Raw genomic sequence first — 275,910 nt, forward strand, 5'->3', positions numbered from 1 at the left:
CGTGCATCCACCTGGGTTCTTTCTCTGAGTGTGTGTGTCTCATACACACGCTTCAGTATACAGTAACCTGAGGTGTTGCAAGAGCAATGGTGCTAAATTGCAATTCATCACTTCTGTCTCCTTTGTTTCTTCTCGCCTCAAGCAATACTGACCTTTCACTGTGATTCATATCACTACAAACACACACACTCACACACACACCAATTTAACACGAGTTGTATGTAAACACTCTGATCTAGTGCTTTTTGCTTTTAATAATTTTGTGAAACTGAGATGTATCAGTCCACTGAGTAAATGTCTGTCAGTGATATAGTTAAATAATATGATGGCTTTTAAAGAATAGAAGTAGGATGAAAAATACACTGAATCATTGGCATCGTGTTCCCGCTCCATTCCTTCTAATGGCGTCCATCTATCAAAATCTTTATTTTATTATTTCTAATGCAGATTTGCATTGTTATGCTGATATTACTTACTGTTGTTTCTGTTCTGCTGACTGGGACATGCTGGAGCCAGCAGTCAGTGTAAGTTCTCATTAGCATTCAACGGTTTGTTAATGTAATTGTGCCGCTCCCGCCGCAGTGTATTACAGCCCTTTTCTAACTTTGTGAGAAGTTCAGTCAGAGTGCAGGAAAGTTGTACACGCTGAATGTAATCGCCAACGACTTACGCCACTTTTTTTGTGTCCCAAAGCGCCCCGAGTGATGGCAAATACAAAATGTGAAATTATATTCCCAAAAATCGACTTTTCCTCCTGATTTTCAGCCTGTTCTTGTTTCTGTTTAGGCTCTTACGATTTCTGTTACCGCCTGGCTGAGACCCAACAAGCAGCTTGTTTCTATCAAAGTACATAAATTAGTAAAGCGGAATGACGCCATCAGCCAGCAAGCTCTACATGAACTAGTTCAGTCAAGCAACCTAGATACACAAGTGGGGAGGAAAAAGATCGGGGGGAAAATAAAGAATAAAGAGACACAGCGAAAAGTGTAACAAAAGGGGGATAGTGAGAGAGAGAAGAAGATGGACAAACAGTGAAGGCGACACAAGGGGAGAGAAATGGAAGAATGAGAGAATAAAAGGGGAGACGCTGAGAGTTTTCGTAAGTTGGTGAATTGTGCGAGACAATTAAGGCAATGAGGGAGACAAATCTACTAATGCAGATACCGTGTAGCCTCATCTGAGCAGAGAATGCGGCTTGTTCTTGTGCCGTGTTCCGCCTCTCCATCCAATTTCCTGTCTCCCATCACTGTCAAAACAAGACAAATAAAATCTTTTAGGCGGATGGATCACCCCGGTCCTCTTGAAAAACAGGGAAATGGAAAACAGAGACAAGGAGCTGAGCAGCTGAACGCGTCACCTGGTCAAATAGTTATTTTGAGGAATATAAATGTAATTTGCTACAACACAATGACGGTTACTGGTTGATATGTGACCTGAGGCCACTCAAACTTTAAAAAGAAACTTTTAAAAAAACTAGTCAGTGTAGTATAATCTTGATGAATTGCATACTAACTGCTGGAATGAGAAATACTGGAGATAATGATTGAACCATGGGGACTGTTGAGCCTTGGCGGAGGTCTAATCTTTATGATTCTAGTTTTAGAAGCAATCAATAACGAGAGGGGAATAGGTGCACTGATCCAATCATAATGGGCAAGTAACATTAGATCCCGCTCCCTACAGCTGTAGTTAAAGAAACAACTAAAATGGACTCAGACCTATATACAGTCTATGAATCAGACGAGACTACAGCTTAAAATCGGCTTTAATGATGTAGAAGACTTATGCATTAGTGAATATGCTACAATTCACATTTAATTTTATTCTTAAAACTTAAGAGCATATTTGAAGCAGGGTATAACTAACCTTTACCCAAGTACAAAAAGGAATGTGGCACTTTCACTTGAGTAAATGTAAATGTTTGAATACTTCCTCCACCACTTTGTCTTTTCCAGCTAAATTTGCATCTCACTGTGTTAAAGAAAATTGTGATTTAATTGCCACAGGCGCTGGAAATGCAGTATGCTGTACTGTATATGGCTGAGCGCTGCACTGTAAGGGGGCTTTATGTCAACTCAGTGAGCCATGACATTAAGTTCTGCTGCAGGCAGAGCGTCACACATAGTGCACATAAACTGATTAGCCAACAAAAGTAAATTTACTGCAGACAATCAACGCAGCATTGGGATAATGCTTAGAGTGGGTGAGGTTGTGCCAGAGCTTTCTCACTGATGTGTGATTGAGTTGCAGCAAAGTGGGGGATGCAAGAAATGAAAGGTGAAGGGTTTAAGAAGCAGGAACATTACTGAACTGCCTTTTCTATAGAAAGCAACTATTCATTAAGTATCATTAGACGTGCATGTGCAAGTATACACCTAAGAGTTCACATATGGAGCACATATGTTCCAGATCAGCCTGTATATACGTCTACAGCATCTTTTCCTAACGCACCTACACACAAGTACCACATCCACCACATTGAAACAACCAAAGACTTACAATATTAGAGGGTTGAAAGAGGGCTGGACAAGACTGTGTGTGTGGCTTGTGACCAGATAAAGAACAGGGTGGTAGCATGTGTGTGTCCTATAAATGCAGGGAATAGATTAAAGAGAGTTTTCATCCTGCCTTTCACCTTTTAGCCGAGCCATATTCATAGGGGAAGTCAGACTATTTGACTATTTTTCCTTTTTCTTTTATTTTGTTACTGAGATTTAACTTGTTAGAGATTGTGTAAAAATATCGACAACGCAACTATGTTTCTGTGTCTGTGCAGTGTTTCTACCGGGGGATGGATCACGGTAGTGCACTCAACCAACATGTCATAAGAAGACACAGATTACATGTTTTGCGGAGCTGGACATTCATGTAATTTTATCCAGCGCAGGACCGAGCTAGGAATCCATTTTTAGTCCCGAACTGAAGTTTAAGAAGAGCAGGGTTACAGGAGCAGCGGGTTTACACAGGGGCGGAGTGAATGTAATTAGAAAGCTGCCATATGTCGGCCTTGTGATCAGTTATACAGCGAGGGAGCGGTCCGATTATAATGAGCATGTACCGAGAGCGCTGATGAAAGGGCTGGGGTTGAATATGTGGGCTGGAGGAGTGTATTCGCTCTGACCTACTGTAGGTTAGGTTTGTTCTGTCCATGTAACTCTCTTCCACTAGAGCAATTCTGGTTTTTTTTCAAAATTCTCATACATTTACACTCGTCTTCCGTGCTCTTCTATCACCTCTTTCTCTATGCACTATCACACACGCTTCTGTCATGGCTTTACTTCTCATCATATGTTGCTTTATCTCTATTTTTCTGCATCTCTCCCTCTCTCTGTCTCCCCATGTCTGGTGCACACTGTCTGCATTTCAGATGTGATTCCCATCTTTTTTGGGAATTGGGAAACCGAAAAATCCTCTCTTTTTTTTTTACACCACTGCTCCTGTGCTCCTCTCTCTCCGCTCTCCAGCCTCAAATAATTCAAAACCTGCTCTGCATATTCTTCATCTCCAACACCGAACGAACTAGCTGACTGAACCTGGGTCTGCACAGAGGGGAGAATATTTGAAAGGACAGTGAGTGAAGCTGTGGCAGTGGCTGCAGACAAGCTGTGCCCTGGCACTGAATTGGAAGGAACATTTCGGGAGCCACTTGAATACACTGTCGCATTTGCTCTCAAGCAGCGACACACACACACACACACCACACACACACACCCACACACACAGAAGCACGCTCTAGCACACTGAGTGGTGGTTTGGAGACAGTGTGGGCGTTCACCCGCCTCTGTTTCCCAAAATAACCGCCAGATGAGGGGCACAGAGGCAGGGCGATGTCGGTAGAAGGAGATATAAATGGATGCTAATTGTATGGCTCCTTCAGATTACACTCAAAACCTGCAGACGTATACACAAATATGTGCGAGTCCGTGTTTAGTGTGCGCGTGTACATGACTCTGCTAGTACATGAAAGTGTGTAAGATCAGCTTTTGTCACTCACACACTCTCAGCCTCTTACACACTGTAGTTCTATGGCTTAAGTTGGTGCACACATGGCCTGGCTTTGCCCCACACACACACAGAGATTAAAATGGATAATAATTGCATGGTTCTCAAACTGCATCCAAATCCAACCAAAAGGAGAACTCCAGTGTATTATCTCTATAATCCCTCCATAAATACAGTTCAAAAGAAGCGACGTTTAACAATGATCTTCAAGAGCTGCCTCATGTGTACGTCAGTGTATGAAAGGCTGACTGTGCAAACTTTGCATTGCATGTTTGTCTAAGTTTAGAAACTCACATTTGTTCCATTTGGATGCACTGAATTAGAATAAGCCCTCTGACACTGAATACGTCACAGCATTGTTTCCATGACTGACTTTGCAACGTTAACTTCGTTTATTTCTAGTGTCTAATATAATAGCGGGAGAGAGAAGAATGACATTGGGGAGGAGAAGAACAGGCTCTGGATTAAGAATGTTAGATAATTACATGGGTGAGTCTCCTGTGTTGACGTGAGGAAAGTGCAAGAGAGCAAAGCAGAGCACATACATGGTAATTGCACACCCATACAGTGCTGCTCTACTGTAAAGATTCTGTATAGACAAAAGGAATGTATCCCATAATCAGCTTTTCAGGGAATGAGAAAGACTTTTCCTGATGATGTCAGAATGCGATTTTCATGTATACTTAAGCCTGAAACTTTGACACATGTTTTACATGCCGCAATAATGCGACTAGAGTAATCAACTGTAATTGTAATACATATTAGAAATGAGATATTTTCTCCTTTTGTTTCCAAGAAAGCACACAACCTGTGACAGGAGATGAGGCAGTGACAAAGATAAACACAGCTCAAAAAAAGACAAAGTGACTCAGTTTGTAGTCCTACCTCCCCACCTGCTGCTCATGTGAGGTATGACAGCTAACAACAGCCTGGAGGATTTTCTGTCCTTGTCTTCCATGGGTCCCAGCACTAGAGAAAGAAGAGAAGATAAAAGAAAATATTAACCTTAAGACCTTGATAAAACTTCAGTAGGTTTCAAGTAATTTAAACAGGCAATGAGTAGGCAAGCATGTAATGTGTGTCTCTAGGTATTATATATATGTCAATTTTTTTGTCAGATGCTTTTGAAGGGTCAAGAATCCGAAATCCCAACTTTTAAGGTAACAGATAAGAAATCCTTTGAAGTATTTAGAAAAACAACAGACATTTATTACAAAAACGTTAAACTTCTGCTACATTAAAGGAGGAAATGATTGTACTTTTTACTCCGTAGATTTACTTATCACATACAAAACATGTCACTTTATTATATACGATGAACTGGATAAAGTTTGAGACGTTAAAATTCTGCTTACATGTGCGTGATTCAGTAATATTACATTATGATCCAATACTTTTATAAATGTTTAACTCTTACAATACTCTATTACACATGAAAGTCCTACTTTTATTGATTTATTTAATTAAAGTACTAATTAAGCAGAAAAAAATGTGAACACACACCAGTATGATAAGAACTATCTAAAAATGTGGAATATGGCCAAAATGGCCACTAAATGCCAAATAGCAAGATTCCTGTTGCGTTTTTCAAATCGCACGTCCAGACTTTTTTGTTTGTCTGGTCATGATATACCTGTGTATCAATTTTAGTGAAGATCGGTCAGTGTGAACATGTTCCGGGGGTCTCGGGGGGCACCGTTGAGCCATTTTGCCACGCCCCTCAAAAAAACTTCCTCCAGAATGCGTAAATTGTCATCCATTCCCAAAAATCTGCAAATTTTGGTAAGAATTTGAGCATGTTAAAGCCCTAAAAAAAAAAAATTAATTTGCCTGAATAATAATAATAATCCTTACAATTTTAATAGGGCCTCACTGTCTGTCCGTGCGTGTCATTGCTCGGGCCCTAATAAAAACATCTTAAAATGGTTCATTAGGTTTATGACCCATTTGATTACATGGAGATGGCAATCGAGAGACTTGCAAAAGCACATCTGCTTTCACCCAGATGTGCAGATGTGCAAAATGCTTCCACCTCTGTGAAATCGCGTTGCGCCTCTATTCCGCCCTCTACGGTAACCCGCGGGGGCACAAACAAAGCCCCGGCCCAGTCCTAGCTCGCAACAGTGACGTCAGCGCGCCCGGCGATTGGGTGAGACAGCGCGGAGCTGAAGTGAGCAGCTCGGTGAGGAACGAGAAGCGAGAAGCGAGAGACGCCAGCGGGAATAACAACAGCAGCAGAGGCCGCAGGAGGCTCCGCTCACACCGCCTCACACCCCCGGACCGTCGGCCCACTACGACCCGGGTAAGGAACCGGCTCGAACGGCCCTCGCTTCGGTCTTAGCCGCTGTTTGCCAGCCGCCGAGCAGCTGCTGCCGCCCCGCAGGAAGTTTCTTTTGTCCTCCTCAGTCAACAACAACACAAGCAGCGAGTTGACCGGAGAGGAGGAGGAAGAAGAGGAAGAGGAAGGTGTGCTGTTCTGGAGTGTTAGCAGTGTTAACAGCAAGTTAGTTCGGCTCGAAGCGGGCGTGTGCTGTGTAAACACGTCGATTATCTGTGGTGGTTATGACACTTTGAACACCTTTGGACCGGCTAATATCTGGGTTAGCAGAGATAGCCCGCTGGGTGTGTGAGCCCTACAATAGATGATGCCATTTGATCACACTGGTAATTAGCATAAACACTGTTTGACAGTATACTGGTTGGACAGCTGTCCAGTGACACCAGTTTCATTCTTTATTCTCTCTAATGCAGCTTCTTATAATGGAGGTGCACAGGGACAGGTGTTGTTTTGGTCACATGTATGGACACCATGCTTTAAGTCTGTTTTCTAGTTCTCCCAGACAGATCAACAACACTATTAACTCAACAATTTTGTATGTGTACAACACATGCATTTACTTGTCTGTCATACACTGTACTTAAAGGTTTGTGCTATTTTCATGTTTCCATTTTTCCCTCTCCAGATGCCTCAATGGCTGCACACTTCACCATTTCAGACAACGAGTCGGAGACGTCGGAGGAGGTAGAGGAAGTAGAATTGAGCCAATCATGGCCTGAGCCGCGGCAGCAGGTTCTCCAGCGCCACGCCCTCACCTTACCTGAACTCAACATTGCAGGTAGGAAACCCCGGAGGACTACGAGTGTCTCTGTACCTTCTGCCTTAATATGATCCTAACCCGTTTGCTTTCTCTCTCCCGATGTAGCGCCCGGTCGACTCAGGCTGAACTCAGAGTCCCACGCCTACACGGTCTCACGAGACGAGGAGTTCCAGGCCAGGGCGGAGGAGGAGGCTGGCACGCCCACCGACAGCGCTCCATTCCGGGGACGGTCCAAGTCGGCTCCCCCGGCACTGTGGGCGGCAAAGAAGTACGGCCGGAAGCTCCGGAGGATGAGCGACGAGTTTGACAGCCTGCTGGACAAAGGGGTGAGAATTGAGGGGTCAGAGGTCGAATGAGGGGTTTAAAGGGTTTATAAAAGCACAGTTCACAGACTGTAGGTCTACAGCATTGGCACAGGTGGCAAAATAGACAAGAATCCAGTGTTTCCAGGTAGAAAGAAGCAAGTATAGTTGGACTGATATGGATTAAATGGGGCTGATACTGTTTTTAGGGAGCAAGATATTTCCAATACCTATAATTTGGCCGATGATAAAGAATTGGGCTATGACTCCAAAGATGGTGTATTCAATCAAGTATTTTTACATTTTAATATTTGTAAACATAACCTCAGTGCATGTTTATCTCTTTTTTAACTCAACACTGTTTCTCTACTTCGTGCAGGCGATGAGGAAGGTGAATAGCGCCGGGACGGCCGGCCAGTTGCACCACTCTAGAAGCTGGTGGAGCTACCTCTTCAGTCACCAGGAGACGGAGGGAGAGAACAACCACCTTGAGAACCAAACTCACCGCACTGAGTAGGCACCGAGAGTGGATATAAGAGCAACAGAGGGAATCGATGGGAACGAAAGCAAGCAACGGGGAAGCCAAGTGAACAATTGTGATTGAGAACAGTGAGCTCTGCTCGGAGTAGAAATGGAAGAAAGGTTGGTTTGATCAAAAGGAGGAGACTCCAAACACAAAGGCATGGCTTAACGGGAGAAGCAGTACGTAGTACTGAGGTTCTAAAGCCTCCAGTCATGTACATTTTACAACTAAATTGATATAAATTGTGTGTTTTTTGTTGGTTGTGATGTGAACAACACTGTTGGGCAGCTCACTGTGAACTGGTCAAATGTGAGACGAGCATGAGGACTGACTTGTGGCTTTCCAAACCTACCGTGCAAACGGATGGAAGGACGGGCCGAGAGAGGAGAGGCGACCTCTTTAAATCGCAACAAAAGAATATAACGATGGGACTAGAACGGTGAACTATCAGTTAGTAAAAGACACTCAACCTTTTCAGTTGTCTCTCACATCAACACTATGCAATATACTGTAGATGGAGAGATAAATGTGCTGAAAGCAAAACGTGACTTTTTGAGACCACCTTGAATGCTGTTAGAACTTCCTTCCTTCCTCATTTACTTGAGGAAATGCCAGAAGTTTGTGTGATGCTTGTTTTACTCCAAATGTTGGCGCTTGAATCGCACAAGAAATCCCTGTATTGTGCCAAAATAATCTTCAGGCAACAGAAGTGAGGAGAGAGGGTAAAAAAGGAAGGATTTTCTGTAAGTATTCAACTCAGGGGGCCTTTCTCCAACTTCCTGTTCTGCTACCAGAACCGTTTCTATCACTGTACTCGACTATCACCACCTGCTTTATATCTCAAATTTATCAAACGAACAATCTTGTACAAGGACAATCTTTGACAATGCAGAAAACAAATATCTTTTCTACAATTTCAGGGTTAGATTATATCGGAAGGAAATGACATTAAACAGACGTATAAAAAAGAGAAAGCACAAACCAATATTAATCTATCTTTTTAAAGCCTTGGATGAGCAAATGAAATAAAACAGACTGTCAATTTTATGTGTAAATATTGTTAATATTATCAAATGGCATTGGGGTTATACGTGGCATTGGTTTTTACCTAGAATCGAATTTCAAAAGTCTGGCCAACCCAGCAATAGGCAATGTACAATCCATGGCTGTTGTGATAAATGTTATGTGCTTATTTAAAAGTTGTGGGTGGGGATGGAGTGACTGCTGTACAAGGTTTTAAACACACTAGCCGTTGGGCCCATTTTCTCAGCACCCAGTGAAAAATAGAAGATAGATTCAGCGTCCAGCCCCTTTGACTACTCGCAATCCTGTCACGTATATATAAGCATTACATGTGTAGGGGGGAGGGGGGGGAATAAAATGGAATCAAGCTGTTAAGAGTGCTGATCTAATTACCAATTTATATATTTACTGGCTTTTGAAGATTCCTTGGCACATAAACCCCAAAATACTACTTTTTATTTATTTTCTAATTGCTCATATTAATTATTATACAACTAAGATCTGCCCCTCTATACAGCTCGGTAATTGATTCGGCTATTTGTGATTTGTCTATCAATGTGTGATTATTGGAAATGTTAATGGGTTTGTTCTCCTTGTGTCTTACGCTCGACTCGTAGGGTCGAGTTGTGGCGTGCCAAGCTGTGCAGGGCAAGGGCTGCGTTTGTTATCGTCTTGAAAAATCAACTTTGCTACAGCTTTTTTGATACTTTAAAAAAAAAAAAACTTGGCTAAAGACAATTCTTTGTATCGAGTTAGAGATCCTGACAATCTGAATGACATCTACCCTTTTTTCTAAGATTTGTCCAAGTCTCCTGTGTGTTTTTGTAATGATGAGTTGACTGAAATATCTGGTTTGAAGCTCTTAACACAATTAATAGTTAGAATATCCTGTTTGAGTCATACTGCTCAAAAACGAGTGACTCCACTGTGTAATGATATTAAATATAAACAGCGGAGTCAGGAATGAGTGTTAAAGTGAGAATAGTACTTCTAACCTGTCACTTCCTGTACATCTACCTATACAAATACTACAGTTTGCAGCTGTGTGGTGTTGTGAGCTTGGGACCAGATGTGACCGCTTCACTCTTTAAAATAAAGATCAGCTGAAATTTGAAAGAGTATAAATATTCTTATGAACTGCCTTGAACATGCTGTAACCCACAACCTGACACCACACAGCCGGCCTTGTCTCTACGCCTTATCAAACGCCTTAAATCTTCACAGCTCGCTGTCAGTCATTGAACTCAAGAAAGAAGCACATTGACGTGGAGGTGCGTTTGCTAGCACAACTGCGAGGGGAAACATTTTTAGCCTTAAAGGGCGTTTCAGTGGAAGTCACGTGACCAGTAAGGGCTTTGACTTTGAAAACATTTATGACAGTGAACACACCTGAGGAAAAACCTACCGTGGCACCTGGAGTTCTGCAACCATCCTTAGTATTACTTGAATCTAGAGATGTGTTTTAGAGAAAATTGAATTTGTAATATTCCTTTATTTCTTATTTTAGTTTGATTCATTTTTAATGACTTTTGTAAATGTATTTTCTCTACAGCTGTCTAACTTCTGGTATATGCTGTCCTAAATAAATCATTTTAAGAGTGGTTTTCAAGTGGATTTCGTTTCCTTTCATATACAAACATAGAAACAGAAATTGCTTCTGATGTGGAGGAGGAAAGGTTGGGTAGCGGTCGACTGTCAACAGCTGCCATTGTTGGTTACATCTGTGTCATATTCAAAGAGGTTGTGTAGTTTCTTGAAAAACAATGAGATTGGTTCAAGATTTATGAATTAAGAAGCTACAAGATGCTGCATTTTTCCTAAAGTTGATTTTCTCTTTATTGTCGTAATATTATGACATTTATTTCATATGGCCATAATACTGCATTGTAAGAAGCAACGGAACTAAAGCATATAAAACTACATTATTTTATAGTTATTATTAAGCAACAAACCAATAGGTATTTTCCAAGAGGGCTCTCAGTTTTGGGGACACAACACACAAGGTAACTTAGTAAATACATGTATGTCAGCCTGAATCCTCAGTACAACCCAATGTATAACCCAGAAAAATGTGTCTGATTTCATTCCTCAAGATCCATGAGTTTTTCCACCATGTTAAAGAAAGAGAAAAAAGTCCTAGATCGGCCCCCTGAATCCAGATCTGCACCAACATTTAATTCTTTCTTTACTGGCCCAAACCACATCCATCCCCAAAGTTTTGTGATAATCCATCTCGTTGTTTTTGTGTTGTCTTGCTTACAAACCAACTAAAAAGGCCCAATGGAGGCAGACTAGTGGTCTATCAAGCCACTTCTGAAGGATCCCAGCAGTACTTGTGTCCACAGTCTAAAGCCGACAGTCGGTCCATGTCTGTGTCGCTCAGCGTGAAGTCAAAAAGTTCAGCGTTCTCTATTATCCTCTCTGGATTGGAGGACTTGGGGAGGACTGGGACATGCTGCTGCACAGCCCAGCGCAGCAGGACCTGGACGTGAATGAAAGTGAAAAAAAAATGATTTATTTTGAACCCAGAATAGGTGAGTTTGAATTAAAACAGTCTGTGTATGTGTTTACCTGGGCAGGTGTGCGTGCACAGCTCTTTGCCACCTCTGTGACACTGGGATGCGTGACAAGCTCCCCTTTCCCTAAAGAGGAGTAGGCTTGGAAACACACTGCGTACTTGTCACACACACTCCTCAGCTCTGTCTGGCACAGCCGTGGGTGAAACTCTACCTGAAGAAAAAAACATATATATGCATAAATATATATATACACTCTCTGCACCGGCTGTTTTTATAGTGCACAAAATTATTTTAGTATGATACCTGTAGCACTGCAGGGGGGATTCTGCAGGTTTGCATCAGCTCACTCATGTGGGCTGGTGTGTAGTTGGACACTCCGATGGCCTTCAGCTGGCCCTTGTCATGCAGCTCCTCCAGCGCGGCCCAACTCTGAGCTCGGTTACCTGGAATCAAATATTGATCTACATTATCTCAGCTACACATTTTGTGGTAGTTACAGGTTTGTAGCCCGATTTGTAACCATACAGCAGCATTAAAAAAAGCCTCCCCCCTATGAAACCACACTTAAATCTGCCAGATCTAGATTTTTTACTTGGATTCTCACAAATTACACACACTCATGAATATCAGTTCCCCTAAATGTGCCCGGTTGTTTTCATCAGGAGCCATGAATTATTCAATGTGAAATCAGTGAAAAGGTCAAAAAATGTAAAAAAGTAAAATCCTGCAACCACCCAAAATATTTCATGGTTTCTTTTTTAGCCCATGTCCCATTCTTCAACCAAGTTGTTGTAATTCATTCTGTAGCTTTTGCAGAATCCTACTGACAATAACTGTAATACAATACAACTTACTGTTCCTGCAAGCAATTTGGTTTTATAAATAAATAAAAGAGCTGTTCAGTTGCGTTGATCTAAAAATGCAGTCTCTTTAAAAATACTAAAGGTCACAATAAAAACATAAATTAATTAAATATTCACATGGCAGATGGTATTTAAGAGTAAGTGTTTTTATTCATTCATGTGTTAAGCTCTACTGTAGATGGAGCACAGAACTGTCCTGTATTTTCTACAGGCTACATGGCTTGTGTCCCTCATAAGCACCTCTTCCACGGGTCTAAAAAAAACACTAACATTTGACTTTCATCTGTAATGGGGGTGGATCAGACTGAAATGCAAAGTACATAAAGTAGAATGTGACTTTATGTGAAATCTTTACCTGGGTTGCGTTGATCGGTCACCAGCTGACCCTGAGTACCAGGCCAGTGGATCAGGTATAGGTCGATGTAGCCCAGGTCCAGCTGCGACAGGCTGTGCAGAGCTCCTTCCATGGCTTTGTCACCCTGATCCTTTGGGCCCAGCTTGCTGCATCGGGAAGGAGAGAAAGTAAAATTGAGAATTTTGCTCTTTGCAAACACCAAGAGCGCAAGAGCCTCCATATTGTAAGAAAGAAAATCATCATGCGATGTGGGTATGACACCTAAACCAAAAGGCAAACATTGGTAATTTTACTCAGCAAATGCAATCAGATAAAGACAACACTTAAATTATATTACAATAATGTGAAAGGGGATATTAAGTGTCAAATCTCAAAACAAATATCCCATCTATATGTTCAAGATGACCTGTGTGTTCAACAAAAGATTCCATCTTCTGTACTGTGGTACCTCAAAGGTCACTTATGTGGCAGATATGACCTCATATACATCACCTGGTTATGAATACGTCCTGTCTAGTCAAGCCATATTTAGGCAGGAGCTCCCTCAGGGCTCGACCCAAGTCAGCTTCATTCTTGTAAACAGCTGCACTGTCAAAGGCACGGTATCCTGCAGCCAAGGCGGCATTCACAGCCCGGTGGACGTCCTCAGGACCCCTCAGCTTGTAGGTCCCCAAACCCAGGAGGGGCATTTGAACCCCCGTGTTTAGAAGGACTGAAGACGTGGAGGAGGGTGATGACGACATCTGGTCTGTTTGGACGCTGTGGTTTACTCAGCACTGTTGAAGAGGGATTGATACAGAGCAGAGGGAGGAATGAATGGGAGGTTTGGAAGGAAGATACTAATCGTGCTACAATGTTGCAGTGGTGAGGTTAAAATGTAGTAACGGCAATATTTAGACACTGGGACATCAAATTTTCGGGCACTCCATTAAGTAAAATCACCCATCACACCAGAGTCCCTCTAAATAACCGTGTTATAGTACTGTGAGGTGATAGATGGGATATTAAAATACAGCATATTCACCTTCCACCTCCATTTATTTTCAAAAAATACAATCTAAAATCGACTTACTGTAACTGGTGGTTAAATGTTCCCATCAACCCACAGAGTTTGTCACTGTGCTAGTACATGTCTAGTTGTAAATACAGAGTTATTAAAACAACACCCCCCCCCCCCCCCCCCCGGTTTTTCTTGAACTCATGACTGAAGCCACAATGCTTTTGGAAATACACACATCACAATATACCGACAATGACGCAGTGAGTACAGTAGTGTGACGCCGGTGTGCAGATTCAAATCCCATATAACCAGTCGAACTGGAACATGGCAGTCAAGGATGAAAGTAAGGACGCTCTGGTTAAATATAACAACATAAATTTTACTCGAGCTGAATTATTATAAATGTGAGACAACATGTCGATAAAATGAATGTAAGAGTTTTGAAAATATATAATTTAACCTTACCGAACTAAAACCGTAGTTTAAATGTGAATATTTACAAGTTGTGGTGTCTTCCTTCCTGCTCGGACACGTGGTCAGCTGGTGGTCATGTGACTCTCTGGGCGGTTTTCTCCGTCTCCATAGCGACTCCTGCTGCGGCGCCGCGGATTGGATGAGAAGCTGGCCAATCAGAGACGCCCACAGGGAGAGGAGGGCGGCAGCTCAGCTCGCTCGGCGAATCACGGAGCGAGCGGGGCGTTTGATTGACAGGCGGTTAACTGTTGACGTGCTGCTGGAGGCTGACGTTCACTCGCGTCTGAGGAGCAGTGGACGACGTGGGAAGTACAAGTCGTCATTTTCTGTAGACATTACGGTAATTTAGAGAGGGCGCGGGAGAGAGCTTCATTATAAACTGTTAATTGTGATAATTGAAGTCAAGGTTCAGGTTAAAGTGAATGTGTTTTCTTGCTAGCTCCTAGTTAGCATGTAGTGTGTAGCATGTATGCTAACAGTTCAAATCTTGTTCAGGAAGTCACTCATTTGTTTTGTTTACGAACCTCCAGCTGAGCCATGACGCTGGAGACCTTCTCCTTCCCTATTCCTGAAACTCGGTTCTTCAGAGCTGATGGGATCATCTTCAAGTTTAAGATCAGAACAGGCAGCAGCTTCAGGCAAGACAGAAACACACACACAAGTTTATAAAGCTGTCATTACTCTTCCTCCAACAGAGAGCAAGAGGGTTCATGTGAGAGACTCCGCATCAGAAGAAGTCAAAGAAGTGAGGAGTTAATTTTGTGGCTTTATGGATCTCATCTCCTCCAATAAGTTGATTTTCCTTTTTCACATTTTATGTTATTCAATAAAGTAGAGTAAAACAACTAGATAGATAGATAGATAGATAGATAGATAGATAGATAGATAGATAGATAGATAGATAGATAGATAGATAAGTAGATAGATAGATAGATAGATAGATAGATAGATAGATAGATAGATAGATAGATAGATAGATAGATAGATAGATAGATAGATAGATAGATAGACAGACAGATCTCCAGATAGATAGATAGATAGATAGATATATACAAAAGACAGACAGACAGACAGATAGACAGATATACAGATAGATAGATAGATAGATAGATAGATAGATAGATAGATAGATAGATAGATAGATAGATAGATAGATAGATAGATAGATAGATAGATAGATAGATAGATAGACAGATATACAGATAGATAGATAGATAGATAGATAGATAGATAGATAGATAGATAGATAGATAGATAGATAGATAGATAGATAGATAGATAGATAGATAGATAGATAGATAGAGGAGTATAAGGGTGGAGGAGTTCAAACATGGAGGGATTTATCGGTGAGGAGGTCCTTGCTGGGTACCACAGACAGGCAGTGTGGTCCTGATGGGAGGCGTGGATGAGGGTCTCTGTCCCTCTCTTCCTATCCTCCTCAACATCCAACCTTAAAGAGGTGCAAAAACATTCTTCAGTCTCAAAAGCAGTTGTTGTCATTTCGCTAAATCATTGATCCTTTTTCTCCCTTTTATCTCCATCCTTCGCCCACATCAGAGACGACTACATGCTGTGACTTTGTCTTGATATTTTGTTTCATCTGTACAGAAAAGAGGATCTAAAGCCCCACAGCTTCTGTCTTCCTTTAGGCAGGGAAACTAGAGTCCTGAGTGATCATCCAAAGCCTTCAACCTGTTTTTTTCCTTGTGTCTGAAGATTATTCTTTTATCCAGCATCTAATGTTTCCGACACTTAAGGCTCAGCAGCAAACCAGCGTTCTTTGCTTTTAGTTGGATATTGTGCTTCAACAGTCTTTATTGCCTTTTCTTCCATGCACTGCTGCAGGGTAATACATTCACAGATGGATACATTCATTTATACTGTGATCAGTTATGACATTATTTTTTTTTAAAAGTCACCAGAACTAGAAATGCTTCCACAATGTACTGTGATGTGTTTATTTCAGTGGAGAGGAGGTGATGGAAGGAAATGGCTTCCATCAGGAACTGGAGGTAATAATGATTGCTCTTTGTCCCTCTGTCAACATTTATATTTGTTATGTTGACTTTAACTGTTATATTTTGGTCAAATTCACAATGAACTGATGCATTGTGACTGTATCTTCTCTGTTTTCAGGACATCATCAGAACGGTCATCGGCAACCTGGGCAATCTCCAGCCTTTCTCCAGTACCCACTTCAATGTCTTCCCTTGTATCCCTCAATGTAACTTCACAAGTGTGTTCGTCCATCAGTGTATTTATTCATCTGACATCTATTCGGGGGGAATAAAGTCATGCAGATTTACAAGTTTGCACGTGCAGTTTTGGTTGCATGTCTGTGTTTTATGTGGAAAAATGTGAAAAGTAGGTCACAGCAGTAAGGTCACAGCCAATGTTCAGAGTTGAGATCCCTTTCGTTCATGCAGCTACTTGTGTTGTGTTCAAATCCCTCTGTTTTCTTGACTGTGGCTCCCAGATAAGAAGCGCTGGGAGGGATTATCTAAGGTGATTTGCAAACACGATGAGAGGAACCTGAGCGCCTACCCTTTCATACTCATCGTCTACCTGGAGAAAAACACACAGAATGGTGAGGAAACACGCACGGCACTTTGTGCTGCACTTATTGTCCTTGTCGACAAACAGCTGCTGGTAAGATCACAGTATCTAATGCTGAATACACTCTTAGTTACATGCTGCCTTCATCCAAGATATCTGGTAATTCAGCAGAATACATGGGATAGAAATTCCTATCACAGGATCTCAGACATACGTCCTTGAAGCCAATCCTTCATCTCTTTGTGTTTAAGTGCAGAGGATGAATAGAGTAGTCTTCATACAGGTGCATAATGATGTCTCACATGAGCTATATATATTTTACATCTTGTTTCAGGAACACATGCAGAGAAGAGGCTGAGTCCAGTGAGTTAACGTTATATTATTGACAACATAATACAGTGTAATATAATTCAAACAGACACTGGGAATAAAGAAATGACCAAAGAGTGTGTGTTTTCTAGGAGAAAGAGAGAGAGCATCACTTCTCTGTTTCTAAGCCCCCGTCCAAGCGCACTAAGACAGACTCACCACTAGAGGAGGCCATACTACAGGACTTAGTCAATGAGTTGGAGGCTGAGAGCCGGATTTCCATGGTGGGGTAAGTCCTTTTATCTACTGTTCTGAAGAGACTACACGTTCTGACCCATTGAGATAAGATAAACTTTATTTATCCTATACCGGGTAAATTCACCTGTTACAGCAGCAGATAAAGGCGGTGGAGAAAGAGAAAGTATAAAAATAAAAACTTAAAATAAAACAATAGAAAAACAGAGTATACAGTTAATCTACACCTTTCACCTTTCTACCCTACAAGTGGAACATTTCAGCAAAAGTATTATTGCAGTTTCAGGGCTGTACAGCGTGGGAATATTTGAATCCTCTCACATTGACTTTGTGTTTGCAAGTTTATTTGATAATTTACTAGTTCATACCCTGAGATATAATATTACACGTGCCTTGATTCGATTTTATCCATATCATCCACACTTATTATGTATTCAACACAAAAGAGAGGTTGCTAGTTTAAGTCCATAGACATACTCTGCATCAAATGCAATGTAAGAGTGACATCTTTGTCACCATGGCTGTAATGTTAAGGAAATGTATCAGGTATTATCGGCATTATTATGGGCAATGCAGTGTGAGCTTACTGTATATTGACACACACTCACACTACTGTACACTAATTGTGTAGAGATGAGAGTGTTCCACACACACACACATGCGCGCGCTCCAGTGATTCCTGCAGTTATGAATCAAGACATGAGGCAAACGGGCGCCACCTCAATCAATCTGACAGTCAGCTCAGTAAGGTGAAACTTATTATTTAAAATGCTCTCACACAATCGCAGGCTTGCACACACACACACACACACACACACACACACACACACACACACACACACACACACATTCACACAAAAGCAAGGTCCTGTCCTCCACTTAGTTTGTGTTTCACTTATGTAAACAGAATTGTCTCCTTTATTTAACACTTGACGAACGCACAGTCAAATGCACAAACTGTGTAAATATCCGGGGAAGAAAGAAAAAACCCGTCCTCGAGCATCATTACGAGTTCACAGGAAATCAAGTGTCATTGAGCATTTCTCATTGAATTACATTCACCACATTGACCATCACGTTAACATGTCCTCACAAAGGTGGCGCACATCAGCACGCAGCGGTGCGAGTTCAAAAGTACAGCGCACGTATTGTACAAACACATTTACTGTCCATGTTCAACTCACACACTGTGTGTGTCGGTGGGGGGGGGGGGGTTATGTGATTGCCCTGGAGGGACAGAAGGTTTGTTTTTGTGTTAAACCTGCTGGAAACAAGGGAACAGAAAAGTACCAGTAACAAAGAGCAAGTGTGGACGTAGAACGGACAAAAATGAGCTTTCTGTTCTGCTGACATGTCTCTTTGTATAACACTGACTGTGCAGTTCATAACAAAATGTACGGGTCATACATTGTTATAAATGTATTTCTGATCAGTTTACTGGTGGAATTACAAAGTGTGTTTAAGACCTCATCAGAGCCTCAGACATGTGGTGGAGATAGTGGACGGCTGGGCTGCACCCTCCTGCTGATTCATCTCTCTGCAGCCTCAGCCCAGTCATGGGAGATGTGGTTTGGTCAGATTCAATAAAACACTGCAGTTGATACAGTGCTCTGTTGAAAGGAAGATTTGCCACCCTGACTTTTTTGATGCCCCTGCTCATGTAGCCACTTTCTGACTTAATCTAGAAGCTGACTGGACTTCTTAAATGTCACTTTGGACAGTGTCTGCTAATGCATGTTAAGTAATGTACTTAATAATCTTCATATAACTCTAACTCCAACTAAGTGTAAGAACTAGAGAGTAAAAGAAAGACTTTTATACTCATATCTAAAGGCCTTTAGAGGTCATGCACGGTGAAGCATGACAGCATAAAATGATGACTCAACATTTTAATTTAAATACATTTATCACATGACAAACCCTAAACATACATACCTTTTTATATTATAGTTCTGATATATATAGAGGAGTATTGACCTTGTCCGTTTCATGTTATGTTTACAAGAATAGACACAGCACACTATTTTTCAGGAAAGTTGCACAAATATATTTAAATGTTGAGTTCCATATGGTAATTATTAGTTAACCACACTTTCAAAAATGTTTACAAAAGAAATTGTTCCATCACAGTAAGGTAACGGTGTGATGTTCGACTTCCAGCAGGCTGCACGTGGACAATCCACAGGAAGAGGGAGAGGTCAAAGAGGATCCGGGACATGTTGTCAAGGTGATGCTTTTTTATTTAGTCATTCATTCACTTTCATTCATCTCTTACTCCCATTTGGTGAACTGATTTGTCACTCTCTGAAATGTCAAATGAAGAAGTCAGTCATCTCAGCGCACTGGTGTGTCGACGTAATCGAATCCAACAACTCATCTTTCACTTTGAATCTCTCTATCACCTGTACTAGCGCACACACACACACACACACAAACACACACACACACACACACACACACACACACACACTTGTGGCTCTTCTGCCTTTATTGCAGCCCCAGGCAAACATTAGCGCAGACAGGTAGGATAACAAGTGTGATTAAGGTAATAATAGCATTACATCAGACAAAGAGTCAGACAGAGAGTGTAGGCTACATGTGTGTCTGTGTGTGTGTGTGTGTGTGTGTGTGTGTGTGTGTGTGTGTGTGTGTTGGTGATGTAAGGCAACAAACGTCTCCGATCTGCCCAGCCCCGCTCTCTTCTTGTCCACGTCCCTTCATCTCATCTGATCCTCTCTTTTCTTTTTTTTTTACACTCGTCCACTCTGACATTTCTTTCCACCTCTTCCATCTGCAGCTTTTCTTTTCTTTTTTTCCCCTCACATTTGTTTCAAGTGGAAAAAATGATTTAAACTAATTATGTCAGCCCATTGAGTTATTTATTTTCTTAACACTGAGAAGGAAGTGCCAATACAAGTCTACAGAGCTTTAACACGGATTACGTTGGAATATTGTGGTGATGTCAAGGTGATTGGTCACTCGTGCACTAACTCAAGAGAAAACTTGTGAACATATTTGAAAATCAACTACAATTTACAGTAATAACAACAGCTTTACTCCACATATAATTAACAGTGATGTCTTTTTACACAAGAGTTTGAATTCATACAAAGATGAGTAGCCTTTTTTAAACGTCATGAGCTGTGGTTAGCTAAGTAGTCACAAGCTTTTCTTGTTTTTCTAGCTCTTTGCCTTTAGGTGTTAGGTTGGTTCTACCAGAGTTGGTAGCTATTAAAGCTTAGCCATCATTTTAATTTCTTTTTAATCCTCATTTAATCCTTGTTTGACAAACTCCAGCTGAAATCAGACCTCAAGATGAAGAGTGAGAGTCCAGGTGAAGTGCAGCCGGGGACAATACAGGACAAAGAAGTGGAGGAGGAAGATAGGGCAGCTTCAGAGACCCCTGGGTTGCTGACTCGACTGGCCAGGTTAGTGTGACGGCACAGTGGCCATGTTTATTGAGTAGCCCAGTTGAAAACAGCCAAACAACCAGCAAACAGTGTCTCACTTGTATGCAACAAACAAACAGCAGAAAGGTTAGAAGCAGAAGCAGGAGCAGAAGACTCACGTCAAATCTTATCTGTAGATTTGATTGACTTTTACACCCACAGGAGAACATGCTGATTAGTATTAAGAGAGAAAAAGATGATGTCAGAGTTTAGGATGGATTGGGGAAATCCAGCTCATATGTGCACAGAAATTACAATATCCCCATGAAGTCCCTGAATCTGTTCAGACAAGCTGGGACACCAGACGTCCGCAGGGGAAGGACTGTCAAAAGTACCTCAACGTCAAATCTTACAAATGTAGTCTTATGGTTTACCCAGTAGTCGTTATGGTAATAATGATATACAGTAGCAGTTTATTGAATGAGACCAAGAAGCAGAGAGCTGCATTCATCATGTATGCAACTTATACAGACTTTTAAAATGTCTTGTTCTCTATCTCTTGGCAGCCGAATCTTCCCTTTCTCCTTGTTCTTCAGAGCCGAATGAGAGACAGGAAGGTCAAAGTTGTTCTTGTAATGGAGCCTCATCAGGGTTTGGTTTAGTGGCACAAACCAAATAGTTTGGTTAAACTTGTTTTGATTTCTTCATGAACTATAATCTATTGATTTGTTGGTTTGTCTTCAACCTCAACTGATCAACAAACTTTTTACATTTGTACTTGTCATTATAGTTTTTGAAATTTCCCCTGAGATTTCTGTTCTTGTTCTCTTATTGTACTTGTGACATTTTACATTTTAAAGATTTGTTATGAAATTTTGACATATTTAACTATTGTTAGAGAGATGAAGAGTCTATTTTTTAAAATATTTGTATTGTAGATTTCCCTTTATATTATCAAATAAATATTATATTGTTGACTCTAGAACACTGCCTCTCTGTCCATTTCTGCTCTTGTATGATCCCTCAACGCTAGTTTCTAGCGATGGTAATTAATATTAAGAGTGAGGCAAAATTTAAATGTTGACAGTGTTGCTCAGTGTGCAGACTGTGAGGTGAGTTCAGGAAAACACATTATGATGCTTTTATTCTGATTGCCGTAGAACCTTCCGTAACATTTCCACTCCTTCATTTGTGCGTGTGTGCACGTGTGTGTGTCCTCGTAAGTGCACACCTTGAGCCTCAGTGAGTATCACCTTGTGGAAACTCCACTTTCCTCCTGTCAATCTAAATTAGCTAAGTGTTCTGTGTGTTTGTCTGTGTGTGTGTGTGTGTGTGTGTGTGTGTGTGTGTGTGTGTGTGTGTGTGTGTGTGTGTGTGTGCATAGTTTAAAAGTATTTATACCTGAATTCTGATGCAAATATACCCCAAAAAAATATGTTACAAAATAAAATAATGCTAATGAACTTTGAGAAAAAAATGTAGTGTATGTGTGTCTGTGTGTGCAGTGTGCATCCCTGTGTGTGTGTGTGTGTGTGCGGTGTGCATCCCTGTGTGTGTGGCTGCATACACGTGTCCAAGTGTTTATATATGGAGGAAAATGGGTCGACTCAAACATTATCTTAGAAACAGGAAAAACGTTGCCTAATCCTCTCCTTACATTGTCATAGAGCCCAAAATAACACACATCACATCATTTATCTAACATTTACTCACACACTTTGACCACACACACAATATCCTGTCAAGACATAATGATGCACACACAAAGTATTTAAAATAACACACAAAACATACACTCACCATGCACTCATCACACCATCATACGCTGAGACACACACTTCGTATACTTTCCCTCACACAGCGACACACACGTGCGCGGATGCATGTGCACAGGCACTGAGATTAAAATAACAGGGAAGAAGTGGAAGCGGACACATTAATGATATTATAGTTATTCAAGACGCCACAGTTTCCACGGCAGCCGAGAGCGACGGGGCCACTGAGTGATACAAACATCAGTCACCCCGCTGAGTCACACTGGAGTAATGTGTGTGTGTGTGTGTGTGTGTGTGTGTGTGTGTGTGTGTGTGTGTGTGTGTGTGTGTGTGTCTGTGTGTTTGTGTGTACTTCAACTGCAAGAGAGACTCCAGTTTAACAAAGTTCATTCATGTCTCTCTCTCATGATGAGGTGCCGTGGCCCACTCAGACGCATAGTCTCTCTACCCCCTCTCTCTTTTGGTTGGCATGGAATCAGAAGAAACACACACACTGTGGCCGTCCATGCAACTTACAGTCAACACACTAATTGTTTTGTGTGTGTAGGTGGGGGGGTTTAAGTGATGATGTCACACATTCCGTTTTCCATTGACATAACTGGATTGGGAATGTTTGGGGTAGAGGGGCCATAAGATGATAATTGTGTTTTCGTTAGAAGGGATGTGGATGTGTGTGCGTTTGTGTGTGTGTGTGTGTGTGTGTGTGTGTGTGTGTGTGTGTGTGTGTGTGTGTGTGTGTGTGTGTGTGTGTGTGTGTGTGTGAGAGAGAGAGAGTGTGTGTGTTTGTTTGGGTTAACGTGCAGCGCTGGAAGCTCATCCAGCATCGACTGAATCCTGCGTTACTGCAGCCTGTTGTTAAAATGCATTGAAATAGCAATGTGTTGCTCAAACATCACCTGCTGTCATGCAAATGTATGTTTACAAAAAATGCACGCATGAGACATACAACATGTGAGAGACAAACAAAGTATGAATGACATAATTCTTATCCAACCAGGGCACTGTATTGTAAGTGGGTTTAGAGGACGCGGTTGCCATTATACTTTATTTTCAACAAAACACAAGTAAAGGCCAAATCCACAAGTTAGACATCCTGGTCTGCAGCACTCAGCCTCAAAGCAAAGAAAGAAAAAAACATGAACTGTTTATAAAGATGGATGACATGACTGCTCCCCAAAAATCAAGTAAATTGTCTTGATTCCAACCTGGTGGCTGTCTCCAGTATAGGTCATAAATCCCGCCTCCTCCTCCATGTCAGTGATTTGGACATGGACCATCATAGAAAGTCAAAAGTAAAAGTTTATTAAAATCATGGGAGACGTCATGATTGACAGCTGGGATTGACTCACAATTGGTCGAGCGCATGTGTTGGTGGGATATCTCTACCAGTATTAGCATTCCCCCATCGGGACAGTACAGGACTCTGCATACAAACGATGGCAGCGTTCATATCCGGTTCATATTTTGCATAATTTCTGGATCATGGGAGCGACGGGAGAAGCTTCTTCCATCTTTTTATACGGTTTATTCACCCAAATATATGGTTAAATTTTTTAATGAAGGCCAAGTAGAAAATGGCTTGGCACTGTAGCGTCACGCAAATGTTTAAACGTTCGGGGGTCTGAACATCAGCAATCAGGAGTGAGTCAAACCAAACAATGTGTTTTGTTTATGATAATGAAGGAACATGTCACCCGGCGCAACAGTGTGGCTCACTGATGTGTTTTAAATGGCTGCCGGGCAACAATGGAGCGCTGTGGCACAGAGGAATAATCTATAATCAAGCTACGAGTCCCAGGATGCCAGTCAGTAGAGCACATTCCTCTGCCAAGGCCCAACAATTTCACACACTCATGAATATCAGTCCTTGTTATATTCCTCATAGTTTTTTTTTATCAAGATCCATTAATTAATAATTGACAAATTTACAAAAATGTCAAAAAATATCACGATGTTAAAGAAAGCAATGAAAAAAATTATCAAATCTGGTCCGGAATTGAATGCAGCCTTTCTTGACCGTCCATCCTTGAATCCTGCTGACAAATAGCAATGAATCCACAACCCCCTTGGCAGAGGTAAACTGTACAATAGTGTTATTTCTGTAAAAATTGTTGACAATGAGTTTGTATGACTGTATTTAAGCTTAAAATGTGTGCCAGAGTTATAAGAATATTCAATAAAGTAAATATATTAAATATAAATTCATTCAGGTAATACATATGGAATAAATGTGGAAAGGTTTCACTATTTAAAATAATGATTATATGGATTCTATGGCATAAATAAAAGTTTTAGAAACAAAAGAAAGATTCTGATTGCTGGAAAACTCTTGAATTGGAACTTTTTCGGTCTTTCTCCGACCTAAGGAGTTGTAAAGACTAAAGATGAGTAATTCTGGATAGAGGATAAATGTGGAGCTAATGATGGAGAAAACCTGAAGCAATAATAACAACTGCATCTGAAATCTAATCCAAAATATCTCGAGAAGGAGCTAAATGTGTTCTCTGACGCACCTCCAGCTGCCGCTCGCTCGACTGCGATCGTATTGTTTGGTGAGTTCTTCTAGAATCAGTTCAACTGGCAGATTCTGTTGAGGACAAAGAGTCAAGTCATTTATTTTTACGGCCCAGTATCAGTGGGCTGCAGTGTCTCAGTGGGTTTTGCTGGCAAACAACTGCAGTGATTCCCAACCTCACCTCGGGGAAGACATGGAAAAACTCATTGGGAAACCAAAGTGTAACCTCAGGGGAGGAAGTTTAAATAGAGGAACCCCTACATGCACACACACACACACACATCTAACCCCCTCCTCCTCTGATGGCTGGGAAGCTGTTCCATCAACTAAGTTTGTTCCTTCCCTGTGAAACCCAGTTTAATTTGGAGACGCACCAAGAGAGGACAAAGGACACCTATTGTGGGTTTTTGGCACCACGTTTAAAGATCTATAACATTTGAGGAGTGACAGAGACACGCGTCAATGGTCTGATCTGATAGTCTGTGACCTCTGATGTGTCACCGAAGCAATAGTTAAATTACAAGAATGTCTTTACCCGCTGGAGTTTGGAGAGGACGGTTGCTAAGCTGACATCCTCTGTTCAAGACAAAAGTAGAAGGGAAGCAGAGTCAGGCGTTCCCAAAATATACACACACACACGCTGAGAGAAAGAGTTTGACCGAAACCCACAATATCTTCTGACCCGACCCTGCCCTTCCTCCTGTAGCCACAAATGGAAAACCCAGGCAGTGTGTGTGTGTGTGTGTGTCCCATTCAGTATATTCATTCCCTTACAGTGTGTATCAGGCTTAGAATATTATTTTGTGTGTGATTAAGTGTGTGTACATGCCTTTACGTGCACCTCCCTGCGTGTGTATGTGTGTGAGGTGAAGCTGTGTGTGTGTATGTGTGTGTTCTCACTGTTGTGGCGGTGCGTTGATGGAAAACCTATCTAGTTTTCCTCTGTGTCACAGCAGCAGTGCCTCTGAAGGTTTAAAACAGAGTCCGAGGATGGGGTGGGTGGAGGGACGCGGAGATGTTAACACACTCCAGGAGGAAGAAGGAGAAGAAGTTCAAAGCCATTAGAATATTACTTGAGAGTGAGTTGTTGCACAGGTAGAACGAGCGGTGGAGAAAGACTAAAGAGGGAGCTGTAGAAAAAAAAAAAAAAAAAGGGGGTCAGACACTCTCAGCTCTGTTATTGTGGGTGTGCCCAGAGCTATAAGTGTCTTACCTGTGTTACTTATAGCCCTGCATGAGGCTCAGAGGAGACACACACTCACACACACACACCTGTCTGTCCACACACCTGCACTGCACTGCAGACGCCGCGCTCTCCACTCCACATCTCCAGGTAAGACCCTGCTTATTTTTTTATTTGAAATGAAAGGAATAGATCTTTTAAACTTGATTTTTGGGGGGGCGGGGGATTTTAGAGGCTTTTTTCTGAGAATGCAAAAACATAGAAGTCTGAATAAGTTGAGATTTAGTACATTTGGGAGGAAATGCTTTTTTTAAACAAATTCATCTGTTTGAGGATTTCACATTTTTTGCACTCAAATGTTTTGCATGCATTTGCTTTCTTCTAACATTCCTAATAACTCAGTTAACCTTTTATAAAAGTTAGTATAATTTTTTTTGATTCATATAAATGTTATCTTAATTATCTTAATACATTATATCAAATGTATTGCTCTCTTTCAGTGAGGCTTTACACATATAGTTAATGCAAATCAGTAAATTCCATCACTGAATTAAGATGCAGAAGATCCAAACTACATTTATTGTATCTGATGTACATTTTTAACATGAATTGTTTGTATAATGACTTGGTTTGATGGTTTGATTCAATCTGAATCTTTCATACAACTTAAAGTAAATTCTAATATAGAATAGATGATAATCTGGATGAGTGATGGTGAAATATTTTCAACTCTTTCTTGCCAAATGTTTAAATTTATATTTAAAAGTTCCTTTTGGACAGGATGCATGAGTTTCTTAGCTCTGGATGAGGTTTATTGGAACATGTTTAGCCGTTTTAATGTCTTTAAGATGCACGGTTCCAAATCTTGGAGCAGCAGCTCATGACACCATGCATGAACTTTGTGTCTTCATGTTTTAAGTCCCTTTTGCACACACCTTTTAAAGGCAGCATTGATAACATGATTTTCTGAAGGTGTTTCTGTGTTCGAACAACCCAAACTTTTCCAGTGTGTTCTTGGTGGTCTCAAGTGCCCGCCTTCCCACTGTCATTTCCCAAAGTGGCGTGTCGTCTATTACAACCCACTTTCCTTGAAAACTAAACCTCCGGGCGTGGAAACGGCACATGAGAGGAAAAAGCCGGGCATACCCCCCTCCCCCGGTGCCCCCACTGGCTGACATGGGGTTAATGGGCCTCACACACACACACACAGCCACTCACACACAATCCTGACCCGTTAATTTGCTCTTATACCAGCAGAGTAAATGGCGATTCCCAGCGCTCCCTGGGCTGGAAAGAGCTGCCATTTTAGAGGGCAAGGGTCAGGATCGGTAAATTCTCAGGAAAATATGACTTTATTGTTTACACACGTGCTGGAGTGTGAGAGTGTGGGGCACGGGCACGTGCATCCATGCACACTCAGGATCATGCATGTATGTGTGCGTGTTCATGCTCATGTGCGTTCATGTGCAAAACACACACACACACACACACACACACACACACACACACACACACACACACACACACAGGATCCTTCACCTGATTGAGACTTTAATACACGCACAGTGATAGGCCGATGAATCTCCCGTCATGTTCTCAGCTACGTGCACACTCGTACGAGTCGGAGAGGGCTGTGTACACATGTGTCAGCAGGTAGCTGTTAAATGAGGCAGATTGAAAAGGTAAAGACAGTTGGCTATTGTTTTTACCCACACCGGCTGTAACTCAGCTGAGTGACAACCAGCCAGACACGCACGATGGGAAATCACCTTGGCCCGATGGAGACGGTTGCTCTGGGCAACGCTTTGTTTTTAGGACAAAAAGTTCAACAGCAGGAGATCAAGAGTCTTTGAGGCACCAAATGAAAATCGAATGAGTTAAAATGATTATTTTGTATAAAGACTATAAACTTGTGACTTCTCTGCAGTCTTATCATTGCTCTGTTTGGACCCTCTAGGCTTCCGTTCAGATGTCGCCCTGCGTGACCTCACACCTCTGCCTGCTGGTCTTACCAGTGATGTCACTGCTGCTGCTCTTCACTCCCATTGGTTGGAGCTACGATGGCCTCACCCCTGGCTGTCACCTTCACCGTGAGTTACACACACCAGCACACATGGGTCCACACTTTTAAGACCCCAAATCTATTCATGGGGAGCAACAGGGTTTATGGGTAATGTGGTCTTGAGAACATTATCAACAACAGTTCTTGTTGAAACCATTGACTGTATATAAACATGGTCTTTCTAGAAATCATAGAAAATGTGTCCAGGAAAGATTTATTTGACGTGTACTTTGACTGACGTATGGTCTATGTCCTAACCAGTCACCAGGGTACAGGGCTGGACTGGGAGAACAAAACGGCCCGGGCATTTTTTGGCTCAGACCGGCCCACATAATTAGCCGAGCACATCTGCCATTAAGACATTTAGAAGACATAAGTTACGTCAATTTAAAGTAGCTCATATTAAAAGTACTTAAGTATCAAAAGTATCTGGTGTTGAAATGTACTTAAGTATCAAAAGTACAAGAACTAAAATTAAAAATGCAAATTGCTTTTTATAGTAGGTCTATACAGACACAAAACAACCCAAAATGTTTCTCCTCAAGATTTATCTCAACTGACTGAAAAATTACAACAACAATATGCATATAATGTATAATTTTACCAATTTTGAACCCTAGATGCTGAGGTTCAAATAGTAATGGACCAGTGCATCTGAACTTCTATTTAACTATAAACAAGTGCCTCTTGTGTCTGCCCAAGAACATTAATAAACCACAGTATAACCACTATACTATAGGCACACAAAATAAGACACTATCTCTTATCCTATTCTAGAGGAAGTAAAAGTCGTAACAAGATTTCTGAAGGTGAACCTGCGGAGGGATAGACCAACCTCTCGCGCTGCCCCCCCCCGACGGCAAACACGCCACCGGGACCTGCACATCTCAGGAGGGAGGGGGCAGCGAGTGAGAGAGAGAGAGAGAGAGGTGCGCCGTCGGTAGAGGCGTGCGACGCCAACCTCCGCTGCTCAAGTAACGAGCCAGTTTGGAGAATGTATTGAAAATTGAAAATGCGCGCTCACATGTCTGCCTCCACTCGCTCATCATTGTCGAGTCCTCCTCGCTCGTCTCCCGGCGCACCTGCTGCTGCTGGGCTGGTGAACCCGGCACCACATAGGTCCGTCAGTTTGGCACATTTAGCAGCCTCCACCTCCAGAGACTTCTGCTTTTTTTCCCCGATGCGTTTTTTACTCTTATTATCCATTTTAAGTTTCTGTTTCAGCAGCAGCCCGTCCCGCGACTCCCACCGCCAATGCAATGAGGTCCCGCCCCACCCTGGTTTGTGTTGTGATTGACAGCACTGTCAGGGCTCTCTGAGCCTGTCAGCCCATGATTGATTGACAATGACAAACAATAGACCAATAATATGTGTCGATGCTGGCAACACACTGCTAGCCCTCTGTAGCCAATTGGCCGGCCCAATTGGAGGGAATTTAGAGAGGAAGAAGAGAAAAAAAACAAAACAACAACATAGCGGACCAGACCGGCCCACATTGGGTCAACGGCCCACCGGGATTATGCCCGGTATGCCCGATGGCCAGTCCACCCCTGCCAGGGTACAATCAATGCCATGATGTCTACCATCTTTTATATACAGTTATATACAACCTTCAATATCTTATCGTAGTGCTGGGCCGTATCACTAACACAAAACACAAACATAAGCTCATTCGCCCTCTCGCTTCCTCTGCAGCCTTCAACGTGACCATCCGCAGTGACCGCCGCAGCACGTGTAAAGGCACCCATCTGGTCTACGCCTGTGTGGGCTACTGCGAGTCCAGCGCCTTCCCGTCCCGATACTCCGTCCTCGTGGCCTCCAACTTCACCCACAACATCACCTCCGCCTCACGATGCTGCACCATCAGCAAGGACGCCAAGGTGAGGATCGGAGGGAGGTGACTGGATGTGCACCACAACATAAAGTTTCTAACTTTCTTATTCATGGCCTATTGCTTGTCTTCCCTCAGGTCAAAGTTCGCCTGGACTGCCCTCGTGGTCGCCACCACGATGAAATAGAGATCCTGACAGCGAAGGCGTGTCGCTGCGACATGTGCCGCAAGTCCCGCTACTGACATGTCATGAGAGCATGAGGTGTGGCACTGGGATGAGAACCACAATCCCACTCTGAACGATTGAAATATAAGAGTTCAGCACCAGTAACTGTCCTTCATCTGTCTGTGTTGGCTTCTTTTAAATGTTGAAGAAAATTCACTTTAACTTATTTCACTGAAAAACAAATTGGTTCCACCAGGTTACTGTCAAAACCAGGGTGTCCTTCACTTGTCTTTGTAAAGGAAATCAAACGATGGAGAGGCGCCTGCAGAAATACAGAGACCATATGAGTCTGAAAGTTTTACATCAAGTGAAATTTCCTCTGGATCACTTACCCAGTACTTTTATATTGAAATGCAAAATTCCCACTTTTGAATGTCCAAAAAGACGTGCTATATGTGTGGTGTGTGTACTTGTAACCAAATCTTTGTGAGGACCCATAGACCTTAAGGAGTGTGGACATCTTGGGAAAGTGAGGACATTGTGACTCGTCCTCACTTTCTCAAAGGGCTGTTTAAAGGGTTAAGACTCTTTTCAGGGTTTGGACTAGTGCTGCAGATATGTTTTGTCTTGTTTTACAAAATATTTCTGCCGAGACAAGAACCCAAGAACGACCACAACCGCTCAACTTGGAAGGCCTTTGTAAAAATCTAAACTGTATTGTCTTAAAATGCCATTTGCAAAATATTAGTGGTGACGGTCGAGGCTGGGGCTGGTATCCTCATTAAGATAGAAGTTTGTGTCTATGTGTGTGTGTGTGTGTGATTGTATTGTGTTTTCTTTGTTGTGTAAAATGTGATGTGAGGGCGTCTTCTGTAGAAAACTTGATCGACACACACGCGTGTTACAGTATAAACAGTCTATCACAAAAACTGAAACTTGGCAAACCGTTACATATACGCTGCCAGAAATTAAAAGTATTGACACTCATTCACGCTCAAGCACGATGCAGACTCAATTCAAACAAATTCAAACTCTTCCATACTGAACTATATATCATATTATATATAGTTTATATTGAAATATAGTGTGGTCCAAACACAGTGGTCTTAAACTTTCAGGACCAGGCTGTATAACTTGAATAAAAACAAGTGAGGCAGTTATGTCAATGTTAATTCACGACATCGGCAAAGTTTGGACTCAAGGTCATTTAAATACATAGTTTCATCATTTGCAATAACCACTAAACCCAGACACGAGACTAAAGAATGTACAACATGTATTTATATTTATGAATTTGAATTGAAAGACATTTCTGTAAATAATAATATCTATTGATGAAACCAAAGAATGTTTGAAAAACCAATGAAATAAGAAGAGAAAGAATGCACTGTATAGTTTGTGATGAATACGTATTTTCAATAAATTTCTATTCTGCAACTGTTCGTGGCTGATGTGGACTTTTGCTTTATCTTTTACACAAACACTTGTTTCCTTTACTCTAAGGGACATTGCAGTTACTTATTGTATTAACAGGTATAGTAAAAAGAAGACTTACGGTTCAGCTGGCAGGCGACAAAAAGATCTAAACTCAAATAACTCCCCAAAAATATATAAGACCAGACTTGAAAATAACAGTGAGCAGAAGTGAAACATTTGGAAATTCAACACGTGAACAAACCAACTGACCAAGATGGAGGAATAATTGAGCTCAGGTGTGACACATCGCAGCAGGTGCAGACAAACAGAGGAGCAGGAAACAAGCTGTGTCTGAAATCACTCGCTCATCACTAATATAGTCCACTTTATGGTTAATTCACCATTTTGTAGGGTAGATGTTAAGTGATATTTAGCCTATATAGTGGATACATTGTTTCCCACAATGCATCAGGAGAGAAGCCAATGTCCATGATTTACTCACATACACACTCAGGCGCACACTCAGGCGCACACACACACACACACACACACACACACACACACACACACACACACACACACACACACACTCTCACACACACACACACACACACACAGTGATACTGCTGTTTTTTTCGAGCATCCTTACCTGGCTAACCTTATACCATTATACAATCAATATTATGCAGTTAATCAATTGCTACTATTGAGCAAAGATGGAGCCTAACACCGTGTGTATCATTTCAACACATAGCAGATGACACACCTTTTGGAATCCTGGGCCAGTGATAAACTGTGGGTTCCCAGTGACCTCACCACTGCCATCTTTCTGTGAATGGTGTTTGTGCCACGTCATCTGCAAGTCAATAAATCATATTCCTGTTTATAATAACACGAGCCTTGAGAGTATAACTTAAACCTGATATTAACGTGTTGAGTTGAGCCTCAGAGTTAAATTAAATTTCCCAAGCGATTTGCTCTTTTCGTCTAATTTACTTGAAAGTATGAACGCACTAAATACAGGACACCAGAGGGTCTGGGGTCTCAAGTAGTTGCCCACAGTGGCTGGTTGGTAATGTGGCCTGTTTACACATACTGTAGAATAGTTGAAACACAAAATGTATGTGACTATAATGAAAGGAAATGTGGTGTTTTTACACATATGCACAATAAAAAAGTATCTTTACCTTTGTGTTTTTCAATATACAATTAGTTACATCATGACAAAGGATCACAGATCTTGTATTTTAATATGTTTATTCTCATCATTTGATTCCTCCTCTCTTACATACAGCCTCATGTTGAGTATTGATACACACAAGACCTTTAGTCCTCAAGTTTCCTTCTTTCAAAAACTCTCCCTTGCATTAAATGTGAACTTCCTGCTGTCATCGGCCCTCACAAAGTCTAGAAAGTCATATCAGTGAAACAGTCGTTGACGTTGTGAGCTGAACGTGCCTCAGAAGGTCTCACACTCTGTCTCCTGTGTGGAGCAGATGGCACAGTGGCAGTGCAGGGCCATGGGATAGTGGTAGAGAGGGGAGACGTTGGGGGGGCAGCCCGGCAGCCGCGCCGTCATGTGGCGACTACGGCTGTACGTGCACACGCGGTGGTGTCGCTGGATGTAGGGGGGATCCGGCACGGGTTTCTGGAGGATTCACACACACACAGAAGGATCACAGGTTAAAGGTTATAACTTTTGACTTGAGGCGCCTCTCACATTTACAAACAAAAAGTAGTGTCAGTGAACACAGCAAAGTTACAGGGTGTCTTGAAACACACAACTAAAGCCGGCATGATGATGAATGATGCTGTTGTTTTCTGTCCTATAGTTCAAGTCACCCTTAAATATTCGAATATCTTTATATCACTTCTCAAAACAAAGCAACAAAGTGCTTCTCAAAAAAATAGCATAACAAAATATAAAAGCAGTCATAAGAGTTTAAATAAATAAATAAAATCAAACGTGACCACACATTACAATCATAAAAAATAGAATTAGGTAAAATCAGGTAGGATAAAAGTGTGTTTTGTTCAGACAGGGTGTTCCAGAGCCTCTGAGCTTAAATTGTAAGAGCTCTGTCCCCCTTAGGCTTCAGACGAGAATCTGGAAAAGACAAAAGGTCCCTGCTCGAGGATTTCCAGTTAAAAGAGTTGCTTTACACTGAGCATTTAGACAGTTACGTGTCTTATAAGTCATTAAAAGAACCTGAAAATCAATTCTAAAGTCAAAACCAGTCACCATCCAATGGATGTTGTTAGTTACAGAAACGATGCAACATCTAACTTTGTCAGACTCGTCATTAGTTTCTCTTGCTTTATCGAACATTTATCCACTTTTTTGTGTGAAGTTACTGTCTTCATCCTTTTTCGTGTCTAACTCCTCCCAAGATTATAAGATGTGCTTGAAATCCGGGGGAGAAACGAGCAAGTGGGCCTTGATTTTTCTTGCTATGGGGGACTGTGAGGTGCCTTTCAAAGCTCGAGATGATTACACCCTGAGAATTACTATTTTAAATGAGCGAACGCACTCCCCTGAGACAGATCATTAAACGTTGTGGAAAGCCCCCAGAAGTAGAAAGTGACCGTTGAGAAGGTTGTTTCTTTGTTTTGTAAGTGAAACGCGCTGATGACACTAACACTGACGTTCCCACCGTGAGTCATCTCCACTTGCTGCTGATTCAGAGCTTTTCTCCTCCGAAGACACGGAGTCTGACGGCGTTCCTGACCCACTAAACTTGGTTTTTCAATTACTCTTGAGGTGAAATTCGAATCTCTGCACACGAGAACACGTCCAGTGAGAGAAGGCCCACCCTCCCCCGACTTGGAGGGATGTGAGTATCTTTTATGACAGTAGCATATGGGTCGGAGCTGGGAGTGGGTCATCCGCCTCCTTATGGTTTGGGTCGAGTCCTGGGTCATTAATCATTCATCTGATTTCTCATCCTTCCAGTATAATGGAAGCTTTCAGAAATAGCAACGGAAAAAAGTGGCACAGATGCTCTGCCTCTATACTGTGTGAGTTCATGTCTGTGTGTGTGTGTGTGTGTTTGTGTGTGTGTTTCCATGTTGTGTCTGTTTTGTTACCTCCCAGGTGTGGCAGCGCCCCCAGCAGGCCTCCGTGGTGATGCGGAGTCCCTTGCAGCCGGGCTTCTGGGCCACGAAGGAGAACTCTCGCACGGCGCAGCCTCGGAAGCCGTGGAGCGCTGTCGTCACGGCAACGCACATCACGGTTGCCTCTGCAACCAGGAGAATGAGGAGGGAGAGGGGCAGAGGGTGGAGATGCATGCTGGGTATGGAGGATGGGGGAGAGAAATAGAGAGAGAGGGTTAAGTAACTTTGATGGAGGAAAATGATCAGTTATATATATATTATAGTCTTGTATTCATCAACTGCATGTGTAAATATCTTAACATTGTTAGTAACGAAATCAATATTAAGTAAAGAGAATTAAAGCCATTAGGCCTGAAATAACACTGTTGCTGTGAATCAATGACATAAACGAACACACTTATTCAGGCTGATCTCTAAAAATAGATAAATGTTTACATATTGATAATCTATCTGTAGAAGAGGATTATTATACAGTGTGTAATTTAGCACAACACACACCTCCCTCTAGTGACTGTTTTGGCCACTGCAGCCAACAGCCCCACCGATTAGTACACTGTCAAATGTATTAATTGGCAAATTGAACAGTCAAAAGTTATACCTCCAAAAGAAAGAAAGAAAGATTGAACGAAAACCCCGGTTAAATCTGACACAGGAGTTACTTCAGGTCGCTTTGTTGAGAAGCAGCAGTTTTTCTCATTGTGTTTGAGCCGGAGACGTCGGCTTCATTATTCTGCACAGACCACTCAAACTGCACGCTGAACGTCTCACTCACGTTAAAATGCTTCCTGATGACAGAATGATGTGGAATCCTTACATCAGCCCTGGCACGACTCTCACCACAGCGCTCACTGGGACCATAGGCTACGAAACTGCACTCATTCTAAGTAAAATAGTCTATTCACAATAATATTTACAACCAAGTCACTTCAAAGTCTGTTCAAATGAATGTTAAGTTGCTCATTTAAGTTATTAGTTGTTGTATCTGAATGGATGTTGAATAAAAAAAGACACCTCTCACCTTTTTCGACTGAAGATCTCGCAGAGGTTTGAGCTGCTGGACTCCTGTGTGTGTGTCTCTCTGCTCAAGGAGCCAGTGAATGGAACCAATCTGTCCTTGTTATTGTTTTTAGAAGCCCATTGGGGCGGACGGACACTCTGACATCATAGCAATTACAATGAAATACCATTAGAGACCCCAAGCCAGAAATAATGGATACTCCCTGGAAAATACTGATGCTTGTCTATGTTTTCTTAACCCCGGCCTGTATCTCTCTGCATGAACGTGTGTGTGTGTGTGTGTGTGTGTGTGTGTGTGTGTGTGTGTGTGTGTGTGTGTGTGTGTGTGTGTGTGGGTGTGTGTAGTTCTTTATCCAACTAGTTGACTCCCAATGATGTCAGGAAGGTCTGCACTTGACATGACACTTCATCTGACAAAGGACTTGTAAATGAATAAACAGAAAAAAGGCCATTTTACTGGGCAAATTAAAACCTATAAAATAATTTAATTATACCAAATTTACAAATTGACTATGACCTAAAAAAGCATAATCATGCAAGTAATGTATGGTTGGCTAAAACACTTGAATAAGCATTAGTAGGATAAGAACTCCCTAAAATAACAGAAACCATTGTTTATTCGATGTGTAATTTGAATATTTTTGGGGGGTTCATGACCCATCCTCTAACATGGAGGAGGCTGGTTTAATGACCACTGCATTTGAAGTGGCCTTCAAAACGGGACGGCCTTGTTGATCAACCTTCAAATGCATCCTCCAAGGGATGCAGTCGCTGAACTGAGGCACAACAAATAATGTTACTACATTAAGTAATACAGATATTGATAAGTTATTAATAAACCTCTAACCCTAACCCCTGATCAAGAGAGGTCGGGGTTATACTCGGCCGCAGAGACAAACAAGTGTGACACAATAAAACAGCACAGACTCTGAGTGTTTTCTCAAAGTGAAGTTTCATTTGTAGCACATAGTTTTTTTTCCCCTCCATTCTACATCCCCTGTAATGTTACTACAGTAGTAAGCCTCTCTACATTCAAACCCCCCACCCACCCACCATTGTGTTGGTCCCCAAAATATACATCTTCTTCTTCTCCTGCATCTTCCCTAAGCTTTTTCTTCATCACAACAAACACAGACCATTGGGCAGACAGTGCAAATCTAGAAATTGAGTGAAATTGCTACGTAATGCGGTTGTAGGTTTTTCGGTAACATCACATTTCCATTGTTACTGTTGCTCTGACTTATTGCCATTCTATTGTGTTTAACTTTATGTCTTGTCTTTCCTCTGTCGCTCTCCACTGCGTTCTAATCTTTACCGGCTGCCGAATCCAGTCGCACCTCCTCTCTGATTTAGAGTTTTTAAACAGGAAGAAAATGTCGTCTGACGGCGATTGGACGACCAGAGCTCTCTACGCACATATTCTTCTCTCTTGCTTCTTGTTCTGGAGTGGCTCTAAAATGGACGACGGAATTCCCGAACTGAGGATTAGGCCTACTATTGATATCGATGTCACTGAGATTTCTAAAACAGTGGGAGCTGGGGTTCAGTTTTTCCCCCCACGAGTCAGCAGACTGACTGACAATAACAATCAAGAGGGTATGTGAATAAGCTTTAGCCAAAAGAAAATAAAACAAGCTCAGTTTTATGACAGTGAGGTCACGTTTTGTCTCTTTTCGGTTGTGTTTTTTTTAGTTTTTTTTTAGTTTTTTTATGTTGTTGCCTGAATCAAAACAATTATTGAAATCCAACTAAATGGAAAGGTTTGGTTTACGGTGTCTACAGATGTGGGTTTGGAGGTGTTCACTGGTATGAGGCTGTGGTTACACCTAATCCATCAGCATACATCATTGTGGTACTTGGAGAAAACAGGCCTACATAGTTCCCAAACTGGGGGTTAAGTTGATCAGAACAACAAAAAAACTTGTTATTTTATTTTCCTAACTTTATTCAAATTGTTTGTGTATTTTTGAAGTTCAGTCCCCAACTAGAGCAGGCACTGCTGCCTTTTAAAAAAAATGATGAGACTAAATCCTAGGAATCTGTATCATATGTGTAAAACAAATCCTAACACTGACTCCAATTTCTGGCTGTTCTCCAGAGCTTTCAATCAAATTGTTTTCATTAGCAGATGGAGTTTGCCCTGTTTGGAAATAGCACCCTCTTGTGGATGAGGATGCAGTGGCAGATTAGGTGTTACCACAGCCGGATATCACCAGAACGAGTCAACCAAACTTAAAACGTGCATGATAAGAACTTCTGAATCGATGACTAACAACTAAATAAAACTTTGCATGCCAAACTGAGGGCTGTCACTTCAATGGATTTCAAAACCTCGTTGACTCAGGCGTGATGTGAGGTGAGCGTTTTGGAAAAAACTGCTGGTCTGAAAGAGTTTTTGAACGTTTGGTTTATGAAGCAGCCGACGGGCGCCTCTGCGTCTCAGGCGATTTAAAAAACAATCGATTAGTTTAACGATACATTCGGATTCAAACCCTGTCTTTCAGGAAGGAGACAAGGATAGAAATCGTTCCCTATCGCTCTATCTACACACATCTCCGGCTCGCCGACTCACTCACTGGCTACACACCAACACTCTCACACACACACACACACACACATGCGCACACACACATACACAACCTGACCTTCATCTTCAAATAAGGTTACATTTCCTGATCAAATAGAAAATAAATAGCATCAGTATCAGTTTTACACAAAATGAACAAGATCATACAAAAAACAAAGAAATAAACAACATAATTACAAAGCGAAAATCATTTTTTTCATCAAATAAATGTACACAGAAAGTACCTTTAAGACAATGTGAATATCAAGGACGCAACAGGAGTAAAAACGAGTGCGGGGGGTAAACGTGCGAGTGTGACACCCACTTCTTGTTTAACCCCCGAGAAACACAGATTACCCTGAAAGAATGAAAATATTGCTAAAATAATTTTTTTCTGTTTTTTTTTCACCCTCTCTCCTCATCCCATCGCTCTTTCATCATAGTCAGACAAGAATAAACAGATTTTTGTTGGTTCACACCGAAAAAGTTATCATCGTCATCATCATGGTCGCCATCTAGCAGCGTCAGGTCTGCTGAGCCGAAAGGAACAGACGTTCTGGGTTCAGAGATCCAACTGGATTGTGGTGGTTTTCTTTTGGTTTGAGACGCGCGTCGTGCACGTCGTTCATCCTCTGGTGGCCGCGTGTTACGCGAGACGTGCTGATCTGCTTGGATTCTATTTGGTTGTACGCTGGAGTGATCTAAACTTCAACTTAACCAAGACATTCGGAAAAAAGTTCCCTTGTGTACGGAAAAACCCAAATTAAAGGAGCACTCTAACGTTTTTGACCAGTAGAGGCGCTGTGGAATGATGTTTTTGTGAGTGGGTCCTCATCCTGTTGTTTGCGTCGATGCAACTAAAATCTTGATCGACAGTAGGGGGCGCTGTTAAACTACGGTTACGCTAGACGGATTGGTAAACGCGCACGCCAACTGTCACGTCGACATGATGTCTGCCCTTTGAGGCGCTGTGATTCAGTTTTGTCGCTACAGAGAAAAGTTTAACCATAGCACCATATAAAAGGCAAAGAAGAAGAAGAGGAAACACAAATAGAACACTTATGGCACAAGCTTTCTTTCCTTCGAGAGCACCACTTCAGGCTTGTGCACGCTTCTTTGCCTTGACAAACCAGTTGCCGAGGTTTTCCCACAGTTTCCTGCAGAATGCCATTAATGTTGTTAATGAAGGAGCATAGAGACGTCTACAGAGATAAACTCTTTCGCAGTCTCTTGTCTCCAGTTTAGAACTAGACACGCTGCGTGTGCCGGGTCAAAAAAGCCTGGATATGTGCTAGCAGCCAAAACGACGCCTTGCACCGACTGAGATGACGTTATTTCTGGCTCGCGTTGATCGAAAGCAAGAATTAAAAGGAAATAATCTAAAACAATTGGCTTCGCAAGGCCTCACAATGTGATTTGGTGAATTCAAAGATTCCCTTCGTTGGCAAGAAAATCGCTTTGAAAGAAATGTATTGTATTGTTCTTCAAACTTGGAATTTTGGGGGGATTTTTCTACGCAGGTCATCCACCACCACCGACATCGAACATTTCAAAATAAAAGAAAAGCAGCCACCACAAATCCAGTCGCCTCTTTAAGGTCTGTTATAGGGGAAGGCCACTGAATTTCAGTGCTCACATTATGGCCTCGTACATTTAACATGTGACGTGAGATCAGACTTCGAGCCGGCCTTCCCCCTTCGTGGTATCTGCTACACTAGTGTTTCTCCCTTAATACACTACAGAAATATCCAGAGACATATGTATATATATAAAAACATTATCATCATCATCAGTAGTACTTAGAGTAGAGTAGAGTAGTAGTAGTAGAGTAACAAGTAAGAAGAAGGAACATTATTGTACTTTATATCATTATCATCATCTTCATCGGTTGGACCTTTTCGTGGGACCCGACAGAACGGGAGCGGAGTTAGCGCCAGAACCAGCAGTTGAGTCAACATGTACTGTGTGTGTGTGTGTGTGTGTGTGTGTGTGTGTGTGTGTGTGTGTGTGTGTGTGTGTGTGTGTGTGTGTGTGTATGATATTTTGGTGCATGAATCAATTTGTGTGTGAGATTTGTTTGACCTGGATACACTCTGTAGCTCTTTCATATTTACAGCAAGTATCAGTCTGGTATGTGAGTGTGTCTGGTCTGTGCGGCAACAGTTTTGGGACCATTGTGTGAAATTGCTTCTTTTGTGTATTAATGTATTGTGCTATCCACGCATGAAATAAGCATCTGTGAGCAAAAGATAAATACGAGGCCACAGTACAGACTCGGTTGGTTAAATGTTGGGACAAGTTAGACGAGTGTTGAAGTCGTTTTGCACCAAAAGAGAAATTTCATCTCTTGTTTCGAGGCAGGTTTTGAAGCAGGCCAGAGTTTACCGCTTGAGGCACCGACCTGCAGTTGAATAAACCAGCCGTTACTTTTCAATGACGGTCTGCACTTTTGGACGGTATTCATCTTCTGATCTGCAACATAATGTGTGTACAGCAAAAAGTGAACCAGTTTCACACAACTCTGTCCGGAAAAGGGTACGTCTTCCTTTTTTTTTTACCTTGGATCAATGAGTTTGTGCACTCGATGATGCAAGATAGAAAAAGAGAGGATTTGCATGGTACCTTTCTCTGTCCCCCATCACTAAACACCATCAACTTCACATCTTCTCCCTGTCCCCCCTGACCCCTGTGTTACGCAATCCCCGGTGAGCGGCACCTAGGTGGCGCTGTCCCCGGCTCCAGTGGAGGCCCCGCTGGGTTTGGGCTCGGGCTGGTCGGAGTGGGCCGTCTGCGGGGACGACGGGGTGGGCGGGTCCCCTCTCTCGCCTCGCTCCTGGAGGTTCCGCTGGTTCCGGGCGGCCTCGGTGAGCATCTGCATGCGGCGCTCCTGTTGCTCCTCCAGGTCTCGCCAGAGCTCGGTGCGTTCCCTCTCTCGCTTCAGCTCTCTGGAGGAGAGAAGAAGAGAGGGATGAAGAGAGAAGAGGTAGGAAGAGAACGGAAGGGAACCTGATGAACAAGCTAATGATGCGGCCAATGACTGGGAGGCAACATGTTTAGAGTTCTTTTGCTTTCTTTAAAACTGGCACCGAAGGATGATGAAGATTAAGATACATTTATTTGTCCCAAACACATACACAGACATGCACAGGCACACTCATGCAAGGAGGGAAATTGAACCTCTGCTTTTAACCCATCTGGTGCAGGACACACAGAGCAGTGAGCAGCCATGTATGGCATCCGGGGAGCAGATGTTGGGCGAGTAAGGTGCCTTGCTCAGGGGCACTAGACAGGGTAGGGAGAATCCTCTTGGATTTTTGGACAGATCAATCCAGGTTCGTCTTTTTGTTGTTTCTCCGTGGAGTCGAACCAGAGACGAACCAGAGACCTTTTCTGCCCATAGTCCAAGTTTCTGCCACAAGTCCACCGCCTCTCCAATGACAATTTGTTGCATTTTAAATGATGAAATTCTTCCTGGTGAACATCAGCAGGGCACAGTGACGTGTGTTTTGCAAGGTTTGGTTCCATTGCATGTGTAGAGCAGTGGTGTAACTCTCACAGATGCCTTTTTTCTGGATTAGGACGATTTTAACTAACCGAAACACTTCCTCTACCCCTGAACATCACACAGCCAGTGCAGCGTGACAACATTACATCAGCCTCTTTCCGGAGATGCTTCTGCCTCGAGCTCGGAAATGTTTTTATTGTCAGCAACAGTCATTGCTTACTCACCACTTCAGTGCTATTGCCTCAAAAACACTGTCACCACAGGTCTTTACGGGTGCGTGGGATATGTAATAGATTTCAATTGACAGATCCCCCTGCCAGGACGTGGGTGTATGATGGACAACGTACTGAGCAGATAAAAGATCTTCTCATTTCACTCTTAGAAAGAAATCGCATATGATTTTTATTAAATGTTGAACTACTCCTTCATTATTCCCCAGTAGTATCAAATGTCTCGAGTTTGAACAAGTGGAATCATGATGTGGTGCGTGTTCAAAAGATGACCTAAGTGATACATGGTTACAATATGAAATATAATGTGAGGGATAATGAAACAAACACCGTCGAACATATGACTGAAGAGCCTCCAGCCTCTGCCTCTTGTTGTCAAACACACACAAGCACACACTCGTGCACACAAAGCGAGTGAGTCATGCTCACTTCTGTTTCTCCACTTTGTAGGAGGCAGTGAGGTCATCGAACAGCTTGCTGTTCATCTCCATGAAGGTCTTCAGCACGTTGTAGATCAGAGACACGATGGTCCTGGAGGGACAGACACAACATCATCAATCTGATTGGTCGGCTGTCCCATGGGATTGTGGGTTAGGTGAGATACCGACCCATTGGTTATAGTATGTGTAGTCTAGACCCCTGGATTGTTCTTGTGTAGTGTAGTGTTAGTTAATAGGAGGCTTAAGAGGAATCTGATGCAGCTGTGAAGGTAAATAGTAAATAATCTTCATATGAGTACTGGTGAAAAGTAACTAAGTACACTTGATTAAGTTTGAATTTGAAGTACCTGTATTTTGCTTAAGTATTTCTATTTTATAATTAAAAAGTAAAAATATCTCCGACTCCACATCCTTTTAATGTTATAGATTACTCCAGTAGATTAAACATGTTCACCCAAAAAACATGATCTGCAAATAAAATATAATGCATTGATGTTGATCTGACAACTCAGCCGTATATGGAATATTAGATTGGAACATTACAAGGCTGCTAACATGTCAATGTAAAATAACATAATACACTAATGTGATATTTATTACCTCCACCAAGCAGCTCATGTTTTAACTTTCAGCAGGATAACATAAGAACTACTGAACAGATTTCTATGAAATATTGTGGAGGAGTGGGGCCAAAATGAGAACAACTGATACTCTCGTGCATTTTGCTGGTACACTTTATGTAATGTTTTTTTCCATTGCAGTATTGTTTATTTAATTTAAATACAGGATCAAAATACTTGTTTATATAGGCAACAAGAATAAATATCTGCAGATCTCTGTTTTCAATCACAAAAGTCCTCAGCTGCTTTCAGAGGTGTGTTAAGGTGCCTGTTACTTTTACCCTGAACAGAGCTTATAATAAAACCCATTTCTCCTTCTGATTGGACAGATGATCAACAGGGAGGGCTTCATTATCTTGTTACTTTCCATCCCAGTAGTGATACAGCTCAAGGTTACACCCAGACCGACCAGAAGCAAAAAGACAAAAGCTGTGAATGGAGTCATGAGTTTTGTTAATGTGTGCGTTCGTGTCCTCGTGTGTCACTGACTGGTTCCAGTGCTCCTTGGAGACTCTGTAGAGGGTGGCGAACACCAGCGGCAGGATGACTTGACAGTTCTCCTCTATCAGACTGAGGATGTATTCGTTGTTCCAGAAGTAGAGGGCTCTCTCCGCTACCTACACACACACACACACACACTTTTTTCAACATTTCTATCTAATATGATAGTAATTTAAGTAAATCTAATGTAATATCACATGATATAATATAATATACTATCACTGGACTGCACTGACGTCCTTTCCTGTGAAACTTTAACTTCCCATGGCAAATAACGGACTAACTGTACTTTGCTAAATCAAGTCTCTAGTGTTTACTCATTGCACAAATTCTCCCCTGGTGCGTATATTAAGCTTTTATATTTATTCCTATCCTAATATATTCTTTATATGTATACTTGCACAAATACACCACAGCAAATTTCTTGTGTGTGTGCAAACCTGCTTGGCAATAAAAACAATTCTGGATATAATATTATGTATGATAGAATATAATATAACATGATAAAATAATATAATATAACATAACTTAACATGATATAACATAACACAACATGGAAGGATTATTTTACTGTTATCAAGGTTATTAATCCTAAAAAGTTAATGATTAACACAAGTTTAAAAGTTGATTTGTGTCACTTTCTTTGTGATATTTTCCCTGTATCATGACACATATTTTTAGAGAACACTGACAGATATATTCATGCATGGTTTGAATGCAGACAGGGGTGTGTGTAGTGTTAACCTGGAAGTGAGGGCTGGAGATACAAGCTGCGATCTGCTTAAAGAGCGGCTCCTGGACCCTGATGAACTGAGACGGCTCGATCACATCCAGGATCTCCTCGATCTCCCCCAGGAACATCACCTAAACACACACCACGCACCAACACACAATTAATACAGTGCAATAAACAAGATAAAACTGTTAAGATGTCCCAAGCGATTTATTTCATCAGCTGCCTCACCTCTTTCTGCGTGCAGGTTTTGGGCCAGTACTTGAGCAGCCCTCTGATGATCTGCAGAGATTAAAAAAAAGTGTTTAAATAAAGGCCGCAGCCTTAGGCCAAGCAGGGCAGCTGGCTGGCATCTGTTTGCAGCATCTCCATTATTCATACTCTGGCTAGTGTATTAAGAGACATGTTGTGAACTTTGTACTGACTCTCACTCTTACTGTACTGATGTTGATGTACTAGGAAGTAGGTTATACTCTAATTCACCCTCTACCGTGCAGAGGGATCTATACATATGTGAACTATTTAAAGGGTTATAATGAGCTGTGGTTGATTCAGGGGATATTTCCTGTATGTGCAAATATACTTGGCAATTAAAAGAATTCTGATTCTGATTCTGATTCATCCCTCAGAGGTAGGTAGTTTCTAACTGTGTCGGTTTCCTGCTGGTCAGACAGTATACAGTGAATTACCAAGTACTCTAATGGAAACAGTGAAGTTGTTGGCCCAAAACAAAGAGATTATCCCTATGAGTGACATCTTTGACCCACTGTTTGTATAAAAAAGATCCTTTAGTGCAGCGGTTTGTGGAACTTCTATGACATCATCTGACTTTTGTCCAAAAGACATAACAAAAATAAAGTAACAAACCAGACACAAACAAACCAGATTTATCATATGAATTTGATTAGCAAGTGTGTTGTTGTGCAGCCTTACATATTCAGTGACTGTAGCATCTTTCTCCATAAACTGCACCACACAGTAGGCCAGCTGTAAGGACAGAGGAGGTGAGGTTAGAACATGCATACCAGTGCAAACACACACACACACACACACACACACACTCACACACACACACACACACACACACATTCCCTAAAGCTGTCAAATAGACAAAGGGGATCTTAGCAGTTATCCCTCAGGATTACACACTGCTAAAGATCGGAGAGACAAGTTTTCCAACAAGATATGTGTGTGTGTGTGTGTGTGCCACAAGCATGTGTGTGTGTGTGTGTGTGTGCGTGTGTGTGCGTGTGTGTGTGTGTGTGTGCGGGTGTGTGCGTGTGTGTGTGTGTGTTTGTCTCCCTCTACATCACCTCTTGTCTCCCCTATGATCTGCAATCATTTCCCACTTTTCTGCGAAAGTGTGTGTGTGTGTGTGCATGTGTGTGTGCATGTGTGTGTTTTGCGGTTGCCCCCTTCGCCCAGGGCCGGTTGCCGTGGCGAGCAAGGCACCGTGGCGACGGAGACTGTGTGTGCGCGTGTTTACTTCGGAAGGAGTGATGTCACACACACAAAGTCCCTCAAGGGCAATGTGAGATAGAGTTTAGACCTTTTGTCTCTGCCTCTGTCTTTTCTCTTCGGTCCTATTTATACCTTTTGCCTTTTTACAGTTCATTTTAAGACTCTTTGATAAACATGATTATTTCTTATTAAAATAGAAGGCTGGATTTTCCAGTGTTATATATACAGGACAAGCAGTACACCGTCAGACTGTTGATGGTTGTTGGGACAATGAGCTTTGTTTGTTTCGCCTCCTTTTTTCCTTGACCTGCAGCTCCATCGTCTGTCTCTGTCTCTCACATCCTCCACACATTTAATCTCTTTTTGACCTTCCTAATCCTCTTTCCTTCATACCGCGCACCTTTCTTCGCCCACTACACCCAAGCTGCTCCCACCCTAACTTTCCTGTCCTTCCCTCACACCGCAACATGATAATGGCGAAAGCAGGGGTGTCAGGCTTGAATAAAAGTAAAGCAGGAAAAAGGTGAGGATTAAAATCAAGGAGCTCCGCGGTGAAACTATTTAAGGCATTAGCGAGGCATTAGAGGAATGGCTCGGGGTAAATATGATGTTGGATTCCATTTTCGGGACGGGCTTTGCGGGCGCGCAGGGCCGATAGGCTGAGGATTATGGACACCAACGTTTTTTTTAAAGGCTGAGATTTTACCAATATTGATTTGTCAAGGTGACACGTTAAATTAAACTCTATTTCCGGAGATGAAGTCATTGTAGCTTTTTACAGTTCTTTCTAATACTTTATCCGATACTGTACAAACATGGTTATTCATGAACTTCACTGTATTATCCCCTCACAACTCTAAACACTTGGAATAACCCACCATGATGTTTATTCCCCAGCTACCAAGTTAGGCCAACTAGTAAATACCGCAGGTCAAAGTTCAACAAAGATTTGCCTCAGCACAGGAAGCAAATGTTTTATTCACTCCCTCACTCTCACGGAGTGGAAGTGAACAGAAGAGGTTCCCGACTGAAACATTCAGGTTTGTGTGACCGGGCCTTCAAGATCCCACAAATGTACAGGTTCGACCAATCGTGAGTCAGTCTCAGGTTGTCAATCATGATGTTTTCACCTCCTTTTTGTAGCATCTTGTAACCAATTAAACACATCTATTTGACATGTCGCTCCTTTGACTTTTTTGCTTGGTTCATGTGGCTTTTGTTTCCCTTTTTGGGACTGTTGTCCATCTTTATACACCGTCTATGGTTTTTACCTAGAAAATGAAATCTACAAACATTAAGGTTATGTTTGTCAGTTTCTTAGGAAACAAGCAAAAGTTCTATTGCTTTTTCATTTGGCACCATGATTTGTAACCATGTTGTGGTTCCACAGCTCTAACAGCTGTTTTTATAATAACGTAATATGAACATAAACTGGAAAACCCTTCACAGGCCACAGGAAGGATGATTTGAGTGTGTTTCACAGCTCTGAGAAACCTTTAAGATTAGAAGGTACGTGTGTGACGTTAAATTTTTGATATTTAGATCCAGAAGTGGGTCACTCCTGTGCAGCCGCACCTACTGAGCGCAGCACTGCCGTCCACGAGCGCCGTTTCCCCCGTGACCCCTGTCAAACTGAGCGTGTGTGTGTGTGAGTGAATAATGTATGTGTGTGAACCACTGGGAGAGAGAAGCGGAGGAGAAATGTAGGGCACAGTGATGCTGAGACCCAGAATATTCAAACACGCTGCCACCCACAAACCCACACGTGCACACACCCCACAGAACCAGTTTGTGAAGAGCAAACCTTCTGCATAATCAAATACTGTGTGAGATAAATAAAATTCAATTACGCACACACACACTAACACAATAGAGTGGCCACCATCTGCGTCCCTGCACCATCCCGATCACACAAAAGGCACACACCATCTACTTCAAAGGCAAATGCATCTTTTGCAACATTATCTGACTCAACTCTGCCTCCTAGTGGTGAATGTGACAAACTGTGAAGAAACCATTATCCACCACTGCTGAGGTGTGATTCATATTATATCATACAATTTAATATTCCTTACATATAAATGTTATATTCAAGGCAAACGTTTGACGATGCAAACAGTTTCATAAAACACAAGAGACAAATCTTGTAGAATAGCAGATTTTGTTGATGCTGATTAGAACCAAAACCCCCGGGATAGAAGCTACAGCGCAGGAGCCAGTGAAACCAGTCACACACTACAGCAGGTGGAGGGTTGGAGTCTCTTAAAACTACAGCAACAAATGGTAGATACCTACATTTTTGAAAGCGTCTATCTAAAGAAAGGATGATGTTAGGGTCTTATCAGAGGGTTTTCTCACTGACCTGTGCATGGAAGATAGAAAGGGACTTTGCCGTGTGCAGTGGGATGAGGACCCGGACCAGGAACTGCTTATGTTCGGCCTTCAGAGGCAGGGCGAAGCCATTTATGATGCTGTGGAGGAGGAGAGACAAGAGGTTACGGTTACAGTCTGGGGGGCATGAACTCTTTTGTTTTCTTTCTGGCTTTTACAGTTAACATGAATAAAAACCAAAACCTGTACACAATGATGCCGTTAGCATTATCACTGGTTCAAGAAAACGTGACCACATCACACAGATTTTAGACTCGCTGCATTGAATCCCTGTTTTTTGTTTGCATTGATTTTAAGATTTTATATATGACCTGCGTATACTGAGGGTGTTCTAACTCTCCATGAGCTGACTGTTTTTCCTTTGACATACATCATTTGTCCCGGAAGCTATTGCCAAGACAGGAAAAGCAACGAGTAGAGTGGATATGAAGCAACTACAAGGCCACCGAAATTACTTAATTGCCTTGAATTTAATAGCAATTGAGTTGTTGATGGATTCTTGCTCAAGCGACCGATCGACTCATCAATTGACGGCTGCAGCAGGCGATCCAGTTCAGCTGTTAGACAACTGAAAACGAGAATAAACCATGATGTCATCCCCTCTTGTGGCAGATTCTATTCTCCTTGTGTTGCAACTCTTTTATCTACATCACATTTTACTCCTCAGACTTCACATGTGCATCCGTCTGTGTGCCGGAGTCTATTCTCGTGCTCTCGAGTCCATTTCCGAGCGACTGGACGAATGCGTGGTGCGTTCACTACTCCACTGACTGGTTTTCAGCCTACAGGAGGAAAGGCAGAGCGGCGGAGGAGTCGGAACTAAACTTGGAAATTATGCCTTGTATTTAGCAGCGAGCTGTTTGTCAGTTTTGTGTTTGTGTGTCTGTCTCAGTGGGTTTGACACACAACACAGTGTCTGCCTGTGTTCGTTTTCTAACAGCATCTTAATCTGTCTACTAGAACATCCTTTCAGTCATATTTCTCTCCTGCTGTTCCTCTAATCTGTCGCTGCCTCCATCTCACCCCTTTTTCTGAATGCCTCTGTCTTCTTCCTGCCCTCTCTCTCTCTTTCTCTCGCTTTTTTTGTTCAATGCATCCTCCCTCGCCCATCCCTCTCTCCTTCTCGCTGTGTGTGGGAGGAGCTATAAATACCACTGTTACCACCAACATGAATACAAACCTCTCTCTCTCCGTTCCTGCTCTCCCTCCTTCCTCCGTCCTCCACTTCTGACTCACTGACTTTTTCACTCACTCACCCTCATCCCTCCATCCCTCCCTCTATTCTCATCCTCTCCGCTACCTTCCTCCCTCTTTTTGCCGTTAACCCGTGATTGGTCGGACCTCAAAAGTCGTCGTGCACTTTGTCTATCAGAACAACCTGAAAGGGCGGTGACTTTTTTTTGTTCATCATTAAATGTCTGTCACTGACTATTAGGGCTTCATTAATTCATTTCAGTATAAGAGGAGTGTTCCTCGGCCCAAGTGCTGTTGTCTTAGCTTCTATCATTCTATCCATCTTCTATCCTTATTATAAGTACATAAGCACATTTCATTTACTGACACTGTGACATAAAAAGTGCAACAATCATGTCATGGCTCCAGTGACATAATAGGTTACCACTATAGATAATGCATGTACATATTTCACAGCATTCATAACGACTGTAATCATTCGGAAAACAAAGGATATTGACGTAGAAAAGTGCTGAATTTGCATCTTTTCAGTTTCTGCATGAGCACAGGGACACAGTGCATTTACTGTACATAGTGATTTACTGTGATGATAAACGCTACCAGGGTTAAAGTCATAGTGTTGTATTGTCTTGAATACGCTGTCACAAGTATTCATATTTATAGATGTTTGTAAGAGCTGCAACTTGATATAGTGGAAAGCCTTGAAGAGATTATTATACAAAGTTATCATTGTACAATATGATATTATCGAGATTGTAGCTAACCAAGAACAACACACATCTACATAAATCACGTGATTGGATAACACCATCATTGTGGACACTTTTCTTTTGGCTGAGTTTTGTTTTGGATGTCTTGGATCAACGCATTGCAGATTCCTACATTACAGTAGCTTATCTTTCCGTTAATGTCACTTCACAAGGTCACGTGTCGTCCACGTAGGAAGATGTGATCTTTTGATAATTGCTCTTCAGCATCAAAGTGAAGTCTTACTTCAAAGTTGCCTCTGTGGAGATTTGATTCTAAAAATGTTTCCTCAGAGAAAAACAAAGAGTGGAGAGCAACTCGACTGACAGAAGCGGAAACAAACGTCTGAGTCATCTCTCGTTTATGTCCTTGTTTCTCTCTCTCTATTCCCCTCAATTCTGGGTTTTACACAGTTTGTCTTCACTAATGACGAATAAAAAATGTTTATGCTTTGTCACCATTTGAATGCTTTTGGTGGAAAGGTAGTGGCATGGGCCCTCTAACATACAATGCAGCACTTGCCGCTGGGTTCAGAAGAAAGAACTGTCTTTGTTGTGATGACATTAAAAAGAATGGGTTTCAGAGCACAGCTGTGACACTTAAGAAGGTTTCTGACGATGGTGTCATTGCAGACTCTTGTAAATAGCCAATCACACAATAAAAAATTGTCGTTGCTGTGGATAAATATAACCTGCCGTTCTCTGGGGACCTTTCTCAGCTCGGCCTATCCTCTCGCAGCGGCCCTGTGTAAGCGTATAGCTAACATTATATTCTACACAGCATACTTCCCTCCAGCAGCAATTTATACTTCAGAGTGTGTGTGTGTGTGTGTGTGTGTAAATACCAACCTGCCGAGGATTTCCAGCAGCTCTGCGACTCCGTTGAAGTGCTCAGTTTCATATATGAACCTGAAACATCACACACATGCAAAGACGTGGAATTATTGATAATTAAATCTGGTAAAAATAACTAAATATAGAAAGAGTAAAACATATTCTGTTATTTTTGCATAAAGTGACCCATGCTAAAGTAGGTCCTGATTTTCCTGTCTACCTAAAGAATTTATCAATTTCCTGTGTAACCCCCGTTAACAGGGGAAAAAGACGTTCAGTAAGACTTGAGGAAATATGCTTGTTCTGCAGGTGTCAGACAAACAAGGACACTAAAAGCAGCTAAGTGAAACATAAAACTGATCTTTTCCCCTCTGCAGCTCCCCCATGTTTGAATTTAACCGCAAACACAACAAAAGACAACAGTTCAGCCACACACGGTGAAGGAAGGAGCTTGTAAGACACAGCGTTTGTGTTGGTCTGAGCTTGTGATCATTTGATAAGATGCGAGATGATTCAGCACGCAGCACAGATGCAGGATGAAGATACACGTGCATGCCATTATGTGAATGCAGGGCAGAATACAGCTTTATGTAAGATTGTATCTATACATTTTAGATGCAAAGAAAGTCAAGTTTTTTGTTTTAAAGTGGCCTTTTCAAACTAAATCTCGGTCCTCAAAAGCATTTGGAACTCCACATTCTTGTCTTCTAAAGCCCCATATAGATCAGACTGATGTCCCACTGAACACATGTTAAAATACATGTTAAAATCCACTACATCACAACACGAAATCACAAACAAAATAGGTCGTTTAGCTTTTAGAATTTTGTTTATTGCAATAATTTTGACACTACTCTGTATTGTAAAGGAGGGCGCGCGCATTTGGTTTGTCATTATCAGCTGTATCAACAGTTTTTTCTTTGTCTTTGAGTTACCTGGTTGGTTCTGTTTCCTGTTTTAGCCAAGAGATGCAGCCATGGCTCCTTAATTACAGCTGCTTGTAAACGGACCAGACCAAGTGCTGAATCAGCATGGGGGGGATGGGGTTTCTCTGGAAGGTTTTCTTTCTGTCTCCTTCAACCATTTGAAGTGGTTTGATCAGCCAACATGTACGTGAGCAGTACTTTTGAGAAGGCCCAGCTTCTAATTGGCTTATTGTGGGTGAAATGGATCGCATCTTTTGAGAAGTAATCCTGTGCACGTTCGTTCTTTGCTCGATCCATGACAAGACATTTAGGAAAAGTCAAGTCTCGGGCTCTTAGTCCAATTATCTCCTCATCAAGTCATTAGTCACAACAGACAATGAAAGCACTTCATAACTACTGGTGTGACTTTTGTGCTCTTAAGTCTTTAGACGCATTAGGATGAAAAAGACATTAGAGAAATTACAGAGGCAGCACTTCTCCCTGCTACTGTAAGATTTTTTTATTTTTTTTATATTGAATTGAATGCTCTAAGTGGCACCTTGAAGTCCTGCACATTGGAATAATAGACATTAGCCTGTACCTGAGGAAGATGTTGTTGATTTGTTTGCGGATGTAGGCTCGGAGACCCAGTAGTTTTCCATAGACACGGTGCAGGATGGTCTTAAGGTACTCCCGCTCCCTGGGGTCCTCGCTGTCGAACAGCTCCAGGAGCTACACACACACGCACACACACATATTAGATAACTAATGATCCAACTACACTATGGTTGCACTTTCACTAAAACATTCTCTAAACTGCTCACTTTAACAGGAAGCTCCAAAGCCCAAAGTAATTGGAATAGTGACATATTTGCTGGAGTATTTCTCTTATTTGTCATTACATGGCCATTAGAGATAAAAACATTTCAGCCACACAGCAAAATGAATATTACATGAGCTGTTTTTTCCTTATTGTTTTCTAACATGAGCAGAACATTAAAGAAAAAGTTGAACAACAAGCACTGTGGCATCTTTAAATCATTTATTTACAAATCTGGATACAAAAAAGTAGGTATATCTCAAATGAGAACTTCACTTTATGTAAAAACCATCGTAGAGCTTAGAAATTCATTTTTCAAGAAGGGAGATGAGAGAGAGAATTACCTGCAAGACAAACTTCTGGTCGACATAGCGTTTGGCCATGGAGGGCTGGAAGTCCGGGCTCTCCAGGAAACGCAGAAAGAACTCGTACACCAGCTAACGGTGGGAAGAGAACAGAAAAGTAGATGTCACTCAGTGTGTATGTGTTTAACCAATCAGTACTTACAATATGTCTATTTGCTTTATCACATAATTCCTCCTAAAACTACGATAATTATAATTTTTCACATGATTAAGCTAATGAGATGAAACCCTTGAATTTGTGAGCTTCAGAGGGTGCTGCTGAGGTTGCTCCTAATGCTATGAACAGATATAAGTGTGTTATCAATCGTCATTTAACTCAAGAAATGTGTATTTTTCCAAATTGTGGACTATTTGTCAAAGCGTTGCATGATTAATTCATGAGTGTGATAAACATCTTGGAGAAATCTGAGTATAAAACCCCAGAAATGTTGAAAGGACAGGATCACCGGCAGCAGAGTATAGATTTTGTGCTTGTGTTTTGACTCGTCTCTTCCTGAGGTGACTGTACACATCAGCTACATGTTATCTGAGAAGCATCACAAGTCTGTTGTCTGCTTCTTTGAGAAGAGAATGCCAGAGTCAACACTTGCAACTGTCCTTTATCCCTTTAGCTCTGCAAAGTAAAATATATGAAATGATGTAAGAACTTATCACAGCAAGTATTTGGGTGTAACGCACCTGCAGATGAGGCCAGGAAGCTTCCAGTGTCGGCTCATCTTCCTCAGGGTCAAACTCTGGATTCTCGCTGGGTGGGAGAGTCCGGAAGATATTTACAGAGATCTGGAAAAACCAGAGCACAGGAGAAGGGAGGAGAGGGGGAGGAGTGGAGAGGAGAGGAGAGGGGGGGAAAGGTAGAGTGGTGGAGAAAAAAGTTTAGCAAGAATCTAATTTATTCCCACTACTACTCCTTCCTACTTGCACACTAAGGCCTGCAACACACTTGCCTTTTAAACCCACTTAGACAACTGGCTGAACGTTTACTTCCAGATTTTCATCTCATTAAAGAAGTAATACAGTTGTGCTAGGTTGGTGGAAGTATTGTACATCTATAACATCACAACTCACTGTACTGTGTCATTGCGGTATTTCTCTGATGTGTCATCCTATGCACCAACTTTATTTTTATTTTATTTATTTTTTTGGGTGGGGGGAATTATTTACTTTATTGATTTAATTAGTTTTATTTCATCTATGTGTGTATTTTTTTTATTTTGTTATGTAATTTCCTGTAATGTTTAATGTAGAGTGCTCTGTATGCTCTGCATGTTCTCTTTCATTGTGAAAATATTTGGAAAAATAAAATATTTAAAAAAAAAAACAATAAAAACATCACAACTCAAAGAAAACAACTTTTGCATGCATTTTTAAAGACAATAATATGGTCTGGGCGGCCTTTTGTCGGCCATATTTGACGCTGCTCATGGACCAGTATTATCTCCTTCTTCTATTGTTGGTCACCTAATAATTTAAGCTTTTGAAAGCCTGCGACCACACATGTAAACCTCAACCCCCCTCCATCCACCCCCACCCTGCATCCTATCAGCGTTTTCACATCCTCTGCGTATCATCCTCTTACTCGCTTACCCCCCTCTCCTCATCTCCTCCTTTCTCTCCTCCTCTTTTTACATCCTCTGGGATCTCTGCTGCTCAGTTGGCGTCCACACTCTCTACCCCACCACCACTCTATCTTTCCTCTGCTTCCCTCTATTCCTCTTCATCTGTGCAGCCTACTGCTTCTTAGCACCCTTTGCAATTGCGCAATCCCTTCCTTCCTCTCTCTTTTCCTCTCTCACAACCTTTGTTTAAAGCCTCTGGTGACTCCTCAGCTGGATACCAACTTCCCTCCTCCCCTCCTCCATCCCTGCATACCTCCTCCTCTCCTCCTCTGCTATGGCCCGAGCCTCCAGCTGTTTGATTTGATGAGAATTGATTCATGTGTGGAAATATATATCTGGCTTTCTATATTTCTTCTCCCTCCATCCATTTCGCTATTGATCTATTTACCCATCCACCGTGACCATTGCTTGTCACTGTCTGTCCTTCGATACTTAAGATTTGACTTATTTCTCTTCCATCCATCCATCCATCCATCCATCCATCCATCCATCCATCCATCCATCCATCCATCCCTGACCTCCCTCCTCCTCCCAGCTCCTACCATCTTTATGGCCTCTGGGTAGAGAGGCTCTATGAGGACGCCTCTGCTGGTGGCCACGCTCTCCACCAGCTCATTGAGCGCCGCACGTTTGATCTCCTTCCCCTTCAGGTCAGCCACGCAGTCCAGGAAGTCAAACAGCACACAGCACTGCTGCAGCTTCTTGCAGAACAGGTCGTGTAGCTCTGCCACCGGGGCGTCTGGAGGGCAAAGAATGAAAGAGAAGGGGGAAAGAGTTAGACAAGGAGGTTAAAGGCAAATCTGGGGTTCACAGAGATGTGTTCTACAGGCTGGATCTTCTCTCAGAGGTAATGAGGGGAAGAGACCATTACTCCAAAAACATATGTACACAACCACACACACACACACTCTCAAAGGGGCGAGCATCCATACACACATTTTCACACACACCTCCATCCAGAGGGTTGAGTTGTGCCTCAGCCCTATTACCTGTCAGATCCACTCCCCAGACCTGTTTGTCACAATGAAACAAGCTGCTAGCTCTGAAAACTCCTTTTTCTCTACACCTTTCTACAGGTGTAGAGAAAGTGGTTGATATTCTGGCGGATTACTGAGCGCCTACAATGAGTTTTAAATCGATTCCACGGGCCTGAGGGAGTGTGGAACTCAGCAGCTCAGCCTGCAAAGCACCATGCAAAGAAAAGAAACATGTTTTAAAATGTAAACACCATAATAGACGCTCACAGGCTTTGACAGCAGCCGAATGGGAATGTTTGGTTCTTTTTTTCTGGGAAGCCAGATGACTCAACAGCTAAAAATATCCAGATTTTAGTTGCGTGTGTAAGTGAGATGTATGGGAGGTTGGTAACATAAAGATTTCTATTGTATATTTATATAAATTATAGAAAAGCGGCTTTTTTTCACATCAGACTGGTCAACATGTTACTGTGGTCTACACTGAGAGGTCTGCATTCTGACCTAATAATCATCACAATATAATTTTCATCAATAGCAATATAACAAAAGTTCAATATATATCGATGTAATAATTATGCACTATGCACAGAGAGACCACATGATTTATATACCTCAGGTTTGTAAAATGTTTTGATGATGAGTTTAAAACTTCAACTATCACTTAAAGCAAAGATTTTATTTTATTTTATGTTATTTTACTTCTTTTTTATTTCATTTATGCTCTATTTTACCAGGAACTTCCCATTGAGATACAATATCTGGTTTGCAAGATAGTCCTGGTCAAGATGGGCAGCAATGAAGTTAAAACTAAAGTTTAAGATATACGAATACACACACACACACACACACACAAACACACACATGATCAAACACAGCAAACAGATTAAAAAACACAGAACATACATAGACACTAAAACAAATCAATGGGAACAATAAATTATGGAAAATAAAGAAGCACGTGTCTTTGAAAACTGATGATGATGTTACATTTATCATGATTATTATCGATATGGTTTATATGATCATCATCTTGGTGACAATTTCTAACACGTCAGCTGTCATTTTTACAACCCAACTACCCAAAAGTTAGTCCTTTTAATGTACAAGGCAGAAGTTAATTATTAGCTATTAATAATTATTAGGTAGAGCTCGTAAACTTGTATTTATTAACTAAATAATGAAATTGAATTATATCTTTACATGTCCTTGATAAACAGATAGTAAGTGGAGGAAATAGAAAATCTTTGTTAGAGTGTATGTGCACCTTGTAACAAGTAATCTCCCTCTGTCAGAGCAAGACGAGACAAAAGGCACCGAGAGGATACGACGGCTGGGAAACAGTCTAGACTAACTGTGCAGTTGGAAGGAGGATGATCCACAGCTCTGTCAAAGACACACACACACCACACACACACACACACACACACACAAACACACACACACACACACACACACACACACACACACACACTCACATACACACACACACAAACAGAGCAGGATGAGGATTAGATTTAACCCTTCTTAACCCCCAGGTGGGAGTCAGATGAGGGGTGAGGAGGAGGTCTGACTGGAGCTCTTCCAGCCCCAGACCCCCTCACCACTCGTGGGCACACCAGGACCATCTGCTCCCTTTGGCACTGACCTGCACTACAAATGGAGGAAGACGGCCCTTTGATTCACGTGTCACACACAATGTTTTATTCCATTAATCATGACTCACTCAAAATGTAAATGCAAAACTACAATCGTAATTTTCTATGTTCCTGACCTGCATAAACTCTCTCTGTGACTGTTATCTGTCCAGTTCGGTTTTGAATCTCACCCATTTCTCAGTCACTGGACGATTGTGTGATGGAAAAGTTCTCACTATTTTCTGACTTGAAAAACAAGTGTGAAAAGATTAAGAGGGCGAGCGATTCAGACTTTTTCTGGCAGAATAAATATGAGTCTAACTCTGCGGCGAGGTGTCCACAAAACCCCTCTGGAGCTATGTCTTCTGGCTGGTGGAGATAACTCAAGTCAGTCCTGAACCCTTATCTTCACCTCTTCCGTCTATCCTTTTTCACATTCCTTCAATCCCCACCTCCTTTTCCCTTCCTCCCTTCGCCCCTTCCTAATCTATCCATATCCTTTCTATCTCTTCGTCCTCTCCTGTTTTCTCAAAGCCCCACCATCACTTTTTTTCCCTCCCCCCCCCCCTGTGAAGGTGAAATCTAATCCATTTTTAATGGACAGTAATTGTATGAAGATGTGCTACGCGGCGGACTGAGAGAAAAAATGAGAACGGAGTGAGGTGAAAAAGACGAAGGGAAAGATAAACTGTGCATGTGGAGAAACGGAGTGAGGGTGGAGGTGAGAAGATAAAGAGAGAGACGGGAGATGAAGGGAAGCACAGGACTTGGCGGGTGATGTGAGAGCGAGTGTGGGAGAGTGAAGGAAGAGAAGACGAAAGAATCAAACTCAGCGGAGAAGCGGAGGCAACACTGGTTTCCTCTGCTGTTATAAGGTCGACGTGGTTCAGTCCACACTCATTCATTCACAGCTTTTAATATCATGTCAGTGCAGTGACGAGAATATTAACTGAGGCCTTAATCACAGCAAGTGAGTCATTTATAACATCAGAGCTATTTTCAGCTGTCGGACGTTCCAAATTGGTGTTTTCATTAACTGCCGGGGCAAGATGTAGACGATAGAAATTTAAACGCAACATTAAAACGCACATGGTCAATTTGACACCCTATGTTGAGTTCACCTTTATTAAAGCAGAAACATTTAAACTGTCATCTTCGACGTGGCAAAGTAACATTACCACAATTGTAAAAGCATGTTGAAGCAGGTAGGTACAACAACTGGAAACCCAATGTAGCTTGTGAGAAGCAATAACGCTCTTCATTTGATTTATTATAACGAATAAACAATCAGTGCTAATACAAAGCAGCAGCAGCCTTGTGTTACTATTCACGTCGACGTGCTTCACAGTGAGAGAATAAAATAATCAAATGATAATAAAGAAGCAGACATAAAGGCGTACTACAATCACAGACATCGGAATATTATACAATAAAGCATACATCAAGTGCACCACACATCCATGAGGCAATCCCATATACAGCATCGCAATCAAAACTCACACACTCAAAAGACACAATCACACTGTATTGTTGTCTGTCTTGTGTTACACTGAGCAGTGCAATGTGATGTCCAAGGTTCACATTTGGATTTATGAAAGAGGGCTGACAAAAAAAAAGGCTGAAAATAGTCAGAGGGGAGACGGGTCACAAAAGCAGTTTAGAAAATCTACTCACTCAAGCATCTTTATTTTTATAGACACAGCGGAGGAGAGCAGCGTGATATAATTTGCTAATAAGTAAGAAAATATTTAATTGCCAGGTTCTAAATGGAGTTGGGTGAGGAATGATCTTCCCAAGAGGGAACTGTATTAGAGGAGAATTTTGAAATCACTAACAACTGAGCGCTTGAGACGGTTGGTTTCTACCGATTATATAAACCCTTTAAAGTGTGTCCTAAATGCATATTTAGATTTTTTTTTGAAGGATCAGTAGTTTCCTAAAACAGCGAGGCCGTTTTTATTTGTCACAAACATTACTCAGAGTAAAGAGAGCATTTGCTGGAGACTGTTTACAGCAGCAGGATGGTGTGTGTGTTTATGACTATGTTTGTCGTAATGAAGGGACGTGGATTCAGAACGACAACAATGGGGCTTTATATGGCACCGAGAAATACACAATACGAGGGGTTGGATTCACACCAATAAATATAGACTCATCCTTTAAATAGACAGGAGAGAGACCAATGAACAAAAGACGAGCTGAACCATAGAGAGGGAAAATGTGACGTAGAAAAGATGGAGGAGAGGACGAGGAGAGGAAGGGAGGGGAGAGAAGGAGGAGAAGAGGGGACAAGGAGAGGACGAGGAGAGGAGAGGACGAGGAGAGGAGAGGACTAGGAGAGGAGAGGACAAGGAGAGGAGACAAAAAGAGAGGAAAGGAGAGGAGGTAAAGGATTTGGTAAAAGGAGCAGTATCATATACGAGTGAGCAATGCCAAGGACCCTGCATCAAAACACAGACGCACACATACAAAACGCACACACACAGCTGCACAATTCTAAATATAGTCCTGCTGGAGAGAGATGGAGAGCGGAGGAGGAAGAAATCCGGGGAGGAAACAGGAGGGAGGCGAGGGGAGTGGTATAGGGTTAAAAGATGACATCATGCCCTTCCTCCTCCTCCTCCTGCTTCTCTCACATCGCTCCATCACAAGGAACCTCCCTTCTTTCTCCTCCCTCCATCGTTCCCTTCCTCTCCATCCATCCATCTCTCCCAGGGCTTCTTTTTTTTATTTATTTAAATGAGCTCTCGTCTTTAAATAACAGTTATTCTGTTTGGGGCTGAGTGTGTGCCGGAGTGACAGAGAGAAAGAGAGAGAGAGAGAGAGAGAGAGAGAGAGAGAGAGAGAGGGAGAGAGAGAGAGAGAGGGAGAGAGAGAGAGAGAGAGAGAGAGAGAGAGAGAGAGAGAGAGAGAGAGAGAGAGGAGGACAGCTTCTGTTTTAGCTCCCATCCAAAGCCGCCTCTGCACCTCTGTCATTAAGCACACACTGACGCTCAATGCACAGATACAGTGACGCAGAGAGGGTGAGGGAAGGGAAAGGGGGAGAAAGAGAGGGAGAGAGGGATGAATGCAGATAAAGAAGACACACTTATACAAAAGCAGAAGGAGCTACAAGGAGTGAGGCACTGTGCAGAGTGGAAGTCAGGGCGGTATAAATATCACCTTGAGGGGTTTGAGTGGCGAGCTGCAGGTCCATCTCTAAATAATCGAATCCCCCCCCCCCCCCCCCGATAACACACAATCTATCCTCGACATAACAAACTGTCTACGTGCAACGCATGAGCCATCGCCCTGCTCATAAACAGCATGATTAGAAAGAGGACAGAGGAGGGATGCTATCACGTGTGACTGACTGCGTCCTCCTCCCGCCGCCCGTCTTCATAATTTCACAGAAGTGTAAACAGCAATTTACCCGCCGCGAGAGGACAAGACAAATCGTCCCGTGCTTTGAATTAGAGCCGGGGAATTCTTAGAAGTAGCCGCTTGCCGATGGTACCGAGAACAGGTAATGAGAGCGGCTGGGTGAGCGCATGTGACACGTACATGTTGATCGAGCTCAGAGACGAGAAGGAAACGAGCTGAGTTTCTTGGACAGGTTGGTGTTCTCTGCTCAGGATGTTCTGTTTTGTTTCCTCTTAGTGAGTTTTTCTGTCTGCCGGCAAAAGAGGAGGAGACGTGACCAAGTCAAGAAGAGGTTTGTATGACATGGGGTTCCCACATCGCGCCAAGAAATTTGTCTGAAGGCGGAATTTCCACTTTGATTTGAAAAATAACAGAAAATCAGCTGGATTCCAAATTCTATGGGATGTTTGCAGGGTCAAAATTAACTTCCTGTGAACTACAGACATAGGACATCACTGAAATCGCTTCTCACTGTATAGTTCACAACATAGTGCATCGTCAAAAGTAGCGTACGACAGATGGTCAATAACCGAGCACCATCTACCATCATGCATTGTGCTCGCAGGGTTGACAGGAAGAAAAATGGCCGACATGAGCCAGGGCGCCTTATCTCAACCTTCTCCCGCTGGCGATTCTACTCCTTCTCATTTAAAAGAGCCTTTATATTCGTCCCTATATATTTCCGATGGTGTCATTCGTTTTTTTTATGACTGGCATGGGACAGATCTGTGAGTTGTGGCGGTAAAGGGTGTAATAAGAGAAGAGCTGCACATCACAGCACAAACAAATGTTTATTTGTTCATTTTAACATGGACATTCAACATGTTTATTACCTAAAAGCATCAATACAATCTTTACAGGATCCTTGCAGGGTCAAAACCCACTCAGTCATGTTTAGGTGACTGATCTAAATCAAATTAAATGTGCTCTTGGGTCTTGGTGGAGGTACATGCTCTCTGAGTGCCATCCTAGTTTTTAGGGATAAGACATATTTTAACTGTATCTTATATTTTATTCAGTACCAAAGAAAAAACCTACTTATATTGACAGACTCCAGAATTTGTCGTCCTCTAAAACGACAGAGCTTCACAGGCCCGAGAGTTTTATTCCAAATTAAGACGTCTACCATCCAAAATAATAATAATGATTGGAGTCGAACTCAGTGAATAACAGTGACAGTGACAGCTACTCAGACAAGACCTGAAAACGTGATTGTACTTTTCAAAACACGAGCGAAAGGTCCACTTCTCTCAGTGGCAAAGAGAAAGCCTGAGACAAATCCTCATCCTTAAATAATCCAATGTCAAGAATGAACAGAGAAAGGTGTGACATTTTTATGTATTTTCTATAATTAGCAATAAATACATTTCCATTAGTATCAATAAAAGCTCTTTACGTTGTTTGAGCTCCTGCACATGACACATGTCCTGCGGTCTCCTTGACCGCAGGACGGCTTTCAGGAATGTGAGATATTAGTTATTCTCCTCTGGAAGCAATATTTGCCGTGCGAGACGTAAACTCAGAGTTGAGACGGTTGGCAAACAAATTTGGGAGGCAGTTACCCCAGCTGGAGACATCCTCAACATTTGATCAGCAGCTCACTTGTTGAATAATAACATTCGTTGCTCTGCAGTTTATACGTCATGTATGGTGTTTCCCTGCTGCTGCTGCGGTGTCATAAATAAGCCAATGTAATAAAAAATATATGCATATATTGTAAAGTAAAGATGATTCTTTTGAAAGCTGGTTGTTATTCATTGCAGCAATATTCACTTTCGTAGTCTCCGCGCCCGATCTCTCATCCCATCTCAAACAAATCTTCCCTCCCAATTTCCCTGAAGACCGATTCACCGCACGTCACCTCTGCGACGGCCGCTGTTTGATTTTCTTTGTGTGCTCAGCTTTACAGGAGCAAGAGAGCATGTTTCAGAGTGAGCATCCACAAAGAGGGGCCTCGTGGTGATTCGGTCGGAGGGTTTGTTTTCCTCAAATTCTGCGTTTTCCTTTAAGAATCCTCTCTCTCTCTCCCCGTGACACAGCAGCAGGTCGTGGTTATTGCACGGCCGGTTGTTTCCTGACACCCTCTCCCGCTGCAATATCCTCTGCCTTTTCTTTTTTTTTTCTACATTTTTTATCTGGCCGTCTCTCCTCCCCCTCCCACCGCTCCTCCCTGACCTGTCAACTTAATGTTCACTCATTTCCTCTTTCCTCATGCACTCCATTTCTTTCATCACCCGCCTCACCACCACCCCCCAGCCCCACTCTCCCTCTTAATTGATCCGAGACAGTCACCGAGCGAAAAAAAACTACTCTGTGTCTTCTGTAACCTAATACCAGGCCCATCCAGCCAGCCTCTCCCTTACACGCACACACACACACACACACACACACACACACACACACACACACACACACACACACACAAACACAAACACACACACTAACACAGTCATTCAATCTCCCACATACAATCTGTGTGTGAAGGTGACTGTTTTACAGTAAACAGCACATTTCAAACTGAGCCTGCCATACACTCATTATTACAATGTGGACAAACACAAATGCTGGACAAATAGAATTGAGAGCACCCACACAGACCAACACGTTCAGACTCAGGCTCATGTGAGGTTATGTTACATTTTGCATCGAACAATATGTCCTTTGTGACAAACTACAGCACGGAGGCCTCAGGAAATGAGAACAATAATATTTGAGCAGGAAAATTCACCAGGTCTCTGTCACAAGCGGTAACTTGTGCTAGTTCTTTCCATATGAATCATTGTTCACTGTTGCAACATATAGTTCTGACACTGGTCTTTATGAGGAAGTGTAATATACGAGGTTTGATAGTGTTACAGCTGTATAATGGACATTGCTGAATCATTTTGTTGACCATAAAATCATTATAGAGCCTGTTATGTTACATTTCTATCCCCCAATGGTCATTGTGGTCATATTTTCCAGCAAAATTGCATGAATTAACTTTGACCATCATGTTTCTGTATCAGAAAACTTTTAACACTGTTAGCATTTGTCATTGAGACTTACAGAACAAGAACTCTTCAATTTTAAAATAAAAAACTGAGCAGTGGCTTTTCCATCCTGCTGTTCTCTTGTCCTGTTTTAATGCTCTGGAGCTACTTCAGAAATATTCCTTGAGTTCTGCTCCAACAGTTCTACTACGGTCACTTTTTTATTGTTTGTGTGCTGCATGTTGTGTGAAGCCTGAAAACATTGTGTTACTCCTACCTGGTTTATCTGCAATTAAGATTTTATAGTCAAAAATTTTTTTTTTAAATTAAACGGATTTTGCTTTATTACGGTTCACCGGTGTGGTATCTATATAAGTTAGAATGATTTGCTCCGCTGATGATACTTTTTCATACATTTCATGTTCACAACTTTGTTATTCAGATCAATATGAAGCATTGCAGCAAGAAAACAAACACGGTGCTTTTACTTCGGAGACAAATTGCTGACGAGAAAGTGATTCAATTAGTGTTTGAGCAATTGGACGATATCGAAATCATAAAAAATTTGATACTGCACTTCCACCGACCCTTAACAATACACATACAAAGATAAGATAAATGGTTCTTGAGAATTGTGCTCCACATTCAGACAGACAGACATTTGTGGAATTAGTACGTAGATTTTTATACAAGAAGGTAGCATTGCAAAATTCATTCTTGCATTTTGCATAATACGTGGTTCTACAAGCTTGCTGCCTCCATTTTAGTTGTACACTCAAGCATTGGCATTGTCAAGGTGGATTCATTTTGCTCCTGACATTTATAAGCTATTTCAGCTCCTCTTTGCACCTTTTACAAGGCCGATACACAACATCTTTCAGATTATGCTCCATTCTAATTTAAGAGGTGGTCGTTAAGATTTCATAAGGTGGATGTTTTTCCTCTAATCCCTTCTTTGTTACTTGAAATGGCCCATTTCTTGAATGCATTATGAAACACAGGCGGCGGTGTATTTTTGGTCTTCTGCTGACAGCACTGGCAGCATTTTAAATCCATTTCCCATCATCCCATAGAAACTGAAGGATTGCTAGAGCTCACTTTGATGTGGTACACACAATCCAGCGCGCTGATCGCATAATCAGGCAAAATGTTTACGTACAAGGGTCTAAAAGAGCCCTGTGGCAAAAAAGGTTGCCTCCGTGCTGGTCTGCAACATAGATCATTGTTTCCTTTTTTTAAAAGGGATAATGTGCACATAACCCGATGCATAACCATTTGACCTAAACTGTGTAACAACATTTAATTCTTCCTGAAAATTCCTCATAACCTGCTCCCCTATGCGACATTGTCCTTAGTGCTCATCTTATACTTGCAGGGTGTTTTAAGGCTTTCACAGATGTTTAAATGCTTACTCAGGAGATTTTAAAGTGTCTACGCTCAAACAACATCCTGACAGAGTTCTCTGAAGCCACTCAGCAGCCCTTTGAAAAGATGCTAATGCTGCTGGCAGCCATGATGGAAATGTCAAGGACAGGGAGCTACAGTGTGAAGGATTTAGGTGGAGCTACCATCCGAAATGACATAAAATAATCATATTATGTTTTCATCAGTGTATAATCCCATAAACTGAGAATAGTTGTGTTACCAGAGAATGAGGCCTGTATATCTACAATGGGAGTGAGCCCACCATCTTTCTATAGGAGCCCACAATGGACAAAGCACAAACACTCTCGAGAGGGACTTATTATTTAATGAAGGCTGCAATAGCTTCTCCTACATGCTTGGAAGGGGGAAGGTGAGGCATGGGGGTGTTCAGCTAGCTGCAACACACAGCTTTACCACTAGTTGCCAAAAAATCCTACACACTCTCTCGGAAATGGGGCCCAACAGGATTAATAACTATGTGTGACTGCAGAGGGCGCTGTGGTAAAAATGGTGATTTGAAACGGAGTTACCGGTTTGCAAACATCCTAATTATGTTATGACACAGCATTCCAATTTATGATATTTTTGTCTTGGGGTGTTGTGAGGATTCCGCACATCTTACTGGACGTGAGCGAGTTGACTCCAAACAGCAATCAAGCCGGATGCTGCTCTCACACGGGTGGGGCAGATAATAATACACAACTTGGTATTAATTTTTGATGAGAAGAAATCCAACAGCTGGGGTAAACATTTGGGCATTTAACATTTTTCGGGCTTCGTCCGCTGCAGATCAGCAGCGAGCCTGACAAAATGTGTCTTTAACTAGGAGGACAGAACCATGGAGCCTCTCATGACACACAGTTTACAGGAATAGCTGTAGTATGATTGTCTTGTGACTTCTAAATACAGCATTTTTTTTGTTGTTGCTATCGCACTGTTGTGCCAATACCCTTCACTACTGTCAAAATGGCAACGTGAGCCGATCGGAGCTGTTGAGCGGCGCACGGCGGGAGAGAATGTGCTGCTGGGCTGAGCAAAGTCTGTTTTGTGTATTTTCTCATTGGGCACATTCTGCGGTGGCTGCTGGGAGCAACGCTACAGAAACGTGTCCCATGATCACCCTGTATGTAAACCCCCTCTCCACAAACACACACTTAGGCCTTAATAAATAGAATTGCTCTAACCCTCAAAGGTCAAATATATACCGACCTATATCCCTTACCATGGAAATTTGCGATGTGAATCACAGTGATGGTGTTTTACTCACAAGGAACTGAAGTGATTACAGGCCAGACAACTCTATTTGTAGTCGGGAGTAATTCTGGTGACATTTCTATCCACAGTGTTGATATACTTTACCTACACACGGTAATGACACCTCTACTAATGTGTCTCCCACTGTTGTCATGACATTAACATGCCACGCTGACATTAAGTCCTCGGGCAGAGATGCTTCTATCCAGGTCGATGATGTGTTTCCTCCTGCAGGTGGAACATGTTCTCCCAGACACGGTTACTCCGAGTGGAACATATTTGCACCTGGATGAGTCATACTTAGAGCAAGACGAATCAGAATGCAAACCTGGTGGTCGGACGGACGTAATGTTATTGGGATTTCTGTGCGCGCTAAATGCATATAGAGCATCTATTAACGTGTGATTTGTATGTATTTTGCATTTTAAAACAAAGTGCATGCAGCAGGGAAAGATGGGGGGAAAAGCCTTCAAATAACAAAAGGGAATTGGGAGCAAGTTTATCTCAAGGTCAAAAGCAAGGAACCTAGCGCTGCCTTGCTTGGCTGCAGGATCTGTTGGTAGGTAGCTGGATCAATAATCTCTCAAATCTTCCTGTAACAATTCCTTTTTGCAAGACTAACTGGGCATAGGTCATGGTCACAAGTTTGCTCATCTGCTGACTTGATGTCGGGCTTGAATGTGACATTAGCCCGGTTAGTCTGCCATCAACAGTGGGATACCCGTGACCAGGTAGCCCGACTGGTGTGTGCCGGGGCCCCAGGGGAGAGCATCCTGGCTGGGGAGGAGCGTGAAGCTATACCTGCCTCCTCTCTGGTTTAGCCAAAGAGACACAGTGCAACCGAAGACACGGAGGAGGAGGAGGAGGAGGAGGAGGAAGAGGAAGAGGAGGAGGAGGAGGAGGAGGAGGAGGAGGAGGAGGAGGAGGAGGAGGAGGAGGAGGAGGAGGAGGAGGAGGAGGAGGAGGAGGAGGAGGAGGAGAAATCCAAGCTCAAACATAACAAGAATTTACCAAAACACATTTTTCGCATGTTTTCTGAAATATAACCTGTGACTTCTGCCTTTCAAGCCCTTTTCTTCCTTCCCTTCTTGCCATCGGTTTCTGATTCTAATAGAAACAGAGGAGATAACAGCCAAATTGACGATACTGGGAGAGTTTGCACAACCAATACCTTCCAGCAACCATCTTTACTGGACACCATCCTCAAGTGTTTTATTATTCAATGTGAGGTGTAAAGAGAACTGGAAAGCGTTCCCCCGTGTCTGAAAACATTCTTCATACCCATCTGGTTGTTCCTGTTACTGTGTGACGGCAGATATTAAATATTTTAATTTTCCTGGGTCCCAGAGAGACACTCCGTTTATCAAGCCCCGGTGCCTCCATGCGACTTAATCATCGTCTTATTTGGGGCTTCCTCTGGAAAAAAGTTCAGCAGTACTTACATTAGAACAAAGGAATATTTAGATAATGAGAAAAGAGTAACCAGTTGAAAAGGAGTGACTTTAGTGATTACATAAACCAGTGACCACCCTCAACATTTTGATGATTTCTGGTTCAATGAACAACACCACTATTTACTTGAAGGCAACATAGTTTGGACATACAGGGAAGCTTTTACTAGAAAGGTGTTTTGTTTTTATGAATTTGACCTTGACGTGAAACCCTCACACTTTTGGGCCACAGTTCTTAATGAAATTTGATTTTATGTATAAAAAGCCGGTTTAATTCAAATGTTAAACAAGTCCATACCATTTCATGGTAAGAGGCCATTTTTCAAACCAATGTGATAAGAACTTCCTTTAGGACCTTATATTGATGGCAATTTTCTATCCTTGCAATCTCAGTATCATATATGAGCAATACATTGTACATCTTTCTATATTTTATAGTTCCTTATTGTATTTTTTAATACATTTTCTGAGTGTGTATTTCACAATTCCCTTTTTGCTGGAGTAACACAGTAAATGTCATCATAGTGGGACTAATAAAGGACTTATCTATCTTATCTATCTTATTGTTTTTGATTTTCTGATATCAAAAAAGACATCTTGTGGAAATACAAAGTTTATTGAACATTATTTTGTAATTTATTGGCACTCAAGGACTGCATACTTTCAGATTATGCCAGTTTTTTGTCCTAACTGAGAAAAGATCACGTTTGAGGCAAATAAACTATAATTAAGGTATCTTGAGGATGAGACGACTAAAACACACACACACAAAAAACTTGTAGCTCTGAGCTCCTCCACCATCCCGACTTACAGATTCTTAATGACGACGACTCTACTTGCTTCACTTCGAGACTATTTTCGCAGAGCCTGTCAGCATTTATCATTCTACAAAAAATGTCTCCTTCTTTCTTGTGCTGTTGGTTGATGTTTCAAACACTTCTGATGTCAGATCTGCAAAGATACAAGCTATGACTGTGTCGGTGGCTGATTGAGGACACTGCTGATGGGAAAACCAGTGTCTCGAAGATTAGGTAACAGCTAGAGAAACTAGACTGCAACTTTTACCGCATGTATAATACATGGGAAATGCACTAAACTTCTGCAAAGGAACAGACCAATAAACTGACCCGTTTCCCTCACTGAGCTGCATGAGGGGAGAATCCACCCTCCGTTACTCTGGCATTGTTCATTTCATAATTCCCTCAGCCTCTATTGGTGTTTAAATACATTTAACAACATCAAACATTTTCCATAGTTGCTTTATCAGGTCCAGAGACAACTTACAGAACAAAAACAAAACAAGAGAAAAGTTTGAGATGGTTTCACATGCTACTGACGACAGATCCGCAAAAACATATGTTGTGATTGCATTGTGGTCAGCTGAGGCTGGGAATCAGAACATCTCCCTCTTCATGTCAGATTACGCCCTGGTTTGATGATTTTTGATTGTTATCAGCTTTTTTTTTTGTCCCATCTCTTGCTATGTCCTTCTGAGTCTGTTGTATATTTCAGCCTGGAGCTGTGAGCCAGACTGGAGCTTAAAACCAAAGAGATGTGCCATTGTTAACAGGAGGAGAAGTTCAAATTAACAATGGCAATGTGATTCCCCGGAGGGCAAAACACCCACAAGTCTGTCTACACTTGGCCTATATACACTGGCTGCTACAGACTTTCCCACATCACCAGGCTTTTCTCTTGCACCGCTGCTGCAGGATCTTACTACCACTTCCTCGTGGGGATCCAGAAAGAGTGCCGCAGCGGTGCAGCAGCCATGTGATAACTGGCGCTTCTGTCTGTGAGGGCTACAGCAAGTATGCACAGCGAGGTCTGAACCAAAAGGTGCCATGAAGACATAATGAAAGCCTTCCATCATGGTGCAGCACTGACTCGTCTCTCACGACCCTCTGAGAGGAAGTCAGAGCAAGGGAAACGAAGTGTAAAAACACATAAGAGGCGCACGGACCTCGTGTCTAAAAGCAGAAAGGTCCTCTAAGCAGAGGGGGCTGATGGGAAGTGATGCAGCTCGTGGCCTGATAGAGAGGGGTTAGAGCCATAAATGAGGACTTTGAATGTGCTCTTGTATGGCACACATGGGTTAGACAGGCAGGAAGAGAAGACATGTGAGTTGAGGAACAGGTGGAGATGAAGAAAATACCAAAGAGGGGGAAGGAGCATTGAGGAATGGTCCTTGTCGACATATAGATTTGGACATATGTAAAATGTTGAACGCAAAGAATGGAGAAAATGTCTTTTCAAGGCTAACGCAACAAAACGGAAACAACTGGGGCCAAAAGTGGGAGTGACACGAAAAAATCCTATTCCTCTGTGATTGTTCCATGGCAGACTCCACCCAGGCTGTCTGCAGGTTGGTAGGTGAACTACAGTTGACGCTATATTTGAACACAACATCTTTGCGTGCCTTCACTCTGAGAGAACACTGAACACGCTCCCACAGATCAAAGGGCCTCTGTAGAAGCTCTGGGATTACAGCTACAGCAACAACACACCCGCAAATGCTGCAGCTCGTCTCGGAGACGTCATTTCTTCCCTCAAAAAGCGTACAAATGTGTTTCTCGTTTTTTATTTTACTGTAGAAACAAGGCTCCACAACACTGTGGTGTGGAAGGACCTCCTGCTAATGTGATGAAGGTTTGATGGTTTAAATAAGTGTGTAAACTGAGGCTCAGTGACTCTGAATACACATGGCTTTCAACCTGAACCTTTGGATTATCTCACTCCTACAGCCCCAGTGTGAAGTATAACGTCCTCCAAATAACACTCAACATTTCATAATTAAATAACGACACGAAAAAGAAAGACTGCTCAAGCTGTGTGTTGAGCTGATAAAGTTTGGTAAAATAATAATCAGATAACAGGAAGCATTTGTTAATTTTTTTGCTCTATCAGTTCCATTACCTCCACCAAGGAGGTTGTGTTTTCATCTGCATTTGTTATTTAGCAGGATTACACAATTGGGGGCGGTGTGCATTCAACATGAATGTCTTTCTTCTTTTCCTGCAGTATTCATAGAGATAATTTCTTCAATACCTAAATATTAGTTTAATCAATCGAGTAGTTGAGTGACCTAAAATGTACGTGATTTTTATGTTTGAATAACAATTTCGGGATTTGCTTCTTCTCTTGTTTTAGTGAAAATCTTAACCAGAAAATCTAAACTAGACATCTGACAGCATCACTATGGATTGTTGGAGACCACGGTGGATATGTTTCTATGTTTTCTGAGCATTAATAGACAAAATTCATCCCGATCAATCCCATAATTGGCAGATTATTAAACTATGAAGAGGTGTGTTAGTCCTACAGCAGAACATTCCAATGACAGGCCTTTAAAAAGTCCTGAATCAGACTGCATGGCTCCTGTCAGGCCGATCAATCCAAGACATTGCTCTCATCTCTGTCAGGACAGAGGGGACAACATGTACCAGTGGACACATGATAACACACAACACACTCCACTAATAGACCTTCTCCACTCCTCTGATTATTAAATATGTATATCATGAAAAGTTAGTGACTGTTCTTAATGTGGAAATGTTTAAATAATAAACACTGAAGTGGGAGAATGGAAGTTTTATGGTGACCTCATTGGACTTCACTCCTCATGGCCTCACTCTAATACTCAAAGTGTTCCTATACGTGTTGTTCCTGACGTAGGACCACTGGAGGGGCCGCTTGAGTGCCTCACCTTTGAGCAGGGGCAGCGGGGTGAGCTCCACCTGGGAGCTCTGGTAGCGGAACTGGGACGAGCTGTGGGACCTCCTCTGCCGGGCCCTGCGCATGGACCGGCGCGGGAAGCCGTCCACCTTCTCCGCGGAGGGCACCGAGAAGCTGGTGGTCGGCGAGGACGGGCTGGACGGGGGCAGCTTGGTCGTCTCCATCGTGGCTGTGGACGGCGGCGGTGCGCCTTTACGCGTTGGAGAGGATGTCCACAGCAGGGTGAGGTGAGGGGAGGACGGAGGAGTGACTCTCGGAATCACTGATGGATTATCAATTGATCAGAATGTTACAGACGCTCCGGGAGGGAAAGGGGAGGAGGAGGGGAGGAAGGGGTGAGGAGAGGAAGGGGGGGAGAGGTGCAGAGGCGGATGGGAGAGGTGGATTTCTTTTTCTGGATGCCCTCGGTGTCGGTATCAGAGCCGGACTGGAAATGTCAGCAGCAGCAGCAGCAGCAGCATCTCTGGCTCTTCCTCTTCTTGTCTTTACGCACGGATGGAAAATCGCTTGTGTGTCATCCCCGTGGAGGAGCAGCCCGCACAGCCTCCAGATGATGCTCAGACATGCAGGCGCGTCTCTTCACACACACACACACACACACTCACACACACTCACAGACACACACACCTCTGTGCTGCTGTATTGGCGTCACACACACACACACACACGAGTCATGGGCCTGAATCAGGATGTGTTTCTGATCCTGATGTGAAAACAGGAAAAAAAAAAGAAGAATCAATAATCACCGATTGACCTCCTGCTGTTTATCCACATGAAAAAAAAAAACAAAGCAGCAGACTCCAGGTCAGTTTACAGCCTCTTGGTGGAGGTTGATATGAAATCATCAGTCGGGGCCCACCTCGGCTGCCGCATCACTGTCGTCCTCCTCGCTCTTAACGCATCCTCTGTCGACCCTCACGTGGGCCGCACCTTCACATGAGCCAATATTATTATTACAAGGGGTTATTAATATCTTGGGAGATGTGAATGTCGCGGTTCCTCCTCCTGCTCCTGCCCGTCCTCCAGCCGTATCAGGGCGGGGAAACAAACGCTGCCTCACCGAGCCGACATGTGCAGGTCCTCCCGTCTGCGTCCCGTTACCTCCACACAAGAAACGGGGGAGGATGCAGCCGCTCCCCCTCTCTCTCTCTCTCTCTCTCTCTCTCTCTCTCTCTCTCTCTGGAAAAGAGGCGAAGGCCCGTGTTATACAATAGCAGTGTGTCAGACTGACGCGCTCCGCTCCTGTCCCCCCTGCTCGGTTCCCGTTATCCGGTCCGTCCTACGGCGCCGCGCATTGCTGCGTCAAGAGGCGCACAGTGAGGTGAGGAGATCACAGGAAACGGGGCGTCTTTGCTTTCAAAATAAAGTTGGGGGAATTAGAGTGAAGCTAAATGTGGCGGTTCTGGCGGATTTGTCTAAACCAAGGGCCATAAAGGGGCCACAGTTTAACACCCATGCACAATTCCTGATCCAGTAAGGGTTCACATTTAAGTAAATCCTTGTTAAATAAGTCTAATCAAATTGTCATATGTATTTTAAGTATTGTTAGTAAGTGACAACCTTACTTCAAAAAAGATGACTGACAGGACAGGAGCCCTCAGGGGACCAATCAGTTTTCAGCTTAGGCTGACCTCTATGTCATGGGAAATATTGCAACTGTGGCCCCCGATTTAGAAAAATTCTACATCTGCCACTGATTTGATTTCTGGAAATCGTCTCTGAAACGGCCCTCCTTTTGGAGTCCTGACCCCTAGATGAGGAACCATTCCGTTATAGCCTTTCTTGGAGCTGGTGGACATAAGACAAAAATCAAGAAGGAATCTTGTCATGTTTTCCATATCATAGATTTTCCACATTTTGCCTTAGTCTACTACTTGACGCCTCAGTTAGGGAAACCAGTAAGGATTTTATTTTGAAAGACGTGACCGGATGTTCTCTGATCTCACTCGGTGTGACTTGTGACGGTCCCTGAGCCTGAGGTGCTGCAAGGAGAGAGAGAGAGAGAGGCTCCTCACTGCGGATGACGCTATAGGATGGATTATTTATTTATTTACACATCAATGCATTTGTCTGGATTCGGCCTGGATGTGATGCTTTCAAAAACGTGCGTCATTATGGCGTGTCGCCCGCCTCCATCACGCACGACCCGCAGCATCACCTCATGGCCAAACCCGGCGTGCGTGGCTGTTGTTTCACGCTGTTATGAAATGATACCCCCCCCCCCCTCTTTACCTCCCCTATCCTCCCTCCTCCATTTTCCTCGCTCCCTATCCGGGTCGGTGGCTCTAGTTGGCTCTTAGGATCAAGTGCCATCTATTGTTCTTCACTCCTCTAAGCCACTTGCGCTCTCTCTCTCTCTCTCTCTCTCTCTCACACACACACACACACACACACCTTGGCTGCAGTGGATGTGTCAGAACCATAAACACACCCCATCCTTATTATAATCATATATATCCAACAAGGGCGTGCGTGATGCCCCGCGCCTGCACTCCGTGGCCCCCTCCTCTCTCCCTCCTCCCCCTCCTTCCCTGTGATGTGTCTCAGGTGAGGTTGCATTGTGGGAAAAACCACCAGCACCGTGAGTAAAGCAGTGACTGGTAAGACGCAGAGCAGAGGTGCGCATATGCTCCACATGTGCACGTCACCAGAGGTTGTTCTTATACTGGCCAGACAAACATCCGGTCACCCTGTGGTTAACACTTCATCATCCGTTCTATAATACCTGTGTGTTTTTCAAGCCAGTCTGCAGCCATGGTCTGTTATATAAAGACTAATAAGCCATTGTGGTATCCCATAGCAGTCTTACGTTTAGGAGAGCCTCATCCATTGTAGGTTCCAAATCCAGACCAAAACCAAAATCCCAAACTAGTGAATAAATTACAAGAAACTTCGACTTAACTATTTTACCAAATCTGAGATCATAATTTAAGTGTATTCTTTGACATATACTTCTTTTTTATTTTGCATTATTTTACACCTTTAACTTTTATATTTTTTGTCATATAAATGTATCCTTTTGTATTTCCTTTTATTCTGCTCCTTTAAATCTATTTTGCTTTAAAAAGTACATTTGCATTCAGTTTTTAAATGCATTTTAGATTTGGTCTCTGTATTGTCCCTGCAGCACCTTGAATCTACCTCTCTGTAAGAAATGTGCTTTACCTAATAATAAGAACAATACATTTGATTTGTACTGCATTTAATGCTCAAAGTCACTTTACAGGATTACAGAGAACCGAAAGCAGCGCCAAAGGGAATAACTATAAATATAAAATACACATCGTCGTCACACATTTCAATATAAAGTAAGCTATATGTCATAATCAAATCACCAGAACCATATTAGAACACAAACTGTAGGTGGCAGCAGAGATTTGAGCTGCCTGGTGCTGATTTGACATACAGTATATAATGATTACTATGTTCACCATCTAAGGTGAGCTCCTAAGATGCATACGAGCAGATATGATCACATTCTACACCCAAACATTTTCAAATGATGACAAAACACACCTAACACTCTTTATTCGGTTTGAGGGTTTGTTTCTGATTTTGGGTGCACAGAATTGAGTTAACAGTTGGTCACGTGGTCTCTTGGGCTGTTGCTAACGCTTACCTTTTTGTTTTTCTTACTGGGATCCCCTGATAATAAAGGACTGACACCTGGCAAAGAGTGCCCTCCTGAGGAGAGCCCACAGGAAGTGGAAGAGGCCATCAGAGACTGAAGAGGGGGGGACTTTGATTTAAGATTTCTCAAAACCTTTCTTTGTTGATAGGTTTCTTTTGATATAATGTATTATTGTTTGCACATCTTAAGTTTGTTAGTTAATTAATGTTAATATTAAGTACAGCCCCCCCCTAGTCCATGTCTTTATAAGCTCCCTGTCATTTGTGAGGAGGTCAGTTTTGATAATGTTTACCTTTTGTGCTTTATTCATGTCACATGTGTGAAGTTTTTAGTAAAACCACACAACCAGTAACAACCCATCTAAAGCAGCTAAACTATTGAATGTATTTAACTCAAAACCTTTAGGGTAATGTGTTATTTCATTTTTCAATATAAACACAGTGATCATCAAACTGTATGAAAACAATATTGGAATATCCTAATATATTATAGACTAAACAGAATTTTAAATTGAACCACAATTTAGATTTTAATGCAATCAATATATTAATTAATACATAAATACAAAAGAAATACAAAAAAAGGTCATAACACACATACATACTCAACATCTTCCTATAAAGCTAGTGAAGCTGCTACATGGAATACAATTTCCAATAGAACTATAGATATATTGTGTACGAAGCAGATTTATCCCATAAACCATCATATATAAAACCAAAATCATGATAATACAATCGTTAAAAAAAAAACACATTAAAAAATATTTCAATCTATTGGCTGGTAGCTGGAGATAACAGATTTAGGCAGCTGCAAGAAGACAAAAGAAGAGGAACAATTATTTCTTCTTCTCATTTTTCTCATGCAGATGATCAGTTCTACAACTGTAGTGATCATAGGTTTATACTCTCAGGGGTGAGGACGTCGGCGAGCCACCACCTCTGTGACCCCCTCATTTACCCTCACCGCCATCGTCACGCTTAATGAAGCCGCCCCCACATTAGTTTGTAAAAAGCAGACTGATGATCTTTTACATTCATTCGACTGCACATAAGGGTCTCCTCACCAAAATTGAAATCATGGCTGCATTTCAAACCACCATTTTACTACTAGAGGGCCCCCTAGTGGACACAAATTAGCTGTGGAACCCTGCTGCACACCCTCTATGGTGATATATTTAAATGCAAAGTAGATAAAAATTATAAGTAATAATATTGACTGTACATAAAGATGGACAACGTGATGGCTCCCCAATATTGACGCCAAAGCATCCTGATCGCCCCCTGGTGGCTGGCTGTAATATAGGTCATAAATCCAGGATCAAAGTACATGCTAAATAATTATTTCTCACAGAGGTTTTCTGTCATTTTCTGTAGATATTATTACACAGATTTTATGTTCTAGAGTAAATTGTTCTCTGGCTTCAAATGGGCAAGATGGCCGCGAATAAAATGGCTTCATATCTGGATAGTAGGAGGAAGTGGTGACGTGTTGTCCACCTTTATATACAGTCTATGTACAATACAGAAACCAAAAGCATTTATTAAAATAAAAGTCACGCACATAATTTTGTCTTGGATTGAAATATTGCATATACCATAAATAAATTACTAGTAGCAGCTGAATATGTTAGAATGTATTTTCAATGAGGTAAAACAAAGAAAAGAGTAAAATAATATACTTTCCTATGGGTAAATCAGGATGAACGTCACATGCAGCCAGTTCGCAGGCTGTGTGGTTAACATTGGCACCATCATATATATTTTAAATATTGCAGCTGCAGGCACATTTCCTCCTTTCCATGAAGTGGTGAGGAAGTGTTTACTCCACCTCTTTTTAAAATAACAAGTTAAAGTTCAGAGTGTTGAGTCAGTATTTTTTTGAAAGGCATGACGCCCACTTTTGATTTATACAAAATTCAAAACTAAGAAAAAGTTTCCACTGCTGGATTTGAGCCTGAAAACAACGGACTCACAAGCTTCTCGTTCACTGAACAAAGAGTTGCCTGTTGTCAAGGAAAGATGGAGAATTTAGCAGCCGCAGGAAACTTGTTTAACAAATATATGAGTCTCCTTTACGCACTGGACTGCGTTCTATGGGAGACGACTTTTTATTGTTTTTATTTGATTATAAAATTTGAGCATTAGACAGCTTATGGAAACCGTTGTATGTTGTCGTCTATGGCTCTGATCAATCTGAGAAAAGCAAGTGATAGTGCTTTTATCAGGGTTAATCTCAGTTTGAGCTTCAGTGATATCTGAAAGCTTGTGTTATAAATGAGGGCATAGGGTTTAAAAAATTAACAGTTAATATTCTCAGACAATGAAAGTCTAATTAAACATTCTACAGGATGCATTATGGGAAATGCCAGACATTGCATTGTTGGAACTTAACCTGAACTTCTGAACTAAATATCCAAATATTTTGACCTGTGCTTTTTAAATATGGCCTTTTTTGGGTCTGTCAGTTGTATAAATATGTGAAAGTCTCCCTTTAAGCAGAGGAAATAGATGATTAAGAGCAACAACTCAGACGGGTTCATTTTCTGATGCCAGTTACCATTAATAACAACCAACTGAATGTCAGATGTGAAAATCTGTCTATAAAACCTGGCATTATACAGTAGTTGCTTTAAACAGTCAGTTCTATTGGAAGAGAGCTGAAACCTAAATCCTCAGATTTCAATTAAATAGCTGAAAACATGTTAATTCAAAAATTAGAAATAGGGATGCTGGTCCTCCATTGCCTTGTGACATGTAGCGTTATTGATTACTAGCTCCACTTAGGATCCAATCATCGATCTCCAGCAGCTCAGAGAGAGAAAGGTCACTTGAGGGATTGCCCGGCAGCAGCTGCGAGGACGAAGGCTGACCGACAAGTGCGTCGGAGCTGCTGCTGCTGCTGTTCAGAGGACTCGGGATTGTGAGGAGGGAGAGCAGAGACTCTTGATTGGATGTTTGTTGTCTGTAACCAAAGGAGGCAGCGGCAAGAGGCAGCTCCAAGTTTGCCTGAGGTGACTGAACAGCAGGATCCTGAAGAGTTGGTGGTAGCAGCGGACTTGAGCTGTTTGGATTTCCACAATGCCGACCCAGAGGAAGCTGGGGCCCATTCATGGGACCAGCTTTGAATACTGGACCTCCACATTCTACCTCCAAATGTTGATAAGGGGGCACCACAGAGGTTTGCTTTATTAAAAAAGCATCCAATGTGCCAGAATTAAGAGGAGGAAAACACGCATTTGCAGGCACTGAGGAGGTTCTGTGGATGATGTCTCGCCCAGATTGAGGCTGAGCAGCTGCGGCGAGGATGCTGGGGGTAATAGAGGTTGAAAGTAGGCTGGTGCAAAGAGGCGTAACCCCTGTCGGACTTGTGGTGTTTGGAGGCTCTTTTCGGAACAAAGAGTGACGATCTGGGACAGAATAACGAGAAGTTATAGGGCCAGAGTAGGAGGGGATGACGTGTTTGGCAGACAAGCCAGAAGACAAGGAGAATGTTTGAGGAGAAGCTAAGGATGAGAGATGGGCTTGAAGACCCAGGCTGGAGGAGACCAAAGGGGGAGTAGCCAGAGGGGAGCTCGTAGCCTGGGGACCGAACCTCGGAGGAGGGCCTGAGGTGCTCTGGCAGACACCTGAGTCGGACGCAGAGACGTGTTTTCTCGAGGTGGACGCAGAGGCTCGGAGGCAGCAGTAAGGCTCATGACGTGCCAGAGCTTTTGTGTAGCGTTGGAGGTTTTTTTGCAATCCGGCGATCTCATTTTGAAGGGAGGAGTTTGATTGCTCGAGACGCTGAAGCTCCTTAAAATGAGAGAAGAACATGAGGAGGAGAAAAAGAGGACAAACAGTTAAAGTCAAGTTCAGTCAGGTATATTTTTAGCATTCCTCAGGTTGGACCTCCTCGGGCCATAAAAATGGAATCATGACATACATGAAAAGACAAATAACAAACGCAATCACATCCCTCCCACGTAATATTACAGCAGGCTGTAATAAAACACTAAAGCCTTGAAACATTAATGACACGCTTCTTCAAGCGTCTTCTGGAGGGCTGCAATATAACGTACAACAGCCATAAAGCAGATGATGCCTGGCCTAAGTCTGAACCTCAAAGGAGAACTGAAATGTTGCGCCTAAGTGACAGCACTGCCAGTTCAGCATGAGGGGAGAGGGAGTGGGTGCTGAAGTGAGCAGGAAGGGTGATTCCCTGGTGAACTGGCAGTGCTGTCACTTCAGAGCAACATTTCAGTTCTCCTTTGAGGTTCAGACTTAGGCCAGGCATCATCTGCTTTATGAACCCTGTTTTCATACCATATAACGAATTGAAACCAAACTTACTGGAAAGATTCAAACTTGAACATATTTAATAAGAACTACCTAAAATGACAGAAACCACCTTTGAGAATTGTTGATCTGACATGTTGTTTTTACTTTTTAGTTTGGTTGGGGGAGGTGAGGTTTAAAATGTTATATACTTAAAAATAAAAGCACTGACACGTTACCCCTTATGTCCCCTTGAAGGTCAAGGAGCAAAGTAGCAGTATATATACATATATGTATATGTGTGTGTATGCTGGCTGTTTAAACCATGCACTCCTGACACTCTCTACTGTTTATAAATCAAACTTGCAGCAACCATGATTCGCAAACCTAACATCAGGTCACACAGCAGAACTGATAAGAGAAGAGCAAATAGAAAGTGAAAGATTGTAGAAACAACTGTACTAAACAACTTCGAATGTAAAAGAGATATTCAATGTCTTGTCCACATTTGATTTTTCAGTTGTTGAGATGAGGATAAGACTCCAGACATATATTAGGTTTACGAGAAGGTGACCATGACAATATCTTCAATATCTATGACAATAAAATAATTATGAATTTTTAGTTTTGAATGTGTTTCGAATGAACTTTGAATTTTTTTTTAAATGAAACCCAGTTTTTAAAAAGTTATTAAACTGATTCAAATAAAATCCATTTGTGAAAAACAGTTGTGTGCCTGGGGGCAAAAAGCAAGTAAGGTGAAGTAACATAAATCATTCCACTTTAAGGTATGCGTGTGTGTGTGTGTGTGTGTGTGTGTGTGTGTGTGTGTGTGTGTGTGTGTGTGTGTGTGTGTGTGTGTGTGTGTGTGTGTGTGTGTGTGTGTGTGTGTGTGTGTGTGCGCGTGTGTATAGGGTAGAAAAGGGAGGGCCAGAGTGAAAGTCTTTCTCTTAAGGCCAGCTATTTACAAGAAACGGCTGTGAGCATGCTGACTGATTACACAAGACAGACACACACTCTGGTGACACAAAGCCTGTGTGATTGTGACTGAGAGGACAATAGAGTCACCAGGTGATGGTGTAAGGACGGAACGAAAAGAGAAAGAGTCTCGAACCTCGTGAAGTTCGTCAGCTCTCTCTGTTTGCTTTCGGCGGGTCTTCCTGGCCGCGTTTCTGTTCTTCTCTCGTCTTTTCCCCCCGGTTTTTCCCACCTGTTGTCCGTCTCCTTCTCTGTCCTGTAAAGAGTCATGCACACACAGGAGACCACAACCATTACAGTAATGACACTTACTGTGTGTTTCAGTGCATACTTCTCTTAAGGCTTTTCAAGAGCACGTCTATTCTGTAAAGTTTCATGGTTCATAAGGTCACGAGACAAACTAATCACATGTGAGGTTGTCGCTCAGTTCAAGCAGGTCAATAAAGAAAAAGCAGATCTGGACATGGATGGAGAGGAACTTGATCCAATAGAGCTTTTCTCTTAAAATGTAATATTCTAAAGGAGACTGCATCTAAACATGTCTTCCATTACTTGTGTATTTTTATTTTTGGAGTGGGCGTTGTTTCTGGATCTAAAGCAGAAGCACAGATCATTTTCTTGGTATCAAAACTTCTGTTAACAGTAAACTTACAGTAAATGCTTTAAATCTGTTTAGGAACAAGAGATTTGTCATCAAACTGAAAGTGCATATTATGCAAAACAACTGTGACCAATGCTACTGTATAAGGAACACATAAATTAGATGCATGAATTAGCACTTTTTTTTTACCCATATGAGACGACGGGTGCAAAGCAGCAAGTCTTAACAAAAAAACCCGACTGCACAAGACTTACTTTCCTAACACTCTCAACATTATAAGGTGAGGTTAGTATTTCTAAATCTGAAATAATAATAGTAGTACAAGGACCTATTTTTTTGTCCCGTCTCTCATTTTAGTCCACTTTTATGTGATGGTTTGTAAATTGTCGTTGGGGAAAATACACAACTACTATTTCTGTTGCACAATGGTGGGTTATATTGATTTGAGAGGGAGAAACTATGCCTTTAATTATATAATGTTTTAAATGCAATATTTTATTGTTACCTTATTACTTAAATGACCTTGCATACAGTTTTTTGGCAATGACTCATACTCTATTTAACCCTGACCCCTCATAAAGAAGAGATGCGTGGAGCAGAGATGACAAGTATATCACAAAGAGGATCAAATGGTTACTTTAGATAAATTATCAACTTTTTTGACATGAATATCCACAAACGGTTAGGAACAGTGGCTTTGACGGGATGTCACATGATTGGAGTCTATTGGTTAATTGACTGATTGATCGATGAAGAGAAGACAGAGGACTCACCGATCCAGCCGTGTTGCTGTTGCTCTCCTCAGCTGACAGGGAGCAAGGGCTGCTGGGTCCGTCCCTGGTGTCCATGAGTGACGGGGACATCTCTCATCCCCCCCCACGTCCCACGTCCCACGTCCCACACGCAGCTGCTCTTACACCGGTATAGCTTCAATCTCGATCTACATCCAGCCCGGTTCACCCGCGCGTCATAAGGGCAATTACGCACAGCCTGCGCGTCTTGCTGCCGCTTGGACCGACTTTTTGAATGAGTGAGGATGAAAGTTGAAGGGCAGGATAATAAAGTTGTAATGTCGGCGGCCGGTCTAGTTCCTGGCGGATGCTTGGTGACTCTGTGAATGTGTTCAGCTTGAAGAGCAGCTGCAGTCCCCTGTGCGCTCAGAGGCTTTTTGTGCGCAGGAGGTTTGGCATCTGACGCAACACTACGCTGCGTCTCCTTTCAGTTTCTCTTTATGTGAAATTGGCCATTGCAAGTTAAGGGTGGCGAAGGTTTGAGTTGCATTCAAGTGCGGCTTGTTACTTTCACTTTTGAAGCTTGGGACGCTACACTGAAGCAGCAATTTAGAGTTTCGAAACGTGATTTATAAGCACACACGTTCAATTGCTACTAATAGCCCCCTGTTCTAATTATGAATGTGTGGTTGACTACAGTACAAATCATAACAGTCGATTATTTTCGACTGCACTTGGAGGCATCAAGATAAATACGTGGGAAAAGGTGATGTGTGACAGGAAGACCTCGAACCTAATGACCATATTAGGCGCACAGCTGTGCCCGCCTCCACGTGCAGGGAATTCCTGAAACGCTTTTGCCGGGAAATCACTGCCCCCGTGTCCAGTCACCAGCTGCAATGGGTTTGCAAGAGAAATGATGTACGCTGCATTCATTATTTGACAGAGTGCATGACTCCATATGTGATCAGCAGATAACCTGCTGTGTTGCTGCGGAACTAGTTTTCTGGCAGGAGTGAGAGTCAAATATTTAAAGAAATAATTTTCCAAATTTCTTTGATGATTGTTTTCATTGATTATCATTAGGTAAATGATTTTCTGCTGACATTCCCCCCTGCACCGGGAATTAGTTGCTTCTTTCTACAGATACAGAGCTATACAGAGTTCTCCAAAAAAATTAAACTCTCCTTGTCTGAGGCAGTTAATATACTTAATCTGGGGGCTGAGCAATATGACCAAAAAAATAATATCATGATAAAAAAAAAAAAAACAGTCAGACAAAGAAACTCGGCTACTTATGTTTTTTATTTGAATTCAATAAAATGTAAACATTATTAAAATATAATATATAAAATTCATTTTTTAGGGTAAGCGTTCTATTAAAGTCCCCTTACTTCTTTATCTTAGTAATTTAACTTGCAATTGAGTATTTTTTTCTTTACAGTCTTGATACTTTTACTTATTATTGAGTATTTCTACTTCACTGTCTTAGTACTTTTACTTGTAAAAGAATATCACTTTACTGTCTCTGTACTTTTAGTTCAGTGAATGATCCGAATTCTATTTCCACCACTGGTTAAGTTTATTTAGTTGCTTATACTTTAGTACTTGTTTAACAAGTACTTGTAACAGATTATTTCAACTGTGCAATAATAGTACTGTCGTTTCCTCTTCGTCCTCAAGTCCAACAGGGGTCGCTGCTGACTCGGAGCTCGGAGTCTCTGTTTTCCTGTCGCTGGCTCTCTTTGTTCGCTCCGAGACACAAAGTGCTCATAAAGGAGGAACATGTCCGCCATCTCCTTTCTCTGTGTTGGATTGCATTTTTTTCTTGTTAAACTGAAATAGATTAAATTAAAAGTTGATTGAGGATTTCACCTTCACTTCTGACATAATGCAGTTCAATCTGATGGTTTGTTGTGTGGGGAGAATTAAAAGGATGCAAAGCTGAATTCATCATGAAAGATGTGAAGTAACACCTGGAGTCAAACCACTGAAATCAGAAGCAGTAACACTATGTAGGAATGATGTGAAACACAGGAATAACTCGTGTAATTTTCATGATTATTTAAACAGCATCATGAATTCCTGTGTCTCACAGTTAGAACAGACAGGGCTGAAGTGGATGAATTTCATAAAATGCCATTAAAATGAAAGATGACGGTATTCATATGGGCGCCATTGTCCGCCTAATGACACTTGAGGGACAGCCTGAACATAAAATGTTTATAAAACCATAAAGCTTGCAATCTGCAGTTCAATCTGGGCTCTAATACACACACACACACACACACACACACACACACACACAAACACACATACACTCACTCACTCATCAGGCCTGTATTGATGGTCATTGAAGTATTTCACATCAACGTATTTCAATACAATATCATTGTATTTCTTATGGGTTAGAGAAAAAGACAAACAAGGAAAACAAATATCAAAATGGAAATTAGTAGTAGATGAATACAGTTTAACTGTATTGTAGATTTGAGACCTGAAAGAGTCTTTATTTTTCTCAAATAGTAAAATGTAAAAATTGGATGCTGTAAAAAAAAGAGCACTGGCTGTTCAATGCTTTGAGGTGTAGAGTCACAAATGTGTGATCATTCTGGAAAATATTAATTGCCTCGTGGTCACTTGTATTAAGCTGCATCAGGGATTCATAAAGTGGTGTGCATGCAGCCCTAGGGGTGCACAAGCTGTTGTGCTGTTAGATTACAATACGGAATTCAAATCTTTCTTAATTTGATCATGTAATGTGGAAAAGTTTAGACAAAAACTGTAGATAAATAGTGTTTGAAAAGACAGAAAAGAGTTAAATTACTAAATAATGAAAGTGATACGCTTTCGGTTTTTCAGATAAATCAAAAAAATTAACCAAATATTAAATATATATTATTTATTCATAATTTCACTCAAAAGGTTATGATAATAGATTAATATTGACAGACTAATAACAATGTCTGTCAATTATGTAACATAAGAGTTATTTCTGTGTGTGACTGATCTCCTTGAGTTGCTGGATGGTCTTTGAACACATCTTCAAAGGACTCATCAAAGGATGGGGTATAGTCTGAATAGCTTATGACATCCTTTGATGGTCTCTGATCACATCTTCAAAGGACTAATCAAAGGATGGGGTATAGTCTTGATCGCTTATATGTCATAAGCGATCATCAGATATCCCCTCTTCATAGTGTTCAACAACATCACAGGAGTGTTTAAGGTAGTGTCTGCTCCATCTGAAACAGTCTCTGCCTGGTACATGCTGCTTCATTTCTTCGACGGCCTCATTGTAATTTTCAGTGGATGAGGCCTGATCGGTGTCAGAATTGTCAAGTGCATCTCCTACTAAAAAGGAAAAGCATTTAAATCCTTTGAGGTGAGGTTCACTTGGTCATTTGTATTAAGCTACATCAGGGATTCCCAAAGTGGTGTGCATGAAGCCCATAGGGGTGCACAAGCTTTTGTAAAGCGTATCCTATGTAATTTTTGTGATGTACACATCATTTCTAGCTGTTAGATTACAATATGGTATTCAAAATCTTTCTTTATTTAAACATGTAATGTGGAAAGTCTCTTTCTTACTGCCGCTGGCTCCCTTTGTTAGCTCCGAGACACAAAGTGCTCATAAAGGAGGAACATGTCCGCCGTGCAGTTGCTGCGGGTGTCGGTACATGAGCGGATCAGCGCTGCCGCTGAGGACTTTCTGCTGCAGGTGGAGAACGGAGGAGGAAAGGCTCAAGTCCCGGCGCTGAGAACGATGCTCACCGAGCGGCTAACGGCGGCTGCTGAGGAGATCCTCGCAGTGCTTGAGGAAACCGTGGCCAAGTACGAAGACCGAGTGGAGCAGTCCGAGCTAGAGATCTGCCGCCAGAGGAGGCTGCTCGATGCCGTGATGAAGACCGTAGTCCGGCTGCACATAGCAGGTCAGTCCCTAGAGGAACCGCTAACAGGCTAATGTTAGTTAGCATTAGTTCGAGCAGCGGAGTTAATACACCACTTCCTGTCTCTGTCTGCTGCACCCGGCTGCTCCACCTCTCACCTGAATAATGAGGAGGATTTGATGCTGTTGTGAACGAGTCTGTGCAGAAAACCTGCTGCTCATGTCTGAAACAGAAAGTCTGGACACATTTCTCAGAATTTTACCCACAGGTCTTGTCTGAAAGCAGCTTAACCAACTAACTAATTTCCCCTCACCCTGTTCTCCTCTGTAAGTGACCTAATTGGTTTATTTGGCCTCGAAATGAAAAACTTTTTTACCAGTAACCCTTTGTTTTAAGCTGCTTCCTTTACGAGCTGCGGCGTAACACCAATTGTAAACGACCTCAACATCTCTGAAATGATAAACGTGTGTATTTGTGTTTCAGTGTGTCCTGCAGACATCCTGCAACTGATGGTGAATAAAGAAGAGGTTCCCCCTGAGCAGCAGCAGTGGAGCCCCCTTGTGGACCAGGAAGACTCAGAGTCCCCCCACATTGAAGTTGAACAGGAGGAACCGTGGACCAATCAGGATGGACAGCAGCTTCAAGGACAGGAGGAGGCTGATATCAAGTTCACATTGACTCCTGTCGCTTTGAAGAGTGAAGAAGATGAAGAGAAACCTAAATCGTCAAAGCTTCATCCGAGTGAGACGAAGGAGAACAGAGTGGACTGTGGAGGGCCAGAATCAGCCTGGAACTCAGGTCCTGATGGACGTTTACAACCAGGTCCCGAGGACAAGACTGAAGACTCTTCAGAGACTGAAGACAGTGAGGATGATTGGATGGAGACCAGGGAAACTCAGACTGGTTTAAATACAACAAATATCAAACAGCCTCTAAGTGATATGGGATGTAAGACAGACAAAAAACCGTTTAGTTGCTCTGAGTGTGGTAAAGGATTTAACACAAGGGGCCATCTAAATATACATATGAGGATTCATACAGGGGAGAAACCGTTTAGTTGCTCTGATTGTGGTAAAAGATTTAGCCAAAGGAGCAGTCTAAATACACATATGAGGAGTCATACAGGAGAGAAAAACATTAGTTGCTCTGATTGTGGGGAAATATTTAACACCAGGGACAATGTAAATATACATATGAGGATTCATACAGGAGAGAACCCAATAAATTGCTCTGAGTGTGGTAAAAGATTTACCCAAAGGGGCCATCTAAATACACATATGAGGACTCATACAGGAGAGAAACCGTTTAGTTGCGCTGAGTGTGGTAAAAGATTTAACACAGGGGGCCATCTAAATACACATATGAGGACTCATACAGGAGAGAAACCGTTTAGTTGCCCTGAGTGTGGTAAAGGATTTAGCCATAAGTGCAATCTAAGTGTACATATGAGGAGTCATACAGGAGAGAAACCCTTTAGTTGCTCTGAGTGTAATAAAAGAATGAGCAGTAAGTCCGATTTAACAAGACATATGAGGAGTCATACAGGAGAGAAACCGTTTAGTTGCTCTGAGTGTGGTAAGAGATTTAGCCGAAGGAGCAATCTAAATTCACATATGATGAGTCATACAAGAGGGAAACCGTTTAGTTGATCTGAGTGTGGTAAAAGATTTAAGATTCAGTCCTATTGTGCTAGACATGTGAGGATTCATAAAGGAGAGAAATTATTCAGTTGCAACCTTTGCAACAAAAGCTTTATAAGGATTTATCAGCAGATATTCATATTCATATTCATAGTTCACTGTTGTAAATAGTGTATTAACACTTTTTATGTCCCTAGAAAATGTAACTTAATAACACAAAAGATTTTTGTTTATATATCTTGTTTCTACTGATTTGATTTATGCCTAATAGAATAAATACCTATACCTTATTTATCCTTTTTTCATGTCCTTAATGTCATTTTAAGGTTAAAGTGTGTTCCATCCACAGTATGTGTGTTCTTAACTAGTTCATATGATTGAATATGTTTGTTTTAAAACAATGGTTTCTTGGTTCGTGAGATTCATTGACAGTGTGTGTTCCAGTCATATTCTATTATAAGTAAAAGTACTATGACAGTGAAGTAGAAATACTCAATAATAAGTAAAAGTACCAAGACTGTAAAGTAAAAATACTCCATTGCAAGTTAAATTACTAAGATAGAGAAGTAGGGGGACTTGTATAGGACCCTTACCCTAAAGAAGGAATTTTATATATTATAATATAATAATGTTTACATATTATTGAATTAAAATAAACACAAGTAGCCGAGTTTCTGGCTGGTTCTGGTAACCGTTTATGTCACCTTTCCTGCATCATTGGTTAATAAAGTTTTGTTTGAAAAAGTCCACTGTTGCTAGGATACGGGAAACACCGTTGCTTAGTTGCAGCGGAGCCATTCCTGGAGAGACAGGAAGCTCAAATCATGGCAGCGGCAGCTCGTCGATTTGTAAAGGCAGTTGCAGCGATTTGAGGCAGCTGTCAGTTGCCACAGCTGTTTGGGGGCATTTGCCTCTGCTCCCATCGGATTTGAGGGTAACCACCTCTATTTGAGACTTATTCCCTGAGATTTAAACTTAGTTTAGGAATGTCATCTTGTTATTGTTCTGAGCGCCTCCATAGGTATATTTTTTTAGCCTATTGTGCATTTCTTTATCTCATTCAATATCTGGTCTTTTTCTGCAGATATGCAAATCAGATCGCCTTTTGAATGTATTGTTTGTTTCCATCAATCTGCTAAATGAGTGGAAGATGTTTTTCTTCACTTGTCTGAAGTTAAGCTGCTTTAGGTCTAGCAGGACAGAATATTTCAAGGTGTGTTAGTATTTGTATTATAAAAGACTATAGCCTAAGTCAATTTTACTTTCAGATCCACATAACAGTCTCGGGGCAATTCACGCAAAACTGCCAAAGTGATGTAACCAGTTTCTGGTGCCAACAGGAAGGGTGTGACTTTCTGTGTAATGACCTTTATCCAGGCATTGTTTTGAGATGTTGATAGAGAGTTGAGCTGTTACAATCTGGTACACACAAATGTGGCAGGACTTGACAGTGAATTCAATGGAATATGATGCTTAATGACTAAAACTGGAACCTTGCTTTAATTTCAATGAGTTACATAAAAAGACTCAAATATGCTTTGACTTTACTCCTCTGTCTGAAATGATGGGTTAGGGTTAGTAGCTCTCTAGCTCTTTTTAAGGTTCCATTATTAACATTAACCATCACTGACACAATATGTCATTACAATAGACAATGCTTTAATTTAATGCTTTTATTTAGTTATTATGATCTGCATTTGCAAAAAATACTCAAACATTGAGGAATAAAAGGTGATTTTTTTCGCAGTTTGAATGTCCATCTATTGTCAAAAGCCTTTTTTTAATATATTTGAAGTTGTACTCTGTAACATTGGTGGAGATGTACTTGAATTTACTAGTAAGTAGGGGGGGGGGGGGGGTAGCAGTTAGCTGTCAGCCTGTATCAGTATTGCAATATTGCTGTCCATGGTGTCAGTTAACTGAATTCCTAAAAAGACTGAAGACATGAGAATGAAACTTGGTTAAAAAGTAAAAGGTCAGTAGATGTTTGTAATGTACAGCTTCCTTTGTCATTTGTCTTGTATATGCTCTGATGCTTTTACACCACAGAAGTTCATAACTCATAAAAATATTTTAAAGTTTACAGAGTAATAATAAGTCTATTTTACATGTTTTTATGGATGTTAGTGTATAGAATGCCTATCAGATCCCGTCTCATAAGGAAAAAACATTTGGGCCAAAGTCAACTTCTGATAGTAAATAAATCTTTAAATGTTTTATATGCAATTGGAAAGTAAATGTTTGTGTGTCTCTCTTTGCTGTCTTGTAACACAAAAACAATGAATACATGTATTCAGCCTAGAGAGAACATACATGTAAATGGAGATTGTGCTTGATCCTACCGTTACTAAAAAACTTTCTTTGTAGTATTTCCATCTACAGTACTTTGGTACAGTTGTAGTCAATACATCTCGACATGAGCAGTGGCATCTCTGTGCACCATAGACACCGAGATCAGGCTTATGGATCTGATAGATGTGGAGCCTTTCTTGATTAATTTTGAGTCCAACCCCCTAGAGAGCTAAAAAACAATCCAATACTGTCATATGCGGTAGTTTAAAGCGCTTGCGCGTTAACCGTGGTTATACGGGAGTTGCGGACGCATGTAAGTGACGTATGTAAGTGACGCTTGTTGTGAGACACGGTCATTCAATAAAGCGAGCTTAGCAACTTAGAAGCCTCTATAGCATTGCTTTACAAATACATTTTCATAGAACGGTATCTCATTGAATAAATCACACGCAGCTTTAGTTGCTCTCAGACAGCTGCCTCCAAACAGCGTGGCATCAAAGGCAGCTGCCTTTACACTCAGTGGCAGTTTGGGTTGACAGCGGAAGTGCATCTACGAGCTACTGCTGCCACGATTGTAGCTTGCCTCACTTACTTTAGTGCCGACCATCTTTCACGTCAAAGCTAAGTTATCATAATACAAACAGCAGACGAGTCTAAGATGGGTTTACTGACGATTCTGAAGAAGCTGAAGCAGAAGGAGCGGGAGATGCGGCTCCTGATATTGTATCCTGTCTCTAACGGGTTGTCTAGCTAAGCAGCTAACATCTTAGCATCCATACGACAACGTTAGCGCAGCTTCATTTGCGTCAAAAACGTCAGCATCGCCGGCGGTGGTTCACATCCGCCTGATGTTCGGTATGATAGTCAGTGGCTCCGCTGTGTGTGGAGTTCGTTGCGTACGTTTTGTGCTGTATCATCCTACATGCTACACGCTAGCTGTGAGCTAAGAGTGAGTCCTCTACGTCACGTGTGTGTGTTATTGTTGTTATTGTCCTCTTTAACGTGGCTGGTTCAGAGGTCTGGACAACGCGGGGAAAACGACCATCCTGAAGAAGTTCAACGGCGAGGACGTGAGCACCATCTCCCCCACGCTGGGCTTCAACATCAAGACACTGGAGCACCGAGGGTAACACACACACACACACTCAGCAGGATCATAGCAGGGCGTCATTCTACAGTCATTCTTCAGGCACCTTCCATACATCACACATTGCACAAACTACCGTTACTATGTCACTTCAGAATATTGATCGTTCTGTGACACTGCCACAAAGCACTGGATCACTTCCTGACAAGTTGAAACGTCTGCTGGGGAAAAGGCCTATAGCTTAAATAATTTGTTGCACAAAGATGTGCACTTCTTAAAACATGTGTCTCTCGAAAGTCCCTCATACACAGGGTGGACAAGGCAAGCATTTGCCTGGAGCCCCTAGCCATGAGGGGGCCCCTGAGAACCTCCGAATAGATGGATCCACAGTTGGCAACAATTTCATGAGAACCCCCTTAATTTTGATGATTAGCTGTGTAAAGGAGACTACAACAAAACCATATTCAAGTTCACAAAGTCAAGAGAATGTGGCCCAGACCGCCTCCGAATTTGATCTGATCTCAGGACTATCACACATCATTGCTGGACCATAACACAGGGGGAACGGATATGTACTAGTGTGGTTAAGAATCAGTTGCTCTGCACAAAATTCCTTGTTAATTTTATCAGGATATCTTTTTCTAGTCTTACTATAAAGTCCTCATGTTCTCTTCTGCATGTGTTTTCTAGGTTCAAACTGAATTTCTGGGATGTGGGAGGTCAGAAGTCGCTGCGTTCCTACTGGAGGAACTACTTTGAGAGCACAGACGGGCTGCTGTGGGTGGTGGACAGCGCCGACAGACTCCGACTGCAGGACTGCGGACAGGAGCTCAGTAAACTGCTAAAGGAAGAGGTGAAGTAAATAATACTGGTGTTACAAGAGGGTATCGGCCGAAGTTGAAAAATCTAACAAAGCACCTAAGACTGTTCCCATAAAAGCCCTGTACAAGGAATAACAATGTCTTAAAGTTTACTAAATCTACAAAATTGTAAAAAAACATTTTTTAATGGATAATGTGTCCATCAATTTCTCCCCGTTATCTGGGTCCAGGTATGAACTAATGAAAAGCCCTTCACTCTCATATACAGATATGAATATAAATGAGTATATATTTATTATTATTATTATAATTATTATATTGTTTCCTGCAAGTCTTAACCGCTGTGATAAAGACACTGTTGAAGGAACCTTATGGGGTTCAGGGATTATTTTTTGAATAATCTACACAAAGGAATCAGTGTAATATATGTGAAGCTTGCAGCATTTTAGTATTGAGTTTATGAAATCATGAAAGTGGTGGAGACTGGTTAGCTGTGTGCATACCAACAAGGTAACACATCTCCTTCAATATGACACCGAATGCTCAGACATCTTTACTCTATTAGCAGATAGTTAACGGTTTCTCATTAGTCTATTTTCTGAAAGCTTCTGAACCAGTGCACACTCAGACACCAGTGCGAAATCCCAGTCTTGTTATTTTCAAGTTGAGGAGCATCAAGCTGCTCCTTTGCATTTTATTATGTCTGATAGTGTTCTCGTCCTTTTTTCTTTTCCTCCCTGCAGAGGTTAGCTGGTGCAACACTGCTGATATTTGCCAACAAACAGGATTTACCTGGAGCTCTGACTAAAGAGGCGATTCAAGAGGTGACATTTACACTTACATTGAATGGATCCCTAGCTGTGTTCTACTTGTGTAACTCTCTACAGTTTTATTAGTGCTGTTTTTTTGTCATATTACTTAATTTGTCTAGAATTAGCGGGTTCATAAACTATGTGGTCACTTTGTTCCTGCAGGCTCTGGCTCTGGACGAGATTAAAAGCCATCACTGGTGCATCGTTAGTTGCAGCGCGGTGACGGGAGAGAACCTGTTAACGGGAGTGGACTGGCTGTTAGACGATATCGCTGCGAGAATCTTCACTGCTGACTAATGTGTGTTTATAAACCAGGGACACAATTAAACCACAGTGGCCTCCTGCGTTTGGTGATGACTGACATGACTCCAGAATGCCAGTAGGGTTAAGAAAAGCAGGAGTGTAAAAAAAAGGAGACTCTCAAATCGAACAAATGATCTAGATATAGACACCTGGAGGAAATGTATTATATAATTTAAGTAATGTAATGACCCTTTTATACTAAGTTGGTGCCTCACATGTTATCTACACAATAAAGATAACTTATGCACTGTACAGCTCATTCTGTTTTGAGTCTCTTTCAAGGGGTCGTCCACTTCACTGCCACAACCTCAGTGTCGATTTCATTGTTTAACTCATGTTTGTGTAGCTGATTGTAACCACAACCAACATCCCCGGTGAACAGATCTACATTTCACTTTGACCATTTGATTTTATAGTTCATAAAATGAATCACATTCTGTCCAAATAAGCTCAACATTTAACAGTGGCTTCAATACACCTGGACAAACTGAATATCTGATATGGAAGCTCTTCATGAATCCATATTACAGATGCTGGGTTTTTGTTGTAACATTTAAGTCCCATGTCAATTTTCACTTCATAATTTTAAGGTAAAGTCAAGTAGCCACAGACAGGGTTCATACATTTTGACGAATGGATTTCCAAGTCTAAATATTGCAAAACTATACATGAAAAAGTGACAGTGGTATTTAAGCATACAATGACAATTCCAAAGCAGACCTTAAATGAGAACAGTTTGAGGTCTTTGTCTGTTATAACCCATGGCGTGAACTTCTCCATTTGTAGCCAAGCATGGTGATAGTTTCCCTGGCATTGTGCATTATCACGCCTGCCTCCCCACCGACTTCTTAATTAGTAAGAGCGTATTCCTGCTTATATTTTGAGCACATTTCTTTAAAAAGCATATGAATTATTTTAAACAGAAACATTTAACAATTCCATGACGTAGGAACCCTGCACAGAGGTATACCAGCACTGAAGCCTTTTTTAGTTTAATATAGGCTGATCCTTGCTTATTTAAAGAACAATGCAGATATACTAAGTAATTCTACCACCAAAACTAACATTTTATTACAAGATTTAAATTGACAGTAATGAATGTTCAACACCTCAGACAACTTGGATTTGAATTATAGTTCCTTTATCTAAGGCCGGGCTGATGGAGGTCCAACATAGAACTGCCTTTTTCTGACACAAAACATGCGTCAACATTTCACATCAGGAGACTATTGAATTTCTCCCAAATAAAAAAAACTAAAGTTAGTTGAGTTATTTTATTGGGAAGTGCTGGATTTTTACAAGACACCTGAATACAATTCTGAGCTGTAGAGGATTTTTTATAACTCCAGAGATTTTGTTCCAAGTGTGGTAAAAGATTTTACCAAAGGGGCAAATCTAAATACACAATGAGGATTCATACAGGAGAGAAACCCTTTAGTTCTACGGATTTGATTTTGAAGGCAGAACACCTGGCAGATCCTTCCAGGCCCAGGTTCGATCCAGACTCTGCAAAATAAGAAAAAGCTTAGAAATTGATAGATAAAAAAACCAACAACTTAAAGTTTGATACTGTTTAAAGCTTTGATCAGAGAAACCAATCAGTCATGAATTTTCAGACTGGGGCGGTAACAGAAACTCATCACTTCTACTCATCATAAGTGACAGCACAGATAAGACACTTACATCTGGGACGGGCTTGGTCATCACTCAGATCTGTTCAATGTTGGCTTCATCCTAACATGAAATAAAGATTCAGAATTATCTGCTTACATCCAAACTTCACACAAGATTGCTCCGTCACTAGATTAAGCCGTTGAGGCTCACAGCAAATAAACAGATTTTAATATTCCAACCTAAAAATGTGATTGTTTAATAGCCATCTTAGTATTTGACTGACACACAAAAGTGAACCTGCCTTTTCACACTTTTCAGAGGACAGACTCACCTCGCTCAATGAGGGAACTTTCTTCATCAGAACCTGTAACAGACAGACAACACGTTTAAGGTCGAGGTACAGAATTGTGATGTTTTATGCTGCAAAACATTGACCTTCATAAGTGTCAGATATTCCATTTCTCAACAGCAGTTCAGACGAATGAGATTCCAAATGTATCTCATCATTTTCAGTCGGTCTGGGCCCATGTCCAATATGTAGAGATTCTATAGTGATGACTTAACATCTTACCGACAATGGGAACACACCAATCGAGATGCTGAAGCGTCACCGAATCATCTGTTGATGCAAGACAACGTTCAATAACAAGGATCTAAAGTAAAAACTACTGCTTTGTTTTAAAGTTACAGACTGCATGTAGACTGTTTATAGCCATTATTTAAATCATGTTGCAGAATTCAAAGTAACAAAGTCATGAAAGAAAAGTTTTTAAAAAGATGCAGTTTCTCAGTTGTTCGTGTCGTTTCACATTGGTTCAAAGTGAGCTAAGTTCATCATCATTGGAACTGCATCATCTTCATAGTAAGGGGCAGGTGACAGAAAAATACACACCGAAAGACTCCATTGTGAATCCTCTGCATGTTTCCAATCCAAGGTTTCCGCTAGAAGAGGCTGTTGATCCAGAAAACACCGGTCAGTACACTGCATGCTTTGGAATTCAACATGGTTCTCCATAAACTCAGGGTAATCAGATTAAAAGATGGCATCACTTTAGTCAGGCATATGCTTGTCTTTAGGTTTAATCATCATGTTTAAAAACACAACTCTGATCACTTGTAATTAAATAGAAAATAGATTCTCACCACAATGGGCTTTCCAACTGCTTCGAAGACCTAGCCAGCCAACCTGCAAAGAAAATCAGGGTTAGACAGATGGAACTACATCTGCAATTTAATTTGAATATTTAGCAAAACCTTACAAGAAACGTGCACCTGTCAGAAAACAATGTGGTCTCTTAAATTTAAACTTAATCTGCCTCCTGAGGGGGACAACGACATAATTCGAGCCCGTTGCTCACTCGTTAGCTCCTTCTTCACCTTAGCCATGTTCAAAGAGCAGCATATGCTTCAAGACTACTTCTAGAGGCTTTGAATTTATACCAATTGGTGGTGTGGCCTCTGTGACAAAACCCTGGTGTTACCAATCACTTAATGAGCAGGATAGGCTCTTGCATCACCAGCAATTTAACCACGATCACACCTGAAAATGATTACACAAGTAATTTGGCATCTGTGAAGGAACATGATTGTGTTACATTGACAGTGAAATAGGCCTAGCTGTTTTTTGTAAGGAAAATGACCTAAATCTCCTTATGATGGCTCTATTCTATTGTTTATAGAGCATAATTGATGACTTTGTAGATATTTAATTCGTTCAATGGGTATTTTAATGGCCAATACAACTAAAACAACTGAAACCTCTTAAATATGCCAAGTGTTCTAATAATTTTGGCCACCACTGTTTATATATATATAAATGTATATATTATTATCATTATTATTATTATACTAATTATAATTTTTATTATTATTATATTGTTTCCTGCAAGTCTCAACCGCTGTGATCAAGACACTGTTGAAGGAACCTTATGGGGTTCAGGGATTATTTTTTGAATAATCTACACAAAGGTACCAGTGTAATATGTGAAGCTTGCAGTATCTTAGTATTGAGTTTATGAAAACATGAAAGTGGTGGAGACTGGTTAGCTGTGTGCATACCAACAAGGTAACACATCTCCTTCAATATGACACCGAATGCTCAGACATCTTTACTCTATTAGCAAATAGTTAACGGTTTCTCATTAGTCTATTTTCTGTAAGTTTCTGAACCAGTGCACACTCAGACACCAGTGTGAAATCCCAGTCTTGTGATTTTCAAGTTGAGGAGCATCAAGCTGCTCCTTTGCATTTTATTATGTCTGATATTGTCTCGTCCTTTTTTCTTTTCCTCCCTGCAGAGGTTAGCTGGTGCAATACAGCTGATATTTACCAACAAACAGGATTTACCTGGAGCTCTGACTAAAGAGGCGATTCAAGAGGTGACATTTACACTCACATTGAAAGGATCCCTTACTGTGTTCCACTTGTGTAACTCTCTACAGTCTTATTAGTGCTGTTCCTTTGTCATATTACTCTTAATTTGTCTAGAATTGGCGCATCAGAATCTATGTTGTCACTTTGTTCCTGCAGGCTCTGGCTCTGGACGAGATTAAAAGCCATCACTGGTGCATCGTTAGCTGCAGCGCAGTGACGGGAGAGAACCTGTTAACGGGAGTGGATTGGCTGTTAGACGATATCGCTGCGAGAATCTTTACTGCTGACTGTGTGTTTATAAACCAGGGACACAATTAAACCACAGTGGCCTCCTGCGTTTGGTGATGACTGACATGACCCCAGAATGCCAGTAGGGTTAAGAAAAGCAGAAGTGTAAAAAAAAGTAGACTCTCAAATCCAACAAATGATCTAGATATACAGACACCTGGAGGAAATGTATTATATAATTTAAGCAATGTAATGACCCTTTTATACTAAGTTGGTGCCTCACATGTTATCTACACAAGATAACTCATGCACTGTACAGCTCATTCTGTTTTGAGTCTCTTTCAAGGGGTCGTCCTCTTTACTGATGCACTTCACTGCCACAACCTCAGTGTCGATTTCATGGTTTAACTCATGTTTGTGTAGCTGATTGTAACCACAACCAACATCCCCTGAGAACAGATCTACATTTCACTTTGACCATTTGATTTTATAGTTCATAAATTGAATCACATTCTGTCCAAATGAGCTCAACATTAAACAGTGGCTCAATACACCTTGACAGACTGAATATCTGATATGGAAGCTCTTCATGAATCCATATTACAGATGCTGGGTTTTTGTTGTAACATTTAAGTACCATGTCAATTTTCACTTCATAATTTTAAGGTAAAGTCAAGTAGCCACAGACGGGGTTCATTCACATTTTGACGAATGGATTTCCAAGTCTAAATATTGCAAAACTATACATGAAAAAGTGACCGTGTTATTTAAGCAAAAAATGACAATTCCAAAGCAGACCTTAAATGAGACAACAGTTTGAGGTCTTTGTTATAACCCATGGCATGCACTTCTCCATTTGTAGCCAAGCATCGTGAAATCTACACTTCCCTGGCATTGTGCATTATCGCGCCTGCCTCCCCACTGACTTCTTAATTAGTAAGAGTGTATGCCTGCTTATATTTTGAGCATTTCTTTTTAAAGCATATGAATTATTTAAAACAGAAACATTTTACTCGCTTATTTAAAAAACAAGGTATAGTCTAAACCTAAAAACTTATATTTTAATACAAGATTTAAATTGACTAATGAAGTTCAACACCTCAGATTTGAATTTTAGTTCCCTTATCTAAGGCCAGGCTGATGAAGGTGCAACATAGAACTGCCTTTTTCTGACACAAAACATGCATCAACATTTCACATCAGACGACTATTGAATTTCTCCCAAATAAAAAACAAAAGTTAGTTGAGTTATTTTATTGGGAAGTGCTGGATTTTTAAGAAGACACCCGAATACAATTCTGAGCTGTAGAGGATTTTTTATAACTCCAGAGATTTTGCTCTTGATGTGGTACAAGATTTTACCAAAGGTGCAAATCTAAATACACAATGAGGATTCATACAGGAGAGAAACCCTTTAGTTCTACTGATTTGGTTTTGAAGGCAGAACACCTGGCAGATCCTCCCAGGCCCAGGTTCGATCCAGACTCTGCAAAATAAGTAAACGCTTAGAAATTGATAGATAAAAAAACCAACAACTTAATGTTTGATACTGTTTAAGGCTTTGATCAGAGAAAACCAATCAGTCATGAATTATCAGACTGGGGCGGTAACAGAAACTCATCACTTCTACTCATCATAAGTGACAGCACAGATAAGACACTTACATCTGGGACGGGCTTGGTCATCACTCAGATCTGTTCCATGTTGGCTTCATCCTAAAATATGAAATAAAGATTCAGATTCCAATTATCTGCTTAGATCCCAACTTCACACAAGATTGCTCCGTCACTAGATTAAGGCAGTTTCCAGTCAATGTTTGATACTGTTTAAAGCTTTGATCAGAGAAACCAATCAGTCATGAATTTTCAGACTGGGGCGGTAACAAATACTCATCATTTCCAAATCATCTCACTTTCCAAAGAGCAATTCTTACCATATATGCCACAGAAATCAGGACAGCAATCCAAAGATGAGGCCATGGAAGCCAAGTGACCTGAAACGGCAAAACCAAACAATCAATACAGGCCGACGCAATCACAGTACACCATTTAAAATAGTCAAGAATAAATCAATTTGGTAAGCAGAAAAGTTAGAAATTGTTCACACCATAACTTATACATTAGCATTGATTTACTTTTCACAGTCACTGAAGAAATAAAGCTCATTTCTCAGCAAGTGATTGAGGCATTATGAAATCCAAAATCAGCTTGAATTGTCAGAGCTATTTTATTGGTTAGTACTAATATTACTCACACATTTAACTTAATATTATTGTCTAAAAGGTTATTTTAACTAAATGCTTTGTTCTGAAATAGATGGCATGCCTACAGGCATCACACATCTATGAGTAGACTTATTGTAACGCAAGCTCAGTTGCAAGCTATTCCTACATCAGGTCCATGTTTGAGATTTGTTTCAACACAATTCCATTTAAAGGAAATTCAACAAACTTGAACCACCTGGCAAAAGATACTTTTTAAAACAGAGGCAAGAACCGTGTTTACAGCCATTGGTCACTTTTACTTCCAATATGCCTCGCAACATAATATAGGGTTGTTTATGCTTTTTCACAAATCTGTTATGCACTACAGCCATAGTGATTAGGCAGTCAATGCGAAAACGATACCCAACCCTAGAGATGTACAGGCTCATTTACCTGCAGCATAGTCAGACACCTGTGGCCCCCACTGGAAAGTGAGACAGCATCTCCAAGCCTGCAACGAGACACAGGGGTTCATCAATCCACTTTTACACGTTTAAATGTAAAGATATTTTATTTTTCAACTTTGGATCAGAGAAAACCAATCAGTCATGAATTTTCAGACTGGGGCGGTAACAGAAACTCATCACTTCTACTCATCATAAGTGACAGCACAGATAAGACACTTACATCTGGGACGGGCTTGGTCATCACTCAGATCTGTTCCATGTTGGCTTCATCCTAAAATATGAAATAAAGATTCAGATTCCAATTATCTGCTTACATCCCAACTTCACACAAGATTGCTTCATCACTAGATTAAGGCAGTTTCCAGTCAGACTGTTGGAACCCCAACGGGTCTTCCCCTTATTACCAAGGCAACACCAGTGGGTCCACCTTTTCAGGTTCTGGCATCGAAAAGGCGTAAGACGTGTGCGGGTGTCATCACATAGGAAACCGCGTGCAACACTTGAATGAGAGTATCTGATTTCACAATTTATTGTTTTTCAGAGGTTGCAGCCGTTAAGGCTCACAGCAAATAAAACTGATATTAATAATCCAAGCTAAAAATGTGAATGTTTAATAGCCATCTTAGTATTTGACTGACACACAAAAGTGAACCTGCCTTTTCACACTTTTCAGAGGACAGACTCACCTCGCTCAATGAGGGAACTTTCTTCATCAGAACCTGTAACAGACAGACAACATGTTTAAGGTCGAGGAACAGAATTGTGATGTTTTATGCTGCAAAACATTGACCTTCATAAGTGTCAGATTTAGATTTCTCAACAGCAATTCAGACGAACGAGATTCCAAATTATCTCATCATTTTCAGTCGGTCTGGGACCAAGTCCAATATGTATAGATTCTATAGTGATGACTTAACATCTTACCGTCAATGGGAACACACCAATCGAGATGCTGAAGCGTCACCGAATCATCTGTTGATGCAAGACAACGTTCAATTACAAGGATCTAAAGGAAAATCACTACTATGTTTTAAAGTTACAGACTGCATGTAGACTGTTTATAGCCATTAGTCAAATCATGTTGCAGAATTCAAAGCAACAAAGTCATGAACGAAGTTTAAAAGAGATGCAGTTTCTCAGTTGTTCGTGTCGTTTCACATTGGTTCAAAGTGAGCTAAGTTCATCATCATTGGAACTGCATCATCTTCATAGTAAGGGGCAGGGGACAGAAAAATACACACCGAAAGACTCCATTGTGAATCCTCTGCACGTTTCCAATCGAAGGTTTTTCAGCTAGAGAAAGTTGCTTACGTAGAGGCTGTTGATCGAGAAAACACCGGTCAGTACACTGCATGCTTTGGAATTCAACATGGTTCTCCATAAACTCATGGTTATCAGATTAAAGATGGCATCACTTTAGTCAGGCATATGCTTGTCTTTAGGTTTAATCATCATGTTTAAAAACACAACTCTTATCACTTGTAATTAAACAGAAAATAGATTCTCACCACAATGGGCTTTTCAGCTGCTTCGATGACCTAGCCAGCCAACCTGCAAAGAAAATCAGGGTTAAACGGATGCATTTGCAAATTAATTGTAATATTTAGCAAAAAGTTATAAAATGCACATAGCAAACATCTCCTGTCTCTAACAGTGTGTGGAGTTTCACTACAGGTCTCATTGAGATCCATTCTGACCAAACAAAACAGCCACATGGTGGAGCCCATGTGCTGCTCAGAATCTGGTAAAGGAGTTTCTTCAAGGCTGATTCAGTAAGAGAGAGTTCTGGTATCATCACAGCAGCACACAGGGCTCCTGAATAAGTCCTATACAAGAGGTTCAGATCAAAGCAAGTGAATTTACCCTAGATGGGTCCCGCATGGAGTCTTGCCACAGTCTCCTGCCACCTGATGATGGGAGAAAATAAATGAGCATTTCATGGGATAAAGGCACAAACGTGCAAAGTTTAATACAGCAGCTTCATGCTCCTCAGTATTTAAGATGAGTGTCCTCAAACAGATTCAGTGAGAGAGTTCAAATAAGTCATCACTGTAGCATGAGGCTCAACCGATACGCCACGACATTCATTTAGCATTATTAGCATCAAGGCACGAACAATCCAGTTTAGACTAAAAGATGGTAATCACCTGTGCAGCAAACACTTCCTGGTTCGTTCTCCATCTGGAAGGACAAAATGGAGACAGGAAGAGGAGACGTTAACGTGGGCACATCTGGGCGGCTAACACGTGACCGCCGGCGTGCAAAGTGTTCAGGCCCAGGAGAGTTGGCAACGTGTTTCTTTTTTAAAAAGAACGGAGGCGTCTCACATCAGAAATGTATAAGTTCATTCACAGTCATTCAGTTCAGGTCTGTGAGTATCATCATTGAGAGACACTGCCAACTAGCAGGCCACACGTGCAGCGGCCATTACACAACAACCGCTTTAAATAGTTGTACAACAAAATGCAACATAATGCATGAAGCAAACATGTTGCAGTTCGTGTGAATAAAGTTATTCAAACGATAGTAAGATGTTTAAGGGATGGATGGTAAAGGATTGAGATGCTGCACTTATCTAAAGTCCAGCTAGCACGTTAAGTTGCTATCTAACACACCACAAATTAGCCTTTAAATGGGTAATTAGCAGTAGCCACGATCTCTATATTGATTACAGAACACATTATCAAAAGTACAAGTTCTATGTTACAAGTTAAATCGTACAATTGAATGAGGCGGAGGAGCAGAGAAGAGTGAGAAGTCTTACCTCGACCAGAGGAGAGAAGCAAGTGAAAGATGGAACCGGTCCGTCTTCCTTTTATATCCGGCCTGACGGACTCCTCCCATCCGGTGAACCGGAGAGAAACTCAGGCTGATTATTCCCCCAGCTTCAAGTAACTCTGGGTAAATTCAACAAAACAAAAAGAGACCTCTTTGATGTGTGTCGAACTCACCGTTTTTCAGAACAAAAAGAAAAATCTTATTAAAGATACAGTTTATCCAGCACAGGATACAAAAAAATCTGCGTCATTTCCGTTTAGAAAAAGTAATCTTATTCACTTCCACAAGATGGCAGCCTTAGTGAAATACTGATATATTTACAGCAGCACTAAAAGGTTTTATTTCCTGCTACATTTATACACCATAAAATCATTTTGTGGATATTAATATCTTGGATGATATTTGCATGAAAAACATGAACAACTTTTACTTTATTCTGCTGCTAGACAAGTGAATGCTCAGCATTTACGAAAAAGAAAAAAGCCAAAAATGTTTTAAAAATACAGTAGCACATCCAGACGTATTCTGTTATTGTATATTATTATTATTAGCGTATTTATCTTAATAATTATCTGTCTTTAATGCTTCTTCTTTATCACCTCTTCAGCAACCCATATTTATTTATTTTACAAAGACGTGAATTTTGACAGTGGATTTCTGGGCATTCATTTTATGAGTTCCTGCTGCGAGTTCAGTGAATTCAAGTCACATCTTTTTGTGACTTTTGATGCTGTTCATAGTTCCATGGCAACTGTTGCCATGGTGTTACATTATGATGGCGTGAAGCTGTGTGCGTGTGAAGCCTCATTCATTATGATTCATCCATAGAATCATAGCTGTGACATCAAACGCAGGCCGCTCAGTTTATTGTGTGAGGTTTACTATTAAAATGAAAATACAACCAGTAGAATAAATTCAGTCTTTATTTGATTAGGATACAAAATAAAATATATTATATAAAAATTAATGCATTTTTTAAGAACAGTCATTAAAATATGATAAATTATCTCCTGTGACCTTTTCTGTTTATTTTTCAGGGATGACTAAGTACACTTGAGGCAATATTAAAATAACAAATACACAGTAGTTAGCAGGAAATTAAAGCAGGATAATTGTAAACATGTATTTTTTACATTAAGGGTCAGTCATTAAATCTTCTTAAATACTGTTTGACATGTAGGTTGGGGTGGTTTTCAAATCAGAGCACTTTTTTAAAAGAGAAAAACACGAAGCACAGCTTCAAACAAACAGTCGAAAGGCAGTGGATGCTGTTGCTGTGTTCAGTACAGGATAATGCCCCGGCTATTAAAGTTATCTTTCTCTTTCTCTCTCAAACACACCCATGCAAACACTCCCCTGTCTTGTTCCATCAGGTTAAATAACCCTCACCAGAACACACACTGGGATTAACTTTATCTCACGAGGAAGTTAAACACTGTCCACCTGACATTGCTTGTGAATTTCTAACACACACATATATATAAACGGAGGAAAACCTGTGTTAAAACGGGTTAAAGTTGAGGAAAAGCTTCAATTTCCCCACAAATATTATGGAACATATTAGGGTTTTAATGATTGCTGGCTACATTTGTATGTTTGTTCTCCTCTCTGACGATTGATAAGCTGCCTGAAATCAATAAATGATGCTGATTAGAAATGTGAACATCATCAAAAATTAAAGTCCACTGATCAGTCATCGTTTCTCAGAACTTTTCCTTTCCCTTTGCTTACACATCAACATTTCTCAAGTTTCATAGTGCTAAAACAAAGGAAGCAGAGATTATTTGTACTCTAAGTTCTTAGCAGTGGACTGGAGCAAAGACGCTAAGACATTCGGAGCAAAATCAGAAATCAGCAACGTAGAACAAGGGAACCAGACACAGCTGAACTCAGTCACATAAAGACATTAAAATTCAAACCAGTCCATAGACTTCAATGTAAAATCAACCATCTGGCTCCTTCAGCTCCTACAGTAAAACCGTACATACGCAGTTTGTGTGCAAAGTAATTACCCCCATCCGATAAAAAGGCAGTTAACTTTATGTTGAGTAATTAAGACTCAGTAACTACCATAAATAATTAAATATTCCTGAGGCCTAATGCAGGACTCAAACATATGTTGTGGCTATAAAAGTCCCGTCCGATGGCACAGCCATAAAAACCAAGGTTTCCATCACATATTCAGTGTAATCATGATTTGAACCAGGTAGCTATTAGAAATTGTTAATCGTCCATGTCAGACTCCAGAACTACTGGAATTCAGCCAACACGGAGTTGTGCTGCTGCCTTTTCTTTGATGACGGGGAAGGTGGCGAGGATGAGGTCACAGGTGTGAGTGTGACGCTGTACAGGTTGGTGATGAAAGCCTCCCAGCCGCGACGGAACGCCCGGTCCAAGGCCTGATGGGAAGAGGAGGGTGAAGGTTAAGAGTCAGAAATACAGCAATAAGGTTGACCTGGAAAGGATCGCTGTGTGAGAATGAAAAGTGTGGGCAAAAAATCTCTTGAGCATGTGGCGTTGTACGACTATGTGAAAGAAACAAACAAGTTTGCGATGCTCAGTTGTGTTGATTTCAGCAGCGACACAAAGTAAAACTGAGGCTGAGGAAGGCAACAGTTCTGCAGGTATTTGGTGTAAACCTTTGCTGAATCTTACTGATGGGGCTAAAAGTTAGGGGGTATCCATAGACTGTATTTAAGGATGGACGACATGAAAGCTCCCTAAAGTGAAGCCAAAGCGTCTATATCGCCCCCTTGTGGCTGGCATAGGTACAGGTCATTAATCCAGCTTCCTCAATGTTAGTGGATTGGACATGGACGAAACGAATAAGCCAAATCACGTGTCAAATTTTAATTTTTTAGGTTGGGTATATCTAATCACACTGATGAGTGTCAAGGAGCTTTCTTCCCTGGAAGTTTGGTTTTAATTAGCTATTTGAAGCTATAATAACTGGGTTAAACGTCATGATTGACAATGGGACTGATAGGTCCAATGTGTATCGGCGGGACCTTGATACCTCGACTCCGTCCCCGAACCTTTAATACGCAGATTCTGGCTCCAAATGCCATAATGGGCACGAAAGATCGCAACGTTCATATTCAGGATATTTTGCCTGTTAATCCTCTGGTGTCCCAACATCTTGGGATTCACTGCTGTAAGCCTGTTGATTGTTATGTTTGTCCCCCTCAATGATACTCAACCAACACTTAATGGAGAGGATGCTTGATTGTCATTATATCCTTATCACACTCGCCCTCATACACAGAAACTTCTGTTCCGAGGAGAAACTCGCTGGAGGTCAGGCTGTGAGGCCCCAGGGTGGAGCTGATTGGTTAAGAGCAGTGGAATGTTTTGGTGGTGTGGGTTTAGTAGGCGGGCCGCCGCCGCCGTACTTCGTCCCACTGATCAAAAGACGTGACACGGGAGGCACAGGAATGTCACCTCCGAGCTTGTGCTTCCACGGGAGCGGAAAATCCTAAGGAGCGTGAATCAGGTGAAGGTACAGAGTGCACACGTACACCACTTTGTACTGCTCTACACGTATAAAGTAATGAAACCTCTGCTCCTTTTTCCTTATGCTTCCCATGTCATTAATCGTGACGTAAAGGAAAACTCCCGTTGGGGGAAGTTACTTAATATGTTGGTAAATGGTAAATGGATTTGTATTTATATAGCACTTTTCTAGTCTGATGAAGACCACTCAAAGCGCTTTACAGTACAGTTTCACATTCACCCATTCACACACACATTCATACAGTGCATCTACTTGCAGCACTTTGTTATTCTATGGGGGGCTATTGAGGGTTCAGCATCTTGCCCAAGGACACTTCGGCATGCAGATGGTTCAGACTGGGGATCGAACCGCCGACCTTCAGGTTGGAGGACGACCACTCTACCCCTCAGCCACAGCCGCCCACAATTGGTGACATGCACTAGTGGCTGCTGTACTTTGACCCCAGTGGCAGTCTGTTATTAAGGTGATATGATGGTTTCCCTGGTGATTAATAGCCCAGTATGCAGAGGTGGAGGAGAGAACTTTACCCTCTGTTCCACAACCTTTGAGGACTTATGTAACATTCAGGGGATTAAAGTTTAACCAGAAGGGGGGAGGCTTAACATGGAATTTATGTAAATATAGATAAAGCAGAAGGTAATGGGAGGGAAAACAAATAGAACCAAAACATGAGTCGCTTTTTCTCTGTTCTCTCTCACCTTGCGATAATTCTTGATCGTGGTCCTCTTCACCACCTTCATCCCCTCCTCCTGCTCTATCTTCATCCTCCTTTCTTCATCTCCCTCCTCCTCTCTCCCCCTCTTCTTGTCTCTGATGAGGACCTGGTCGTCCTCGTCATCCCGCGCCGGGAAGTGGACGATTGTGGGCTCCTTCCCGCTTCCTGCCTTCTCGTTTTCTTCCTCTGTCTTCTTCAGCTTCTCCATCTCGACCTCGATCATCACCCTGGTGCCCTCCAGGACGTGGGGGTCCGTCGGGCTCTCCGTGGCCAGGCCGGGCCTCTCGTCTTGGGCCACGTCCTCGTCAGTTCTCCCTTCCTTCTGCTTCCTCCGGGAGCTTCTCCTCCACCTGCTGCTGAGGCGGCTGGGTTTCCTGTGCAGGAGGGTCTCACCATCGTCCTCAATCAGGCCTTCATTGAAGTCAAAAGCCTCGGCCTCTTCCCTCTCTTCTGCTCCAGAGTTGGATTTCCCATCCCTGCTGCTGTCTTCCACGCCATTCCCACTCTCCTCTGCTTCACTTCCCCTCACCTCCTCCCCTTCTACAGTGGTCTCAGGCTCATCAAGGCGACCGTAGAAGCCGCCTGATTTGTCCAGAAACTTCGGGGCGCGGATGGAGCTCCTGGTCGAGCTTTTCCTGGAGTTCTTGCCGATTGTCATTTTTTCTCTTTCGTTCTTGTTTGTCTTACGCCTCTTGTGTCCTCTGACGAATCTTTCCCCTCTTTTCTTTGGGTTACCTTTGAAAAAGAACAGAGATTAGTTTAATACCATTACATAACCTGGCTTTAAACCTCGCTCTTTGGGTCTCCGTCTTTCACACTCACAATCTTAATCATTTACTAGCAGCGATGAGAGAATTTCATGTGAAACAAAGTACAGGGAAGGGGATAGCTGCATGAAATGAGAAATGTCATGAGTATAGGTCGGCATTTTTTATGTGGATCTGATTTAGTTGATGCTCTGCTGTGATCATGGCTGATTTGCACCTGTAGTTCTACTATTGTTATGTGTGCGTGTGCATGTATGTTTTTGTTTGTGTGTGTGTGTGTGTGTGTGTGTGTGTGTGTGTGTGTGTGTGTGTGTGTGTATGTGTGTGTGTGTGTGTGTGTGTGTGTGTGTGTGTGTGTGTGTGTGTGTGTGTGTGTGTGTGTGTGTGTGTGTTAGCCCAAAGGTCAGGGTCAACGTTGCGTTGCGTTGTGATGATAACTAGATTTTAAAGATGAGAACAAAGTCTACAAGTGAAGATAAACACACACACATGTGCACAGACACAAACTCAGACTTTGAATCTGATTTAACCAGTCGTACCCTGAACTGCAGCCAAAATCAACAATGACCATGTCGACTTGTCTGGTTTCTGTGAGATGGAGACAGACAGAATCCACTCAGTTCGACAAGAATGAGGACGGGTCAAAACGCAAAAGTCGGTGGGGTCAATAACAAAAGAAAGATGGAATGAAGGAGAGAGCAGCATGAAACCAGATCAATAATCAGTAAAAAAAGACAGAGAAACAGAAATAATCAAACAACCTGTTAATCATTCTAAGAATAACTAAGGCAGCTGTTAAGTGAATACTACTTAATTTCCTCCAATAACATTAAATCTAGACACAATACATAGTCTACACTAGCAGTGAGCAAAATGAAGATTTCTCAGATAAAGAGAAGCATGTCTTACCTGATATCTTGCTGTTGTCTTCCCCACTGTGAGTGTGTGTGAGAGAGAGTGTGTGTGTGTGTGTGAGCACTGGTGAGCACTTTAGCTCCCGTGTGGGTGACTGAGAGCTGGGAGCTCAGGATACTCCCCTAACTCAACGTCACGAGTCCACCCTGCCCGAACCTGCACTCCTGACGTCACCAGAGCGAACAAACACACACACAGACACACACAGACACACACACACGCAGAGTGAAAACTCTCACTAATGAGAACCTTTTGTCTTTCTTTCTCTTTTTGTCTTCTGACTCTTTCTGCTTCACCACACACACACACACGTGTCCTCTTTGCATCCTTAAGCACACAATTACTTAAAGTTATGAAATCTATAACACCAATTAGAGATGAAAGGATAAATGTACTCCTGCCTACACATCCTTATACACACACATTCACACAAACACAAGCAGGGGTTCTCAACAAGTGCTACAAAGGTTTAACTTCATACCTAACCCTACCACTGAGCAAACATCCTACTCTGATATCAGCAGCCATCAGTCATTAACCATGAACGTCCTCAACCTGCAGCGTACAGACGTGACTTTGCCTCCAACACACACATAGATGTTTTACAGTCAGTGTTCCTAATGCGTCTCCTTAATGAGGTTTAACAACAAGTGTTTTTATCCCAATTTGGAAATGTCATCAGACTTTCTTGAAATAGCACTTTTTATACAATCAAGATGTAACACATGTAATACACACCCTAACGTGTAGTTGATAACATTAATAATTGCATAATAGTTAGTATGTATAGGATATATCTCAGGTTCAAAATGGCTATTAGTAAAATAGGATCAACTGCATTAGTGTGTCAAAAACACAACGCTTTACTGTTAAACAGGTATATGCTAAAGAAAAGAATGTGTGTGGATGTGTAGATAAAATGACTGAGTGCGGTTACTGAATGTTATCACAATGTTTGGACGTTAAACACTGTGTTTGGGTGGGTAGGGGTGCAGTGTGTGTGTGTGTGTGTGTGTGTGTGCGTGCGTGCGTGCGTGCGTGCGTGCGTGCGTGCGTGCGTGCGTGCGTGCGTGCGTGTATAATCATTTCTGTAATCTCTTCAGGCCCTTATCCAGCATAAACACTGACCTTGTCAGGACCAGTAGACTTCATTGGGACCAAAGACTTCTTCTAATGAGGGAACAGTGTAAGACTAGGTGTACGATTTAAGTTGTGTTAAGGTTATGGTTAGGAGTAATGTATGATTTAGTTATTGTTACTGTTAGGGATAAGATTCTGCTTAGGCTGTCCACAAAGAATGTAAGTCAAGGAAAAGTCCTGATAGGAATAGTCACACTAATCTGAGTGTGTGTGTGTGTGTGTGTGCAATTATGACCATGCTAGTTATACTTAAGTCAGCTTGTGCACACACACCTTGTACATGCACACACCTACATACTGTGCAACTGGGAAGACACACCCACATTTGGACACAAACATACACATGACTGGAGGGTGATATGTTTTTTTATGGAAGGAAGTATGACAGTGTAGGTGATGATAAAAATGTTAAAGTTACAGACAGGACTTGAACCAGTATCTATTTAAGTCTAGTCTACAGATGTGGTGTGTGTGTGTGTGTTTGTGTATAAATGCACTTGAACGTCTCGGAGTGAATCATCATGGATTCAGCTCTTAGTCACCCCCAGGTATACGTTCATCTTGCGAGGCCTGTGTGAGTGTGTGTTTTGTGATGAGGCAGACCCGCCTGCCTAACACTCCCTATAAGGTCAACGAGCGGGCCACATCCCTGCAGAGAGGGCGTGTCAGCTGCCAATCACACAGGCCTGTGAAGAAGCTCAGCTGTGTTGAGGTTGGAGAATCCCCCACCTGTGTGGGACAAGCTGCTGACGGCGGCGGATGCTGGGAGCAGGTTGCCATGGTCACCGTCGAGCAGGGACATGTCCTGCTCTCCGGTTGTTTGTGTCCATGTGGTGAAACTGCGGAGGATCAAACAGAGAGAAAGAAGTCGGGCAAGTCGAGCGTGACACCGTTACGTCCCAGCTGTGCCTCGGGCTGCTGAAGTGTACGAGCTGACACACTCAGACAGAGAACAGGTGTGCTGCTGGCTGGGTTTCAGATCAGGGAAACTCAGGAGAAGGTTGAGACAGATGCAAACATCTTAAGCGTGTCAGCATTAATTAAACAGGACGGCCTCAGAATCCAAAATGTGACAAAAGAACATTGGTCATGAATACAGGAAAGGAACAAAAACATCTGACCGTTGTTACAAATCTGACGTTTCATCTGCAGCAGCACAGAAAGACTAGATCTGTTTTAGGTTGTCTGAAAGTCTACCGTCTGCTTTATATTATTATTTCAAAGTAAAACTACAATTGTATATATAAGATATACAACATTTTAACGCATGAGCCCAACAGGACCTGAAATTCAATCAAGCTTCCTGAATTTTTTCCACCTGCTTACAGTTAAGAGAGAAAAAGGCCAGAACCATTCAAGATTGAAAAGAGGCAAAGACAAATATACGTTTCAAGCAACTAGGTTTATTTTGCAGAGTACGTACAGACATGATCATATACGCAGAAGAGAATATTACAGTAATAAATACATTATACACCAGTGCAGAACTGACTTACAGGCACTAATTATACAGAAGCAGACACTAGCTGTTTTTAGAGTATATTACAACAGTAGGGGAGGAGAAATGATGTTTGATATCTGAGGATGTCGTGAAAGATAATCAAGCCCACAGAGTAGTTGGATATATACATAAAAGCTTTTTCTTCTCAAAATACTGCAAGTGTAAAATAATATTCCTATTTAAGGGAAATTCAAGTGCAAATGTAACATGGACGCCATGTTTTGAATTGTGTTATTGCATAAAGGACTTAAATGTGCATCAGTGGTGCTGTTCTTGATGGATTCCACAAACTATGTTTCTAAACAGCATCACGAGAAGCAGTCACATATAAATACTTGTGAGAAGAAGCTGTTGTGTTACGTATGTGGGTGTGGGGCCATTGCCTCTCTGTGTTTGTTATGTTTGTGTTGGATTAGTGTCGCAAAGTTTGAGGTATGAGGGCATAATAAACACAAGGCAACAACTAGTCACTAGGATTTGTTTCCTGTTTTGTTTTTGTGTGACTGTTTGTGTCCCGTATCTTGTTTACCTAGAAAAAAATTAAAGAAGCACCTTTGCCCCACAATAATATGTATAAATAATATGATCATGCATCTGATGGTGATGTCATTTTTTTTGTCATGTGACTAAAAACACAGCTCTTAAGGCTGAATGCAGACTTACGGCTACTTATTACACAACAATAGAGGCCATGCATGAAGAAATGTTCCACTTCCACCACGTCTCAGTGAGAGAATCAGTCAAGATGTTTGAACTGATAAAAGCTGAGGACAGATGCAATCAACAGAGTGAACGTAGACACGGATGGAACCAGACATGATGTTACTCAGCTGTAAAAAATATCCAACTGCTGCCAGGAATGAGTGAAACTGACAAATCTTTTCAATAAGACAGCCCGTTCCTTGAAATGTACCAGGGGTGCAAGTGCATGGCTTTGCAAAGATGTAAAAACTGGCGCCCCCATCAGGCAAATGTTTGAACTCATTCTCTATACTGCTAAAGAAACATTTCTCACTAACTAAAACAAAAGAAAACCCTGATATATATATATATAAATATACACACTAACATACAGTTACAATAACACACACTCATTCAATATATACACACACACACACAAATTTGACTACGCGACAGAACAAACAGACACAGAAACAGTCATAACCAGATTAATTTAAATATCGCCTCTTACAGATATTTTCAGTTTTACAGTATTTACAAGGCAGGGCTGCATATGCAGCATCGAACAGCAGAATGAAATAACAATGTGTGGGTGCGTGTGTGTGTGTCTGTACGCGTTTCTGTGTGTGTGTGTTCCTCAGACCTCCACAGCAGGGTCTGAACCCAGTCCCTGAGCCTGCAGAGCATCCTCTCTCTTCATCTTCGGTTTCTCTGTCCGCGTGTGCCACACCAGCACCTACAAAGATCACACACACACACAAATAACAAACACACACAATGAGTGATTCAAATACTACATTTTGTAAATCCTGCAAATTGAAAGTCATTGCACATTTCCCCGACACAGATCTTTGCTAGGTTACATCCAAACTGCTATGTTTTAGTCTGAAAACTAACATGTGACACACGTGAAAACGCATATAACATGACCAGTTGCAATATGCCGAATTTAACTAAGAGATGAAGATCAGATATCAAACGTAGTGGTGTGGTTATAGCCAAAGTTTCAGAATTCCCTGATACCTTCGAGCAGTTGTCCGCTTTGGGCTCCAGTTCATCCATGGTAACTAATCCCTGAAGAAAGCTGCTTTCAAGGAAGCCCATTGGTGCCTCTCCATCGAAACAAGCCTCAGGATTGGCCAGGATCAGTTTGAGGGACACAGCGAACCCGGCCATGTCCATGGGGAAGGGGCGACTAGGACGCCAGCCGGTGTGGAAGCGAATCACCTGAGTAGAATTAACACAAATGGATTGTTGATAATAATTCAGTTGATAAGACATTAAAAGGCATCATTAAAGAAGACTTTAAGAAGTTAAAGTAACAGTCACAGCCGCATTTAGTTTGGGATTTGTTTCAGTATCAACATTATAATTTTCAGGAGCTTTCGGTTGCTATTACAATGCAGAATGCAAGGATAATCTTTATATTTTCAGAATTTCTGATGATTTTATATTGAAAATCCTAAATTAATTTAGGTCTCAAACTAAGCACCTTTTTATGTAATTAGGCAAACAGAAATCATGCATTTCTTAAATGAAGCAAAAATACTGTCTTTTTCAATCCTAGAGCAGTTACTTCTGTTCCACAATCAACAAACTAGAGCAATGGAAGCACTCACTTTTCCTCCTTCAATCACTGGCCTCTCATATTTCATCCCTCCGACCAGCCCCACAGGCCACACAGATACTCGCTGGGTACTCCTCATCTGAGACAAGACAAGGGGAGATTTTTAAGGTTCGACAGATGCATGGTGTCACAGCTATAAACTTTGTAGACATCACAAACACATTTGCAACATCCACCTCTTCAAATATCTGCAGGCTGTATGTGTTGTCGTCATCCGCGAAGTAAACCACTCCCTGCTGGTTATCGCCACCTGGCTGAGCCCTTCTGTCCTCTCTGAGCCACCGTAGACCCTCATTCCTCTGCTCGACTCCACGGGGCTTCAGCCAGCTGGGATCACCCTGAGGAGCAGATTCAAAAACAAAAAAGACAATAAGGAATGTGACAGATTGAGGGGATTCTAGTCTCTACAAATCACCGGACTGTACTCACCTCCTGGAGTTTGCGGTCCTTGGCAGTGGGCATGTGCAAGTGTGTGAAGGACAGGCCGCTCTTCACCAGGAGGTCTGACACCAGCGGCGTCTTATGAGGAGAGTCTTCCACCACAATCCAGTGGATTTGAGGAACGTGGAGGAACGTCTGGGACAAACGAGTAAGCTCAGCTTTCTGCACCAGCCTGGACGGACAGAAGATTAGAAGAAGGGTATGTTTGTGGGTGAAGGGGGATGTATAGTAGCAAGAGGGGGGGAGGAGATGGGGGGAACGGAAGGCTACCTTGCATATGTTGGGGTGATGACAAAGATGGTTTGCAGAGAGGGCTTGACTTCCTGTTTGTTGGGCTGTTTGGTCGCCTCCGACTTCCTCATCTGCTCCTGAAGACGGTGCAGCTCCCCCCGCAGCCGAGATATGGTACGGTCTTTGGGCAGGTCATGCTCCGTGCAGTCGCAGCGTTGACCTGCAAAAGATCAGGAGGGTGAAAACGGACGACTGCAGAGGGAATTTAGAATATTCTTGATTTTTACTTGTAGAATGGGAGTATTTTGCTGTGGATATTGTGAATCCAAGAGTAAAAGGTAACTGTGGCGGCTTATTTCTGATGTGAACTTATGAACATATTCATGAGGAACAAGCAAGACAGGACTGTGGCCGTGTTCAGATCTGTTATTAACATTCATCCCGAGAGATCCGATCAAAAGTGGAGTTTTTAACCAGTTAGAGTTTGTAGATGTGTCTGTTGTGTGTGTGTGTGTGCAAGTTGGCCTGTGCAAAAGGGAGGAAAAGGTAGCTGAGTCGGGAAGGGCAGATGGAATGGAAGAATCCACAGATCTACAATGGATTAAGATTTTACCCATTTGAAAATAGTGTTGAAATACGAGTGAGTTATCACGTCACAGGACCTCAGCTGAGTGACGTGATCTCGGATCTTATTGGGTGTGTTAGGACGTGTCCTTAACGCTGACCACTCAGAATAACATGACTTATACCAGGTCTGAGTGGGGTCTATGTGCTGACCACTCACCCAGCTGCATCAGTGCATAGACGAGGCCCAGGAGGGAGACCATGAAGTAGAGCACGAACACCGTCTTCAGCTTCAGCTTCATCCTTGTTGCCATGGCGACCAGCTGAAAGGTGGACATGTAAAACGACACGAATCAGATCGTGTTGCTCTCTAAGGATTCTTTGATTCTATTTCTTTAACAGGCTTCGTTTTAAGCCTTTGGATTTGCAATGATGTGGAATTGTGTTTATCATCCAGCACTCAACACTTAGCTAACTAGCTAAGAAGGCTAATCTCCCTGCTCAACATTACATTTCCTGTCACGCCGAGTGTAAAACGTTCAGGCTAAACATTTTAAGGTTTTCGTACGAGGTGAGCTGACATAACGCTGGGGATAAACCAGTGCGAGCTAAGCTATGTTAGCCTAACAATCAAGTTTTTACAGGAAATAACTCGATTGTTATTTTCATGAGCTCACCAGCGGCGGGAATTCGTGAGGAGGAGAACGAGCGGCTGGAATCCTGAGCTGAGAAGTTCATGTCATGTTGAACAGATGGAAGCAAAAGCACCTCAGTGCATCACTGCGTCCATTCATTCCGTTTAGCTAGGACACAGAAATGTACCAACATATTCCGGTTTCGGTGCAACGCTGTAAAGTGTCCCCTCGAATCATAGGCAGTCCCTTGTAGTTCCACATAAATCCTGCACAACCGTCAGCAAATGATTCCCCTGTTAATCAATTAAATGTCATGTTGGAATTTATATTCCAGTTTATTTATAAAGTTCTAATATTTATAAATAAATATAAAATCCCATATTTCAGATTTTGTATTTATAATTTTACTTACCATTTCGGTGCTTCACAGTTATCCACAGAGTCCCCACAGAACAGGAAGCCACTAATAGATTATACTCATTCACGTTAACTGCACAAAAGGTCAGGTAATGATCCCCCTGCTAGCAAAATAAAACAAGTTAAAATTGTAATTTATCTCTTAATCATTTTAGTGAGTAAAATTATTGTCTTGAAAAGTGTACAATGCCTTATTTTGCATTACAGTACTTTGAAGTATCCTGAAATGATCTATTTTCTACAGTGACAATCCTGAAATGATCTATTCCACAGTGAAAATGTTGGACTTTACTTTGAAAAATCTCCAAATTCATTCAGTAAAAATGTTTGATATTCAGTATGTAGGTAGTCAGAGAGCTCCTGAACACAGGCATATCAGTCTCTCTCTGAAATTGTTGAGCAAAGTGTTTATAAATTCCATGTTTCTGTATATTCTGTTATTCCATGCTTCTGTATATACACACACTCATGTTTCAAATGTAAACTCATTCATGACAAGTAAAGAAAATCAAAAGGGCATCTCTTGAAAAGTCAAACAACTTTCCTTTATTTGTAACATACAAATAAAACACTGACAAGGCAGAATGACTTACTTTTCCCTTTCATTATCGTTTATGGACAAGACTATTTAAACACTCACTCTCAATCATGGAAGGTTTTTTGTATTTTTAAACATGTTTAAAAAAGTGTTTTACTTGTAAAAGGCCAAGAAATGAAAATGAATATGGATTCACAACAGCTTATATATATGTATATATATACACAGAGAAAAGACCAGTAGATAGATCTCTAATTTTGTGAGGGTATGTATGTAACCATTTCCAAAATAAAACTTCTCGGTGACTTTGAAATAATCTCGCAAAGTTTAGGCTCATTCATCAAGTTAGCATATTTTCACAAATGAATTTCTGGTTCAACGAGCCAATTTTTTTCTTCTTTTTTTTTTTAACACAGCCCACTTATCTGGATGAATGAAGCCACTGAGCACGGATCCAGGTTCAGTTCAAACTTTGTGTCATATTTCCTTTAAGCCATTTCACATCTCCAAGGTGAAGAAACTTTTTCTTTTACTGAATCACAAGTCACGCAAGAACTAAAATCGACTCCTGAAAAGTAGTGTTCTTTTCTTAGTAAAGTTTGATACAGTTTGACAAATCGGAAATTCATTTAAATATGGTATGATACAAATAAATTGACTCTAGGTCCGAGCTGCGGCCAATTCAATCCAGCAAACACCAAACTGACAACATGGCTGCTTAAGTAAAACAGATGAGGTTTGATTACGTTTGATTAACCTGAGAGAGACTGTCAGTCGGTTATAAACTACCACTATGTACAACATCATTTTTTTTTTTACTGTAACCTATGCGGTACAAAAAAATGAATTACTGTACTTATCAGAAGGCAGTCTAAAACAAAAACAAGCAATATATTGTTTGATTGTTTTTTCTTGCTCATGATCAGAGTTCAAACAAGCAGGAAACAACAACAGGTTGTCTACAGGTGCAGAATATTTTTTATATGAATATTTGATGGTCTCGATTAGGTTTGGAAACAGGCAAAAAACGTTCACCTCAGGTTCCAGACTTGATCATTCACAAGGGTTTTTGTCTTAATAACATTTTTGTTGACGCGTTACGTAGTATTTTAGTTTTGTTTTCAACATACTAACCAGGCAATAATCTGTATGAAATGTCGAGTGGTCAATGATTGGACCAGTTCTAAAAACTTTTACACCGTACCTAGTTAAGGCTCTCTCAGCCACATCAGACAGAGGAATATTTGCATCCACAGTAGTGTAAAGAAGCATCTTTTCACTCTTCCAGCCCACACACAAAGTCCTCACAAACCAACTAGTCCTGGAATAAATGGATTTCTTAAATCGGGGCCTTTAACCAAGCTGACAGGCGCTTGAATCTGTCCAAAAATACCCTGAAGGTTCTGTAAACAGATATGGAATCGACAAGGTGGAAGTGGTTACAGCAGCCTTTCTAGGTCGACTAGTGAATCTAAAATCCTCAGTGGAACTCCTACACGCATCTTGGCAGCGGTACAGTAAAACTCCACTCAACGCTAAGATGCTCAAACCCAAGCATTACCTTTCAATTTCACACAATCGGCCCTTTCACATACGTCTAACATGCACAGATTTGTATGAAACATTAAAGAAATGCTAACAGAACCACATGAGGACTTTAGGCAGCATCACTGTGGTGTAATCCATGTTAACTATCAGTTTTGTTTAACTTTTGTAAATCTTGTCATGCAAGCTAATGACAGTGGGCTGGGAAAACACGTCACAACTGAGGTAAAGAGAAGAACAACGACCATAAGAACGGATTGAGAGCTCTGCGATTACTTCTCTCCCCCGTCCACTCATCTGTCCATCTGTGCTCCTCCCTCGAAAGAAAACAGCATTCATACCCATCCATTTAATGAAGTGGTGACGTCTAGCGATTCTCATCCATGTTAAAGCAATATGAATCGCTCATGCTAACAAAATATATAGAAGGGATGGAAGATGGATTTAGTAGTATTTTTCTTTTCTTTTTTTTCAAATACAGCTAAAAGTAGCATCAACTTGTTTATCATTAGTACCTCTTGGAAACAAAGCGAACTAAGAGGCAAACAGGAGAAATGCAACTGTACAAAAGGTGACTCAAGATGAGAGCAACCTTAACACGTCTGCCGTCATCCATTAGCACCTTTAGGACATGGGAGGGAGAACAGAGAGGCACAATGAAGAAGAGGAAGTAGAGGATGGTATTGTTTGTAAAAAGAACTGATGTATGGGAAAATGTGGCAACAGGAAGTGAATCGCCAAGGACGAGATGGCGGTGAAAAAGTAAACGTTTCAACTCATGTCCTCTGATTATGAAATATGAGAGTTTAAACCAGTATTTCCCTTGTGGGTTGGATGCAAATTTACCGCAACAAATTATGGAAAATTAAATTTTTTTTTACTCAAGTCATTTGGAGAAAGAAGTCGGGACAAAAAAGGGAATCTTGAACATCTTGTCTCATAAGTTATAAAAAAATAAAAGCTGGAGACGTCTATACATTTAGTTTTCACCCAAAGAGAGAAGCTGGCTCATGGAATTTGGGTAGTGTAACCATGTAATAGTAGCATTGTGGGCAAATGTGCTTTAGCTAAAATAAAATGTAACAAACCACATTAGCATATAATTCAGGTTAGAATATAAAGGAGGCTTCTGAGACTATTTAAGGGGTAAATTAGGGGATATTAAATAATCCTGTGGGAAACAAGTTCCGAGCCTTTGTATGAGATCCTAAGGAGACTTTAAAAAGTCAGATTTAAACCTGCCGAGTATTCATTGAAACATGATCAACTTAGTTAAATGTACCACTTTAGACAAAGCAGCACTGCAGAAGGATTTGATACAGTATAGTACATTTGAGCTGCTTTCAGACATGCACTGAAGCCTGCAGTTCCTCCGTAGGTTGTCCAGAGGAGGTGAAAAAATGTGACCGCAAATGACCGAGTGAGACGCTCTGCACTATCTGCAGACTTTATCTATCTGCCCCCTAGTATACTGTTAGTTAAAATCCAGGAGAAGAGGATGTAAGAAGTTGATGACGCTTGTGACACGCAACAGACGCAAAAATTAAATAGACAAAGACATATATATCACGGTGAAAACTCGGTGTCCTACACGTTGAAAAAACTTGACAAATATGTCTAGGGAGTTTGTGGTGATAATAGTGTGTGAAAATCATGTGATCTCCGCAGCAGAGTGAATAACGTTGCTTCCTGCCCGTCTGCTGCACCCTGCTCTTACTCGCGCCTGAATAATGTGGAGGATTTGTTGCTGTTGTGAACGTGTCTGTGCAGAGAACAACTCGCTGTGTTGTACATGTGTGAAAGGCGGACTCTGGGTGAACTTTATAGCCAATTCTATGGATTTTATCCGCAGGTCATGTCTGAAAACAGCTTGGGAGATGAGAGGAAGATGGCATGAGGTGGAGTGTGGCTGGTAAAATAATGTCAGCAATAGACCTTTTCTTGACTGCGAACTACTGATAATCATAAAGTGGGAGAAGGGAATGAGAAAAGATGACTTGGACATTGAACCAAGAAGTAGGAAACGACAAACAGGAGCTATGTGTGAAAGCTCACACTGCATTCTGCCTTTGTAGCGGGAAACAAAGAGACACACGAATCTCAATGCGACATCAACATCTGTAGCCAGGTATTCCTCCATCTGTTCATTTTTAAACGGTTGTAGAGATGACCGTTCAAACTCAATGTTTGCAGAATAGCAGGCAGCTCAAGCTTTCACACACAGCCATGAAAGTTGCTGGCTTTTTAAACCAATCAGAAAAAGTGTAACTGGAGTCGAATCAGTGGCAGCAGCCACCGCAGTGGCCCCCCCCGTGGGTGTGTCCCGCCGATGCCTCGCCGTGTTTGGTCCGCCGGCTCAGAATCTCGTAAGAGCAGTCGTCGCCGCAGCAACCGGACATGCTCGGCGAAGTTTCGTCCATCTCAAACCTAAAAAAGGTGAGATGAGAGGGTTTGGTTAAGAAGGACGACGAAGGAGGCGGAAGAGGTTTACGTGAAAGGGGAAGAGTGATGTTTCAACATAAGAGCATCATGTATACATGAACACAGCCATCAACACTTACTACAAACAAACTCAGCTCCCTTAATATGCAAAAGCCCACCGCTGTAATCAATTTTATGGAAGTCAGTTTAGCAGTTTTGGTCTAATCCGGCTAACTACCAAACAAATGCAGACTAAAACACAACCTCCTTTACAGAAGTAAATATACATTTTTGTTCAATCTTGTGGAGCAGGTATACTTACTGTAAAGCATCCCTGAAGAATTGGTAAGCCCCGTGGTTGTGTTTGAAAACTGTCAACATCACTTTCTTCATCTGTGTACTGGACAGAGACGACGCAAGAGCAGAAAAGAAACAGAAAACAAATACATTTACCTTTTGTTTTCTCAAATCATACATTTTCTCACTGCCATTAAGGTAGCTGTGGTTTTTACCTGTTAGCGATGAGCTGTAGTATCTGGATGAGAAACTTGCCGAGTCCTTTCCTCCGTACTCTGCTCTCTAACTGCACCTCATAGCTGGAGAATCGAGACACAAGGTTTAAGTGCTGATAGACTTGTCCTGAAATCTAGAAACTTTTGGAATGGGAGCTTACCAATATAAAACCTCCTCCCCGCACTCCACATCGAATCGGAAGTGAGAGAAGGCCACAGGGGCGGAGTCGCCGTCACGGGCCAGCAGGTACCACGCCCTCTCATCGTTCATCTCATCCCTCTTTTCCCTCTCCTTCCACCCCCACTCGCTCTGCTCGTACCTACGTCGCAGCAGAAAGTAAAAGTGTTGACCCAAACGTGACCTGCGTGCGCTTATTTTACCCTCGCATTTCTCTGCACCATCACATCAGAAAGGAGCCTTTTTCAAAATGGAAGACATTGAAGTTGAAACGTACTGTGTGCTATTTGTTAAATCGACCCCTCTGGCACAGCGAGGAGAAAACTGTAGTAATTTCGCTGCAGCATCTCAAATCTGTCTGCATTGTTTCTACTCTCCTTTCCTCGGGCTCCTCATTGTGTATGTTCAAATTCCTGCTCATATTAAAAAACAGATCCACATCTCACTCTGTCCCTGTTTGATGTCACTTCACAATTCTGCTGCACACTTTGAATTTCTGGCTTGTCCGCACTTCTTCCCAGCTCTAATCTGCAATGCATATCTATGAGAGTCTCTCCATTCATCTCTGGAAACGATTTTGTTCCTGAACTACAACAAGGCAGAAAAAAAGGCTTCTTACAGTGTCTGCATGTTGGCTCTTGTGAGTTCGAAGGCCCACTCCACAGACAGGGGATTGAGGGTGGACACCCGCTTACACTCTATCTGCAGGTTCAGCCTGGACAGGAGGACAAGAGGGTCATCAGCATTGTGAATGTGTCAAATGTGTGCAGCGTGGGAGGGAGACAGAAACACCACCAGCAGACCAACTGTCCCCTCCATGTGGCAAACGAAACAAGTATGTTTTTCATCAAATTCTAAATGAGTCCTTTGTAGGCATACAAAGCAAACGCGTACCCGTTTCTGTCGTATTTCTTGAAAGCTGGGAAGGCGGCCAGTGGATCATCCAGCTGTGAGAAAAAGCAGAATTAGCTTTAGAGGCTTTCATAACATACTTCAAACAGTCTTTCCCCATTTAAGATGTAGTTTTAATAATTGAGCTCAAATGAATGATACGGAGTAACTGAAACGCCTTTTTCAGTTTTCTGAAATTTTATTCACAAACCGTCCATCCATCATGAACACCACCTATTATTTACAGGAGCCAATCCCAGCTGACATTGGATGAGAGGCGGGGTACATCTTCGACAGGTCGAAAGCACATTGCAGGGCTAACACAAAATGCTTTCAGACCTGCACAAAACACGGTATAATTTCAGGACAGATGCCAAACATAAAAAATACAAATATCTTAACATGAAAAAGAAGAGCTGGCTGTTGCTGTGGAGATTTGTGTTGCATTGAAAGCATCTTACTGGGGCATCTCCTGCTGCTTTGGTCATGTGTGAATATGTATGAAAACAAACCAGCATTTGAACCAGCAATGTTCTTGCTGTGCAGCAATTAATCATTCGTTACTTTAATCATTATTCACATTCTCAAAAACACTTGACAAAAGTGACATTGAAAGAGATTGGAACTGTGTGGATCATCAATTCTCCAACTCTGGTTCATACAGGCAGATAAATAACAGAGCTAGTCATGTTACAGTGCCTATGGTTAGTCATAACAAAGTTAGGTTTTCCTAGGCCCAGACCGTATAAATTATCTCAAATTAAGAATACCCCTTTTCTTATATCATGAGACACTGAGGCCCAGACACTAACAGCCACATATTTTCCAGTGGTATTCTGCAGGTTACTCTAAAGTTGCTCATGCTCGATGTAACTGCCCACCTACTGAAATTAAATGTTTTGGTTTTCAATTACCTTTTAATTTAATAACCTTTTTAACTATAGAAAAATGCTGAATGATATTTATTTTTTAGTTTGGATATTTTTCTAATATTAATTGGCTCTTGCAATAATTACACTTGTGCAAACTCACATACAAAGTACAATTGAAACTTCTTAAAAAAATAAACTGCCTCACTGTTACACCTTACATTAAACTTATCTTAAATCTTAGATTCTGGCAGCTTTGTATTGCAATTTGATGGAAGACCATATTTTAAAACAATATGCAAGACAGTATTATTGTCCAGATATCACTTTTTGAGTGCCCTGGGGATTCAGGTTAACAATCTGTAATTTGTTTGGTCCTGGATCCTGATACCTTCAAGAAAATCCCTGTCAGCAGGTAGCACTTTGTGGAGTAGCAGGAACAGATATCTACCAAATATTGGTTCAGGCTTGGCATCACGTTTAAAAAGAAAAGATAGTGACATTCCTTCTTTTGACTTTTAGTCACAAATCCTTTCAACTACTTTAAACAGAAGCTCAAATTTAGTGTTCCTCTGAGCCCCAGGTCCTGATGAGTGATCCATCCACACCTCTGTTCCATTTAAAGTCGAAACTACCAGAATCTGGATTTCCCCAGCTTTTTTAAGCAATGAAAGCACTATTTGTTAATTTCCAACAACAGCCCAAGTCTAAGTGTGTTACTGTTGGCAACAGCATAAACAAAAATGAATTTTACTTGGGGAGAATTTATTGCATTCCTTCTCTGCTGGCACATTAGCAGGGGGAGAGGAGCGAGCACAGCACACAACAGTAAGTGGCCCATTTTGGGACAAAGTGACACAGAAAAGTCGCAGTGAGCCCTGGCCGGCCTGTTCTGCTAAGAGCCTGTTGAGGAAGTGGCTGCGGCTCAGCTCGAGGAGAGTGTGAGAGCTTTGTTCTCCTCCAGGCTTCAGCACAGCTTACTAATGCTCCAGCCCACCTCCGAGCTGCAGGAGCTGTCTGTCTGCTGTGTGTTCTGATAGATGGGCAGGATTTAATATTGGCCATTAATTATGCATTGAGAAACATATGGCACTGTGTTCTGCTTTTCATGTCAAGAGCTTATCAATTATTGGAGTAATTAGGGCAGGGGGGGGCACAGTGGAGGTTATACATTCTGAAAGGGCATGTGTTAGAAGGCCATGTGGGGGCTGCTTTTATGGGAAGCATTAACAAATACAAGGAGTACTTTTATGTCCTAGATGATGCAACGTCATTATCAACTGGCAGGACAGAAAAAAACCAGAATATTTTTGCAGTTAGAAAGCAGTTTACACCCTAACCTTTTATTCTCACACCAAAAAAATGCCATCGTGCTTGATAACAGCTTCCACTCTGCAACCAAATTTACCTTATTGGCAGCTTCCACCTTCGCACAGACGGCGTCCATAGCCGCCCTCTCCTCCTGACGCCGGGCCTTCTTCTCCTTTGCTCTGTTGGACTTCCTCTGAAAGCAGGAAATAAGGAAAGGTATGTCAAGATGGAAATGCACGTGCAGTACTTCTCTTTAAAGCATCATCAGGCCACCTCTCACAGACAGTAAATCCCTGAATAATCTCTAAAGCTTATACATCATAACTTTACCCTGATGCAGCTGCTCAAAAGTGCTTAAGAAACAAATGTATGAACCAAAGAAACCATATAAGTTCCATCTGTACTCTGCAGCTTTGTCTTTTATTATCGGTAGAGCGGTAAATGGAATCTGTTAAAATGCCTTTTCTGTGTGTAGACCTCATTGTAGAACCTGCATAAACACGACAAACACAGACCTAATGACCCAAGAACACAACAGACCTCAAAACCGCAGAACTAGTACAACCAGATGTATCAAAGCAAGACAAGCTAATGAAGGTCAGCCATGCAGAACAGCACGCATCACTAAACAATGAAAAAGGAAATCTTATTATTACTATTAAAAACATGATCATACAGTCTATAAAAAAAGCTAGATAACAAGAGGTAAAAACAAGAACATTCATATTCACATCGGTAGCTTTTATGACCAACACTTGCTGTATTGCTCAATGCTGTGTGAAATAGTCTTGTGTTTATACTGTATCGCTGATGGTGCATATTGCCGTCAGTGTGGGATATAGTATTGGAAAATGTCTGTGATACTGATACTCTAATTTAGCCGGATCCTGGCTTCATGTCCAGTGCTGGTGTCAGCAATGGTGCAGCTATAATTCACACACATTACTCTGGCTGCATCAATTCTTTGCAACAGCCAGAACACACACAAACAGCTGATTCAAATGTGATTCTATAGTAAACCAACATAAATGAGTATTAGCCGTCTTTAATTATTGACGTCTGTGGTTTATAAAGAAGTTGAACAGTGAATCACAACAGAGGTGACTTGGCAGTAACACTTCCAACTTCGCCTAACACCTCATGTTTCCACCTCTGCCTGTTCTACTTGTTTCGTAAGCAAGATTGAACAAAAACTCCTTGACAGATAACCACGAAACTTGGAAGGAATAGGACACATTAACTTTAGGTGTGGATCCAGAATTTTCTCTTTTTCTTATAGTGTTTTTTGGACACTTTCACCATTTCCCAAGACTCACGAAAATAACTCTTGCATCTTGTTGGAAAAAATAGGCACGTTGAGGGACTGATGTATATGTGTGTGTGCATTTTGGTGCAGCTTGATTGTATTTAAGGGGACTATTGGGGCTTGGCCGAGGTATGAGCTCTACTGTGTGCAATTCTAGTTTAAAAGCTTTTCCGCTGGTTAAATGAACCTCCCTGATGACACATAATACATCGAACAAATGTTGCACGTCAGGATGTTTACAGGAGTAGGACCAACTAACTTAATGAATTTGAAGCTACCCCCTCCAACATTAACATGCATTCACTTGGATGAAATGATACTAAAATAGCAAAGGAGATATTTAGCTATGGAAATGCCACTTATTCAATTAGAGTGACTTCTATTCCAGCCGTAGACAACCTGCTAATTTGATCACAAGACAAGATCTGGGGTCATTAAAAAAAATCAAAAATAAAACTTCTTACATGATCAACTAAGTATTTTATCAAGAAAACACACTGAACATTAACTGTTTCCACTTTCTCAAATGTGACAAATTGAGGAAGTTCTGTTTTACATTAAACATAAACCATGTGTGTGTTGTAGACTGTTGTTCATACAAAAAAAGGGCCTTTTGAAGAAGTTACCACATGATCAGATAAGCTTTCTAGATAACGGAACAGTAATTACAACTAAATTCCATTCCTGTGCCTCGAAGAGTCCATCTATTCACAACATGTTAACCAAGTTCCCAGGGACATGTTTACCCTCCTAAATGGCTGCATCATGGTCAAACAATGGCATAAGAAAGAGGGGGTGGGGGGGCAGGCAAGTTAGAAAATTAGCTGAATTGCTTCATTAGATCCAGACCTGCACAGAGGAGGCAACAGTTGTGGGGAAGGAATGCAGTGAATGGCCAACTGTGGCTCAGAGCATTAAGTCAGTACCAAGCACAGGGAGGCTGCAGCCTGTGCAAACACGTGGATCGGTTTAAGAGGAGAGAAAGTGGCGGATGAAGTCGTGTCTGCTCACAGGGACGAGCTACACTTGTGGGAACTAACCCCCCCAGTTGAGGCCCGGGTTAGCCCCGGGTAGAATATTAACCCCCCACAACTAGCCCGGGTGTGTGATAACCAGGCGGGCCAGCACGGTGTGTAAAAAACATATGTACACACTCGTAGAGTTGAGTGGTTAGCATCGCTAGCTAGCACGCCACTCGTCGTGAATGTGGCATTCCGGAGTGGCTAACGCAGCTAGCATGCTAACAATGTCACAACACACACACACACTGGTGGGAAGTGAACTGTGCCCAGCGGAAAGGTCAATGCGGAAACACGGCTGAGGAGCTCCCGTGTAAAGTGTGTGTGTGTTAGCCGGGGCTAGCCGCTGCTGCCCCGGCTGTGTGGAGGTAGCTCCCCGGCTAGCCGACACCTTGAGCTACAGCTACATCCATCCACCACGGTGTCTCTTCCTCTCCTTTCCCTTCCTCCCCCTTTCTTTCTTTCTTCCTCTCCCTCGCCGTCGCACCACCACACATCCACCAGCCTCCCACTCACTAGAGAAAAAAAAACACACACATCCTTGGAATTGGGAGCACAAACAGAAGCAACTCACCCCCATTTTTGGCGCTGTGTCTGCTCGGCTCCCCCGGGAGAAACACGCCTCTATTGTCCCCGCGCTATGCCGCTGCTGAGTTCCTAGGATCGTGGCCACAGAGATGAGGGGGGCCACGGTCACATCAACACGACACCGGGAGGCGGGCGATGCTAGCAGGCTAACGCACCGAGCGGCGGCTGGAGGAGGCAGCGGCGGCCGAGGACGGATCAACCGGGAGGAATCGAACGGGGATCGGGCTGGTTTATGTGTCTTTCCGCGCGGTTGGCGCCAAACAGCGAGCGGCTGAACACCCGGCTGGTTCTTGTGCCCTTTTCTCTGCTCCGCCGCGCCGCCTTCACGTGCCGCCCCTCAGCTCGGACTTCTCACAACCCACCGACACCCCCCCCTCCCACGGGCGCATTCAAGGCCGTGACAACAGTGGCGCTGCTCTCAAACTATGTGGAAAGTCACGTACAGATTCATCCATATGCTATGATTGCAGCAGGACTGCTTGACATATAGTATCGAAGTTATCCTTCAAAATGTTTACCCTCATCAATGTTGCTGAAACCTTTATCCTGATGATGTTTTCCTACACTTGACATCTATTGCACTTCTGTCCGTCCTGGGAGAGGGATCCCTCACATGTGGTTCTGTCTGAGGTTTCTACCTATTTTTACCCTGTTAAAAGGGTTTTAGTAGTTTTTCCTCACTCTTGCTGAGGGTTAAGAGCAGAGGATGTCACAACATGTTGAAGCCCTATGAGACAAATTGTGATTTGTGAATATGGGCTATACAAATCCAATTTGATTGATTGATTTGAGGATTTGTATCGCTTCTTGTCACGTGAAATTGCTAGAGCTCCATTTAGAATTATCGTTGTTTTAAATACAGTCACTAACAGCAACAATACATTGTTTTTTTTAAAGTAGGCCAATTCCATTGCTGCCCTTTATTTCTTCCATGTGGAAAGTCACGTACAGCGAGATTCATCCATAGACTATGATTACAGCAGGACTGCTTGACATATAGTATTAAAAGTTATCCTTCAAAATGTTTACCCTCATCAATGTTGCTGAAACCTTTATCCTGATGATGTTTTCCTACACTTGACATCTATTGCACTTCTGTCCGTCCTGGGAGAGGGATCCCTCACATGTGGTTCTGTCTGAGGTTTCTACCTATTTTTACCCTGTTAAAAGGGTTTTAGTAGTTTTTCCTCACTCTTGCTGAGGGTTAAGAGCAGAGGATGTCACAACATGTTGAAGCCCTATGAGACAAATTGTGATTTGTGAATATGAGCTATACAAATCCAATTTGATTGATTGATTTGAGGATTTGTATCGCTTCTTGTCACGTGAAATTGCTAGAGCTCCATTTAGAATTATCGTTGTTTTAAATACAGTCACTAACAGCAACAATACATTGTTTTTTTTAAAGTAGGCCAATTCCATTGTTGCCCGTTATTTCTTCCAAACCGACAACTAAGCTTCAGACGGAATAAATTCATTAAAATTAGTCATTCGTCTAATATTTAACCCCTTTCAACCTTGATTCCAGCTCTTACAAACAAACTCTAATTAACTGGTGAATCTCCACCATTACAGCTATCAATGCATCTTCTTTCCCTTTGGAAAAGCAACCTCAAACATGTAAAGCAATGCAATGTAAGTCACACTTTAGGCCCCTGCAGGAATATCATGGCTTTTACTCTTGATTTCAGCTGAGCTGAGATACACAGTCAAACATTTCAACTCATCCTCAAGTTGGTGTGTGACTCTGTGTCCTACTGTCGGCATTTTTTCTACCTCTGCCTGGGAACTTGTAAATATGAAACTCTTTTCTGTGCATTCCCCCTCAAATGTGTGTGGGTTTCAGCCACATGCATGTTCACACATACACTCCTGATCAAAATCTTAAGACCAGTTAAAAAATTGCATGAATTTGCATTTTGCACTGTTGAATCTTAGGAAGGTTCTAAGTAGAGTTTCAAAATGCAAAAAGAAGAAATGAGAACAAGAGCCCAAAAGTTGTGAGCAGGCAATTTATTGAAAACAACAATTTAACTGAAGTAGGCTGTTCATCAGCTGATCAAAAGTTTAAGACCACAGCTAAAAAAAAAAAAAAACCCTCCTAAAACAGAAATTAAAGTGTCAAAAACTGACTCAGTAATGAGTAGCTCCACCATTATTGTTGATCACTTCAAAAATTCGTTTTGGCATGCTTGATGCAAGTGTTTCCAAAAGGCTAGTTCGAATGTTGCGCCAAGTGGTGAAGATGGCTTCACGAAGGGCATCCACTGTCTGGAACTGAAGTCCATTTTTGTAAACTTCCCTTGCCATCCATCCCCAAATGTTCTCAATTGGATTAAGATCAGGGGAACACGCAGGATGGTCCAAAAGAGTGATGTTATTCTCCTGGAAAAAAGTCTTGGTCAGACGGGCATTGTGAATTGGAGCATTGTCCTGCTGAAAAACCCAGTCGTTACCACACAGACGAGGGCCCTCAGTCATGAGGGATGCCCGCTGCAACATCTCCAAACAGCCAGCTGCTGTTTGACACCCCTGCACAACCTGGAGCTCCATTGTTCCATTGAAGGAAAAAGCACCCCAGATCATGATGGCGCCCCCTCCACTGTGCCGCGTAGAAAACATCTCAGGTGGCATCTCCTTGTCATGCCAGTAACGTTGGAAGCCATCAGGACCATCAAGGTTACATTTTTTCTCGTCAGAGAATAAAACTTTCTTCCACCTTTGAATTTCCCATGTTTGGTGCTCCCTTGCAAAGTCTAAACGGGCAATTTTGTGGCGTTGAAGGAGACGTGGCCTTTGAAGACGTTTCTTGTTTTTGAAGCCCTTCCTTCGCAGATGCCGTCTGATGGTTGTTGGGCTGCAGTCAGCACCAGTAATGACCTTAATTTGGGACGAGGATCGTCCGTGTCTTGACGGACAGCCATTCGGATCCTCCGGCTCAGCGCCAGTGAGATTTTTTTGGGTCTACCACTTGATTTTTTTTGTTCCATAACCCTGAGGATCTTTTAAGAAATGCAAAATGACTGTTTTACTGCGTCCAACCTCAGCAGCGATGGCACGTTGTGAGAGGCCTTGTTTATGCAGTTCAACAATCCTACCACGTTCAAAGACGGTGAGCTTTTTTGCCTTTGCCATCAAGAGATCTTCACAGTGTGATTACTTGACAGGAATTGACATGGAATCCAATTTTTTGCACAGATTTTGGCTTTTAAAGGCTGTGGTCTTAAACTTTTGATCAGCTGATGAACAGCCTATTTGAGTTAAATTGTTGTTTTCAATAAATTGCCTGCTCACAACTTTTGGGCTCTTGTTCCCATTTCTTCTTTTTGCATTTTGAAACTCTACTTAGAACCTTCCTAAGATCCAACAGTGCAAAATGCAAATTCATGCAATTTTTTTAACTGGTCTTAAGATTTTGATCAGGAGTGTATGTGGAAACACCATGTTAGAGCCCTATGAGACAAATTGAGATATGTGAATATGGGCTATACAAATACAATTTGATTGATTGATTTGAGGATTTGTATCGCTTCTTGTCACGTGAAATTGCTGCAGCTCCATTTAGAATTATCATTGTTTTAAATACCGTCACTAACAGCAACAATACATTGGTTTTTTTTAAAGTAGGACAATTCCATTGTTGCCCTTTATTTCTTCCAAACCGACAACTAAGCTTCAGATGGAATAAATTCATTAAAATTAGTCATTCGTCTAATATTTAACCCCTTTCAACCTTGATTCCAGCTCTTACAAACAAACTCTAATTAACTGGTGAATCTCCACCATTACAGATATCAATGCATCTTCTCTCCCTTTGGAAAAGCAGCCTCAAACATGTAAAGCAATGCAATGTAAGTCACACTTTAGGCCCCTGCAGGCATATCATGGCTTTTACTCTTGATTTCAGCTGAGCTGAGATACACAGTCAAACATTTCAACTCATCCTCAAGTTGGTTTGTGACTCTGTGTCCTACTGTCGGCATTTTTTCTACCTCTGCCTGGGAACTTGTAAATATGAAACTCTTTTCTGTGCATTCCCCTTCAAATGTGTGTGGGTTTCAGCCACATGCATGTTCACACATATACCTATAAATCTCTTGCAATGCAGATCTAAGATCAATAGAGATAGACCTTGATGTAACCTTAACTCAAACTTAACCTAACCTTATATTCACCTTCAAATTAAATGATTTGCGTTACGGGGGGAAAACCTCCCACAAAAAAAAAGACAAATTCTTTGCTGAATTATGAACTCCATGTGAAAACAGTGGGTTTACACTGTGTTCAGATTTTCAAAGTCAAAGAAACTGTAGATCTGAATGAGAGCCAATGAGACCAACCCAGGTTTCTGCTCCAGGGGGATTAATTCAGAAGAATTACAGTGGATGATCTTTCTAGAAGGTACATATTCCTGAAATGTTTGCTGGATTATTGTATGTGGTGCCTTCATCTAAGTCATTTTAGGGTTGTGGTTGGTTCAGTCACCTATTTTACATTTTGAATATTTTGGGTAGTTTAGCTTTTAACAGTGCCTCACCTTTTACAAGACTGCAAATGTAATGGAGTCAAAAGTACAATATTTCCCTCTGAAATGTGGTGGAGTAAATGTAAAGGCGGAGATAACAAAATATGCTCAAGTAAATTGTGCCTACCATAGACAGCATTTACTTGAGTAAATGTACTTAATGTGTTCGATAACAGTGAATGAATTCGACTATTTCATTAACATTTTGCAGCCCTGTGAACATGCACAGTATTTCTCACCAAAACAGAACAATTGGTGTGAAACAAAAATGTGAACGTCAGCACAGTGTTGGGACTTTTTACTGTAAATTCACCATATTCCGCGTGTTGTCTCTGGTTAGAGTCTGTCATGTAACAGCTAATAATGGAAAACAGAAAAGGTATTTTTTGGCAGCGGCGGGATTCGAACCCGCGCCTCCGAGGAGACTGGAGCCTTAATCCAGCGCCTTAGACCGCTCGGCCACGCTACCCACTGAAAGGCCGTCTACCCGGTGATCATCTGGTACTCAATATTCCAACGGCAATTGAATGCGTCACTGCTGTACCACGGATGTAGTATCCTTGTCTGCACCAGTCTATGGTCTGCACGGAGGACAGATCACAGAACATAATCTGATAGATGGTAACATATAAGAAAGAGTTGGGAGTAACATGTTATATAAAGTCAAACCCATGTGACCCTTCATTATGATCTTTAAAAATTGAATGCACTTATTTCAATAAACCTTTTTTCTCAGACGTTTTACTCTTTGTAGGTCACCCTCTCTCTACTCTAAACTGTGTTAAAACTGAGGGGATGGGATGTAAGACAAAATATGAATAGCTCATCTTACAAGAAAGGTAGAATAATAGTATTAAGAAGAAGAAGAAGAAGAAGAAGAAGAAGAAGTTCATTGTGTTTTGATTTGTGTTTTTATCTTACATATGTAATTGACTGCAGCACAAATGTCCTTATCAGTGTTGGTTTAATTTAGTGACGGCTCTCCTGTAACTATATTGTTACTGATAAGTCTGTAATGATTTGAATAGTCCACAGCCAGTATGAACATTTATCACACAACAAAACAATAAACATTTTATTACTCAATAAGCTGATTATTTAGGATTAAAGCTGTGTGATATCAGTACCTCTGTGATGCACTGTTTTATATAAGTAACGCTGGCGTCGATTGATAACCTACCCCAATTCTTTTTGGGAGTTAAATCGAACTAAACAATTAGTGGGAGTGAAGGGAAACATTGAACTAATATATAATGTACCCGGATTTCCATTACTGTAGTGATTCGGGGCAATAAAGATGCTCATTAACCTCAGCGCCATAAACCGCTAGTGCTGGAAAACAAAGCATCATGATTTTTTAAAAATTGGTTCATAATAACTGAATAACTGACTCTGCTCTTGGACGTATAGTACATCACAAAAGTATACATCTTTGTTCTCAGCAGAAAAATGTGACGGCGTCCAAATGGTTACTCTTACTCATCGTCCAGGGAGCAGCTCCACGATGTGTCTCCGTCTCCACATGACATCATCCTGACTCCAATGCACGAATTACAATTTAAGCAGAGCTGCGTGGATAGATTACTGAAATGACTCAAGGACACAGAGGTCATGTCCTTGGTATGTTTGGGAAAACAGGAACCTATAATTCATTGTCTTATAATTTTATAAAGATGGGCTTTTAAAATGATGAAAGTCTTTATGCCACAAAAATTGTGAAATGCATGAATGAATAGAAATATAAATTCTCAATCTAAATCCATTCTAACCTAATTCAGATCAATCTCAGCACATACATCACAATGCTGAATGTTATTCATCGAAAAGTTAATTAAACTTTGAGAATATTGAGACTAATAGACAATTTGCAGCTCTCTCTTATATTAGAAAGGAGAAAAAAAAAACAATGGGTGGAATTTAGCTCATAGAAGTGCATGACTTGAAGCAGTTAGTAACAGTGACCACTAGATGGCAATATTGAGTGGGAAATTACCCATTTTCTATTGCTGCCCTATATTTCTTCCAAATAAATACAATTAAGCTTCAGACAGAATAAATCATGAGATAATAGATTAGTCAATGAAAGACTTTAATACAATAGTCATTTATCATGAAGTGAATGTTTTTATTTAACCATCCTTGACTCCAGCTCTTTCAAACAAACTCTTATTAACTGGTGAATCTTAACCCCCCACCACCATTACAGATAGCAATGCACCTTCTTTCCCTTTGGAAAAACAACCGAAAAAATGTAAAGGCATACTGTGTGAAAGTCACACTTAAGGCCCCTGCAGGAATTTGATGGAACACATGGTGAGAGGAGAACTAAAGGAGAACATGAGCACGACAAGGTCATTGTAGACTGAACGCACAACCGAGGACCTACACCATTTCTTAATTATTTAAATAATTTCAAATAAAATCTTGAATACAGATACATAGGTGTGACACAATCAATATAGAAACCACACTGAGGATTATCTTCACAACATGTAAAAATTATCAAAGATTTTAATAGCACAGGGATATTTTTTAGTAACAAAGTACACAATTACAATTACAGAAATAGCTGCAGATTAATTATCAATCCATCGTCCAATTGTCTCGTTGACTCGGCTCAGCTGTTACTTTCACTGCTTTGGAGCTGTGTGGGCAAAAGGACTCTTTAAGAGCTCAAAAACATTATTCTAGTTTGATAATTAATACTTTTATACAAATTTTATAAAAATTGCTTGCAACCATGAATTGATTACATTGCTTCATCAATTCTTCTGACGGTGGTTTCATAGAACCTCACTCTAAAACATGTTAAAATGTTTTCATTTGCTGTGTGCAGCCCCACTCCAATCCTAAATACGTATATTTGGATTTCTGTTATTGGAGTTTTATTCAAAAGAGTCTGACAAGGACGCATCTCTGGGCTCTCACATCATATTTTTATAGACATAGGTTGAATGACAGACTCTTCTTCGTCTGTTGTCTTTCGGTGAAAAAAACAACACAAGTTTCTTCATATAACCACATTCACTCCATAAAAACACACAAAACACTAAATGTTACTTTTCCTGCATATTCACAAGGCTCCAACAAAACAGTTAAATATTACTTATGAAGTCACTGGCCATGACTGCGAGATCTTGGTTTATTAGGATATGAGATGGCCCCCTTCACAGGCCTACCCACTTTTCCATAATGCAAATAAAGGCCTTGTCTGGGTAGGGGGGGCCTCTTCCTCTCTCACTCTTCATCTCTCTCACACAACACACAAACACACACACACTCATGCAGCAGCTCTCCCCATCACACAGATGGCCCAGTCTCTAAACCCCGCCTACAGTCTTTTGTCTTCAGGGAATCTGTCTCTGGCTGTGGGCAGAAAAACGATTTATCCAATGTGTCGGTAGGGGGCGCTGCGAGGGACAGGGAGTTGAGACGGAGGCCCAAATTCTCATTGTATCAGTTTCTCTCTCTCTCTCTTTCCGTTTCTGCAGCTGAGACCCACAGCCAACCATCTCTACTCATCCTCCAGTTGAAGTGTGACTCCTGTCTGCATTCTCTCTTCCTCTGTCTGGAAACGTATATGTAAATATGAAACTATTTTCTGTACATTCCCCCTCAAGTGAGTGTGTGTGTGTGTGTGTGTGTGTGTGTGTGTGTGTGTGTGTGTGTGTGTGTGTGTGTGTGTGTGTGTGTGTGTATAATGAAGCGGAAGGTTCCCCCTCCCACACACACACAGCCACATGCATGCTCACACATATACCTATATATCTCTTGCTTCAGCTCAGCAATGCAGTCCAAAAAGAAGATAGATAGATAGATAGATAGATAGATGGATAGTGACAAACAGCAGTGAGGAAGAGTAAGGAGACGATGGGGATGAGGAGGAAAGAACAAGGATGAGGACAAGAGAAGGGAGAGATGAAGAAGGAGGAAGAGAGTCTTGGAGTAAAGAGGCAGAGAGGGGGGAGAGGGAATCAACAGATGCAGTGAGGAAAGAACCAGAGGAGAATGGTGGATGAGGGATGAGGCATCGCTCCACACAGAGAGCCCTGCAGCACAGAAATGCACAACACAGAGCGGATGTCATCACCACACGCTCTGGTTGTTCTGCTGTGATGAGAAGTCGCCCAGTGTTTATCTACATTCGGCATCTCTGCAATAATTGGAGGTGAATTATGGCTGACAACTTTCATATGTAATTGGTGAAGTATGAACCAAATCTGCATGAATTCCACTAAAAACCAGGACATAATCGAATTATTCTGGATTAAAGTGGCTTCATTGTGTGGTTTAATTTCTTTTCATTGATTTTTAGGTTCCAATAAAGACGTGCTGGGTTATATCGTTGAATATCAGATCAAATAAATCAAATATACTAATATTGAGGTTGTTTTGTGCAGTGCTAACAGCTGGACCTAAGATGACAATATTGTATACAATGAATTTTAAATGTGGATACTGACTAATTATGATGATGTTGACTCTAATTAGATTTTAGTGACCTTTCAACATAAACTCCATTAATAATAAACTAACGATTGGATTTCCATAACATTTGGACTAAATAGCCCATTCATGATCCCCAGAAGATAGACCATGATGTTTTTGTTGACTTTACATCACAGCACAGTGAGGAAACTTTAGGATCTGGCTCGCAGATTGAGCTAAATTGTGATCTTTGCACACCCTGTGAACCTTAGTTCTTCCATCAGAGCAAATTTGCAAAACAGGTCATATCTCATCCCATAAGCTAAATGGCAGATTGCTATGGGATTTGTTGGATACAGTCATGCTGCCAAATGGACAAATATTTGAACACTGTAGCGTCTTGGGAGAACAAGCCAGATTTTTGAAGTGTAAACCATTGAACAGTACATGCACTGAATACAAATGATCTCTGTTTTTAAATTAGGTAAACACAAATCAACACACATCACCAGTTCATTCCAATAGCAAATGGTACAATATGAGTACCAATGCTAAAAAAAACAATTGCCAAAATAATATTCTGGGGAGTGTTTCCTGCTATGAGCAGCTGTTCCATTTGCTTTGTGCAATGGATTGTGGGAAATTTGTGTGTATAAATAGGAGGTACAAAAATCTGGTTTCTTTTAGTACTCATGAATATTTTTGGGAGTGGTTTTGTTACTTTTCAAGCTTGAACACACCACAGATTCAAAAAATGCATAGAAATAATGAGTAGCATGGAACCACTCCATTGTGCAGTTTTGGGAAACGGAGCCACAATTGATATCTCCAGAACTCAGAATACCACAATGGATTGTGGGTAAAGACAAATATTATGTTTTCAGGTACATTTTCCTTTAAAGATTAAAGGCCTTGAGACCTTAGATGCATACATTTTGCAAAAGGGCTCAGGTTTATTATGCAGGAATTCCTCCTCTGTGGTGCATGATGCTACAGGCATCTTCCAATGAGTGAGCACTGACAGATACACAAATCAAATGAAATTTTACAGATAATATGTTCAATTTAGGTCCTAAATGACAACATTGAATCATATGTTGTGCTATACAGTGCAACGTCTTTGAAATCAGAATGAAAATATCATAAACTAATGAATTTGCAAAGGCAAAGTATTGAAATACAAGACATTTCAACATGCACCATTACAACTATGAATGCATCAGGAGGAGTTCATTCTATCACATCTCATTCTGGAGCATGCATCTCCTGAGATATCAGAGAAAGTCAAAGACTTCAGAGGAGGGAGGGATGGAGGGATGGGAGTCAGGGTGAGGTGTAAGGGGAAGCAATGATGGAAGTTGTATGGAGATGTGGAGGAAATGGGGGGAAGTGAGGGAGGTAGACAGCCGAGGAGTGAGAGGAGCAGACAGACAGCCGAGAATAAAGGAATGAGACAGGTAGGGAGAGAGAAGGGGGGAGGATGAGAGGGGATGAGGAAAGAAGTGAAAACAAGAGTGAGCTGAGGGGAGAGTGGGAGGGACGCTGAGTTCTGAAAGATCGAAGAGACGCCGAGTGCAAAGAGGAGGGATGGGAGGAGAGAGAGGGATGGAGTGACGAATGGAGAGGAGGAGGAGGAGGAGGAGGAAGAGAAGGGAGGACTGAGGGAGGAAGAGAGGGGAGGAGGGAGGAGGGGAGGTGATGAGGGGAGGAGGGAGGAGGGGAGCAGTTGTTCATTAGTGAGGAAGTGTGAGGGACTGGAGGACTGAGCAGGAGGAGAGCCAGTGGAATGGTGAGTTTCATGGACACTGACTAATGAGAGGAGAGGGGAGGAGAGGGGAGGGTAGGAGGCGAGGGAGGGAGGAGGTGGCAGGGATGAAAATGAGACTGGGGAGGAGGGGGGGAGGAAGAGGAGGAGGTAGGAGGGAGGAAGAGTGGAGGTGAACGGAGCGAAACTGCTTTACTGTGTCACCGTAGGGGGAGAGAATGGGGGGAGGGGAAGAATTTGCACGTACGCACATGCACACACACACTGTTGAAATCGAAGGCACTGTGTGAGAGAGAGAGAGAGAGACAGGAAGGAGGAAGAGGAGTGAGGAAGGAGATGAAGGAGGAAGAGGAGGAATGAGGAAGGAGATGAAGGAGGAATGAGGAAGGAGATGAAGGAGGAAGGAGGAGAAAGGGAGAACACGAGAGAGGAGTTATCACTGGGAAAGAGGAAGTGAGGAGGGGGGTGTAGAGGAGCAGGGGACAGGGGGGTGAGGGATATCAAGGAGTGGAGAGGAAAGAAGAGGAGGCACAGCAAATGGATAGAGAGAAAGAGGAGAAGAGAGAGGAGGGAAAAGAATGAAACAAATCAGAGACAGAGAAGAGAGAGGGAAGAAATGGGGGAGGAGGAGAATTGAGGGAGATATTTAGGAGGTGGAAAGGAGGAAGAGGAGGGAGAAAGTATACTGGTGGAGGGAGGGATGGATGGGCAGGAGGTGAATGGAGGAGGTGCAAAAAGAAGTGTTGAGAAAAAAGGTGGATGACAAATAGGAAGGATCACAGAGGAGATGGAGATGAGGTGGGGAAAAGGGGAGAAGTGGGATGACAAAGAGGAGGTGGAGGGAGAGAGGAGGTGGCAATGAGAAAGTACTGAGAGAGAGAGTGAGAGAGAGCAAGAGAGAGAGAGAGAGAGAGAGAGAGAGAGAGAGAGAGAGCATGTAATGGGCTGTTACATCTCAGCAGCAGGCACTTGTGAACCATGTGTGTGTGTGTGTGTTCCTGTACTTATGTATGTGTGAGGACATGTTTAAGCACAGACCCGAGGACATTTTTGAAAGTGAAGACATTTCCACTGGTCCTCACTTTTTCAAAGGGTTGTTTGAGGGTTAAGGCTTGGTTGTAGGGTTTGGGTTTGAATTAGGTTCAGGGATTTAGTTTGGATGGTTAATGTGTCCTCACTGAGATACAAACATTTGTGTGTGTGTGTGTGTGTGTGTGTGTGAGAGAGGCGTGGTATTGTGCTTATTGCCAGCATCAGGTGAGAAATCCTGCTTCGACTGAAACACTCCCCATTCTGCACACACACACACACACACACACACACACACACACACACACACACACACACACACACACACACACACACACACACACACACACACACACACACACACACACACACACACACACACACACACACACACACACACACACACACACAATTCCACCTGTGCCCGTACACATATACATTGCTGCCACACATAAGCACACACGCAGAGGGAGAGAGAGGGAGAGAGAGCAAGAGAGAGAGAGAGAGGGAGAAAGGGAGAGAGAGAAAGAGAGAGAAAGACAGAGAGAGAGAAAGGGAGAGGGAGAGAGAGAGAGAGAGAGGGAGAGAGAGCGAGAGAGAAAGACAGAGAGAGAGAGATAGGGAGAGAGAGAGGGAGAAAGGGAGAGAGAGAAAGACAGAGGGAGGGAGAGAGAGAGAGAAAGAGAGAGCGAGAGAGGGAGAGAGAGAGAGAGAGAGCGAGAGAGAGAGGGAGAGAGAGAGGGAGAAAGACAGAGAGAGAGAGAGAGAGAGAGAGAGAGAGAGAGAGAGAGAGAGAGAGAGAGAGATAGAGAGAGAGAGCGAGAGAGAGAGAGAGCAGAACTCCATGATTTTGGAATTGTTCGACATGTTAAATAAAACACAAATAACAAAGTACGTTGAGGCTGTTTGTCTGAGTCATCGTCAGGTCAGGGGGGGGGGGGTCACACGCCTGCTCTTGGGGACACGTGCACTATCATAGGCGCGCACGCACACACTCGGTAGATCGCCCCCCCTCCTCCACTGTGCATACATCAGTGCAAGTCTGGACAGCCTGTCTCAGCACAGAGATGCACAGCTGACGAATCCCTCCGCCGACACACTGGCAAGTAGTCCCTAATTTATGGGATTTTGAGAGATGGCAGATTAAGAGACTAGAACTGATAAATAACTGTTTATATTGCAGAGAAATATAGATATTTACTCTAGATTAACTCTGATTAATAATCAAAAGGCAAACCAGCCGGAAATACATGTAAAGTCAGATTTGTTTTAAACTAGGCTTTAATTAAGATGAGCTGGTTTAACGCACTCTGACGCGTTGAATCAGATGCTCCGCGATGTGACTGGAGAACAGGAGCGGACTACACACACTAGTTTTGCGGGACTATTTCTCGTCAATCCAAACGGCTGGTTGGTTGGGAGAGGCGAACGCATCCGGGCGGACGTCCACCTCACTTTTCTCCGGGTGTTGTCCGCCTCCCCCGGCACTCACACACACATACTCACTCACACACACACTCACTCGCGGCTGCTTCCATGCCTCCGCGCTCGCTCACTTCATTGTACTGACCGTGTGCATCAATTAAGCGGAATTAAGCCGCTTCGGGCTCCGCGGGTCGGCCGCAGCACTTCCAGGGGCCACTGCTCGCCGCGGAGAAGTTTCGAGTGCGGGGGGAAAGCGGAGGGACACGGAACGCAGGTACGATGCCACTGTTCTCTCCCCACTTCCAACTATTAACGTTACTCGCGTAGCCCCCGCAAGCTAGCCGGCTAACGCTAGCATCCCCAACTCGGTTTGACTTCAGCTCTGCACTTTGGTGAGAGGGAGGAGGAGGAGGAGGAGCGGGGGAAGAAGGAGAAGACATTTCGCCTGTTTTTATTTCTTCTTTTATTATTGTTGAACCGCCAGATATGACTTCGTGGAGCAGATAGCGACTAAATCTCCCGGAACAAGTAGTGTTATAATAACCCGGAGAGCGAGTTTTTCCTCCACACCAGCAGCAGACAGTAGCGTCAGTAGTAGTAACAGCAGCGTGAGCGTGGGGGAAAACAAAAGGACTTCAAAGTGTGACACAGATAACTGCTCAGCAAAGCTTCCAGAATATCGATTTAGTCAGAAAACGTGGGCTCAGATAAATCCCCGGCTCTGGATCCATCGACTTAAAGGTTTAATATTGAACGATCGGGAATTCATTTACAGCCATTGTTATAGAAAAGGATGCTTGGAGAATAGTGATATTACAATTTTCCATGTGCCAAGTAAAAACGCGACCACAAGTCACTCTGAACTTCATCCTGAGACCCACGAGTATATTATTACTCACTTTAAGGCTATTTTATCGATTATATTTGAAGGTATGAGCTAAAAAAGGATGCATCAAATAGGAAAGGTGCATTAGATTACCAATTAACACACGTAAAATGTATAAAAAATCATGAATATATCACATGAACTAATTAGACTTTTTTATGCAGTATTGGTTATTTGTGTGTATCATACCATAGATGTGTATATATTGTGACAAGTGACAAAAAGTGATCCATATGCTATACATGCCATATGCTATTGTGAAAAATCGATAACAAAACACAAGTGGTTGGTTGAGCAACACTTGTACTTAGAAATATCTATATATATAATATAAATAGCTCCTGCCTCGCCAGATTAACTCGTGTATTTTATAGTATTAGTCGTTATAGCTCATAAAAGTTGATTGTTGTGGCTGAGATCGAGGCTCCCGTCCGCCGCAGTGTTCGAGGCTCCCCCACGAAAACTCTTCCTGAGAAAGTTACTTAAGCTTCTCACTCGTTTGTAGCGGATCCACCAGACCTCGACCCGCATCGATGTTGTGTAGATCTAAACGAGGGGAGTTGCGTTCACGAAGTTGTGGTTATTTCACCCCCAAGTGAAGTTGGAGGAGGGCAGCTGTCGTGGTTGCGGGGGCCACCGGGAGCAGCGATCAGACAAAGACCCCCAGAGAGGCTCAGACACTTGTATTGTCTACTCGGGAGTTTGGTAGATGTGGTTTAATCTCTCTGCGCTGGAAACGAGTTAGCCCCCCGTTCCCCCCCATCCAGCAGCGATCGCGTTTTTGAATATGTCGGATTGAAACCGTCGGTCCTTGCTTTGTTTCAATCCGGGAGCATTTCAAGTTAGCTCAGCGGAGATGAAGTTGCTGATGTGCCGACGGGGGACGAGAGCAGTTTTTTGAGGAAACTGGATTTGGTGATTACAACAACCCGATCTGCCTCACATCCGGTCGATATCTTGTGTTTGTGGTCACCTGTGTACGCGGAAGGAGTTCGAGTGTGTTACTACTTCCCACCGTGCGGAGCTGTGTCCTTAACTGACCGTCTGGTCTTTTGTGTAACTGTGGCACTGACTGGTCCGGAGATACAGAGAGAGAGGTAGAAACGAGGCTGGACCACAATAACACACAAGTGACTGGGGGGGATAGCAGATCTCCTTCCATGCATGTTGTTCCCGTTTCGTTAGTCAGATGCTGCCACTTGTCACTAGTTTGGAGCATTTGTGTGGATGAGTGTTTTCAAGCCTTTCCCTGGCCCCATGTTCCTGAAGTGGAGATAATTGCCATGTGTGTGTATATGATGGTTTGTGTTGCAGGCTGTGCTTTGACTGTGGCGTGAGTTTTGTAATACATACATATGTTCATGTTGGGGTACTGGAAAAGATCCCAGTCTAAAAATAAGACATCGCATTGACACATGTTAGTAGTGTTACTTAATATGCATGGACCTGTTCAGTATGGGTCATGCCAGGACAAGGCAGCAACACTCTGTCTTTTTTATGACCATTTTAATTGTAGATTGATCTGATATTGATTCCCTCCAGTATCAGTTTGTCTAAATGTCAGGCAATAGCACAAATGCCCTTAGTGCCTTCCCGATTATGATACCTGGACCCTATCAGCTTATAGGGAACACCGATCCAGTACCGGTTTATTTAAAAAAAATAACTTGTACAATGTATTTGAACAGCTGTATGCTTCTGACCCCGTATGGAACTGATGATTGCTATTCTTGTTTTTTGTAGTACTTCTTTTAGTATCTACTTTGATAGTCATCACTCAAGATTTACACAACAATTATTTCCTGTAGATCGCATCAGGTTCTTGCATTGTAGGACTTTCCAGCTTGTACTATTACCATATTGCTGGGATTTTAGCTAGCTCTGGCTAACCATGGCCATGTCTTAGCATCTTTATCACCACACTGACCAACTCAACTGGTGCAGGTGCAATGTCAATGTGGATTTTGCTTTGAGAGATACCAGGTTATAAGGTGACGCTGAGAGCTAGCAAGTGATAATGATAGTCTGACTTGAGCTTAGTGTGTGAATTAGTTCATTAGTGTACCGGATCTGTTTGGAAAATAAACTTAGAATAAACAAGGGAATAATGGGAAAACTTCCAAGGTATCAGCATAAGATGTTGTTCTACTTAAAAAAATAAGTGAATAAGGTTTTTTTTTTAATACAATTTTAAATGAAAACATATCGTAGCCAACTCCTAAAAAAACGTAACTAATAGATTGATATACGTTTGGTAGAGGTGCAATTCTATATTTAGGGTTTGTGTGTTTTTTTTTTGTACAGATATGCCCTCAGTGATGGAGCGCTCGGGGTCCGGGGTCCTGTCCAGGAGCAGAGCCAAGACTGTAACCAACGGCAACAGCCTACCACACTCTGAGGAAGAGAGCAGCGATGAAGAGCATGCTCATGGTAGGCACACACGTTAAAATGAAATCTTTTTTTACTGACATCTGAGTTGCTTAAGTTAAGAATTGATTCAACATGTAGCTAGTTCATATCTGTGCATGTGACTCTAACCTGAAGCCTGCACCCATGGTTCTTATATGCAGACACGAGGGCAGCTGTTCGGTTGCATGCGTTGCATTGCTGCAGTGCTGCATCAGGCCCTGCACACTGCTTTCTCTCCTCTGTGGTACCCTCCTGCTCTCCTCCACCCCCTTCCCACACTCCTCCATCCTTGTCATCCTCTGCCCACATGCGTCTTTCCTTCCTCCGTTCACTCCTTCACCCACTGACTCTCTGTTGATCTTTCATTGTGTAACCATTCTCTCACCGTGCACACGGACAAGGGACACATTTTTAGACCAAGCACAGCAGTACAAGTAGAATAGTTGGGGATGGCTGCTCCAAAGACACTTGACTATCAAGATTATTGCAACCACTACACTCATCCTCCTCCTCCTCCTCCTCTCTTCTTCAGTCTTAACATCATATCCTCCTCTTCCTAATCAATGTGTCTCATTTCTTTCTCAATATTTCTTTCTCAGGCAGCGTCTCCTATTCGGCCTCCTCCTTCCTTCCATCAATTCTTCCTTCTTATTTTCTGTCCCCCATCCTGCCTCTCCCCACCCATTTCTTACCATCTACTCCAGTTTCTACCATCTCCTTCTCCTCCCTTCCTGTCCACTGTCCCTGTGGAAACAGTAATCTGTCTCTTCCTCCTCTCGCTCTGCTTCCCTGCTCTTCTCCTCATTCCTTGGCTTCCAGCCTCTCTCTCCCCATCTCTTCTACAGCATTTTTTGCTCGCTTCACTGCAGCACTGATTACTTAATGTCTGCCATCACATTGTCACTCTCTCCGTTTTATTTCCCCTTGAACTGTTTGGGTTTCTCTCATGTAGATTCCATATGGATGAAAATGTTATCATGATGAAAATTCCACAGGTCGAGATAAAAATGGAGTGCAAATGAAGTTGCATGATTACAGTGACCTAAATGATCATGGTTATCTGTATTATTGAGGTCAAATGTGCTGAAATTACTTGGTTTAGTTTAAACTTAAAAAGTAGTGATCACAAACTGAAATGACTTCAGAGTTTTGTATTTGAATAATATATTTATGCCAATAACATTTTAATTATTTATCAACGTGTTACATCCAGTGCAGACATTGATCCCAATTGTCAGGGTCAGGTCAAAATATCAGCGTTTGATAAATGCATTTAATTTGGTGACAGTGGATGCTGAGAGTGCTAGCAGCTCTCCTGGTGTTAGAGCCCGGCTCCGTCCGCCGTGTTTTTAAAACACAAAACAAACGAACAGCTTGCTGGGCCTGCATCTTGGAGACTTTTTAACTTTGATCGATGCTGTATCAACCAAATCCTCACGTTAATTACGGTGATTAAAGACTTAATGGTGCAACTAACGATCAGGAATTTTAACACAGTATACTGTGAAACCAGCAACCGTTTGAATTTTATCATGATAAATGACAGCAACTAACTACATGCTAAAACTGAAACGTGATTGTAATTTAAACTGTTGATTTAAAAGAAGTCTCTATTTGGGGAGGTTATCAGTCACATGTTTGCCTGGATTGATCTGGATATGTTTGCAAGGGGTCAACTGCCTAACAAGAGGAGCATTGTTTGCACTGTTTTTTTAAATGAATTGCATATCCTCAGGGTTTCCCCACAAGGTTTATAGTACCTTACTTGAAGTAAAGAATGCCTCTGTTAAAACAATACAGCATTTTTATGAAACAAGTAATCAAGCAGCACTACTTTAAACAGCAAAGGCCACATATTTTTACGGTCATCTAAGTACGTACATTAAAAAACAACATAAGCTGCATCAGGATCTGCCTGATTCCTCTCAATAAAAAATCACTTTAGTTGGCAGCAATTCTCAACTCTGCTTACCCTCATCCCAAAAAATATTAATTTAAGTGTAATGCACAAGATTTTTTTTGCAAAGCCAGAGGTCTGTTTGAGAAAACGTTTGTCTGTGGTTTTCAGAGGGTCATAAAAGGCTTTTTGGCAATATTAGTTGTAGTTCACCATTTTCACTCAGACATTAAAGGTTTCTCTCAGACATTAAAGGATTCCATCTTTTTGAATCTTTTTTTGAGAAACCTTGTACTCATCCTTTTTAAAAGAAGTGTAATTCAACTGTACACTTCCAAGCTGATGCAGTATTTTGTCATTGAGGAAATGTTACCTTGGTGTAACTCCAGTTCTGAGTTCGTATGCAGTCCTTTAACGAACTTTGATTATCCCGAGGCCAAGCCTTGATAGAGCAAACCCGTTAGAAGGCTTAGCACATAATACAATAGAAGATGCTTATCATCCTCCTGTGTTTGCTGTGTCTTGTGTCACCGTGTCGGTGACTCCTTCTGTCTCCTCTGTTATCGTCTTTTAATCCTGTCGATCCAGCTCTACTACTTCTAGGGAAATGTCTGCCTTGTTACTGGAATCCTTGTCCCCAATCCTCTTCTCCATCTTTCTCTGTCCCTCTCTAAAATACTGTCTCTCTCCACAGACAGTATGATCAGAGTGGGAGGAGACTACCAGGCTCAGATCCCAGAGTTCAAACCAGGTGAGCTGGCACAGAGCAGAGGTTGGGAGAAAGGGAGGTGAAACATGGAGATATAAAAAGGCAGAGGAATAGAGAGAGGCAGGAAATTGAGGTTGTTAAAGGGGCATAGAGGTTAGCAGAGGACATGCAATGGAGGAGAGAGGAGAATGCAGATGAGGAGACAGATCAATGTCAAATGACCAGAGTTGATGTGGGAATTCAGGAAAATGGAGAGATGGAGAGAGAACTTTTGCAAAATGTCTAAAGTAATATGCTTCTTTTCCAAAAAAACGTCAGTTTTTCAGATGAAACTGAAATCTTAAAAGCTATAAAATGTGTCTTTGCTGAGTAAAAAAAAAAAGGGTTTGTTCTGCAGTAAAAACTGAAATGGACCCCAGATAGTCTTTAGCTACTGTACAATGAATGTTTTTTCTGTCATTTTCATTAAGTAGTACCCCCCTCCATTTAGTTCAAATGAAGATGGAGCCGGAGAAGTAGTCTTAACCTAAAAGAAGAAAGATGATGAAAGTTAAAGTAAATATAATGTCTGATGGGAGAGAGAAAGAGAGTTCTATGGATAAAAAGGTGTAGGAGAAGTGTAACCTACATGTGTGGATGCAATGTCTGAAATGTGTTTTGTTTTCATCACTAGACTGTCCAACCCGCTACGATGAGAAGGACCAGAGGAGCATGTTGGTGTGGTGTCCCAACACTCTGCTCTCCGATGCCATGTGTAAGCTACACACACACAGACATACAGACACACACACACACACACCAAACGTACCTTACATTCACTACAACTTGACCTTCAGTTCGGTAGCTAGTCCTGACTAGAGAATAGTAATTCAAACTTTTATTCCATCTGTCTCTCAATGCGCTTCAGCTTGGTCTCTTCACCTCCATCTTTCTTCTCTTCCTCATTTGTATTCATTCCCTCAATCCTTTTTGTTTGCTTTATATTCATTATTTTCTCCTTTGCTCCTTTCTTTATCTTCCCATTTTTTAACCATCCCTAGCTGGTTTGCCTTTCTACCTCTCCACAGCATACTTTTGTGCTTTTTGCCTTTCTCCTCTTTTTTCCTGCTCTATCTGTTCATTCATCTTTCTCACCTCCTTTTTAAACCAAATTTCTCTTTATTCTAGTGGATGAGTACATCCTGATGGCTAAAGAAAAACATGGATACAACATGGAGCAGGTAAGATTCCATTTTTCCTATTTTCCCTAAAAACATTTGTGTTTCCTCTACATTTTACAACTTAAATTATATTCCTGTTGCCTCTGTATCTTGTCCCTCTACTTAAACTAACCGTTTTGGCTTTCGCTCTATCCTCACGTTCCACCAGGCCCTGGGCATGTTGCTGTGGCACAAACACGACGTGGAGCGCTCACTGGCCGACCTCGCCAACTTCACCCCCTTCCCGGACGAGTGGACACTGGAGGATAAGGTGCTGTTCGAACAGGCCTTCAGCTTCCACGGCAAGAGCTTCCACCGCATCCAGCAGATGGTGAGAGACTGGGAGAATAACACACAAACACACCCCGGCAGTATATCTAGTACTGTAATTTTCAAATTAATTTAGTATGTAATACTCAATTAATCAACGGGCTGTGTTTGTGTAGCTGCCAGACAAGCTGATCTCCAGCTTGGTAAAGTACTACTACAGCTGGAAGAAGACCAGGACCAGGACGTCAGTGATGGACCGACAGGCCAGGAGGCTGGTCAGCAAGAGAGAGAAAGAAGACAGGTATGAGAATCAATGAAAGTTTAATGATCCCTCTGGAGGAAACTGAGTGTGTTGGGTGAGGAGAGATAGAAGAAGGAAAGGATGAATAGGGAAGAATTAATATATATTAGAGGAAGGAAACAAAGTTCTCTCAGACACAAGTTACCCGAGAGCTTACATTTCCAAAACTGATTTGTTAAATGACACTTGATAAGCATGTTAACCTGAGGAAACGAGAGAATAATATATATATATATAGATGAGATCCTCGGATATTATTTTCAGTTTGGGTTTCATTTCTGTTTACTTTTTGTGTTTCAGTAATGATGAGTTGGAGGAAGGAGAACCCGGCAGTGACAGTGATTTTGAGATTAACAACAAGAAAGAGGTAAAGGAAAAACACATTTCTTTTTCACAAGTCACGACTTGCCTGAGGAGATCAGCACAGAATCAATGCTCTCCATATCCTTCAATTCCATCTTCATTTATTATACATCAATGTAATTCTACCCTTTTTTTGTTGCTGGTTTTTATTTGGTGATTTCTCTGTCCACAAAGGCAGTGAAACAGACCCCCAGCGCTAGCTCTGAGAAGCCCACCCCCAGTCGCTCTGGGCCGATAAAGAAGGAGAATATCGGGGCCCAGTATCGCCACCACCCGCTCCGAGCCCGCCGCAGACCTCCGAAAGGCATGTACCTGGAGCAGGCAGACATCATGTCCCTTTCAGCCTCTCAAGATGCCGGGGTGCTGTCTGTACGACAGCTGGACACGACGCTGGTGTCACTGAAGAGACAAGTATGTATAGCTGCTTTCCGACATGCACTGAACTCCAGATAATCCCCTGAAATCATCTGGAGGGGCTGTATGTGGTAACGCAAATGTCCAGGTGAATTGCTACGGACGTTCTCAATAGTTTTTCCTGCCAGCCCCTTCTAAAATGTCATGATATTGTACGAATTAGCTCTTGTGAGAATACTGCAGGAGATCTTTTGCAGGATTCACCACAAGTGAACAGTTGCTAACGTTTCCAACACGTTATAGATAAAAAAAATTACAAGAATACAAATTCCTCAGAATGAAGGAGGCGTCATGAATGTAGAAGAAACAGACAAAGTTATGAACCATGAAAGACATTGATATTTGAGAGCTTTTGGTGATAAAGGTTGACGCCCGTGTTGATGTGCTGTAAACAAACTTAATTAATCAAATAGCTGTACATCTAGAGATACTTTCAATGGAAATCAAAAGGATTTGACTGTCTTGAGCTCTGTAGCAGTCATCTAACACATCCTACAGACGTGTAGGGGGCAACAGTCACTTTCTGTGCAACAAACAAAATGAATTTGATGTCAGTGAAGGGTTACAATAATTAAACAAAAATAAGCTCAACAACCAGATCGGGCTGAAAGAGCTGGTGGAAACATGACCAAAAAAAGTTTATTCTATCACTCTTGACATTTTTAAATCACAGCTACTTGCTTTGATTGAGCAGCGACAGTTGTGAGTTACTGCATGTTAAAAGTTAAAGAAGTTTCTTTGTATTAACTCGGAGCTACTGATTTTTCTTTCATGGCATCTGTTTTCCCAATTATCTTACAATGTAATCTCTCATTTTTTCCCTCCTCTCTTTCAGGTTCAGTCCATTAAACAGAACAACAGTAGCGTGAAACAGAGTCTTAATGCAGGTGTTGATGTGTTCCGAGCGGCTGAGGTAAATCTCTTTCTCCACTCCTGCCTCTTCATTTTCTTCCCTTTACATCCCTCATCCATCTCGGCTTTGATTTTTGTTTCCTGACTTTAATGACTTTACTCAGCTCATCCCTCTCCTCCTCATTTTTATTCATTCTGCCCTTCCCCAATTCCCTCCAGATATAATTTCACCCCTTGCGGGACTGAGATTAGTCTTAATCTGCTCTTTGCTCTCGCGCTGTCATTTTCACCTCATTCTCCTCATCGTTCTTACCACCTACTGTACCCCTGTCATGCGCTAATCTCTCTCCTCTCTCCCTTTCTCAGCCTACCCCGAAGATGAACTCTCGTTGGACCACAGAGGAGCAGCTCCTGGCTGTGCAGGGTGAGTAAAGGCTGCAGCCTCATCTTCCTCGCCCTCCTGTAGAGTCACCTCAAAGAGCCTAGAACGATGTGTTGGTACTGTATGACCAAACAGTATATCTCCTTATGACTCTGGTTTATTTAAATGCTTCACTCAAATGATCCTTGTGAAGCACATGTGAACATACGTACTTCACACTGTCCACTTGTGATCGGATCTCTCAGGATGGATGTCTATACCAGGTCTCACAAGGGCCTATGTAGTTTTATTAACATGTTTTTGGCCAGAACTTAAGAATTAATAAGTTAATTATGACAAATCTTTCAGAGAACAAGGTAAAATGATGAGGTGACGACATTTCATCGCATCAGGCTGCCATTCTGTTTAATGTATGTCTCCTTAATGCTACAGTCATGATGAAGTGATGCAGCTGGAATACACATGAGCTGCTGGGATCCAGGTTCCCTGTGTCATGAAAGTGAATCAAAGCTTTGGGGAAAAGTGAAGCTTCTTCTGTCCACAGGACTTTGTCGATTAGACACACAGTTGATCTACAGAGGGGCGTTCAGTGAGGGATACTCAGAGGTAGTTAGAGGAGGAACCGTGGCTAATGAGTGCGGGTGCTGTTTGTTGCTATGGACACAGTTCAGCTTGTCACGGCACCCAATGACAAAATGATGGGAATGAATAAGATAAATTCTGAATGACCGATGTAGGATCAGCTGCATTTACTGGAAATTATTACCTGATGTTACTCAGAAAGTGCAAACACATTAAATTAAATTATATTGTTTTACCTGACACATCCCTGATCAGAACAAGGATCTTTATTCAGAAAACTGAAGGACAAAAAAACGACATAAGTATTAATAAATATATCAATAAATCATAACATTTTTCTATTCCTGTATTTCTACATTTATTTCTGTATTCCAATATTTATTGATTTATTTATGCTGATGTAATTTGTTGACCTTTACAGAAGACAATATGGCAGGTCAATTTAAATTATAAGATACACAGATGCGAAAAACTGCTGATATTCCTCAAGAGAACACGTCAGTAACAGAGGCTGAAATCTACCTTGCTCCTGGGGTCAGCAGTTTGCAGGAGTGCTGCGTCTTTTCGAAATGAAAACTTGCAGTTTGGGCAGCGTTTAAATAATTCATAAACGCGAGTAAACATTAAGTCACTCCGAAAACATGATGGTCGAATTTCCCCATTATTACCAACAGACAATTAAGATCGGACCAGTGTGAGAAGCACTGGGTCAACATAGGAGTTACAGGAGATCCCTGCCTGTAGTGCTAATTCACAAGTCAGGCACAACTCAAGGTTAATACAGAGTTTGGAGGCGAAATCTCCCCACTTTCGCTTTGCAGCTGCTGTCAATGCACCTTAGAGCATTGGATCTGCAGCTGTGCAGCAGGAGAGAGAGTGAAAGATCTGAATGTGTGTAACGACGTGCGGGCGAATCGGGTCAGGCCTGTAAAAGAGCAGGTGCACTCAGTCAGCCGACCTCAGCTGAAGGTCGACAGAAAACACACGCATCAACAAGCCAGCTCCCTCCACATCCACTCGTCCCTGTGTTTCCTCTCACACACACACACACACACTGCAGCCGTTTCTGCAGCATTTTAAATCCAATGAAGTGCCTGTAAGTGACGCATAGAGACAACATGAACCTGATGGGTTTTCTCTCTCTCTCCGTCTCCAGCCATCCGTCGCTATGGTAAAGACTTTGCAGCCATTGCAGAGGTGATAGGAACCAAGACGCCAGCCCAGGTGAGCCTCCTCTTCCACTTCTCATCTCTTGTTCTGACCTCAGTCTAACTTTGCACTCTCAGCCAGCTGCCTATCAGCTTCTCATCTCTTCTGCAATTACCCCCTCATCCCTGCGTCTAGATAAGCATGTGTCTTTTATGGGATGAGTATAATCTCCATTATCCCTCCTCTAATTTGTCCATTGTCGGACTCTGTGTCCTTGAACATGGCAGAACTTTCTGTCGTACGCCATTTCTTCTCAAACACATCTTTCTCATTGGTCTCAGGTGAGTTCGTTCTTTGTGAGCTACCGGCGCAGGTTCAACCTGGACGAGGTGCTGAGGGAGTGGGCAGCCGAGCAGGTGGCCACCACCCGGGACCAGAAGGACCCGAGGAGGAGCGGTGAGGAGATCACGCCAGCGACAGAGGGAGGAGCAGAGGAGGACGAGGTGAGGCCTGTCAGAAATCACATAGACATGATGTTCTCTTTCCTTGTTTTAGCAAAACTGATCTCCAACTGTCCCCCTTATCTCACTTCATCTTGTCTTTGCTAATTGTCCTCCACCTCCGTCTCCTCCCTCCCCTCAGGTCAAAATGGAGGACTTCCCCTCAGATGCTGCCGACAGCTCCTCTCCCCCATCCTCCACCCAGACTCCGTCGTCCTTCTCCCAGCCTCCACCGCTGCTGCGTCCCGCGCCTCCCTCGGCTCCCCCCAGCCTCCTCCGGCAGCCGCCTCCTCTCCAGACTCGCCCCCTGCAGAACCGAGCGCCCCACAACCACCCGCCACCTCCACTCATCCGTCCCGCGGTGACCTCCTCCTCCTCAGGGAGCTCCAGCCTCAGGGCTTCTCCACCCAGCTCCTCCTCCTCCTCCTCCAGCACTGCAGCAGGGCCGCTGCCTCCGTCACTGGTCGGGCTCAAAGTGGAGCAGTCCAACTCGCACTGATGACACACACACACACACACGCAGAGACACACACACACACGACAGTAGCAGTAGAAGCACACACACGCACACACACACTAGCATGCAGACAAACCCATTTGTCTCTTTCCTCAAAGAAAATTCCTTCTACTTGTTACTGCAACGTTCCCAGCCGTTGTCTCTGGGAACACGACACGTCACATGTTCAATCAAACATTCTCGGGTCCCTAAGGTGACGTCTCAGTTCTTAGGAAGAGAGTGAGGGGCCCAGCAACAGAGTCCACTGCATTGCTGATCTTAGGCCCCTTCACTGTACTGACACACACCTACCTCCAGACCATTGTTCTCTAGTGTCACACACACACACACACACACACAGACACACAGACACACACACACACAGACACTTCCTTGAACAAAATCAAGACAAAGACACTGGATCATCAAGCTGTTGAAGCCATGACCACAAAGCAAATCCACCAGCCCATCTCCATGGCAACTGTTGAACATCTGGATTGCGGAGGAGTGTGGTTGAACATGCACACACGTGTGTATATATTATATATACACTGTAGGTTCCACTAGGCAGGTATCAAGTCCTCCAAACAGCCATCAGGAAAAACAAATCATAAATAAAAGAAAAAAAGAGGAAGAGTTTCTCACATCTGAGCCAAACCTTCTCCTCCTGGGAGGTCGTGTAAATTAGGAACTCATTTTGATGGTGTGGATAGTTATGCCTTTTCTTCCTTGCGTGCTTTAAAACTCGGACCCTCACAGGATGAGGAGGTACGTCTTCAAAGAACCCGAGCGTCGTCCTGAGAGCTGCGAGTTTAGTCGCGGAAATCCTGAATCGGGCAAACCGAGACCTCTCCTCTCATAGCCATGTATTACTAGTATTAACTGGAGTGATGTTTTCCTGTTTCTTTGACTAGACTTGAGCTCTAGATAGGCAGTCAGTGACTGTAGGTAGTTTAGCTAGTGCATACTTTATTATTATGATGATAATTATTGACTGAGTACGAAGGAGAAGAAGAGTCTGGACTGTGTCGGTCATTTCAACCAGACGTGTTGCCACAGATCTTTTCCCACCAGTCCAGTGTTGGAGTCACTGGTCCCACTGGTCCCTGTGACGAGCAGCCGAATCAAACATGAGTTGCTGTGTAACCTGCTCTCACTGACTCTTCATTCCTGGGATGTTATTCAAGAAGAATGAAATGTTCTGCCAAAGTCCTGTTATTGCTTTAAAAGCACATTGTCCCTCAAGTCTCCAGACACGTGTCGTCTCGCTTCCGACACCTGAGACATGAGAGGTTGACGATATTGTAAATCAGTTTCCTGCGGAGAGTTGCCTCTATGTCTTCAGGGTCAGGTTGACGTTGGTTGACAGCGAGACTGGTTGTAACTAGAGGTCAACATCTGTCTATCTGTATATAAGGGCACGGTCACACACATGCAAATATATCAGTGGTAAACCTTCTCCCATTTACTTATCTGTGGGAGCGAGGGGGTGAACATAACAACTTTGACCTGGTGTTTGTTTTGCATTAACATGTGACAGGGCCCTGAAGCTGTGATTAACACATTTGTTTGTTTTGTAAAAAAATAACCCTGACAAATTGACCTATACACTTCCACAGATTCATTAAATTAAATGCGACATGTTTCATATTGTGTTTTGTAGGAATCGTGTTTGCTTCCCTCCAGCCTTACTGCTGCCTGCTGGGTGGAGCCTCAGCTGATGTACAGACATGAGGAGTGTTAGGTTTTCTCTCTGCGAGTTGGCCATTAACTTCCATGTATTCCTGTAGGTTCATGTTTAATCCAAAATATCACTGGGTGCTTGCGAAGACTCAGTGGAGTGTTTTGTTGTGAAGGTAAATTCCAAAAGTTTTTTTTCAAAGATGCACTGACGACTCGGTCAAGTCTTCTGGGTGCAGTTGTTTAAGGCAACTTTCTCTCTGGTACTTTTATTAAAGTCCTGATCTGTCTGGGCCCAGAGGGAGGGAGCCCCGGGGGGTCAAAGGGCACTTGGAAGGAGTTTATTGCTGTATCATGAAAATCGGTTTGGACGAGAAACTGTCCCGGAAAAGCTGCGTTTGGGCTTTTTTTTCGATATCTGGCATCTGTAGAAAACAAGATAACGGCATTGTTCCTTTAGTTCTTTCTCCTGCTGAATCTCCCCTCATATTCCAGTTGCCTGTTTTGTCACCGCCTTCTCAAGCAGATCTGTGTTCAGTGCTGCTGCTGCTTCCAGTCTCACATCGCCTGCGTTTGTCAGCAGAGGCCTCCAGGGGGCAGCGAAGCAGCTCACCACCACACTTTGGCTTTAAAGCGTCTCGTTCTTCTTCCCCTTGTTCCTTTGTTTGCAAAACTGCTTGTGTGTACTGTACGTGAGAAGCTGTTTACGTTGTGGAAACTGAACTACTTGTGTTTGACCGAATTTTTTTTTTTTTTTTTAGAATAAAGAAATGACCAAACAATACTTTGCTTTTCCTCTTCATTGGTTAAAATGACTGACAAAGTAATCTTAGCCTCATTCACACCTACAGGTGCTCAGCCTGCTCCTGCAGCGGGAGAGCGACACATCATCTGTTCCCTAAAACCATCTGTCAGCTCCCAACAGGTCGGGCCACCTGCAGCTTCCACTTTCCCACATGGGCTGAACTGTCGTCTTTATCTTTAATAGAAAAAACTGAAAAATCTGCACCAAGCAAAACAGACAGCTGCTTTAAAACACCTCAGCTTCACACCAATGTTCTTTATCAGTGTTAAATTTAAGTTACCAAGTGATACACACTTAGATACGTTTTGTGGTATTCTATCTTCAGTTTTAATAACTAACCACCATTCTCATTACATTATTTAAATATATCACATCTAGAAGAAACCTAAAGGCAGCAAATCTTCATATTGAATCCTTAATCAACGAATGACGGCTGCACATGTACAATACAAAGAACAATTGCAGAACACTTGTATATTTTTTTCTATTGCACATTAAAAAAGCAGCTATACATAGTACTTCTATTCTTATTCAAACTATAACTTACCTTTCCCCTTGTGTTGCTGTGAATTTCCTCGAAGGAGGATCAATCATATATTTGAAGAAACATATTTCTGCTTTAAAAGTCAGAAGATTAATCTTTTAACATAATGGAGGACGACAAGTGTGGGACAGTGAGATGTGTCCGCTGTTCTCTAGCATAATGAACACTGACTGTCTGAAATGTGGAAAAAAATGTTGCCTGTATAGATACCATTAGTAAAGAATAATAATTACACACTTTCACTGACACTTCAACATCTGCACGGAAAATTGTCAAATTGTTTATTTCTTGCTCACAACGCCCCCTTGTGTCAAAAAGAGGCACAAGTTGATACAGAGGCCAGATATTTCAACTTTAATCTTTTTACTGAATCGAAAACAAACATCTTTGTTTGAGAGCTGGTTGAACAGGACCTCGACGCTGTGGTCGACATGGATAAAGTCCAGATCCATTTAGCAGCTGTTCTGGAGCTTTCAGTCAGAACACATGATGCTCATCTGATCAGAAACATATAAATGGGCTGCGTTTGATTAAGGTCACGTTCACAACCACATTTCTATAGGCTGTGCTTTTCTTTCCACTGCCAGCACAAGGAGACATTTTCAGGTTTAGTATTTTGCACAAGGTCACTTCGAGATGCTGGGATCGAACCACCGGCAATCTGGTTAGTGGATGACCCGTTCTACCTCCTGTACAGAAGGCAAGATTACGCAAACAACACAGAATGGATTTCTATGAAACTTGGAAGGATGCAGTAAGCGTCAGGAAAGACACCAGAAATAAAAGACATTGGAAGAAAGGTTGTTTTTTTTCCTGGATTTTTGATATAACTCAGAGAATAATAAACACATCTTAGTTTAAAAAGTCTGACATTTCAGGGACAGATCTCTGAGTGTGTCCAATTTGGACACAGTTGAGAGGGACGATCACGGAACTTCACATAACGAATTTCAGACCCAAAACTATTATTATATCATTGTTTTTATTACTATCATTGTAATTTTTCATCATTTTGTCTTTGCACAAAAAAAACAAACAAACAAATAATACATTTTTCAGGAGTTGATCACCCCTCCCAGCCCCCGAAAACCCACCACTACAGTTACAGTTTGCTCAAAAACACATTTAAAATCAATGTAAATTACAGCAATGTAAAACGAAACAAAAAAAGGTAAAATAAAATCAACCCTGAAAGAGATAATATAACAGCAACAGCCAGAATAATAATTAGAATCCAATACCCAGCACCTTAATACAATGATCAACTTTTTAAAAAGAAAAATTTGACGTATTAAAAACTGAAAGATAAACAAAAAATAAACGACAGTGTGTCATTGTGATAGAAAGAAAGAAAGAAAAGTGTTAAGTTAGGTGCGACCAGCTGACGGGACTCCGCCTCTGTCCCTCTTCTCGAACCCCCGCTCACGTGTGTGTGTTTTGTTCTGCTCCGACAAACTCTTGTGGAAGAAGTGACTTCTATTGGTTTGTGTGGGTTGTTTTTGAGCGAATGTGTGTGCTTCAATGTGAGAAACATCGACAACGCTTAAACAAAAAGGACAACTTTCAAATTAAATATAAAAATGGCCGAAATGAAGAAAAAATAAATGAGCGAGCAGTAGTCGTCACCACCTTCATCATCGTCGTTAAATACATCGATAACTCCTGCGCTTTGTGTTTATTCCCATACATTACGAGCTGTGTGTGTGTGTTAAAGGTGCATTACACCGAAAAGGCAGCAATGATATGATCTGACACAGCCCACCCTCCCCCCAAAGAAATCTTAATCTGTACAAACCCCCAAAAATTTAAACGACACAAAAATATATTATCAAATTAAAAGTTGAAGAAAAAAAATAATTCACCATTTGATGTAGTTTCTTTTAGTTTTTTTTTCTTTTTTCTTCTTCTTTCTTTCCAGTGATAATTAAACTCACACACACACGCGTTCTGCTTTGTTACACACTCCGATGATGCCTTTTTGTTTGTGTGTTTGCTCTTTGGGAATAGGTGTAGCTGAGGGGAGGGTGATGTCCGGGGTGGGGAGGAAAAACAAAAAGAAAAGGGGGGAGGGACAAGAAATGTGTTGGCTCAGGGTTGACATTCTGGATATGAAGGCGTGATGCCAACCAAGGTGATACCAACAAAAAAAAAAGAAGAAGAATAACACACAGATTCATCATCATTCCAACGTTTATGTGCTGACGTATGCAACGAAAACAAAACCCCAACTTTTAATTCTTCAAAGAAAGGCAACGTTAAATCCATCAATGACCCCCCCCTCCCGAAACAAAGTGTCCTTCCCTCCCCAGGTGCCGATACGCCCCCTTTTCCAGTGCACAACTCTTTTTAAAAGCCATAAAAATAAGAAGAAACTAATTTAAAAATAAAAAAAAAGGTACGGGGCGTAAAAAGTCGCAGCCCCGTGATATAGATGGTGACAAATAAGTCGAACTGGCCTCCTCGGACTCGATGGTGGCGGAGAAATCAACAAAGCAAATCAGGAAATGAGGAAGAGACAGGAAGTGATGAGGTGAAAAGATGGATGTGTTTGTGCCGAGTTCAGTTTTAGTTTGAGGGAGAGAGAGTGAAGGTGAAGAGCTGTGAGTGAGTGTGTGTGTGAAGGGAGGAGGTGGAGGGTGGAGAGCCTTCCACAGCAGTTTGTCCATCCAATATCCATCTGTAGGTGTGTGTGTGTGTGTGTGTGTGTGTGTGTGTGTGTGTGTGTGTGTGTGTGTGTGTGTGTGTGTGTGTGTGTGTGTGTGTGTGTGTGTGTGTGTGTGTGTGTGTGTGCTAGTGGGCTTCAGTCCTGGCTCAGTTGGAGTCTGTTCGGTTTTGGACGACATCACCACAAATTCAATCAGAAACTCCTTTTTGAGTTTTCCAGCATAACAAGGCTCCGAACTTTCCGTTGATCACTGCGAGATCCAGAGAGAGAGTAGAGAGGTTTCCCTCAGCGTTCCTCCGCTCGTCTCCGTCTGTCCTCCAACCCGTCCCCGTCCCCCCCCCGGCAACCCAGCAGGACCGTGCAGAGAAACGGAATAAATAGCAGGAAGAAGTGACAGGAGCCGTCTAAGTGTGACTCCTTGAAAAAAACAGAGCAGATCGAACATGCAGAAGAAGAGTGGAACGTCTAAGTAGAACGTGACCAAAACTTAACAAAACAAAAACAAAAAGAAAACAGCAGGGAGAGAGAAGACCTCGGTCTGTAAGTACTTCACAACTCGGAGGTCATCAGCTCAGAGTTCCTGGTCGCAGGGCCGTGAGAACGTGAGGAACAAAACTTCTAGAAACAAAAATCTGTTTTCTAGTCTCAGAGAACCCATAGCCCTACGTCAGACCTGTCTCCATGACAATCGTGTTGTTTTTAAAGTGATCCCACCCTTTAGCTTACGCCCTGATTTCCGCAGCGCCGCCCCCCCCCACGCACCTACAGCACCACCTTCATCCTCGCCATTCCTGCGCCCTCCCACCTCCACCCGCTAATCTCCCCTCGCTGCTCCGCCGCGCTCACAGTTTGAGCTCGTTGGCGATCTTCGAGGCAATGTTCTTGAAGGCGATGGACGTGCCCGAGATCCGCTTGAAGCGCACGCCGTTGAGGGAGAGCCGCGGCAGCTTGCACACCTCCATCTCCCACTGGACGAAGTCGTCGCGGGCCGGGTTGCCCGAGACGCACAGCAGCATGTAGCGCTCGCGCAGCTCGTACTCGCAGCTGTTGGAGTCCAGCACCTTGCGGATCTCGCGCATCATCTCCATGGGCTCCATGGAGGACGTGGTCTTCATGGACCAGGTGAAGCGCAGCGCCCGGGGCTTGGCCGGGTCCTTCTGGAGGCCGATGGCCGGAGGGGTGCCGGTGCCACCTGCAGAGGAGGAGGAAGAGGAGGAGGAGGAGGAGGAGAGGGGGGTACAAGATGAGCAATCAAGAGGAAGGAACGGACGGAGGGAAGGAGAGATAATTGCAGAGTAATTCACAAGTGGTGATTAAGGCCAGGAATAGAAGACAAGTTAAAGGAGAACATATGTGACAAGAGACAAGAAACAGGAGGGAAACAGGATGCGAGAGAGACGAGGGGAGAGAGGAGAGGAGGGATGGAAGAAGATCACAAAAACAGGAAGAATATAGAATAAAACATGGAAAAGTTCTCCGGTCGTTACAGAAACACTGAAAGAAGCCATAACAGATGAAATGATTTAAACAACACTCAAGTCGAAGACAACGAAACTCTACGCACCAGTGTTCCCAGATCCTGGCGAGGAGTTGTTCTCGTCGTTGTTGGTGGAGGTGGAGAGGACGCCACCGGACGTCTTTTCCGACTTGTCCACCGTGCTGCTCAGCATGGACCTGGATGAAGGGATGGCCGGGTGGAGACAGCGGAAGGATGGATCAAAAGGGGCGATGGGAGAGGAGGAAGAGAGAAAAGAGGGAAGAAGACATGAGCAAAGAGAGGAGTAAAAGTGTGAGAATTATTGTTTTTAAAGTCAAGACAAAAAGAGGGGGGGGGCGGAGAGGAAGGATTGAAAGATGATGAGGTGTAAATGAATGAAGACAAAAAGCAAAACAATTAAAGTACCCCTGTGTGTGTTTGTGTCTCTCAGACCACAAAGATGTGTGTGCGTTAACATCTTGAGTGTGTGTGTGTGAGATATTTTATGTGTACTTGCACACAAACACACATTTGGGTACTTGGACTCTGATTTCCCCTCACACACACACACACACACACACACACACACACACACACACAGACACAGACACACACAATCTCACCACCATGCAGGTCAACCTCCACACCAATTTTCCAGGGATGCTCCCATTCACTGCTAGTCTCCCCTGATTGGTTAAGCAGTTACCACCATCACCAACTGATTATAGGAGGACACCCCAGCTTGCCGCCCCCGCCCCCCCCCCCCCCCACTCTCCCAGCCATTCACAACAAGCTCAACAGATCAATCTACTGATTGGCTCCACGCTACTGATTGGCAGGCAGTGGTAGGGGGGGGGAGGGGTTTTGTTTTTTTCGAGCCGTTCTGTTTCTCACCTGCTCCCCTCATCCCGACCCTCTCCCTCATACGGGCTCCTCGAGAAAAATCAACACAAGTTTAGTCGTTTTGTTTTGTTTGAAGGCCCGCAGGCCGACATCTGGTTGACAGAGTAAAGATCGGCCGGCTGCACACGGCGCCCGCTGCTCGCCATGCCCGACTCCGTGTTCCAAACCCCCCCCCACTGGGAAAAACAACAACCCTGATGCCAAGTGTCCAATTCGATGCCAGCTATGTCACCTGAGGATGTCACAGCCCACAATGCATTGCTGTGGCCCTGATGCCATGTATATGTATATATCCGACATGAATGGCCGTCTACCTCATCTATGCAACCGCTACAGCTGCCAGTTATGGGTGTAAAGGTTTATAGCAAATAATCTCTAAGAACTAGTTTCTGTGGAGAACGTGGACAACCAGCTCCAGGACGGGTCAGAAGAAGGCGATGGATGGAATGGACTCAATGGAGAAAAAAAACAACCTTAACTGAAATGGAACCAGTTTGGTGCAGTTACAAATATGAGTTTTGACCCAAAAGGAAGAGATGATTCTTTTAGAGGAGAATTGAAGTGCTACAACAGAATGGAATGGCTTGGAGTAGAAAGGGATGAATTCTAACAAAAAATGGGATGTTGACAACAAAATGTGAAATGGAACATTTTGAACTGGGATGGAATGGTTTGGAACAGAATGGTCGGCATGGTGAGGGCGGGTCCTGTGGCTAAAGCACTGTGTTAATAGCTATATTAGGAACAGTGGACACACATACACACTGGCTGTTTATAACACACACAGACACACACTCCCTGAAGACCTAACCAACATTATTTGAACAATACTTGAACTCTAGCCTGTCAAACACACACGTAACACAGACACAGATATTCTCTCTCGTCCCAGCAGACATGACACACACAGACCAGGTGCAGGGAGACAAGCAAACAACAACAGAGACACACAAAGACAACAGCAGGACACATGCAGACAGTGAATGGAAAGTGACAAACACACACACAGGACAAATTTAAACAGGTCATGGTCCTAAATTCATTATGTTCAGGAAGAAAAGTATCATTCCTGTTTTGCCCCATTAAAAACAAAACAAAACCAAAAACATTATGAAAATACCTCCTGCAACAGAAACATGGTTTAAACACAGCATATGGGAAATGACATGTGGAGAAGTGGAAACAAATGATGAAAACGTTTAGATAAACAAAACAAAAAAATGAAGGCAAATAATTTTGCATGCCCAGTGGTGAATAGGCTAAATGTGAAGGGATGCAAAATGGCACTGAATTCCAAGGGAAAAAGACTATTTGATCCACTGTGTTTAATAAAAATGTGTAACTAGAATCTCTTCTTATAATAACAGCACTATAACATATTTGTCCCATATTTATAAATCAACTATCACTTAATTATTCCTACTTGCATACAAATACTGAAGGTAACAGAAGACAGAATTCAAATAATTACATCTTCCAACCACCCGGTGGAGCAATGGTCCAGATTAATAAGGAAATTGCTCCACCTTCTGGTAAAAAGAAGCTAGTACACTGTGTGTGTTTGTGACACAATGATAAGAAATGTGTGTTCAGCTTGTACATGATATGTGTAATATGTGTCAACCTGTGTTTAACATTTGCATCCAGTGCAAATACCTACATGGAAGTGACTGTGTGTGTGTTTATGCAAATGTAGGGTGTGTCATTGCAAATATATATGTGTGTGTGTTCACAGCGTTAAGATCTTTTCCAGCAAGAATAGGTCAAAGCCATCCAGTTCTGTTGCTGCTGCTGCTGTTGTTAGAGAGCCATTGCCACAGTGAGAGACAGAGCAACAAAAGAAAGAAACGGAAGAAAGAAAGAAACGAGTGCAGCCTCCAGAAAAAAAAGAAAAAAAAAAAAGAGTGTAGCCTGAGAAACACTGCAGCCCCGTCCCTCCTGGGTCCTCTCCTCCTCTCTATCCATCCATAAATACCAACAACAGTCAGGGACGTTTTATTAATTTGACACTACACGCTGCCTTGCCGGGGGGGATATTTCACTATGTAAAAAAAATATGAAAGTAACAACTTCTGTCTTTTCGGCCGAGGGAATTGTATTTGTTGTGACCAGACTGATGAGGAGAGCAGAAAGGTGAGATGGGTGATGGTTTGGTAGATGTTAGCAGGAATATCTGTCCTATCCATGAGCTTCTTTAAGAAATTAAAAAAATATTTTTGGGAGTTTGGTGAGTGGGATAACAATTGTTATTTGATTATTACCTGAACAATTTTTAAAGGTTTGGACACAGCTCTCTATTGGGCTGAACAGAGGGATATTACCTGCATGTGAATCTAGGAAAAGCAAAGGGTTAAGAGCAGGAGGGGACAAGTTTGATCTATTGCACAATTACAACTTGACCTGAATCTGTGGCGCTACGGGGGGGGGGATGGATACACACACACACACTCTCTACCTGCTAAAAAAAATGAGGGTGATTGAGAGATGAGGAAGAGGATGGAGGGACGATGGAGGGACGAGAACAAAGAGGTATTATTTTGCTGCGTGATGATGGAGTGAGTGAGTTTAATGCATGAGTGGGTGAGTGGGGGAGTTAGTAAATAATAATAATAATAATAATAATAAAATAAAAATAGGCCAAAACACGGCACTCAAACCCAGAGGGCTCAAAAAAAATAGGGCCAACCACAGAAAAAAATAGGAGAAAAGATGAGGCTCAAGGCAAAAAAATAAGGAAGTTTTCAACAAAAAAGCTGCACAAAACACCAAAAGGGGAGGAAATATATAAATATATATGTAAAATATATATGAGGAGAAAATACGTATATATCAAGGGGTTATATTTAACGTTTGGGATGTTGCCTACCTTCTCGGAAACCTGAACGAGAGATTTCTACAAAAACAAAGAGGGATAAAGAAAGAAAGAGAAAAAAAAAACAATGTATGTATAAAAACGTATTTATATTTTTGTGACGTTCCTGCAAAAAGACAAGCTGACCGCTGAAACTTTGAAATTAAAGCCCAACATCAACCAGGCTCCGTTGGGATTGAAACAGCAAGCAACATTAAAAATAACCAACAAAAAAAAGAAAGAGAGTCAGTGTTGTTGGAGTCAACCTTCAGGCTTCATGTGTTTCGATTATTAGTGTGAATGTGTGAATATTATTAAAAGCACAGCAGAACATCTTAGGGGGATTTAATTGGCTCTGTTGGAAAATTCCATTATGAGCCCACTCCCACCCGTCTGAACACAGTCACCCCCCCACAACCAACATGAAATCAAGCGCTCCTCCACATACAGAGCGCTCCTGGGTGATCCTGAAAAGAAGTGTTTGTGAGGGGGAAAGTTTAAAGGTGATTAAAAAAGACAAAAAGACAGAGACCCAGCACTTCTACACAGACAAAGACACATTTCAAATGAGAAAGCACAGATTTAAGCAACATCTTAATCCTTAACGCACTTTAAGGAACATAATCTACTTCTACACAAACACACACACACACTCTCGCAAACACACAACATGTAGTTGCAGTGCAGAGAACCATCACTTTCCAGACCGAGGGAAAAAGTGCAGCAGGGAGGTTATATGATATGTTAATAAAACACACAGCTTCAGCGGATACATGTGTGTGTGTGTGTTTGGTCAAACTGGACAGATGCAACACAATCTCTCTGTCTCCACCACCCCTTAGACCAGCATGCCAAGTTGAGTGTGTATGTGTGTGTGTGTGTATCCGTTAGTGTGTTTGTGTGCGCATGCATGTGTCAAGGTGTCCCCACTAGCGGTATTTATAGTTGAGGGAAAAGTGATATCTCCGGTGTAACCATGGATACTGCCGCCACAGAGCTACAGTATCTCTGAGTGGGAGGCCTGGAGAGTGGCTGTGCTTGTACCTCCGCCTCTTCCACACACACACACGCGCGCGCACAAACTCAACACCAACACCCACGCATGCATGCAGGCATTGATCATGCTCTACTCCTGTCTGTTTTTCTTTTTTAAATCGAGCTTCATCATCAATACGAAAATAAAAAACAACGTCCTTGTTCTCGCTCGAGTAACAAAACGAGTTCCTCCAGCGCTGGTTGGTGACGCAGGAGTGAAGACGTGACTCTCAACCTGAACTACTCTCTCAGCTTTTCATCCTTTCATTGATCACTGGGAATAAGTTCCTTCCTGCCACCTTTAAACCCTCACTTCCTGTCACTTCCACCCCTCCTTCATTTCGACTGATACTCCTCAATGCTCCTCTCCTCCATATCTTTCTCATTCCGAGTCAAGTTTAGTTATTGATTAAATGAATGATACATTTTCTCTGGCCTTGTTAAATGACATAATATCCCACTTCGAATCTGCTGAAACCTAATCTCATCTGTTATAAATTATACTTTAGTAGGAGTGCAATGTGATTTAAAGGATAAGTCAAGTGATGATTTATAGTTGTATCTATCTTCTAATTCCAGAAATCTCTATCTGTATGTGGAACGTATATCTTGTTAACCGTTCATCTCATCGGCCTCACACTTGACACATGTATTGTTAAGGGCTCAAGGAAGTGCTGTGTCGAATTTGTTGCGTTCAATATTAATAGACTTTAAATAAACAGGCAACCAGCCCTCTGTAGCATCGGTGACTGGGGCTCATCAACTTAAGTGACGTTTTTTTAAACATAACACATACATTTTTATTTATGTTGTAAATATCATTCCTCTGTGTCTCAGATCTCCAATGTTGTCCATAAAATATTAAAAACACATCAATGAGCCATATATTTGCTGTGGGTGACATTTTTACACGGTCACTGTGGTTTATCTTGTCGTATATAACACATACGTACATTACATTCTGCTGCTGTAAATTCTCACTAAAGCACCAATTCATCTGCATCTAAAAACAGTCCCCCAGAATGCACTGCTTCCTCCTGTTTGAGTAATGTCTGTTGAATAGAGCACAGTCATGGCTAATGTGAACACCTGGGCAGGTCCTACTGTGAAGAACTCCTATCTATATATATAAACCTTGCAATATTATCTGATATCGTTAGTCACTGTAAAGACTTGGTTGTTAGGAGAGCAGTAACTGCTGCAAACTGCACCAGAGGAGTAGGATGAGAACTGGGCCAGACATGAAACCAAAAACAAAAATTACTCCTCAGATTGCCGCAGATCCAGACAAAATTATAGAGGTGACCCAGCTGTTTCCTTGCTCTCCCTTTCTACTCCCTGCAGTTACAGATCAACACGACTTAAGTGTTAGGGATGTGACTGGATCAGCCCCCCTGTACAGAAATACTGCGATGACACGGATATACGGAACTACATTCCTGAGAGGAAGTGAAACGACTTGTAATGTTAACCTAGTCATTTTCTGCTCCGAAGTGAAACCTCAATACTCAAACTGTACTTAAGGTACAAAGCAGCAGGATAATAAATAGAACAGCCGCAAACAACTGTTTTCAATTTACAAAAAAATCTTCTTCTGCCATCATTTCCCCTTTACTTACTTCCTTTCTCTGTGCATATTGTGTAACCACAACGTTTAATCTGAACTATTCACCCATTCTCCCATGCTTGTGCCTCTGTTTCTGCCACTCACCTGCGTACAAACTTGGATGTGAACTTGCTGAAAATCCCAGTGGCACCATGTTGCCGCCTTGCCTGGCTGTTGCCGTGTGACAGCGACGGGGATGCGGGCCCGCCTGGGTAGGCGGAGCCCTGCTGGTCCCGGGCACCCCGCTGCTGGCCAGCGTGGAACGTGCTGCGGATGCCCACTCCCCTGGAGAAGTTGGTGCGGTCCGACACAGCAGCGCTGCTGATGTTGTGGGCAGACGGGGAGGCACCGGGCGCCCGCTGGGCTGGAGCACTATGTAGGAGAATGGGTAAAAAGAGAGAGGAGGGAGGAATATAGCAGGAGGGAGAGGGGGGGGGGGGTGATGAAGCAAAGTTGATAGAGAGGAGCGTGTGGAAGAGCCGTGAGGTTGATGCGGAGAGGAGGGAGCGTGTGAAAAAAGATTGGAGGGATGACGGTGTGATGGAAAGAGAGAGGCATAGAAGAGGAATTGCAAATTAATAAGAAGAAAGCAAGAAAGAAAGACAGTATGAAAGAGGAGGAGTTGGGAGGATAGAATGAAAAGGGAAGGAACATAGTGAGGTGTAGGAGATGATGCAAGAGGAGAGAAGTAGAAAGAAAGGCATAAAAGAGGGGAAGGGGTGAAGGAGAAGAACACTGTCAGACAGAGAGAAGAAAACTACTTCTTCAGTGCTACTTACCTCTGTGTAAGGTGTGTCTACTGTGTCTGTTCAACACCTGCTCACCATCATGTTTATCAGAAAATCCCTCAAATGTGCTAAATCAATAATTAGGGTCACATCAGGTCAGTGACACACAGTTAAAGGGATAGTTCTCAGAAAAATGAGGCGTAAACAATGAAGTCAATTTTGACCTCTTCTTCAGACATAATCAGACATAATAAAACATAAAAAAACATAAAATGCCTCCATGCTGCTCGTGTGGTGTCGTCCAAGTGTCCGCAGGCCCCAACATTCAAATATGAACTGTCATATACACCACTTTAACCTAAATGACACTGAGTTAACACTGCTTACCCCTGAAACATTCCAAAGGGTTTTGTGGACTCAAACACTTCACCTGCTCCTCCATCGGCATAGTGGTGAGTAGATAGTGAATGAATTTAAATTTTTCTGTGAACTGTCCATTTATTCCTCTTTACCTTTTGCTGAAGGGATCGCTATCTTTCTCTTACACATACACATATTTTATTCAGCTCAAATTTTGCTTTTGCTTTTAAAACAACCAGACGGCAATCGCAACAACACAGGTTTCCCAGCGATTCACTGTAGAGGGCTGCAGAGGACCACAGGACATGCATGGCAACACATGCATGTCCTGAGGTGGATGCTAATGTGTCTTAGAGGAACAGCTCATTTTCATGCTCGGCACACTTGATTTGCCTTTGATAGATTGCATCTCTACTTTATACAAATGTGCCTTTACCAGGTGCCTGTGCACAGAATCACCTTAGGCTGTATATGAAGACGGACAACTTGACAGGTCCCAAAAAGTGAACCCCAATAATTTTGATCACCACCTGGTGGCTGGCTACGGTATAGGTCTCGGTGTCTGAATCCTTTCATATGAAATACAGCCACACTTCCATGTAGCAACGGATTTCGGTACCCAATCCTCACACTTGCTCAAGCATGTGTGTTTGTGGAGCCTTGATACCATGGTTCCATCCCTGATCCATCGATAATGTGCAGCCTGTGACTCCAAATGATAGATGCACATAATTGCAGCAGTCTAATCCTGGATATTCTGGTAGGAAGTGGAAACATGCCATCCATCTTTATATACAATGTATGCAAGTCACTTGCTTCATGACAACCCAACACTGGCGCTTTAGAATGTAAATTCGTGAGAAGTGAATTTGAGAAGGGTATCTGGGGACAACTGGATAAAACAGGAATGAGTGGGACTTGAGGACACAGACTGTGTTCTGAGAAAAAGTGCCCAAATCCTCACTCGAGGGTACAGTCTAAGTGTTGTTCAGAACAGCCCAAGCTCACTGCTGAGCCAGCGCATGCGACAGAACGAGACTTCAACATACAGCCAGAGGGCCACCTTGACATTTGCTCTGCTGGAATTTTAACCTGACATTTGTGGGGTTGTTGTATTAACTGTCACAAAAGGTTGTGGGGGTCTCTGTGTGAGCAAGTGGCAGATCAGATCAGCCTCAGACAGTATTTCACGTAGAGGGAGGAGCTGAGGAGCATATCCAAAGAACCCCTGTATTGTGACAGATGGCTGGCAGGAGAAGAAAAAAAATAGGACTGAAAATATCAAAGTAGCCTCTCAAACAGATACCGTCAAGCAGGTGAACAAGCTAACAAAGCAACACACCGACACACACAGTTTCCAAACAGATGATAATCTGTTAGTTAATTTCACTCCGAGTTGTCACAGCTTATTAATGAAGACAGGGTTTCCCCCCACAAATTCATAGCTCTACTTAACACAGGAGGGACATTTGATTCTACCAGCCACGGAAAAACAGCAAAACTGTTCATATCGTGCCCCCGACGGCCTGGTGGCTAATATGCTAAGATCACCAAAGATGTTTTCTTTAATAATAAAACATGAGAAATAAATTATTCATGCTGATATCTGTGCTCAGAATCTAAGGGTTGTGCTTTAAATTCAAGAAAATGCTCAAGATGAAAGCATATAGCACTTTTATCCATCTCAAAGTTTCTAGGAAATGCCACTTTGTTCAATTTATTACTGATTTGTTCCTTTGACTGGGAAGTTACATAAGCAGCACACCCCATTAAAGAGTCAATCAATAATCAAGATTATATATAGCAAAGGAAACCACTCTGGCTGGAGACCTAATGTCTGCTGGTCCACTAACGTCTCTTCCATGAATTTGTGGTCTGTCTACACGGACAAAAAACCAGCTCATCTAGTTCTCAAGCTCTTATTGTGCAGTCTTGATTGTGCAGGTCGGCTGGGTGAGTGTGAGGTTTGAGCAGGACTGACTGGCCGAAGAACGAGCGACGTCAAACAAGTTGAGCTTGCACAGTTTCCTGAGCTTTGCTGTTGACTCGTCTGTTGCTAAGTTACTCAGTACGGCATGTCTTTGTTCGAGAAATTGACTGAACTGTAACTCACTGCGACTCAGATAAGATAGTGTTGTGTACTGTCTTTGCTGCTGAACTAATGCTAACTCTGCTTCCTGGTTTGGAACTACTTTGATAAAATTCACTATTTCGGGGAGACAAATATTGGCGAAGCATCTCCACTGTGTGCCAGGATCTGTTGCTGTGTGATTGAAATGAAATCAAAGAGTTGGTTTTTTAAATAAAATAAAATATTAAAAAAAGTTGGTGCCCTCCCTTTAATGAAGCAGCGGGGGATGGAGACTTAAGAGACAACAAAATCACTTTATCCCTCCTTCAGCTCTTCTTCTTCCTCATTGTCCACTATGGGAAGGATGATGACCTGTGCTGAGTTAAGTGGTTCGTGCTGAGCGGAGCTGCGGGAGCTGTGAGTGTGCATGTGTGTGTGTGAGAAAGAGAGTGAGTAAGAGACTTGCCTGGGCCGTGGTGCATGCGTGTCAGAGGGGCATGGATGATTGGAGGAGGACAAGGACTTGCCGTGGCGGGGACGCGAGGAGGAGGAGGATAGGACGGCAGCGGCTGAGGCAGTGGAGGCGCGGGAGCCCGGAGTGTTTAGGCTGGGGAGGGAGGAGGAGGGGGGAGGGAATGGGAGTACCCCGCCCGACACAAACACACGTATATGCACACACACCAACACACGTGAGTGACACACGAAACACACACCATACATACATAAAGTCAAACATACATACCAACATACACACATGGGCGGGGTTTGTTTGTGGGTGGGCGGAGAGGTGAGGTGGAGCATGGTTAGAAGCAGCACTTAATGAACACACACTAAGGGTGGGGTGGGGGAACAGAGAGCACGGGAGAGAGAATGGAGGAAGTAGACACTCAAGACAAACAGAAAACACGTAGAACAAGAGGACACGAGCGATGAGGAAAAGTTGTTGTCTTTTTGTACGTTGCTCCATCATGGTTTCACAAAAAGAAACCATCTACGCATGTAATATCGGCCTGACACAAAAGGCAGAGCACAAAAGACCAACTTGGCAAGAGACTGAAAACAAACAGACATCATGTGGATAAAGTCAGATCAAAATGCCACATTTTGTGCAGCAAAAATAAAGGCACCCCTTTAAATATATAAATAAATTGATGGGTTTACATACGTCTGGTACAGGCATACATCTAAAAAAATACAAGAGTTTATCTTGTTTGGGTGCCAAGTAAAATAAGCCCCAACCAAAACCCTCTTGTGTGTAAAACTCCACAGAGAATTTTTTTTTAAAAATTTGATCCCTGTATTGAAAGTCTGATTTAAAGCATTGTTTGCACGGAGCCTCTAAAGGTTAACATTTTTTACTTTTGCGTTCCCTCGCAATAGCTTATTGCATATCAATCCACAGTAATGTCATCTGCAACCCATAATAAATGTTTCTAGTTTAAATCTACATAACTGTCACTAAGTCCATGTGGACAAGCAGATGTTGGACAGGACATGAAGCTGTTTCACTGTCCTTAGATGAGAGAATAACTCTGACCTCCAAGCTTGTGGTTTTGTAGGCTAACCTGTCTTGCGACTTCTGCCTGTCAAGTGCCTGACGTCTCCTTTTCAAAACTTCCTGTCATTTCCATGACGCATGCGATTCTAAAACTAAATCAGGGCAAAACAACACAGGCTATTTCCTGAACCCATTATTAATCAAAGTGTTGCTACGGGCTACAAAGCTCTGCACGTTGCTGGCTGCTCGGACTTGACTTTTTTTTTTTCCCACACAGAGAAACAAACAGTAAGAGACGGAGGAGAGTGGTACGACAGAGAGGGGGAGAGAGAGATAGCTTGAAGAGAGAGCAGAGGAATGAGAGAGAGAGAGAGGGACATTTATAGAGGTCAACCAAACAGCTGCTAATTACAAAGAAAACAAACACATAGCGGAGAGGAAAACACACACTCTTTCTGACAGGGATTAGTCCGGCTGGTGATAGAAAATAACCGCATTCACTGGACAACCCAGTGTGTGGCAACTATTTGAGCATGTGTGACATGTATGTTTAAGCCTGTGTGTGTCAATGAGTTTGTATGTGTAGAGCCTCAGTATGTGTGTGTAGATATTTTTGTGCATGTGTAAGCTTATTAAGAGCCAAGTACAAGGAGTCCCACTAAGAGTTAATATTCCATCACAAGTCTTCCTAATCTCCTTAGAAAGAGAGCAGAGAGAGAGAGGAGAGATTAATATAAAGACATAAAAGAAAAAGGACGGTGGGGAAAAAAGGAAAAGAAAGGAGATGCCAAGGAAACGCAAGTGACTTGAGATCCAGAGGGACAAGAGCGCAGACGCAGATAAACAGATGAAGAAAATTAGAAAAGGAGAGAAAGAAAAAGCACAGGGTTTGGAATGGGGAGGGGGTTTAACAAAAATAGTAGCCAAAACTTCAAAGCATTAATGATGATCAAATAAAGGAACTTAAAAATAATCATAGCGGATGACAAACACTACGCTAGAAGAGTCCACTATGGCTAACAGACCCACAGTATAAAAAAAAGAAAAGAAGCAATGCTGTCTCAAATGACCACTTCGGTGCCATGAAGTGTTCAAGAAACTTGTCAAATGAATATGGATTCATTTCAATCATTTTTTTGTGATAGACACTATTGTGGGAACGAGGGGTCATTTGAGAATTAAGCAGTTATGACAATGACCACTGGATCATTGTATGAATTATGGTTTGGCTTCATGTTAAATGCTTAAAATGAAATAAAAACACACAAAAAGCATATGGCTGGTTAATGCATGAGTGATATGCGGGTAGTTTATGTATACGAGCTCCTGAGCGAGAAATTTGACGATTCGGATTTAGTTTAAACAAAATAAGCATGTGAAAGTGTTTTTTTGTGGCCTTAATGTGAAGATGGAAAGTTCACAATCAACCAGTGTGGCCTAAAGACAATTTATTTCAAAGTGAAGTTGTTTATTGTGGTTGAGGAAGAAAGGAGAGTTCGAAGAAAAAGTTTAACAAGGATAAAATGAGAAAGGATAAAAAAAAGAACTGTGTAGGACCAATTCTGTGAGGAAATAAAGAAGAATGGAACTCAACTGGTTTTATTTTCTTAAAAACCGAAATTCTACTCTTTTTGGAAAAAAATAAAACTTTTTTAAAAGAAGAAAATAGAAAGTTAGTTTGAAGAATAAGTTAGGGCCACTGTGTGTCATCCTTTGCAAGTGAGAATGTGTGTGTGTGTGTGTGTGTGTGTGTGTGTGTGTGTGTGTGTGTGCGCGTGCGTGTTCAGCGAACCCTGCTCTGCTCTGACTGGCAGGCCTCCATCAGACCATCTCGGGTAATCTGTAATCTACTGGAGGTTTGGCCTAAATACCCAAGAGAGCCTGATTTCCTCATCCAGGAGGTTTCACCCCGCCCTGGGCCGCGGGGCTCCCTGAGCCAGCTGGCAGCGCTCTGGAGAGCACCAGCAAAGGTCTGGGATTCAGTCGCTGAGACAGCTGTGGCACTGCTTCATTCACAGACCATAATGAGTGTGTTTGTATTAAGTGTGTGCTGGTGATGAAGCAGTGTGCCTCTAAGCAACAAGTTGGGTTGCAAGTGACTAGCGACGAAGAGTGTATGTGAGAATGACAGCACGTGGGTGTGCTTGTCCTCGTCTGTTTCAAAACGTGTCTCTTTTGTGATTGGGCGCCATTCTGTGTACCTGTCCTTGCCGTTCTGGATACCCTGGCTCAGCGTGGCTCGCTCTGTCAGAGGAGAGTTCCGACTGCGACTGGTACCGGTGGACAGGATGCTATTCTGTGGGAACAGAGGGAGAAAAGGAGAAAAGGGTTAAAGATATAGGAATAATTTCAACCCGGGATCAGTGCAGTGGCGGGAGGATGACTTTAAAGGTGACCAGTTATTCCTGGAACAGCCTCGAACCAGCAGTGATTTTAATTACCTAAACCTTATTAAATCCTCACCAAATGATGCCTTAAGAGTATTGACTTCAATGAATTCATTTTTCCGCAGCTGCTCAAAATTACCTGCACAATCAAACAATTACAAAACCCATTTACGAATACCTCAGTAATATACCACACTTGCCCGGTGTTTTTTTGCTCATGTTACCGTTGGGTGGAGAAGAATTCCATATTATATTAAAATACGATAACTGTTGTCCCACCCTTATAGGTGCGACAAAACTAACAAGGGAGTGGGGCAAATGTCAAACAGGTAGATGTCCATATAGTCCGGGGAAAAGATGTGATCAGGATCCTCAAGGAAAGACGTCTGTGTAAGTCAACAAAGGATGGGAAGCCCCGAAACAGACATTCTAAACCCTTAAATATAAGTGATTTTTTAACACAAAAATCTCAGTGTTGAAAATGTCATGTATGCGTGTGATTGGTCTCACGGTGGAGGGCGTGGCGCTCTTCTTGCGGTCAGTGGAGACGAGCGGGCTGGCCGGCACCTTGGTAGTGGAGCTGCCCGACGAACCCTTCCTCCCAGAATCCTCAGTTGCAGTCCGGTTGTCTGCTTGACCCCCCCTCTTAGAGTAGGTGGAGCCTATGAAAAAGAAAGGGAAAGAGGGAGTGCATCAGAAAGGCCGTCACTTGAAGCTTTCTGCCAATCATCTGTCAAAATACTGACACCACGATTATTAATCAGTCTCACCTTCTTTCGTGGCTTCCTTTCATTAAATCTGCTCTGACAGACCTCTTAAAAAACACCTTGTCCCCTCTCTACTCCTCCTTTCTTAGTTCATTCTTTGTTCCCATATATAATCAACCCTCCCTGCTCCAACTCCTTTCTGTTCCCTCTCCTTCTTCCCCTCTTTTTATAACATGTCTATTGTCTATAGTTAACTGTGAAGAGTTATTTTCAAAAACTGAAGTTGCTCCACCGGCTCCCCCCAATCTCAAGAGACACACACAGATCTCACCCTGTTCAGTGGTTCTGCGGTTCTGAGGCTTCTGGTTGGATGACACACTGCGTTGTACCTTAGACAAGAAGGAGACGAGTCACTGTGTCATTCTTTTTGTCACAGATTGTTTACACACACACATATTGGGATGTTTACAGCCACTTTTCTCTAAGTCATAGAGCTGTTCAACCATTAATGCAAAAACTTAAAGCATGCATGGAGGCAGTGGTTGCTGATGCTCACTGATACTTTGTGTCGGTCTACAATCACAAAACCTAAAAAGAGGATAGCGACAAAGTAGATTCACAGATTGCTTATGTTGTGATCACGCGTCACTGCCTGGAGTCAGGAGACCTCGTTACGTGTTAGCAGATAACTTTATGTGTTCTCATTGTACCTTCTGAGGTGGGGAGGGGTCGTTAATGTTTCTTACATCACTTCCTGGTCGAGGCTTGATGCCACTTTCATCCAGCTGAGGAAGAGAAAACAAGACAAATGGGTGTCAGGAGCAGGTGAATGCAGAGATGCTCTGGTGTGGATACAACAAATACCAAGGTCTAAAAATAGTGCCTCAGACCTGATGTGATGTTTGCATGCTTCTCCCTTTAGAGCTAGATGAGACGTATGAATTTTCAAGACATTTGACTGATGAAATACATTGTGACTCACGACTGAAATGTTTGTGGAAAAGGCAAAATGCATCATGGGAAATATAGTTTGTTTGTTGAAGTTTTGAAAGTAGTTTGACAAGTAGAGGAGATCACGGCAAGTTTGCTGGCTTTGTTGGTCACTTAAACAACCAGCCAACGTCAATTTAGAAGTTAAGGGAAACTGTTGACTAAGAATGAAATGTTTTTATTTCATGTCGGTATCTGCTTCAGAGGCTGACATATCAACGTTTTTATAATCGTTTGCAATTCTGTCAGCACAAGGGTTTTAGGCGGTCGTTTCAACAGGTCTTAGAATGTGTTTTTATTCAGTGTCCCAGGTCTCAATGATACATAGATTGAGTGTAAGAGAATCAGTATACCTCAGAGTTCCTATAATCCAGTAGCAGGTATGTAGCCATTACATCATTATACTTCTGGTTCAACAGCGAGTCCTGGATCTCCTCTTGAGAGAATCCCATTTGCAGCATGATCTCTATACGCACACAGAAAAAGCAGATCATAATTACTCCACTGTTCTCCGAAGGACACATGTCACGCTGTGTGTGAGTGAAAAAATGAACATATGTATAAAGGAATGCATTTACCTTTTTTCTGTGTGTCTCTGTGCCTACCTGTCCTCCTGGGGTCCTTATAATCTGGCTGGGGCTCAATAAAGGGTTTGAGTTCTTCCTCCTCGTGACCAACATTCATCCATCGGTCCCTCATTATTTGCTGCTGGGAGCAAGCCAAACAGACAGATAGAGGGAGACAAAAGACGTCAAGGAGGATGAAGGGGAAAAAGCAGAGGAGGGAGGAAAGGTTAGGGGAAGAGTGGATGGCAAACAAGGAGGGTACACCATTACCATTGTATTCAGTAGGGATTTTCTCACGGGCTCAGGTATTTATTGTCAATAAAGAAATAAATGTTCCTTTGTAACATTCAGATGTGCATTAAATTCCACAAGGTTTTCCCTGGATTTCTTTGGGCTTAGGTTTGGCTCACAATGGACATAAATCCAGGCTGTATGGCAGATATTTCTATGTTTTTTTTCCCCTTTAGTAAAGATGTTGGAAGACACCAGGAAGTTGTTTTGACTATTTCCTCTTTGGCAGCAGAACATGTTACACCAGCCTTAAGAAACTCCTGCAGGTTAAACTGGACTAACCAAACACATGAGGATGAGTAACTCTGACAGTCTCACAATAGACAGACTTAAAAACACTCACTAACCCAGCAACATTAAGGCTACAAACAACCCATAATGCAACACTCCGTCGTAGTACTGTCTCCATTCAAAAAAGCATATCTGCTTTGATGAATAAACACTTAATTGTAACAGCCTCTCTTAAACAATTGATTTTCCAGTACAGGGTTCTGCATCCTGAGTTGAGCTTCACTGAGCTTTGAATAAAGAGATGAACTCCTACAGATGACCCGTCTTGTTTTCAGGGACACCCTTGGACACAAAAAAAATGGATGATGATCACGTACATAATTCAAACAGATTGTGCCAGGTAAAAATTGTGGCCAAAGGCAACAGGACATATCAGGACATAATGTTTCACAGATTGCTTAATGGAGATTTACACAGATGTAAATTCAATCACCCTCAGTCGGTGAGCTGCTTGATCTAAAACACTCAAACTCTAAAGCAGGTGAAAATGAAACACACAAGACTGATTTCTGGCACTAAAGCTCAAGTTTACTTTACAGTGCTGCTTCTACATTTAAATGGTCAAGCAAAAACTAAAGAGTGATACAAATCTTCCGTCTAAAGCAGTTTCCGTTCATCCACTTTAAGTGCAACCAAATTCAGCAAGTCATAAATTCTTAACTCACAAGTATTTACTATGGTTTTAAAAAGAACTTTACACTTCAGTAACAAAGTCACATATAGCTGGTAAGGCAAGTCCAGGTATAGAGTATAGTATTTTTTTCAGTGTCCATGCTTTATCAATACAAATATAAGGAAAGTCTTGTTCAACGTGAGAATTATATAAAAGGGTAATAACATGGCAGAAATCACTTTAATCCAAATGCTTCCACCAATGCAATTCAACAGGGTGTTGTGATTTTTGAATGCGTGTGTCAATACATGCATGTACCTCGAGGCTGCCTCGTTTCGACGGGTTGAGGATGAGGAACTTCTTAAGTAAGTTTTCGCAGTCAGTCGACATGTAGAAGGGAATCCTGTATTTGCCCCGCAGGACACGCTCTCTCAATTCCTGGAGATAGAAAAGGGCACAACTTTAGGTTTTGGAGGAGGAAAGACTGAGGAGTTGATTGGTTATCCTGATTGTGTTGTGCGTTTCTGCAACTATTGTGCATTTTTTCAGATGTGTTTTAAATCAACATCTCATCCGTATGCAGCTCCTTACATCTCTCTCAATATAGTTCCCTATGTTTTGGCTTGAATTAGCTAAATTGCAACATTAGCTGCGGTTACGCCCACTAAAGATTCATAGTTTTGTTAAACAAGCACCTCATTCACTTAACCAAAAGCTGGACAGCATTGAAATAAGATACATATCAAACGTAATGTTTGACGTTAGGGGAGAATTATATGTATTTTCTGGCAAATGCTTAGTTTTTTAGTTTTGAATAAGTTGATTTTAGATATTTTTCATCTTCCATACAATCACAAGGCACAAATGGTTACATTGCCTAAAGTGTTGGTAATTTGCTTCAGTGGATATTATCGGTCTCTTAAATTAGCACATTCAGACACTGGAGGATAATTGCTTGTTTAAACACAATAATGCACAAAACAGGCTTTCGAAGAGCTTGGACTGCTAGGCACTGAATATTCAGAAAAACAAATACTGAAATTAAAAAATCAAATTAGTTAAATGAAGTACTTAAACACTGACGTAATCACTTCACACTTTTTGTGAGTGCCTCACACATAAAAGAAAAATAAATTTTATTATAGCATCAACCACAAGGGATTAAAAACAGAAGACAGTGAAGTTGTTTGTTAAATAATTAGTAAACCTAGAAATGTAGGTGTCAAACTAAAGTGTGCACAGCAAGAGGTAGTGCAAAGGCATATTTAATGAACATCGATGTGTTTTGCAGGAATGTTAATATCAATAGCATCACATTCAATGTCATATCGCCCACCCAAAATGTGTCTGCACTTCAAGAATGAGTCATGTGGGTACCGACTGCATGCACAGTGTGATAGGTGGTGAGAATAAGTACAGTTCTCAGGGAGTATTGAATCTTGTTTTCGGTCTAAAAAAACCACCAAAATCCATTTAAAAAGTACAAGTTCACTCATTCTTGAGTTCAGTTTCTGCTTTCGGTAGAGGAACAGAAACCAGCATGACAAATACTGCAACCACCCACAGACTACAGACATCCACTTATGTAACATTAACACACACACAAACACTCGTTCTCCTTTCCCTGACCTTGAGGTTCTGGCCATCAAAGGGCAGCGATCCGCTGACCAGTGTGTAGAGGATGACCCCCAGGCTCCAGACGTCCACCTCTGGCCCGTCATATTTCTTGCCCTGGAAGAGCTCCGGGGCAGCGTAGGGCGGGGAGCCGCAGAATGTGTCCAACTTGTTCCCCAGAGTAAACTCATTACTGAAGCCAAAGTCCGCTATCTTGATGTTCATGTCTGCGTCCAGCAGCAGGTTCTCCGCCTGCAGACAGACAGATGAGAGTGTGAGAGAAAGAAAAATGAGACGAAAATAAAGACATAATTATGATGTAGAGTGCAGGAGGATGTGGTGGTAGAAAAAGATACAGGAGAAAATGAATGATAATCAATGTGCTGGGATTTATTTTTTCCTAAATAGTACATGCGCCAAGAAACAAAACAAATACTTGAGATTTGCTTTGTGTATTGCATTACTGTGATATTTTTACACTTGGTCAGAGGAACATTAACTTTGTAGCAGAAGAGTTTGACAAATAGGCATGCAGAGCAGTAATTACACAATGCAACTCATTACAGACACTATATCTGAAATACACCTCTCTGGGGGAAAACCTGGGTCTTTGGTGAGAGAAGGAGTTTTAAGAGTGATGGCTTGGGGCCTGCAAGTAGCACACAATGGGCAAAGTGAGCTAGCACAGTTTATTTCTGTGTGTGTGTGTATTCCTCAGCCTAAAGTGAGCCAGTGAGCAACGAGGCGGGGGTTGCCTAGCAACAGGTGCACTCTCCTTTTCACTTGCTCTGAATACTCTGCAGCTTCTGTGTGTGTTTAATACATCACTGACATCATCTGTAAGCTCTGACCTATTAAATAAACATAAACTGTCTTGTCATTTATTTGTTGGCATATTTTTCTATAGCTCATTAACATTTTTAAAGTTGGGGGGCATTTTAGGCCTTTATTTGACAGGACAGAGTTAGACGTGAGAGGGGGGGCAGAAGAGTCTGGGGGTGACACGCAGCAAATGGCCGCAAGCTGGAATTGAACCCATGCTGCTGCAGAGACATGAACCCTCACTATGTGGCGGCAGCTCTACCAGGTGAGTTATTCGCCGCCCCAGCTCATTAATGTTTTTAATCGGTCAAACAATACAATTTAACTGTGATGTGTTTTTCAGAAGAAACAAGAGCCACTACTCTTGCACGCACAGTGTTTTAAAACTTAGGTAGAGCATTATTTATCAGGACTGTTTTCTTTTAAATCTCTGGAACCGGAGAGAATAATTTTGCACTTGCTATAAAATGCGGTCTCATCAAAATTTGCTCTCGCAGTGTCAGGCCCAGTAGAGCTAAGCCTGTCCTGGATTTCACATCGTACCCCCCAGATCAAGAGTGATTAGGATAATGTGCAGGGTGGTACGCATTATAATAATGAGAACTGTCCGTCCTCCAGAAACCTCTTTTTTCCCATGCTGCCCCATTTTTTGGGGGGGGGTAAATGACAACCGTTATTAACCATCATCACCTGTTTAAAGTGAAGAAAACGTTTCTTGATCCAAAAGAAAAGTCTATTAAAAAGTCAAAAATAACCACGAGTGGGACTTTGGGATGAAAGGTTCCCGCTTGATCATTGAAACAGTAATCATGATAATGCATTGTCCTCTTATTCTGCCTGCTGACACAATAAGAGGATTTATAATGCATAATGCTAAGAACCAAAATGACCCGGAAATAATAATAGATAAGTGAGTGTGTGTTGCTTTTCTTTATTGGCGACCATACTGTGAATCAAAGACTGGGAGTAAAATAGAGACACAAGGAGAAAACAGGAGACGACCAAAGACGTACAGCTGTCAGCTCTGTGTGTGTGCATGTGAGGAGATGAATGGGTACGAGTTTAAGTCATTGAATTTGAAAGAGAATGACATCTTTGTGATTAGAGGCTCAGAGAGAGAGGCTGCTTGCGCTTCAAAGCTCAATGTAATTCATGAATGTGTGTTTGTGCGCGTGTGTTTTCTCTCACCTTGAGGTCTCTGTGTACTATACACTTCTGATGGCAATACTGCACTGCTGACACAATCTGCAGAGTGAGAAGTGAGTGAGAGAGAGAGAGAGAAAGAAAGAGGGAGTGACAAGGGGAGAGAAAAGATGACAAAACGGCAAGGTTGACTCAGTGAGAGATCCTTTTTAGGATTTCATCAGGACACAATCAAATGGATTTAGTAGGAATGAAAAATTGAAGTAGTCCCTACTAGTGTTAATGGTAAAAAAAAAAAAAAAGCATAATTGAAGGCAAAAAAAAAAGGTTAAAATACTTCCTTTTGTGCTTAATTTAAACAATTAAGAATGATCACAGTTTCTCAAAAATAAGGTATATGTAGTAAGTAGTGTGTAAGGCTGTCCCCTAAAAAGCATCCCACCTGCCACTATTCCACAAATACAGAAAGACTCCACACTGTCGATGCACTTTAAATCTCAAACCAACCTTATCCTAAATTAAACATATCAGCAAAATTTTATTTATCTATGATATTGCACACACAAGTAGAGAAAAATCCCCCCCCCCCAGCACACACCTGTCTGAATTTGGCACGGGCTTCTTTCTCCTTCATCCTGCCGTGGGCCACCAAGTAATCAAAGACTTCTCCTGGGAGACGAGAGAATGAGGAGGAGAAAAGTTTTAGTGTTGGAAACGGACACTAGGCACCTTGATAGTATTGGTTCAATGGGACGCTGATGTGAGAAGTACTCTGCTTTAGAAATAAGGAGCAGAAATAGTCATTATTTGAAGTTATTTCTAAGTTACGGACTGAAATGTTAGACAGATAAACTGATTTTCAATTTCATCTGAGAACATAAGCGTAAAAAAAAGGGCACACAAGAGCAGGCTAAATAAAAAAGAGGATTTGCGATTTCTGATAACAACCCTTTGGACAAATAACTTCTGAAAGACTCTAGAGGCTGTACATTACAGAGAGGTAGCATTTTTTGTTTGATGGGAACCATATGATAAAATCCAGAGAGCCGAGCCTCAGGGGGAAAGATTTCACAGTGGCACGCACTTACCTCCACTAGCATACTCCATTACCAGGTACAGTGTCTTCTCTGTCTCGATGACCTCAAAGAGCTTGACTGGAGGTGATGAAAGAAAGAAGGAATGAGAATTGAATGGAAAGGGTATGAGTGAATTGGAGGGAGGGGGGAGAAGAAAGAGGAATGAAAATAGCAAAAGGATAACAAATGCATTACAGTTAAAGTCTGGTTCTTAGTGAGTGATGACAGAGTGAACCGCTCACGTGTCTGTGTGACTCACCTATGTTGGGGTGATTCAACATCTTCATGATCCTCACCTCCCGGAAGAGCTGTTAGAAAGCAAGCCACACAAAGTGTTGTGTCAAATACACTTTCAGACGTCAGGTGGTGGGGATGTGAGTTACATTTATACTCGACATGTTCCTGTGCAAATAGTGTCAAATATATTTAGTGTCAGTGTATGTGCATAAATGGATAAATGGAGGGAAAAGGAAGAAAGACTCTGAGATTGAAAAATAGCTGTGTTAGTTTAAGATTGCCGTGTCATTGCAAAGACTCCATTCAATATTTGTAGTGTAAAATGACACTGAAAACACAAACATTCATCTCCTGTTTATGAACATGCGAGTCAAATTACTCGAAGGAAGGCAAAAACAAAACAAGGCTTGTGGTTACGCAACAGCAGCGATTCAGGCAATACCGGTTTAAAACCAGGGTCTGCCAAAACATATTTAAGGATCCCAGACTTCAACGGACAAATGAAAAGTTTGATTTGCATTGAGCTACTTGTAAACTCTTAACAGAAGCAGAAGCACTTATAAAAAAGTACTAATTCAACTGAAGTCCACCTTAATGCCGTCCAGTCTGTTCCTATGGTAAAGACACGAGGAGACGCTTTTTACTCATTAGGAATGTATTTACTCCAAATCAGCAGATAAAGTCACACTGTGCTTTCTGGATGTTTTGGAGGGAAATAACCTGGAAGTCACACTGTAGACAGACACAGTTGTAAACTTGCTAGGCTGGAGCTGTTAGTGTTGCAAAACAATCAAAAAACAAACACTGCAATATTTACCTATGTAAATCAGAGCCCTAAAGCTGAATATATGCTTATCCTAAAGTCAGCTATCTGTGTGTAAAGCTTCTTAAATGCACGAATGTTACTAAATCTGGCTTTAAAAAAAACTGGTGACTGGTGTTCTTACTGCCCTAAAATAACCCACAACAAATACATTACAAACATGAAATAAGTCCTTTTGACTGGTAAAGATTGGCTGAACAAGTTCTGTTTGCTAACATGAACCTCCCTCAGGGTTTTGATGAATAAAAATACAACATCTTCCACATACGATAAAGGCCTGTTAGTTTGACAACGTTGCCTTTTTGTGTGTTTGCAATGTCTTTGAGGTGACTCTGTAGAAAATGAAGGTAATAACCGCCACCAAATGTTAAGTTTTCGTCTGAGTTTGATTTTTGGTCTGTCTGATGGAAAACTGAATTACGCAAAATTTGGTGGAAACTATATGTCAGAAGAGAGCCCATTAAAGCATTGTGAGATAGATTTTTTTTAATTTTCGTTTATTTCTCAGTGAATATAGGCAGCTCAGTGTAGCTACTGAGCCTACATTTATCACAATATTTGTGTTTGGGTCATGATCCATCTGCTAACCTTGCAGATAGTCCGCGCTTTACACCCCAGCCAACAGGCTCGCTCAATGTGTCACCCCCCACCGCTTTAGATCAACACTAATCTCATTCAGCTTTTCCAGAATCCAATTGATGGAAAACTTCAATCCTTGCAAAAACTATAATTGGCTAGTGCACATGGATTTGCATTTGAGTGCTTACTTACAATCGATGCAAGAGAGTCTGACTGTTGTATTTAAGTATTTGGAGAGTTACACAACTTTTTTTATGCTGTTGAATATAAAATAAAAGATGCTTGATGACAGTTTCAGCTTTAATTTTAGCAGAATAACGTTAGTGGGAGATATAACTTGTTTAACACATTGTACACAAAATGTAGGGGTTCAAAGGTAATTCAACAGTGACACGTGAGGTCAAACAACATCTTCATATTTAATATTTGTGTAAAAACCTTTGCGCGCATTGCCAGCCTGAAATCTTTCAACCACAGACATCAACAGACTCTTTGGATCTTTCCTGGTGATTCTCTCCCAGGCCATCGCTGCAGCCACCTCCAGTTCCTGCATGTTGTGTCTCTGCCTTTAGCCTGGTCTTCCGCAAGTGGAATGCAGCTTGCTTGTAATGTGATAAAAGAGCCACATCGCCCACACAGTTCTTTCTACGACGTATACCTCTTCAAATTGAAGCCGAGACTTGCTTTCACGTGTCATCCTTTATTTAAATTTCAAATTTGATGTTCAGAAGCTCAGAGTCTAAAGCACAAAAATGTATCACTCTCTAAATACTTTAAACTTTTGCTACATCTAAACATCACATGCTTTCCAGTGATTTTGCACACAAGTGTGTATTCTATATCTTGTGTCTCTGGCTGCAAGACACTTGGTTTGTGTGTGTGTGTTTAGTGTGCAAGCGACATGGTTAGAGTTGTGCGTGTAAGTGGACAGACTCCACCCTGCCACGATCAAAGGAAGTAATTGCAGCTTGTTTCCTGTAATTAAAACTCTCTCTGAAAACTAGACCACTTCAGAAACAGAGAGGGAGGAATAGAGAGAGAGAAAGAGAAGGACACATGGGGCAGGAAGAGTGAAAATGACTTCTGCAAAAAAGGGATAAGCGGGACTGAGTTCTGGATTTCATTCCGTTGCCCGTGTGTGTAAGTGCGTGTGTGCGAGAGTTAGAGTGACCCACCTTCTGCAAACTGGAGGAGTTGAGCTGTGTCTTATCAATGATCTTTACAGCCACCTAGAAGCAAAACAAGAACATATTCATCTATTATTAGACTATTATTCATTCAATAATAGGTTAGTGGGTTTGACACATCCCCCTCACAGCCCCAGACACACACACTCCCTGAAAACCGGACCAGCATTGTTTCAAGTTTGCGCATCTATCCTTGTTAGAACTTCCATTCCAAACTTCATTGTGGACGTCCAAACCCGTATCCTCAACCATAACCAATTCCAACCCTGACCTTCACCTGACTTTAATTCACACCTCATCCCCTAACCCAGGAGCTCAGAAATGAGTTTTTGACCAGGCTTTGGTCCACATTAAGACAAATTCCAATAAGAATGGTGTTTATACTGGAAAGGTCCCAAGAAACAAAAAATTGTAAACACGTGAAAACAGTACGATGCAATCTTGCAAAATTGAGTGATAAACGGAGCAGAAGCAGGGTTTTACCCGTGTAATATCAAGGTCTATAGTTCATTATCCAATGTGGAAACCAACATCATAAACATAAAGAGATAGAAACATTCTAATGCAAAGAGCAAGCTGGGAGCCATATGACGTGAGAAAAGAAGTCTTAAGGTCAGGCAAGGAAACAAAGAATCTCTCAAAAAGGACACCGGAAGAGGGAGGTCTACTTCTCTCTCTCCCATTTCTGTTTTTCACTGTCAACTAACTCCTCTCTTCCACTCCTCTTTCTGGTTGTACTTGTCTGTGTGACTCTTTCATGCCCTCTGACTCTCCCTTGTTTTCTTTGAGAGCGTGTGTGTGTGCCAGCGAGTCACATGGAGTGTTATCAGGGTGTCAGGCACAGGGCTGTCACACATTGACAGAGCCCGCCCACCCCTCGCTCTCGCCACACAGGCCGAGAGTTGGCTTGACAGGGCCTCAGACAGAGCCCGGCATGGGCTCACAGCGGACGCTGCTTCCCTCTTAAAGGGACAGAGTGCTACGTTACATCACATCTGGAATTCACAGTAAGCCAGAGACATTTAGGCTTCTCTATTCAGGCGGACAATGGTGATCTAATCTCCTGCAGCAGATGTACTGTCTCCAAAGCCATTCGAGCCTCAGATCAGACCAGACCTACTGTGTATCACAGCGTGAACCCTTCCCTGCTCTCAGTAAGCAGGAAGGAAGATTAACATTTAGACATCCGCTGAACATGTATATTGTTTTTCTACTCAGGGCTAGTTAAAAATATAAAGCTCCTTTTCTTTCCAAAGTGTTTTTTGGTAACCAGTCACTTTCTGAAAAAAACAGACTTGCTAACAATATCTCAGTGACAGTTTGTCACTATGTCATCAGAACAATCAAGGCTGTTTGTTTTAGAGATAATTCCTTTTCCAGACAAAGGCTTAAGTTTAAATATTTCTCCTTGCGTAAAAACTGCTTTCTTAGCCTAGTAACAAGCCTGTAGAAAAGCCTTTGTCCAGAATGTGACCTAAGTGGCTAAAAATAAAAGTCTAAAACATTCAGAAGGTCGGAGTGACGCTGGAATTGGAACCAAGAGTGAGATAAAAGCTTTCCAATCGTGAATGCCTACCTCTTTTCCGGTGAGGACGTGTCGCGCCAGCTTGACCTTGGCAAAGTTGCCTTTGCCGATGGTTTTCAGTAACCGATAGTTACCGATGTGCGGCTGGTCATCTGATGTGGTTGTGGCGACGGAGTTCCGACATCGCGGCATGCTGGTGCGGCCAGATGTCGGCTTGGTCTCCTGGACAAAGAAAAAAGGCAGAAAACACTGTTTGTAAGCAGAGGATGACATGAAGGCAGAAAGTATTAGAATGTGACTGTGACAATGTGGGGATTTCATTTTATATTCCTCACTAAACCATTTCAAAGGAGTTTTCAAGTAGTTTCTGGTGGACAGTTAGAAGTTTTGCTTATATAATAACGCATAAAAAGAAATGCAGCATTGAAATTAATTACTGATACTGATTTGCACATTGAATACAGGGGCAACAGCACAAAACTTGAAGGGTTTTGGAACCCCACCCAAACATAAAATGCAAATATACTCAAAATAAATGAACTAATATTTCTGAGAATACCTGTACATTCAGAAAATACAATACAGGTCATTATGGCCCAAACAACTTCAGTTTTTCTCTCATTCTGTGAGTGCATGTGTGGGGGTATTTTAAGAATGGCTAAAAAGTTCCTAGTGAATTTCAAATGACCTTTTTCCAAAAATGCACGTCCCAAGTTACCCCTGCTTACTGCACTGTATTTATGGGACTATGCTGGAGCCCCACTGAACGTACATCACTGGCTTGGTCCTTCGCATGATTCCGGCCAAGGCCAGTAATGTATAAAAGTTATTTTTAACAATCACTCTGCTTCAGTTCATCTTACAGCAGACAGTAGGTCTTTGGAGCTATATACACACCCACAAAAAGAAAACAAAACCTTGCTGCGCTGGCAAGTTTTGCACGGCTGGCAACTGCGATTGGGTTTCAGCTCCAGGAAAGGGTCACAGCAATTGTGAGTGTGAGTGTGTGTGTGAGTGTGAGTGTGAGTGTGAGCGTGTGTGTGTGTGTGTGTGTGTGTGTGTGTGTGTGTGTGTGTGTGTGTGTGTGTGTGTGATTTGAGCAGACAGGTGACAGGGATCAGGGTCAGAGGAGAGGACGACTGGCTCCAGGGTGACGAGACGCAAACACACACATACACACACTGACTAACTGCAGCACAAACAGCACTGCAAAGATACAAGAATGCGCACTCTTCCACACAAAGGTGTGGGTGCACAGTCACACATGCCAACACACACATACACAGTGAGGAGGTTCACACAAATCATCTCTTTCTCCGGTTATGTCGCTCCAACAGAGTAGTTATTTCATCTGCTGAATTATCTCTCTCAGGCTTGACCAAGTTAGAAGGTTGCTGTCTCACAAATTACCTGCCAAAAATATATTTTTTTTAATCAAAATCTTCCTCCCTCCGTAACCACATCTTGGTTCATGAGAAACAAGGATTTCCATGATTACTTCATTGTGTTTCTTGGTCCAGATGGTATGATCTAATGTCTGCATTTAAACCCCCCCACCCCCAACAACTTTATGCTGACAGTGCAGACCTGCATATAAAGTATAATGAGGCAGATTAAGCCTGAATACGAGGGGTGGGGGGGGTCTGGGATTAAAAGCAAATGACAGTTACATTAACCCCAGAGGAGAGGGGACGGGCCTTATGTGGCCTTGTGCGAGGGGGAAGCAAATGATTTTTATTTTTGGATCATGTGGGAGAGAGAGACAGACAATATGTCATACGTGCATACTATTTGACACAATGAGACCCTGTCTGACTGGACAAAGCCGATTTCTGGAACCGTTGGGTGGTCCTCACTGAGATCTATGGTGATCTGTCCTCCTCTGTCACTCACTGAGCGTTAGCTTTGAGCTCATTGGAGTCATGTTGTCCGAAATAGAGCCTGGAGATTTTGCCCTTAACAAAACATTTGTGTCTACCAAGGTCTTCTGGAAAGTGATACGACATCGTATTCTGCTTTCTTGTAGTTTATAACAGGTGTCTGTGAGACAATGTTCAAGTAACATGTACACATTCCTCGACCCATACACCTGAATTCTCTCTAGATTCCTCCTGAGAAAGGCAATATCTTGTGCCATGAATACACATAGATGGACTGGTGCTAACAATCCTAACTTAACTAAATAAACTACAACAAAACCTTCTTTAAAAAACACAAGCGGGGGAAATGCCTCTTAATATATACGCATAACAAAGACCCAAAGAGTTTTACAGATATCTGGAGAAGAAACTGCATCTGCACACTCAACAACACAGTGGTTCCCATCAAGGACCAAGCTGCGCTATTTGCAAAAAACATACAAGATTCAACAAGTGAAAACTTCCTGGGAAGTTTCTTATTACGAGAGCTTCAATAATGGGTTCTATATTAACAGGAGTGGCAATATTTATGTGTTAAGGTGGCACACATGGATGTAGCAATATGCCATAATTAACCAGCTCTAGCTTTTATGGGAGAATCCAGAGTTCAATACTGTAGATATGGGATGACTTGGGTTTTACAGAAAGTTTGAATGTCATGTTTTTTCCGTGGAATCTGAGGAAGTACCTCCCAGTCTAATAAAAAACCCAGCTGTACAAGAACTGATATGAAGGTCAGTGGAGCGGACAAACTTTTCAGTCTTTGCTTGAGTACTTGCTTTAATGGGTCAACCACCCAGGAGTCATTAGACTACTTAATTAGTAGTCTGCTTGGACATTATTTTGGGGAACCCTGCACAAAGCCCAGCGAGTTTAAATTCGTGTGCGAGACCTCGGAGATCTTTCACAGTCCTCAGCGCTTTGGTCTACCTTCTCTCCTCTCCTCTTTCATGTCAGACTATTTTTGTCTTCTGATTCTTCCTTCATTTTTGGGCAGCTGCAGGCTTAGCAAGCCACCCCCAGCCCCCAACAAAACACACTCACACACACACTCACCTCTCCCCTCAGTTATAATTATAGAAGTGTTGGAGGACAATAAGTGACATCATTGTTTTGTTCTCACATTACGCTCTGATGCTACTTGTAAATCATGAATGCCAAATGAAACATGCCAGCGCACAGAGTTTAGCAGAGGACTTACTAACTTGGTGCTCCAATAGGAACCTAACTGAGTTAAACAGGTTCTCACTGAAACTGGATTTGTTAATGACATTCACAACTTATCTGATGACAAATACACATGAATGCAACCAATCACATCAGTGCTGAGCATCTGGTTCAGGTGACTCATTTAAGATGACAGCAAGACAGAGAAAAAAAAGGTTTTCGTAGTGTGCACTGAATAGGAGTCTAAATTAACAGTTCTCACATGTCTAGTTAATATAATTTCACAAGACTCAGATTAGTATCTGGGTGTGCGCCAAATTGCACACATGTAAATATCAGTCCGCCAACATGCCAGATTTTTTCATCAAGATAAAACGCCCTGTCACGCAATGTTCCTGGATCCGCACCAAGATTAAATGGGATTTCCCTGACCCATATCCTTCCAACAAGTTTCATGGTCATCCGTCTAGTAGTTTCTGCCTAATCCTGCTAACAAACAAGCCAACGCAGATGCAAACACAACCTCCTTGGCAGAGGTAATTATATGACCGCCATTCCCTCCTTTACTTTTCTATCTCGGAAAACCGATTTCAGAACCATGGCATGTAATCATCTGTTTAATTACATTTTGAGTTTGACTGCTGTATATATTACATTTTTGCCACCATGCTCATTCCGACAGTTTCGACAACAACCATAACTATAAGCGCAACAGAGCAAAAACCCAATTCTCTCTCAACCGGGCTGCCATCAGTTACCGTGCATCAAGCCTGTTGAATCAAGCTTTTTTGCCAGTTGCCTACCGTGTGGAGAGACCATTAGCATAGTGTTTATATCCGGCCCAACCATTCAGACCCCCTCCCAAAACACACACACAAAGTGAAAACTTACTGACATGATGTCTGCAGCTGAGAGCCATTTACTGCCACACTGCAAACACAAGCATGTGAACATGACCCCCCCTACCACACACACACACACACACACAAACACAAACACACACACACACACACACAATAATGTTAATCCAGAGCAGTACTGGTTGTGTTTTGACTCGGCCCTCATTATCACTGACCTTTACTAATCTGAGTTCTGGGAGGAAGCCACTCGGATACAACCAGATGGAATTTAACACAGCACAGTTCACAAAGTAACCCGAACGGAGGGTCGCACATGAAGTGAGTGCTACACAATACTATCAAGAGACAGCTGAACCCAAACGCAAGATAGGCAAACACAGGCAAAAACGTCATCAGCAGCCGGGAGGAAAAAACGGGGGTAATAAAAGGAGAGGTGAAGTGAAAGCACTCCGTTAAACCAGGCTCGGCTTAAACAAATAATCTTTACGACATAAAATATACTCTCTTCAGTCTTTCCCGTTTACAGCAGCGTCAAATCACATAATTCAGTTACCAGCAGCAACTCTGATGGCTTTCAAGCGGTTTTCTTAACATATTAATTAATCTCACATTGCCTTAGTCTGCAGTCTTGATCAAAAGTCACATTTGTCTATGATTGTTTAATTGACTGGGCCTCTTTAGAGGAGCTGAGAGGATCGTTTTCTGAAGGAGACAAAGAAGGAAGAGATCAACCCAAAAAAATGAATATGTGTTGTGTAAAATATGTCTAACCATTTTTGTATGTGGTACAAGTGCTGAAATAAGTGTAATTACAAACACCTGTTATTACTCCAGTTCAACAATATAATAATATGGTCACTTTTCTGCCAACCTTTACAACCAACAGAAAGCAGACTATTATTTGAAGTTGTTTGTGCAGATCGCTTTTTGAAAATACCACATCACAACCTGCTGTTAACAATAAAATGTAATCAAGCCGTTCCCTCTCATTTGAAATAATTAACTACTGGAAAACCTTCCTGTCCAAAGTCGACCTCCGTTTGTAAGTGCAGACTCAGAGAAAGGGCTTGACTGAACACTGAGGTGAGGAGAGCAGATTGCAACGCACTGCACTAAAGTTGTGCATTTCAGATTGAAACTAAAAGTAGTGACTGAAGACAGAAAGTAGTGACCTTGGGGGTGTCAACTAAATAAAAATGAAGCTGTAAATCAAGTATTCAAGTTCGAAAACCTGCACACTGCCAGAGAGCATTTAGTCAGATTTACATTATGTGCAGTAGGGTTGTGGCAGCAATATGCGTTGCCAATGTTACATTGTGTACACAGATTACATAACAATAAATCTAGTTGGTTCATTTTTAGTTTATCAGCAGAACCTATGTTCTTCAAAAAGTAATCAATTTGTCTTGCTGCTTGGATGCTACAAGTGTGGAAGTGATGAGAATTGACGAACAAGGCAATTGCAGAGGATGTGGTGTCAAAGCCTCCAGGATATTAAAATAATCATTCATGGTCTTAATCATTGTAAATTAGAGTAGTTCAAGAATAATTAGCAACGGCACTGGTTCAGACAAAGATGATCATTTATTACAATATTCATGGAAATTTAGAAATGGATATATGGTTGGATGTTTATGGTCAATGTGTGACATTGAGGAAGTCAGTAAATCATGAGAGAAGTGTACTTAGTAACACTGCCCGTTAACATTCGCCTGATGATGTAATAGGAACGGCTATTTATTTTGAAAGAGCAACTGCCAAATGGGAAACTCCCAACACTCAGCTGGCCGACCAAAGGTGTAACTTCAGTCAGGCAAATGGCACTCAGCTGACCTAAGGTGGAACTTTAACACTAGTTCACATCAACTTTTATTCCTCAACAGGAATCTGGGTAATTATGACACAGCTCAAACAGAATCATTATGCCCCAAAAACTCAATTTGATCTGTCCTCCGATCACTTCCTCTACTTATAATATGACATAACCTGGCGTTCTATAAATGAACCACATGTAGAAATTAGCTGTAAAGAAGAGTGTTGTTAAGATCATGATTCTCTTTCAGACTTGTCTAAGTTTAACTCATTTGTTAATTAATCCTGTCCAAATTGGCTTAACGCGAGTTAAAAGGAGGTAATGATGATTAAAAATAAACACACAGTCAGCTTTGTTATCTGCCTAATCAAACTGCTCTTCACCAATATCCTCGACAACAGCTAAATCAATGTTGTATCAAAATGGGAAAAACTGAGATAGTGTTACAGAAAAACGCATAAATTCAGCCCTATTTACATAAGATTTAAAGATTCAGTCCATAATCTCAATCCAAACTCCTCCTTTAATTTCTCCTTATCTATCAAAGCTCCATGTGGAACAACAAGCTCAGCACAAATGGGGTCTTTATTGGATAAATAACACAACCACATGCAAAAGCTGTTGCATTATACTGGAATTTGTGGGTGGGAGGACACACACCTCCCAACTCTAGGTCGTGATGGCGGTGTTGCCATGGAGATTTGTCGCTTGCTGAATCCAGCCCTCTATCTCAATATTGGTTCGTATTTCTTTAATCTTTCCTTCATTTTCTCTTGCCGTTTCCTTCCTCCCATCACTTTTGTTCCAACCCTGCTATTCATATGTTTATGTTTCTATTTATAATCCGCTTTAATGCCGAGACGAAATTCCAGAAAAGAATACATGTGACAAAGACAGTTTGTCGTCCTTAAACGGGAGCATACAGTCCTGATTTTACCACACAGAGACATATCTGAAGACATTTGCAGTGGTGCCTTTTAAGTCGTCTGCGTTTCAAATGTCCGACTTTGCTTTCTTTATCGTAACTCTAACATTACAATCGTACAACAGCTGCTAACTGGAACTGGTGGCAAATTACAACAAAAAACCTAAAGGGAACAACCTGAGGAGAGTTAATTAAAAAAAAAACTCTAATGAGAGGAAATTGAAAAGGACACAAGGTAAAAAGCTGCCAAATGTCAGGAAGAAATAGTACTGCACCTGTTTGACAGTTTATCCGATTGAACCCATCATGGAAAGCTAGTTTAACAGGACAATGGTGTACTGCACTTTGCGGGAGTATTTGGCAAAGGATGGGAATAAAATGAACACAAATACAGACTCTGTTCAGTCTCCAGTTTTACAAAAAGCAAGACAGACCAAAAAAGGAAATTATAATGAAATAAAAATTGAAATTCGGCCTATAGGTGGTTACTTTATCTGTCAAACCATTTCTTGCACTGCTTGGCATTACGTCGCCTTTTAATGCATATAGCTTTAATTCGCCCATTCCCACAACAAGAGTCAAATTTTATATGATCTTAAAAGCCTCATCTGATGATTTGATCTGATCTGATGGATCTCAAATTCATGCTTTTAATAATTGATAAAACATGCAGTCTAATAAAAGAGGTCAGTGTAGGTGTTTTTCCAAATGTATGTTTGTTAATTTAACATTCCTATAATGGGGCTAAAATGACCAGTCAAAACCTTATTTAACCCTATTACATTACAGTGTGCCCTTCACCGTTTACTGTACACAAAGCTACACAACTATCTAATACAGTATTGATGTTTGCTGCCAGATGCACTGGCTTCAGTGTCGATACAATGCACAACAAAAAGTCAGGTAACATTTGTGACCTGCGGAATGTTTCAAATCAAAACTTGGTCAACTTCCTGCTTACATGCTCCTTTCTCACCTCTTCTAAAACTCTGTAGGAAAATATCTAGTATGCTGCAGACCTAGCATATGCATACTTGCTAAGCAGAGAGTCCACCTCACACACAAGTACATTTGTGAGAGGCCCCTTACTTTAGCGAGATGGTGTCACAGTGGGTCACAGTTTGCTGTGAATGTCGTGTCGTGTGTGTTCCCTTGAACTGGATTACCCAGACTCCCAAGGTATGTGTACATGTGTGTGTGTGTGTGTGTGTGTCTGCATGCGAGTGTGTCAAATTAATTCCTGTTTGCTCTGTTCCTGTCACAGTTTGGACACATTGCACAGCGCCTCTTTGCATTTGTTCTGCTGCTATGCTCAGTGAGTGCGAGCAGGGATGGGTTCCATTTTGGATCTGGTTTCACGTTTGGTAAAATGCCAGGATTTGTCCTTATCAAATCTTTCATTCACATTCTCCATGTAGCTAGTCTGTTTTGACTCTCTGACACTACAGGCATCAGCGGAAAAAAGGATGACGACATGTAAATGTGTGATATTGAGGTAAACAAACAGGCAAAATCACTTACATGTTCCAGAGTCAATGAAATAACTCAAATGTATTCTTTGTGAGGAGTACTCATGATAAACAACAAGTCCTTTGTTTAAATATCAATCAAGTTGTGGCATTTTTGATCATTTGAGAAGATGACTGCTCGGCCTTTGTCTACCACCAATGTTATCACATTCTGTGACCTGAACAGTGGTGCAACAATGATTCCCCATTCAAGTAATACTAACTACCTCTGTGGATGCAAAATACCAGTGATTTACTCAACTGATATTACTGAATACTGAAGTACAATGAATAAGGTTTTCACTGTTGTTTTTACTGGAGGCGGCACAGTGGTGCAGCAGCGATCGCGGTCAAGTTGCAGCAAAAAGGCTCTGGGTTCAACCAGCTGAGCCCTATATTTATGTTTGAATGCTCTCTCTTGTGCCTGCGTAGATTTCATCCCATAATCCAAAGACATATATACTATGTTAATTACATGTCAGCCATATAGTCTGACTCTCAACCAATGTCATAAGGTGATATTTTGTATTGCAAATACCAGATATTTAGTGATTTGGGGCTACGGTTTGTGTTATTTACTCACTTAACTGATCACAACATGAGACATAACAAAGTTGCGTTCCACCTCAGCTAAACAATTTCCTGTGGGAACCCGGGAATAGTGGAGTTTAGAGTAAATTAATGGCACTGTGCATTTGTCGGACCATTTAACCACAACATCTAAAAAACTAGGTCAAAAAACACAAATCTAGAAATATATAAATTGGAAAATATGATTTTTAAAGTCTGTTAGAGGATTAGATCAAAGAAACTGTTATATCCTTTGGGTGTAAACTCTAAAGGGGGTGAGTTCTTATCCTGTTCATGCTGGCTCATTTATTCCCAGTTTACACAACATGACTTGAACCTTAAATAACCCAATTCTGCCACTGTGATTGAATTTCTGAATCAGTGTGACTCAGCAGAGATCAGAGCGTTTCCACCAATAGATGCAGCTAATCCTGCAGGATACGAGAGCAGTAAAGTGAGCGAGAACAAGGCCTCAGAATCAGGTCGGGTGTCTACATGCATTTTAGGCTTGATTTGTTTTAGAGATTGTGAAGTAGGTGAATCAAGTTGTATTGTTAGAATCACGAGAACAAAGCAGCTCTGACATAGATGGTCTTGGCCTTGGAAAAATTGTTTTGAATGATAGGCAGCAGGTTACTACAACTTGGGCTCTTTAAAAAATTATTTTGGTTTGAAGTGGATCTTTTCTTGCATATTTGATCAGTTCTCAAATGTATTTATTGACCTTTTCCCTATATATTAAAGCATCCTCATTGGATCACACGAAGAAATCAAAGTATTGAAAGTGGACTGAAATCAGAGAACTAAACAGAAAGGCCAAATTACATTGAAGCAGTGAGACAAATCCACCCTCCTTCACCTGAATGACGTCAACTCCTTCAAATCGCAGGTCTACAGTTAGCTGCCACACCTACCACTCAGCTCAACTGGAAAGGCCTGTTCTGCCCTGCACCCTCAGACAATCCAACACACACTCACACACACACACAAAGCACTGAACTTCAACCCATTGTTGGTTAAACAACGAGGTAGCACCTGCTTGGCCTATATTTATGTGTCCACTGAAACACCAGGTATAAATGGCAGGCTAAATCAAAATGTATTTCCAATCCATTCAACAGCTAACTGCAAGTCTGAGTGTGTGAGGGAAAACAGAAGGGACTTGTAGTGAGTGTGTGTGTGTGTGTGTGTGGCAGGTTCTCTGTTGCTAGGGCCCTGGCTAGCTTTGTCTTTCTGTTCATCTGCCTAGTGACTGGTCTGGTAAGGAGAGAGGCATAATTTATGGTTTCCTGGGCGTAACAGCAACGTGTACGTGTGCACACGCACGTGCGTAGCTATAGATTGCTTACACGATGAGTCATACAAGGGGGAGCATGAATGAAGGACAGGCAAAAGGTGAACATCGGCACAATAATTATTTTCTAAAACGTCTTCGCCAGCATACCTGTGACAGTGCACTCGCACATCCAGGGCTTCGCTCTCATCTGTATTACATTTCCAGCTCACACTTTCGCTTGGAGATTCTCTGCCAGACGTTCACACTCCCAAGGTGTCAGGTGAAAATATCCAAACCGTGTTCAGCTACACTCACTTTTTCCAAAACTGTGTTGGCTTTGTTTATAGTTGCTGTGTCGTCAGATGGCTTTTTATCCATAACCATCTGCGTTTCAATCCTGAAGCCGGTTAAAAAAGTCAAAGAACAAGGGATTAGGCTATGCTGAGCGCTTTCCAAAAATGGGAGAAATTGAGGCAAACACAAAAATAAAGTGCAAAAATGAAATCAGAAGCCATATTATGGATTAACTATTTGTAATTGAGGGCCCTACAATAAGGAGTAATAGATGTGTAATTCCACAGGAATCCCTCTCAACTCATCTCCACCTTTCCTGCTTGATAAAGCAGCACACAAACAGGACAGTGCTCAGTAGGTGGCAGTCGGTGTATACTTAGAATCTGACTTCCTTTCTGGGTTTAGATTAACATTTTGGAGAACTTTTCCTTGCCCTAACTGAAGGACTCTGGCGAATTGTACTGTTGAAAATAAACTCAGTTGGATAAGATTAACTTTAATGCCTTGATATACAACAACTTGTGATTTGTGCTTTATTTCCTGGATCCTTGATTTTATTTCCTTTAGGGATGTAGGGCCCTGCATAAATAAACCTTCGGTAAACGCAGTGTAAACATAAAATAAATTCCTAAATGTAGTTAACTTATTTTGCTCTGCATGACCTCTGCAGTGAGGGAATGTCTCAATTGCCGAAATGAATAGTTTAAATCCCTCACACCTTAGAATCCCGCTTGCTCAGTTAGTGAGAAACAACGGAAACAATGAAATAAGAGGATGAAGTAAGAATTGAAGAGGCAGGCCAGTTTTTCAAATGCCACTAGTTTGACTTCTTAGAGAACGTGGTTATAAACTAATATGAGCAGGGACATTGTAAAACAGGAAATTAGACAATCAAATGATTGTGTTTGGGGGAAGTACACAGAGAGTGCAAACTGCAGAAGATATTAAGTATTCCAAAACTGCATTCGAACAAATCTGCTGCAATAATTTAAAATAAAATTATATCTGACATATTTAGCACTAGATTAAGACTAGTGTTTTATACTAGTGTCTGACCAATAGTGTGCCATATACAAATAGGCAGCATTTCAGATCCTAGTCACTCAATGCATCTGCCATTTTCCAGCGTCAGAAGGACATCACAGGTCACTTCTCTACGTTTCTCAGCGCTCTTATGATACATACCCGGCAACTGATTAGGATAACAGAATGGTAGGCTGTCTTGGCCAGTACAATCCATATATACTCATTCACATACAACTTAGTTTGCTATTCATGTGTAAAAGAGTATTGTCAAGTAAATCATCAGAAGTTAGGATTAGGCTAATTTGACATCAAATATTATATAACAGTTTCTCCCTCCCAAATGGCACACTGGCTAATCAGATCAAAATAAACACCCTCTCTGACAGGAACAGAGGCCTTCCCACAACACTCCGTCCATCCTCATGTCCGGTGCCATTTTGTCCTGTATCTTGAGACCCGACACCAAAGGCTTTCTATACATGGCCTGTAAAACAGACTGCATTTGTGCGGACGTATCCATCCATGACCTTTTGCCTAGAAACCCACTTAAGGACTCGCCATGAACCCAAACTTTTTTATTTCACCCCTAAATCCTCTCTGGATGCTGTGGGACGAGGAAAGCCCCACACAGGCCAACAACAGCACTACAGCAAAAAAATTTAAAAAACACACATGAAGCTGTGTTGGTAGAGCGCGTTCCTAAAGGGTGCATATAGAGGGCCAACCAGGAAGTTCAGTCTGAAGGTTATTAATGATTACTACCCTGCACTTTGGTTTATACTCTAATGAGCCTGCATGTACAACTGTGACAGAAAGTCTCACTTCCATTTTCATGTGGCTAATCTCATAATGCTGCACAATACAAGGTGGTACACCACCAGATATGTATGGATGTAACTATCATTGTGTTGCTGCTGTGGCCAAAGTAAAGCCAGGTCCACCTTAGTTTGATACACTACTGTTTTTCTTTGCAGAGGCCCGCAATGGTTTTATTGAATTGGCTAGTGCTCATGTGTTTGTATTAGTGAGTATAATACCAATATGTTTCACACGAACTGTGGAATAAACCCTTAATACACCAGTTGAAATATGTGTGTGTGTGTGTGACAGTTACAGAAACACACAATATTGTTTGTCTGTTTCAGATAAGGGTGTAACCATGTCAGAATATGTATGCGTCACTGTGTGTAGATTTATTTGCTTGCATCTACCTACTTACGTACCAGTCTGGCCAGATTTGCCTTTTCTGTACACTCTAATGGAAGCAGTGATCCACTTTGTGGGACAAACAGATTCACATGCAGTGAGATCACAGTTTCAACACACAACTTCCGTCAGCATTTGCAGAAGAAACAACAGTAGACAAAATCTTTGAACCTTTGAGTCTCACACATCAAGACGTTTTCCTATTGGCAGGTGAAAGCAGATCTGAAGTCTGTATGGTTTTACAGCTGCCCTTTACACATCTCAAACTCAATGTTTCAGATATAAAAATGTTTGACAGGTGTGCAGCTCCTATGACAGGTAAAAGAAAAAAGAAAAGAAAAGAAAAACCTCCTTCCACTACCCTCTCTTTTTAGCATTTGTCAATCACCATTTCAAAACCAAAGTTACTAATAGTTAATTCATAAAGGTTATAGGCAAATGCTAAAATTATTCAATTGCTGTGATGCTTCACTCATCAAAGCCAACAACCGACTGCTAAAATAATCTGTCATTACAGCTACATGAATAAACCTTTAGAAACACAAGCAATACAAATATAGAAATGGGTGAAGCTTCACACATGCACTGAGAACATGTACTGGCTAACTGTCGAGATGTAGATACACAAGTTTTCTATTTGATTTGCATAGCCGGTTTCCTTTTTCATTTCAAGAGACAGATTAAAACAAGTTGTTTGTAATCAGCTTTCCAAGTAATGCAAATAATGCTTTGTGTAGTTAAGATGTTCATGTGTGGCTTCTTCGCAAATCATCTCTAGATGAAACTGACGACAAGGTTGAGACAGATTCTGTATTCTTAAAAGAAGAGGCTTTTTTTCAGCTTTCAATTAATGATTTACAATGCAAAGCCAAGGGGTTTCTTTTAAGCTTAAAACATGCTACCAAAGCATTTCTGTACCCAACTGACTGAAAACGTGAAACACAAACTCTTATTTAAGTTCTGTAGTTCTAGGGCAAAGGAGGTCATGTGTTGCTTGCCGTTCATACCCCAACTGAACCCATATAAAAGACACATTCCAACCTAACATCTGGATGCCAATTGTAATAAAACCTATACTTTTAAGTCAACATCTGCTCCTGTAGTGCTCTGGATCACTAGATAAGTTTGCATTAGCATCTTGAACTTCGGACACCCGTTTTCTATGATCACATATCCACCAATACTACTTCTTAGCAAAAATAACTTCTCTTGTTTTATGGGTCCTAAGGGTCCTGTGCCAAGACTGTCCAGCACAAACACAATATATCAACTTTCTCTTTCAGGAGAGCCCCACCACAAGTTCATGCCTGCACTATATAACATGCAATTAAATACTAAAATATATTACATGAATTGTAAGTTCTCCAGCTTGTCTTTTTACAATGGATTATCAATGTTTTTAAGGTTAAAGGTACATTATGCCCACCTCACCCACTTTTACAGTAAGTTAATGATGCATCAGGCTAATATATGTAGGTACCAGGCTTCTCCACTGTCTCCTATCATCTGGAACTGGCTGACAGGGTTGACCCTAATGCAACAGGTCTCATCGATGATAAGTCAAGCGGGAGGACATGCCCCAACACACAGACTAAACAAGAGCCTAAATTTGATCTCATACTCTGCAAGGAGTGGGAAACCCAGTGTGAGTGCGTAGGCAAGCTGGTGAATCACTGCTGTGTGGCAAAGACAACGGAGACAGAGAAAAGGCAAAGAGACGCCAAACAAGGCCTCCATCGAAAGCAGATGAGAATGTCCCATTCGGGGGTGTTAATGGGACAACATCAACTTTAACATTGTTTGGGAGAGTGATCTTGAACTGAGATCTTACCTGCCCGGTTGAATTTTCAATCACTTGCACCAGTGGGGCCCTTGTTGACATTTTTGAAACTTGGGGGTTGCCAAAAAAGGGGGAAAGGACCAGTGACACAAGAACGATTCCTCAGTGTCTATTGTGCATTTAAAATGTGGGTAGCTGGTGGTGGAGGTAAATTCCCAAAAGATGTCCAGTGCTAGCCAGCTAGCAGCACGACAAATCACCCGTGAATCAACAAGTTGGAGCCCACATCAGCGGCTAGCCGAGTTAGCCAACTAGCTAGAAACTAGCTAGCAGCAACCGCACGTCCCATGTTTGTCAACAAGCACAAAACGGGGAAAAGGGAGAGCAAATGTCTTCGTTTCAGCTTCGGCCCCGGTGTGAAAACATTCAGTTTCCACTTAGCATTTGACAGCGTCGACGGTGGCTAGCGAGCCAACAACCTGATGCTGTGACGTTTTCGGCAGCTAGCTACTTGGGCTAGCTTGAAGAAAAGTTGGGCAACGGTAGCACTGCACAAGACAAGGTTCAATTAGGCTGCTAAAATGCTAAGTAGGGTTGCTAACTACTGCCGAGGAAGCTGGGGCTGTCGCCGAAGTCTACAGCAGACGTAAATCCAACGTCGTTTTCATCGACGCAGTCTCGACGTCTATATTTGTCTTTTTTTGTAGCGGCTGAGATGTTTCCTTTCAGATCTGTGGGCTCCACAAACTTTCAGGCCAAAGTTATTCCCGGCGAGGTCTCGACCTTCCCAAGTCACACGAAACAAGTGGAAATGTTCCCAGTTGGATATCCAAGTTTAGGGTATCCGGGTGGAAAAAAAATAAAAGCAGCGCTGTGTAGAGTGGTCACATGGCAGAGGAGAAACACGAATTAATGTGTCGCGCTAGCTAACTGCTGGCCGATATTAGCCCATGTAGCTAGCTAATTCTGTGTTTCTTCCGAGGCGGAGCTAGCTAGTTAGCTTCTCCTCCGGCGGACGCGGCGGCGGTGACTCGCCACGGAGCTGCCCACGAAACTCCGAAATCCACGGAAATCACCGGCGCTCTTCCTGCTGTGGCGTGATTGGAACAAGGGGTCGCTCTCCGCTGCTGCACTGCAGTGTGGCGATCCACCAGCTCGTCCTGTCGGGAACCGCCGACTGCTGCTGCTATTCCCCGCGATCAGGCGACTGAGAGGAGGATCATCAGGTTGTAAAATCCATGATCTGTAGATGGGGGGTCTTCGTGGCTGGAGGTGTGTGTGTGTGTGTGTGTGTGTGTGCCTGCCACGGGCGACAGGGGGAGAGAGGCGAGGAGCTGCGCCCGAATGCAGACTATGCGCACGATCCTGCCCTGATACCGGAACAAGCTCGCGGCAACATGGCTGCTTGCACCACGACTGAAGGAGGAGGAGGAGGAGGGAGGGTTCGTCCGTGTTCGGCTCCACTCGACTGTTTTCTCCGAGCCCCGAGGTGACTTCCAGGTTTGGCAGGTGCAGCGTCACCAGTGGTTTCTGTGTTCACACTGTCAATGGCCGGGATTTCATTGGTCTGAGCATAATTCCCACATGACTCACCCTCAACTAAAACATATTCCCATGGGACCCATGAGACTCCAGACCCCAGGAGCCCTCAAGAGCCCCTGAATTCACTTGCATAGGCTTTTTATTACACCATAAAAGTACAATGTCATCTGGGTCATTATTAAGTACTAAAACGTGTTGCCCTGTCTTACAGAGGGGCCTTTCCAGTGGCGGATCTAGGATTCTACTAAATCGGGGGGCCATAATGGGGCTACAGTTTGTACAGAGGGCCCTAATAAATCAACTCTTAGGTAAAAACATGCTTTCTTCAGAATGCATGTTCCTAGGCTATTGTTGGTGTTATATCTCTATTATTATTATCATCATTATTTATTTAAGATTTAAGATACATTTTATTATCCCACACACATGCACAGACATGCACAGGCACACTCATGCAAGGGGAAATGTAACCTCTGCTTTTAACCCATCTGGTGCAGGACACACAGAGCAGTGGGCAGCCGTGTACGGCGCCCGGGGAGCAGATGTTGGGGGAGTAAGGTGCCTTCCCTACTAGACAGGGTAGGGAGATTCCTCTTGGATTTTTGGACAGATCGATCCAGGTTCGTCTTTTTGTTGTTTCTCCGTGGAGTCGAACCAGAGACGAACCAGAGACCTTTTCTGCCCATAGTCCAAGTTTCTGCCACTAGTCCACCGCCTCCTTTATGTTCTTCCTTCTGTATTTTAATTATTCGTTTTTTGTTGTGAAGCCCCTCGTATTTTGTGTCGAAAAAATGCTCTATTACTAAAGCTATCGTCATAACTCCTGTTTCAGTAAGATGCACATTTAAGTCATTCCTTGTTTACTGTTCACTCTATAGAGCAAATTTAAGCATCATTGAATTTATAAAAAAAAAAAATGTTTCCTTGCTCAAGCACATTGTGAAATTCAGAGATGCTTTTGCCAAAATTTTACCCTTGGGTGCAAAAATAACTTTTAAAAATTAGTGAGTTTGACTGATGTTACATGTAATTAACTGAATGCCAACATGCCCATTGAAATATACATTCACATATGAATTGTGTGGAATTGCTGTTGGAAGTTGAACGAATGGTGAATAGTGATTCCAGGGGCCAACAGGTGGAGAGAGCCAACATCCCAGGGGGCCGCCAGAGCTGTGTTCTTTCAGAGGGGCTCGTTAAAATGGATGCTGAATTATGTTTTGACACCATAGCTGTAATGATAAAGCATCATTTGTAAATATGTACCCATGCTCTCCATAAGTGTGACTGTGAGATGCTGACAGCTGGCATAGACATTTTCAAGTTACTTAGCAACAGCCATGGACTGACAAAGATAGTACGGCTGCTGCTGCTGCTGGAAGTGGGGATGTCTGAACTCTTGTCAGTCAGGAGGTCTGCAGAGACCACTCACAATACCAGATATTCACCGTTTACACAATGCAAGGATGTTGGGGGAGAGAAAAATAAAAAAGAGGGAAAAAAAAGAAATCAGGAAATGAAGGGGTACGAGAGACTCGTTAGTCGGAGAGTGGGAGAGAATCCAACTGGCAGGATTTCCCGATGAATCAAGGGAAAAACATCCCCCTGGTGATGGAGGGAGTGTGCTCCACATGCAGCATAACAGGACACAAACACCTCAGTCTGTACCAGTGGGTTCACCATCATTCCTCTATGAGAGACTTTATCAGGACTTATCTATCAGCCTCATTCCCTTCACTCAGTGGGTTGGAGCTGGTCCAGTTTGATGGTGGATCCCAGGAGAGCTCACATGCACTCATCTGCACTTTTTATTTGGAAAAATTTATTAAAAATATCATTGATAAGTGTGTACATGTTAACCAGTGTATGAACTGTGCTGAAGTGTCGCCATCTGCTGGACGCCTAGTCATCTATCTCTCTATCTACCTCCCCTCCCTTTCTTGTTCTTCCTAACTCCTTACCTACCGCCCTCCCTCCCTACATACCCTTTGTTTATTTCCAACCTCTTTAACTCCTTACCTACCTCCCTCTCTCCCTCTTCCCTCCCTGCTTACCCACCTACCTTCCTTCCTTCCTCTTTAACACCTTACTTACCACCCGCCCTCCTTACCAACCCCATTCCTTCCTTCCACGCTCCCTCTCTGCTTACCCATCTACCTCCTCCCCTCCCATCTTTACCTTCTTTTCACCCCCCCTTAACTCCTAACCTACCTACCTCCCTCTCTCCCTCCTTACTCCCCTCCCTCCTTCCTTCCTTAATTTCTTACCTCCATCCTTCTCTCCCTCCCTCCCTCCTTACCTTCTTCTTTACCTACCTCCATCCCTCCTTACCTCCCGACTAGCATTTCCATCCATGTCTTCCTCCCTCCTTACCTACCAATCTTGACAGATTATTTCCTGGTGTGAGTCACATAAATATTTGGATGGAAACAATTTATTTTCTCAATCCTCTGAATCGTCTGTGGAGAGGAAAAGACACACCGAGTAGGAGGCTGAATTGCAAACTCCTAAGCAGTGGTGATTTGCGGGTATTTTAAGATTCATCGGACAAACATTAAAAAAACATACCAGCCAACCTAATTAAAGGAGCCAAATGTATCTGGCCAGACTGCAACAAACTGTTTTATAAGTAGCCAGTGCTTTTCTCCATAGTGGTTGGCAACCTACATTAAACTCATCAACAGACCCGATACATCACAGTCGGCCACTCCTCTTCCTGCACTCTGTAAAACAGTATCCTCCTTTTTTACCACATTGTCACACATATGATCAAAATATGTGAAAACATGAGGCACTCAGCTGCCACCACCGACTTCTAGTATACGCCTGGTATAGAAACTAAAATAAAGAATTACTTTTTTCTGATTTTGATTCTGAATGATTGTTTTGGGGAAATACAGCAGCTGATAGAAAAGGCCTGTGCCACAGCGTAGCCATAGTTGAAAACAATGTCAATGGCAGATTTAGTCCTGAGAGCTGGGACAATCTAAGAACACTTGTATACACAGAAGGTATGAATTTACTGACCTGTGTAAATGTCCTAGCACCAAACACAAGGCGGTCTGTACTGTATAATCCGATAAAAATACTCAAGTTAAAAAATGGCCACGTTCATGACGCCATTAGGTGTCCAGCGTTTACAAAGATAATCCCCCTCAAGCTCAACTAATCTTTTATGAAAATGTCTGACATTAGCTCCTGTTTGTGTTGTGTCACTGGGTCAACAAGGACGTTAATAACACGTCTTTGTGTTAAAGGTGTCAAACCTCATCTTATTGGCTAAGTAGTGTTTCTTACAGTTTTATGTACTAAGTGTAAGTAGGTTTAACCTTCTCTCCATCTTTGCCCATGCGACTCATTTTCTTTGTAGGGATGTTAATGTCCAGAATAACATGATGCATGAAAGGGACATTTTAGAAATTCAAAGTTTTATTAAGATAAACGAGTGGTGATAATTACTAAATCACACCTAACAGCTTGAAGATGGTGAACACAATAGAATACAGTTTATGCACTTGCAGCATTGCGGAGGCAACACATTCCAAATGATGGGGACAAGTGAAAGTCTCGTGAAAAACAGAAATATATGAAAATAAAATATACATTTAATTTACCCGAGGAAGAACTCAAGGAGCTTTAAACTATGTACAAACAAATGGGGGGGGAATCCTTGATCTGAAACGGCTTAAGTTTAAACAAAGATCAATGTTCCTATCATAAAAATATCACTTTCTTTAAAGTTTGTTTTTAAAAAGTTGAAAATGTCTTAATCATGTTTCGCATTAAATGAGTAATTCTTGTAAGTATTTATATTGAACGCAGTATCTTTTGAGATTTGTATTAAAAGAAATGCCCAACACTAAATCCTCTTTAAAAACAGACAGAAGAAAGGGATCATTCAACAAAAGAAGAGAAAGACCAACAATGGGAATATAAATTATAAAGGGTAGTGGGGGGGGGAGGGGGTTGTTGAAATAGCTTCACATCCAGTCAGGGAGCCAGGATTCACCTCTGACCCACTCTCTTTAAACAGCACCAAGCAGTTCCTCCACGGCAACGGTCGACAGGTCGGAGAAGAAGTGGCCCTCGTTGTCTCCGCCTCCAAACGCCAGCAGAGTTCTGCCGACGATGCCCACGTCCATGTCTTTGTCCTCCTCTGAGAAGCGGCTGGCTGTATCCATGGTGATGAGGGAGTGACCCGCCCTGGGGACGGACATCTGAGGGAGCGTCACCTCTGTCCAGCTGTTGGTGTCTGAAACACAGTTTTTTTTAGTAATACTTGTTGACATGACCACTTCCTTTATTTGCCCAAATCCAATATGCCACAATATTGATGCACAACAGACCCAGTGTTTAAAGGAATAGTTCAACATACGAAAGTTCCACAGAGACTTAGTCTTAGTTTTTGGGTAATCTTGCTTACATCATACAAACCAACCAACAACAGGGTTGAAAAATGGATATTATTCTCAGCTTTAATTTGAAATGGTCAATGTAGAAATGAACATAGGGAGATAAAGCCCTTTAAAAACACACAGTACTACAAGTTTAAGGGTTCAAAGGTAACTGGACAGATATACATAATGTCAAAATCCTCATATTTATTATTAGTGTGTTAAATCCCTTTGCAGTCAATGACTCCCTGAAGTCTTTGACCCTCAGACATCATCACACACTTTGAATCTTGGCTGGTGATGTTCTGCCAGGCTGTCACTGCAGCCACCTTTAGCTCTTGCTAGTTGTGGAGTTACTATTTAACCAGCGCCTTGTTTACATCCAATTATTAATTTGAACAAATAAGAATCTGAAACATAATTTTCAGATTTCCCTTTGACAAGCATCAGACGACAAAAAGTCTTCGAGCAGTCTTCCTGGACCCTGTGTGTGTGGGAGTAACTGTGGGATGCAGCTCACCTATATCGAAGATGAAGGTGTCACTGAGAGCGTTGTTTCCGTTGTATCCACCGTGGATCAGAAACTTTGTGTCTGAAAGCACAGCACTGCCATGCCAGCTGGAACACACATACACACACACACACACACACACACGTGTTAATTATAACTAACAAAAAGTGCTGCAACAAGGACGTGGTATTTTTTTAAAGTTGTGCAGATATAATACTTTTTAGAAACGATACCAAAACTTCATTTAATACCTTATTTTCTGGATATTTAAGAGGAATCTGATTATAGTTATATCTAGTTACTAAAGCAATTGAACACATTACGGTGTTCAATAGCCGGCTCTAGCTACAACTACATGTACAATATTTGTGTGTTAGGTTGTATACCTGCGAGGAGAGGGGGCTTTCCCAGTTGTTTTCACCTTAGAAAACTCCATCAAACCTTAGAAAACATAAGATATTTAATTTAATTATGCACACTGATTTTACTCACTATATTTACACATGTGTCCCAATACATGCTCCTTGTTTGCATGTGTAGATGTATACATCAGATGTGCATGAATCTAGGAGTCTCCTTTATGAACTCGTATGTTTGCATGTGTGTGTGTTTGTGTGTGTCTTACCAAGGTCCAACATATACATGTCATTGTAGCACACAGGAGTGTCCCATCCGCCAAACACATAGATCTTCCTCTCCTGCATCACACACGCAGAGTGTCTGACAGGAAAAACAATAAAGAGGGAGTTAAAGAGAAAACTGTCTTTAAAATGTGTGATTGAAAGAAAGAACGTCAGCCAGAAATGCTGCAATGACATGTGGATCCACAAATCTTACCCGGAGCGAGGGGAGGGTTTGTCGCCTGTCACGATGGGCTGGTACCAGATGGAGAGGTGGGGATCAAAGATGTACAGTGAGTCACTGCAGCCGTCGGGCTGCGGGTTTGGACAAGGGAACACCCCGCCCAGCACAAAGAGTTCACCCCGAAACATACTGCAGCTGTGGTAGGCCAGAGGGGGAACCTTACCCTGAGCCTGAAGGAGAGGAGAGGAAGAGGTGGTGAAGAACGAGAGGATGAATTAATGTTGTCAATACACGATCAATCAAATTTAGATCAACACACACACACCTCGACCATAGTCCACTTCCAGCTCTGGGTGTCCAGGATGTGAACATCGTTAAACCATTTCTTGTTTTTAGAGCCTCCAAACACAAAGATCCGCTTTGAGTCGGGGTCGTAGACGGCTGTGTGACCACTCCGGGCCTCAGGGGTCGGACCCTCGGCCAGAGTCTCTGCTGCCACCCAGGACAAGTCCTCTGTGGGATAGAGAGAATAGACTGTGACAAGGATGGACGGGGAACTAGATTCTCCTTCAACAGGAGTTCTGAAGAAACTGACCTGTGCAGAGCTTCCACATGGGATCTTTGCAGAACTGCATCCTGGCTCCCTGTCCTCCAATCAGGATTGCTGTCTGAGTGTCGATGGGACACAGAGTCTGTCCCCATCTGCCTGACGGGCTCACTAGCACGGCTGCACGAGAACCAGAGATTTGTCATTTCAAGTGTTGAAAGTCTCCAATACACCGCTACATTCTCATAATGTGTGACTTGCCCTCGGGCTTCTCATGTAACTGTAAGCAAGAAAGCAAATAGGCACAAATGTTGAATCTATTCCTCTTTATTCTACCCAGTAAACCGTTTCCTACAAACACCTGGATAGGCCGTGGCCTGTGTATGGTCACACATCCAAGTCTGTGTACTTTATATTTTTCACCACCAGAGAGAGACGAGCAGGAAACATCAATCTGTGAACTCGAGTGGGCGATGTGCTTCAAACTTACCGACTGAGCGACTAAAGAGTGAACAAATATGACAAAAAAGTAAAGATGAAAATGGAGTGTAATAGGAAACTCACCAGTCTGTGTGGGTGTCTTGGCCTGCCCCCTCTTCGTCCTGGCTACGCTCTGAGGAGGCGTCCTACCCACAATCCCCTGCGCCTCTCCCGCTCCATTAGCTTCAGACAGGAGAGTTGATAAAATAAATGATTCACTCCTCCACACTGGAGTGTCTTTAGGACTAATTATCGTTAGAAACTGTGCACTGTTTCTAGAAAACACACACAGACACATATATATATATTTATGGGCACATTCTTTTCCACACATCTGTCACCTCATGTACCCACCTGCCACCTTTGTCTTTGCTACTTCTCCTTCACTGCCGAACAGCTTCTGCCCCCCTTTGCTCTGCCCTCTGGCTTTTCGTACCGGTGTTGTCTTCTCCTTGGCACCGTTTGGACACACGTTCTCCTCCTCCTGTTCCCTCTCCACCACCTCACTCTTATCGCTGTCTTCCTCTGCCATGGATCCTCTTTTCCGTTTGCCGTTGAGCTCTCGGGCTGCGAGGGGAGCTGTGGTTTCCTGGGACAGAACAGTATACACTCACTTAAAAGCTATCTGGGTGTGTTTGAGATATGATGAAGTTCTGTGCCATTCTGGGATGGTGTTGAGGGAAATTATATGTAGCCGAATGGCTTAATTCCTCTAAATAACTGCAGGTCTTTATCATCTTACCTTTGGTGTGTATTCCTTCACAGCCAGTATGAGTTCTGGTTCTGACAAATCTGCTTTTGTCTGAGAAAAATAAATGTACAAAACATGTACATTAACCTGTGCACCTGTCAATGAAATAAGCCTTAAATAGACATCTACAGTTTAGTATTTAAAGTGTCCTATGGCTTGGCTATTGGCTGGAATAATCCCAAAAAATGTGTGTGTGTGTAAGTATATGCAGATCCAACCAAAAATCTGTATCTATTGAATTTAAATAGGGGTGTAGGCTTTTTTCAGCTGCTGCGTGGAAACAAATAGCGCCAGAAACCAGTAACCAACTCCAATATCTAGCTGAGGAACATATCGTGACCTTAGCTATGGGTTTTTTATTTATTTTGAAGGGACTGTTGGGCCTTAGCAGAGATATTTACCAAGTTTCCTCCCTCCAGAGAGATGTTCAGGGTGACGCTGTCTGTCCATGTCTCCTCTTCCCTCTGCTCCCATGACAGACACCTGGAGCAGATCAGATACAGAGATCACTTAGAGGTCACTAATGAATCTGAATAGTCAGTAGCTCCATTGGGCAGCACATAGAAGGCGTATGGCGCACTCATGTCTTATTACAGAAATAAAGTGTCATGGTCACAGTCAGGGTGTAAAAGGCAGTTTCAAGTCTCTATTCCAATACCAAGTCAACCTACCTGTTCTATCTTTTATATAACTCTTTATTAACCAAATCTAAGATGACACACAACTCGACAACTAAAAAGCAAAAGATCCATGCAGTCAAACAAACAAGCAGCCGTGAGCGTAACCTCGAAACACGAAAGACAAATAAATGGATAAGTTGAATTAAACATGTGAAAATGTTTAAACCCTTTGGAAATGTATACAATACATAGCTTACAGGCTGGTCATAAAATCATATGTCAAAAGGTACAGAGATTCTTAAACCGTTGCCTTCTTTGTAGCTGATGTTTTTATTCGCTCTTTTTTTATTTGTAGTAGTTCTAGTGCATTGCAGTGACCTTATTCTTGATTAATTCTTACCCTTAATAATTCTAATGCCCATAGGTTTGACTGTTTTGTGTCCTCATGAGTGCCTGCAGGTCCCTTAGGATCAATAAAGTATCCATCCATCTATCTAGCGTGTTAATCAATCTTTGCAATTAACAAATAGTAATTTTAGTAACTTTATAGGTTCGTACAGTGCTAACAACCAAGGAATGGGGGGGTGTGAGCTCTACCTGTTGTAAGGGGTCAGTTTCCCCATGGTGATGGGGAAACGATCAGCGTCGTTCAGCTCCACGTTCACGCCCACCCTCTCCCCCCAGGGCCCGATGCTGAACAGCACCACCTGATGGACACTTGGCGGAACCGCAGCGCACACCCTGCACGCCCCACTGGCACTGACACACAGAAGAGAAAATCCACAGCAGATTATTGGTCACTCATTATGAACATAAACGCGGCTTGACATGTACACGTATCTACTGGCACATGCTTATACTAAAGGAGAATCTAATCCACTATAAATACGGCTAATTTAAAGCGAATAGCCAATGAGAAACAACAAGTTATTTAACAAGGCTAATGCTAACCAACAATACGTCTGCAGAACCAAGGCTAGCAGCTAGCTTATGTCTATCAAGCTAAAGTCTTTACCCCAGCAGCCTTTGAGGCGGACCGTTCACTCCGAAAACCGCGTAAACTCCGAATTCGTCCATCTTCTCCGTTTCCCTCCAGCAGCAGCTCCTCCTGTCGAAACGTCGTTTACTCCTCCGCTTTATTCTGCCGCTGTTTTAACGATAAAACCCCGCGGTTTCCTCTCCGTCCTGCTCCGGGCACTCGTCTCCCGCCACCGCCGTGTGTACACTTTCTAAACTCCGCGCTAGTCCCGGGTGACGAACAGGGTACGCTCGTTTTGACGCTCAGACCGTCCCTGCAGGTGGAGTCTGCGCTGTCGAATACGCGGCGAACGGTGAACAAACGGTAGCCCCGCCCGCACGGCTTATACTGATATATACATCGAGTGAACTTTGGGCTGAAACATGCACGCTTTAAACCAATCAGAGGCCTGCGTACAGCGGCACTGCGTGACGTCAGAGAAGCTGCGTCCAAGAACACCTGCAGAAAACAAGATATTTGAATTTTTACCATGTTTTCTTCAATTGAGTCATTTTCATTATTTTTTTATTTCAGATACCTGCTGTATAAATCAGTTTCACTTGTTGTAGAAGGTTGCCATACAAGGAATAATAATAATTATAATAATAATAATAATGTACGTATTGACAATGCAGTCAGTCTGAATTTATTGTAAACACAAAAACAACAATTAGGTAAACTGCTGTAAGACGAATTTTAAGATGGAAGATGGAATCTTTATTCGTCACATGCACAGAGATTCAAGGCAAAGTATGTAGTGAAATGTGAGGGGGGTCCTCCGTGTCTGTGCAGACATACCAATTGATCAACAACAAAAGCAGTAAATAGATAAATAAATAAGATCTATGTCTATTTTAATTACTGGTCAGTATAAGTGACCTGGTTTTCAAGTGAAAGTGGCAGCTGTGTGTGTATATATTCTACCGCTGTCACTTTGACTTAAACACCAGACGAGACATCTGTCACTGTCCAGTCTGATCCCGACGTATAGGCTGCTGATTTCCATGCAAATCTATACAACGCCTGTCATGCTAAGTGTTTCTGAGGGCAGCCTCATTTCCAAACAATCCCTCAGGACACCAACAACTGACAGGTTTGTTAAAGCTGCTTTACTGCAGATTCATGATTTATGGATACATTTTCAGCATATATGAGCATATTATACTGTTGTTAAGAAATGAAGGAATCATTTAAAGTTTTCAAAATCTTGCATGTAACATGTAATCTAAGTAGATTTCATAACATCCGCCAATCTCTTTCTTTTCATCCTTTTGTCTCTCAAATCTCCCCCCAGCCTTCGCTCTTCGCCTGCAGTATGACCGACTCAACTCTGAACTCCTCCTCATCACCTTCAGGGTATTACTGGAACGAGTGCGACCCTTATCACGATGAATCAGCTTCGGCGGGCTTCCTCATCCTCCTCACCACCCACAGCCTTGAATTTCTTACCAGCGCCCCGTCGAACCTCTGGCTCATCTGTCACATCCTCAGGAAAAGGTGATTATTATATTATCATGTAACCAACAGCAACTTTATCTCATAATGCAGCCTCAATTAATTGGCCGGATTCAGGATAGATAGATAGACAGATAGATAGATAGATAGACAGATAGATAGACAGATAGATAGACAGATAGATAGATCATTCTGCTGTGATTTTTATTGATTTTGAATCTACAGGTCAAAGGGGTCCGGTGTGCTGCCGACAGACTTCTTCCCCCTAAACCTGGCCTTAGCCCAGTTTGCCTACCACCTGACCGTGCCTGTGTTCTTAGCCAACCACTTCCTGTGGAGGAACGATTATTTGTCTTACGTGATCCCCGTGATGACCGGCATGGTGCTGGGCCTGAAGCCGTCGCTCCTCTGTATGGTGTGTGTGGAGAGGTACATGGCCGTGGTGCGACCCCTCGACTATCTACGGTAAAAACCACACACACATTAAATGTCCTTACACATGGACAAGGTAAGAAGATGAAATCCTCCTCTTACTCTACAGCACAAACCAGAGCTGCAGACTTGGGCTTGAATCTGAATTTCTTTCAGGATCTAATCTGTCTGTCGGTCTAACTATAGGCCTCCCTTAAACCCCAGATCCATTCCCCCTTACCTCCCTCCATCTTTCCTTACCTCCATTCCTCCATACTTCCCCCCCTCCTTGCCTCCTACTCCCCTTACCTTCCTCCCTCCTTACCTCCACCGCTCCTTACCTCCCTCTCTCCTTGTCTCCCTCCATCCTTAAATCCATATTTCCTTACCGCCCTCCATCCCTACCTTCTATCCCTCCTTGCCTCCTTCCCTCCTACCTCCATCCCTCCTTTCCTGCCTCCATCCTTCTTTACCTCCATTCCTCCATACTTCCTCCCTCCTTGCCTCCTACTCCCCTTACCTTCCTCCCTCCTTACCTCCTTACCTCCCTCCTTACCTCCCTCTCTCCTTGTCTCCCTCCATCCTTAAATCCATATTTCCTTACCGCCCTTCATCCCTACCTTCAATCCCTCCTTGCCTCCTTCTCTCCTTGCCTCCATCCCTCCTTACCGGCCTCCATCCTTCTTTACCTCCACCGCTCCATACCTCCATGCATCCTTACCTCCCTCTCCTTACCCCATCCCTTTTTACCCCCCACCTACGTCCATACCTCCTTACCTATCCCCATCTTTACCTAATTACCTACCGACAGAGGTAGGTGAGCACATGACACTTGACATGAGGTTTGATAGACTAAACCTTCAATTTGCTCTCCTCCACTTCTCTTCCAGGTTCAAGACAGGCAACTACAGGTGGGGGTGTTTGGGCGCCTCATGGTGCATTTACATCCTGATGCCTGCAGCTATCCTTTTTGATCCCTCCGGCAACGCAGTGTGCGTGTTCTTCCTCACTGTTCTGGTCATAGGCACCTTCTGCAGCGTGTGCATTCTCCGAACCCTCAAGAGGTCTCCTCCGGGGGACAGAGATATGGCAGAAGGCAACAAAGGGGCAGAGAAGAGAAAGGCTGAAAAACAAGAAAAGAGCAGAGAGAAAGAAGAAAAGGAGAGGGAATTTGGGAGAAAAAGCGATCCGAGTGGGAAAGGAATCATGACTTCCCAGAAGCAGAAGGCCTTCACCACTGTTGTCACCATCCAGGCTGTCCTCATGCTGAACTACCTCCCATTCGTCATCTGCCTGCCTATGTACGAAGTAGTTCCAGCTCGTACCCTCAAATGTCAGTATAGGGCCATGGCTCTGGCTGCTGCAGCCAGCTGTAGTTACCTGCAGCCGCTGCTCTACCTGCACAGACTGGGCAGGCTGCCGTTCAAGAAATCACTACCCGCCTGAGACACAGTCCAGGAAACACAGATGGTCCTATGAAGGTCACAGAACCGAAATTACAACATCAAAATGTTTGCATTCTTGACCTGCCCTCATCAACCATGTTAAAACATCCCACTTGTTGAGTATATCAGTATTATGTAATCAAAAGATTAAAAAATGGTTTGTGGACTAAACATATTCTAAATCTGTGGGATAGAGATTTTCAAAATGTTACTTATGGTTAATAGACAAGCGCTTTAGCCAATCCCAGATCACATGGTCGTCAATTTAGAGTCTCCAATTAGGACTTAATTAATTAAAGGACCATTCAATTGCAATTGGAAAAGCTGCCGGGTTTTTGCATTGTAATTGTGGGTTAAATGTTTAAATCATTTAAATGATCTTGTTTTTATTCTTCTCTAATCTGTAATCTTTATGTATTTATTCGTAAGTACTGTGTGATCTTCAAATAGCTTTGGACTGTTTCCTAGTTAGATTTTTTGCCTTCAATAATTTTCATTCTTAACTTGCAAAGCGCCTTGTACCTATGTTTCGAAAGGTGCACTATAAATAACATTTATTGTTAACATAAAAGTAAAATCTTTTTTCTGATTGAACATTAGCTCGGTTACATTTCAGCAAGCATTTTAAACTCAATGGTTAATAAAATTTATTTCCAATTATTTATACTGGAGGAAAAAAAACAATTAAGTAAGAACACCAAATACTAAATAATTGTATAATTTAACAAAAAATATGTGTAGTTGAAAAAAACCCTTTCATCTCATCTTCTACAGATAGACAGTAAGGATCTTTGTCCATTTATGACTTGCGTGTTTTCTATATGTACTGTGTGTTTGGTTTCCAGTCCATTATGCAAAGACTCGATTTGACATGGTAATGGTCGGCGACATGAAAAACATGTCACGTAACATCTGTGCATGTCTGTGCTTGTGTGCTGATGACAATTTCCATACAGTAAAGCATTAGCATGACACCACTGTTATGTCATGTTGCTTCAAACAAACAACCGAACAACGATGATTACGTTATAGTTTTAGAATAGTTTAATGACTATAAACCAGTCATTAAACAAATAGAATATTTTTTGTGCATCTTATTCAGGCTTCAATGCTTTAATTGAAACATTACAATATCTTACTGCTTACTAAAATAAAAAGCAAAAGATTATATTTAATCATATCAAACAATCGTATCATGATCACTAAAATCCAGTTAACTATCAATATAGCAATAGAGTGTGTGTGCGTGTGTGGTAACTTTGACGTGTTCAGCATTAACTGAGTAGATAGAGACATTATTATCAAATAAAGACATTTGTATATTCTACATAAATTGTTCAAGTGTAACATAAGTGAATGAAAAATAAAAGTTAAACTAAGAAAAATTGTGTCATAGCGAATAATTTCGTTTTGAAGTAAAAATTTATATGATGAAATTAAGAAAAATATGACGATTATGATTATTATTGTTAAATCATACCTCTTCAATAACAGAATCAGGATGCACAATGGCAGCTGCATCATACACAACTCTGTGTTTTTATTTGCATAATAATTTGAAGTTTCAGATCGATGCTTAAACATCCCAGCGCGTTGTTGTTCTTGAACGCAGCCCTCAGCGTCTGCATCACCCGAAATGCATTGTGGGCCGCGGTGTCGGTGGAAAGCTTCTCGAAGGAACTGCAAAGATGATGGTGAGTGAGTTAGCTTCCATGCTCCAGGCTAAAACTTCACCATCCACGTCCATCGTGCGCCTTGTTTCCAATCATCCGCTCCAGAACCGCTCTCTGTTTATCCGACTACCCGCTAGCAGCCTCGGGACGCGGTTATTTTTTTTGTGAAAACTGTTTTATCTTCATATTTAGCAGCTAGCATGACTGCGTTAGCATCAAAGGATTACCCGGTGTCAATGGGCGTAGACGATGCTAGCCGCCATGCTAGCTAACATGTCTGCAGCTAGTGCGTTTTAAAGAAAGTGCGTTGAGTCCGTTTATGTGCGAATAAGAATTCAAATGACTTATTAATATACTTTTTAATACCATAAACTTGTAGCTCCTGCTATTGGAGCAGCATTAGCTAGTGAGCTAGTTAGCTGTGACGTTTACAGACTATTGTTTCAATGGCTGCATTGGAAAACATTTGTTTAATGTTAAATATGATAAATTATGAAACTTGAACGAGTGGCTGTGGTTGTTCCAGCTTCTGTTTGGGCTGGAGCAGCCGCATCTCATGGGTGAATGTGGGAGGATGCTGAGAGGCAGACAAAGGCCTTGTCAACACTAAAGCCATCTTTGTCATCAGTCATGTTACAGTAGCCATGTGTAATATAAGTCTTTTGTAGAGAAGCTGCCTCAGTGAATATTAATGTTAGAAAACTGTAAACTCTGAGATTGACAGTGGGAAACAAAAGCACCACACCCATGCAGCAATGGCTCATCTTCATCTTGTGTATCTTTACCTACTGATGCCTAAATATGTGTAGTGATGTGTAATCTAATTCTGCTTTGTGGGACACTAACATCTATAATAATATGGCAACATTTATGGATTTTACTTTAATGAAGCGTGTTTCAATGCTTTTTAGATGTACACTTACTAATTTAGTTTTTAGTAATCTGCTAAGTTTTGCATTGGATAATTTAAATAGTAACATTACATTTATTTTCATGAAAACATCATTATTGTGAACATTTATATGAAATTATTCCATTGATATTGATTCATTCTGCAGTGTCCCTTCCTTGTGGAACCTATGCCTTTCCAGTCGGCCAGCTGGCTAGTTTATGAACATGGATAAGTTTAATAATAAGTAGCTTGAGAATGATAAGTACCAGTGACAAGTGCTCGTGAAGCAAACTTTGATGAGTCAAGTATATTTTAATTTCTGGTGTTTTTCCATCTCAAGATGGCTCTTAAATTGAATTTGAAATGGTATCAAAGTGTACTGTTAGGAAACTACATAGCTCATCCATTCTGATGATAAAGCAATCATTGGCCGTGAAATCGTTTTTTTTCAAAGTATTCGTTATATTGTTATTTTTTATAATATTCAAAAACTGTCGGTTCAGCTTCTTCGATCTCCTCAGTTTCTTTCTGACATTTAATTGTAAATGATTTGTGCCCCTGCAGCCCACACCTGTTATCCTGCTGAAGGAGGGGACAGACTCTTCTCAGGGCATCCCTCAGCTCATCAGTAACATCAATGCCTGCCAGGTCAGGAAACAAGCTCTGCTCTCAATGATTGTGTGGATATCCATGTCCTATCTGCAGCATGTGTTAAACTACTTTGTTTTCATTTTGACTTCAGGTCATTTCTGAGGCTGTCAGGACCACCCTGGGGCCCAGAGGGATGGACAAACTGATGGTTGATGGCAGAGGTGGGGAGAGAATAATGAATGGATTACAGGAGTCATTGGGTTACAGTTCCCTTATACTTAATGTTTGAGTGCTTTGTTTTCCAGGAAAGGCCACAATCTCCAACGATGGTGCCACCATCCTGAAACTGCTGGATGTGGTTCACCCTGCTGCCAAGACCCTGGTAGACATCGCTCGCTCCCAGGACGCTGAGGTGAGACATCTGCATATGTGTTTAAGGTTGTTTGTACAAGTAGAACGTTTTATGATTTTTTTTCCCAACTGTCACATCTTCGTTTCCTTTTCTACCACCCTCAGGTAGGAGACGGCACCACCTCCGTCACTCTCCTGGCTGCTGAGTTCCTGAAGCAGTTGAAGCCGTACGTGGAGGAGGGCCTCCACCCTCAGACCATCATCAGAGCGTTCCGCACCGCCACCAACCTCGCTGTTAACAAGATCAAGGAGATCGCTGTCCCTGTGAAGAAAGACGATAAGCAGTGAGTGCTTCATTTTTTATTCACATGGCTGCCGGGTATTACTTGAAATTTGATGCATCTTATGAGGAATACAATGTTTACATTGTATCCTTGAGTTGTCATTCTTGTTTCCTCTCAGAGAGCAGAGGCATTTGTTGGAGAAGTGTGCAGCCACAGCCATGAACTCCAAGCTCATTGCTGGTCAGAAGGACTTCTTCTCCAAGATGGTGGTGGACGCCGTCATGTCTCTGGATGTGCTGCTGTCTCTCAAGATGATTGGCATTAAGAAGGTCCAGGGAGGAGGCCTCGCGGTGAGTGTCTTAAGTCCAGCACTTTGAAATAATGCTTACATAAAATTAAGAAGCTGTAAATCAGAATGCAGTTTCCTCTTCCTCCGTCTGTCTGGGACTCTCTAACTTTACTCTCTTTACTCGTGTACAGGATTCCCATTTGGTGGATGGGGTTGCGTTCAAGAAGACATTCTCCTATGCTGGGTTTGAGATGCAGCCCAAAAACTACGAGAATCCCAAGATCGCTTTGCTCAATGTGGAGCTGGAGCTGAAGGCAGAGAAGGAGAACGCCGAAGTCCGTGTGAAGAATGTGGAGGTATGAAGTTGACGACACCACATACGTATGTCAAACAACTGCCCAAAAGGCTGTGTTTTAATCTGATTTCTCCCGTCTCCTATTTGTGCAGGACTACCAGGCCATTGTGGATGCAGAGTGGAACATCCTGTATGACAAACTGGAGAAGATCCATCTGTCAGGAGCCAAGGTTGTTTTGTCAAAGTTGCCGATCGGTGATGTGGCCACTCAGTACTTTGCTGACAGAGACCTGTTCTGTGCTGGCAGAGTGCAGGAGGAAGATCTGAAGAGGACCATGATGGTAGGACTTCCACATTTGCATATAGATTTAAGTCTGATGTGATAAGAAGTTTGAATAATTCCAGACTGACTGTGTGTGATGTGACCTCCAGGCATGCGGCGGCTCCATCCAGACCTCAGTGAGCAGTATGACGGACGACGTCCTGGGACAGTGTGACATCTTTGAGGAGGTCCAAATTGGAGGAGAGAGGTAAGAAGGACCAGTGGAGTTTTGTCTTTTTTTTTACAGAGCAACTTCAAATGACGACTCTCCCACAGCTCATACCTATCCCGTCTGTGTCCACAGGTATAACATTTTCAAAGGATGCCCGAAGGCCAAGACTTGCACCATCATCCTGAGGGGCGGAGCGGAACAGTTCACAGAGGAGACAGAGAGATCTCTGCACGATGCCATCATGATCGTACGCAGAGCCATCAAGGTCAGTTGATGTGTGGAGACAATCTGAGCGGGTTTTCCAGCAAGTGCAAAAAGGCTCAATATGAGAACAGTGTTAGTTATATACAGCACTGTGTTACTGCTGATCCCACCTGTATGACTTGTGTTATTTAAACAGTCTGAAAAGCCGGGTGCACCAAGTTTCAGAAATAAATCTGCAACCACTGTCCAATCAAACAGCCCATTCCAAACATGCATGTTTAGAATAGGCACAGCTCTACCCTTTTTGGGACATTTGACTCTTGTATTGCTTTTAATGGAGAACTTTAGTGATCTAGAAACTTATTCCACTTAAATTTGTTGACCACTCTGCACACTGATGGCAATAAGCTGACTGTATTCAACCCGTTTCCAGAACGACTCCGTTGTTGCTGGTGGAGGAGCCATTGAGATGGAGTTGTCAAAGTACCTGCGGGATTATTCCAGGACCATCCCTGGAAAACAGCAGCTGTTGATCGGCGCCTACGCCAAGGCCTTGGAGATCATCCCCAGGCAGCTGTGTGACAACGCCGGCTTTGATGCCACCAACATCCTGAACAAACTGCGTGCCAAACACGCACAGGTAGGATGGAAAAACACGCTCACCTACTCTGGCACGACACTGAGGAAAAGCACTTGTCATAAGCATTTAAAAGGTTGCTTTCAGATGATTGTATTTATTGCTTAACCTTTCTTTTCTCATGTTAGGGTGGTATGTGGTACGGCGTGGACATCAACAACGAGGACATAGCAGACAACTTTGTGGCCTGTGTCTGGGAGCCGTCCATCGTGCGGATCAACGCTCTGACAGCAGCGTCTGAGGCCGCCTGCCTCATCCTGTCGGTTGATGAGACGATCAAGAACCCCCGCAGCTCCATGGACGGACCTCCAGGCGGTGGCAGGGGCCGAGGTCGTGGCAGACCCCACGCTCACTAAGGGGCAGCAGGAAGAAAACCCCATTTGAAGCTGGCATTAAAATCTAAATGCAGGGAGACGGTCGAGGTACATTTAAACTAAGATTGTGTTAAATGTGTCTCGATTGGTTTGACCTGAATTTTGATTTGAATTCTAGATAAAATGAGGTTTTGAAACCAGTCGTACACGTTTGCGAATGGCAGGTGTAGTGAAACAAACCCAAAGGGGGGAGAGAGAAGTTCATCCTTCAATTTCATGACAGATTCTTTGGCTGGGTCCAAGATGGCCGATGTCCCTTGTGTCTATCTGTCTATTTTTTTTTGCCAAGCTTTGACTAGCTGTTAGATACTTGACGCACTGTCTGCTTCCACCTGTGGCCATGTTACTGGGAAATTATTGTGAAATACAAGAATAATATCGATCCCCCCCGTTGGTTTTGAAACAAACACACTCCTGTCCCTTCAAGGTCGGCTCTTCCTCTCTGACCTGAAGGAGCCATTCTGTCACTTCTAATCTGGTTTGTTATTTTCTGTTACGTGACAAACTGTAACATGAAAAATTTAGCACTGATGTAGAGCAGTTCTGAACCATTCATTGTATGCGCTGTGGGAAACTATTTATTGGACCATTCTTATCAATAAATTCACAGCTGAAATCAAACTGTTGTCTGTAAAAGTGATTGATTGTCAAAAGGAAAGAAGCAGTAAATGTCACTGTATTTTGATTTGATCTATCTAACAACAATGTCTCCTCTGTTCTCTCCCTGGCTCCGTGCGTCTGTGCTTGTGCAATATCACAGCCTGGTGATCAGTTTTATATCTCCATCATAAATCATAATGTTTACTACTTCAGCACAGAGCAAAGTTTTGGTGGTCAGGTTTGTGGAGAAGGGAGATGCAAACTAGTTAGTACTAAAGGATTAAAAATTAACCATTTTGTGCTATTTAATGGTGCTCAGAAGGTGCTACAGCAGAAACCTCTTTAAATGCAAAGTGGGGCACATTTTCTATGATGGTTCATAAGTTTTGTTTTACTTTATTCATAACCATGGATACAGTTTATTAAAGCATACACAATATATAGAGGTCATTTTCTGTCTTAGACTTGACAGGCAGATGTCTTCAGATCTGAAAAATAGAAACAGACCAAAACATCCATATAGTTCTTCCACTTACAGCTGCATTAACCAATAACTGCACTGGAACTGAATTTACTAAGTGCAATAAGAACGCTGATCTTTACTACCCCTGCTAATTCAGATTCGAGTGCTGTATAAAGAGGAAACTTATAAACATGATCGGGATGTTCACACAGTACAATGCATTCACAAAGAATTTCGATAGATTTTTTTGCAGTTTTATGCAAAAATTATTTATATTTAAAAAAGGGATGAACGGAATTATCACAATGACAAGTGTTCAGACTCAATGAAACTTGAAATGTAGCTGAGTCCTCCGGGGCTACATTCAGCTGGTTGGACATAATTTGGAAAGACACACCTCACAGCTGTAAAAGCACATCAGAGCTCGGGATCAGCCACAGGGACCATCTGTCCTTTGCTATCTCTGTTACTCATAATTAAAAAAAATACACTTTATTTTTACTATTATTACAAAATCCGGCCGTCAAACTTGGAAGGGTGTGAATTTCATAATGGAGGAGCCCTGTGCTTGGTATCGTGTGTTGTGGAAATGACAGATCAGGTCAATGTGACATTCCAGTTTTTCTTTATAATAATGATTCAATACTATTCACTTTAACACTGTGTGGTATTGAATGTGGATCGATTACATTATCCCTTTTCCACTTAACTTTTGCACAAGGCTGCAACAACAAAAAAAGTGTGTCAGTGTTGTGTTTGCAGCTTGATCGATCCCTTCAGTGACCAAAAAATAATCAAAAAACACAGCTCTAATATGCTCGTTTGGAGGTTTTGAAACAATAAAAATATCTTTAAACAACCGATGGAAGGTTACCAGGAGCGATCAGATCAACCCAAGTACAGTATGTTCAGCCTCACACATACAGGGTCACACCTGTCAGACATGCATGTGAAATTGCAAATTAAATATTTATTTTTAATACCCTGTTTGCGACACGTCCTTCCTTCTTCATGACTTCTGACAATTTCTGTTTTCCAAGATTTTCAACTTGTAATTCAATATTTTCACCACTAAGTGGTGCACAATCACAATTATGCCAAAGAGACAAAGCTGCAGCTTAGGTAGTGGCATCAAAATCTCATATATTTTCGTATAGAAATAGGATTTAAATGAGGTATTATTTAGTGTATGAGAGAAAAGGCAGTTTACGTTAACGTTTATTTAATACGTATATGAGTGAGTGTCACTCCAGGTAGATTATTCATTCGGATGAGTTTCTCCAGGTAACTGATTAATAAACGTCCACAGAGGCTGAAGTTCTCACGCAGGTTGGATAATCTCACAGTACCTCACCTGTTCGTCTCTCCTGAGGCCAGAGGGCAGACATTTTGGTTTTTAGAGAGCACGTCACTGTTGAGTTCAAAATTCATTCTTGTTAAGTTCATGATGTTTGTTCTGCTCTAGTGGTTAAATGAAAAGCCTAAATGTCATGAGTTTCTAGTGCGAATCCAAAGGTCCTCGCCCTCCCACAATATCCGGGGCCCACTCCCAAAGTACCGCTTTTTCTAAAATTATCATCCTTGAAATCAGCTACTTCCTTGTCTCCACTTCCTGCTCCTCCTCAGTTAGACAGGAAGTCTATGGAGGCCCGCACGGAGCGGTTCGACATGACGTCGGCGGCCGTCACTTTGATTTCCGTGTCCCCAAACTGCATGGTCGCTCTGATCTCCCTCCTCTCCTGGCCTCCTCCCCCTGCTCCCCCCACTGCGCCCGGCAGTGGCAGCGGCTCCGGTAGGTCTAAAGTGATGGTGCCACATTTCCTGACGCCGGGGTCTGAGATGTACGTGATGTCGTCTATGGCGCTGCAGTAGATGTTGATGATGATCTTGCGTTGGCCCAGGCGAGCGGGCGTGTAGCTGCGCCGCACGACCTCGCCCAGAGCCACCGACTGGTCAAGGCAGACGAAGCGGTCGAAGATGTCGGTGCACCACTCGCGGCCGTCCTTGATAAGGAGTTTATCTCGAGGGTGGCGGCCCTCCACGAACCGGTTCAACACGCCGACGCCGTAGGTCAAGGGGCATCGACGCACTCGGACCTGGGATAGAGATGGTCGTTAGAACGTGTGTTTACAGAGCTACTTCCACATTGATAGGTTTTACCAGAGCTCTCACCACAGTGGGATCCAGCCCAAAGAGCACGGCGCCCTTCAGTATGGTCAGGCCAACGTCATGGGGGATGATGATGCGGCACTTCCGCCCAAAAGCCTTCTGGATTGCTTTCTGCAGCATTGGCGACTCGGCGAAACCTCCAACGAGGAAGAGGAAACGCACGCCGTGTACCTCCGGCTTCACCATCAGCTCCTCTGTCAGGGGGACAGGGCAGGAGGAATATCTTCAAAATAAGATCAACTCATTGGACGGCGATGGTGTAAGTGAATGAGAAGCAAGAGTCGTGGTGCAGGAACTGTACGATGAGTTTGGATGTTTCTCGGGGGAACATGGATTTATGCTTTTATTGGATGGGCTACACTTTAAGCTTAAAGCTGCACTAGTCAAACTTTTAATTAATGGATCAAATCACTGCATGGAAGGAATCTCTCATAGTGATGGGGCTGAATCCACATAAGATAACCTTATTCACCTTAACCCTAAAGCGATTGTCCGACTTGAGTTCTTTGAGTTCACTGTTTAGGTTTAAGGTCCACAGCTGTAACTTGGTACATTCTAAACATACTTCACCCATTGGTTTGTGAGTTGCCAAGTCTCAAGCTTTGGCATTTGGTAGACCTTTTTCTCATAGACCTATATAGAAACCAGTGAAGTCGCCCTCTGCTGTTCAGAGAAGACAGGCACTTCTTCATTAGCTTCCCTTTGCCGACCTATGGTCTTTGTCCATTTTTATAAACAAGTCTATGGTTCATTCTCTCATTAACTTCACTTTCAGCAGCAGCAGGTCGATATCTTCAGCATCATAAGTGCAGCTTTAAGTGGGATAAACGTGTCACACATCCATTTCTGCTGACATTCTTTAATTGTTTGTCCGTGTGTCTCTCACCAATGTGTTTGACAATGTTGACAATAGTGGGCTGGAAGAGCTCATTCATGGCCTCCTGGGTCAGTCGCAGCATCCCCTGGGACGACCACTTCACTATGTTCATACTGAAATACACACACACACACACACACACACACACGCAATAGAGAAAGACAAATGCACAAAATCACTCCGGTGTTTGAACTGTTGGCAGATTCCCCTCACCTGGACTCAGAACACATTCTTATCTCAAACACAAACACACACCACACTCACTTGCTCCTCCTCAGCGCGGCCTCCACACTCTGCCCTCGGTGCCTCTTGTAGAAATCTATGAAAGAAAAGGGCAGCGAGATGTTGAGGGCGTTGGCCCTGCCCGGCGCCGCCGTCCGCTTCCTCGCCTCGAATGCGATGGTGAGGTCCACCCAGGCGGCCGGACGCTTGGCCTTGAAGCTCTGGATGAAGTCCTCCCCAAAGATCTGGCACAGCATGGCCTCGAAGGCCAGGTCCACACCGACGGCCCCGTACGGACCGCCTGGGAGAGAGAGGAGAGCATTGGAAACTGCTGGAAGTGCGGTGGTTTTTGTGTTTTAGTAGATTGCAGAGAAAGGTCACCTGAGGCCTTGTAGAGCTCTTTGAGTGTTCCCTGTGGCTGCTCGATCTGATGGACGGTCAGGTCGACTGTTCCTCCTCCACAGTCTGCAACAATGTACCTGTCGCCTACACACAGACAACACAAACAAACAGATTTATTTCAGAAAATCTGTTCTTCTTGATTTGGATCATCAGTTTCAATCCACTGTAGGATAATGTTGCCTCACGTTTGTGGAATGCTTCCAGTGTGTGCGTTTTCCCCCTGGAATTCTCCAACCAGTGGACACCCAAACATAAACAACCTTCAGGCGTGTGTGATTGCTGTGCTCCCTCTGAGTGTGTGTGTGTGTTTGGTGTGATATGATCAGCAGTGAGGGCGGGCTGCTTTACCCTGGTACGGCCGACCACGCCCGGAAGACAAGAGGGCTTAAATTCTTCGTACGCGAGTGAGAGAGAAAAAGCAAGAATGAAAAAATGGAAAAAAATCAGGGATGGATGATAGAAGAAAATAGAGGAGAGAAGGAGGAATAAAACAGGATTTGGATTCCTTCGGTTTATTTACAGAGGAGAGGCGGAGAGCCCCATGGGTTTGGTTCTTCCTGTGTGTGTGTGTTGTGTGTGTGTGTATGTGTGTGTGCGCATGTGTGTGTGTGTGTGTGTGTGTGTGTGTGTGTGTGTGTGTGTGTGTGTGTGTGTGTGTGTGTGTGTGTGTGTGTGTGTGTGTGTGTGTGTGTGTGTGTGTGTGTGTGTGGACAGGAAAGGGAGCAGAAAAGGTCAGCAGGGACACACCGTTCCTTGGATTTTTGCCTGTGTGAATCCAGCAAATTAGACAGCTGTATTTGGTTGTGTATAGAAAGTGAATTATTATATGATAGTATAGTTTTTTTCCTGCAGATTTTTAGATACGTTCTCAGAATCATGACTTCATTCTCATGATGTCTGCACCCCCTTTTTTCCATTATGACTCTATTTCCCCTACAGGAAGCCTCAAGAGCTTTTTTCCTTTAGCTTTAGAGGACTTTTAAAACCAATTTTTCCATTAATTATTTTTAAGTTGAATTATTATGTAAAATAAATCATTTTAATAATTTAATTGCAAAGTTTTATTATGAATGCTATTTTATAAAATTAGAAACCATCCTGAACTCAATAAGAACACAATAACTGGAGTAGAGAGAGGAGGTGATGCATAGGAGGATGAGGGTCAGCAGAAATATGAGAGTAGATGTGTCTTCTGGTCATAGTCAGCCTGCTGGGGTTAAAGGTCAAAACCATCAGTCAGTCCCTACGGCATGTGGGGTCTTTTTGTCTAAGATACACACACACACACACACAGACACACACACACATGGCCTTACCAGTCTGCAGCTCCGACCACAGCTCTCCGGTTCCGCTCTCCACCAGGAAGGTCCTGCTGTGTCTGGATCGCCTCAGCTGCTCCCTCGCTGTAACGCACACACACACACACACACACACGCACACGCACACACGCACACATACACAAAAGGTGAAATTTGACTCACAATTTGGGACCACAATACTGCAGCTCCACTCCATGAATACTTGCACACAGACTGGTTCCAAATCTTGTCAAAAGGACAAGATGACAACACCCTCGACATCTCAGCTAAATCTTTTACAACAGGAGGAAGTGGTGATACGTCGTCCATCTTTATGCACAGCTTATGGTGTTAAATGTAAAAGTTTAATGGTAAAGTCGTCACTTGAGGACAAGCTTGTTTGTGCCGCCCCCCTGTGGCCCAGAAAATCAGCCGTTGGAGCTTTAATGCTCAAACATGAGATTGAGATCTCCTGGAAAGAGAATCACGTAGCTTGACAGAAAAAAAAATGTCTGCTTAGACTGAAACATTTCATTTTCACATCACATTCTTTGTTTTTCTGTATAAACATTGTAGCATCAGACACTGAAGCTTGTTTTTAACTTAATATTCAACACAGACAAAAGAGGAACATCATAATTTTCCCCCTAATGAAGATATATGGCTATGATTTTAAACCTTACTAGCCTAGAAAGGTTTAAACAGATGTAAGAATCCAGCAGTTCATGACATTTTATGTGGATTAATATATAAAAAGTATCTCAATCCAAGTTAAACAAGAAAAGATCTACAACAACAGTCATTATGTTTTCACGTGACAGGAGCAATTAGTTGGAAATGAGGAACACGCTCACTTTCCGGCATTGAATCTGTTCTCTACTGGCAGGTTGTAGATGTGGACAGAGGCCAAACGAAAGCAGAACACACTCAAACACATGTGACAGAGACGCAGAATAACCTGACAGCCTGTTTGACAGAGCAGATGCATAGAAACGCCTCCGTACATGCAAGTGAAAGCACCAAATGAGACGTAATGGTTCTATTATGTGGAGTAATCAGAGATCAAAGACGTGAGAGGAGAAGGGAGGAAATAAAAAAAAAACCTGTGTGTTTGCTGGTTTCACAGTGTGGAGTGAAGTGTTTGTGTAGTGTAGGTTATAATGGTTTTTGCTGCATTCCCTCAAACCCCATGAGAACGAACGAAAGAACGGAAGAACAGATTGACTGTAAAGACAAAAAACGTAACCCATAAACCCTTCATGATGTAAGAGGTAATGTGTGTGTGTGTGTGCGTGCATGTGTGTACAATGTAAATAAAGCTGAACAAAGAACATCACAATCGTACATGCTTTGATTTCATCCGTGTGTTTGTGTGTGTGTGCAGGGTTGACGAATGGAACAAAAGTCTGGAAACCATTTACATGAAACAACAGAAAAGAGAGAAAGTGTGTGTGTGTCTCAGTGTGTGATTTGCTTAATGACTCCCCAATGCTATCTTTGGAGGAGAAATGAGGTGGAAGAAAAAGCTAAAGATAGTAAAAACCATGACGGTGATGCCAAGTGTGTGAGACATGTCTGCGAGAGTGTGTCTGCCTGCGTGAGCCTGCACGTGTGTGTGTGTGTGTGTGTGTTAATGTCTTTATGTGTGTTTGCAGTCTCCTTGATAAGTGAACAAAGGGGCAAAAGAAAAGAAAAGTTGGGGTAATAACGGTAATACGATCTAAAACAAAATAAGACATTATATTTCACAAGAAGCAAAACATAGTTTGAGGGAGAGAGAGAGAGAGAGAGAGAGAGAGAGAGAGAGAGAGAGAGAGAGAGAGAGAGAGAGAGAGAGAGAGAGAGAGAGAGGGAAAAGAAAAAACAATGAAAGAGAGTGGAGGAGAGAGAGAATGACAGGCCAGAAGGGGGTGAGATCATAGTCTCACTGCACCTTGTTCCAATTACAATATCCTGTGTTCAGTGTGGGTCTCTTTGCATGTGAATGTCTTTGTGTGTGTGTGTGTGTGTGTGTGTGTGTGTGTGTGTGTGTGTGTGTGTGTGTGTGTGTGTGTGTGTGTGTGTTACTGGCTGCATATGTATAAGTGGTTCTGTGCAGGGGATTTTTGGACGGCATGTTCACCACTGAATTATGCATCGGTCTCCTTCTCTCCCAGCCTCCAGTCCCTCTTTGTTCCTCAGCTGCACTTTCCTGCAGCTGAATTGTTTCTCTGCAGCTTCAGTGAACACTCACAACAATATGTCTGACCCTTTCTTTTGAAGCTTTTGTCGTAAAAAAGATTTGCACTCACTTTTTAGATTCATGAACCCAAGAGCTGTAAGATGAAGGAGTTGCTCTAAGTCTTGTTATGGATTTTCTATTTGAAAAGTATCTTCATTAACCCACAGGGAGTTATCATCAGACTTTGCAGTTCTATGGAAATCTTGATTGTCTTTAGCATAATTATTAACATATTTTGGTTTCTGACTCTAACCAGCATCAGCAATGAGTTGCCTCTGCAACACCTCTGCAGTATTTCGAGCACATTGAAAACTGAGGCCCTCTCTCACCTCGATATTTTCGACCTGGGTGAGTGTCCTGCAGAAAGACTCGACCCAGGAGTGAGTGACGATTATATCCATTGCAACAAAAGCCAGATGTTAGTAGGTTTTCTGGAACAGTTGAAAAGGGGCTTCAGATTTCCCAGGGAACAATTCATGGGTCTCGATAAGTGTGTGTAGTTCGATGCGACTTGATTGAATTTTAGGGTTTAGGCCATGGTTGAGGTCTGCAAAAATGTCTAGCTTTATTCTGTATCTGCTAAATGTGAAAAACACAACCTTTGCTAAGGCATTCCCATTGAAAGGTGTATATAGTGATAATATGTCATTATTGTTTTGACAGCCAAGTGGTTTTTACAGTCCAAAAACATCTGGTGAGAAAATACATGCCCGTACTGCCATGATACAGAAAAAGTGACACATAAAAAGGTATAATTGTATCTGATGACGTCAGAGTCAAAGTTTCTTCCCCCACAGTATTAGGTTAATTGAATAGTTTCCCTCGTAAATATTAAACCTCCGAGGCTCGTTACTGAAATACAGAATGTTTCTCCTTCATGTGAATTCAAGGGTCTGTTTCAAAACTGTTCTCCTCCTCTTTCTCCCACTGTTCATGTTTCCACCCCCCCTCCTCATTCTTTAGTATTTTTATAGTCTGCTCAACATGACACATTTGGCCTGTCCAAAGTCGTCTGGCTCACACACACACACACGCACACGCACACGCACACACACACACACACACACACACACACACACACACACACACACACACACACACACACACACACACACACACACACGAGCACAAGCACAAGCACAAGCACAAGCACAAAACCACAACCCCCAAGTTAAACCAAACAACAACATTTCCAGGAACACACTGTGGTTTCATGATTATGCTAATGACAAAGTACACAAGAAGACACACACACACACACATACACACACAAACTCTCTCTCTTCTCTACCTTGTCTGAAGCTGGAGTCGAAGGCCCTCGACCCGTCCAAATCGAGGCCGTTCGTGATTGGCTGCAGGCTGAGGTCAAGCACCTGGTGGAGGCGGAGCTTACGGCAGTAAATGGAAGCAGCCTCCGGTTCCAGAGCGATGAGGAGCTGCTCCGGACAGTCGGGGGACACCAGGCCAGCCTGTGGGGGGGACAAGAGAGACACCGAGAGAGAAACTGAGAGAACTGAACAAGAGAGAAACGAGTCCGACATATTGGAAAATGCCTCCATCATGCTACTTGCAATGTTTGTAATTATTGTTTGGGGGCAAGTTTCAAGTCCTAAAGGTTAAGTTCAAGACACAGGTATTCAAAACCAAACTACAAGTCAGCTGCAAGTCTCTGAACCACGTCAACTGCTCCCTGGTCCCTCAAGTTCACAACTCACAAGATGCCGCTCAGTCATGAAAAGACACAAAACAACTGGAAGAAAAGCTGAAGACATCTCTGCTCTGTCTGTACTGTTTGACTGACTGGAATCCATCCATCCCTTATCTATACCATTTATACTCTGAGGGACAATTTGGATGTCCCTGGGCAAACTGGGATCCGTACCTGCAACCAACTTGCTGCGGGGTGTAAAGGTGTAAAGCTCAATGAAAATCTATATATAGAACAATATAAAACGTAAGAAACAGCGGCTAAAAGTTATGTAGAAAGTAAAAACAAGAGGACAGAAAAGGACTCCTGGAGTTAAACACACACACGCCGAAGGACAGCTGTACAACATAAACATATGGAGGAGCATATACACAGGGTTAAAGGTGGAGCAGGGAGAGAAGCTGCTGATGTGAACAGAGGAGAGGAGAGGAGAGGAGAGGAGAGGAGAGGAGAGGAGAGGAGAGGAGAGGAGAGGAGAGGAGAGGAGAGGAGAGGAGAGGAGAGGAGAGGAGAGGAGAGGAGAGGAGAGGAGAGGAGAGGAGAGGAGAGGAGGTACATGAGCATTCGTTTTTGATGTATTGGGAGTAAATTTGAGTGGCTGGAACGATGTGTATGTGTGTGTGTGTGTGTGTGTGTGTGTGTGTGTGTGTGTGTGTGTGTGTGTGTGTGTGTGTGTGTGTGTGTGTGTGTGTGTGTGTGTGTGTGTGTGTGTGTGTGTGTGTATGCGTGCAGGGCGGGGGTCTGGACTCAGCTTCCTGTGTTTGTACGCCGGTCTCCCTCATTGTTCGCCTCCTGATGACATCAGCAGCAGGAAGTACACACACCCACGACGGCATCAAGCCAGGAGCCAGCTCAGGGCGTGTGTGTGTGTGTGTGTGTGCATACATATCTAGTGTGCATGTGAAAGCATGTATGCATTACACTATAACAGCATGAACCGGTGTGAGTGAATGGCAGACGGCTGATAACGGTTACGTGCAGCAAAAGAGAACAGGCACGACATTAAGAGTCAAAGGTTGGGTCCAGTCTTTCCCATGAACGGTTACATACACACTGCACAGTGGGACTCACAATCACAGACACACACGTCGGCCCATTCTCATTGATGTGTCTTATGATAGGACCCCCTGCATTCGTGTGTATGATGCACACACTTCCTACAAGTCAATGTTATATGTGCAGGACATCAAGGAGGGATGTGTGTGTGTGTGTGTGTGTGTGTGTGTGTGTGTGTCTGTGATGTGTGTAGTAAGTGATCTTCCATGGGAACCTAGATCAGACAACCTTTATCTTGGGCTTGATACACTACCCCCACACACACACAAAAATCAAGTAATTTTTTATGATGTAGACCTTGAGATAAATTCTTTATCAAACATAGAAAATAAAGATTCTTTCATGTCAGTTGTAATTGCCTGTGCCTATCTATGTAAAGTATCTGTCAATGTGTGTGTGTGTGAGTGTGTGTTTTAGTACCAGGTATGCGGCCTCTCTCATGAACTGTTTGGCAGGTTGTCTCCACACCGCTGGCACCGTGATCACCCATCTGATGTCCTCTCCCTCCAGCACTGATGAAGACTGGTCTTTCACCTCCTACAACAAACACACACCAACCGAAACATGTATTTCTAGTAAAACGTTAAAGCAAAGACACTAGAGCCAAACAGATCCTTGATTTAATCCAGCTTCTTCTTACTGTATATATTGTTGTTTTGTTTTTATGTACAGTGGCAATTTCAAATATTTCCAATATATGCAACTGTTCAGTTTACTAAGAGGTCTGATTGTTATTTATGTGCACCAACCACACCAAAGCAATTTCCTGTATGTGAATATATACTTGGCAATTAAAAGAATTCTGATTCTGATTCTGATTCTGAACTTCTGTTTCATTTCACTACTGAAGCTGCCTCAAAATTGCCAAAAGCATCTACTGTGTATATCGATTATAAAACAATGGTTTGAAGACGTTTTTTTGGCTGGTTTAAAATCAGCTCAAAACCAAAGTAAATACGTGGGCATACACATACTGTATACAAACTGTACATAACCATACTCATTGAGCCGAGCTTTAAACTGACCTTCAGAGCATGTTCCCTGAAGAAGCGCAGGGCGTGAGCGAACACCTCGATGGCCCTGACCTTACGTCCGTTGACCGCATCCAGCTCTGTCTCCATGGTGAGGTCCTGCATCAAACACACACACGACTGCTGTAGCACTACGGCAAGAAGACATCCACTCCTTGATGCTTAGAGAGAAACTTAACAGCAGATAAACCTTTTATTTTTAATGTTTTTTACTTCTGATTTTACTGCTGCGATGTAAAAGTGAACTCGCTGTTCTGTGTCGTTACAAGTACAAGATACTTTTTTATCCAGGCGGCAAAACAGTAGTTTTTAACATGGTTAAGTTGGTTACGTTACTTTTCTATTTTGAGGGTTAATATTTTCTGCAAATTAAAAGCTTTTTGTCACTTTTACTGTTTCTTTTTCCCTTTAATTTCCTTGTCTTACACTTGTGCTGTGGATCTTCATTTTAAATTTATCAAAGTAGAGCCAGTGCCGGGCCTCTTCTGGGTCCAGGTCGTGGTAGAAGTCCCTCGCCGCGAACCCAAAACTGTGGAACCGCAATTCAGGAGTCAGCAGCAAACACGTCGGGCTCTTTTGATTGGCCACCCCGGGGTCGCCGCCCTCCCAGCGCCTGCACAGATTGGAGGAAAAAAATCTGTTGAGAAAAGAAAGTACAGTAGAAGAGGATAGAAATGAAGAGAATGCCCACAGAGTCTTACTTCATCATGTGAATGGCGTCTGAATCCTTTGTGAAGCTGAAAGCATAACCGCTGGAGGTCGTGCCGAAATCGATCGCCACGACGACGGAGAACTGGCAGGCCATCCTGGGTCTGACCTCCACCCTCTGAGAGGAGAAGAAGCAGATAGAATAAGGGACATTTGTGTATATTTAACGGAACTCCTTTTAATCTCTTATTTTTTTATTTTTCACTTCATGTCATACATTTAAATAATCCAGATCTTCAAAATTGTAATATTCACATAAAAAAAGTACATATTCTCATATACTCTTAAGACAAAAGCAGAATCATGAAAAGAGAAAAAGAAGTTTAAAAGCACGGCCATGGAACTAAATCTTCATTTTTGTGGAACTAATTTTTACTTTTCCTATTCTCTCACCGTGTGAGTGTGCATGTATTTCTTTCCCACAGACTGTAGCCTTCAACAGAGCACTGGTTTCAAGTCTACACTTCACTCTCAACTGTGAGTGTAAGTGCTATTATAAACCACTAATAACAAGTTGAAGTGGAAGTCGGTTTACAAGTCATGTTTAAGAGCTCTATATTAAGAAAAATAAGGAGGAAGAGGAAAGGGTGTGTATCTGTGGTGAATGCGTGTGTGTGTGTGTGTGTGTGTGTGTGTGTGTGTGTGTGTGTGTGTGTGTGTGTGTGTGTGTGTGTGTGTGTGTGTGTGAGTGTGTGTGTGTGTGTTAACTTACTGGTGAGGCTGAGGGTGTGAGGGGTGTGATGCTGCAGTCGATTCTCGCCGTGGCAGGCGACGAAGGGGCCGATAAATCCTCACCTAGAAATGAATTAAGAACCATTATTGGACAGTCATCAACTACTGATACTAGCCTGTACCCATGTAGACAACACCTTCTTTTTAACTGTGGAGATTAAACAAACTTGACCTGAGGTGCTCCAGATGTGTGATTGAATATTTGAACTGGAATGAGTGGAATGTGACTAGAATCTGATGTGAGCATTTTTAAGTGGGAGAGGGACACGGGAAGGTCAGCGTGTCCACACAAAGATAACGAATGAGGAGTGAGCCATTTTAACCAGGATGCCGAATTAATTTTGTGTGTGTGTGTGTGTGTGTGTGTGTGTGTGTGTGTGTGTGTGTGTGTGTGTGTGTGTGTGTGTGTGTGTGTGTGTGTGCGTGTGTGTGCATATGTACAGTGTGTGTCTCACCCGGGATCTGCAGGCTGTTTGTGTCTGGCTGCACCACGTCAGCCATCTTTACAGGAGCCAGGGTCTGCAGAGCAACACCAACATAATGCAGATATGATAATTGATACAGAAAACCTTCATGGTGCTGTCGATGTAAATATAAAGTGTTTAAATATATAGGGTAGAGAAACAACAATTTGTACAATTTAGATGAAACCCACTCAAGAAAACATCAATATGCTTATTGTATATTTCTGCCAATAGATCCCTTTCACCTAACTCTTACACACTGAATCTTTAAATATCATCAATATTTCAACTTCAAGACATTCATTTCAACCAATAACAATCACATTATATGGCACATATACAGAAGTGACGAAATAGAGAATGTGATATCCAAGCAATTAGAGGAGTTAATAAAATACTATCAATATATAAATATAAATATCAATATTTGGAGATAAATTAATTGTTGCAAGAAAATAAACATAGCATACCAGTAAGCGAACAGACATTAATCAGCCAAGCAGGGGAAGTGAATAAGACACACCCCAACAACAGCAACAGTAACTGTAGGTCACTGGTGGTTTGCAATGGGAAGTTCATTTTTTAAATATTTATATTTACTTGTACAGTATTTTACTGATATATGACACACACAGCAAAAAGTAAGAGCCACTTAGGTAAATAGATACATTTTAAGGTAAAGACGTTTTTGGAAATTTGGTCAAGTTTAGGTAAGAAGTAAAAGAATTAAAGGTTATAGTCTCCAGGAAATCAATGTAATGTCCTCTGAAGTCATGGAGACACAACTGTGCGTGTGTGTGTGTTTGTGTGTGTGTGTGTGTGTGTGTGTGTGTGTGTGTGTGTGTGTGTAGTGAATTGCATTGCGGGTATCATTGGATCACAGAGTCGTGATCTGAGCCAGAAGCAAACTGAACAGATGAGTGCAATGAAACAAGGTTGTGTTTGTTTAAATCTGATTGTGTGTGTGTGTGTGTGAGAGAGAGAGACAGAGAGAGACCATAAGTCTGTTTGACATCCTTGTCTTCCGTACATGCACGCAACATATGTGTGCGTTCCTTCAAGCATATGCCTAAAACATCTGAATATATCGTGTGCTTGTGCATGTTTCCAGCCGCCGTCCTTGCACTTTGATGATAAAACCAGAAGATGAAGCTCCACATCTCCTTCACATTCTTTCTTCTCTCTCCTTCTCTCTGCTTTTACCCTCTCATCCCCCTCATCTCTTTGAACCCTTCGTTTAAAGAAACCCCCATCGCCCTGCAGTCTCTACCTTTGTCTCCCTCTCTCAGGCGCACGACCGGAGTTTTGCAGGGGATCAGCAGAACAAGCAGCTCAAACTCCCCCGAGATGTTTCATTAGGCACAGACTGTGCAACACGCTCCACTTGTACGCACCATTAACAATGGAGCCCTGTCACTTTCAAGTATGTGGAGAAGTTTTGTGCACATTAGATTTACTTTTGCACATTTGTACAAAGGGACAATTCAAAAGACTGCAGGCAATACAAGTGACACTAGAATAAGAGCGAGCAATATCCAATACAAAGCAATACTTTTAAGTGCATTTCCTTCTTTTAATGTTAACTCACCTCTTTGGAAGCAGTTGCAACACTATGCCCTTTTCCCTTGTATGCTTCTCAAAAAGTGTGTCCCAAACTCTTGCAGTTTGAAGTTTGGAATCTGGATCCAGGGAAGAGATGAAAAGGAAAAAAGGACGAGTGGTAGGGATACCAAAGGATGCTTTGTTGTTGAAAATGTGAGACGTCTCAGCTCACTTGCAGGCAGATCTCCCCAAATTGGAAGTTCTGAAGCAGAGGGATGATCACGATGAGAAGAGATGAGCTGCAGCCTCGAGGAAGGAAATAATGCTCCTCTGGTTTTTCTGGGTAAAAGTCCTTGTTTTTGCTAATGGAGTTTGATATGGAGCTCTGCCTCCATGCAGCCAAGCGCACACGTCTCTGCGCTCCAAACAGGAATGTCAGAGAAAAATGGTGACACACACACACACAAACCAGTTGCATTAGAGGGAGGGCTGTGGCAGCGTATGGGGGGATGCTGGGGATTTACCTCACTGGGATATTGCTGTGTGTATGAGAGTGGAGTAATCTTGAGTGTGTCCCGTTTAAGTCATCTTGCCCCCTCTTTCCCCTCCCTCCGTCCCCCTCCCTGCATATCTATCCTTCCTCTGTTTAATTGGCTCTTCCTATCTTCCTCCATGCCTCTCCTTTCATCTCGTCCTCTCTTTTTAAAAGCTTAATTTTCTGTCTTTGTCTGAGAGTTATTTCACGCTGCCCTTTACACCTTTGCACAAGATTAATGCGTGACATTCTAACTTTGGAGACAAAGGCAGGAAACGACCAGGTGTTTGGGTCAAACTGACACAGATATGATCACACAGAGGGGAAGACGACAGGTGACTCACTCCACGTGTGTCCGTTTATAGTTTAAAAGAGTGAACATGTCCGCTCATATGCGACCACTTGATATGTCGACTGGAAACGGGGAGGGGGATAAACTAGCCTGGCTTCATCTAGCCTTTAAAACAAGATGTAAGACATCAGCAACTCAGCCCTGGAGATCTTGGCCAGAAAGCAAATATGTGTTTTTACTAAAATGTCATACTATGTTTCCTTAATGAGAATCATATTAAACCTGAAAGCGTAGATAAATGCGTTTGCTGCGCTCTCTCCTGATGTCGGAAAAGTGTTTTCTTATGTTCCGAGTGTGTCCATTGGTGTGTGTGGATCTTGGAGTCGGCATCAACACTGCAGGGATCTGATTTCTCCCCCACTAGAGCAGTGATTGAAAGCATACATTAACCCCCAGTGCTGGTAACACACACACACACACACACACACACACACACACACACACACACACACACACACACACACACACACACACACACACATGCACACAAGTTAACTGGCCCCACTCCCAATGGGCAAAGGAAGTCAGACCTCTTGAGTGTATAGAAAAAGGGCCCCTGGTATATACACACGTCCACATACACTCAGTCTCCTTGTCCTGTCAGATTTCCAAATCAAATTAGTGTGTGTGTCTACGTGTGTGTGTGTGTGTGTGTGTGTGTGTGTGTGTGTGTGTGTGTGTGTGTGTGTGTGTGTGTGTGTGTGTGTGTGTGTGTCTGGAAGCCATTACCTGGCATGTCTCCCCTTGCTGCCCCAAAACCAAGAGGCCCCATATGGATCCTGCCATCACCTCTCTGTCTTTTTCATTCTCCCCCTTTCTTTCTCTTTAATGGCTTGTTTATTATTCTCGTACATCCGTCCCTCTTCCCTCTTTTACGAGCAATTCTTCCTTCTATTCTCTTCTGCACGTTTGATTTGACACCTTGCCTGCACTGCCCGCTATCGGTGTATTTTTCTCTGTCACCTCAGATAGACCAAATAATGACCCCTGACCAGGACCGCTGCCGAGACGCAACCTCGCCCTCCTCCTCAGAGGTCCAGACGCAGGAAGCCTGATGAAGGAAGTGATGGAGTCAGGTGACAGGAAGGAACCCCTGGGCTGCATTCCTCTCATGAATTCCACATTATCTCTCGGACCTCGAGCAACGGAAACACACACATGCACACAAACACACGCCCGCGCACACACACACACACACACAGTGCAGGAGTCACTGTTCTTCCTCCAGCTCCTCTAAATAGCTGCAGCCTGAGAGAGAACCTGATGCTAGAAGAATGATATGCTACTCTGTCACTGAGGATGTTCTTGTTTATAGCTTTTCCTCAGGGTAACCATTAATATATATATGACCAACTGTTGTGGAGTCATCTTTATGTGCGGAATGAGTTTTGTGATTGACAGAACCATCTCAGCTCAGTGTCTGCACCAGTCTGGAGGTTTTCACCACATCACATTGTCTTCAGCAGAAGATGGAGTTTGTCATGGAGCTAAAAACATGGAGCCTTTCATCCATGTTGGCTCAAATTTCCTTCACAAATTTTTTGGGTAGCAGTTGAAGACTCGGGGTCAATCCGTCTTGATTCGTAGACGCAGCAAGGATGAGAAGTCCAAAAGCTGTTCGTAAAAACAAAAAGCAAATAAATTAATCTTGAGTCAACCAAGCATGATGTGTCCAGCTTGAGATTTATGATCCCTTGTGCATATAAAGAACTGACAGATGTTGTGCACATTTCATTTTCTGCAATCAGTCAATAATCTTATACTGCATTAGTTTAGTAACAGTTATACAACTGCTCCTACAATAAATCTCCTTGTACAAATATTGCGTGACTTTTATTTCCACCATTTTTCAAGCAAACAAGAGGCCCAGAGTCTGAACATGTGAGGGCCACACTGTAAAAAATACCACACAAGTGGGAACCATTAAAGGTTGAAATGTCTGCATGTACCGTGTGACCTGTTGTTTTCTTAAACGTTTCTGGAACAAACGTGTAGCCAGGATATATTCCATATCTTGCTGAGCGTTGACAGCACCTCAGTTGCGACTGTTAACACGACCTCGAACTATGAGCACTTGGACTGTGCAGGAGTTTGTGCGGAAAATAATAAAGGCAACATTGTACCTTTGAATCCGTATGTGTATGTTAATGCGACACTTCCTGTTCCTGTGCACGTGAGAGTGTCCCTCAGTGTGTACATATTCATGTGAAATGTGAGTGTGTGTGAGAGTGTGTGTGTTATATCGGACAAACTCACTCGTGTAGCCTGGGGTGGGGACCCAGGGCCACAGGAAGGGCTGGGGTAGAAGATACACATACGCACACACACAGAGACACATTCACAGACACACATAGGTTTGTGTGCAGCTATTCTTATTAGGAATTTGCATTGACTTTGCATTCGTTACCTAACCAAAACTTTACTGTAAAGTTTGTTGCGACGGGGCTTGGGTCCCCATGAGATGTTTATACTGGAGGAACACACACACATACACTAATGTCACATCCTCCTGACATGAAGTGTGGATTATTGTGTAATAAACAGAAAAGGGGGGGCAAGAGGAGAAAGAGGAAGAGAATTTATGATTTACGATTCAACGGCAGAGACGGATTGTGAAATTTAAAGCATAGGGGGAGAGAGGGATACAGAGGAGGGAGGGAGGGAGGTGTCATGTAACAGCAGTGTGGAGAAGAGAAGTGGTGGAAAAGAGTTGAAGAGGAGCACTTCTTTATGTCTGTAACTGGAGAGTGAGTGTGGAAATAATTGCGTGAACGCACTATATCACAGTGCACTCTCGTGGCTCTATGTGTAGGAGTGGGCCGTCTACTGTGGGCACTTGAGGTTTTTTATCAAGTGGAGATTGATGATAACGGCCTCAGACATGTGAACCGAGCAGAAACTCCATTTGAAGTCTCACCGCAGAGTTTATGAAACATATTTGGCTTCTGTTTAGGTGTGAAAGTGTAGATGTGTAATCACAATGAAACAAGCCGTTCCTGCAGCCTTTTATGAGTTTCCAGAGGAGAGGTATCACAGGTCACTATGGATAAATCATCTGCAGACATACATCTGATCTGACTCTCTGAGAAACATCTGCCGCTCGTCATCTCATTCTCGATACATATGCACTTCCATGCATCTTGCACGCAGGTGGGACTTCGCAGAAAACCATTTAGCATATTGGAAATCTGTTACAGTGATGATTTATGGTGACTTTTCACTTCTGTGTTCACAAAAACAGTGGTTTAATGCAACATATACACACAAGAATATGCGTTACAGTCCTTATACTGCATTGCTCCTCTATTGTAGAGTACTTTATTTGGTCTGTACCACAACAGACATTAGTGTTTATAAAGTTGGGATCCGGCTTATCCTTGGTTCTAGTTACAGGACTTTCTGCTGGTGGACACACTGTGAGCTACAGTTGCCCTCTGCTGTCTTTTTATGGTGATGCACCCTCTTATTGTGCCCGCTTAAACAGCTGGCTGAAAGTGTCTCGTCCTTTATGTTTTTCGGAAATGCACGAGGACCTTGAGAGATGATGGCTGGGTTAATGCAGGCGAAAGCTTTACTCGAGTACTGTTCATGTCACTTCAGTGAAGATGAGCAGGCTGCAGAGCGAAGAAGGTGACCGAGGTGAGAAGCTGCTGCAATTCAGCCTCAGAAATGAAGTGTTCGATAAATTCAGTTTCCAATTTTGCAGTGCAATTTTGGATTGAGAGTTTGTTCTTCTCTTCATTAGGGCCCGAGCACTGATCAAAGGTCAGGGAGGTCCCTATTGTTATTGTAAGGATTATTATTATTCTTCTTCTTCAGGCAAATGAATTGGCTTTTTGAGGGCTTTAACATGCTCAACTTCTTACCAAAATTTGCAGAAAGTTAGTAAGTGGTGAAAATTTACGTATTCTGAAGGAATTTTCAATGGGCGTCGCAAAATGGCTCAACGGTGCCCCCGAGACCCCTGGTACGTGTTCACATTGACCGGTCTTCACAAAAATCGATATACAGGTGTATCATGACCAGACAAACAAAAAAGTCTTTAGGTGCAATTGGAAAAACACAACAGGAAGCCTGCTATCTTGCATTTAGTGGCCATTTTGGCCATATTCCACATTTTTACTTTGATGTACTTGTACCAGGGTTTTCATCGGATCAACGTCAAATTGAGATGAGTGTCATCACAACAAGATGGAGATAAAAACTGACTGACGCATTTTTTTTAGTCACACGGTGTGACCGTGGCGTGGCGTCAAAGTTTGATTACACGCCATGAAAACACGATGTTCTGGCCATTAAAACACGATGTTCTGTAAATACATCGACCATGAATCCTTTGATGCTGAGCCGGTCAAATATCTTTGTTTTTATTATTATTTTCATGCAAAACGCATGCAACGCTTCAAAATGCATGTGCTTGGGCCCGCCCAGTGCTGCTTTGCAGCCTTAGAAATTTTTATTATTATTATTCAGGCAAATGAATTGGCTTTTTGAGGGCTTTAACATGCTCAAATTCTTACCAAAATTTGCAGAAAGGTAGAAAGTGGTGAAAATGTACGTATTCTGAAGGAATTTTCAATGGGTGTCGCAAAATGGCTTAACGGTGCCCCCCGAGACAGCCTGAGACCCCCGGACGGTGTTTCCATTGACCGATCTTCACAAAAATCAATACACAGGTGTATCATGACCAGACAAACAAAAAAGTCTCTAGATGCAATTGGAAAAACACAACAGGAAGCCTCCTATTTTGCATTTAGTGGCCATTTTGGCCATATTCCACATTTTTTGTTCATTCTGTTCTTCATCAATTATTCGTTGTTCGCATCAAAGGCAGCTTTCAGATTGTCCATTGTGCTCCAATAGATGAATCCTTTCTCGTAAACTGCTTTGCTCTATTTTCTCGAGGAATATATAAAAGCCTAAACACTGTAAAAGTGATTAACCAAGAAAATATTAGTAGCAAATGTCTCTGTTCAAGGTGCATTATGTCCGTCTTTTAGGGCCAAACAGCTCAGTTATGACTTCCTTACATGTATGACAATATATAAGTTAAAATCTATTACAAAGATCAAAGTCAAAATAAAAGCTGATCTTGCCTTTGATCATTAGTATGCACTAGTGAATGGCATGCACTGCCGCACTTCGATATAATCACTCTGCAACATAGTCCATGTAATGATAATTTTAAGAATTATACAAATCCCCAGAAGAAAAAAGAGCCCCAAGAGACATCTCATTGAATCTACTGGACTTCCAATGCAACTGAGCGGATCTGCCTCACGAATTCAGATCTGGGACAGAACGAGATTTCATCAGAGCACCTTCAAAACCAGTAAGATGAACTTTGAGTTTTTTTACACAACCTCTTTTCACACGATCACGGTCCCGACCTGATCAGATCCATTTGTCAATGTTGACTCATCATCACAGCGCTGCCTGCTGGCGACAGGAAGTGACATGTTTAATACTCTGATGCACTGCTCCTGGCTTTGATGCACTGCTCCTGGCTGCTTTACAATATTTACTGATTTCCTCTTTGTAAAATTGGGGATGCAAATGATAATGCTTGCTTTTCACTTGTATGGTGTCATGCGATGCTGCATCAATAACATATTCAAACTTAATTTTTTGCAGTAAGACCAATCAAATACTCTACTAAATATGTTGTGTTTTAAAGCTAAATAGGATACTGCATTCCTAGTAGTACACATTGTATATAAAACATTATACTGGTGGCATTTCCAGGCTTATAGAAACATCTGTCTTACATAAAACAGATGTGACCAATGTATGCATAATGCCACTTAATCATTTTAATTTCCTCAGCCCATGTGCACGCCACTGCTTACTTTCCCACCATTCAAATCGTATATTTACTTTTAATCAAACCCAAACAGCTGTAAACAAAAATAAATACATGAAACTAAAACTGTTGAAGTAAAGGTCAGTCATAGTTAACACGGCCCCACGCTGTCAAATAGTGGCTGTTCATATTGATCTGAACAAAGAGGGAGTCGGAAAAAAAACGGGTTAAATTTGGTTGACTTACGTGAATGGGGAGGTGGGGGCGGGGCATACGGGCGTCCGGGCCAATAGCATCCCGAGGGGCCGTTGACCGATGGATGCTCCAGCCAATGAGTGACTGCTATAGCTGGACAAACGCGACCACGACGCTTAGGTTTTTCAGTCTCAACGTCTCGGCAGACAAACACTGGATGTATCCGTTTTTTTTTAAGCCAATAACAGGAGAAAAATAACTAAGGAGACAACTGTTTATTTACCATAGTGGAGAAAACAGGAACACTATATTGTCTGCGCTTTTTCTTGACACATCCGGGACCGGAAAAGAGCAGTTTTCACCCCGGTACCGACAGCTTGTTTGTGGATTCCCCCACTACTGGCACTTGAAGTTGTGTGGTGAGTCTGTTGTTATTATTATTATTTAAAAAAAAAGGGGGGGGGGGGGGGGGTGAGATAATAATCAATTATTAAGAAACGGGAAGAAAGAGCAGGGAGAAAAACCACACGATAAACTAACCGTCAACAACCTTTGGATACACACCAATAAACTTGGGCTACTGTGTGTTTTTTGATAACTTGTTTACATTTCACGTTGCCTAACATCGGCACCACTTAAACCCTGAGTTTCAAACTATAAAAAAAGAACTATAACTACACTTTACATACTACAACACGGGAACACTGTCGAGTTCATGAACATCTCCACTCTTTCCTCGGATCAGTAATGTATCTTTAAGTGTTGTGGACCCAGTGAATCGTTTGATAACACGTGGTTTATCACTACAGCTCGTCAGTCCTCCACATCGAAGCTACTCAAAGTCATTTTTGAGGATTTGTAGTCGATTGACAGAAACGCTTGTGTTTCCGAAGCCACGCAGGCATTTGTGTTTTTTGAGGAGAGCGATCTGCAAGAGCGAGAGGGGGGTGTTTGCTCTCGTGCTGCGTTCACGTACACACTGCGAGCCCCCGAACCTCAGCGTTACCGTGACGTGTAGCACGTAAACGATTGGTCAATTATTTGATTGGCCTGGATCACTGTTTTCCCGAACTTTTTGATTTGTGTCCCCTTTAACGATCCCATGTCGACTTGTGACCCCTTGGCTTTTTTCACGCGTTGCATGTTTTTGAGTGGCAGTTCAACCAAAAGTGACGGTTTAGTCCCTCACAAATTGTTGCACTGTGATAGTCTGAAAGGGTGAAACCCTCCAGTACGTTCAATCTAATTGAAAGTGTAGAGGGTCAACTCCATTGGATTAGTTTTCAATTTTATTATTTGGAACTATTTTGATACTATTTGATCTGTATTCAGCGCAGCGAGCAGTAACCTTTAAAGGTGAAATTGTTAAATTAAGTGTGGCTTCTTTATTGTCTTTGGTAATCAACAGAAGCAGAAATAGTTGCAGCAGGTCCTCCATATGTTTTTACTCTCATGTCATGGCTGAATGATCAGTCATATAAGTTCTTGACCTTATCACATTATGTATAAACTCCTGCCTTGAAGGTATTCACATATTTATTTTATCAATGCAAAGCTGCAATTTAAAAGTGTTGGACATTCTTTGTTAGCTCAAGAATAGGACAATCGTTTTTGTAAGAAGTTGTTGCAGGCAAAAGCATCATAGGATCATGCCTGACTTGCTGCTAAGCAACCATAGTGTCAGTTGTTTTCAGTCACTCAGTTAGCATAACTAATGAAGTTAACCACTGGAACTTCAAACTAGAGGAGAAAGGAACACAATATCTATTTCTGGTGGTGACACACTAAGCCCAATGGTGTTTATTTCTGTTGTGATATTTGTTGTTGATTGAACGGGAGAGGGTAAGAACAAAAGAACACACCAACCAAATTTGATTATTTTTTTCTTAACACAGAAAACTCCTGGCTATTTTTCATCTGAATGGATAGCAGAAGAGAGTGGTTCAGTGATTTGTAGTGTTTTTTTACTTAAAGTGCATCGGAGCTGGATCTTGTTCGGTCTGAGGATGATTAGATGGGGAATAGGAAAAGGAAAAAGACAGTAGAGGGTCTTGTCCAGATGTTGTGGTGTAGCTTTTTTGGATTTATGGTTTGTTTTTCAGCTGCTTATCACATGCACTGTTGACCTGCACAACTACACATTAATATGTATCAGTGTCGATGCTGGTCATCCTGAAAATAGACATCAGCATCTTCTGAATATGTCAGAGGTTACAAAAGATCTGAACTAAGGCTGGTTGATATAGTTGAAATCAATAAAACAATATTATTAAGTATATTTGCCAGTATCAGTATAGATGAGGATATACCATGGTAAGAAGAGAACTGTATTCTAGCATTATGGATCATGCCAGACCAAATTCTGAAATTGAGGCCGGAATATCGAAATCTCATTGCTTTTTTTAATTGAGTTGGTTTTAAACCATTTCATTTAAAAACATAGATTAATAACAACACAGTTATGTGATAACGATAAGATTGCACTACAATCATACCCTTGAACTTCATAACCTATCTGCAATGTGAGGTTTTGACTGCATACTTGTATGATGTGTACCTACCTATGACACTTGATAACTTATTGTTGCGTTATTTAAATGCTGTGTACTTATATGTCTAAGTAAATGCTTACACACGTGTTCAGGGAGAAACATAAATTGATCCCTTCTAAAGTTCATGTCAAAAACGAGTTATAGACAATTTTCAACTTCAATGCAGAAGAGTTCTTTCAAAAGATTAAAAAGAAAAAGGAATCTTTAATATATCTGCTAAACTTGGCTAAAAGAGCTACATCTTATAAAAGGTTTTAAAATTATTAATTATATATTTTTTAATCTTTTTTAACCATTTTGACATTGACATTTTACTTTTCTATCACATCGACATGATCCTGTCTTTATAACTGGCTCTTTTTCTCACTCTTATACATGAACAATATGTAAAATAGCCGTTTAAAGAAATAAATAACGACCCATTCTTATTTTTCACGCTGGCTCACACCAAACGTGGAAATAGAAAATCCCCACCCTCCTTAAAGCCCGTGGAGGCAGCAGCGGCCCACGTGACCCCCCTGTAACGTTAGCAGAGGTGGCTAACGGGATTTAGCTGAGTGGAGCTACGTCGCAGCAGCAGCAGCAGCACGGAGCAGCGGCCGCACGCAGAGAAACCACGAACGCACTCTTCGCGGTGTAGTTGCGACAACTCCAGATAACGTCACACTTCGAGAGGCGAGCACCGGGATCACGATGCCAGGTAACGCGGGGCGCCGGGGAGCTCCAGGCCACGCCGCTCCGTGTGGCGGGGCGGGCGGGCTGTAATCCCCGCAGCGCAGGCTTGTGTTGTTGACCTGCCTCCGTGATGCTGCCATGCTTTAGCATTAGCTCGTAGCCTTAGCAGCGCGCTAGCTCGTAGCCGGAGTAGCCGACTTTGTTTGGCCTCTAGCATCCGCACCGGAGCGGAGTTTGACCTCGGTGCTCGGGCTCCGTGTCCTCGTACCTCCCCGCGTCGACACATCCACCTGCCGCGGGGACTTTCGAGACGTTTCCACGCTTCTCCTCGTTCCCACTTTGTCGTAAATGACTGTTTTCGCTCCCCAAGCCCGCTACCCTTTGTTGTTGCTGGATTAGCATTCACCTTAGGCCCGCTCGCTGACAGCTACCTACGTGCTAGCCGCTTAGCATCACCCCGGCTAAACCAGTCCGTTCCATTCCACCAACTTCCCAGGTAGGCCGCGGACACCTGGATTAGCCCCGCTAGCCGGGATGCTAGCCGGGGTGAGCCACGACGACGCTCCCATTACACACAGGACACTAACTGTTGCGTTACATAATGTGTTTATGAAGCGGTTTGTTCCCAGCATCCCAGTGTTCCCAGGGGATGGAGCTGCACAGACCTTACTGGGATTATCACGGATCCGTCGCTCATTTTACCTGTGTTTGAGATTTCAGTTTTTTACTCACCCTTAGGTACACGACGAATCCCGGGGTTTCCCTAATTTCCACATGTGGAAAGTGGAATATTTTGATATTTCTAAACTCTTACATATCCTTTAAGCACCGTAGCCTGTTTTTGTTGTTGTCCCTTTAATTCCAGCTGCTTAATCAACACTTTGCAACTGGTGTGAATCAGAAATGGTAAATATAACTATATAAACGAATGATTTTAGTCCCGCAACTGAGCCATTTTCATTGTCAATGTAGTACTTTGTAGTACTTTTTTGGGGGGATGTCTTAATGAATTGAAAATTGTAAAATGTCCATGCCCAGGTTTGTCACACCAAGAACTCAACCTAAAATATAAAATGGACTGATACAGTAAAGCAGGACATGTAGATACATTAGATAAACATAATTCCAATGATGAGTTTATAATTTACTCAGATTGAGTTTTACCTCTCTTTGCGTCACAAATTATCCCAGGCCTTCTCTAAAGACCAAAATACATTAAAACAAAGTCGTCAACAGACGTAAACAACATTTTCACATCTGTAGTTTAATTGGATTTCAGCTGCTTATGAAACAGTTTACAACAGGCCTGAATGAGGTGATTTGGAGTAATGTCTAAACAATATTTAATTGTCCTTTTCCTGTTTTCTCAGTGAATCGTCTCTTTGAGAAATCTGTCTAAAATGTTGTCCAATCACCAGCTCAAAACCTTAAGATATGCAATGACTCGTAACTGGCATCAACTTTCAATAACTTGTCTAAATGTTGCTTATAACTTTAGCATTCAGTCCATTATTTATCAGAAACCGATAAATTAACTAAAAGCTCAATTTCAGTTTATGTGTTTCAGGTCACAACATAAGATACATTTGCCAATTGCAAAACAGGTTTTGTAAGTTTACATCACTTTCTGTGTTGCACCGCTGCAGCACAGCCCTTTTACTTTTCCACTGTTTACTCATGATTCTCATTAGATATGATCATCTCGCACTCTGCTTGCTGGATGGGCCAAGCTAGGCTCTGCTAACTAAATATTACATGGTGACCAACACACGGTTATGCAACGTGTACATGTTAAGTGCTTCATGCGGTTCATAGTGGCACCGTGCTGACTGTCTTTACTATTCTTTCTACCAGTTCACCATGTGCTACAGAGTCGTCTGAGGATAGCAGAGAAATGTTAGCGCTACTGAGCAATTGCAGTGGTTGAAAATTTATTTTAGGGCTAGTGTTCACATGATAATTCTCAAAGTGATGCAGCCTAATTTTTTCTATTCGTTCTTTATTTAACTTGGGAATGCTCTTATTAGTGATATCTGCTGTTCACAACTTAAAAATAAGAGAAAAGCATCAGAATCCTCACAATTTTAAAAGGCGCAAACCAGAAACCAGATTGGCACTTTAGCTTTATTTTATCATTAAATTAAATGCAAAATATCATAACTGCTGTGGATCTTTTTCAAGCGAACTTGAGCAAAGTTCTTTTTAAAACTTAATGGAACTAGCACACACTAATGCCTTAAACACTTTGACTTGCACCAGACGGTGCATAATTAAATCTGGGCCCCTGTGTATTTTCCTGCAAAACATTGTCTTCAAACCTTTAGCTCTCTGTTTGCCTTTTTTTTAAAGCTGACGTCTTCTGCAATTCACTGCGCTGAATAATTAGGCTGCGTTATCATTGCTGACACGTATAGACACACTTCTTAGTCTGCTAACCTACTTAGGTTATCCATGTTTATTTGAGCTGCATCCAGTGAACGACACTCTGCCTCAGGTCACACTCTGTCTTCATGTGTTGGATCACAGCGACCAAGATGGAAGCTGCAGGCGTCAAAGTAACAGAATGTTCTGACTTTGGACGGCAGGTAACGGCGCGGGTGAAGATCCACCGGGTTTGGGGACTCTTAATCGTTCCTTGCAAGTCAAACACAAATGCGTGTGTGCATGAGGCTGACCCTGGAGCTGTGTTCACAGCCCGTTTTAGATCTTTATTTTTTTCCCTCCCTTTCCCTCCCCCCTCTGTATCCACCGCGAGGCTGCAGTTGAGTCATGACAAGTCTGTTGACGCTGGCTGGCAGTCTAAGGATTATGTCATAATGGTCATATCTCAGCGTAGAGGTGGTTCTGTGTCTGTGCCACAGAAACACTGATGGACAAACTGTTATTACCCCTTTTACACAATTTAATGTGTGATACTTCATTATGAAAGTATTGTATTTCTGAATATAAGCACAGTTAACCCTGTGAGAGCTGATCTCTTGTGGGCTGTGAGGGCTCATAATTGATATAAAATAAAGACCATATTCTATTTGCATTAGAAAGCATAAGCGTATGTCTCCCACCTCATGACATTATACACTGTCATTACGTTACGTTAATTGCAGGGCCAGAGAATGGCTGATGAGGAACAGAAAAATGTACGTCGCTCAATTAACGTTTGGATCACTGTCTGTTTAGTGCAATATATAATGGGGAGATTGTATTTGAGGCACAATTAAAGTAAATTTGTTGACTTACTTGGCTTAGGTTGTAAACATTTGAGATATGAAATCCCACAAATGACTGCATAGATAGGCACTCGCTGAGCATTTCTTTTGCTGTGTTTAAATACTCAAAAAGTTAAGGATAACCATGATCACTTAATCTTTAGCTCAGGGGTTCCCAAACTTTTCAGTCCCTAAGCCCCAAACTCTACCACAGACGTGGGACTCTCATTATCCCAAGGATGTAGATTTATATGAGAAGGATTTTCCTACTGTGCATTCACCCTGGTTCTGTGGTTGGTGGGCTGTCATGTCATGTGGTTGACACTCAGTCTTGTGTAAGTGAAGCTGCAGGTCTGGATACGCAGCATTGTTGCTGCGCCTGATAGCCCACATCAGATAAACTGGTTGTATTGTGTTGCTTTGTTATTGGAATTCCTCGTGGTGTGGAAGACAGCCAGGTAGAGTGTTAACACAAATGGCAAAAAAGGCCAAGTAAAACATTCAGGATGTACAGTGGTTTCAGAGCAGGTGTCGATGTTCAGCTTTGAGATCGTGTCCAATCTTCAGCAGCAGATCATAAATCCACATGGAAAGGTCATGAGAAGAAAGAACTACAGTATTTACGCATGGGCCACTCTGATTTTTGTAGTTGAGGAGAGCTGCCTTCTGTTGATGGATCCTCAGTCGATTCAGAGATTCTCTCTCGTTTGTTGTATTTGTGCAAAAATGAGCACAAGCAGGGATTTTTACCTTTTGTGTTATTCTAACCTTGAGACAGGCTTTGTTTATCCACTCAGTGAGAAGATGAGATAAGAAGGAAGTAAGATGCATGAAAATGAGGCTGCAATTTTGACAATTAATTAATTTCAGTGGAAAGGGGGAGATGCAATGTGCAGAGAAACTTGATCAATCTCAAAGTTACGCTCTAACCGACTGCAGGCTCCAGGCTAACTTTTAACATTGGTTGCACTGATGCTCCTAACTCTTTCATAGTGCCCTTAGGTGCATTCAAAAATGTTTGCAGTACCTTTTTGGCCCCGCATAACACACCCATTATACCTTTTATTGACAGTCTCCTTATATGTTGGTAATTTCTTAAGGGCTGGGTATCACCACCGATTTCCCAAATCAATTCGAATCACAAGGTTTAGATTATTGTTTCGCTATCGATTCAGTCCAGAATATTTCATTGTACAATACCACATCTGTTTGGAAGAAATTCTCAGAACTAAAGCTGTAAACTGTGCAAGGAAGCCTCTAAACTGTGTCACAAAAATCAATGTAGGCCTTTCACAATAACAAGTTGTCCGAGAATATATGGCAATAAATGATTGTCATCTTGAAACCATTTAATACAACTGGTAGAATATTATAGCATAATCATGCAAGTCAAAGAGCGGTGAGCTTAATTCTTAAGAATATTCAGTCTGACATTTAATTGTGAATTAAAAATATCCCAAATAAATCACATGAACTCTCTGGCTCTGTAAACAAAAATTGCTCTTGAAAAAATAATAAACATATGGCACAGAATGTCACCAGCTCAGTAAACAGGATGTGATGGTTATGATTTAGAGGGTATTGTGTGTGTCTAGTTAAAGTGTAAAGTGAGCACAAGCCAGCAGGAGAGGGGAGGGAGGACATCCAGACACGGTACAAACCCCCCCGCTGCTTCTCCTCTGATCCTCAATCAGTGGCACTAATCATTTATCATTAGCACTACGTCATGGAAACTCTGTATTCACACTTTTCGTCACCACTGCTAGTCATATACCCGCTTGTTCACCGCCTCTCACCTCTGTTTCACTGTATGTTACCGGGTGAGAGTTGGGCCAGTCCGGGGTCTGTATGTGAGATGAGGAAGTAACGCAACTCGCTAAAGTAGAGACAGACAAGCTTATTGTAAGAAGCATCGGTGTGACTGGAGAAATTTGTTCTATTTCACAGACTTTTGTTCGCACTCTGGAGCCCTGAACTGTCATGATCAGCTCTAGAAATACTCCTTTCATGTCTGTAGCGCAGAGTCAGTCAAACATCTGCACTAAACTAGAGTTTCATTCCTAACTGGTTTCGTATGTGTTGCACCTGCAGCCTATAAATTGCATCAGCACAAGTTAGTTCTAAAAATGTTCTGTCATGTCACCAGTCATTGTGTACATGATTTATTTTTGTATGTTGGGATGCAATAGTGTTGCTTTTTTATTGATCTATTGCTTTCTTTTCCCTCAGTAATCAGCGAGCTGCTCAATTTATGAAATTAAATTATTAAAAAGGCCGAAATCGACAATTAGATAAAGACCTGGGTGATGTCTTGTTGTAGATAAATGGTTCAGAATCTAAAGACACCAAATTTATTCTTTTATATCAGATTATTTTGTTAAAGAATGATGAGAATTTATAAAAATAAAAGTAGTTCTGGTGGAGAAGTTTCCACTTTAAGTTTTTGTTGCAATATTTGGGAAGCATGTGATTGGCCCAGTGGTTGAGCAGGATGATTGGCTGAGAGGCCAATGATGTGTCATTTTATGTGAAATCAAAAAAGCCTCAGTGAAATGCTTGTTTAACATAAAGAAAAATACTTGCTTATATTTGTCAGTAGGTGTGTACCCGGATTTACTGTCTTAATTGTTTTTACCTCACACTTTTCCTACCGTTTCTTTACTGTTCTGGCGATGTTCTTTTTCTCTTTGTGGTCAGCCTTCAGTTACTGATGTCAGAGGGTTGCTTGTCTGCAACTGGTGCTGCAGGTCTTCATGTTGTCTGTCCGCACCACTCGGTGTGTGTCTTCAAACACTCTTTTCCTGCAGTATAAACAAAACCTGAAAACTCTCGCCTTTGGACTAATTTCAAAATGTTCAGTAAGAACATTACTTATTAGGTGTATTGTATGTTCTTTTAGGAGAGACCTATGAGCAGGGTCAGTCCCAGATATTGGTGTATTTAGTCTTATTCAGCCCCTAGAAGTGTTATTTGGAGTTTTTTTTTGGCAGTGTTCAAGCTGTAGCAAAATTGTCACCGCCAGGGCTGAAACCTCAGCCTTGATTCAGATGAGTAATATTAGATGAGCCAATGTTATGTCTTCCAAGGAAAGAAAAAACAATGTTTTTAATCAGAATTTCTTTTCCTAATTTTGATTGTTCTAATTTCCAGTTTGTTAACACTTGTGTAACTGCGTTCTCTTGCAGAGCCGGCTGAGATGAGCGGTCCAGAGGTGGCCAAGACACCGGGAGGCGGTGCTCCAGGCAAGGAGGGAAAGGAGCCGGTGGCCAATGGGCATGCAGGAGAGGGAAGCGACGCCAACCCGTTCGCCGAGTACATGTGGATGGAGAATGAAGAGGACTATAACAGACAGGTGTGTGTGCTCATTCAACAAGCACTTTTGATCATGCTGTTGGTTAAACTTTAATTCACAGCATGATATTAAGCCTGATTTGCAAGTCGCCAATATAAGCCCCTGATTGGTGCTCAATTCAGTCTCTGCAATTGGTCTTAAAAAACATGATTAGAGAGGTTTGTGACGGGTTGGATTTCCAACCTGCTGGTAATCAGATTTCCAGTGCAGGAGGATCATTAGGATTCAGTGTCTCCTCTCGAGTGTTTTGTGATTGAACGTCATGTGAAGACCAGTCGGGGGTTTCTCCTGTGGAAAGACCTTTTAGTGTTAATGCTGGGTCTGTGGTTATGTCTGTGATGCCCTTTAAACTTGAATGTCCTTCACTTGACCTTCCAGTTTACCTCTTCCCTCTCCTGCCATGTTGCCCTTACTTGCTTGTCATGGTTCTTCTTAAAATCTCCTCCACCCTTTCCTTAAAATCTGCCATTTTATCTGAATATCTGCTTCCCCTTACCCTCCATTATCATCCTCCCATCCACTCATTTTCCTGTTTCCCATGATTCTCAGTCAGCTAATGGCTGATAAAACAGACACTCCCTCACTCCTGCTTCTTTGTCCCCTTGACCTCATGTCATACAGATGTTTTTCTTCCTGATGTATTGGATGTTATTTGGACCCAACCTTAATCTCTTGAGTCACATGATTAGTGTTATGAGGGTAGAGGTGTGTCTGACTTTTCAAATCCATCCTCTTCCAATCTCTGATGCCCTTTTCGGCTCCCTCTTATCTCCACCTCAAGTCTTTTTCTCTCGCTCAGATCGATGACTCATGCCTTTTACGAAACCTCCCGTATTGCTTTTTATGCAAATTCACTCTAGAGAACCAGCCTCTCCTTGTTTTCCTTCCTCTTGGTCTTCTCTGCCCCTTGATTTCGCCGCTCACTTGTGTTTCCCCTCTCCCCAGGTGGAGGAGGAGCTGTTGGAGCAAGAATTCTTGGAGCGCTGCTTCCAGGAAATGCTTGAGGAGGAGGACCAGGATTGGTTCATCCCGTCGCGTGACCTCAACAACCAGGGGATGGGGCAGCTGCAGCAGCAGCTCAACAGCCTGTCAGTCAGCGATCACCACAACCTAGAGGAAGTGGCGGTGAGTCACAGATGTGTTTGGTTTCACAGATTGTTTTATTCTTTTAACCTAAGCGCACTTTAGTATTAATCATTAACAGTTAAGAGGAGTGTTTTCTTACTCGCCTTTTCTTTATTTCCCTGCAGAGGAAGAGCATCTTGAATCCTGAAGCGAAGGAGTTTGTTCCGGGGAAGAAATACTAGGAGTCCCCCTCACCCCCATGGAGCCTCCACACACACAAACACACACCAGTCCTCACATGTTCTCAGAGACTCTGGGGGCCACGATCGTGGACACACTGATTCTTACACATACACACACACACACACACGCACACACTTGAAGTCAGTGGGGTGCTGGCAGGCCCAGTTGGGGGGTGGGGGGATTTCTTATTTTTTTTCTCTATTCTTTTCTTTATGTTTCTTTAATCTTTTTATTTCCTGTTTGTTTCTTGTAAACTGAGGGACATTGGGAACAGGGGTGGGGGAGGGGTGTAATAACAGAACAGCCCCACTGCGGGTTCCAGCTCATCCCATTTCAGATGACACCGCCGATGTTTCGCAGAGTCCGCCGAGCTCATCTAAGTCCCCTTTTGAACCGAGGCAGCTACCAAGGAGTGATGCCGGGGTCAAACTTAAAACGAATCCAGAACATCTAAAAAAAATTCATTCAAGCCCTCGCTCGTCAAGGGTTTCCATGACAGTGAGCTTAGAGAACGACTCACACTTCAGGGGACTTGATGGGCGTCTGCTGCCGCTCTGCAGAGTCATCGCGGTCAAGCAAACCCGCCAAAACATTTGCTCCTAAGATGTCATAAGCTCCCTGTGACATCACAGCCCTTGTGCATCGAGAGATGCGGGTCGTTATTTGTATCCGCAGCGGCTCCGTTCCAAACCAAATACAGACCCCCCCGCCCTCCCTGTGCACTTTGTGTGACCAGAAAAGACATGGACACGTGTACTCATGGATGAATTATTATTTTTCCCAATTTATGTGGAAGTCCATGTTTCTCTTTTGTCCAGTTTATAAGAGCAGAGATGTGAGTTCCCCATTTATGCATCAAGTCGAGCTTAGCAAGGATCATGTCGATATAGAGGGATGGTCAGGGCTTTTTGAACCTTAAAAGAAATTCAGTTAAGTCGTTTCTATGTTCGTCGTTTCAGTCTTTGGTTCCGTTTGGATTCACGACATGTATTGAGCAGCCTTGTTACAGGGGAGTGTTTGGTCTGGAACACAGCCACTGCCTCTTTCTGCCAGAACAACTTGGTTTGTCCAGCGTCAGATCAAGTGTGCATCTCCAAAAATCAGGTTTTCAAACAGCCTCTCCTCCTCTTTTCTTCTTTTTTTGTTTTTCCTTCATGTTTTCGAGGACGAGGTGTTTTGTGTCTCTACTGGGTACAGTAACCTGCGGTGTCCATTCAGTCCTATTTGTATGAGGAAAATGTTAGGAGGCAGTATTGCTCACAAGCCAATCAGAATAAAGCAGTATGGGACGCGTGGCCGACGGCATGGCCTCTTTGCTCATCTTCTCTTTGCAGGTTGACTGTTTTTTGAGGAAGTTCGACTATTTAACCACTGGAATAGTAAGAGATTATGATTTTCAGGAAAACCATTTACAGTAATCATTAATTATTGAGTAAAGTTTTCGTCTTCTCTGCCAAAATTTGGAGGCAGCATTGTCACAAGGGGAAAAGTTGTGATCTGAACATCAGTCGTCTTTATACCGCTATTACTTTGTGGTATAAACGGCGACATGAATGTCTCCTGGGGTTCAGCACACACTCGTGCACTGGCGTTTAGCCTCTGAAAAGCGAAAGCGCTTCAGTCTGTCCATCCCTGCAGCTCGAGTGTCCTGTTGAAGCCACGCAGCAGAGACGGCGAATACACGGTTAAAAAGGGGAACTTCCTCACAGTGTTGGACCACAGATGTCGAATGGCACCCTGGTGAAGCCAATAGGAATGTCCGCCAGGTGGATTGTACAACATGGAAATCATTTTTGGTGATTTTTGTTCGAGTTAGATGACAGATGCCGTTTAAGGAAGAAAAAAAAAAAGAGGTCCAGAAGACAGAGTATGAATTTCAATACAAATAAAAATAATGAAAAAAGATGAATAAAGATGTTAAAGACAAACGGCTCAGTGTCGTGTGTTTTGTCACATTCGGATGGAAAGCGTGGTGAACCCAGACTGTTTGTAAATGATTGACATGTAAATTCAACATTTCCTATATAGAAGCATAAAGTCTTAATGCATGTACAAGTAATTTACTGTAGAATAGTAAACTCTAGGTTTTTTTGTCTAAGAATTAATTACTAATGAGGGAATTCTCTTTTTCCTAATTAGGCTTAATGTGTCAAATGTTCACAGCCATAATGATGTAGTTGACTGCTGCATAGGAATTGGGCTACTATTATCTCGTACTTTTACTTTGTATACTTAAGTACATTTAAAAGCCAGTTGTCATTTACAATGTACTTTTACTCGGGTAGAAAAGTCTATCTAGTATTTTTACTGTAACGAGTACTTTGGTCTATTTAACTCAAATGTTTGCGTTATTCCTCCACTCATTTTACAACAGCCTGATTTCAAAGCTAGGTTTTCCTTAAATCTATGTGGCGTTTATTGAAATTGTTGCTTTTGAGTTCAGGATGGTGCCACAATGTCGGACTCAAGATCATTTTAAGAATTATTTGCCTGACATTTGAAAACATTGCACTGTCTGTTCATTCTACCTCACCACAGAATCTGAGCTGCATGAGGCCTTAATGACAAATGTCAGGACAGGGAGTCTGACGGTTGGAGGCAAGATACCTTAATGTTCCTGTCCAATAATTTTGGGATGGCATGGTTTTAATAGATTGAGTTTATATTATCACAGGTAACAGTAGAGGTTTCTGTCACACGGCTGTGTCCCCCTCTCCCACAGTGCTGGAGAGGAGCAGGTGCTGTCTATGGTAGAAGAGCAGAGGTCACAGGAGGACCTTCAGAAAAAGAGGAAGTGGATGAGAGCAGTGCTGATATACCTGAATAAAAATATCTGTCTGCCATTTTTAGGGAGGGGGCTTCCAGAGGTTTTAATGTGAAGGTTAATCAAGAACATCGCAACCTGTTCCTTTTACACTCAACTGCAAACCCTCCCGGTCTGCTCAATGTGGTGACATATTTTCTTGGGATTATCATTGATTTCTGGCTAGAATCAATTTGAGTACCCCGAGTTTTAGTGCAGTGCTTAAGAAATGCACTTAAAACATTTGTTTAAAAAATGTGATTGTGAAAATCAGTCATTATTTAAAAAAGAAATGTTGGTATGCATGAGGTGAGATTGGAGTTTGGTTTGAAGTAGCAGTAATGCTGAGTGTCAGTGCAGTTTGTGTTTGGTGCCAGAGGCTGCAGAGGAAAGAAAACAGTAAGTGAGAGTAGTGGTCAAATAAAACTCACTGTAAATAAAACTTATTTCAATTGGAAAGCCGATAGAATAACAAAAACAATGACAAATACTAACCAGTCACAATTCAAAACAAAGATGTGCTCCTCTTTGGTGAGGAAATCTCAGCAGGGAAGCTGAACTGAACTGAGCTGCCATACTGTGTGTGTGTTTTTAATCAAACTTTGTTTATCCAGTGGATAATTATTCTGTTACCACTCCTCCCTCTGCATTACTTCAGTCATGACTCATGAAACCCTGTGAACCAGCAGACAAGCCTGTGGAGCAATGGAACGTGGGTAAAGCTTTTAAAAGACAAACTTTCTACACTGAGACAACCTGTAAAGCAGCTTTGCACCTTTCCCCCCTCTGCTAGACACATAGTTATGAAATCCACTGTCTCCTGTAAGGTAATGAATCATGTTTATTATAAATCTGAAAGAATCAAGAACAAATTGTAAATGATTGAGCTGTGAATAAAGGCACATTCAGCAATAGCTCAGCACGTGTGGGCCCAAGTAGAAAGGCATCTAGTGGTAAAAAAAACAAGTACAGAAAAAACCTGCAAAACATTGAACGAAGGGCTGATTTCTTTTGAATGAAACTTGAATTATCTTCAGATTCTGATTTACAACCCTGAATTTTTTTTCGTCAAATTAACGGTGTATTTTATTATACATGTCAAATGTAAACAAAGCTGCAAAGATTTGGAATGAAGCAGCACAATCTGTGATATTTTCAACATTGGTAGTCATTATTGTAATTATTACTAGCATTATTAGCCATGATGCTAACTATTACAAACAGGACGGTAAATTATCCTCCACTTTACTCTCATTGGCTGCTGCTGAAGGTGTGTCTGTAGAAAACGTCGGCATTGGCTGCGTAATCCATGGTCAGTGCAGCGCCTAAACTCCTAGCTCCGAGACTGGCGCCGCCGAGAGCCGAGGACTGCCGCAAGCTCAGGAGGCTGTATCCATGGAAACGGCCCTTGTAGCGGTCAGATGAGGCGAGTCTATCCAGGACCTCTGTGAACCCTGGTCAGAGAGAAACAGGAAGTGAGAGTTCGTCGTGACAACAGAGTAACTTTTCATGCCGTAGCAGAGAGTAGCATTGAATCACGTCAATGACAAATTAAGGTCCTGCCCCTTAGCAACCGCTAAAATGAGCCAATAAAGAGGCAGCTGATGAACCTGGTGTGTGTGCATCTGGTTTTGGATTTAACTTTATACGGCTGAATTGAGACACAGCGAGGACGTGAGGCCCCAGGGACACTAACCTGACTTCAGAAGCTCCCAGCTCTTCCACACCGAACCGACGCACAGGATGGGCAGGCCGTGGCCCCCCCTCAACAGAGGCTGTCAGGAGAGCAAGATGTAGAGAAACTCGTGGAGTCAGTGTTTATGTCGAATGAGTGAAAACACACCTCTGTGCTGTTGTTGTTGTTGTATTTATGTGTGTGAGGAAGTTACCTCTTGTGCTGCAGGCAACACGGCCTCCACGTGTTTTCCCAGGACTCTCCCGGCCTGAGTGAACACGTACTGACACAGAGCGTCCCCGGCCTCCGCACCTTAAACGCAAAACACCAATTTTATTTAACCAAACTTATTATTTCAGACTGAGCAGGAAGTGATGGCACCAACTACCTTCAGCCAGCTTCTTGCAGAAACCAGCAAAGTGGGACTTCTGGAAGTTCCTGTAGAGGTGCGGCAGCAAGTCCATCAGATCTGACACCTGGGAGGAATTCAGTTCATGTTACTACAACACCCCAGTTTGTTTAAAGGTTAAAGGTTAAAGGTCAGCTCTTCCCTGCAGCCAGGAAATGACAGATTTGTCACTGCGGTCTGACCTGGAAATATTCCTCCATGGCTTTTCTGACGTGGGTGATGTCATGAGGAGGAGCGACCAGGTGGTCTTTGGCATCGAACACCGTCTTCACCGCCAAATGAGCGATCCAGAATGCTGAGAGACAGAGAGGTGAATTAAACAAGACCAATTCTAAAGCATGCAGTTTGTCCATTTTTAATGTTTTTCGTGTCGCCGTGGTTACCCGATCCTTCATCTCCCATCATGTGACCCCAGCCTCCGCAGCCGATCTGCGAGCCATCGGGATTTACCAACTTGCAGTTGGAGCCGGTCCCTGATATCAGCACGACACCTCCTACAGAGAGAAGAAGACTCTGAGCTGAGTGGACATGAGAATAACGACTAAATGTCACCGAGTCATAAAGTTAGAGAACATCCAGTATAAATGTTATCTCTTATATAGAGCCACACCTGAAGAGGATAAAGTGTCAACCTTTGCATTGTTTAAACACTTTCAGGTCATGATTTCACATTGTAAAATAGCTGTTGATCTCTACTCAAAATCCACATTAGAGATTCATATTTAACACAGTGTAAATGTAGCCAACTTAAAAAAAAGGCTGGTTACCACAATCGCTAGCGGTTGCCATGGCTCCGATGGCGTCAGTGGTGATGAAGTAGTTCTGGCTGAGACCGGGGAAGCGTTCCTTCATGAGAGCGATCAGTTTGTCGATGGCGTCCTTCTGCTCCCCCCCGCTCAGAGACATGCCCTGACACACACACACAGACACAAAGACACACACACACACACATTTCTTTATAAGGTACTTTCATTACAGCTCAGTCAAAGTGTACATGCGTTAGTATGAGGTCAATGTGACTGACCAGTGAGCCCAGTGGCGTGTTTGGATCCAGTCCGGCCTCCACCTTGGCTCTCTGCACCATGTCGTTGATGGTTTCAATACATTTGTCCACCCCCACCAACTGTGTACACAGACACACACATAAAACATCTGTAGGTATTCAGAATTTGTAGCTTTTACAATAAAATGTATTCAAATAAAGTCCCTGCTCACCCAGTGGTTGGTGGACGGTCCCTCCGTCTCTGCCAGGATCCTCCCATCTCCTGACACCAGAACCGCCTTCGAGTGGGTCCCTCCACTGGAGACAGAGGACAGGGGACAGGTGTGGTGAGACAAACACTTAAATAACCATCAAGACCACAATACAAGAAGCCATTAGGGAAAAAAACTGAGATGTAAACTCACAGAGGAGCGAGCACAGACTCAGATCAAGTACAAAAAAAGCTTCAAGAATATTTATATATGCTCATTTTATTATAAATGCACTACACACAAACAGACAGCAGCATTTAAACTGGAAGTGATCACGAGTCTCCAGTCAGAGGGGAGAATGAAAGTGGTTCACTCCAGGCGGCTGCGATGCTTTCCTACACGGGGCAGGCGAACAAAACAACAGCAGCAAACAGGAAACACTCACTTTAACTGACAGCTTCTACAAATATAAAGGTTTTTAGTATTTAAAGACTTTCTCACCCCTCCACTCCTCCGAACACCGATGCCATGTCCCGGTTCCTGTTTATGTCCTGTTCAAGTGAGCAGATATCGCGAGAGGAAGCAGCTGAACTCTCACCTGCAGTGTAGATTATTGACCAGTAGATAGCAGCAGTGTCTGTGTTTTTCAACAGGTGGTCTGAATAACAGAAATAAATATTTGACTTACAGTAAATGATGGGACTTTTATTTTTACTTTATAAGTAAAATCAATTATGTATAATCATATATTATTAATTGTATTATTATTATTATGAATAGTAGTGGTGATTAATTATACTGTAGTCAAATATATATACTTTATTTACTACACTTTATACCAGTGGGTCAGGAAGAGACCCAGAAGGTAAAAGCATGTTTAAATCAAATACAATTCAACAACTATTTGAAAACAACATATTTTAGCCAGTAATGATACAAAAGCAAAAAAAACATTACTTCCTTTAAAAATAAAAGCATACAAATACTCACCAGCCCTCTGCCACCCACTCATATCCTGTTATAGCCGGTTAATTTACAGCATCAAATAAAAAACTGCAATACTACGCAACTCTCTTGCATGGTTATAGTTAAGGGCTGCTAGATACTAAATCTATATTTACTTGTTTATATTTAGTAAAGAAGTATTGTGAACAAGTGGAATTCAAAATATGTATGATAATATTATTGTTCATATATTAGATTGTTAATGCATCAGTGGAAGGAGTCTCAAGTCAAAATGTGTAAAACTTAAAAACAACACTGTGTTGTCTTTCATTGGCTTATTTTATGTTGTGAAAATAAAATCTTAAGGGTAACAGTAACCAGCTGTAGATAAAACGTACCAGAGAACTCAAAAATGTCAATACCCAAGTGCACATAACCTAAGGTTTGTGTGTGGGACAAAAAGTGAACGACAGGACATGTGCAGACATTTGTTCTCCACTGGAGGAACCCAGGCCAGTTAAAAACCCATTTAATGCCCTGACTCACGGTCTTAAAATTCCCCTGTGACTGTCAAGAACAATACTGACCGAGATGAAACACCATGTGCTCATGGGCCTGAAACAGGGACAATAACATTAGGTGACACCGTGAGCCAGCAGGAGGCATCTGCAACACATTAATATGGAGGCCGGCTGGTCTTGGAAACAGAGGCTGCTTAGAGAGAACTTTCAGTCTTTGGCAACTGACATATGTCTGTGGTTCATATGTGTTAAAGTACTTACTGTAGGTATAGGGAATCACAGCAGGTTTCTATGAGGTTTACAGTCCTGCTGTACACTACAGCACTTTATTATCATCATATATAATATAATCATCCCCTGTGGTTCAGTGCATACAGTTTATTTTACATCATGGTTTATGTATTTGTGTTAGAAAGTGTGTGTGTGTGTGTGTGTGTGCGCGTTAGTCAGATCTGAAGTTACACAAGAGTGAGGAGGAGGAGGAAGAGAAGCTCAGCACGCGCCACTCACTCCTCCTGCAGGAGTGTGTCAAGTTAAGATTTGTCCCTATAGTAACAGATATCAGCCTTTCACAATAAAAGTATGCACTAAGAGACATAATTCATTTACATCTTAATTTTTTCCTTTAATGTATGTTTATAAAATGTTATTTATCTGCTTTATTCCATCTCTTTCATTCACTTTGTGTTTGTGCTGTATTATATTCGTACAAAGTTCATAGATATACATACATTATAAACCCCAAAGATGTGTGAACATATTAATAAATACTTCCCCAAATCTCTCAGGTTACCAACAATTACTACTACTACTACTACTACTAATAATAATAATAATATACGTTTTCCAGTTTATCTAATAGTTACAGAGTGCAGATTGTTAAATAAATAAATGTGTGCTGCATCAAGTCACCAAAAATAAACAATTGTACTTGAGATCAGATAAAAGAGGACACAGCTCAGTTGCTAGTGTTGCTATTTTCTACCTGGCAGAGTATTTACTATTTGTTTTATTGTGAAGGCTGCAAGCGGATGTCTCAGTGCAACATTTGAAGGCTGATGTTCCGGTGCAGCCGTGCAGGAGGAGAGAGAGAGAGGCAGCACAGAGAGTGCGACAGAGAGAGAGAGGGAGAGGGAGAGAGACCCGGTGACAACAGTGAAAACCTCACCTCAGACTGGTCTCCGTGGACCACCGTGACCCTGTGAGGATCCGCTCCACGTCCCACCATGACCCCCCCGAGCCTGCGCTTTACCAGCTGGAGGCAGCGGACGTGAGAAAAGGGGGAAGTGAGAATCCAAACCACCCGACAGCCGAAAAGTTTGGTTCTGCAGCAAGTTCAAGTCCCAAGCTGTGGTCTGTGAAGGGAGAGCAGCCTCTGGAGTGGGAGTGGGCATGGACACCCACGTTAAGGAGGGACAACTGTATGTGCAGCACCAGAAGTTCGGCAAGGTAAAAGTTTATTTTGAAGGTTCTGTTGTTTGGCTCATTTGTTGATTAATAGAGTGTATTTCAGGAATAATGAGCGTGTTTAGGATGTTAAATAACACTGAAACCATTAGACACTGACCAGCAATAAATAAAGCAACTTAATATGAGGAAGTTCCTTTCAGGAAGCTAAAAACAAGATGAAATACACTTTAAACATACTTTATGTCACTTTGTGAATATATTTAGTATCATGTATCATTATTACTCATAATCTAGTTTTAGAAATGATTAGAAGTCACAAAAAAACATGCTGATCCCAGTTGTAAACCAGTAAAGAAAGAAGCATTTGGTGTGATAGTAAATAAACAGGCCGAGCACACACTGGTGCAATTAGAGCCCAGTCACTGTGCAGAGAGAGGAAGTTACTGGAGTGTCACTGATCTGATCTGGACTGGTTTTGATGGGGTGGTTTGGTGTGAAGCTACTGTGCATGTGTTTTTAAATCTGTGTGTGTGTGTGTGTGTTTGTGTTGATGTGCTGGTAAAACCCTGGTGCACTGTAGCAAATGTCAGAATACACGAAGGTTGGACAGTTGTTTCTTTCTTGAGCTTTTAATGCACTTCTCAAAATCAGAGATTTGTAGAACAGGGAAGTTCACACCTCTGCAAACACACCGTCACATAGATCACGTGCTTGGACTGGATAGGGCTGAAAGGACAGTGATAACACTTGTGTGTGTGTGTGTGGGTGCATCTGAGTTTTTGTCCCAGTTCATGGCCTCAATGCAACCCTGCCTTTGGTGTCAGAGCTCCACTGCCGGATAAGAAACTCACTTACTCTTTCAGATTGGTAAAGAGGGTCTTTGTCTCTCCGTCTCTCTCCATCTGGTCATATGACGCGTACCAACAAAAACACTCTGGCCCCGTTTCCTGCCCCTGAAATCACCGCTCCACAATACAGCCCTGCAGAAACACAGCTTGAAGTGGTTGCAATAGAAAAATGGGCAAACTCAACCTCTAATTCTGCAAATGCACAAATGATAAGAATCGCCTGAGAGGAGAAGTGATCTGAACAGGAAGCTCGAGTGTTCTATCAGTGTTGAAACTGCTGCTAGGGTGAATTATGCAATGCTGCTCGTGGACGTACACGCTCACACACATATAGGCTTCGGTCCTGTGTGCACACTCGGAAAATGTGACTCAAGAGGGAAGGATTCTCTTTCTGACTGTTCTCTCATGTCATGTCAAGCAATGGCCTTTACTGTCAACCATCGAGCCTCAATTACATCTATTTGTCAAAGGACTTTGATAATGACATCTTGGGAATCGCTGCTTATTTTTTGAATAAGTTCAAATCGGCCGATACATCTGTATATGAAATGTTTTGGTCATTAACATCAGTTCTAGGGACGGGAATCGGCAGGGACCTCCCGATACGATACTATCACGATACTTAGGTAGCGATACGATATGTATTGCGATTTCTGTGGGTATTGCGATTCTGTAAGTATTGCGATTTGATATTACGATTTCCTGGGATTTCTTTTGGTTATTCTTTTTTTTAAAATACTGGACCATGGAAAAATGTTGAATCATCCCTTCAAATACAACACAGTCAAATTCACTTAGAGCTTTACAAGTTTTATTTCAAATATTAACATTAACTTAATGGCTGCCGGGCAGCCAATAGAGAAAATAAATAAAAATGTGCCCTATTATTGTATAGCCCCTGTCATCTGCACACAAACTGACAGATTAAGAAATGTATGCCACTTAGGCTACTTTTAAACAATAAATAAAAGATAAATTAAATAGAATGAAAAAAAATTTACTTTAAATATAAACTTTGAAATAAACAAAAAGTAGGCTATTGTTGTTTGCATGTTGCCGATGCAAAGCTAGTGCTTGGGTATGTTTAGATTCTTGTGAAAAAACAAGAGCTGGTCAACATGCTCTGGGGTGATGTTGCTCCCCCAATATATCCCACCGGTATAAACCAATAAATATGTTTTAAAAAAAAAAAATCGATTTGGGAGGCAGCAGATCGATTTAAAATCGTCATTCACAAGAATCGCGATTTGTAACTGAATCGATTTTTTCCCCTATCCCTAATCAGTTCAGTCAAACAACTTGGGTTCAAATGTTTATTCAACAGTAGAGCATCAGTTTGGCGTCCAGGCTCCAGCTTAATCACTCCCCCAGATATGATTACATAGATATGATGGGAGTGATGAGTTTATACTTGTAAGGCCCCCGTCGGAGCCTACAGGTGGATGCTGGGCCGGGGGAGGGCAAGCAAAGGGAGTGATGGGACATCTTTCTCTGCTTAAACAGCTCGCCTGGGAGTGTGTTATAGACGATTGTGGAGAGTGAGGTATGTCACATGAGGTAGGTCACATGATTCGGAGCGGCGCAGCTCGAGCTGGCTGCCTGAACTCGACCGCAGGAGTCACTCCATTCTGGCCTCCGCTCCCCAAAATCCAGACTGATAGAGCTCTAATGAAAAGTCTGTTGTTTTCAAAAATCTATTACAGAAGCACAGGATGTCTCTATGTACAGATGAGCTGCGTCTCTATCAGTATAAAGTGAACCTTTTAGTTTTATTTTTTATTCTAGTTGGTAAAGACAAAGTAAGAATTTGAAAGATGACATTGTGGGCACATGGGTATGATTGTTTTTTTGTTTTTATTTGTTAATTCCACTAATATTTTCAGGAGAAATAGTCAATATTTGCTTTTCTATCATTCAAACTTGGAATTAGATTAAACTGAATGCAGAGGAGGCCGAGACATCCTGACTGCCGCTGGCTCCAGTGTGGTGAAGTGCAGCCTTTCCAATCAAACCATCCCTCCAGCATGTCCACTTCTACCAAACTCAACACGTTGATCACACACTTTCTGACCGATAACCCTGATGATGTCATCTGGGTTGTTGTTTCACCATCAGAGCTCCTGGTGATGGGTGAACTCAACTTCCCGTACAAAAATAGCTGAACTGAAACTTTGAGACGTGAAAAATGAGAAGCATGTTCATCTCTGTGTCTCAGACTCCTCTCACATACAGCAACATTTTTGCTGCTTCTTCTGAACTGTGACACACACACACACAAACACACAAAGGTATTCATACTATCCTGAGCACGAGGGTGTCGGCCAATCAGAAGCACATGGGAACAAGGTGAACGGGCTGGGCTGCTCTGTGAAGTTCAGCTGAGATGGACATGAACACATACGGTGGTTTGTACAGAGTATATACTGTAGGATAACATCCTCTACATTTACTGCTGATATAATTCTAGTTTTTTCCATTTGATTTCATGTCGTGGCTGAAACGTGTGCATCGGAGTGGCGTGAGATTTAGTGCTGGGAAAGTTTTCCGTCTGTGCGTGCATCTGCTTGTCCTCCACACGGGTTCACATCCCCTGGGCTGCAGTTTGTAGTTTACCTGCAAGCACAAAAAGCTTTTGGCCTCATGCTGATGTGAACGGTTCTGCAGCAGCACTACAGACTCGCCGCCACCTGAACAGACTGGGTGTGCCAGGATAAAGTGGTATTACACACCCTGAGGCAGCTACATTCATACATCATAGTTTCATGTCTGAAGTAATAATTCGCGCATGGATTAAAAGGACTGGGTGTCATCAGACACCCTGTAATACTTTATTAAGAAACCACCTATTTTGTAGTCAAAAGCAACCTGCCGAAGGAAAGCGTCTAATTGTCTAAGGTGTATTTAAAGGTTGAGTGTTGTGGTTTTGCAATTTGGTCATGCATGGGGAGGAAGGATTAAGCTTGTGCAGAAACCAGAATTACAGAGTTCTTACTCACCCTTTTACCGGTGTAGGTTTCTTTCCACTGCCATATTTCATTGGCTTTTATCACCTCATGTGATTCCATATCACATCCCATAATGTAACTCAGCACAAAACGTCCTTCTCTATCACTATAATCCACTTGTAGTTGAATTAATATGAGATCTATTTTAGAGACTGACCAGGCCAATGTCAATATGAGGGAGTCAAAATTGCAGATACAGATATTTCAGCTGATATATATATTTGAAATTGTCTCGATCCAACAATAATGACCAAATTGGCAATTGTTTTCAAGCTGTCATTGTGAAACCATTCTGATAAAGAAGTGTAACTGAGTTCTGATATTTTACGGTTATACCACACACGTACGTAATTATGAAAAACCACAAGTGGAAAGAAAACACAAATACAACCAAACATACATCCATCATCTATACTCTAATTCCTTCAAGGGGAAAACATAAATTCACAACAAAACAATAACCCTGATATCTCAGTGTAGAGATCTTGTCGCTGTGGCCTGAATTCACACGTATGGTTTCTGTGTTGTTGGTGATGTCATTCCAGTGAAACAAAGACCAAGATATTAACTGTTGAATGGACGCCGTAACCGACAAAAGGCAGATTTTCTGCTTTTGTCGTAAAATCGGACTATGACTCAGTTTATATTTTCACAAGACAATCTCTCTGATCTCCCTGCAGGGTTGGTCCTTCTCCTCTAAGTCAGTCATTGCAACATTTCAATAGTGTTGATTATCGCTTAGATTGTATTCAGGTTCCCACACTGCTTATTGCTTCCTGTAAGTATAATCAAACCTGATTTCCACTTTAAAAGCCGCATTTCATCCTAAATGAAACGATGATATTGTGCTAAAATTGTTTGCAGGATGAACAAATGTAGTTTTTTTCATGAGAAATGCTGCAGTGTTGCGCCACGGCCTCGTCACACACTTCCTCCATTACATGCAGTTAGTGTCAGACAGTGGTGACACTTTGTGTATAACGTATAGCCACAGCTTTGAGTGCTTAACCCTACTTGGCCATATACTGAACAGCCCGTGTTGACTGTTCTGTATAGATGTGGAACTACAGATAAAGAAGAAAATACCTTCTTTAAAATGATTTAGACATTTTGCCAATTCAAAGTTTTCTAGGCCTCTGTTTGCAGGTGAAGCTTAAGTGATTCGACAGTTGATTAATCATTTGATCACAACAAATTTGATAACTCCTTCATTATTTGAATCATTTTTTAATACAAGAATCCCCCAAACTGCCTCAAAATCAAATCATCAGTCATTTTTTTCTTTCACGTGTCTCTCAGGTCTCTCTGTGGCCGGTGTGATCCTGGTTGTGCCAATAGGTTAACTAGCATCATGATGTAACGTCTCTACAACAACTTTTAAAGAATGAAATCTTAGGATCTCCTGCTGCACTGTCACGCTTTACATTTTGTCTTCGGACATGAATCCAAATCAAAGCAAACATTTGAATTATTTAAAGCTGCAGTAGGTGGGATCGCTATAAAATGTCTCTCTCTTATTTTTCTAAAATACACTACTTCTGGCAGTTGTTTCCAAAGCTGGAATAGGGACCTTTCCTGTGGGATTTTCCACAGTTGATTCAGGGCCGGCTTTTCACCGAAGAGGCGTGCAGCCAATAGGAGCGCCCTCTATCTCTGAACTGCTCCGTGATTAGTCAAAGTCTCAGAGCCTAGATTCCTCTCAGATCACCTTATTTGCAAATTGTTGCTCATAATGAAGGAAATGTGTGACCTTCCCTTAGTTTGAACCTTATTCTGAAACACGTGACATAGTATCAACAAGTTTCTCAAAAATAACAATGTGTTTTGTACATGCAAAATGAAATGTGATGTAAATTCATAAACAAATGATCACGCCAAGCTTATTTTAGTTTTAACAAAGCAAGGCTCCTATCTACATGACAGAAGAGAGGAACAACGGAAAATCAGTCGTGGCTTAAAAAGAAAAGTTTGCAGTCTTTGAAGCTTGTGGTTTCTTTAATAATTTCTATTTGGAAATGTGCGTGTGTCACCGTGACACTGAAGCCAGTGGGTTGTTTTCGGGAGTGAAACACAAGCGCACACACACACACTTGTATCTGATCTAATTGTGTTGTGTTCTGGTGAGCAGGCAGGTCATCAGTGAGGAAGTCTCCCTCCCTCCGTCTGTCATCTCTCTTTTGCATAATTTCCACTCGGTGTATTTGTGGATGATAACGGCCTGTTGCCTTATATGGAACAGCAGTTTCACATGCAGGAAGTGAGTGCTGCAACAGATGGTCTCGAACGGACCGAGGGAATAATGAAAACAATACAAACAGATGCCCACACACACACAGACACACACACACAGACACACACAAAGTGAGAAACACCTGGGTGCAGTAGAAGGAAGTGAAGCGAATCCCAGAGAATATGAATCCCACGCGTTTCCTGTCCTTTCTGGCAGTTGTTGGGTTTGAGATGTAGAAACCGATGAAGCTGGTTTTCACATGACGCGGCCTTTACAGCTTATTAAGACATGAAGGGGCGTGTTGCTGATGTTAAATCAGGAGCATCTGTCAAATACCACAATTAGACCTTTAAACTGACTCACACGCCTCTTGTTTCCGTGAGTATTTTTACGTAATGTTTCCACTTCTGTTACACTTTTTTTAACGGCTTACAACTTTTTTAACAGCCTTTCAAATGAAGATTTAACAAACGAAACCATGACCACCATTGGCAATGTTTGCTGTAAGAACATGATGATTATACAGAGGCTTCCAGTTTAGCTGGTGAACAATAAATCTGGTCTAATTTGCAACATTAATATCCAGTATCAATATGCCGGCATAAATGTGTGTGTGTTTATATATATTTTAATATGGGTATTACTGTTCAAGAATAGATTATGTTGTAGCTGTGGACCCACTTTGGGGTCTCGGGCCTCAGGTGGAACAACACTGTATTCCAGATTATCAGAATAAAAGTTTTCAGTTGGGATAGAACGTACAGTAACAACAGAGTCTTGATTCAACCCTAAACTTTAAAATAAATAAATGAAAACACAAATACAACCAATTATATAGACCTTAAATAGAAAAAAACATAACGTAAACATGGATGGACATCTTCTCTGCATTGTTTATTCTCAAAATTAAATGTTTTCATGTCAGCAAACATAAAAGGCTTATTCTGATATTTCTGTGAACTGTTGATATTTTATTGGCCAACCAAGAAATCAGTTAGTTTCTCGACCAACAGGCAACAAATATCTACAGTATATAAATGTCATCAATATCTGTCGGGCTGTAGTTAGTTGCTGTTACACCGGATACACACGGATCTGTGAGCTGCTTGAAGGTCATGTTCATTTTCAGATGTATCGCTTGATCTTCTTTTGTTCAATCTGTAGCAAAAAAATGAAAGCTCACTGAGCAGGACCTGTAGTTGTCGTGTTTCTTCTTCGTTCGCTGGATTTTCCCTGCTGGCTGAATGATTTTCAAAATGCTGACCTTCCTGTCACAAGCTCGGCTAATTGAATGTAGGGGGAAACACACACACACACATCTAGAGGGTACAAGGGATGATGGGGACTTCCCAAATCATTTCATTTCTGTTTTCTAGTGCAGTTTCTCCTTATGTAAACTACTTTCTGTAGCGTTCGCGCAATATCTCACATTGTGCCACCATGTCAACTTCTGACGCTGAACATACGGAGTCTGAAACACCTTCGCTGTGCGTCTTATTGTTCAGTATCGTGTATCATGTTGTTTGGTCGTGTCCCTGTTTGTTCCCCAGGGAGGAAGAGATCATTGTTGGCTCTTCCTCCTCCCTGTTGTCTTTGGGGAGAAACGAGCCCCCCCCCCCGTCACCTGCAACCAGTCCTGTCATGTTTTTAACCTGTTAAGGACCTCGGGTCAAGGCTGTCTCAGGGTATTCTTTAGTTGGAAGTTGTGTAAAATGTAATCTAAACTCATGAAATTAAGGAAAAATAGTCATACCAGCAGTTATAGTCTGATATTTATCGAAGCGGGTGTATTTACTAAGATGGTTTTTTAATCACACAATCTCGAGCCACACATATGCTCAGCAATCATGGCAATGTTATAGAAAAGTATCAAATACCACACTATATACATTAGAGAAGTGTATACTGTATAGTATGTGTATCTATAGGTTAGTGCACATTTTTCAGAGGTAAGTAAACAAACAAGCAGATATGCATAAGAGTGTTGGACAGAACCCTCATGGCCTGGTGGTTACTTCAAAATAAAAGCCTGAAATACGCTCAACAACCCAAACTAACAGTATGAGGTGGATCTGATTTTAAAGTGAATATAATATCCTTGTAATGGCACAGAGCAGTTTCATATGTGGTTCTTTCTCCTCTTTGGTCCAGATTGTCACCAGCTTTAGCCGTCGCTAAACTATAACTTTGGATCAAATAGTAAAAAACCAGAGCAGGACCTGTTTTGATTGTTTGGAGGGTGAATGGTTCTTTTCTCTCTGAGCAGTGATGACTAATGCTCTTAACCGTGATTCGCTGCTGGTGATTGAATGCAGGGGAAACAACGGTGTGTGGAATAGATCTGAGTCAAGCTTCAGTGGATTTATCACCACACAACCTCCCACATGAAGGCCCAGTCAGCAGACTCGGGAACAGTTTACCTGACTCAATTCTTCTGTGGACGTTAACATTTTCTTTTCTCTACTCATCCATCTTCAATACATTGTGGCCAATTCAGCATTTGACTTCTCCTGCATTGCTACCTGAACAAACCACATGTAAAATATGTTTCCCTTCTCAAACAGACAATTTCAGTTTCTGCTTTCAACCTCCTCGTTTCCCTGTCATCCTCTACCCGGTTTGTCTACTTTCAGTTTTAGTTTGAAGGAGACATGCGATGCTTTCTCAGTTTTTCCTTTTCTTTAGTGTTATGGTGGGTTTTGTGATGTGTAGGGATTTCTGGATTTATCAGAGAATTTCTTAGCCAACTGCAATTTGAAATAATGATGATGAGACTCATGAGTGGTAAAAGGCTAAAAGGCTCACTAGAGATGAGGGTTTCTCTATTGTTAACCTGCACGCCACATATAAGGTTAAAGGTCTAGTGTGTAAGATTTAGGTGAAAGGGATCTATTGGCCGATATTGAATATAAAATAATCCTAGCGATGTTTTCATTAGTGTGTAAACATCTCAATTGTAAGAATTGTCGTTTTATTTACCCTAGAATGGGCCCTTTATATTTAAATACTTTACATTTACATCAGATGTCACTAGGTTCTACACACTGATCCTTTAAATATGGCATCAAAAAGTTGTCTAAAAGTGTCTGAGTTCATCACTATGATATAACTACACAAGAAGTTTTGATGCTGTGTTGATATGAACAGAGTAATATAAACTTTCTCTCTTTTTCTCCGTAGAAATGGAAGAAGAACTGGTTGGTCCTCTACCCCGCCAGCCAAAATGGCATCGCCCGGCTCGAGTTCTACGACTCGGCCTTTGGTGGCGGGGGCGGGGCCAGCGGAGGCTCGGGAAGCAGCTCCAATGAGAAAACCAGGAAGCTGGACAAGAAGATCATCCGCTTGTCCGAGTGCATCTCCATCCTGCCGGCGCTGACGGAGAGCTGCCCCAAAGAGAACATGGCGGCGTTCTGCGTGGAAACCAACGACAAGACGCACGTGTTCGCCGCCGAGAAGAACGCCGCCATGGAATGGATGAACACCATGTGTGACATCGCATTTCAGGTATCTCTACTCTGTTCCTCCTCCTTTATCGTGCAAGTACGTGGATGTGTGTGTGTCATTCAAAGCAGGTTGACTGATACCATTGTGTGTTTGCTTTCAACCGTGTTTGCAGTCAGTAACTAAGACTGGATGTGTGAGGTTTTAAGTCGAAGCTTCCTCCGTGTGTTGAACTTCTTTTTGTGCTCTCATTGTCTTATTGTGAATTCAAACAAAGTAACACAATATTCTGGATTTGGTCGGAAAATAACTGCTGCTTTAAATTTTCAGTTTTCAACAATGTTTGCGTCAGTCTGCCAAATGTTCCCACAAGGCCCTGGAGGGTCTTCGCAGGCCACAACTATTGAGTGAGCTAACATGCACATACACATGAACCCAACGTACTGTATCTGCAGAAAGGAAACCAGAGGGAGTTTCCTGGAGGAAGAGACCATCCGCTTCACTCACTGTTGCACACACTAGCTCTAACTCTTCTTTCCCTTTCTCTTATATCACTCTGTCTCTGTCCTTGTAGCGTTTATACTGAAAAGCTCACAGTTTCATTCACTCTGTAATCTCAAGAGCAAACTCCTGCGTGTTCTGTGAAGACTAAAGGGTTCGGGGTAGTGTTGCAGGGTAGAGCACCACGCGTCTGTTGCCTCTGAGAAACGGTGAATCCTCCGGAGAATCTCCTGCTGATTTCTCACATGAGCTCATTCGGGACATTATCCAGAGTTTTTACCAGAGGGTCGGCAGGAGAAACTCCACAGCCCCTCCGCAGAATGTCCGGGGTTCAGTGCACGCCTGACAGCGGCTCCTGTGTTTGGTCCACAGGGAGGCAGCGGGAGCAGCGGCAGTACGGTCGCGGACTCGAATGGAGGAGGCCAGGACATTCAGATGTCTGAAAACCTTATCTACTACTCCAGAGAGGAAGGTGAGGATGACAAAAAGGCTAATATCATCTAAAGAAAAACGTTTTTAATCAACATATGAGTCATACACATCCCCCCCTCCTCTCCTCGCAGTGAACGAGTTCTGGGTGAGCACTCAGCGAACCGAGGCGTCGGAGCGCAGCGGCCTGGCCGGGAACTACTGGCTGAAAGCCGAAAGCGACGTCCTGATCTTGAAGGAGCCGATGACCAAGAGGAACGTCCTGGTGTGGCCCTACAAGCTGCTGAGGAGATACGGGAGAGACCGGGTGGGTAGTGATGAGAAATGAGCAGGCTGAGGAAGATTGTTGCGTTAAATTTAGTCCCAGGCTGTGACGATTGGTAATTAGGAAGTGCACAAGAACTGTGTGCGCTTGTCGTCAGAGTTTTGATGTCAGAGATTTTTAGCTATTGAGGCTGTGGTTTTTTCGGCATTTCAAACGCCTTTTGTAGACATCTATTCAGTCACATGAACTTGGACACACATTCAACTCTGGAATCTGTCCCTCACTCCATAGGTGATGTTTTCCTTCGAGGCGGGTCGGCGCTGCGACTCGGGCCCGGGCAACTTCACCTTCGAAACCAAGCAAGGCAACGAGATCTTCACGCTGGTGAACCAGGCCATCCAGTCGCAGAAGGCCCTGACGGAGGACCACCACCTCAGCGGCCCCTTGAACCCCGACCCGGACTGCCCCCCGTCGCTGCAGCACATACGCAACGCCGGCAGCGTGACGGGCGGCGGCGACAGCAGCAGCAGCAGCAGCAGCCGTGAGGCCGACGGCGATTCGGGCGGCAGCAAGCCGGGGTCTGCGGACGGCGTGCTGGGGAAGAGAGAGGTGGGAGACGGAGGAGGAAGCGGCGCGGGAAGAAGCGGAGCAGCAGCAGCAGCACTTAAAGGGAGGAGTTTACCAGAACCACCAGCCATGTTGGGGGTTTTGGGAGGAGAAGCGGCCCCTCCGAGGACTCTTAGAGGGCACACGGCAGGAAAAGGTCTTTCCTCAGCTGATGAACATGCTGGATTTTATTCTGAACCAGCTGACTCGGTCCGTCTGCCTCCGTACAGTGTTGAGTGCCTCTACTCGGACCCGGTGGACAGCATCAAGGGACAGAACCAGACAGGCATCTCGTCCACCCCTCCAGTGCCCAGCCCCCGACTTCGGCCTGTGGGAGATGACGCCTCGGCAGGTGGCACCCAAGGGGATCACCACCACAGGAAGCCACCTGACCTGTTCTCACACGTGTACGACCAGATCAGCCTGGAGTTACTCCAGAAAACCAGTGCTCTGAGTCTGAACGGGGCGGCAGGGGGGGGAAGAGGCACAGGAAGAGGGGTGAACACTAACCGGCGGCCCCCCGGAGGCCACGCAGAGGGCGCTGCGTCCCCTCCCGCTCCTCCCTCGGAGCACATCTACGACGAACCAGAGGGCTGCGCCAAAGGAAGCGTGAGTTTACCCGCTAGTTTAGACATGAGTATCTACAGCGAGGCCCGTTTGGAGCCTTACAGCCAGAAAAGACAGGAAGTGGTGGCGGCCCCATCAGGACAAGTGGGCCCGAGCCGCGGCACAGTGCCTCCTTCTGCAGCTTTAAGGGGGCGGAAACCGCTCACTGCTCCCAAACCTGCAAGGGAACTGTTCGGCCGGAAGGAGCCAGTGCCACTACCCCCTGGGAAACATGGCGGTAATATGAACAACAACAACATTTGGGGAGGAGGAGGAGGAGGGAATGAGCTGTTCAGCGAAGTGTCGAAACAGACGCCTGTGATCTCCTGGTGTAACCAGAACCAGCAGGCAGCGCTGAGATCACCCGATGTTATCTATGACAACTTGGGAGATATTTAACAATCTTGATTCCAAACGTGGACTGAACATTTTTATCCTTTTAAATAAGAGAGACGAAGAAGAAAATGAGAACAAAGCACATTTTTTAATTTCTTCCATCATTGGACTGGATTCATTATTAGATAGACAGTCGATCCATTTGCTGTGGATTAGCTCACAACGAAGAGAAAACCACATTATGATGGTATTTTATGCAACTGTTGTCGGGCCTGTGTGTGTGTGTGTGTGTGTGTGTGTGTGTGTGTGTGTGTGTGTGTGTGTGTGTGTGTGTGTGTGTGTGTGTGTGTGTGTGTGTGTGTGTGTGTGTGTGTGTGTGTGTGTGTGTGTGTGTGTGTGTGTGTGTGTGTGTGTGTGTGTGTGTGTGTGTGTTTAAGAAAGAGGGAGAGTGAGTGTTTGCATGGCAAACCCATAATTGGTGTACGAAGCCACAGTGCGGTCGTACAAACAGAAACCGTATGGATTTGCCAAAAGGAGCTCGGCCTACAGGCTTCACTGCAACAAGCTGAGAGAGAAACAAGTGGAGAGAGCAGCTTGTTGCAGTGACTGGGAAACTGTTGCTTTTCTGTTTCTCCACAGTTTGAGACAATGTGACGACGAGGACTCGATCTTTGACCGGATTGGAGCTTTCTTTTTTTGGGGTGGCTGGAACTTGGAACTTTTGTGTTCTCCGGACTGATGACTTATCTTAATTCCCACCAAAATAAAGATGTCGAACATTTTCAGCCCAGATCACTAATATATGACGTGGTTGCATCTTAGGATCGACTCGTTGGAAAAACTTCCCTGTTCCTGTTTGGGAGGAGGCATGAAAAGTGGGACTTTTGGACCCTATGTTGACGTACATGGTTCATAAAGGGTTTATAGATTTAATTTGGCAACTTGTTGCACAAGATAAAGTAATGTTATGTTTCTCTGTACGGACTAACAAACCAACACCCTGTAATGTGTCAGTACTTGTGTGTATGTGTCAGAAACAGCTGTGCTGTCTGTAAATATTACTAAAAATAAAAATGTCTCAGAAAACATAAAGCAACAAACTCCTCTTAAATGCAGCATCACTACTTCCCCTGTGTGATTTATCTCATCCCGAGCCAATTAGACACAGTTATCTTGTCTTTGAAAAGACTTTTCTGTTGTGGAGCGAGTGGGACAGTGAAACAGTCTGACCTCATCCTCCACTCCCCCCCCCCCCCCCCCCCCTCCGCCACGCTCTGTTTTTGTTGTTTCAGGCGGTTTCCAACCACTTAATCGCACCGTTAATGTCGAGCCTCGAAAAACGAGACAAAGACGTCCTTTCTTACTGGTCCTGTCCTTCTCACCCCCTTTCTTTTCCTCCCTGCGCCAATTCTGTTGTTGGGTTGCCGTGGCGACAGTTAATGGCGGCCGGTTCGTGTCGGACACGCCGTGCATTTCAACTGCGGAGGTGCTGTTGGAGGAGGCCAGCGAAAAATGGGAAGAGGGAGGGGAAAAAATGCAGCAGAGAAAAGGGGGAACGTGTTGGTGATCGTCCGGAGCTGAGGATGGGGACTGGGAAAA

The 275,910-nt window shown here is 42.3% G+C and overlaps 20 protein-coding genes, 2 long non-coding RNA genes and 11 other non-coding genes across 46 annotated transcripts; 9 read left to right on the forward strand and 24 right to left on the reverse strand.

Moving 5' to 3' along the window:
- Positions 1–6,148: 6,148 nt before the first annotated feature.
- badb (BCL2 associated agonist of cell death b) lies at positions 6,149–10,549 on the forward strand. The gene is made up of 4 exons (XM_061066041.1): positions 6,149–6,304; positions 6,966–7,118; positions 7,206–7,426; positions 7,782–10,549. The coding sequence occupies exons 2-4, from the start codon at positions 6,974–6,976 to the stop codon at positions 7,917–7,919; spliced, it is 504 nt and encodes a 167-aa protein (XP_060922024.1). The 5' UTR covers positions 6,149–6,304; positions 6,966–6,973; the 3' UTR covers positions 7,920–10,549.
- A 222-nt stretch (positions 10,550–10,771) lies between these two features.
- Positions 10,772–14,237, reverse strand: zgc:101765 (uncharacterized protein LOC450036 homolog). 2 transcript variants are annotated; one of them, XM_061066040.1, is made up of 6 exons: positions 14,186–14,237; positions 13,178–13,461; positions 12,686–12,831; positions 11,771–11,910; positions 11,520–11,678; positions 10,772–11,430 (listed from the first exon to the last, which is right to left on the reverse strand). In XM_061066040.1, the coding sequence occupies exons 2-6, from the start codon at positions 13,426–13,428 to the stop codon at positions 11,251–11,253; spliced, it is 876 nt and encodes a 291-aa protein (XP_060922023.1). In that variant the 5' UTR covers positions 13,429–13,461; positions 14,186–14,237; the 3' UTR covers positions 10,772–11,250. The 2 variants fall into 2 exon arrangements, with proteins under 2 accessions (XP_060922023.1, XP_060922022.1); XM_061066039.1 differs by having other exon boundaries at positions 14,151–14,217.
- A 459-nt stretch (positions 14,238–14,696) lies between these two features.
- LOC133028797 (membrane-anchored junction protein) lies at positions 14,697–21,329 on the forward strand. The gene is made up of 9 exons (XM_061095831.1): positions 14,697–14,796; positions 16,113–16,171; positions 16,296–16,371; positions 16,636–16,746; positions 17,050–17,078; positions 17,177–17,313; positions 19,440–19,506; positions 20,577–20,707; positions 21,235–21,329. Exons 1-9 carry the CDS (start codon positions 14,697–14,699, stop codon positions 21,272–21,274), a joined length of 750 nt encoding a protein of 249 aa, XP_060951814.1. The 3' UTR covers positions 21,275–21,329.
- A 6,781-nt stretch (positions 21,330–28,110) lies between these two features.
- gpha2 (glycoprotein hormone subunit alpha 2) lies at positions 28,111–30,277 on the forward strand. The gene is made up of 3 exons (XM_061095626.1): positions 28,111–28,231; positions 29,899–30,083; positions 30,173–30,277. The coding sequence occupies exons 1-3, from the start codon at positions 28,111–28,113 to the stop codon at positions 30,275–30,277; spliced, it is 411 nt and encodes a 136-aa protein (XP_060951609.1).
- A 2,798-nt stretch (positions 30,278–33,075) lies between these two features.
- Positions 33,076–34,904, reverse strand: LOC132996212 (glycoprotein hormone beta-5-like). Its single transcript, XM_061066543.1, has 2 exons — positions 34,704–34,904; positions 33,076–33,264 (listed from the first exon to the last, which is right to left on the reverse strand). The coding sequence occupies exons 1-2, from the start codon at positions 34,902–34,904 to the stop codon at positions 33,076–33,078; spliced, it is 390 nt and encodes a 129-aa protein (XP_060922526.1).
- A 6,125-nt stretch (positions 34,905–41,029) lies between these two features.
- ppp2r5b (protein phosphatase 2, regulatory subunit B', beta) lies at positions 41,030–71,688 on the reverse strand. 2 transcript variants are annotated; one of them, XM_061066078.1, is made up of 13 exons: positions 71,496–71,688; positions 55,217–55,413; positions 53,737–53,838; positions 53,038–53,130; positions 52,475–52,605; positions 50,984–51,043; positions 48,166–48,274; positions 45,276–45,329; positions 44,574–44,624; positions 44,354–44,473; positions 43,598–43,725; positions 42,478–42,579; positions 41,030–41,258 (listed from the first exon to the last, which is right to left on the reverse strand). In XM_061066078.1, exons 1-13 carry the CDS (start codon positions 71,686–71,688, stop codon positions 41,030–41,032), a joined length of 1,569 nt encoding a protein of 522 aa, XP_060922061.1. The 2 variants fall into 2 exon arrangements, with proteins under 2 accessions (XP_060922061.1, XP_060922062.1); XM_061066079.1 differs by lacking the exons at positions 41,030–41,258; positions 71,496–71,688 and adding an exon at positions 62,314–62,332 and having other exon boundaries at positions 42,474–42,579; positions 55,217–55,398.
- A 4,058-nt stretch (positions 71,689–75,746) lies between these two features.
- On the reverse strand, positions 75,747–82,073 carry batf2 (basic leucine zipper ATF-like transcription factor 2). Its single transcript, XM_061066080.1, has 3 exons — positions 81,764–82,073; positions 80,526–80,645; positions 75,747–78,949 (listed from the first exon to the last, which is right to left on the reverse strand). The coding sequence occupies exons 1-3, from the start codon at positions 81,851–81,853 to the stop codon at positions 77,918–77,920; spliced, it is 1,242 nt and encodes a 413-aa protein (XP_060922063.1). The 5' UTR covers positions 81,854–82,073; the 3' UTR covers positions 75,747–77,917.
- Positions 82,074–85,367: 3,294 nt separating this feature from the next.
- LOC133028798 (gastrula zinc finger protein XlCGF8.2DB-like) lies at positions 85,368–87,312 on the forward strand. Its single transcript, XM_061095832.1, has 4 exons — positions 85,368–85,672; positions 86,585–86,718; positions 86,803–87,186; positions 87,305–87,312. The coding sequence occupies exons 1-4, from the start codon at positions 85,368–85,370 to the stop codon at positions 87,310–87,312; spliced, it is 831 nt and encodes a 276-aa protein (XP_060951815.1).
- A 2,561-nt stretch (positions 87,313–89,873) lies between these two features.
- Positions 89,874–92,818, forward strand: arl2 (ADP-ribosylation factor-like 2). Its single transcript, XM_061066044.1, has 5 exons — positions 89,874–90,266; positions 90,559–90,669; positions 91,321–91,483; positions 92,195–92,275; positions 92,426–92,818. The coding sequence occupies exons 1-5, from the start codon at positions 90,202–90,204 to the stop codon at positions 92,558–92,560; spliced, it is 555 nt and encodes a 184-aa protein (XP_060922027.1). The 5' UTR covers positions 89,874–90,201; the 3' UTR covers positions 92,561–92,818.
- A 1,008-nt stretch (positions 92,819–93,826) lies between these two features.
- LOC132996168 (uncharacterized) lies at positions 93,827–95,133 on the reverse strand. Its single transcript, XR_009677072.1, has 5 exons — positions 95,073–95,133; positions 94,752–94,799; positions 94,512–94,544; positions 94,250–94,300; positions 93,827–94,072 (listed from the first exon to the last, which is right to left on the reverse strand). It is a non-coding gene; the product is annotated as an uncharacterized LOC132996168 (long non-coding RNA).
- On the reverse strand, positions 94,146–94,216 carry LOC132996395 (small nucleolar RNA SNORD31). Its single transcript, XR_009677108.1, has one exon. It is a non-coding gene; the product is annotated as a small nucleolar RNA SNORD31 (small nucleolar RNA).
- Positions 94,622–94,691, reverse strand: LOC132996391 (small nucleolar RNA SNORD30). Its single transcript, XR_009677104.1, has one exon. It is a non-coding gene; the product is annotated as a small nucleolar RNA SNORD30 (small nucleolar RNA).
- On the reverse strand, positions 94,963–95,026 carry LOC132996385 (small nucleolar RNA SNORD29). The gene has a single exon (XR_009677099.1). It is a non-coding gene; the product is annotated as a small nucleolar RNA SNORD29 (small nucleolar RNA).
- A 2,887-nt stretch (positions 95,134–98,020) lies between the features above and the next one.
- On the reverse strand, positions 98,021–102,244 carry LOC132996169 (uncharacterized). The gene is made up of 12 exons (XR_009677073.1): positions 102,216–102,244; positions 101,599–101,632; positions 101,315–101,358; positions 100,960–101,002; positions 100,693–100,769; positions 100,376–100,423; positions 100,138–100,170; positions 99,672–99,722; positions 99,438–99,495; positions 98,715–98,774; positions 98,446–98,496; positions 98,021–98,267 (listed from the first exon to the last, which is right to left on the reverse strand). It is a non-coding gene; the product is annotated as an uncharacterized LOC132996169 (long non-coding RNA).
- Positions 98,341–98,412, reverse strand: LOC132996392 (small nucleolar RNA SNORD31). Its single transcript, XR_009677105.1, has one exon. It is a non-coding gene; the product is annotated as a small nucleolar RNA SNORD31 (small nucleolar RNA).
- LOC132996394 (small nucleolar RNA SNORD31) lies at positions 98,614–98,685 on the reverse strand. Its single transcript, XR_009677107.1, has one exon. It is a non-coding gene; the product is annotated as a small nucleolar RNA SNORD31 (small nucleolar RNA).
- LOC132996393 (small nucleolar RNA SNORD31) lies at positions 99,567–99,638 on the reverse strand. The gene has a single exon (XR_009677106.1). It is a non-coding gene; the product is annotated as a small nucleolar RNA SNORD31 (small nucleolar RNA).
- On the reverse strand, positions 99,812–99,935 carry LOC132996396 (small nucleolar RNA SNORD22). Its single transcript, XR_009677109.1, has one exon. It is a non-coding gene; the product is annotated as a small nucleolar RNA SNORD22 (small nucleolar RNA).
- LOC132996390 (small nucleolar RNA SNORD30) lies at positions 100,248–100,315 on the reverse strand. Its single transcript, XR_009677103.1, has one exon. It is a non-coding gene; the product is annotated as a small nucleolar RNA SNORD30 (small nucleolar RNA).
- LOC132996388 (small nucleolar RNA SNORD29) lies at positions 100,583–100,646 on the reverse strand. The gene has a single exon (XR_009677101.1). It is a non-coding gene; the product is annotated as a small nucleolar RNA SNORD29 (small nucleolar RNA).
- On the reverse strand, positions 101,181–101,254 carry LOC132996389 (small nucleolar RNA SNORD26). Its single transcript, XR_009677102.1, has one exon. It is a non-coding gene; the product is annotated as a small nucleolar RNA SNORD26 (small nucleolar RNA).
- An 890-nt stretch (positions 102,245–103,134) lies between the features above and the next one.
- sb:cb1058 (uncharacterized protein LOC394209 homolog) lies at positions 103,135–108,264 on the reverse strand. The gene is made up of 3 exons (XM_061095794.1): positions 108,135–108,264; positions 106,442–107,193; positions 103,135–104,628 (listed from the first exon to the last, which is right to left on the reverse strand). The coding sequence occupies exons 2-3, from the start codon at positions 107,114–107,116 to the stop codon at positions 104,479–104,481; spliced, it is 825 nt and encodes a 274-aa protein (XP_060951777.1). The 5' UTR covers positions 107,117–107,193; positions 108,135–108,264; the 3' UTR covers positions 103,135–104,478.
- A 2,403-nt stretch (positions 108,265–110,667) lies between these two features.
- b3gat3 (beta-1,3-glucuronyltransferase 3 (glucuronosyltransferase I)) lies at positions 110,668–115,123 on the reverse strand. Its single transcript, XM_061066249.1, has 8 exons — positions 115,003–115,123; positions 114,546–114,648; positions 113,801–113,981; positions 113,519–113,702; positions 113,266–113,427; positions 113,082–113,168; positions 112,486–112,689; positions 110,668–112,198 (listed from the first exon to the last, which is right to left on the reverse strand). Exons 2-8 carry the CDS (start codon positions 114,637–114,639, stop codon positions 112,100–112,102), a joined length of 1,011 nt encoding a protein of 336 aa, XP_060922232.1. The 5' UTR covers positions 114,640–114,648; positions 115,003–115,123; the 3' UTR covers positions 110,668–112,099.
- Positions 115,124–115,898: 775 nt separating this feature from the next.
- naa40 (N-alpha-acetyltransferase 40, NatD catalytic subunit) lies at positions 115,899–126,855 on the reverse strand. Its single transcript, XM_061066250.1, has 8 exons — positions 126,542–126,855; positions 123,740–123,835; positions 121,466–121,518; positions 121,191–121,286; positions 120,555–120,713; positions 120,394–120,477; positions 120,204–120,281; positions 115,899–119,887 (listed from the first exon to the last, which is right to left on the reverse strand). The coding sequence occupies exons 1-8, from the start codon at positions 126,545–126,547 to the stop codon at positions 119,740–119,742; spliced, it is 720 nt and encodes a 239-aa protein (XP_060922233.1). The 5' UTR covers positions 126,548–126,855; the 3' UTR covers positions 115,899–119,739.
- A 4,612-nt stretch (positions 126,856–131,467) lies between these two features.
- trnal-aag (transfer RNA leucine (anticodon AAG)) lies at positions 131,468–131,549 on the reverse strand. Its single transcript has one exon. It is a non-coding gene; the product is annotated as a tRNA-Leu (tRNA).
- Positions 131,550–137,287: 5,738 nt separating this feature from the next.
- rcor2 (REST corepressor 2) lies at positions 137,288–152,139 on the forward strand. Its single transcript, XM_061066425.1, has 14 exons — positions 137,288–137,297; positions 142,918–143,043; positions 145,614–145,670; positions 146,302–146,382; positions 146,796–146,848; positions 146,997–147,158; positions 147,274–147,398; positions 147,699–147,765; positions 147,936–148,172; positions 149,011–149,088; positions 149,394–149,451; positions 151,148–151,215; positions 151,482–151,643; positions 151,783–152,139. Exons 2-14 carry the CDS (start codon positions 142,920–142,922, stop codon positions 152,137–152,139), a joined length of 1,629 nt encoding a protein of 542 aa, XP_060922408.1. The 5' UTR covers positions 137,288–137,297; positions 142,918–142,919.
- Positions 152,140–157,927: 5,788 nt separating this feature from the next.
- Positions 157,928–200,930, reverse strand: mark2b (MAP/microtubule affinity-regulating kinase 2b). Of its 12 annotated transcripts, none has more exons than XM_061095733.1 (21): positions 199,606–200,930; positions 185,262–185,432; positions 183,674–183,727; positions 181,119–181,167; positions 180,872–180,937; positions 180,382–180,452; positions 179,829–179,885; positions 177,834–178,070; positions 176,523–176,642; positions 175,049–175,148; positions 174,797–174,909; positions 174,164–174,238; positions 173,785–173,842; positions 173,257–173,408; positions 172,561–172,655; positions 169,328–169,468; positions 165,808–166,074; positions 163,077–163,103; positions 160,202–160,237; positions 159,395–159,504; positions 157,928–159,022 (listed from the first exon to the last, which is right to left on the reverse strand). In XM_061095733.1, the coding sequence occupies exons 1-21, from the start codon at positions 199,654–199,656 to the stop codon at positions 158,673–158,675; spliced, it is 2,400 nt and encodes a 799-aa protein (XP_060951716.1). In that variant the 5' UTR covers positions 199,657–200,930; the 3' UTR covers positions 157,928–158,672. The 12 variants fall into 12 exon arrangements, with proteins under 12 accessions (XP_060951716.1, XP_060951714.1, XP_060951719.1 ...); XM_061095731.1 differs by having other exon boundaries at positions 160,202–160,240; XM_061095736.1 differs by having other exon boundaries at positions 160,202–160,240; positions 174,200–174,238; positions 175,022–175,148.
- A 4,157-nt stretch (positions 200,931–205,087) lies between these two features.
- krcp (kelch repeat-containing protein) lies at positions 205,088–210,280 on the reverse strand. The gene is made up of 13 exons (XM_061095833.1): positions 210,219–210,280; positions 209,801–209,962; positions 208,985–209,066; positions 208,575–208,634; positions 208,187–208,421; positions 207,917–208,015; positions 207,401–207,532; positions 207,131–207,318; positions 206,839–207,035; positions 206,627–206,721; positions 206,388–206,442; positions 206,011–206,108; positions 205,088–205,348 (listed from the first exon to the last, which is right to left on the reverse strand). The coding sequence occupies exons 1-13, from the start codon at positions 210,278–210,280 to the stop codon at positions 205,122–205,124; spliced, it is 1,692 nt and encodes a 563-aa protein (XP_060951816.1). The 3' UTR covers positions 205,088–205,121.
- A 4,910-nt stretch (positions 210,281–215,190) lies between these two features.
- Positions 215,191–220,237, forward strand: cct7 (chaperonin containing TCP1, subunit 7 (eta)). The gene is made up of 12 exons (XM_061095742.1): positions 215,191–215,226; positions 216,662–216,745; positions 216,840–216,909; positions 216,994–217,100; positions 217,205–217,383; positions 217,502–217,673; positions 217,804–217,968; positions 218,060–218,248; positions 218,340–218,437; positions 218,534–218,666; positions 219,039–219,245; positions 219,371–220,237. The coding sequence occupies exons 1-12, from the start codon at positions 215,221–215,223 to the stop codon at positions 219,596–219,598; spliced, it is 1,638 nt and encodes a 545-aa protein (XP_060951725.1). The 5' UTR covers positions 215,191–215,220; the 3' UTR covers positions 219,599–220,237.
- A 368-nt stretch (positions 220,238–220,605) lies between these two features.
- Positions 220,606–235,470, reverse strand: hspa12b (heat shock protein 12B). The gene is made up of 14 exons (XM_061066244.1): positions 235,156–235,470; positions 233,559–233,622; positions 233,084–233,166; positions 232,365–232,489; positions 232,090–232,276; positions 231,658–231,762; positions 231,053–231,169; positions 229,160–229,337; positions 225,666–225,752; positions 224,329–224,433; positions 223,990–224,248; positions 223,735–223,838; positions 222,852–223,042; positions 220,606–222,775 (listed from the first exon to the last, which is right to left on the reverse strand). Exons 2-14 carry the CDS (start codon positions 233,602–233,604, stop codon positions 222,302–222,304), a joined length of 2,061 nt encoding a protein of 686 aa, XP_060922227.1. The 5' UTR covers positions 233,605–233,622; positions 235,156–235,470; the 3' UTR covers positions 220,606–222,301.
- A 9,624-nt stretch (positions 235,471–245,094) lies between these two features.
- paip2b (poly(A) binding protein interacting protein 2B) lies at positions 245,095–255,015 on the forward strand. Its single transcript, XM_061095634.1, has 4 exons — positions 245,095–245,246; positions 251,613–251,779; positions 252,725–252,904; positions 253,030–255,015. Exons 1-4 carry the CDS (start codon positions 245,240–245,242, stop codon positions 253,084–253,086), a joined length of 411 nt encoding a protein of 136 aa, XP_060951617.1. The 5' UTR covers positions 245,095–245,239; the 3' UTR covers positions 253,087–255,015.
- A 1,698-nt stretch (positions 255,016–256,713) lies between these two features.
- On the reverse strand, positions 256,714–261,886 carry nagk (N-acetylglucosamine kinase). The gene is made up of 11 exons (XM_061066492.1): positions 261,803–261,886; positions 259,670–259,826; positions 259,190–259,274; positions 258,999–259,097; positions 258,742–258,883; positions 258,358–258,468; positions 258,157–258,269; positions 257,954–258,041; positions 257,780–257,877; positions 257,587–257,665; positions 256,714–257,344 (listed from the first exon to the last, which is right to left on the reverse strand). The coding sequence occupies exons 2-11, from the start codon at positions 259,696–259,698 to the stop codon at positions 257,142–257,144; spliced, it is 1,047 nt and encodes a 348-aa protein (XP_060922475.1). The 5' UTR covers positions 259,699–259,826; positions 261,803–261,886; the 3' UTR covers positions 256,714–257,141.
- Positions 261,767–274,602, forward strand: dok1b (docking protein 1b). Its single transcript, XM_061066491.1, has 5 exons — positions 261,767–262,083; positions 271,308–271,631; positions 272,442–272,541; positions 272,633–272,805; positions 273,055–274,602. The coding sequence occupies exons 1-5, from the start codon at positions 262,027–262,029 to the stop codon at positions 274,372–274,374; spliced, it is 1,974 nt and encodes a 657-aa protein (XP_060922474.1). The 5' UTR covers positions 261,767–262,026; the 3' UTR covers positions 274,375–274,602.
- Positions 274,603–275,910: the final 1,308 nt, after the last annotated feature.

Source organism: Limanda limanda, chromosome 22 (genome assembly GCF_963576545.1).
Source record: "Limanda limanda chromosome 22, fLimLim1.1, whole genome shotgun sequence".
Classification (NCBI taxonomy): Eukaryota; Metazoa; Chordata; class Actinopteri; order Pleuronectiformes; family Pleuronectidae; genus Limanda; species Limanda limanda.

What these genes read in the sequence shown, in the direction of transcription:
- badb (XM_061066041.1), top strand. Translation starts at nt 6,974, where the DNA reads ATGGCTGCACACTTCACCATTTCAGACAACGAGTCGGAGACGTCGGAG. An exon ending in ACCTGAACTCAACATTGCAG is followed by an intron (nt 7,119 to 7,205) that starts GTAGGAAACCCC and finishes CTCCCGATGTAG; the next exon opens with CGCCCGGTCGACTCAGGCTG. An exon ending in ACAGCCTGCTGGACAAAGGG is followed by an intron (nt 7,427 to 7,781) that starts GTGAGAATTGAG and finishes TACTTCGTGCAG; the next exon opens with GCGATGAGGAAGGTGAATAG.
- zgc:101765 (XM_061066040.1), bottom strand. Translation starts at nt 13,428, where the DNA reads ATGTCGTCATCACCCTCCTCCACGTCTTCAGTCCTTCTAAACACGGGG. An exon ending in TCCCCCCTGCAGTGCTACAG is followed by an intron (nt 11,679 to 11,770) that starts GTATCATACTAA and finishes TTTTTTCTTCAG; the next exon opens with GTAGAGTTTCACCCACGGCT. An exon ending in GTGCACGCACACCTGCCCAG is followed by an intron (nt 11,431 to 11,519) that starts GTAAACACATAC and finishes ATTCACGTCCAG; the next exon opens with GTCCTGCTGCGCTGGGCTGT.
- LOC133028797 (XM_061095831.1), top strand. Translation starts at nt 14,697, where the DNA reads ATGACGCTGGAGACCTTCTCCTTCCCTATTCCTGAAACTCGGTTCTTC. An exon ending in CCACTTCAATGTCTTCCCTT is followed by an intron (nt 16,372 to 16,635) that starts GTATCCCTCAAT and finishes TGTGGCTCCCAG; the next exon opens with ATAAGAAGCGCTGGGAGGGA. An exon ending in AGCCGGATTTCCATGGTGGG is followed by an intron (nt 17,314 to 19,439) that starts GTAAGTCCTTTT and finishes TTCGACTTCCAG; the next exon opens with CAGGCTGCACGTGGACAATC.
- gpha2 (XM_061095626.1), top strand. Translation starts at nt 28,111, where the DNA reads ATGTCGCCCTGCGTGACCTCACACCTCTGCCTGCTGGTCTTACCAGTG. An exon ending in CCCTGGCTGTCACCTTCACC is followed by an intron (nt 28,232 to 29,898) that starts GTGAGTTACACA and finishes CTTCCTCTGCAG; the next exon opens with CCTTCAACGTGACCATCCGC. An exon ending in CCATCAGCAAGGACGCCAAG is followed by an intron (nt 30,084 to 30,172) that starts GTGAGGATCGGA and finishes GTCTTCCCTCAG; the next exon opens with GTCAAAGTTCGCCTGGACTG.
- LOC132996212 (XM_061066543.1), bottom strand. Translation starts at nt 34,904, where the DNA reads ATGCATCTCCACCCTCTGCCCCTCTCCCTCCTCATTCTCCTGGTTGCA. An exon ending in GGCGCTGCCACACCTGGGAG is followed by an intron (nt 33,265 to 34,703) that starts GTAACAAAACAG and finishes TGAATCCTCCAG; the next exon opens with AAACCCGTGCCGGATCCCCC.
- ppp2r5b (XM_061066078.1), bottom strand. Translation starts at nt 71,688, where the DNA reads ATGGAGACGACCAAGCTGCCCCCGTCCAGCCCGTCCTCGCCGACCACC. An exon ending in CTGCTGGAAATCCTCGGCAG is followed by an intron (nt 48,275 to 50,983) that starts GTTGGTATTTAC and finishes CCTCCTCCACAG; the next exon opens with CATCATAAATGGCTTCGCCC. An exon ending in TCCAAGGAGCACTGGAACCA is followed by an intron (nt 42,580 to 43,597) that starts GTCAGTGACACA and finishes CTGTCCCTCCAG; the next exon opens with GACCATCGTGTCTCTGATCT.
- batf2 (XM_061066080.1), bottom strand. Translation starts at nt 81,853, where the DNA reads ATGTCCCCGTCACTCATGGACACCAGGGACGGACCCAGCAGCCCTTGC. An exon ending in ACAGCAACACGGCTGGATCG is followed by an intron (nt 80,646 to 81,763) that starts GTGAGTCCTCTG and finishes GACTCTTTACAG; the next exon opens with GACAGAGAAGGAGACGGACA. An exon ending in GAGCTGACGAACTTCACGAG is followed by an intron (nt 78,950 to 80,525) that starts GTTCGAGACTCT and finishes TCTCATTTTAAG; the next exon opens with GAGCTTCAGCGTCTCGAGCA.
- LOC133028798 (XM_061095832.1), top strand. Translation starts at nt 85,368, where the DNA reads ATGTCCGCCGTGCAGTTGCTGCGGGTGTCGGTACATGAGCGGATCAGC. An exon ending in GGTCAGTCCCTAGAGGAACC is followed by an intron (nt 85,673 to 86,584) that starts GCTAACAGGCTA and finishes AAAACCGTTTAG; the next exon opens with TTGCTCTGAGTGTGGTAAAG. An exon ending in AAGGAGCAGTCTAAATACAC is followed by an intron (nt 86,719 to 86,802) that starts ATATGAGGAGTC and finishes ATGTAAATATAC; the next exon opens with ATATGAGGATTCATACAGGA.
- arl2 (XM_061066044.1), top strand. Translation starts at nt 90,202, where the DNA reads ATGGGTTTACTGACGATTCTGAAGAAGCTGAAGCAGAAGGAGCGGGAG. An exon ending in GAGATGCGGCTCCTGATATT is followed by an intron (nt 90,267 to 90,558) that starts GTATCCTGTCTC and finishes TGGCTGGTTCAG; the next exon opens with AGGTCTGGACAACGCGGGGA. An exon ending in CTAAAGAGGCGATTCAAGAG is followed by an intron (nt 92,276 to 92,425) that starts GTGACATTTACA and finishes TTGTTCCTGCAG; the next exon opens with GCTCTGGCTCTGGACGAGAT.
- sb:cb1058 (XM_061095794.1), bottom strand. Translation starts at nt 107,116, where the DNA reads ATGACAATCGGCAAGAACTCCAGGAAAAGCTCGACCAGGAGCTCCATC. An exon ending in CGATCAAGAATTATCGCAAG is followed by an intron (nt 104,629 to 106,441) that starts GTGAGAGAGAAC and finishes TCTTCCCATCAG; the next exon opens with GCCTTGGACCGGGCGTTCCG.
- b3gat3 (XM_061066249.1), bottom strand. Translation starts at nt 114,639, where the DNA reads ATGGCAACAAGGATGAAGCTGAAGCTGAAGACGGTGTTCGTGCTCTAC. An exon ending in GCCTGCAGATATTTGAAGAG is followed by an intron (nt 113,169 to 113,265) that starts GTGGATGTTGCA and finishes GTCTTGTCTCAG; the next exon opens with ATGAGGAGTACCCAGCGAGT. An exon ending in AAGCGGACAACTGCTCGAAG is followed by an intron (nt 112,199 to 112,485) that starts GTATCAGGGAAT and finishes TGATCTTTGTAG; the next exon opens with GTGCTGGTGTGGCACACGCG.
- naa40 (XM_061066250.1), bottom strand. An exon ending in AAGAAATACGACAGAAACGG is followed by an intron (nt 121,287 to 121,465) that starts GTACGCGTTTGC and finishes CCTCCTGTCCAG; the next exon opens with GCTGAACCTGCAGATAGAGT. An exon ending in TTCTTCAGGGATGCTTTACA is followed by an intron (nt 119,888 to 120,203) that starts GTAAGTATACCT and finishes CACCTTTTTTAG; the next exon opens with GTTTGAGATGGACGAAACTT.
- rcor2 (XM_061066425.1), top strand. Translation starts at nt 142,920, where the DNA reads ATGCCCTCAGTGATGGAGCGCTCGGGGTCCGGGGTCCTGTCCAGGAGC. An exon ending in CGATGAAGAGCATGCTCATG is followed by an intron (nt 143,044 to 145,613) that starts GTAGGCACACAC and finishes CTCTCTCCACAG; the next exon opens with ACAGTATGATCAGAGTGGGA. An exon ending in TCTGCTCTCCGATGCCATGT is followed by an intron (nt 146,383 to 146,795) that starts GTAAGCTACACA and finishes TCTTTATTCTAG; the next exon opens with TGGATGAGTACATCCTGATG.
- mark2b (XM_061095729.1), bottom strand. Translation starts at nt 199,656, where the DNA reads ATGTCAACAAGGGCCCCACTGGTGCAAGTGATTGAAAATTCAACCGGG. An exon ending in CCCGTGCCAAATTCAGACAG is followed by an intron (nt 179,886 to 180,381) that starts GTGTGTGCTGGG and finishes CTCACTCTGCAG; the next exon opens with ATTGTGTCAGCAGTGCAGTA. An exon ending in ACGCATGCACCACGGCCCAG is followed by an intron (nt 166,075 to 169,327) that starts GCAAGTCTCTTA and finishes TCTCCTACATAG; the next exon opens with TGCTCCAGCCCAGCGGGCGC.
- krcp (XM_061095833.1), bottom strand. Translation starts at nt 210,280, where the DNA reads ATGGACGAATTCGGAGTTTACGCGGTTTTCGGAGTGAACGGTCCGCCT. An exon ending in AAACTGACCCCTTACAACAG is followed by an intron (nt 209,067 to 209,800) that starts GTAGAGCTCACA and finishes GATCTGCTCCAG; the next exon opens with GTGTCTGTCATGGGAGCAGA. An exon ending in CATGTGGAAGCTCTGCACAG is followed by an intron (nt 207,319 to 207,400) that starts GTCAGTTTCTTC and finishes TCTATCCCACAG; the next exon opens with AGGACTTGTCCTGGGTGGCA.
- cct7 (XM_061095742.1), top strand. An exon ending in GTAACATCAATGCCTGCCAG is followed by an intron (nt 216,746 to 216,839) that starts GTCAGGAAACAA and finishes TTTTGACTTCAG; the next exon opens with GTCATTTCTGAGGCTGTCAG. An exon ending in ACTGATGGTTGATGGCAGAG is followed by an intron (nt 216,910 to 216,993) that starts GTGGGGAGAGAA and finishes TTTGTTTTCCAG; the next exon opens with GAAAGGCCACAATCTCCAAC.
- hspa12b (XM_061066244.1), bottom strand. Translation starts at nt 233,604, where the DNA reads ATGGCTGACGTGGTGCAGCCAGACACAAACAGCCTGCAGATCCCGG. An exon ending in TCAGGGAACATGCTCTGAAG is followed by an intron (nt 231,170 to 231,657) that starts GTCAGTTTAAAG and finishes TGTTTGTTGTAG; the next exon opens with GAGGTGAAAGACCAGTCTTC. An exon ending in CGACTCCAGCTTCAGACAAG is followed by an intron (nt 225,753 to 229,159) that starts GTAGAGAAGAGA and finishes TGTGCGTTACAG; the next exon opens with CGAGGGAGCAGCTGAGGCGA.
- paip2b (XM_061095634.1), top strand. An exon ending in AAGAGGACTATAACAGACAG is followed by an intron (nt 251,780 to 252,724) that starts GTGTGTGTGCTC and finishes CCCTCTCCCCAG; the next exon opens with GTGGAGGAGGAGCTGTTGGA. An exon ending in ACAACCTAGAGGAAGTGGCG is followed by an intron (nt 252,905 to 253,029) that starts GTGAGTCACAGA and finishes ATTTCCCTGCAG; the next exon opens with AGGAAGAGCATCTTGAATCC.
- nagk (XM_061066492.1), bottom strand. Translation starts at nt 259,698, where the DNA reads ATGGCATCGGTGTTCGGAGGAGTGGAGGG. An exon ending in ACACGCCACTGGGCTCACTG is followed by an intron (nt 258,884 to 258,998) that starts GTCAGTCACATT and finishes TGTGTGTGTCAG; the next exon opens with GGCATGTCTCTGAGCGGGGG. An exon ending in GGCAACCGCTAGCGATTGTG is followed by an intron (nt 258,469 to 258,741) that starts GTAACCAGCCTT and finishes TTCTCTCTGTAG; the next exon opens with GAGGTGTCGTGCTGATATCA.
- dok1b (XM_061066491.1), top strand. Translation starts at nt 262,027, where the DNA reads ATGGACACCCACGTTAAGGAGGGACAACTGTATGTGCAGCACCAGAAG. An exon ending in CTACTACTCCAGAGAGGAAG is followed by an intron (nt 272,542 to 272,632) that starts GTGAGGATGACA and finishes CTCTCCTCGCAG; the next exon opens with TGAACGAGTTCTGGGTGAGC. An exon ending in GGAGATACGGGAGAGACCGG is followed by an intron (nt 272,806 to 273,054) that starts GTGGGTAGTGAT and finishes CTCACTCCATAG; the next exon opens with GTGATGTTTTCCTTCGAGGC.